The 288,358-nt window shown below is 38.7% G+C and overlaps 1 protein-coding gene across 2 annotated transcripts; it reads left to right on the top strand.

The window, feature by feature from the left end:
• Positions 1-70,772: 70,772 nt before the first annotated feature.
• Positions 70,773-247,179, top strand: LOC136882494 (uncharacterized). 2 transcript variants are annotated; one of them, XM_067155131.2, is made up of 8 exons: positions 70,773-70,829; positions 117,785-117,906; positions 137,530-138,109; positions 147,774-148,001; positions 161,121-161,258; positions 172,575-172,793; positions 213,225-213,422; positions 246,726-247,179. In XM_067155131.2, the coding sequence occupies exons 1-8, from the start codon at positions 70,796-70,798 to the stop codon at positions 246,731-246,733; spliced, it is 1,527 nt and encodes a 508-aa protein (XP_067011232.2). In that variant the 5' UTR covers positions 70,773-70,795; the 3' UTR covers positions 246,734-247,179. The 2 variants fall into 2 exon arrangements, with proteins under 2 accessions (XP_067011232.2, XP_068085756.1); XM_068229655.1 differs by lacking the exon at positions 213,225-213,422.
• The last annotated feature ends 41,179 nt before the right edge of the window (positions 247,180-288,358 follow it).

The following is a 288,358-nucleotide window of genomic DNA, read 5'->3' as shown; positions in this document are numbered from 1 at the left end:
AATTAAGGTACAGCCCCAGCATTTGCCTGGAGTGAAAATGGGAAACCACGGAAAACCATCTTCAGGGCTGCCGATAGTGGGATTCGAACCTACTATCTCCCGGATGCAAGCTCACAGCCGCGCGCCTCTACGCGCACGGCCAACTCGCCCGGTTATGACGAACTTTTAAAATGGCCTACTACAGAGAGTGCTGAAAGCCAAAACATTTAAAAATGGCCAAGTACTCTTTCCTTACCTATCAAACAGCCATATTTTGAATGTTTTATAATTTGTTCTTGTAATCTTTCTTTAGTAGTACTTCTTTCATTCGGTAAAGCATAACTAATTTTTATTGTCAAGTATCATAGGAAGCCTTAAATTCTGAAGTTATGATGGTAGGTACAATATGTGGATCTGAAAATATTTGCACCCTTTGGAACATTATTCTACTTTTTATCTAGGGAGAAATTTCAGTCCCAAAATTGTTTTGAATCCAAAAACTAAAATTTTATAATTGCTAAGTTGGTCTAATTTTAGTTTATGTTCCTTACAAAAATTGAAGTTCGAAGCTGAAAAGAATGATGTCATTTTTATAAAATATCTATTTAAAAATAATTATGATATGATACAGTACCCTCCGTGGCTCAGGCAGCAGCACGCCAGCCTCTCACCGCTGGGTTCTGTGGTTCAAATCTCGGTCACTCCATGTGAGATTTGTGCTGGACAAAGCTGAGGCGGGACAGGTTTTTCTCCAGATACTCCAGTTTTCCCTGTCATCTTTCATTCCAGCAACACACTCCAATATCATTTCATTTCATCTATCATTCATTAATCATTGCCCCAGAGGAGTGCGACAGGCTTTGGCAGCCGGCACAATTCCTATCCTCGCCGCTAGATAGGGGCTTCATTCATTCCATTCCTGACCCGGTCAAATGACTGGAAACAGGCTGTGGATTTTCATTTCATGATATGATACACAACTGCATACTTTCACAACTAAAACAAATGGCAATAGTCTATAACACTGCATACGTTTCTTATCAATCAATCAATCAATCAATCAATCAATCAATCAATCAATCAATCAATCAATCAATCAATCAATCAATCAATCAATCAATCAATCAATCAATCATGATCTCCATTTAGGGCAGTCACCCTGGTGGCAGATTCCCTATCTGTTGTTTTCCTAGCCTTTTCTTGAATGATTTCAAAGAAATTGGAAATTTATTGAACATCTCCCTTGGTAAGCTATTCCAATCCCTAACTCCCCTTCCTAAAAACGAATATTTGCCCCAATTTGTCCTCTTGAATTCCAACTTTATCTTCATATTGTGATCTCCTACGTTTAAAGACACCACTCAGACTTATTTATGTACTAATGTCATTGCACGCCATCCCTCCTGTGACAGCTCAAAACATACCACTTATGAAATAATACAAATATTTATTTGTTGTTGACCTATTGATATTCAATACCTATTCAATACATATTTGTATTATTTCATAACAAATTTCAATACAGGCCAAAATATGAGAGTATTTACATGTAAAACACCACTTAGTCGAGCAGCTCATCTCCTTTCTCCCAAGTCTTCCCAGCCCAAACTTTGCAACATTTTTGTAACGCTACTCTTTTGTCGGAAATCACCCAGAACAAATTGAACAGGTTTTCTTTGTTTTGTTTTTTCCAGTTCTTGAATCAAGTAATCTTGGTGAGGGTCCCATACACTGGAACCATATTCTATTTGAGGTCGTACCAGAGACTTGTATGCCCTCTCCTTTACATCCTTACTACAACCCCTAAATACCCTCATAATCATGTGCAGAGATCTTTTCCCTTTATTTACAATCCCATTTATGTGATTACCCCAATGAAGGTCTTTCCTTATATTAACACCTAGGTACTTACAGTGATCCCCATAAAGAACTTTCACTCCATCGACACAGTAATTAAAACTGAGAGGACTTTTCCTATTTGTGAAACTCACAACATGACTTTTAACCCCGTTAATCAACATACCATTGCATACTGTCCATCTCACAACATTATCAACGTCTTTTTGCAGTTGCTTGCAATCTTGTAACTTATTTATTACTCTGTACAGAATAACATCATCTGCAAACATCCTTATCTCTGATTCCACTTCTTTACTCATATCATTGATATATATAAGAAAATATAAAGGTCCAATAATACTGCCTTGAGGAATTCCCCTCTTAATTATTACAGGGTCAGATAAAGCTTTGCCTACTCTAATTCTCTGATATCTATTTTCTATAAACATAGCAACCCATTCAGTCATTTTCTGTCTAGTTTAATTGCACTCTTATGCTTACTGGCCATCATTTTGAAACTTTAACACTTTTTTCCCCTCTCCTGAAAAGGTGCTAAAAGTGACATAATGCCGTTTAGCTCGGAGCGATTCAATTAATTTGCAGATTTGAAGATGTGAAGATTGTCCTTGTCCTTTTATGTTTTCATGTTTATTCTTGCCTCTTACTCCCTTTTCCTACACTGACTTTTCATTCCATTTGTTCTATTGTGTACCGTACTTCTATTCTTATTTCTATCTATCAGTATATTACTTGATTTGCCATTAGTTTGTTCTCTTCCATTACTCTGTTTAATTTAGTTTATCTATTTCTAGACTACAAAAATGTTGGTAAGTATCAAAAGGGTAATAATTTTGTTTCATATCTCCCTTGATGGTATCTACCTTATGTGATCGACAATTGATCACCCTATGCACAGTCATTTTGATATAGAAGCCTGCTACCAATAGTTGTGACGTCACACGCTCATAGCTTAGTCTTCATCGTCGCATGTAATTCCTGCACTACTGTTATGATACTTTTTATCATAACATGGCAAATGAAATGCAATAATAAGCCTATAAACACATAATACTGAAGAAACACTATCAAAATAAATTACATAATTAATACACAAATACAGGGTCTCTCTTATAAATCCGGACCGTCCAGCAGCGTTTTTATTCTCAGAGACCTAAGCAGCTGTACGGGAGGCGCACGCATAGTTCTTGACCTTCTGAGGAGCGTGCACGTCTTCGATCCAGCATCAATAGCCAGTATGAATCTCAGCTGTTAACATGGTGAGACAGTTATCATTGCAACATCATATTTTCATATCTAAAAGTTATTTTAAGTACGAGTTGACTCGATGGGGACGCGATGCATTTGTTCAGCAACCTCCTGGTGACGTACCACCTTCATGAGCACAGATTCACGTAATTGTAAATAAATTTGAAACTAATGGCTCAGAGCTCAGTGAAAAACATGCATGAACACAAACAGTTTTAACAGAAGAAAAGGTAGATGACATTGCTGCAAATCTTGAACAGACACAGAATAAATCACTTTCAAAATTAGCACAACAAGTAGGGGTTTCAGTTTCATCTGCACACAGAGCTACAACGCTGTTACACATCAAACCGTACAGGTTTACATGGGCCCATTGTTTAAAACCTGCTGATCCAGCCACAAGAGCGAGGCATTGCGGGTGGTATCTTGCATCATTGAATGATCGTTCATTTGACCCACAGCTCGTGTGTGCCTGGTTTCATCTTAATGGTCATGTGAACAATCATAACTCTTGCTATGGGTGTGCACAAAATCCTCCCTCATTATGAAGGACGACACTTCCAGCATCTTTTATAAGGTAAGATTTCACATAAGATTATATACACGCTTAAAGCAGGGCGGCCGCGCGCAATGTAAGTTGGGCCGAGGCAGCTGCTGCAGCGCAGAATACAAACACTGTGCGCTTGGTCTGGGTTTATCAGAGAGACCCTGTATGTGCACTCAAGGTATATTACATAATTACTGTAAAATATTCGACTGAAGGTTGCTCATCTAGACTGTATAATGATGGTCACAAGGCAAATTGTTCAAAATAATATCATTGTTTTTGTGCTTGTATTAGCACAGGATGTTGTTATTACAATCGATACACTTAAGGATTCCACCTAATTAATAATAATATTTATATGTGACTATTTATATACATATATATATCACACTGTGGGACTAATTTCAATCTTCAGCCACTTATCACTAAAAACTGACAAAGCATTGGAGTATGTATGTATACATAAAACAATGACAAAACTTATACATTAAAAATTGGTTAATGTGCTCATCAGTTGTGTTGTGATGTTTGACGTGTCTTAACTAAGGAAAATTTGCATCGGTGATGTCACTTCTTCTTCTTCTTTTCCTATAGCTTTTTCCAACACTTGTAGGGTTACGGGTGCGAACTGTGTCGCACATGTGGATTTGGCCCTGTTTTATGGCTGGATGCCCTTCCTGACACCAACCCTATATGGAGGGACTGGCTGATATACCCGTGCTTCGCTACTGGACCTTGGGACTAATGCAGATACGTTTCCGGTGACATTGAGATAGGAAGTCGATAGAATCGGGAAGAAAGCATCAATAGTTTTAATTAGGACTAACTGATATACCCGTGCTTCGCTACGGAATTCTACATTGTATACAGAATTGTAGGTTAGGTAGAGTACACGTTGTGAGCAAGACTGTATTAAATTGCATAGCTCATAACATTCCCCTGGAAACATGACGGAGAAATCATCAAATGTCTTTTGTCATATGAAGACTGCGTTGGAGAATTTTCATTGTAATGGTAGGCCCGCTTGCCTGCCATCAGTCACAGTCAGGTTGGGGAATTGCATTATAATGGCAGACACTCACTCTCCACCTGCCTTTTTACATCCTCAGAAAGACTGTCTTAGTGGTTTTCCCAACTGAAATGAACATAGGCCATTACAATGACATCAGTAGGAATGGTGCAAGTAAAAGCAATGATATCACATGAAATACTTGATCATATGAAAAACCACACATTTTTTTCACTTTTAACGAACAGTACTACACTGCCGATCTAATAGTCCAAAGTTCCAGACCTGGAATGACCAGGCCGCAGACAGCCATGATCTCTAAATACTCTTAGTCATTTTTCGGGAGGGGGGGGGGGGGGGGAGGAGGAAGGGGATGTTCGAATAGTGGAGAGTCCCAGGGCCTTTTACTAATCTGTTTCCTAGGAGTACCCGATGAGTCGGAAAATCTCAATTCACTACACTGACGCAGGAAAAATCTATCTGACTTGGAGACAATTTTTTTCTCCAAGCCAGAGGAGAAACCCCCTCTTCACTGCTAATTTTGAATAAAATGAATGTAGAATTTAATAAAAGTAAAGAGGAAGAAACTCTTTTTAAGACACGGCTCTTTTCAGGGTTGAATTTCAAGTTATTTAGTGAATTGTGGTGCTATAATTTGGAATATGCCTAAATTGTAATTCTAGACCAGGTACTACTCTACTATTACGACTACTACTACTACATTGTTGTTATGGGAGGGGAAAATCTTTTAAAGACACCACTCTGTATGGGAGTTGGATTTCCAACTACTACTACTACTACTTCTACTACTACCTTTTTTGTTGTGACAGGGGAAAATCTTTTAAAGACACCACTCTGTGTGGGAGTTGGATTTCCACCAACTAAAAACCCCGGTCCTCTTCACTCAACTCATTCTGGAACTGCTTGACGGAATGACATCAGAATGGAGTGATGTATATTATTAAGTTCTTCCTTTCTCTTCTTTCTCCTTCGTCCCCATAATGCATGTCGCCATTGCCTTTATTGTGTTCCAGGCAAGCGGGCTCTCCAATATGATCTGAACCAGATTCCCTGGCGTGAGTCATCAGCCAAGTTGTTGGCAGGCTTTCCTTCATTCTTCTTCCCATCAAACACAGCAGAAAAAAGTGTGTTCTACTGTATCCCTTTCAGAACAGTACCAACAACCATCTCCCTGCGTCTTTCCCATCTTCATGGCATATACGCCGAATCTTCCATGTCCTGTTAGGATCTGTGACATATAGTAATCTACCTGTCGATGTCTATATTTAAGCCAGCCTCCTATGTCGGGTATTAGCATTTTTGTCCATTGGCCAACATCGGTTGTGCCATCCCATCGGCCTTGCCAGTCTAGTAAGAGCTGGTTCCTCAAGGCTTTCTTTTCTTCAGCAGATATAGCTGCACCCCTTTCGTGCCAAAGTTTTCTCTCTACCATGAGGAGGTCAATGGGAATACTGGCAGCTACAACTTGTAAAGCTGCTGTCGAAACAGTTCAAAATGCGCAGATTACTCTGAGCAGCATTTTACTCTGTACTCTTTCCATAGCTCTCCGGTGAACCTTCTTCCTGAGAGCATTGTGCCAGATAGGTGCAGCATAAAGTAAAATGGAATATACTGCAGAGCACATAATCTGTCTCTTAACTGTTCTTGGTCCCCCGATGTTAGGCATAAGTCTAGCTAATGCCGATGCCTTCTTCTCTGCCTTTTGAGTTACTGCCTTCACATGTGCACCAAATGTGCAATTCCTGTCGATAAGAACCCCAAGGTGGTGGTACTACTACTACTACTACTACTACTACTACTGCTGCTGCTGCTGCTGCTGCTGCTGCTGCTGCTGCTGCTACTGCTGCTACTACTACTGACCTCCTCATTGTAGAGAGATAACTTTGGCATGAAAGGGGTGCGGCTATATCTGCTGAAGAAAAGAAAGCCTTGAGGAACCAGCTCTTACTAGACTGGCAAGGCCGATGGGATGGCACAACCGATGTTGGCCAATGGACAAAAAAGCTAATACCCACATAGGAGATTGGCCTAAATGTAGACATCGGCAGGTAGATTACTATCTGTCACAGATCCTGACAGGACATGGAAGATTCAGCGTATACGCCATGAAGATGGGAAAGACGCAGGGAGAAGGTTGTTGGTACTGTTCTGAAAGGGATCCAGTAGAACACACTTTTTCTACTGTGTTCAATGGGAAGAAGAACGAAGGAAAGCCTGCCAACAACTTGGCCGACGACTCACGCCAGGGAATCTGGTTCAGATCCTGTTGGAGAGCCCGCTTGCCTGGAACACAGTAAAGGCAATGGTGACAAGCATTATGGGGATGAAGGAGAAAGAAGAGAAAGGAAGAACTTAATAATATACTGTACATCACTCCGTTCCGATGTCATGCCGTCAAGCAGTTCCAGAATGGGCTGAGTGAAGAGGGCAGGGGTTTTTAGTTGGTGGAAATCGAACTCCCACTCTTTAAAAATTTTTCCCCTGCCATAACAAAAAGAAAAACTACTACTACTACTACCATGTCCTGTCAGAATCTGCGACAGATAGTTATCTACCTGCCGATGTCTACATTTAAGCCAGTCTTCTATGTCGGGTATTAGCTTTTTTGTCCATTGGCCAACATCGGTTGTGCCATCCCATCTGTCTTGCCAATCTAGTAAGAGTTGGTTCCTCAAGGCTTTCTTTTCTTCAGCAGATATAGTCGCACCCCATTCATGCCAAAGTTTTCTCTCTACAACGAGGAGGTCAATGGGAATACTGGGAGCTACAACTTGTAAAGCTGCTGTCGAAACAGTTCGATATGCACAGGTAACTCTGAGCAGCATCTTCCTCTGTATTCCTTCCATAGCCCTTCGGAGAATCTTCCTCCGGAGTGCATTGTGCCAGATAGGTGCAGCATAAAGTAAAATGGAATATACTGCAGAGCACATAATCTGTCTCTTAACTGTTCTTGGTCTAATTTAAACCTAAGAATTTCATTTTTTGTCCGTATTGAACTGAGAAGGATGAAAGGAAAAACTTAAAACGGTCCACTTTTTGTATTGAAAAGGTGGACCGTTTTAAGTTTTTCCTATCATTGTTCTTGGTCTCCCGATGTTAGGCATAAGTCTAGCTATTGCTGATGCCTTCTTCTCTGCCTTTTGGGTTACTGCCTTCACATGTGCACCAAATGTGCAATTTATGTCAATAAGAACCCCAGAGTATCATACAGACTTCCCTGGGATAATCACTGTATCATTTAATAAGAAGCGGACATTTTTCCAATTCCTGGAACCTCTCAAAATTACAGCCTCAGTCTTATGTGGAGCCAATCTCAATTTATTATTTACCATCCAAAGGTTAACTCGTCTCAGTGATTCATTTACTCGGAAGGTCAGTTATTCTACATTCTCTGCAATTACCACTATTGCAAGGTCATGTGCATAACCGATAGATGTTGTCCCTTTTGTCAGCTGCAGGCGTAAGACGCCATCATACAGAATGTTCCACAAGGTGGGTCCTAGGACAGATCCCTGTGGAACGCTAGCACTCATTTCAAGGTCTTCTAAATCATCAAGTTGTATTCTTCGTCCTTTGAAGTACTTAACAATTATTTGTTGTAGATACCGAGAAATGTTCATCCTACAAAGTTCTCTCAAAATAATGCTCCAAGAAACACTGTTAAAAGCATTTTTGACATCTAGTGTTACCAAAACAGCCCATTTCTCACTGCTTTCTGCCTGTATATGAATCACCCTCTCAATAGCTTGGGTTGTGGTTCTGCCCTCTCTTTAAATCCAAACTGGTTCGAAGAAAGTCCTCCCTATTGTTCAAATTCTTTCTCCAGTCTCATTTTAATCAATCCTTCGTAAAGATGCTCAAAGTGTTTAATAAGCAAAGTGGCCTGTACGCTGATGGATCTAATGATAGTTTCCCTGCCTTCAATAACAGCACTAGCTTGGCTACTTTCCACTCATCGGGGAATTCACGCTTTTTTAGTAAATCATTGAAGACTGATAAGATCCAACCAGGTGCCACCTCAACTGCATACTTGATGCCTTCTGGTGGTATTCCACCTACACCTGGTGCCTTACCAGTCTTTATATTGCGTGCTACCTCTTGTAACTCAACCACACTAAATGGTTCTGCAACACTAAAATCTGATTCCATTTCAAGTCTGTCATTAGTACAAGGAAAGAACTCCATCACTATGGCTTTCCTTCTATCAGCTGGAAGCTGAACTGGTACCCTGTTGATTAGTCGACCAGTCACTATCTTATATCCCACCCCCCAGATATCACTGTCCAGATCTTTGCATAGCTTTTGCCAGAGATTTCTCTTAGAATCCTTTATTAGCTTCATTAGTTGCCTCTTTGATGCCTTATAGTCATCTTCTAATTGTATTAAGTTGATCTGGATGATTTTTTTCCTAGATCTTGTAAGAATTCATCTCTTGCGATTGCAGTCTTTCCTTTGCATGTCTATTTCATTGTTCCACCAGTAAGGGACATGTGTTTTATATTTTGTTGATCCCCTCAATCGGCTGGTCCTACAAGCATCTTTATGAACAGCAGTTACATCGTTTAGAGTAGGTTGCACTGTATCTACAGTTTGTGACATCCATTTGCTTGCAATTTTAAAAATTTCCCAGTTATAATTCCACACTGTTTTTGTGATATCATTAAGCTTCTTCGATCCCTTAACTTGAAAATAAATGAAACGATGGTCGCTTAGAGATTCATCTTCCATAACCTCCCAGTCAACAATGCATGATGCTATATCCTGCATTGAGCAGGTGACGTCTATGAAAGACTCTGAGCTCCCTCTGGAAAAAGTTGGTAATATTCCAGTGTTATGAACCACCAAATCTAGGGTCGCTATCCATTCCGCCCAATATTCTCCCCTACGATCTGCAGTTGGTGCCACCCACAGAGGCGACTTGACATTTACTGTAGGTCTCCCAGAATGATAGATTCAATACCTGACACCATACAGTCCTGAACTATTACATCTACCTCAGCTTTGAAAATATCAAAAGGGATGTTAGGAGAGATATAACAACAATAAATCTGACAATGCTGAAGTTAAATACACAAATAAATATCTTTCTTCTGCCCTTATGCTTAGCACCTCCAACTTATCATTTAAAAAATATGCAGCTACATCACATCTTTTGTCCGTAAACCAACCACCTTCAGCTGCTCGCCTTCTGTTTGGCTCGCTAACAAGCACTAAGTCTACTTTCTTTTCCAAGGCTGTCGCATACATAATGTCATGACTGTCGGGTTTCCTCATGAGATTCGCCTGCAGTATGTCCATTACTGGTCGTTTAAATTCAACTTCCTTGCCTTGAATATTAACTTCCTGTAAGTAGGGCATTTCATTTGAGCTGAGCGGTGGCCCTCCACTTGGCACGTGGTGCAAAACGAATTGTTCCCACAATCCTTTGCCAAATGGCCTTCTTGTCCACAATTTAGACAGCTCTGTGACCGGTCATCCTTAGTGTCGCAGTGTGGTGCTTTATGTCCAAATCCAAGACATTTAAAACACCTTGGAACTGTAACTCTTTCCTTCACCATACAGGTTGCCCATCCCACATTTATTTTCTTTTTCTTTAACAGTATTTTCGATGGTTCCGTTGGCAAGATTACAGTAGCATTCAGATTTCCGAACCTCCCCGGTCTTACGGACGTAACATTGATCTGTGATTCTTCAACAGCAGCTTCTAAGATAGTTTTCATTTAAATCCGGATCCATATCGTACACTAGAATTGTTGTCTCCTTCCTTTTTGTTGAAACCTCTATTTCCTTGACATTTTTAGTTATCTCACATTGTAATACGTCAGCCTTTTCTTTGCCTTCTACAGTAAGTATAAGGTCATCCTTTGCTGTTTTCCTTATTCGTTTTATTTTAACACCAATTTTTTCGATGTTTACTCCTTCCTTTACTGTTTTAAGCAATTCGGCATACGTTTTGCCCGCAGCTTTGCACATAACTGTTTACTGAGTGTTATCATTTAAGGATTCCTTTTTCGATGTTAACCCCACAGAAACGGCCTGTTTTACCTGTGTTTTACCCGATTCCAAGTACCTTATTTCGATATCACTCTTACGAAACATCCATTCCAAGATTTTCCTTGTATAATTCTGATCAAGGGTATCCGGGATAGTTATCAGCACCTTCTTTCTTGCGTGAGTCTCAATTATCTCCCTCCAGTGGGTGAGACATGAATACAGGCTCTGCAGGTCATTTACTCCATCCTGATTAAATGAATATGGTATTACATATACGTATCACAGCTTCTCCTGCTCTCCTCCTCAACTCGTGTAGGTTTGCGTAACAGTGCGCAGGAATTCCGTCTTTCCTTCCTCCAGATTAGAGTTCAGCAAGTCAGAGATTTCTGAATGCATATTCTTCATGCTTCTCATAATTCCATCCTCCTCTGTAAGATGTTTGGGATTTACAACCATTGATATTTCCCAATCAGTCAATTTCCCTATATTTCCTGAGATGACGTGCGTGTTACTGTAAGCACAGCCAGGCCATTCCTTATCCAATAGCTTTGCAAACTCGTCAAAGCACGTAGCGTCCAAGAGGGTCTCCTCTATATCTAGCACTCTATCACTGAATTGCACCTGTGTCCCAACATCACGGGTTATTTTCTTACTAAAGGTAGAGCCCTGTTCCAAATCACTCCTAGCCTTTGGATCTTCATTCATATCAAAGTGTTCCCATTCCCACAAATGACTATGAATGATTTCTGCCATTTGTCCTATTTTTTTAATACCTTTCTTTATCTCTGCTTTGGTATTAGGAGTCATCTTAACTAATGCTAATAAGTCTTCAGTATACTTGACTAACTTCTCAATTTCTAGTCGCATCTCTTCTAATCCTACTCTTTGGTTTGTAGCCTTTGTACTCTGTAATTCCATGGTTACGTCCAGCTCCTCATCCAACATAGTACCTCTTTGGTTTTCTACATCTATTTCATCCTCTTTGGATTTGACATTGCTATTCTCAATACCTCTACTCTCTTTTCTCTTCGAGAACATAACCTTAAATCATTTAAAGGAATATAAATGACCTATTTACCTTGTCAGAAAAGGGATGCCCCTTTAGCTCTTCAAAGAGAGATAATACCACGTTCTGAAGGGCAGCATTTCCACTTATAATCGCAATATATTATATCCACACACAGCCTTTAAAACACCACTTAATTAAGCAAATATGCGGAGCACCAAACAACACCAGCCATTCAATAGCAGCACGTAAGTAGTAAGTAGTAAGTAGTAAGATTCAGTGTATACGCCATGAGGATGGGAAAGACGCAGGGAGATGGTTGTCGGTACTGTTCTGAAAGGGATACAGTAGAACACACTTTTTTCTTCTGTGTTCGAAGGGAAGAAGAACGAAGAAAAGCCTGCCAAAAACTTGGCCGACGACTCACGCCTGGGAATCTGGTTCAGATTATGTTGGAGAGCCCGCTTGCCTGGAACACAGTAAAGACAATGGCAACAAGCATTATGAGGATGAAGGAGAATGAAGAGAAAGGAAGAACTTAATAATATACATCACTCCATTCTGAAGTCATGCTGTCAAGCAGTTCCAGAATGGGCTGAGTGAAGAGGGCAGGGGATTTTAGTTGGAGGAAATCCAACTCCCAGACAGAGTGGTGTCTTTAAAAGATTTTAGCCTGCCATAACAAAAAAAAAAAAAAGGAAACTACTACTACTTGAGCCTCTGCCTTAAGAGTGCACACTGCTCATTCAAAACAGCACGTCAGAGTAGCTGAATAGCTGAAAAACTATGATGAACCAGTGAGTTACGTACCAGCAGCACGGTACAAGAAAATGTATGAACCAGGGGAATGACATGCTAAAGAAGAACGTTTTCTAACTCCCCAGCTATTTCCCTTAAATATTCAATCAAGGTGTTATACTCGGTACGCATCAGTAATCCCATCTATCAGAGTTGAGCAGCAGTGTAAGAGACAAAGAACATCACCAATGGTCAATGTAATGTTATTGTTTAATCAATGTTGTGCGCTTTCAATATTGTAGGCCTTCACGTTTAGTTTTCTTCCGACTCTGAAATACCACTCTTACCATAGTTGGTACGGTAAAATTGAATAAAACATAAATGTTTGGAAATTGTATTCTCTATAACTATAACTTTTGTTATGTAGTACTTTTCGATAGGACCAATAACATAGGTATTTAAAAATTAAATTTTAGGCACCTTCCCCTAAACTACAATTTCATACAGACTGTAGTTTCTTATTCCCCAACTCTATATACCAACTTTCATTAAATTCTGTTAAATTCTGTTAAATTCTGTTAAATTCTGTTAAATTCTGTTAAATTCTGTTAAATTCTGTTAACCTATTCTCTTGTGGCTCGACGTTGATATGGACTTGGCAACAAAAATACAAATTCATGAATATCTGTGTTGTCAAAGCTGCTATGGTAACAATGTATGACATAAAGGATCGGAAATTTAATTCTATATAACTTTCGTTATGTAGTATTTATCGATAGGACCACTAATAATATAAATATTTCAGAATTTAGAATTTAATTTTAGGCCTTCCCCTAAACTACCATTTTACTCAGTGCGAGTAAAATGATTTATAGCCTAGATTGTAGTGGCTCATCCCCCGACTTCACATACCAGTTTTCATTAAATTCCCTTCAGCTGTTTTCTCGTGATGCATGTACAGACAGACAGACAGACAGACAGACAGACAGACAGACAGACAGACAGACAGACAGACAGACAGACAGACAGACAGACAGACAGAAATTACGGAAAAGTAAAAAGTGCATTTCCTTGTTACTATAGACATGACCGATACAGAAATACCATTCTTCAATCAATTAATACTGATCTGCATTTAGGGCAGTCGCCTAGGTGGCAGATTTATCGATAGGACCACTAATAATATAAATATTTCAGAATTTAGAATTTAATTTTAGGTCTTCCCCTAAACTACCATTTTACTCAGTGCGAGTAAAATGATTTATAGCCTAGATTGTAGTGGCTCATCCCCCTTTTCCTAAATGATTTCAGAGAAATTGGAAATTTATTGAACATCTCCCTTGGTAAGTTATTCCAATCCCTAACTCCCCTTCCTATAAATGAATATTTGCCCCAGTTTGTCCTCTTGAATTCCAACTTCATCTTCATATTGTGATCTTTCCTACTTTTATAAACGCCACTCAAACTTATTCATCTACTAATGTCACTCTAAGCAATGTACAGACAAAACTCTGATTTTATATAATTATATAGATGTAATCACTTTTGCGTGTTTCTGTGATGGTTGGTAGTGTGGTTTGTTGTCTGAATATAAGGAAGGCTAATGGGGCATTTGTGCAGCTCTATCCACTATGGAAAAATCGTGCCATATCTCAACGAACGAAATTGTGGGTCTTCAACAGTAACGTCAAGACAGTCCTCCTCTATGCATGTGAGACCTGGAAAGTCACTACAGGAATTACTAAGATGCTGCAAACCTTTGTAAACCAGTGTTTGCGCAGGATCCTAAACATTCATTGGCCGGACACGATTAGTAACGAAGATCTATGGGAAGTGACTGGGGAAATACCTATTGGAAATCAGATCAAACAGCAGAAGTGGAGGTGGATAGGACACACGTTGAGAAAGCAGGATGGAGCCATTGAGAAGCAAGGCCTGGAATGGAATCCGTAGGGACAACGGGGTCGAACACGGCAGACCTGGAAGAGATCCGTATTGGAGGAGGCAAGTGCGGCAGGAAAAACCTGGGGAGAACTACGTCGGATGGCCCGCAGCAGAGTCCGCTGGCGAAAATTCATCGAAGCCCTATGCCCCTGAAGGAGCCACAGGAAATAAGTCAAGTAAGTCAAGTAAGTATTCGTCGCTGCTGATCACACTAGCCATTGCTGATATGCAGACAGCAAATATAGTGCGGCTGTACCATACGCCAGCCTAGAACTATGCGGTCGAAAAGGATGTTTACTAATGCAAGGGATGCATTAGACCGGAAGCGCTGAGTAATATGCTGCGAACGACACTCCGTTTCTTATCTCTTCATATTCTGACGTATCCTGCCCCCTGGCAGTAGTTCCCCTGTGAAAATCAGTTGGTAGACATCCCATTCATCATCTGTGCATGCGGGGCATTTATAAGTAGAAAGTACGGTGTTCGAGAACCACCTGGTATATATACAGTATAAATAGTCAAATATAAATAAATATGTATTGATTAGGTGGAATCCTTAAGACTATCTATTGTAAATGTATCAATATGGACCAATATGAAGATAATTGCATACGACATGATGTTGTTGTTAATTATTTGTGAATAATTGCTAAAACAAGTATTTTACAAAATATGACAGATCTAGGACACAACAATCATTAACTCTATACTTCACGCCCACACTTGTCACAGAAATTGCTAGGTTCTTCAACTTTCATTTTCAAAATGTTAAAAAAAACATCCCTACAATTTCCACTGTTTGAAAATACATCTTAGAATCCGATAGAAAGGTTTAAATTAACATGTAGCCATCCACAACAATTTGAAAAATAGTATGATGGTCACTAGGCAAACTGTTGTCTCTTATTTGAGCACATCGTGTTGTTAATTATTTATTTATGAATAACAGTAAGATAAAATATTTCCCAAAATATTTCCCAAATATTTCCCAAAATGTGGCAGATCTTGGACACGATACTCATTAACTCTACAGTATACCACCACATTTCTCACAGTAATTGCCAGTTTCTTCAACTTTAATTGTTAGTTCATTTTGGCTTTCTGCTAAGCACAGTTAAAATGGAACTGTTTGGTCATTTTTCGCCGGCCCCTTGGTGTAGGGGTAGCGTGCCTGCCTCTCATCCGGAGGCCTCGGGTTCGATTCCCGGCCAGGTCAGGGATTTTTACCTGGACCTGAGGGCTGGTTCGAGGTCCACTCAGCCTACGTGATTAGAATTGAGGAACTATCTGACGGTGAGATAGCGGCCCCGGTCTAGAAAGCCAAGAATAACGGCCGAGAAGATTCGTCGTGCTGACCACACGACACCTCGTAATCTGCAGGCCTTCGGGCTGAGCAGCGGTCGCTTGGTAGGCCAAGGCCCTTCAAAGGCTGTAGTGCCATGGGGTTTGGTTTTTTTTTTTTTGGTCATTTTTCATTGCTTATTTGAATGATATGATTTTCAGAAAAATGTGCAATACAGATACATGTCTATGAATCCTCTTATCTCACTCCTTTTTATTGCTAGGAAATGTTGAGATAGCCGGTTCCTTATTTGAATGGTAATTGGATGTACATCCAGGCACACTACATGTTCGTCCCATAACATCTGATGCCCAGGCAGGCACCAATTTTGGAAATGAGACAAAGTCTCTCATAGTGTATTGGCACTGCCGGTGGCTCCAAGCAGCCTGTGCAGTGGCCTCCATGGTATGTACTAGCCATGCGTCTTGGTGGATGTGCTATTTACCAGCTGATGAGCCCAACTTAGCACACTGGGGCAAAATGCTGGCAACCAGGAATGAGTTCGCTGGAAAATTTATAATGTCCAAAAACGGACCAACTACATTGATTGGTATTATAAATTTACTCATTCGGGACAAATGTTTCAGGTTCCCTATGGGAATCAACATCTATATCATCACATGGTTAGGTCTAAGATCGCTAATGCTTTGTGACAGAAAGGGTGGCAAGTGCACGAAGAAATCCCATGCGTTTCCTCAAATGGATCTCCTAGAAGAGTTGATATTATTGCAAATTCTAACACCTCTAGGCATGGCATAATAATTGACTCTTCTGTCCAATTCAAGGATGGTCTTCAACAAGCTGAGGAGGTGGATAAAGTAAAGAAAGCTATCTACGAACCTACCATTAATTATTTCAAAGACAGTATAAGCTCAATACTGATATGAGCATGAGGTGCTATACCTCGCTTTTTTTTTTTTTGAATTTAAAAAAAATACCACATTTCAACTTCCGTATGAAATGAGATAGTCACCATAGTACTAAAGAAGAGTTGTCAAATTCTGAATCACCATCTTAATCCACACCTCTAGGTGTTGTTTGAAATTTTACATCATATTATTGTATTTTAATATTGTAATTATAATTTTAACATACATACATACATACATATGTACATACATACATACATACATACATACATCATCATTATAGTCCGTTATGCCTTTCAGTGTTCAGTCTGCAAGCCTTTGTGCCAAAGGGAGTGGGACTCCGTTACTCCCATAGGTCCGAGGCTTGCTTAAAAATGTTCTAAGCTCGGTAAATTAGTGAAGCAGAATGCTACCCTACTTACACATAGTCCAAGTGAGGATCTCTCCTCTAACAGGTTAGGAATCTCCAGTGGATTGTACAGTCCTAGCAGCCTGACCACAAGGAGTACCATCACTCAGAATATGTCCGAGACGCCCGCTCACATTTCGTAGCAACTGGTATCATGACTCTCAGAACCACTTACTAGCCCACTTAGCCGTTGCTCATGGTTCACGAACTGGGATGTGACTACAGTAACCCACACCATAATGCTAATTAATATTGTCATGTAGGTACTCTGAGTCCTTTGGGGCTACCTCCATTGGGAGGCAGTTTTGTAATTAAAAAACACATCATAATAATGATAATAATAATAATAATAATAATAATAATAATAATAATAATAATAATAATAATAATAATAATAATAATAAACTGTAAAGTACGTTAAACAATTCATAATAGTTCAGTGGGTTCACGTAACCTATCACATAATCTAGGAATGCTTCCTGACATTAGGCTGCTCAAACTACAATGCTATAGTAGTTAACACATATTATTGATGAAAACACATCTTTTACTGATGCTTTTGCATAGTTATCACTTCAAAACATGAACAAACACCTCTAATAATGTAGCAATAACAACGTGCTACCAAACCACTATGTAAACAAGACTCATACCTCCATATGAAAGCACTAAACGAGTGACGTCATCCCTATGGAACTGTCAAGTGTAGCAGGCCGGAACTACCTATCAAGTTGGCTATGCTCTATATATGTATTTCACAGGAACTCCATATTGATATGTACTGAAAATTCATTGCTATTTTACAGGGCAACTGTCTCAAAGCCAAAGGAGCGCCTGGATTTTATACTTTCTCTCACCCATATTTTGATGTTCTACACTCTCTTGCTGGCATCACTCACATGGTATGAGAAATATATGTCATGGACTTTTCAGCTGACCACCTGGCTTCTAACCAGCAACTGCTATTTTTACATAGCACTTCTCTATGTCAACAATGTCAAGAGTCAATACTTTACACTCAAGAATGAGGCTATTAAAAGCTACATGTCACATTTGTTTACTGTCATTTATGTTATAAACTTGAGCTTGACCTACTATTTTTTGCTTGATGTATATCCTAAATTGAAAGAATTAGGTATTCATCGACAGGTGGTGGTTTATATGTACCCTGGATTATCTGTGATGATTAATATAATTACAAACTTCAGTTATACCAAATCACTCCATTTTCTGGGACTTGGTCCTTCTGTAATAATTGTGACACTCTATGTGCTAATCATTGATATTGTTCGTTCTGTATTCAAAGGACCCATGCTTACTGAAACAGAACTTTGTACAGCAGCTTGGTTTGATCCTATGAATCTGAAGAGAAAGTGTCTAATATTTATTATAGTTATGACACTCAGCTTCGTGGGGCTGAATTTCATCTTGCATATGGCTGCAGTGTTTAAAAGGTATAAACGGAAGTTGAGAGCTCAAAATGTAGCTTCTGAAATTCATCAGTAAATGGGAAAACATCACATGCTGTGCTGTTGTTAGCTGATTTTATATGACTGTTTCATGAAATTGCATTAGATTCATTCTTGGAAAATGATGTACAATTTTAGAAAATTAACGATTTGTTAAGATAATGTTTTCTAGAATGTCATAATTTTTTTTTTAAATAACTCACTTTATAATCACATATTTTGTTTCAGATGTCCACATTTTGTGAATATCATGATACTCAGAAAAATGTTCAAAATCCATTTTCATAGAATCTGTTATTTAAGTATAGCCCGGCTCCATGGCTCCTTTGGTCCAGAGGGTCCTGGATTTCATTCCTGGCCAGGTTGGGGATTTTAATCTTCACTGGTTAATTCCAATGGCTTGTGGATTGGCTTCAGAATAATTCATCATAGGCAGAGCCTCATTCTTTCCAGGTCACCTATATGGCATCAACTTTAAAGACCCGATCCAGGCCTCTTCGGAAGTCACATGTTATTTACATGTAAGGAATTTCAGTAATGAAGATTTTAAAAAAACATTTACATTTTCTAACACAGGCAACTCTTGATATTTTGAAGTTCAAGGGAACTCAGAAAAGGTTTGAATAATAAAGAGTTTGATTTAAGGAGAGTTTAAATTATTGAGATGGAATGAAATAAAGAATTGAAGTACAGTACCGGTAATGAGAGTTTACATAATTTACTTAAATAAAAAAATACTGTACATTACAAATTTCTAAAAGTAGATAAGAAAACTTGCATTTTATTTTGCAAAGAGATCATTAGTCCTGTTTTGCTTCAGTGACCTACAGCATGTTTGGTCAAGCGTATTTGCTATTGTGACCAAGCCAAGAATATATCATCATCTACTTCTGTTCTAAGAATGTATTTGCCCACAATTTCCAATGACGTTGCCTCTCCTGGAATCACTGATGGAATTGCCCCTGGTTCTTCTTCTTCTTCTTCTTCATCTTCAGGATTGTCTTATTTCTTGTCACTCGGAACAGCCAAAATTTCAGCATCAGTCATAGCAGCACAGACTTCCTGTGATTGTCAAAATGTACAAAATTGTCAAAAGTACCTAACATTTTCTCCTAAATCAAGAAGAAGGCTCTAAGTATCATGTGAAACCAAATCCATTTCCTCTCTGTCTGTCTCTCTTTTGTTGTTGCAGTTGATTCTGTGACTCCTTGATGAATTTGCATTTCTTAAAACACTTCAAGATCATCTTCAGGATGATATCAGCCACTGTCAAAATTGTTATGTTGACCATCTGACCCTTTTCAGTGCTATCCCACACCATTGTCACAACTTCTTTGTGGTACAAAGTTTTAAAATTCTGAAGTACCCCATAGTCAAGTGGTTGTAATTTCGAAGTGGTGTTAGCAGTTTTAAAATTCTGAAGTACCCCATAGTCAAGTGGTTGTAATTTCGAAGTGGTGTTAGCAGTGACAAAGTGGCTGCATATTATCCAAAGGTGGTGGGTTATTGTGAACTGTGCAATTGTCCAGAAAAGGCAGAATTTCTTGCTTCTTCCTTCTTTTTTTTCTGGTCCTTGTACAGCCACTCATTGAACATTTCTGTTGTCATTCATGCCTTTTTGTTGGAGCAGTAAGACATAGGAAATGCTTTGATACCCCTCAAACATCTAGGGTCAGCAGCTTTCTCTGTCAAAAGAGGTTTCAGTTTCTGAGACCCGTCCATGATGTCTGCAAGCAACAGTGTTACTTCCTTTTTGCTATCTTTACCCTCATGCCATTTTTCATCTTTAAAAGTCAATGTTCAGTTGGGGAGACACTTGTAATATGTCCTGTCCCATTAGTATTGAACACATCAGGCAGTCTAAGAATCAAATAATTGTTTAACCACCTAATCGATACCTTTATTTGCCTTTGGCAAGTTTATAAAATCATTTGTAGTACATGATTCTTCTGCTTTGCAAACAACATCAGCTACGTTCACTTATGCTTAGATATAAAAAGATGAAATTATACACAATATATTGTTCTCATAACAGACTTGATCTCTTCTCATGAGAAACTTATAACTTTATCTAATGGGGAAGGATCATGGTGGTGGGGGGGAGAGGTTGGAGGGAGGGGGGGGGAGGAATGCTTAAAATGTGTAATTAAAAACTTATCCTTAACCAAAATACTATTAAACATTTCTTCAGCTTCCAATTGAAAATATAAAAAAGTCTCTTTCATGCTTCTGCTCGAAGAGTGTTTGGAAAAACAATGGTTGAGTTGTTACAATCTTATTATTTAAGATGGATATCTTATTGTCAAATTTAAAATGCTCTTGCAACTCATTGTTGGGATCTGCTGTGAAGTTTATTTGTCATTTGTCCATGAACTAGGCAATTAGGTAGTTTGTAACGTGATCTGCAACACACGTCCGGTGACACATTAGGAAGCTGGGCAGAGTACTTACTGAAGCTGGTATATGATAGGGTTGCCAGGTTGTACATTTTTCCCATATTCTTACGTTTTTTTACTGTTAATTTAAATTGTTTTTCCCTAACAATTCTTCCCCTTAATTTAATAAAAATACACATTGTATTGATTATTATCTTTGTTATTTTAGCCTGAGTTATGCAAGTTAGGACTGCATCAATAAACTGATGCGTGTATATGCAGATTCAGAAACAGCTGTAAAACGTTCCTGTGACAAAACGAAGGCAGAAATGTTAGTGAAAAACATATTAGCATCTAAAAGTATCTGTGATTTTGTTAATATCCTAAAATCCTCCGAAAGTATCAAGTGGATTGATGTTAGGAACAGGTGTTCATCCGCACTCATAAAATCAGAGCTTCAAATTATAATAAATTTTGGAATGCCCTGCAAAGAGTTTTTTAACCTACCAAAGAATAACAGTAGATTGTTAGATAAAGTTAAATCAGTTTCAAAATACCAAAGTGTTATGAAGCAATAGGGTTTAAGAGATAAATATGTGTGATTCTTGATCGAAAATGGCATTTAATAAAAATTATGAAGGCATGAGTTATTTAAAAATATGTCAATGAAAATCATCCTTTTTTATTAAAAAATAAGTGGCAACACTAGTATATGATGTCAGATGACGTGCAGTCATGATGACCTAGTATGGAGTAAGTCTTATTGGTGGCTCTACTAATGAAAGTTACAATTTGCTTTACGTTGTACCGACATAGATAGGTCTTATGGTGACGATGGGATAGGAAAGACCTATGAGTGAGAAGGAAGTGGCTGTGGCCTTAATTAAAGTACAGCCCCAGCATTTTCCTGGTATGAAAATGGGAAATACCAGGCGAGTTGGCTGTTGCAGTTAGGGGCACGCAGCTGTGAGCTTGCATCTGGGAGATAGTGGGTTGGAACCCCATTGTCGGCAGCCCTGAAGTTAGTCTTCCATGGTTTCCTATTTTCACACCAGGCAAATGTTGGGGCTGTACCTTAGTGAAGGCCACGGATGCTTCCTTCCCACTTTTAGCCCTTTCCTATCCCATCATTGCCATAAGACCTATCTGTGTCGGTGCAATGTAAAGCCAATTGTAAAAAAAAAATGGGAAACCACAGAAAGCTATATTCATGGCTGCTGACAGTAGGGTTTGAATCCACTATCTCCCAGGTGCAAGCTCACAGCTGTGTGGCCCTAACCGCATGGCGAACTACACCAGTACTAGTGAAAGTAGTGCTGGGTATATGTAGACAGCAATTCTTGAAGAGATTATGTTCATAAGGGAGCGAGCTAGATTGAAGTAAGGGTTGGTGTGGTTTATAGCAATGTGTTTGTTGCCAGCCCCACAGTGTAGGCGTAGCATGCTGCCTCTTACACAGAGACACCCGGATTCGATTCCCGACCAGTTCAGGGATTTTTACCTGGATCTGAGGGCTGGTTTGAGGTCTACTAAGCCTACATTATTACAATTGAAGAGCTATCTGATGGTGAGAGGGCGGACCCGGTCTAGGGAGCCAAGAAGAATGGCTGGGAGGATTTGTTGTGCAGACCACATGGCACCTCATAATCTGCAGGCCTTTGGGCAGAGCAGCGGTCACTTTGTAGGTCATAGCCCTTCAGGGGTGGGGATGTGTTTGGTCTACAGAGCCAAGAAGAATGGCTGGGAGGGTATGTTGTGCAGACCACATGGCACCTCATAATCTGCAGGCCTTTGGGCAGAGCAGTGGTCGCTTTATAGGCCTTAGCCCTTCAGGGGTGTTGCACCATGGTGGGGGATGTGTTTGAGATTTGGTGGAAGTCAGAATGTGAATGCGGGGCAGTTCAGAAGAAAACTACAGATGCAGGGTGAGGATGAGAGAGAAATAAATGCTTATTTTAAATTGTAAATGATTTTGTGGAAATGAGGATGATATATGACTATGAAGGGTAGTGTGTGTTGTTACTTAAAGAGTCTGGGTGCATAGTTCGTGGCTCGGAAAAATCTAGTGATCAAAAATTTGCATGGGGTAATTGCTAGCATTAAATGCCTTCCTCAGGTTGGCACTGTAAGAGGCATTGGCTTTAAGGGTACAACTTATCAATTTGCCTTGGATAGCAAGGCTGAATAATAGTGATGGTTTCATGTCGTATGGGTGAAAACTGTTGTAGTGAAGATGCTGCTGATGGTTGGAGGATTTGATGTGTATATAGTTATTGATTCTGCCTTCATAGAGGTGGAGGGCAGTGTCGAGGAAAAGTGAGAGAAGTGCGAGAGATCTGCGACATGGAATGGGCACTGTAATTAGAGTTGAAATGATGTGGTAATGAGACAAGTAGGTTTGCTTCATGGTACCAGATGAGGAAGATGGGGAGAATCATGGTGATATTGATGATCTATCTCTTATGGCACTATGAACTAAACCTAACTGACTTAGTTCATGGTGCCAGACAAGAAAGGTGGACATGACTGATGATATCTTTCTCCTATGGTACCATGAATCAAATCTAATTTACTTGGTTCATGGTGCCATATGAGAAAGGTGGGGATGATTGATGTTATCTTTCTCCTTTGTCACCATGAACCAAACCTAATAGACTTAGTTCATGGTGCCACAGGAAGAAGAGAATCATCAAGGCTCATTGATGATGTCTCTTTCCTGTGGCACCATGAATCAAACTTATTTGACTCATTCCTGCACTGTCTCAACTCTCCAGTACTTACAGTACCCATTTAACTTGGCAGAACTCCCCCCAACTTCTCTTACTTTCCTTGACATTGACTTCCAAATTCATGATAGCAGTATATAAGCATATATACCTCAAACGTACCAACCATCAGAGGTATCTTCACTACACCAGTTTTCACTCATAACACACAAAACAATCACTACCAAATGAGCCTTGCAATCTGGGGTAAATAGATTTGTTCAACTTTTAAAGCCTTTGATCCTACCCATTGGGAAAAAAATAGGAAGCTACTGGAATAAGGGTGCATCATTTACTTCCATTTCTCATTGAATTTGAATGTGCTGAGCTTTGCAGGACCGAAGCTGAACTGAATAACAAGTTTAAAAGGTAAGGCGAGCTACAACTGACGCAGAGAGGAGAGCATAGCATGGGATGGGATAAAGGTCGAGGGGAAGGGGTGGTTTGTTTATTTACTTTAACATGAGCATTAAAATATTGCTTGATAAATATATTTATCAACTCATCATATGTTGATTTCATCAGAAATCTCATTTAAATTTTGATTTGGATTGCTTCTTTGATCTAATTGAATTTGTTTTTTTTGTAAATAATAGATAAAGGACCTCTTAGAGCTTTTTGCTAAATGATCAAATCTTTGTCTGTGTATGAATGATTTAAATCCATCATGTGCTCACTCAATGCAGAGAATTTTCTATACTACTACTACTACTACTACAGAGTAAATATCTATTATTACTGGATTTTTAATGAAGAGCCCAATGTCAGACTCTGTAACTTGTTTTTGGTATGGAGTTTCAGACTTGTGTGCACTATAGTAAAAGAGTGGGGGTATGGTTTGGTGGTGTGTGCAGGGATGATTAGGGTGTTTCTGTTGTGGGTAATGCCACAGGTGAGAGATGGAGAGGATCATCGAGGTTTGATGATGATGTTCTTTTCCTGTAGCACCAAAAAACCAAACCTACTCGACTCATTCTGGCACTGCCTCAACTCTAATTGTAGTGTCCATTTCACTTGGTAGATCTCCTCTACTTCTCTTACTTACCTTGACACTGTCCTCCACCTCCACAATGGTCGAATCGATACCTCTCTTCATATTAAAGCCACCAACCATAAACAGTATCTCCACTTAACCCATATCACACAAAATTATCACTACCATTGAACCTTGCCATCCAGGGCAAATGGATCTTCTCACCCCTTAAATCTTGTGCCTTCCACAATGAAAAATTCAGGAAATCCTTTACCACTAGAGATTACTTCGCATAGTTGTTTAACCACCAAATTTCTCAAGCCATGATCTCTTTCCCCAGACTTGCCAAGCAACCAAACCTGGTAAACTTCAGAACCCATATAATCATAGTCATAGGCATAATTTGAGCATTTTGATTGGAGTAGCAGGGATTACCAGAGACCATGGGCCTCTTTTGAGAGCAATTTGCAACCACAAAATTATTCCTAATATTCTCTTTCCTTTAATATTGTATGTTAATACTTTAATGTAATAACCAAACCCCTGTGAAGTAAAGAACATTCACACAGAATTAAAAAGTAGACCTATTTTAAATTTATTTTCACTTGGCATGTGTAAAAGTAAGAATCAAGTAGACAACACAGAAAAAATCAAAAGGATTTTTTAATTTTGACAATATCTGATCACATCATATTTTTTCACAAAATGAAGTGTTCTCTTTCGATTTGAATTAAAGTCATTCATTATTTTTGAAAAGGCAACATCAGAACTCCTTCTGATAGCTTTTTTTTGTTTTTTTTGCCAGTTACTTTACGTCGCACCGACACAGATAGGTCTTATGGCGACGATGGGACAGGGAAGGGCTAGGAGTGGGAAGGAGGTGGCGTGGCCTTAATTAAGGTACAGCCCCAGAATTTGCCTGGTGTGAAAATGGGAAACCACGGGAAACCATTTTCAGTGCTGCCGACAGTGGGGTTCGAACCTACTATCTCCCGAATACTGGATACTTTTGATAGCTAAAGAGGATAACCTCTCCTGTTTGATTGCATTCCTCCATTATGTTTTTAAACAGCCCAAACATGAAAAATACCCTGCACAAGTTGCTGAATTCATTGGAACTGTAAAAAACACAAATGAGATAGTTAAAAAATGAGACTGAACACATTTTTCAAATACTTTTCTACAATAATTTTTCAATGATAATTTTGTTTCACTGAGCTAAATTAAACAGACTAACAAAAAACGTATGGTTTACTTGTATATTATGTATTTCTATGTCTGCAATATTCAAAAATTTGGTTTCTTTCAAAATATTTGAGGAGGGGCAGTTGTCACCCCTTGCCAGCCATGAATTATGCCTATGTTCATGGTCCTTACATAATCAATCACATTCTAAACCAGCATTCAGTCTCTTCACATCCTCGCCCCCACAACTGTGATCACCTTCCAGAATGCCTTGAGGTCACATTCAGGTACCCAACAAATCTCAAAAACATTCTCACTTGCTATGAACCACACCAACCCTCATCACCTTCTGGCTTTTCCAATAAACAGAACTGCTGCAAGACCTATCTACAGATACCAAGCACTACATTCACCAGTAGCATGACCAGCAAGTCTTACCACGTGCTAGGTTGTGATGACTACAATTCCTCCAACATTATCTACCAACTTTAATGCTGACTTGTCCGACTCGTTGACTGAACGGTCAGCATACTGGCCTTCGGTTCAGAGGGTCCCGGGTTCGATTCCCGGCCGGGTCGGGGATTTTAACCTTAATTGGTTAATTCCAATGGCACGGGGGCTGGGTGTATGTGTTGTCTTCACCATCATTTCATCCTCATCACGACATGCAGGTCAGCTACGGGTGTCAAATAGAAAGACCTGCACCTGGCGAGCCGAACCCGTCCTGGGATATCCCGGCACTAAAAGCCATACGACATTTCATTTCAATGCAGACTTTACCCAGCTTTCTACTAGCTTAACTGCTGACACTCAAGCCTAAAGAATATGTGACTACCACAGTACCTATGAAACCAATAACATGGTTCTTTCTGTCCCCATTCACAAACAGCTATCCCACCACATTTGACATTTGTGTCACAGTTAAAATTCTTTTCATTCTTTTGTCTTGTCTATCTATCTTTTACCTTTATCTCCATGTAGTGTCTCCCTGTGGATGGGGGCAGTAGAATAACACCCACGGTATCCTCTGCCTGTTGTAAGAGGCGACTAATAGGGGCCCCAGGGGCTCTGAACTTGGGAGCGTGGGTTGGTGACCATGGAGCCTTTAGCTGAGTCCTGGCATTGCTTCCACTTACTTGTGCCAGGCTCCTCGCTCTCATCTATCCTATCTGACCTCCTTGGTCAACTCTTGTTCTTTTCTGACCCCAACGGCATTAGAGTATTCAAGGTCTAGGAAGTCTTTCATTTTCACGCCCTTCGTGGCTCTTGTCTTCTCTGGCTGATATCTTCATTTTTCGAAGTATCGGATCCCTTCCATTTTTTCTCTCTGATTAGTGTTTCAAAGAGGATGGTTGCCTGGTTGTACTCCTCTTAAAACAACAATCACCACCACCACCATCTATGCAGTATCTACTCGTCAACAGTGGTCACTACAATCAGTATTCTATTCATAACTGATGAAGACTGAAACCAAAAAATGTTGATCTGTGTGTTTCTTTTACAATATTACTCTATCCCTGTGTGCCTACACAGTCTTTCTCTGCTTCTATTTGTTTCTTATACATACTGGCAATATTAGATATATAGTTTCTTACCTGACTAAATATTATTAATTTCAATAATAGCTGAATCCATCCAGTACCAATACTATAATATTCATTTTAAAGCATTCAAATAGTAGGTTTATTCTTTTTCACAATGATTTTTCTAAGATTTTTCTTTTCTAAACCACACATTTCTGCTTGAACAATGTATGTTACATACTTTATTCCTTCCAAATCTCTTCCCAATTAAGATTACAGTACTTGCACCATTGATCATTAAATGACTTTAGCACATTCTCTTAATTTGAAGTGTCTAATTGCACTAGGCTGAACAGGCTTTTTAATCAGGTATGTAAGGCCATTTTGAAAATTCTTATGAAGGTGATGTTGCCTAGAAAGTTCTGTTTTATGGCAAAATAAAGGGAAAGAATCACCATAGGAGTATTAAATATCTGCACTTAAAATTATTTGCAAGCAGCAAGAAGTATAATTTTGAAAATATACAAAGGTAATCCCAAAATAAGGTCTCCTATTTTTTATAAATACATAGATCTGTTTATTTCTGCAATGGTTTACATCATTTTACAGCTTGAACACTTAGCTATTGTTCTACACAATCACCATTTCGGTCGATGCATTTTTGTAGACGCTGTAACAGTTTTTGTATGCCCATGTCATACCAGCTCGCCACCATGCTGTTCAGGAAGTTGTGATCCTCATCTTTCATCTGGCACCCATCTTGCGCACACCTTCCGGTATTTCAACTTTTCCATTAAAATTCTGTGAGCGGTGCTTTGGGGAACCGCAGGAACGAAAGTAAAGAGATCATTCACGGTGATCTGCCGATCTTCACGCATGAATTGCTCAACCTTCATGATCTCGATGAAAATTGATGGTCTCCCGTCAGTTGGTGATGGATTTCAATCGGTTCAGTACATTTTGTTAAAAACCGAATAACTAAGTGCACTTCGCACTTGGCGGTAACATGCAATGGGAGCTCCATTCTCAATGGCTGCCAAGTCAAGACTGGGTGCCTCAGCACGGCGTGCGTACATTTATATGCAAGTGTGGAAAACACTCTTCACAATATTTTGACCAACAGCCACATGAACAGAGTTCTGTATTTATAAAAACATAGGAGACCTTATTTTTGGGATTACCCTCATACTGCCAACTTGTACGTTCTATACAGTTTCTTTGTAAAATGAACTAACCTTTTAATATGTAAAATATGATTTTTATCATTTTCCAGAAGCTTTATGTTGCCATATAACCTATTTATGGAACAGGGGCTGACAATGCATTCCCTTTGATCCTTTAAACAAGAAACCTCACCACCACCCACAAAACACTAAAATGACCTGAACTGGAAGTGAGATAAAAACTGATTGTTTCTAATCAAAATCAATTTTAATGAGTTAACACCAAATAAATGTGTGAATTTCAAATGAAACAAAATCAATTGTTTTAAAAATGTAGGCAGTTATGTTCCCATTAATTAGTTTGATACCAAAAATTCCATGTCTGTTATAAGTGAAATCTTCAAAAATAGAGAAATGTTAAAACTTGTAAATGTAAGAATATATTAATAGTACATGACTCTATATTGAATACTTTAAATATATAGGTGCAGATTGATTGATTGATTGATTGATTGATTTGATTTGATTGATTGATTGATTGATTGATTGATTGATTGATTGATTCATTCATTCATTCATTCATTCATTCATTCTCAGTCTGAGTACGGTATTATTCTGGAGATTTAAGGCCGTTCACTGACTCCTCTGAATTTCCAATCTAAAGTCATTGGAATTTTAACCTCAGCACTTCTTTGGTCTACTGCATTGTCATTTTCCTCTTGATCTATTTCTATATTATTTTTGCTTAATCTGGTTGGTTTGCTTGAATATATATTTATGAAATAATAGAATGCTTGCTTAAATGAGTTTTTTGATAAAATCAGATATAAAAATCATCCCTTTTCAAAACTGCAGAATAATAATACAGTAACTGCATGTGATTCGGTACAATTCCTTTATAGTTTAAAACATTTAGGCTACATGACAGCATAATAATAAATTATGTTTCTTTAATCTGAGGTACTGGTGCCTTGCCTAGGTCATATACAGTAACACCATACAGCAGTTTAATTTTCATTTATTATGTCTCAAACTATTTTTTCCTGAATATCACCAAAATATGAACAATTTTCTCATAAATCTAAGATTTCAACAACTCTGTAAAATATTGTTTCTTATTTTAACCAGATTAATTCATGTTTCAAAAGATATTTGAATTATAATTTCTCCTAATATTTGATACTCTGTGGATCAGTAGCAGAGTGTCAACCTCTGGATCCCAAGATCATGGTTTCAAGACCAGGCAGAGGTAGTCAGACTTTTGAAGGGCAGAAAAAAATTTCATTATAAAGATCTCTGATGGCACATTTGGTGTTTGCCTGAAAAAATTAATTAAAACTCAGCCACAGATTACCCAAGAGAAATCTGCTTGTCTGCCATCTGGTAAAGCAAAACAGAATGTCAAAATTGCTATGCAGGCAGCCTAAATAATATCAAACAGGGTTCCTAAGACCATATTATTATTATCATCATCATCATCATCATCATCATCATCATCATCATCATCATCATCATCATCATTATTATTATTATTATTATTATTATTATTATTATTATTATTATTATTATTATTATTATTATTATTATTATTATTATTATCAACAACAACATGTGGTGTCATTTAAATCTTTTGTTGACTTTTCATAATTGAGACATAGGCTCTAAATGGATAATTATTGTTACCGTAGTGATGAAAGCACTTGCAATAGTTCAAATTCTGTATACTTACACAGCAGATCAACTAGGAAGATTGGGGGTTAATGGCAAAACTGTATCCCATAATCCAACTGGCTTGTGATTAACCACAATACCCATATCAGCAATACTGGAAACTAAGGAAGCATGGAGCCCTAACCTTATTTCCCCTTATTGGTCTTAAGTCGTAAGGGGCTGTGATCATAATTTTAAACCATTTAAAATTCCAGGTGCTGTGATCATGATTACAAGTCATATGAAACAGAAAAATAGAGCTAACACAACACAGCATGAACAATCCTTAAATGCAACTTGATTTGATGCAGCTTGTCTTTGTGTGGATTATGTTTCAAGGAAAAGCTGTATCAGAACATAAAAACAAAAAGAAAAATTAAAAAAAAAAAAGTGAAAATGTTGTAATACAAAGTGTCTAGTATTATTTATTTCCCTGTTAAGTTTTTTATTATTATGATGTATACAGTATGTAGCCTAAGTTACATAGTTTAATAAGTACTATCTCAGTGAAGAAAGCATGTTATGGTAATCTAAATTCTAATTTAATCACAGCTGGGTCCTTCTTTGATTAATTATTTCTTTATTTAGATACATTTCAGAATTAAAAAATTGTTTTCCCAAACTAGGCCAGTATCTTAAATAAAATATTTTATTTAATGATGTGTGAGGATTTCGTCAGTCAAAAATTAATTCTTCAAAATTCAAAAGAATAAAAATAATAACACTTCCTATATGATGTTTACTTCTAACAGTAAAACACATACATAAAAAATACCATGTTATAGTTGACTGTTGTCAACTATAATTCTGTTGTTGAACATATTTAATTTCTCTTAATTTCAGCACTTTTCAGCTCTAAATTATCTAGAGTTCTAGGAAAATATTCTATGAAAACTTTCTGAAGTGTAAAACCACCAAATGTTTTGTAAACATTCATGTGACCTCATTAGGTAGATATAATATAAATTCTAATGAGAAAAAGAAAAGTGTTTCAATTCTATACAACAGAAATCTAATTACATTTTTTTATCCAATCAAAGGATTGGTATTTAATGATGTGCAGGTCGTCTACGGGTATCAAATCAAAAGACCTGCACCTGGCGAGTCGAGCATGTCCTCGGACACTCCCGGCACTAAAAGCCATACGCCATTTCATTTCATTTGTATTTAATATCTTTAGTTAAAAATCACATCTACCAGTAATGACAAAGAGAATGAAAGAGGTGCAGTATATGCCTACTGTTTTTGTTTATGTTACTTTCAACTATTACAGTACCACAGATGGGTGGTTTCAAGTGAAGCTGAAGATAACCAAGTAGTCTATTCAAATATACATGAAGAAAGATATAGTAGATATCACAAAGTTGTAATTGTATTTATTTCTCTTTCATCTCATATAGGTTCTAGAATTTGTGGAAATGTTTGGAATTCCTTACTGCTCTAATGATAACGATGTCACATGACAAAATTCAGAATTTTTAATGCTCTGAAAAATTTAAGGAGCATCCTAATGGCTTATGACATCATTGAAGTGGAAAGGGTTAATATTTTAAACAAGAATTTCAGTGTATTGTGTATACTTTACTCTTACAACTTGTTTGGTTTTTAAAAACAATGACAAAATAAAAATAAAATGTCAGCTTTGAGCAAAAAGTAAATTATGAAAACCTACAACCTGCTTTTCAGTCAGTGACCGGGTCAGGGATGGAAATGAATGATAAATTATGAAACAAATAAAATTGTACTAAGCTATTAGAAAGACAGTTATTAAAGTTATTCAAATACAAACACAGAAGATAGTAATGTAAGGTGACTAAATGTGCAAAGCAGCATTAAGCCACTTACAAAGCAACCACTGCCATTTATTTTGCATACGTTGTTAAAACTAAACACATTGAACTGAAAATGACTATTAACATGTTGTAATAACTAATGTTTATGTGACTGATGTATCAAATGGTGTGATAATGATTATATTCTCTAGTGAATAATGAGACATTTCCTCTAAATAAATCTGTTTTAATAAGCAAAATTTCTTTTATTTCTAAATTTGATATTTGAATATATAGTTCCTCCAAGTGACACAGACAAATCAGAAAATATGGTAAGTATGTGTGTTATGTTACCTTAAAACCATTGTATGAACCTGGGATGCAGTGATGCCAGATCATACTGGTATGGAGTCTGAAACCTATCTGGAAAGGAGGAACGCAGTCTGAAACCCATTTCACATTTACTTGGCTGAAGTTTCTTTGTTTTATAATTGTCAATGTTTTAAATCTCCTGCATTATTTCAAAGGCCCATAATGAAGAATTTCCATATTTAATCAGTAGTTTCGACTATATTTTTACCTACACCGCTTTATAAATATCTGGAATGTGTGATACTAATTATTACTTCAAACAACCAAGTGTGACAGAACCTTTTATTTTTAAACTAGCTGATGTACCCATGCTTTGCTAAGGAATTCAACGTTGTATACAGAATTCTAGGCTAGGTAGTGTACACGTTGTGAGCAAGATTGTCTTAAATTGTATAGCTCTTAACGTTACCCTAGAAACGCGACAGGAGGTCACCAAACATCTTTTCTCATATGAGGACTGAGGGAATTTTCATTGTAATGCTAGACCCAATTTCATATCATCAGTCACAATCAGGTTGGGATGTTTTCATTATAATGCATTTTTACATCCTCAGAAAGACTGTCTTAGTGGTTTTCCCAGCTGAAATGAAGATATAATGACGTCAATAGGAATGGCGCGATTAAAAGCAATGCTTTCATATTGCAAAATACTTGTTCAAATGAAACCCATACATTTTCTCACTTTTAACGAACAGGACTACGCTGCCTATCTAAAAGTCCAAAGTTCCGGACCTGGAATGACCAAACCGCAGACAGCCGTGATCCGTGAACACTTTTCGGCTTTCTTCGGCGGGGAGAGGGTCGAATAGCGGAGACTCCCAGGGTAAAAACTATGCCTAATTACTATTCTGTTTCCTAGGAGTACCCGATGAGTCAGAAAATATCAATTCACTACACTGGCGGTGGAAAAATCTATCTGACTTGAAGGCAAATTTTTACTCTCAGCCAGAAGAGAAACCCCTCTTCACTGCTAGTTTGGAATAAATTGAATGTAGAATTTAATAAAAGTGAAGAGAAAGAAGCTTTTCTTAAGAAACGGCTCTTTTCAGAGTTGAATTTTGAGTTATTTAGTGAATATTGTGGTGCTATAATTTGGAAAAGTCCTAAATTGTTATTCTAGACCATGCCATACTACTACTACTACTACTACTACTACTACTACCACCACTAAGTGAGGCTCTGCCTTAAGTATGCACACTGCTCATTCCAAACATTGTGTCAGAGTAGGGATCGAATAGCTGAAATACTACGATGATCCAGTGTGTTACGTACCAGCTGTATCAGAAAATGTATGAACCAGAGGAATGGCATGCTAAAGAAGAAAGTTTTCTAACTCCCCGGCTATTTCCCGCCAATATTCAGTTAGGCTGTTATACTCGCTACGCAGCAGTAATCCCATCTATCGGAGTTGAGAGGCAGCATAAGAGACAAAGAACATCACAACAAACAATGGTCAATGTAATGTTATTGTTGATCAATGTTATTCACTTTCGATATTATAGGCCTTCACATTTCGTTTTCTTCCGACTCTGAAATACCACTCTTATCATAGTCGGTACGGTAAAACTGAATAAAAAATAAATGATCGGAAATTGTATTCTCTATAACTTTTTTATATAGTACTTTTCAATAGGACCAATAACATTAGTATTTAAAAATTACATTTTAGGCACCTTCCCCTAAACTACAATTTCATCCAGGATAAATAAAATTGTTTATAGCTTAGACTGGAGTTTCTTATTCCCCGACTCTATATACCGAATTTCATTAAATTCTGTTAACCCATTTTCTTGTGGTTCGGTGTTGATATGGACTTGGCAACAAAAATACAAATTCATGAATATCTGTGTTATTATAGTCGGTACGGTAAAAGTGTATAAGACATAAATGGTCGGAAATTTAATTCTCTATAACTTTGGTTATGTAGTATTTATCGATACAACAACTAATAATATCAATATTTGAGAATTACATTTAGGCCTTCCCATAAACTACCATTTCACTCAGCGTAAATAAAATTACTTATAGCTTAAATTGTATTGGCTCATTCTCTGACTTTGAATACCAATTTTCAATGAAATAGGACCACTAATAACGTAAATATTAAAAAAAAAAAAATTAGGCCTTCCCCCTAAACTACCATTTCACTCAGCGTGAATAAAATTATTCATAGGCTAGATTGTTGCGACATATTCCTCGACTTTGCATACCAAGTTTTATGAAGATAGGACTACTAAAAACATAAATATTTGAAACTTAAATTTTAGGCCTTCCGCTAAACTACCATTTCTATCAGCGTGAATAAAATTATTTATGGCCTAGATTGTAGCGACTTATTCCCCAACTTTGCATACTGATTTTCATTAAATTCTCTTTGGCCGTTTTCTAGTGATACGTGTACAGACAGACAGACAGACAGACAGACAGACAGACAGACAGACAGACAGACAGACAGACAGACAGACAGACAGACAGACAGACAGACAGACAGACAGACAGACAGACAGACAGACAGACAGACATTACGGAAAAGTAAAAAGTGCATTTCCTGGTTACTGTGGACATGACCGATACAGAAATACCATTCTTTTCAGATTATGAGCAATGTACAGACAAAACTCTTATTTTATATATATAGATTAATGGAAAAATTGAAAAACATCTTCATTGAAATTTTGCTGTTATTGTTGTTTTTATTATTATTATTTACAAGATACGCTAGAAAATTATTATGACATATAACAACTAATTGATAGTCTTGTGGTAAATACAGTATGTCTCAATATTGAAACCAGTTGCAACTTACAATTGCCCTTCTGATTTTGCATTTTCTTCAAATGAAGGTATATTGAGGCATATAAATACTTACAACTAATTTAATACAATTATTTTCCTGTTTTAATTTATCCAAAGCCCTTCTAACCAACCCGTTACACAGATGTTCACATTTAATTTTGTCGTTTCACGAGTGAGTCTGAAACCTATTTCTGTTTCCACTACAACCGTGGTATGAAGGTTGTAGAAACTAATGCACAGGACAGGTCTGAGGAACAGGCTGGAGTGCCAAAATGGTGAAAAACATTATTTGTGTTATGTATTCAATGAATGATTGATACTCTATAGCAGAAATTATTTTAGTATTTATTGACTTTAAAGTTGTAAGCGAGCGGAGTGGCCACGCGTGTTAGCGCTACAACTATGGAACTAAGTTATGCATTCTGAAGGTGCATGAGTTTGAATCTCACCACTGGCTATCCTGAGAACGGTTTTCTGTGGTTTCCCATTTTAACTTCCAGACAAATGCTGGGACAGTTCCTACACATAGGCTAAAACTGATTCCTTCCACCTCTTTTCATTCACCATCATTAAGTTCATCTTCATTAGCACCTTAACTGAGGTTGGTGGCAGAAAGGGCATCCAGCAGTAAAAACATGCCACATAAATTAATCTCATCTCATCCCTGAAACCTTATCGAGAAACGGGACTAAGTGGTAGATCGACAGTAACTTGAAAGTCGACAAGTTGGATGTGCTACGAACAGTCTAATCTTACCTAACAATCTATATTTGGAAATAATTTGGCTGCTTATATGAATCTTGAATATTGAAAGATCTTCAGTCATCCTTAGCTCTGGCATATTTTTTCAGAAAGGAACAATTTATAATCTTTTGTTGGGGGGGGGGGGGGGAGGGAATATACCAAAAGGTTCAAAATACTGCAGAATCATCTATAGAGAAGGACAGGAACAAGAAGGGAACAATGATAGATTAGTGTGAGAAAAGAGAACAACAAAAATAGGACACAAGGATAAACATGGAAACACGAAAGGACAAGGACAATCCCCATGTCTTCATACACTGCTGTCTTCAAATAGACAAGCTCTCTTATCATCAATTGTGGTCCTTCTACATCCTTCTCAGCCCGCCTGGTATTGCTTACCGGTGAGTCTAGCAATGCATTGCGGATTAAATCAATACATTTTGACATGGTCCTTGCAATTTTTTGTTTAGTCTGCTGGATGTTTTTAAATGTATGGTAAACATAAAATGTGAGCAGTGGAAACTGAGAAAAAGGATGACCCTGGCGAAATTCTAACGTATCTTGTCTTTGTCTCTGGTAGGACCCCAACTAGAAAAGCATCTAGCACCTCGATTTGTTCTGGGTGATTTCCAACAAAAGAGTAGCGTTACAAAAATGTTGCAAAGTTTGGGCTGGGAAGACTTGGGAGAAAGGAGACGAGCTGTTCAACTAAGTGACTATTCTCATTTTTAAAACCCGTATTGAAGATCAAATGAAAGTAAAAGCAATAAATTTTTTATTCCACCTATTCAATACTCAACTAGCTTACAAAATTAGGATTTCATCCTTATTAATTATTATTAAAATTATTAAATTATTAAAACATGGTACATGTTTTGCTCATTTTCTGAGCATCTTCAGCCACTTTAGAATCTTAAAGCTAATTAGGAATATTGACCTAGAACTTATATGATTGATTTGTCATTAGCAAGCCTAAAATTAATGCAATTTTTAAGAAACTTGGTTAAATACAATTATCTTGTATATTGTGTCAAAATGGTTGTAATCTAAGTACTGGTATAACAGTTATTCACATTCAATTAAAACTATTACAATTTTCTTGTATAAACGTCAAAATGGCTGGTCTAAGTATAACAGTTATTCACATTCAATCGAAACTATTATAGTATAAAAGTTTGTTGTTTACTTAAAATGTTTTACTAAAATCGTGAGGAATCATTGTCACTTCTTATAAACTTGAAAAAGTGACTATATTACACTCTCAAAACATTTTATGAGATCATGCTAAAGAACTATTATGTTCATCGTCTTACTTTCAGCAGCTCATGTTATATCATTTCTTATTATAGGTATTGATTGTTACACACTTGTATTGACATATGTTGAAACTTGTTGTAATCCAGCTTTACAATTATCTTGTTCAGGATTAAAAAATCTGTATGTATGAATAAGGCCTGGGTCAAAAGGGACATTCAAACTTAATGTTGACAGTTGAACTATGATTTCTCCAAACTAAACAATGAGCATGTTGACGTATCTGTAACAATAGAAAATTTCATGAGGATATATTATAATAAAATATTGAACCTTCGCATTAAAGGATCAGCACTTATCTCTTCGACTCCTGCCTGTGTATCTGTTAGTGTTCATGACTGCTTGACGAATGCCTGTTGTTCCACTAGCACTCCTTGTGTTGTATGTGTGGACATGTAACCGCAGGGAGTGGGAAGGGGAAGTAGTAGTAGGCGGTGCCGTGGTGGATGGGGTGATTTGTGGAGGGGAATATCTAGAAGTAGCATAGGAGGGGATGTTTATTTGTGTAGAGTGACTATTGATTTTGTTAGGAACGAAAATGTTTGAAAATTTTCATCTATCAAACTTAAATCTTTGTATTAAATTTGGCAACTGTTCAATTGAGGGGTTCTTAACTTCAGTCTCATCATTCAAGTTTTTATCTCTGTTGAAATGTTGGTCTAAGTGGATGTATATATTTTCCAATTCAGTCATCAATAACTCAACTAAACTCAAATGTAGGCATCAGTCATCGACAGTTTATTCAATCGTCATCATCATGGTCATTTTACAGTTCCAGTTTTATGGGTACTGTTGGCGAACCTCTTCCATTCTGTCTTATTGAGATACGTTCTGTTGTTAATGACGTCCTCCAGTGTCCTTCCCTGATCCGCATGTTCATCTTTACGATGTCCATCCAGTGGGTTTTTGGTCTTTCCACCATCCGTTTCCCTGCCACATGGATCCATCCTCATTACATGTCCAAACCACCTCAGTCTTGACATGCTGACCCGATCTAATGATGATGTAACAATCCCAGCTTCCTTCCTAACCACATCATTCCTCAACTTGTCCAGTTTGGTTTTTGAATTGTGGACCTAAGGAACTTCATCTCGGATGCCTGCAACCTTGATGAGTCTTTCTTAGTGAGTGTGTAGGTTAAGATTGGTATGAAGTACTGATTGAACATCGCCAGCTTTGGTTTTTTTGCTCCTTTGGGATCCCAGAGGAGTGTTCGTACTTGCTGGTAAAAGTGAGAGCTCTTCTGCACTCTATTGGCCACCTCCTTTGTGGCTAGTGTATCTCGAGATATTACACTACCGAGGTATGTAAAGTTTTCCACACTTTCTAGTGGATGGTTTCCTAGCATGATGTTCGCTGATCGTCCCTCTCTGTTTATTGCCATTACTACTGTTTTGAGTTTGCTTATCTTGGCATTGAACTCCTGGAACTTAACCTTCCATTAATTGAGTCTCAACTGTACTTGTTCCCCAGTTTCTCCCCAGATCATAACATCATCAGCGAAGGCCATTGCATTAGTTCACCAGAGGTTTCCTTGATGTTCTTCATTATGTCATCCATGATGGTGATAAACAATAATGGGGATAGTGCACTGCCTTGCTGGACTCCACTTTCGGTCTTGAACCAGAATGAATGTCAGTCACACAATCGCCCACAGCTGGTACAGTTCTCATACAGGAACTGAACATAGCTCACCAGTCCCTCATGTATCTTATTCATGTTTCTAACAAGAGTAAGTGTAGAAATGTTGTAACTGCTGCAAAGACAGGTATGAAGTTGTCCGCTAAATTTAATGCTCCTATACCCGCTAACACACAGATGTATATAATCATGTACGGAAAGAAAAATTTCATCTTGGATGCTCAGCATAGACTAGTTACAAATAAATTTTGAGCAAAAAGCTACAAAGTTTTCTTGAGTTGATTACTGTATGTTTCGTTGAGTTCTTTAGAAGACACAAGAAAGAAAATAATTCTAATTAAGAATTTTAAAATATAATTTTCAACAAATATTCGTCAATTTAATTTCTTCGTCCCACCAATTGACACATTTACGAGAGTACCTAAGTTGCTTTTCAATGTACACTTCAGGTTCTTTTATCTTTTGTAGTTGTTCAAAGGGATTCATAGCTAAAAACTCTGTCCACAGTAGATACTTTTGGGAGGTTCAGCGGCCGCCACCTCCGGCTCTCAGGAGAGGCCTCCTCCTTATTGACCTCTGGCTTAACCTCACATCCGCCATCTTGGAGGGGCTTAACCTTACTTTTAATGTGTAAGAGAGCAAGCCTAACCTCATGGAGGGGCCTAACCTCAGTTTTGTGGCCAGATGCCCTTCCTGACACATAAGAGAGCGAGCTTAACCTCACAGATGCTATCTTGGAGGGGCTTAACCTTACTTTTAACACGCAAGACAGCAAGCCGCTACCTTGGAGGGGCCTAACCTCAGTTTTACGACCATATGCCCTTCCCGACACCATCTTGAATAGTAGGGCAATGGGTATTCTCGAGACATTATTTTGAGTAGTAGGGCAATGGAGATTAGCATAAGAGAGCACACCTAACTGCATGGAGGAGCCTAACCTCAGTTTTACGGCCGGATGCCCTTCCCGGCGCCAATTGCACAAGATAAGCTCCTTATGAGACAGCTTAAGGGTGCTTGCGCAAGATGGCTGCTGCTCTTAGGAGACTACCAAGGGCGCTTTTATGAGACGGCCAATGGCACTTGCGCAAGATGGTGGCTATCTAATGGCACAAGATGGCTGATATACATAGGCTCTTATGAGACGGCCAAGGGCGTTTGCGCAAGATGGCGGCTATCTAATTGCACAAGATGGCTGCAATACATAGGCTCTTATGAGACTCCCTAGGGAGCTTGCGCAAGGTGGCGGCTATCTAATTGCACTAGATGGCGACTATACATAGCTTTTTATGAGACGGCCTAGGGACGCTTGTGCAAGAAGGTGGCTATACACAGGCTCTTATGAGACACCCTAGGGATGCTTGCGCAAGATGGTGGGTATTTAATTGCACAAGATGGCGACTATACATAGCTTCTTTTGAGATGGCCTAGGGGAGCTTTCGCAAGATGGCTGCTATACATAGTCTCTTATGAGACACCCTAGGGACGCTTGCGCAAGATGGTGGCTTCTTCTTCCTCCTCTGTCAAGGCATAGCTCCATGTCTCTATCAAACAAGTTTAAACATGCATTCTACTGCATAAGATGGCAGCCTGTTTTGAAGAAAGCTAGCTTAGAGGCTACAGCACAAGTTGGCGGCTATACGTAGGCTGTTATGACCTCCTCCTTCTCCTCTTCCTCTGTCAAGGCATAGAGTTATATCTCTGTCAAACAAGTTTAAACATGCATTATTATAACAACATGGTCTTATGCTTTAGGCTGGAGTGAGCACGCGCTATTATTCTGTTTTTAACCTGCAGTGATGACATTATTATAGTTGTGCATGTTTAGACTTGATCGTTTTCCCATGCTTTTATAGATAGAATGAGTAGGTGTAAGGAGGCAAAGGAATGCAATAAGTACAACATTTTTGAATGCAATAAAATACTTATTTACAATTTGCCACAACAGTTTTTGTTTTGCTGCTGACAAGGTTGGTATGCTTCTTAACAGCTTTCTGCGAAGAGGTAGCATGCTTCCAAAATTATAATGCCTCCTACAACTGTGCACAAAATTACTATCGGTACTACAAATGCGGTATATTCTTTAGTTACAAAACTTCATAGCTGCATTACAAGGAATGAGTGTGACAATGTGTAGAATGATACAAGAAATAAGTTAATTCTAGTCCGAGTTGGTAAATTGAACACCAAGGATGATGACCCCACAGTTAATTTAATAGTCACAGTTAAAAATTTGCTTAGTTCATAAAGGAGTATGTTAATGATTTTCTTGTTATTTCTTCAACCTTCGCCGGGCTGAGTGGCTCAGACGGTTGGGGCACTGGCCTTCTGACACCAACATGGCAGGTTCGTTCCTGACTCAGTCCGGTGGTATTTGAAGGTGCTCAAATATGTCAGCCTCGTGTCAGTAGATTTACGGGCACGTAAAAGAACTCCTGCTGGGTACAATTCCGGCACCTCGGCGTCTCCGTAAACCAAAAAAGTAGTTAGTGAGACGTGAAGCCAATAGCATTAATTATGTTCAACCTTCTGTCTGATAACTCCTCATGCTTACAAATTTATGGCCGGTCTCGTGGTGAAGGGATATCGTGCCGGCCTCTTACCCGGAGGCCCCGGGTTCGATTCCCGGCCAAGTCAGGAATTTTTTACATAGATCCGAGGGCTGGTTCGAAGCCCACTCAACCTACGTGATTACATTTGACGAGCTGTTTGACGGTCAGATAGCGGCCCCGGTATAGAAAGCCAAGAATAATGGCCGAGAGGATTCGTCGTGTCGAACACAAGACACCTCGTAATCTGCAGGCCTTCGGGCTCAGCAGCGTTTGCTTGGTGGGCCAAGGCTCTTCAGGGCTGTTGTGCCGTGCGTTTTTTACAAATTTATGCGACATATAGTAGCAATTTAATTTTGCCACATGTTAATACTTTTAAAAGAGTAGGCTCCAGTCTGAATGGTAGTCCAATATTACATACTTTCTGGAAAACATACAGTACAAGGTTTTGAACAGAATGACAAATTTGTAACATCGATAGTAGATGAAATTCTCATTAAACCATACATGAACTTCAAGGGAGGAAACATTGTAGGCTCATGTGCAAATACTGCCAGTGACGCTACGTCAGCTTAGATGTTAGGCCTAAGCTAATATAATACGTATCGGATGAGTTACAAGTAACAACTCTCATTATTGTTCCGTATTGAAGATGACGTTAGGCATAGATATCAAGGATAATTTAATAAAAAACCACCTATTCAATACTTTCCACGTTTAATGTGGTTATCTACATGATTTTATGTAGACTTATTTAGGTCAGGTACATGTTTCACCCATTATTTTGGGCATCTTCAGCCTGTACCTATTTAAATGGTATTTTGCCTGGTTGGCTACCAAATTACAAGTAACAACTCTCATTATTGTTCCATATTGAAGATGACGTTAGGCATAGATATCAAGGATAATTTAATAAAAAACCACCTATTCAATACTTTCCACGTTTAATTTATAATTTAATAAAAAACCACCTATTCAATACTTTCCACGTTTAATGTGGAAAGTATTGAATAGGTGGTTTTTTATTAAATTATCCTTGATAACATGGAAAGTATTGAATAGGTGGTTTTTTATTAAATTATCCTTGATATCTATGCCGGACGAGTTAGCCGTGCGGTTAGGGGCGCGCAGCTGTGAGCTTCCATCCGGGAGATAGTGGGTTCGAATCCCAATGTCGGCAGCCCTGAAGATGGTTTTCCGTGGTATCCCAATTTAACATCAGGCAAATGCTGGGGCTGTACCTTAATTAGGGCCATGACTGCTTCCTTCCAACTAGTAGGCCTTTCCTATCAAATCGGCGCAATAAGACCTATCTGTGTCGGTGCGACGTAAAGCTACTAGCAAAAAACAAAAGTATTGCAATTATAACAACCAAAACACACTGACCGTCACAATATTAAGAAATAATCTCATTCCTAGGATCAAACAATTTACAACTCGACCGTCAATCGTAGGCCTACTTACCTACGCTGACTGCTGAGAGTTATAAACAGGCTCTGAACTGGCTAATTACTTCAAAAGCCTTGTTGATTGTTCTGAGTGGTAGCAAGGGATGGTTATTATTGGAACAGGTTGGGAAACCCACATTCTTTCAGAAATAACTACCGTACCGGTACTCCTGTTGACGAAAGAAGCTCTGCACTACGACGGCCTAAGTTTGGAATAACCTTCTGTAATACAAGAAATAATAAGGTAAATTCGCCGCTCCGGTAGAGATGCCACATACACTGTATCTAAAGGTTCCCATCGTTACAGCTAGATGGCAATAAGTGTGGTTTTTCAGTTTCTAAGGAAGAACTACTGTCTGAAAGTGTGACAAAATTTGCTCGTATATTACGCCAATTGTAGCCGATATCTTGAGGCGAGTACATGTTTCCTCCTGACAAAGTTTTACCGTATGTTAATTTATTGTATATTAAGTTGGTTTCAAATGTTTCAATCAGACGTTTTTAGTACAATAGAAGTCAGAAGCATAACTGTAGTTGACAGTAAGCTAATTTTGGGCATGACAGCCTTGAGGTACGACAACAGGAGGGTGCAGCGTCTCTACCTGATAGTTGGGAGAGTTGCCGCACAACAATCCAGCTGAGATGCCTCATTGCTATCAGATTCTACAAGTGATCTGGAAACATTCAATATTATTCAGAGTGTACCGGTATTTTATTCGAATATTTTATCGTCTCACGATTCTTAATATACATAATCTATTTTTATTGCTTTCATTGGTAACATTATTTTATTATATAAAATTATATTATTTTCAGAAATAAAAATTTGCTACATACCTTCTCAGTATAAAAGTAAGGGCACTCTTAAAAGATCTCAATGAACAAAGGAAAATTTAAGAGACGCTGTTAAAAGATTGAAAGCAAAGCAAAGCAAAGCAAAGCAAAGCCCCGGGTTCGATTCCCGGCCAGGTCAGGGGTTTTTCTCTCGACTTGAGGGCTGGTTCGAGGCCAACTCAGCTTACATGATTAGAATTGAGGAGCTATCTGACGTTGAGATGGCGGCCCCGGTCTGATCAGGGAGGCAGAATGATACTATAGAATTCCGGAAGGAACACTGAAACTTAGACTGCAGTCAGGAAATCTGGAAAAAGGCTCTCTGGGTCCAGCAGGTACAGCTACTTCAATAAGCACCGAAGTCAAAATTATATTTAAAAAAGGCTGACTGTATCCAGTGTTTGAGTTACAACCAGTAGCTGCATGAATCTTGCTCTACATATAACGACTGTTGCAGCAAAATTGCTAGAGAACAAAGTTTTAAGAAACAATCTGTAAAAATTTGTAAGAGGGTAAACATCAGTTTTTGATTCAAGAATCCTACCTTAGACATGTTTGCAAATTACTGTGTCAGGACAGAATTATATTCATTATGATTTTGATGTTTCCTTTATATAACATGCCACCCCCGTGGTGTAGGGGTAGCGTGCCTGCCTCTCTCCCGGAGGCCGCGGGTTCGATTCCCGGCCACGTCAGGGATTTTTCTCTCGACTTGAGGGTTCGAGGTCAACTCAGCCTACGTGATTAGAATTGAGGAGTTATCTGACGGTGAGATGGCGGCCCCGGTCTCGAAAGGCCAGAATAACGGCCGAGAGGATGCGTCGTGCTGACCACATGACACCTCGTAATCTGCAGGCCTTCGGGCTGAGCAGCGGTCGCTGGGCAGGCCAGAGCCCTTTCAAGGGCGTTAATTGCCGTGAGGTTTTATATAACACAGTGAAGAATCCATTGCATATGCACATTCATAGTAAATCGAAATTAAAATATGTTTATGTAAATTATCAGATAGATTCTTTTACCATTGAATGATTATATTATATGGATATAATTGCCTTGTAGTACGTTCTAATGTTCGGTTATATTAAAATTGAAGAAATTGGCTTAAATTTGATTTTGTAATTAATTATTTTACTTGCGGCATCTCTCCCGAGCAAAGTCGGCATCTATACCGGGTTCCAGGGAGAGACGCCGCTGATGCAACAATTCCTTTGTTCTCTCCTTTCTCTCATTTACTTTCAGTTACCAATATTTTGTTCATCTCTAATCAAATGTACATGTTTTCAAATTATGGTCGATGAATTTGCAACAATTTTTAAAGTTAATATACCGAGATATAATATAAGACATAAAAAGTGCGGCAACTCTACCGGAATTACCCTACTTTATTATGTGCTGTAACTTAATCAATATGTAAATTAAAAATAAAAATGGGCCCCTCACAAGCCATGGACACCCGCGCCCCGCGGGGTCCTTATCGCCGCCACAGGTTCGCCGTACGGTATGTAACTACAGGCGTATAGCGTACTGAACTCGCGAAGGGGTTGTATGAAGGGTGAGGTTTCAGCCAGCAGACTCATCACAATAAGGAAGGAGGAAGAATTTTAAATGTTTACCAGCGTACCGGTACTGTTTGAGTACGGTACTATTGACTTACTCGCCGCGCTCAATATACTGTACTGTTCCGGTATGTAAAGAGCAAGTTGCAAAATCCCGTTTTTTAATACCTACTCGTATGTGTCAGTGTTACTGTAAAGCATGTGTGTGCGATTTCACACCACTCTAATTGTTCAGATGTATTTATTTAAGGAGATACAATATATAAACTTATTTTGGAAATGACAGTTGTCGAATATACCGGTAGCGTAAGTAAATAGCTCTGGCGTAAAACCCCTGCACCACCCACCACACCCGTTTCTGTTCAAAGACTTCAATGTTACTTATCGTTTCTGTTCAAAGACTTCAATGTTGCTGATCGTTTCTGTTCAAAGACTTCAATGTTACTTATCGTTTTTGTTCAAAGACTTCAATGTTACTTATCGTTTCTGTTCAAAGACTTCAATATTACTTATCGTTTCTGTTCAAAGACTTCAATGTTACTTATCGTTTCTGTTCAAAGACTTCAATTTTACTTATCGTTTCTGTTCAAAGACTTCAATGTTGCTTATCGTTTCTCTTCAAAGACTTCAGTATTACTTATCGTTTCTGATGCCGTTTTATTTTCGAAGAGGAAATCTTGGGCCATCAGTTAACGCGCTGGCGATTTTTAGCTGAATTGCAGCTGAACCGTATTGCAGTGCCATGTGCATTATGTGATTCGTGAAGTTGTTACATTATCTATTCAGTGCGCGTTTCCTATTCGTACAATTAAACAACACCAACGGCAACAACAACCATAATAATAACCTTGATTTAGAAACACCAAAGAAGACCTTCCAGTGCTACAGATAAAACTGGAAGACGCTTTCGACAGAGGTATTTTTCCGAAAAAAGATATACATGAACGGGCTAAACTGAGACGAACAACCGAAAAGAAGACATGATGTTCCTTGGACAGAAGACCGCAAGCAGGCCCACTCAGAAAGAATGAGGTAATTCTAGGCTCAAAAGAAAGCAAAGTTCACTGCCAAATGTAACAAGACTTAACTTGGTCCTCGATGGCTCCAGCGAATAAATAACAACAACAACAACAACAACAATAATAATAATAATAATAATAATAATAATAATAATAATGAAAAATGAAATGGCGTATGGCTTTTAGTGCCGGGAGTGTCCGAGGACAAGTTCGGCTCGTCATGTGCAGGTCTTTTGATCTGACGGCCGTAGGCGATCTGCGTGTCGTGATGTGGATGAAATGATGATGAAGACGACACATACACCCAGCCCCCGTGCCAGAGAAATTAACCAATGATGGTTAAAATTCCCGACCCTGCCGGGAATCGAACCCGGGACCCCTGTCCCCAAAGGCCAGCACGCTAACCATTTAGCCACGGAGCCGGAAATAATAATAATAATAATAATAATAATAATAATAATAATAATAAATCGAAAAGGACTAGTCAATCAACTACTTAAAAGAGAGCGCAGGTTACTACGGAAGATTTTGGGCAATAGATGGTGAATAAACTTGAAATAATTATTTTAGTATTGTGAAGTGGACTGTATTGCCATGAGGCTGGTTCTCTCACAGGATGCAAGAAGGGATAATATAAACAACGGTAAACTTCAGTAACTATATTAAACATTGTCATGTGAACAATCAATACATGCTGTAGGCCTATAGGTAGTTAATACACTGGTGCAGGACTAAGCTGCACAATGCAGGGCTACGCTGCCACTAACACTCAAGTAAACTTAATATCTCCGTCCATTATGTCCAGAGCCACCTCCACTCACTCTCACTCTCCCTCTCCCTCACACACCGAGCTGCCAGGGGACATCCGAAGGCCATCTGGTAGCGCCAGAGAGAAGTGCATCACACCAAAGGGAAGTGGTGCTACCTACAGGCTCCTGACGTATATACATCACTCTAATATTACACATCCTCCGCCCCGTTGAACCTGTTCAAAACATAATTATATGGCAATATGCACAGAGAGTTAAGCAGGAGGCAGATAGCACGCCTTAAGATATTGGAATTGCATCTGACGTCGGCAACTCTTATTAAATTGACCCTTCCTGGAAACACCTGCTCAATAACGCCCATCTTCCACTGCAAAGGTGGCAGATGATCTTCCTTCAGCAGAACAAGAGTGCCTGCTTGAAGATTCGGATGCGACGTGGACCATTTCTTCCTCTGTTGCAGAGTGTGAAGATAATCCTTGGACCATCGACGCCACCAGTGCTGCTGCATCTGCTGAAGGTGTTGCCAGCGTGACAGTCTGTTTGGATGAGACTCAGTCATATCAGGGTCAGGAATGGGCATGAGTGGAACTCCAATGAGAAAGTGACCAGGTGTGAGAATAGAAGGATCGCTGGGGTCATCGGATAATGCACACAATGGTCTAGAATTGAAGCAAGCTTCAATTTGCGTGAGTAAGGTAACCAACTCTTCGTAGGTTAAAACTGTTTGACCCACAACCCGACGGAAGTGGAACTTCATCGCTTTCACTGCGGACTCCCATATTCCGCCAAAGTGTGGTGAACGTGCCGGAATGAAGTGTCATTTGAATTTTGATGCTGCAGCATGATTGCTCATTTCCTTGTTGAATTGTTCGTCCTTCAGCATTTGCTGCAGTTCCTTATTAGCCCCAACGAATGTTGTAGAATTATCACTGTAGAGATCTTGAATATGTCCACGACGGGAAACGAATCTTCTGAGGGCTGCGATGAATGCCTGAGATGTCAAACCTGTGACAGGTTCGATATGTACAGCTCTCGTGCTGAAGCAAACGAATATCGCAACATAGCATTTGTAGATCGATTTACCCTTCCTGGATCCTATTTTAACATCAACTGGGCCTGCAAAGTCAACACCTGAGGACAGGAATGGACGAGACATCTGGATGCGAGCCTTTGGCAGTTGGCCCATGAGTTGACTTGCATTCTTTGCCTTAAGCCTAAAGCACTGCATACATTTGTGGATGACTGATCGAATGGTTTGTCTTGCTCTAGGAATCCAGTACCTAGATCGTAAGGATGTGAGCAGTGGCTGAATCTCAGCGTGGAGAAGTCTGTGGTGCTCATATTGAATGAGTAGACGAGTGAAATGGTGATTAGGAGGGAGGATTATTTGATCCTTCCTATCGTAGTCTAGGTCTGAGTTGACAAGTCTTCCTCCAACTCTCAGAATTTGTATTTCGGCTTAGACATAAAATCTTGCTCTTATGGGAAATAGGCTGCCCCTTGCTTAAGGCTGCGATCTCACGTGGGTAGTTGACCTGCTGAATCAGTCTAATACAGGTCAGGCTTGCCTCTTCAAGCTCCGTTGAAGAGAGTGGTGTGATGTGTTTGTGCTGAGGGTTGCGGCAGTTTAGGACGAAGCGTTTGCAATAAGCAACTATTCGGAGTAGTTTACTGTAAGAGGAATATCTTTCGATTACATCTTCGGAGGCTCCTGTAGTAGTTAGCAGTGAGGTGACTGGTCGTACTTCGGGCAAGTCTTGAGGAAGGTCTCTGGGAGTTGAATTTAACCAGAATTCATTCTGTTCTTCGAGCCACTTCGGGCCCTTCCACCACAATGGCGTTGACTGAAGTGCTGCGGGATCTGCGCCCCTAGAGATTAGATCTGCTGGATTGTCGAGCGTGGATACATGTCTCCAGGATTCCATGTTGGTCTGCTGCTGAATCTGAGACACTCTGTTAGCTACAAAGGTCTTCCAGCGGGTGGGTGTGCCCATTATCCAGGCGAGCACAATCATAGAATCAGTGTATAAATGAATGCTATGGATGTCGAGTCCAACAACAGGAACCACCCTGTCAATTAATCTTGCGAGTAATGCTGCTCCACACAGTTCCAGTCTGGCAGAGTGATCCGTTTCACTGGAGCCACTCTTGATTTGGCGCATAATAGTTTGGTTGTGATTGTGCCGTGAACATCCATGGCACGAATGTAGAGGCAAGCTCCATATGCTCTTTCACTAGCGTCACAAAATCCATGAAGTTGTATATTGGAAGCGAGGTGAGGAACCACAAGCCGCTCAATTCTAATGTAGTTCAAGTGTTGTAGAAGGTTGAGTAGGCTGAGCCACTTATCCTGCAATTCGTCTGAGAAAGGATCATCCCAGCCCAAACCAGAGCTCCATAAGTCTTGCAAGAACACCTTATATGCAATAACAACTGGGCTTATAAGTCCCAACGGATCAAATGTAGAAGCAACTATGGACGCGACCTCACGCTTAGTAATAAAGTGCCTTGAAGGGATCTTGTTATCCATCGTTCTTGAAATGCTTCTTATCAAGAAATGGTCTGTTGAGGGATTCCAAAGTAAGCCGAGGGTGTTGACACTATCATGTGTATCGAGTGAAATCAAATCTTGAGTTTCCTTACAGGTGGGTGGAATTCTTTCCAGAAGCTCGCTACGGTTGGCTGAAAACTTTCGAAGCTCAAACCCTCCCCTTTCGAGCAAGGCGATTAAATCATCTTGTAGTTGTACAGCTTCTTCAACCGTTCCAGTCGCGGTGATTAAGTCATCGACATAGAAGTCCCTCTTCAGGATTTGAGATGCTAATGGAAATTGTTTCATTTCGTCGTTGCAAGAAATGGTGCACAACTTGTACCGTACGTTACCGTTGTCAATTCATAGATTTTAATATTCTGATCTGGGCGTGATCTCCAGAGGATGCGCTGGAGTGGAGAGTCTAGCTGGTGCACGTAAACCTGTCTGTACATTTTGCAAATGTCAGCAGAAAATGCTACAGGCTGCATCCGGAAACGCAAAATACTGGAGTAAAGATCCTGTTGTATGTTGGGGCCCACCATTAATGTGTCGTTCAGTGAAAGTCCGTTGCTAGATCGCGCAGAACCATCGAACACTACTCGGGTTTTCGTGGTGCTACTTGTATCCTTGAAGACGGGGTGGTGCGGCAAGTAGAACACTTCTCTTTCGGAACTGTCATTGTCTGGAACTTCTGTCATGTGACCTAGTTACTCATATTCCGACATGAATTCATTGTAGGCACGCCGAACATCTGGTTGTCTATGCAAACGACGTTCTAACTGTAGCAACCTCTGTTTTGCGTGTGAGTATGAGTCTCCCACCGGACCCACTTCTGAGCGACGAGGAAGGCGGACAATGTAGCGACCTGTAGAATCTCTCGTTGTGTTGTGAGTGAAGTGTTCTTCACATCTCATCTCTTCAATCGTTCGAGGTTTGTTTGGGAGGTCTTCTAGTTCCCGGAACCGTTAATAATAATTAATGTTATTTGTTTTACGTCCCACTAACTACTTTTTTAAGGTTTTCGGAGACGCCGAGGTGCCGGAATTTAGTCCCGCGGGAGTTCTTTTACATGCCAGTAAATCTACCGACACGGGGCTGTCATATTTGAGCACCTTCAAATACCACCGGACTGAGCCAGGATCGAACCTGCCAAGTTGGGGTTAGAAGCCCAGCGCCTTAACCGTCTGAGCCACTCAGCCCGGCCCCAGAACCGTTGAAGCTGGCCATCCAATGAGGTTTCTCCACGGATGAAGAATGAGCGTTGCGGCTGTACAGTTGAAGACGGTGTGCTCGATGCATTTATTGTTCCGGACAGTATCCATCCAAGCTCTGTTTCTTGCAACACTGGATAGTTCCCTGGTTTGGTCATCTTCCCACGACGCAAAATTTCGAAAAGATTTCAGCACCTAGAAGTAAATCTATTCCTCCTGGCTGATGGAAGTTAGGATCCGCGAGTTGGATGTCATCTGGGAGATTCCAATCATCATAGCAAAGCTTCACAGATGGCATGTCTCCCGTAATACGTGGTAGTACAGCGCAAGTGACTGTTGCCTTGTAATTGCTTGCAGTAGACTGTAAATGCAGAGATACTGAGTGTTTCGACTCGGACATTACCTCATTAATCCCTTGGATTGGAAAAGATATGCGAGACTTCTTCAGCCGGAGCTTCTGAACTAAGGATTCTGTGATGAAATTAGTTTGGGATGCAGAGTCTAGAAGAGCTCTGCATTTTTGAAGTTGTCCCAACTGATTACGGACCATGACAACGGCTGTAGCAAGCAATACATGAGCACAAGCCTTAGGTTTAAGGGAACAATAGGAACCGAATCCTTCGTGTGAGTCTTGTGACGAATCCGACTCCGTACTATTCTCGGCACTTACTGGCATGGCAGACTGTGTATGGTGCTGATGGACAAGTGTATGATGTGCCTTGCCACACTGACGGCACACATTACCTGATGGACAATTAACAGCATTGTGCCCACTAGCCAAGCAATTGAAACACAGTTGATGTTCCTTAACAATGTCTAACCTTTCTTGAACACTAATGTCCATAAATCTTCCACATTTATAGATAGGATGAGAGAGCTTACAGGCTACACATGCATTGTTAGTTGAAATGTAGCTGTGTTTAGTATCTCTGTTTAATTTAGTTTTTTTTCTCTTGTTGGATAATGCTAGGCATGTTAGATTTAATTCTAAGGCATGACACCTTTTCTCTAAGAATTGTAGAAATTCGTCGAGTGATGGAGATTGTTTTGCTGATAACATGAGTTCCCAGTCCTTCCTAGTATTGGCATCAACCTTATCTAAATACAGCTGTGAAATGATTAGTTCATGTAGTGGAGTTGACAATTTTAGTGCTTCAATGGCATTTAAATGACCCTTACAATGACTTAATAAAATGCGTAGGGAATGTGGGCAATCCTTATTTGTTGCTGGCGGAGATAACAATGCCTTTATATGTGTACTGGCTACTAAGCGTGGATTGTCATATCTCTCACAGATCAGATTCCAGGCAATATCGAAATTGTCAACAGTGACCGGCAAGTTCTCAATTAATTTATGTGCTTCACCTGATACTGCTGACAATAAATAATAATATTTCTGAATCTTATCTATAGTGTCATTATTGATCACCAAGGAATTGAATGTGTCATAAAAATGTCTGAAGTCAATAATATTGTTATTAAACACAGGCACCTTTATAGGCGACAGTTTTACATTAGCCCTGCCTGAGCCCACAGAATGTAAATTTGGTGGAAAATTACTGCCCTCTTGATCTTCGATTAATCTCGTCATATGAGCCTGCAGATCATAATACACCTCTGAGAATTGTTCCCTATCCCTCTCATGATGTTGGGAGTCGTCATCTTCTATTTCTAGTTGATCTTGCACGACAGTATAGTCCTGCCACGCTTGTTGTAAAGCATCAAGTCTAACCTTAACACTGAATTTATCAATATGACCAGTTAAAGAATCGGTATATTTCTTTATGTTGGTTACCTTCGATTTCGCGATTCCACGCTTCTTTATTAATGACTTTCTAATATCGGGATCCATTGTGTGCAAGGATTTGACAAATGAAAGGAAGTATATGAACTGAGCTTACCAACTGTTGATTCTGCTGATGAACTCGCAATGGTACTGGATCCAGTGTCAGCGCAATGAATGTGACGTCACGCCGCAAGATGGCTGCTTCCAACACACGTTCGAACGACTGGCCGATATGCACAAGCTTATATTGTATCACAGTCACAACACTCTCGAAACTACATTTAGTTCACAGTATGCACAATCCGTTAATTTTAAAGTACACCTTCTATGCATCCGGCCCGGAGGACCATGAACAAACTTGAAATAATTATTTTAGTATTGTGAAGTGGACTGTATTGCCATGAGGCTGGTTCTCTCACAGGATGCAAGAAGGGATAATATAAACAACGGTAAACTTCAGTAACTATATTAAACATTGTCATGTGAATACATGCTGTAGGCCTATAGGTAGTTAATACACTGGTGCAGGACTAAGCTGCACAATGCAGGGCTACGCTGCCACTAACACTCAAGTAAACATAATATCTCCGCCCATATTATCCAGGGCTACCTCCACTCACTCTCCCTCTCCCTCACACACCGAGCTGCCAGAGGACATCCGAAGGCCATCTGGTAGCGCCAGAGAGAAGTGCATCACACCAAAGGGAAGTGGTGCTACCTACAGGCTCCTGACATATATACATCACTCTAATATTACACAGATGGGTTGACGGGCAGGTTCAACTGAAATTCAATAAGGAATTATAGAGCAAGATGGAACCGATAACAACAGCAATTAGAAAGAGAAGATTGATGTTTTATGGGATCATCTTCCGTATGAATAATGATCAGCTCACAAAGAAACTTTGGAATTTTCTAAAATAAAAAGGCATCTAAGTTGAGATGGTCCCAAGAGTGTGCGAAATATCTGATAGAGGTGGGCAGTACGGAGGATGAAATCAATGACAGGTTAGTTACAGAAGGATGGTGAAACACTATCAGGGATTAATGGTGGAGACAGTTTGATAGTACATATATCACACCCTCGCACTGTATGTAGAAGTTAGAGATATTATTGTCAGTATTTGTTTTATTATTATTATTATTATTATTATTATTGTTATTGTTATTCTTAGTATATTTTGTCATTACTCTTTGTAAGCTGGAAGGTATCCATGTATGTAGTATGAGTAATTTGTTTTTTACGAGTTGGGGAAAACATTGCTATATTGGACCCTGGTAATTTGTGTGACTCATGCGGGCATCCCAGTCTGATGAGTTGAGCTTGTTGTACTAGGAAAATTTTTATTTTTTTAAAATTTCATTTCAATATAGGCACCTGAGCCAAGACTCTTCTTGGTGCAATACAAATAAATGACAATGGCAGCTATATTCACAATCTGATTACAAAATAAAATACAGTAAGTATATAATTTAACATGGTGTAAGAGATAAGATAGGACAAAGCTTCCTAACCATAATTACCATACTACTTCAGGTATTTAGTTACATTACTCTTGAAGATAGATAAAGTTGGTAACATTTTTATATTTTTTGGAAGCGAGTTATACATAGTTATAGAAAAATGCCAAAGAGAGTTTTGACCATAACTAGTGGAATGAATCTGATTGTAGTGAATATTATAAATAATTCTTGTTTCATAATTATGAATCTGTGAATTGGTAATTACTGATGTGTTTGAGCGGACTAATTAGTTTTGAATTTTATAGATCATAATTATAGAAGCCTTTATGCGGAGGTTTGGAAGTGATAATATATTACAATATTTATACAGATCTTTAGTCGGTGTCAGAATGGGCAGTTTGAAAATTATTTTTAGTGCTCTCTTCCTAAGGACCTCTACCTTTCCAAATAATTCTTTATTACAGCATGCCCAGACATGTATCATATAAGAGATGTGGCTTTCAATAAGAGCATAGTAAATACCATTCAACAACCCACGAGAAAACTTATATCGCAATCTACTGAGGATACCAATCACAGGGATAATTTTATTACAAATAGTCTCCACGTGATTACTCCACGACAGATTTTCATCTATAATCAGTCCTAAGAATTTAGTACTGTGCACTTTCATTACTCTTTGATTGAAGAAAAGCAGATTTTTATCCAAATTTAATACATATAAAGGTTTGTGAAAATTTATGTAGTTTGTTTTTGTTAGATTGATAGTTAATCGGTTGGAATTAAGCCATGTTTCAAGTAATCGAATATCCTGCTGCATATTTTGTTCAAGTTCATGATTGCTAGAGCCTGTATAAAAATATTAGTGTAATCAGCAAAAGTTGATAGTCTTCCATTTAATTTAAGGTGACCAATATCATTAATGAAGATAAGAAACAATAAAGGCCCAAGCACAGAACCCTGAGGCACACCAATTGAGATCACCTTCACATTACTCTGATTATTATTACATGTAACAAACTGCTCCCTATTAGAGAGGTAATCAACAAACCAATCCAATGCAATGCCTCTAATGCCTGCTACTTGTAATTTATGTAATAAAATTTTATGCTCAACTGTGTCAAAAGCCTTTTTATGATCTATAAATAAACCAGCTGCTAACATACCTGAGTCTAAAGCTTGTTGTAGTTTAATAATAATATCCTCAATAGCATTACTGGTAACGAGTGAGGTAGGAAACAATACTGAAATTGATAAAAATATTTATTATTTAACAAAAAATCTAATAATCTTTTTTTAACCACTTGTTCTAAAATCTTAGATAAAGGAGGTAGTACCGAGATTGGTTTGTAATTACTTACATCAAATTTATCCATGCCTTTATAGATTGGTACAACTCTGGCGATTTTAAGTTTGGCTGGTACTTTATCCTCTGATAGAGATTTGTTAACTAATTTTGCGATGTGTGGTATAATAAATTTGGAGAGTCTCTTTACAAGAATATTACTAATACCAAAACAGTCAACACTACAACTGTTTTTAAGATTATTAATTATTTGTTCAATTTCATTTTCATTAGTAGGGGTTAAAATAAGGAATTAGATGGGCCAGGCTCAAGGGGAGGGTATTTACACTGAGGAATTTTCTTAGCTAAAGACAGACCCATATCAGTGAAATAGTTATTAAATATAGTATAAATTTGACTAGAATCAGTCACCAACTTATCATTTACTTTCAGTTGTATTTCTTCATTGTTACTGTTATTAGTTGTTAGAATATTATTAATAACTTTCCACTGATTATTTGTGCTGTTTAACTTATTGATATAATAATTATTTTCTAGATCTCTTTTCATTCTAGTAACCCTGTTACGTATGTCTTTATAGTCTTGTATTAACTGCTGTGAAACATAGCCACATCCCATACTAAATCTCATCTGTTGTCTTTTAATTTTATAATATAATTTATTTTTTTGTTTAATTAAATTTAACAGCTCTGAAGTAAACCATGGGCAAAAGGGTCTAACTTTCTTATTTAGATTAGGACTTTCAGTTTTAAGTAAAGCAGTACTTTCTTTAAAATATGTCATTAATTTATTTGCTATAATATCCGAGCTATCCTCTTCATTTATAGTTAATGGCGTTTGAGACATGTATTTTTCCATAGATGGGACATGGTATTTTGTAGCTTGCATTACATAATTTCTTTGTGTATTCATTTTGGGTGTAATATTAATATCCAAGATTAATAAATTGTGATCACTCAGATCATTTATTATGTTATATATTTTATATTTGCAGACTCTGTTTATGTAAAAATGATCTATAAGTGTACTAGTTGTCAATGAAATTCTAGTAGGAAAGACAGTGTTACATGAACTCTGATTATAACACCCACAGAGATTCTGAAGCTCAGTAGATATATGACTATTTTCTAATTTATTTATATTAAAGTCACCAACAGTAATACAAAATGTTTTACCACTTTTATTCCAAATATCTTCTAAACATTTTAGAAAATCTTTGGAAAATTTGGTATGAGGGTTATATACTGCTACTAAGTGAATGCCATTCACAAAACCCTTTATCTCGATTAATAATATACTACTGTATATGAACTGGCATTACTGTTAATAGATAATAATACACTAGCCTTATACGGTTCCTTTATATAAATGGTTCTATGACTCATGTGATATACCCCAGAGTTTGTTTATGTCTTGGGACCAAGTATGAGTTCAGGGCATGGTCTTGACTAGAGGATCACTCAGGATTGGCTGGCAAGGACCAATCCAGACGTATCATCTGAGAGGAAGGGAGAAGCGGATGTTTATATAAACTTCGACATCACTACGGACGGGAACCACAACTGACACACTGTATGAGAAAACCACAACTGACACACTGCACGAGAAGGAAGTAGTGCAGATATATGGTACGGTAGTGACACGGTTGCAATATACTGGACTGGACTTCAAACGTTCGTGGAACGTTGTCTTGTTATGTTCCTGGGAAGTGGCTGATCGACAAATTGTGGAGTGATTACGCATTAGGTATTGTAGCACTTGTGGCGGCCTGGCATTATATGTTGGTGAAAGCTATCTCAGACTTTCCATAATTTATGTTCAGGATCGATAAGCGTGTGTTGCTAAAATGTATATATCTTTACAACAAGTGTTGAAGTCTGTGAACACAGTATAATTAGGTACAGTATCTGTGTGATGTTAGAAGTGCTGATTATGAGAATTGGCAAGTCGTATTGATACAGAGACAGTGAAGGGTATTTATCTACATATATGTACATTGTGCATCGGACTATCTACAAATGGTAGCTTAGTTCTCGCTTTCGTTTTCCCACTGTTCTCATTATTGTTGTTGTTGTAAATATGGAGTCTTACAGCAATCTTTTGTTTGTGTATTATAAGTGCTTTTTGGTGTGTTGATGAGGTGCTCATGCACGGATTTTATTAAGAATATAGTTAGATATTTTAGATTGATGAATCTAGGTGCAGTTCCTACCTATTTAGCCGTTTTCAGAAGGTTAGGTAAAGCCTGAAGCAGATGTACCAGTACGCAGCATTATGTACACGCCCTGGGATATAAAGTTTATCATGCTCTATCAAAATTCGAGGTATCCATTCTGTTGAACTCTGGCGCCCATACTACGGACATTTCGATTAACTATTTTTATTAATTTAATTTATTTCAAGTATTTTATGAAGTTTTTGAGTAATGTTATTTATTTGTATATTTTTATTCCTGAATTATTTATTGGTAGTCATCAACTGTTACAACAGAACCCAGAAGACGGAGAGGCCCTTTACCAGAGGAGCGGAAGAAAGCGCTGATCGACGCCTCAATAGCTACTGGCAGGTTGTATAAGCCGGCAGACGAACAAGCCACCAGTGGCGTATGCTGAGTCCAAGACGTGGGCTACCACAAGTCTTAGGTTACCGCTTTGCGATGGTTAGTTTAGTGAATGACAAGCCTTTTAAGCGGTTTGTGCTGCAACGAAGAACAATTGCCTTATGGATAATACATGATAAACAGGGGCATATTTACCCATACTACATGGCCTTAAGAGTAAAAGAGAAAAGGTTGCACATAACCGGCAATTAACAAAAGGCAAGGAGGCGAAACTCCAACACTTATTTTAGAAATTACTAAAATCCTAAGTGGGCTTACGGCTCAAAGATACAGAGGTTAATCCCATACTACAAGAGGGTGACTAAAGGAGGAACCTTTAAAGCCAATACAAGATTTACAAAACTTAGAGTTTGAAAACTTTAGTTACCCAATTACAAGGTTGAATGGGAGACGGCAGAGGATCTCCGCTCTTCTTTCCCTTACATTACGTATTTCCCGCTAGGGAATAGAAACAGAGTCCTCACAGTTCGCCGAAAATTCTACATTTAAACCACCAGTTTACAAAATTACATTAAAAGAAAACGGCTGAAACCTTCTGCTCAAACTACCCAGGCGCTATCCCGAATGTTTAGGAAAATTCTTCCATTACTTTGTATCGCGGATGTTCTTCAAGCAGGCCTCCTAGACCTCCGTCAAGTCACACTCCCAAGTACTGGTGCAGTTCAGACAAGACTGCCCTAAAGTGCCCTGTGTATGTAGTTCCGTAAGGGGAAGCTTCCCGATTAAATTGAACCAAACTTTGCTGATAGGCTGGATTCCCGTACACAACCCCGGTTTTGATTGGCTAGAGAACATATTTACAAGCATCTGATAATTAGATTACAGTAGAGGTGGAACCAGCTGAAGGGTTGGCAACTTCGGTACATTAAAAAACAGTCTTCAGAAAAAGGTTTACCAATAACCAAAATGAAATTTCCCAAGATCTAGGTTTGCTTTTGGTGCGTAAAAGTGAGCTAGCAAATTGACGTTAGAGCCATCTAAGTGTAGAATACGAAATTCTTTGGGAGTTTACAAGTTCAACTCCGTTGGCATAGATGGCCGTAGAGAAGGCGCTCAGTTTAAATAGCCGGGGAACCCCTGGTACTATTATTATTGTTATTATTATCTTCTTATATACAGAACACATCACACTACCATCCACCACAGAAACCTGTAATACTGATGACGTCCCACCACACAGCGTTGGCATCAGGAAGGATATTCAGCCGTAAAACTAGACCTTTTTTTGCTAGGGGCTTTACGTCGCACCGACACAGATAAGTCTTATGGCGACGATGGGATAGGAAAGGCTTAGGAGTTGGAAGGAAGCGGCCGTGGCCTTAATTAAGGTACAGCCCCAGCATTTGCCTGGTGTGAAAATGGGAAACCACGGAAAACCATTTTCAGGGCTGCCGATAGTGGGATTCGAACCTACTATCTCCCGGATGCAAGCTCACAGCCGCGCGCCTCTACGCGCACGGCCAACTCGCCCGGTAAAAAACTAGACCTAAATGCGGTACGGGCTGACTAATGAACTTAGTAATAGGACAGGAAAAATAATGTTACTTTCCCTCTTTGGGTGGGGCCGGTAGAATACACTCATGGTATCTCTAGCCTTTCGTAAAAGGCGACTGAAAGGGGTCCCAGAAGCTTTCATTTTTGAAGCATTTTTAGCCTGACATTTGCTTCCAGTTACTTGTGTCAGGCTACTCGCTTTCATATTTCTTATCCGACCTCCCTTGGTCAACTGTTCTTTTTTCTGTCCCGATGTTATTATGTTTCCGAGGCCTGAAGAGTCTTTCATTTTCAAGTCCTTTATGGTGCTTGTATAACTTTGGCCAATACATTCAATCTAAGCATTGTTGGAACTTTTCAAATTTAGCTTAGGGTGGATGCCTAATTATACTTCCCCTTGAGTCAATAGAAACTTGATAAACTACATTTCTTCAGACCATTTACAAATGAAACTGACCAATTAAAGAATGGTGTACATGAAATACAGGCATTAGTGTAAGTAACCACCAAACACACACTTTCCTTGAAATGCAGTTTACTGGTGATTCAAATTTGGACCATGAATGATGACATTACATAAATAATAATAGTTTGTATATAGATACGATAATATTTTTTCACAGAGAATTTTGCTCTGCGTCTTCAAAAGATAATCTCGTCTGTTCACGAGCAAGACTTCTCTAAAAAAAGAATGAAGGTTTGAGTCGCTTGAACTTAAGAATGCATTACCGTTGTCTATAGTAAGTGGTACTTTCTTTCGTCACTAGATGGCTTCCTGTGCGCTATGGGAACCAATGGGAACTACAGTGACTATGCGAACCATCTCGTGATGAGGAGAATACGAATTTGGAAAAATCGAAACGTAATGATAATAGTGAAAGGACACCTATATAAATCCTTAATGGCTGGCCACCCAGTGACAGAGTGTCCCCGTTGAAATACGTATTTCCACAATGAAATGGCGTATGGTTTTTAGTGCTGGGAGTGTCCGAGGACAAGTTCGGCTCGCCAGATGCAGGTCTTTTGATTTGACTCCCGTAGGCGACCTGCGCGTTGTGATGGGGATGAAATGGTAATGAAGACGACACATACACCCAGCCCCGTCCCAGCGAAATTAACCAATTAAGGTTAAAATTCCCGAGCCTGCCGGGAGTCGAACCCGGGACCCCTGTGGCCAAAGGCTAGCACGCTAATCATTTAGCCATGGAGCCGGACCGTATTTCCACAGCTTCCCGTATAATCCCAGACCTGTAGTGTTTAGTGTAGGTAAGAGCTCCAACATCGGGTCGGCGGATGAAGGGTGAGTCTGGGCCTACAAGTGGTTACGGCTGGTTCGTGGTCCAACAGCTCTGCACTCTGACCGGCCAACCGAGCAGTGGAGGGATGACCACGGTTCTACGCCTCTGAATTCGGGAGACGGAGAGGGGTTGGTTCCCACCTTCGGCTGTCTTGAAAATTGTTTTCCGTGGTTTTCCTTTCTCCTGCACTAAGGTGAATGCCAAGACAGTTCCTAGTATAGGCAACGAACGCCTACACCCTCACTTTCTCCAAGCATCTCCTGGTCTGAGAGACGGCGTAACCATCGAACCCCACTGTCGGCAGCCCTGAAGATGGTTTTCCGTGGTTTCCCATTTTCACACCAGGCAAATGCTGGGGCTGTATCTTAATTAAGGCCACGGCCGCTTCCTTCCCATTGCTAGGTCTTTCCTATCCCATCGTCGCCATAAGGCCCATCTGTGTCGGTGCGACGTAAAGCAACTAGCAAAAGAACACTTCGAATATGAGCCGGAATTCCATTCGATATTGGCAAGACAGAAATCTCCTTCCATTTTCTGAAGCCATGTCATGACGTTCCTCCTCGTGCTTCATCAACGATCCGAAGAGATGAAAATCACTCGAGGCCTGGTCGGACGGTCATCGCTCAGCCCAGCTCGACAAGGTTTGCCTTTTTCTATGTGAGATAAAGAGAACAGAGCTGTGTTAGTATGTGTCTTTTTCTTGGTGGGTGGGTGGGGGGGGGGGGGTTGCCGTGAGACTCCGCCCCGCCTCACAGCCCGTGGTGACCTACCTGTTTGGTCAAATGACCGACAAGCGAGTACTAACGCAGGAACATAGCCTAGTACAAGAGTACAGAATAACTTGAGATGCAAAGGCTAGTCTTCTGCTAGCTACTTCCACCCCTCCGTAAAGGAGAAGTTATGAGAAACCTCCCTAAACTCACCAGGCAATCCCATATCTCCTTTCGGCACTGGTTACTCTGTCGCGGTCGTACCAAGACATCCCCGGCGCTAGACCACTGCCGCTCAAGAGCCACTGTCACCCCCGGTCCATGGCCGCCTGCAAGGCTTTCAAGGTAGGAAATGTAAAATATGATAAAATGAAAATGAAACTTTGACGCGCGGTCGAGAGAGAATAAATAAATAGAAAGTAGTCTTGCAAACGACCATGCGGATGGCCAGTAATGCGAAAGCTCTTCACAAAGGAGCTACTTCGCACACCCCCTTCAAATTAGGATATTATTGCGGCCATCACTTATAACATTAAGGACGGACCGCATAGAGAATGTGGTGCCGCACCATTGTTGTTGTCATAGCGGTGGTGGTGAATATTGTTTTAAGTGCACGTACAACTGGGCATCATCCTCCGATAACATTAATCAGAGGGAAAAAAGGGTGGGGGGGGGGGGGGTAGAGGGGATCCGACAATTAGAAAAATGAAGGTAGCCAAAGAAAGACAAAGTCCACTACGGGCATGAAAATGAAAGACTCCCTAGGCCTCGTGACCTAATATCGTCGGGGTCTGAAATGAACAAGAGTTGATCAACTGAGGTCGGGTAGGACAGATGGAAGTGAGGAGCCTGGCACAAACAATGCCAGGGCTCAGCTAAAGACACCGTGGTCGCCAACCCACGCTCCCAAGTTAAGAGTCCCTGGAGTCCCTTTTAGTCGCCTCTTACGACAGGCAGGAGATCGCGTGGTTGTTATTCTACTGCCCCCACCCACAGGGCATGTTAAAGTATATTAAAGCTCCCACAATCTTTACGTCTGGTAAAAGTGAAATAACTGACATGGCGAGAATCACATCTCGACTAGCATTCATTCCTCGTCTTCTGGAGGTAGGCCTAATTCCCCGTAATATTAACGTTGTTACTGCTGATTGTTTGACTAGAAACTAACGAATTGTACAGGGCAAGGTATATTGTCAAGAAAGGTTACAGATTTCTCCACATGATTATGAGGGTATTTAAGGGGTGTAGTATGGATCCAAAGGAGAGGGCGTATTGAGTCTCTGGCAAGACCCAAACTAAAGTATGGTTCCGGTGTATGGGATCCTCACCAGGACTACTTGATACGAGAACTGGAAATAACTGAAAGGAAAGCAGCACGATTAGTTCTGGGTGTTTTCCGACAAAGGAGTAGTATTACGAAAATGTTACAACTTTGGGCTGGGAAGACTTGGGAGCAAGGAGACGAGATGCTCGACTATGTGGTATGTTTCGAGCTGTCAGTGGGGAGTTCGCGTGGAATGATATAAGTAGACGAATAGGCTTGAGTGGTGTTTTTAAAAGTAGGAAAGAAGTATGAAGATAAAGTTGGAATTCAAGAGGCAAAATGGGGGCAAATAGGCCTATTCGTTTATATGAAGATGAGTTAGGGACTGGAATAACTTACCAAGAGAGATGTGCAATACATTTCCAAATTCTTTGCAATTATTTGAGAAAAAACTAGGGAATGTGCCACCTGGACGACTACCCTACATGCAGATCAGTGGTGATTGATTGATTGATTGAATGATTAATTAATTGATTGATTGATTGATTGATTGATTGATTGATTGATTGATTGATTGATTGATTGATTGATTGATTGATTGATTGATTGATTGATCAGTGGCTTATGCTGGGATCAAGACGTAGGCTACCAGTAGACTTAGGTTACCCCTTTTCGATGGTTGATTGAGCGAACGTCAAGCCTTCAGCGTTTTGAGCTGCAGCCAACAGCCAACGGAGAAGCCTGCTGTGTTGTCAAAGCTGCTTCACAAGCTACTTGCTTGACCTCTGCTACTGCCAATGCTCAAGCCCTGATCAGTGGAGATGGTAGCCGAAGGTTTAGCAAATTAAAGTGGCTAAATGGACAGAATGCTTGCCTTTAGTCCGATCGCCCCGGATCAATTTTCAGAATCAACCTCCTCATACTGTTAATTCCCCTGGCTGGGGGACTGGGTGTTTATGACGCTGTCGCCATTCATTTTATCCTCTTTAGGATACCACCAACCCTACACAGATGCCATGCACCATTATTATTATTATTATTATTATTATTATTATTATTATTATTATTATTATTATTATTATTATTATTGTTGTTGTTGTTGTTGTACCGGGAGGTAAACCTCAACTCCGCTTATTCAAAATAAGCGCCTTAATGAACTCCTCTATCGACCAAAAGGTGAAACTGATACTACATGAAGTTGGAACTTTAATCGGAAGATGTCACTACTGAAATATTAAGTAACTGTGTTATTGTGAAGTTTCCTAATCTGATTGAAGATCTCCTTGTTTTGTTTTGCTATACATCAAGAAGTATGGATATTTTCCCACAGATGACACTACCAAAAACTCTGATCATGCACTCTGGTGCAAGGTGGAAGAACTTATAACTTAAAGAAGTTTCGTTTTTCTCGATTTTCATAACTGAATCTATTTTCATTAATTTTTGGGTTGGCAACACTTCTTTTTCTTTCCGCCAGTTTTGAATCTGGCCAATCATGAATTCTTGTAATTAATTTCCAACCAATCCCGCATTTCTTGTTCACTTTAAATTAGCCAATAGAAATTGAGAGGGTGTGTCCGGATTAGTCTTGAATTCTCTCGAACCTTCCCTGAGGGTATATAAGTTGCGGCTTTTCGCGTTTCCTTGTCTATTGATCGCCGTCTTTCTGAGTGTGTGTGTTAAGGCAGGAGGCGGGCGCCTCTTTCTTCGTCCGGCAGAACATCCGCCAGGTAATGGTCACTTAAATTCAATCTTCTTGCTGTTTCCGCATACTTATCCGAGGGGAAGGTCCGAATTTTTAACTATATAACTGTTTTAATGTAAACTTCTTCCTTTTCATGTAAACTGTAAATCGGGGATAGAGAGTGAGTTACCCTCTCGAGCTCCCCCTCATCTTGGTTTGAGGTGACTACGTTTTCGCAAACTTTCGTTCCTGTAATATATCAAACTTATTTCAATGCGAGCCACCTCAGTAGTTTGGGACTAGTTCCAGTTTCATCGGCCGAGAGCCCTGTAGGTTTTTAATTTTTCATTATCTGGGAGCGCAGTGTACGCCTCCATTTGGTCTGTGTTCAGGCCGTTTATTTAACCTGTTCTTTTTTCGCAATGGCCCTGTAGGTTGGGTACTAGATACCCCTGTGTAAAACTACTTCCATTTGTAAGTCGTGCCTTGGGAGGCCAGAGATTTAAGATTTTGATGTTGCCTTGAGTAGGCTGGAAGAAACTGAGAGCCTGTTAGCTCTTTTCAAAGTTTTGTAATAGTGAAGGGTGCCTCTGGAAGGCTAGATTTTGTAATTTAGGGAGCAAGTGCTCTTGAATTAGGGGATTTCTGCCCTTGACTAAATTATTCCTCATTTTGAATTGTGAACTTGAACTGGTAGCTCAGAAATTGTAAAACTAGGGGCATGAAGCCCAAAATTGTTAAAGTTCTGAATCTTGGATTGTTTCCAAATTTCGTTTCAAGATTGGCATTGTACCTGATTTTTCATTGTAATTTCACCTAGTGAAAATTTGTTAAGTTTGTTTTGTTTATGTGGAGAGAAATATAACCTTTGTTGAAATTTTCATTCAATTCTTGATATTGTAGTTAGACCCATTCAAACCTGCGTTCCACAGATACCCCGGAACAATTATTATTATTATTATTATTATTATTATTATTATTATTATTATTATTATTAAATAGAAATGCTGAATTTTACAGCGGTCGTACCCATCGTTCACTGGTTTATTAGCTTCATTGGGAGATCAATGGTGGTGTCTGACCCGTGATTACGGGTTCGATTCCAACCAACAAAAGAGAACCTGAAAAATTGCATTTCATTTTAGCAGATGTACCTATAAAAATAACAGCAGCCCTGCAGTATCTTTCTACTAGGATGTATAAGGTAACGAGAGTGAAATACCAGCACTCTGTTATCTACATGATTGAGTGAGAAGTATGAGGTGAGGAAATATATACGACGAGTAACGCATGGTTGATAGTAGTGGCGATCTGACGGACCTAAGCCTAGCACACCTATCCACCCTCACCCCCCCCCCCCCACACCATGTCAATCAATCAGTCAATAAATCAATACTGATCTGCATTTTTAGGACAGTCGCCCAAGTGGCAGATTCCCTATCTGTTGTTTTCCTAGCCTTTTCTTAAATGATTTCAAAGAAATTGGAAATGTATTGAACATCTCCCTGGGTAAGTTATTCCAATCCCTAACTCCCCTTCCTATAAACGAATATTTGCCCCATTTTGTCCTCTTGAATTCCAACTTTATCTTCATATTGTGATCTTTCCTACTTTTAAAGACACCATTCAAACTTATTCGTCTACTGATATCCTCCCACGCCATCTCTCCACTGACAGTTCGGAACATACCACTTAGTCGAGCAGCTCGTCTCCTTTCTCCCAAGTCTTCGCAGCCCAAAATTTGCAACATTTTTGTAACGCCATTCTTTTGTCGGAAATTACCCAGAACAAATCGAGCTGCTTTTCTTTGGATTTTTTTTCCAGTTCTTGAATCAAGTAATACTGGTAAGGATCCCATACACTGGAACCATACTCTAGTTGGAATCTTACCAGAGATGTATATGCCCTCTCCTTCACATCCTTACTACAACCCCTAAACACCCTCATAACCATGCGCAAAGATCTGTACCTTTTATTTACAATCCCATTTATGTGATTACCCCAATGAAGATCTTTCCTTATTTTAACATCTAGATACTTACAATGATCCCCAAAAGGAACTTTTACCCCATCAACGCAGTAATTAAAACTGAGAGGACTTTTCCTATTTGTGAAACTCACAACCTGACTTTTAGCCCGTTTATCAACATACCATTACCTGCTGTCCATCTCACAATATTATCGAGGTCACGTTGCAGTTGCTCACAATCTTGTAACTTATTTATTACTCTACACAGAATAACATCATCCGCAAAAAGCCTTATCTCTGATTCCAATTGTTTACTCATATAATTTATTATAGATATATAAGAAAACATAAAGGTCAAATAATACTGCCTTGAGGAATTCCCCTCTTAATTATTACAAGGTCAGATAAAACTCCGCCTACTCTAATTCTCTGAGATCTGTTTTCTAGACATATAGCAACCCATTCAATCACTATTTTATCTAGTCCAATTGCACTCATTTTTGCCAGTAGTCTCCCTATCAAATGCTTTAGACAGGTCAATCGCGATACAGTCCATTTGACCTCCTGAATCCAAGATATCTGCTATATCCTACTGGAATCCTACAAGTTGAACTTCAGTGAAATAACCTTTCCTAAAACCGAACTGCATTCTATCGAACCAGTTATTAATTTCGCAAACATGTCTAATATAATCAAAAAGGATGCCTTCCCAAAGCTTACATACAACGCATGTCAAACTTACTGGTCTGTAATTTTCAGCTTTATGTCTATCACCCTCTCCTTTATACACAGGGGCTACTATAGCAACTCTCCATTCATTTGGTATAGCTCCTTCGACCAAACAATAATCAAATAAGTACTTCAGATATGGTACTATAACCCAACCCATTGTATTTAGTATATCCCCTACCGGGCGAGTTGGCCGTGCGCGTAGAGGCGCGCGGCTGTGAGCTTGCATCCGGGAGATAGTAGGTTCGAATCTCACTATCGGCAGCCCTAAAATGGTTTTCCGTGGTTTCCCATTTTCACACCAGGCAAATGCTGGGGCTGTACCTTAATTAAGGCCACGGCCGCTTCCTTCCAACTCCTAGGCATTTCCTATCCCATCGTCGCCATAAAACCTATCTGTGTCGGTGCGACGTAAAGCCCCTAGCAAAAAAAAAAGGTATATCCCCAGAAATCTTATCAATTCCAGCCGCTTTTCTAGTTTTCACCTTTTGTATCTTATTGTAATTGTCATTGTTATTATATGTAAATATAATACTTCTTTAGAATTAGTCTCCTCCTCTATCTGGACATTATCCTTGTATCCAAAAATCTTTACATACTGCTGACTGAATACTTCTGCCTTTTTCGAAGATTCTCACATACACACTCCCCTTGTTCATTAATTATTCCTGGAATCTCCTTCTTGGAACCTGTTTCTGCCTTAAAATACCTATACATACCCTTCCATCAGTCTCCGATGCTTAGCTCTCAGAAATACGTGCGACGCTTTTTCTCCCTGCTTTCAAGTTTCCAAAATATAACAGTGTGTCAGATGCTTATATTATAATGTGCTTTAGATTTGCATCGTTCTCAATTGAGGTTTGGGCTTCGCCGATAGCCTTGGTAGCCCTCAGTATACGCCACTGCAAGCCACAGACAGTGAAAATGAAATTGGATGTTAACACGCAGTTCGTAGAGTCTCAAATCGGAAAACAAAACCAAAACAACAAGAACAATAATATGATAATAATAATAATAATAATAATAATAATAATAATAATAATAATAATAATAATAATAATAATAATTGTACCGGGAGGTACACCTCAACACCGCACATTTAAAAGAAGCGCCTTAAGGAACGCTATCTATCGAACAAGTCTTGAAACAGCTAGTGCATGAAGTTGGGACATTGATGAAAAGATGTCACTACTAAACAACTCAGGTCATGCACTCTGGTACAAAGTGGAATAAGGATATAGCCTGCACGGTTGCTAGGTAACACTGTCTGGCCATCCAAGAGATTTAAAGAAGTTTTATGTTCGTAGGTTTTCTCAACTGAATTGACTTTCATTATTTTGATATTCCAAGGTTTGCAACACTTCCTTCTCATCCCACCAGCGTTGGTTTTTAACCAATGATAAATTTTCTGTATTTTATTTTACAGCCAATCAAAGGTTTCTTGTACCTCTTCTTTTTCCACCAATAAAATGAGAGGGTGTGTCCGGATTTAGTCCAGAGCCTTTTCGAACCCTCCTCTCGGGTATAAAAGCTGCGGCCTTTTCAAGTTAACTTGTCTTATTGATCGTCGAGTTACTGAGTGTGTGTGTTAAGAGAGGAGGCGGGGGTCCTCATTCTTCGGCAGCCAGAACATCAGCCAACGTAATGGCCACCAGTTTTCTATCTCTGTAGCTATCTCCGCAAACTGACCCGAGGGGAAGGTTCTAACCTTTAACTATGTAACCGTCTGTTTCTAAAATGTCAACCTTCTTCTATCTCATGTAAAATTTCATAAAGACTTAAAGTGTAAATCGGGGATACAGAGTGCGCTACCCTCTCGAATTCCTCTTCAATTTATCTTGAGGTGACTACGATTTTTAATTGTTTTTCTCCTGTAAATCATAAATTAACTTGTCCTTCTAGTCACCTCAGTAGTGTGGGATTAGCCTCTGTATCATCGGGCCACAAGCCCAAGTAGGGTTTTAAAAACTTGGTTGTCAAGGAGCGCAAGTGTACGCCTCCATACATTTTTGAGTTTACCGGGCTCGATAGCTGCAGTCGCTTAAGTGCGGCCAGTATCCAGTAATCGGGAGATAGTGGGTTCGAGCCCCACTGTCGGCAGCCCTGAAGATGGTTTTCCGTGGTTTCCCATTTTCACACCAGGAAAATGCCGGGGCTGTACCTTAATTAAGGCCACGGCCGCTTCCTTCCAATTCCTAGACCTTTCCTATCCCATCGTCGCCATAAGACATATCTGTGTCGGTGCGACGTAAAGCAAATTGCAGTTTTGAGTTTGGGCCAGTAATTTAACCTGTTGTTCTTTTTCACAAAGGCCCAGTAGCATGGGTACTAGATACCCCTGTATAAACTAAGGTACTTAACAGGGTATTGTATACTGTAGGTTGGGCCTAGAGAGGCCAGCATTGGTACGGTATTGTGTAAAGTTACCTTGAGCAGGCCGTAAAAGTTTGGGGGCGAAGTCTCCTTAGTTGAATTTGGAGAGCATGTAAGCTCTTTGTGGTGCTTTTGGAAGGCCGTAAATTGTAACAGTTGGAGCAAAGTGATCTTGAAAATTGGGTTTGGGGGGGATATCTCTCCTTTTCTTCCTGTCTAAACGCAACATTAACCATGTTGGGACCTGTGTAAAGTATGAGCTTGACCGGACGAGTTAGCCGTGCGGTTAGAGGCGCGCGGCTGTGAGCTTGCATCCGGGTGATAGTGGGTTCGAATCCCACTGTCGGCAGCCCTGAAGATGGTTTTCCGTAGTTTCCCATTTTCACACCAGGCAAATGCTGGGGATGTACCTTAATAAAGGCCACGGCCGCTTCCTTCCTACTCCTAGGCCTTTCCTATCCCATCGTCGCCATAAGACCTATTTGTGTCGGTGCGACGTAAAGCAACTAGCAAAAAAATGTATGAGCTTGAAGCTCAAAATTGTAACTGCTCTCTTCTGGGTTTTTCCTGTTTTTTTTTCTATTTTATACCTAACTACTTGTACCTGAAAAGTTGTTTGTTAAAATTTAATTTCTGAAAAGAAATATAACCTTTATTTTAAAATTTTAAATGGATCTTTGACTTTCGTAGATAGACCCATTCCAGCCCACACTTTCTTTCACCTCTCTCTGTTCCACGGAAACTCCGTAATGATAATAATAATAATAATAATAATAATAATAATAATAATAATAATAATAATAATAATAATAATAATAATAATAATAATAATAATAAAAATAATACTCTGTGTTCAACTAAAAAATCTACTATCCATACCTGACTTCAATGAAGAGGTTATCAACCATTTTATAGAGTAGAAAGAAAGGAGAATGGACTATACTTTTAAGCAGATTAATTAGGTGAGCTATATATTAATTAAAATACATTTGTCTGGTTTTTAATGCATTTTTTGTGGTAAGACCTGTCCAGTGAAGAAACTAGAAATCAATATCCGTCCTTCTCCTATAATATGGAAGGAGAGGCCACTGTATTGGCCCCGAGATAAAACCTTTTTACAATAACCATGATTTATGTATTTAAAAAACATAAAAAAGCATGATTAATTTAGTGTTGTTTGACTTTACGACTTCGTTATATACGTATTTTTCAGGCGCACTGTCTGGTTGTGATGTTGTTCTCGTACAGATCAACATCGGTTTTAGTTATCCTCTTAGGTTTATGCATATCCAGTTTTAATTCAATACATATGCATGGCAGCTGGTAAATGTGGGATGAAGGAAAGTCAAGGAGGCAAAAGCGTTCTATAAAAGAGAAACAGCAAGTGGTTTGACCGACAGTGTAGAAGTTACAGCCATGGAAACTAATCGTCTTCTAGTGCTCCTTGTGGGTAAGTTTTTTAACCCCATTGATCTATTACCTTTTGTCTTCTTAGTATTATTAGTAACACGTTACGTTAACAGAGAAATCATGATGTTATCAAGCTCAGATTCATTCCTGATAGGACACAATATTTCAAGTGCAGTATGTCTTCTCGTACGGGCTAGAGCAAATTTGTTACTTTCATTGACCTTCTCAGTGTCATAAAATCATTCACCACTGATCTGCATTTAGGGCAGTAACCTAGGTGGCAGATTCCCTATCTGTTGCTTTCCTAGCCTTTTCTTACATAATTGCAAAGAAATTGGAAATTTATTGAACATCTCCCTTGGTAAGTTATTTCAATCCCTAACTCCCCTTCCTATAAACAAATTTGTACTCCTCAATTTCAACTTTATCTTCATATTGTGATTTTTCCTACTTTTAAAGACACCACTGAAACTTATTAGTCTACTAATGTCATTCCACGCCATCTCTCCACTGACAGCTCGGAACATACCACTTTAGCGATTAGCAGCTCGTCTCCTGTCTCCCAAGTCTTCCCAACCCAAACGTTGCAACATTTTTGTAACGCTACTCTTTTGTCGAAAATCACCCAGAACAAATCGAGCTGCTTTTCTTTGGATTTTTTTCATTTCTTGAATCAAGTACCTGGTGAGGGTCCCATGCACTGGAGCCATACACTAATTGGGGTCTTAATAGAGACTTCTCCTTTACATCCTTACTACAACCCCTGAATAATACTTGGCTAATTTTAGTAGTTCTGAAAACTGCTCAAGAGGTTTGTATGGTAGAGAAAACGACTCTATAACGGAGCTGTTCATGGTCGTGCTGTACTGTTAGGGAGGTTGTGGCAAGAACAGGACCGAGATATATCGGCACTGTGTTTATTATTTCATATGAACTAAATAAAGGCACAGTAACCTACTCCAACACTAAAAGATTTCTAGAGTTCTTATAATATATAGTTGTTTTCGTTAGGATAGTTAAGCTATAGTCATCGCTTTTGATATTATAACTAAACATTTAATCTGACGAATATGATCAATGAACTTTTTAAATTTACAACAATGGATGTTTCAAAGTCATATATTTCTAAATATTAATCGGCAATCTCTAAACAATATTATAGAACATTCACATGTCAGAATGTAAGGGAAGACTTGCACATAAACCGAGCAAGTGGCTGCGAGGTTAGGGCCACATAACTGTCAGCCTGCATTCGGGAGATAGTAGGTTCAAACCCCATTGTCAGCAACATAGAAGATGGCTTTCCGTGTTTTCTCATTTTAAACCAAGTAAATGCAGTGGTTGTATCTTAATTGAGGCCACGGCCGCTTCCTTCCCACTCCTAGCCCTCTCCTATCCCATCGTCACCATAGCCTAATATCTACCTGTGTCGTTGTGACGTAAAGCAAATAGTAAACTTGCACATAAAAGGTTTTCATATTTCACATGATTGCTACAAACCTACAAAAATAACTAGAGATCTAGAACACACGCTATGGGTACAAATAAACCAAACTGTTACAAATATACACCACTGTTATAAAAGCAATCTTAATTACAATATACGCACGGTACCTTAAACTTGACACATTCGATCCTTGCTCAGTCCGGTGGTCCAATACGACAGCCTCGTGTTGGTAGATTTACTGGCACCTTAATGTTCTCCTGTGGGACAAAATTCCGCCACCTCGGCGTCTCCGGAAACCAAACAAGTAGTTAGTGCGACGTAAAACAAAGAGCATTATTTATTTAATTACCTTTTCTTTTGCTAGTTGCTTTACGTCGCACCGACACAGATAGGTCTGATGGCGACGATGGGACAGGAAAGACCTGGAATGGGAAGGAAGCGGTCGTAGCCTTAATTAAGATACAGCCCCAGCATTTACCTGGTGTGAAAATGGGAGACCATGGAAAACCATCTTCAAGGGTGCCAACAGTGGGGTTCGAACCCACTATCTCCCGGATGCGAGCTCACAGCTGCGCGCTCCTAACCGCTCGGCCAACTCGCCCGGTTATTTATTTATTTATTTATAGTAAGATCTTGGAGTCTTTCAACATAATACCAGTCTGCCATTACCGCGTTAGATAAGAAATACCGGTGTGATCGTGACATCATCGAAGATCAGAGCAAATCGGGCTTCCTTGGGCTAAGCGCTATTTATATACCGGTGTGATCGTGACACCATCGAAGATCAGAGCAAATCGGGCTTCCTTAGGCTAAGCGCTATTTATATACCGGTGTGATCGTGACATCATCGAAGATCAGAGCAAATCGGGCTTCCTTAGGCTAAGCGCTATTTATATACCGGTGTGATCGTGACGTCATCGACGATCAGAGCAAATCGGTCTTCCTTAGGCTAAGCGCTATTTATATACCGGTGTGATCGTGACATCATCGAAGATCAGAGCAAATCGGGCTTCCGTGGGCTATGCGCTATGCCATGTTCCTCAGCTCCATCTGTGGTTATACCAGTTCGTAACTGGACCGTCACACTTCCAGTCATGTCACTGGAACGGTTGGGCAGTACACATTATTTCTGGACCTTTACACCTCTATAGCTCATTATAGTTCCGTTTCTATGAGTTTTGACTTCACAGTTAACCGGAAGTCATTGGTGCCAAATTGTTACGAGAACAAACAGCTGATTCACGACACACAACATGAGCGGAAATGTATATACCGGTACTCGAATATAAGTCCAGAATCATTTTTCCTTTGTGACAGCATGCACAAATCACTTAAGATTAACTTTAACATATTTAGGATAAGACGATGCACCCGTCAGTCGAGCGGTCAGCACAATGTTCTCCCGGTAACTCGGTTTCTTCTCAGGGTATTCTATCTATCGCTCATAAAATCTGAGATTTTATATGTGTTTGTTTTTAACGTGGTTTCGGAAGAGACTCGGTCTGCTGAGACACGCATCATGGGGGAACCTATTCGCTCAAGTAAGGACCTGCGGCCGAAAACCTCAAAAAGAATCTCTCTCTTTTGTCAAATTCATCAGTTACTTATATCTACTAAACTTATTAGCTAACTTACAAACTAGCTGTTACGCAAAATGAATTCATAACACAGACACTTTCTAAAAGAATAGTATAAGAAAATTTATTGGAATAAATCATGTTCAATGTAAAGTTAAATGTGAATTCTGGGTAGTATTATCTTAATAACATTTATGTATAAAGGATTAGAGTCAGCGCTGGCTCAAATAAAGTAAAATAATTACGATTTTAAATTATTTACACTCATTCTCATTCAATGTTCAAGTTCATATTGGTTATTTACTTCTATATTCGTAGCCATGTTCCGAAGTGTATTTGATTTACTCTAATTATATTTAAGAGATCACTGAGCAATCACGGTCTCCATATAAATACTCGATGTGAATACTGTCACGATAATTATATTAAATATTCTTACCACATTTAAGTCAATTCACTGTGATAAAAATGGATGGTTTGCTAAACTGAAACGTAATAAAAATTAAATGGGATAAAGTCAGATTGCGAATGTAAATCTGATCATGTCTTTGCGTATGTATCTCCTAAACAAACTCTTGCGTGAGTATGAAATCGTAAAACTGCTCTCCAAATTTTCCATTCATAAATCTGAACTCTGATTATTTGGTCCTTCATCTTGAATACGCATAAATAACAACTTACGGGCTAAGACAGTACCTTCCTAGAGCCTACGACATATGGCTTCTAACTAACCATTTTCCTATTCTTTATATTTTAAACACTTCAACTCAAATCATATCTGCGTGAAAAGAAATGGACATCTATCTAACTGTTTAGATAGTTTCCGATCCACACACTCCTCCACCAACGGCTCAATGTGCTTTAGCTATCTCCTATTACTCAATATCTCTCATGTGTACGAGCTACTCAACTCGTATGGTCAGTACAGAATGAAATTAATACGTATTATATTGAAATGTCACCGCACCAAAGAATATCACATGTGTACTTAGTCATGAGCCTAGTTAAACCGTATGTTAAAGAACTCTCTTGTATTCGGTACATACCATTTACCAATGTCAGATAAAAACTGTCACGATTCACAATTCTACCATAATACATGTCAATCTTACCTTAAAATGGGTCATCTGCGCGATGCTCACTCTTTTGACATACTCTTTCCATATGACACAGAAACTCACCTCATGTTAATCTAACGCAACGTTTCCTCGGCGAATTACAATTCTTTCTCATACCGCAGAACATAAACAAACATCTTCATTTCAAATATTCCTTAATATACTCCGAGAAATAACCATATTTTAACACCATTCCAATATACATTATCATTCCACTGGCGTACTTATTGCCGTACGCATATCGCCGATTACTCTTAAAGCTATATGCCAAACATTTTAGAATTGCCTTATTATAAACGCATTTAATAACCTCTTATCTTTTAACAGCAGTTGGAGTTCAATGCCCTCTTTCTATAAAGAAAGGAATACGTAACTTAACTATATTCATCTGTGTCGCGCAGGTAAATTCGTGACGTAATCATTGTACAAGTAATACGAGATTAATCGAAGTTTCACTAGTTGTATAGACTCATTGTTATTAGATCTTCACAAGTAACACTTCTTTCATTTACTCATGCTAGTTTCTACTGTATGTATGCAAGTGCGGTAGCATGTATGTGGTATAATAAAATTCTAATTCTACACTGCCATCTTATCGTATAGCCTTAAATATCTCACACTTCACTTTATGATTCACACACGTTCTTAATTAATTCATAAATATCACCAATTAATCAGCACATGCCGAAGTTAGAGTGAGGGTGTAGATTGCAAGAAACTACTCTACTAAAAAGTGTAAAGACTTAGCTCGTCAGATGCTATGTTTGGTCTGGTTGTCGCTCCATTCCTTGTTTGTGGTTAGACCCTCTGTTAGGATCTAGATCTCCGGTTGGACAACGTCTTCCCGGTCATCGGCTGGTCATCCGGCTGGCTGGTCCATTCCTCATCGGCTGGTCATCTGGCTGGCCGGTCCATTCCTCATTGGCTGGTCATCTGGATGGCCGGTCCATTCCTTATCGGCTGGTCATCTGGCTGGCCGGTCCATTCCTCATCGGCTGGTCATCTGGCTGGCCGGTCCATTCCTCATCGGCTGGTCATCTGGCTGGCCGGCGCCTATCCCCAGTTCAGTCCATCATGTAGATTTAGCAAGCAGTCATCATTCCAAATCTGCAGACAGCGTAGAATTCCTTTTGCGGAGCAATCAGTCATGATATATTCCATTGTTCTACTGCTTATTCTTAATGACGAAATTTTCTTCAGTTGGGATAAGTTCTCCGTATTGTACCCGGATGAGATAGGCCCTAGTTTCATGATTTAATTTTTTATAAGATAAATACAGATATATAGGAATATTAAATGGAATACAGTGTCAGTTTTGTGTGGACGGGAGGATTTCAACATAAGCTAGACATATCGCGACTGTCCGTCGCCACAGTTAAGCTTGTCATTATGGGGGGAATGTTTCTTGGTCAAAAGCTAAGAGGATTAAATCTAGAGCTCACAACAACAGAATAATCACTACAAGGAAGTGAAAGAGTTGGTATTTCGGAACAAGGGCAAGCAGGCAGCACCAATACCGAGAATATGACGTACCATTATTTTCCACTGCCTCAAGGCATTTTGTGTTGTCATGTTGCAAGGAAGAGAATTTAAACTAACCGATGCGGTGTTGACCAATGGAAAAATTTACCATAGGCCCGCAGATAAACCAACATAAGAAAAACTCAAAGTGAACTCCAGTTAGCTTCTCCGATAACAATAATTAAATTATTCCAACCACATAATTGAATAGAGGGGATTTTTGGGATATCATTCCCATGTTGATTAATTGTAATCGTAATAAATTAAAGTAATGAATTCGTGGAAATGGCCCACGCTATCTCGCCATTGGTCAAGATAAGCACGCCATCAGGGACGCCGAGTTAGCGCGCGAAAGGTGGAGGACAGGAATTAAGTGATATTTCCATGATCACCGAACGATATGAGTTCAGAATACGACACATGAATGTGTATCGCCAGTTTATTAAGTAGGATAAAGCAAGGGATCAAAATCCACCTGCATATGCCAATTTTGGATAACCAACCCCCCTCCCTAGGAGATGACCGCGGATGACCCCGGCGGGAAACCATGTCGTCCATAAATAACCAGTAGTGGGACCTCACATCAATCAGTTCTTACCAGTCACCAGTTATTACCAGCCACCAGTTGTTATCGGTCACCAGTCGTGTCAGTCGTGTGAAGTAGTTGAGGCTCTGACACGTTGACTCTGTAAGTCAGTACCTCGGGACGCATTCGAAGTCAGTTAGAGCTGAAAGTGCGTGAGATGTTAGGAGAATGAAGACGAACAGTGAGATTATCCATAGTACCGAGTGTAAATAATCAGTACAACTGTATGTTGAATTTAATAAATGTCATGTGATTAAATAATAAATAATTAACGGAACGCCGATAGTACCTTTGGAAGGCAGTGTGCGGAGCCTGAAGTAAATAGCTCAAGATAGACGGTGAATAACTATCCGAGCAGGGAACTATAGGAGCTAGGCGATTATCAAGACGGCTTAGAAATAAACCAGGAAGTGCCGTTTGAAGACGCGATACGCGCCGGTTCAAATGAACGACACTTCGTCGTAATGTGTCACGACGTGTGTTTCGGGCTTATATGAAGAATATATTGTGCGAGTGTCAGGGGTCTAGGCGCACCTATAAGTGTTTTTTTAATCAATATTCTTGTATAAAATAGTGTAATAAGGTTTTAATCATGGGTAATTGCACAGAAGTGTTTTGCTGTGTTAATTTTATATTGTGCGTCATGATGGACGAGTAAATCACCATGGGACCGTGAGGCCTATCTCCCGCTACGAGGCAATGGAATTCTACATAGGAATGAGTACACAAATTTAGTATTTGGGGATGTTATCGCGACTAAATGGGGTCCAGTGTAGATTAATTATAGTTACTTAACATGGTCCGCCTCCCGAGTCCATGATTTTATTGTTTGTTAGACGGACGAACTAATTTATATTAACGTAATAATGGGTTAGATTAATTAATTTGAGTATTTGTTTGTTGTATATAATGTAAATATGGGATATATTTCTTTCAATTAATGCATGCTGTTTGTAATACTTTGACTTAAGTTCATTTCAAGTGTTAAATTCCTTTTTGTGCTAACCCATTTATTTGATTTCAATCACTGCGGTGATTATTTGTATGTTAGTTAGGAATATTTTCTATCAGACAGCCAGATTATGAAAGTGCCAGAGGATGTAAAATTTGTGTTGCGTACGGAAGGTCATTAAAATATTATTATTATTATTATTAATAATTATTATTATTATTAGTTACTTGCAATAGTAAGTCCACTCGCTAACGGTAGTGTAAACGTGAAATAATAATAATAATAATAATAATAATGAAAAGTTGAAGAAGCAGAAGATAAAGAACTTGCAATAGTAATTTGAGAATAATAATTATGATGAAAGGAAGTTAAGATATTTAATGGGCGATGATTCATGGTTACGAATATATTAATAATAATAATAATAATTATAATAATAATAATAATAATAATAATAATAATAATAATAATAATATTTTATTAGGAAACTGATCATTATAAATAATAATAATAATAATAATAATAATAATAATAATAATAAATATTTGAAGAAGAAGAAGAAGAATAATTTACTTTTTTATATTTTGGACATAATAATGATGTTGGGAGTTTAAATGAAAAATTTGTTTTTTTTTAACTAATAATGATAATAATAATGAGAGTATTTGAAGAAGGAGAAGAATAAAAAAGAAGCTACTTTTTATTTTTATTTTTTTGATGAAAATAATAAGTTGAAGTATTATAGCAAGGATGATTACGGGTTACGATAATCACGATTTCTACTAATAATAATAATGTTCCATCTGCTATGGGCGTTTGTAAGTTCTATATAATAATAATAATCGGTGTGTTTGCGAGAAAGAAATAATAATAATGTTTGTGAGTTGGCAAAGGAAAGTAAATTAATAATAATAATATTTTGTGCGTTTGCAAGTTAAAGTATAATAATAATCATGACAGTGCTTCGTGAGTTAGCCAGTGCAAATATAATAATCAATGTGGAGATGACATGTAGCGTAAAGACTTTAATTCGCGTAGTCAGTTCGATTTTACGTAAATTGTTGATTTCACGTTTGGAATTTATTTTAACCATTAAAATTTGTTTAAAAGCGATAGAGGCACGTGAATTAGAATGGTCACGATATGTTAAAAGCCCAGAGTGGTTTGAGCCCATATTTAGAGTTGGAAGTCATGAGGGACGAATATCCGGCGTGAAATAAATTGAGCCGTATTGTTTGAAATGATGAAATAGATGAATCTCAAGGCCTAAGATGATATAAAATGCATATTCCGGTGTTATTAGTGGCAGAATCCACGCACCGAGGATTAATTTATGAATTAGATATTTGAAGAGTTCCGATAAAAGGAAATGGACTTCAGATTGGAAGGAATAGTTAAGCAATCGCCGGCATTGGAGGTGTTTGCCCAGCCGCGATGTGTCATAGGTTGTGAGATGTGTCTTGAGAGGACGTGTGTCCCCATATAAATTAACGGCAGTACGAAACTGAAGGTACGGTCCCGAATACAGTGTTGTCCCGACCGATATAAAGCAGATCTTAGTGGTTCATAACGGGATTTAACATATGTGACTAAATTCTAAAGAGTGGAAATTAAAATATCATCTTTCCATTTTTAATAATAATAATAATAATAATAATAATAATAATAATAATAATAATACTCCAAGTGAATCTTGTCTTAAATCAATTGCGTAGTGCCAAAGTAGACTGAAATTGTAAAGGTTTATGCATTTAACCATAAATATCGCTAACGGTAGTGTAAACGTGAAATAATAATAATAATAATGAAAAGTTGAAGAAGCAGAAGATAAAGAACTTGCAATAGTAATTTGAGAATAATAATTATGATGAAAGGAAGTTAAGATATTTAATGGGCGATGATTCATGGTTACGAATATATTAATAATAATAATAATAATAATAATAATAATAATAATAATAATAATAATAATAATAATAATAATAATAATAATAATAATATTTTATTAGGAAACTGATCATTAAATTGTGCGGATAAATTACGAGGAAGAACGACCCTTCGTTTGAAACGTCGGCAAGGGTTGGCATATAATCATCCCGGGTGACAAATTATAATAATCAAATATAGGATTATAATTGAAATTAATGATAATAATAAATTAATTGATGGTAGTCACAGAATATGATAATGATCAGATAAAGAATGGTAATGATATTATTTAATAATCATAGGAGGATATGATAGGGACAGTCGTCCTGTGTCGAACTGCTCAGAACCAGATGTTGGGTTTTCACGGGGAGATTGTTAGCGGTAGATACGTAAATAACCCACGGACGGCACATGTCTTCATTGTCAGAGCATAGTAATGAACCTTTCCGTACGTCTTGTCGTATTGACAAGTGTAAATATTGAAATAGGCTTTGAGTTAATGAACTCTCCCTGGCGTGTTTGTGAATCTGGAAATAATAGGCTAGAGTTTGTCCGTACTATAAATTCCCGTTTTTTCGAGACGATAACATTTCCACGGTGGGTGTTCGGCTCACCAGAATGTACATACCGGAAGTGTCTCATGTCCAAACGGAACGAGGAGACGACAGTAAAAAGTTACTGTCGTGCCTTCGTCTCCGAAAGAAGATCTCCAGCGGTGAAACGTCCACTCATACGGATGTGAATTCGATCCCCAGTAACCAATTGGGGCGAATTCACCAGATGTTTTACACTACCAGAGTAGTGAGGTAAATCCAAGTAGTATGTCATTTATTTTTCAGGATGGAAGTGTCCCAATGTAATAATTGTCATCATGTGTAGTATGCAAAATAAGTGAATAAATTGCTCCTCATTGCAATTTCAATAGGAAACAGTTTCCATATCTTTTTATTGTAGTTAGTCCAGTATGCCCATGGAATTTAAGTTGTCACTTCCCAGTCCTATTGTGGAGTCAAAAATTTGTATCCATGAATGAGTCGTCCCCCGTAACCTTAATTTGCATGCTCCGTTCATCCCTGTGTTCATTTGATGCGCCGATATATAATTTGATTTTCTTTATATAAAGTTTTTTTTATCGTTTTCGAACTGATCACCCCTGAGATAAATGCTAGTCTGGGACTCAGGAAGTGAGCGGGTGCAGTATATATATATTAATTTATAACAACAGGGGTGACTTTCTTCCCATACGAAATTATCGGTCCTCCGATATAGTGAGTCCTTCTTCGCCAATCGCAGAGTGGTTGCTCACCGGATCCAAGTCAGATGTATCTCACCGCGATTTACTTATTTTTATAATATCTCGTCTCTTTTATAATGTACGCCGGTGAATTATTTTGTCAGATTTTATCGTCGATCGTAAAATGGTCAATATCTTCTTCAGAAGTTTAGGATAATCTTCAGATGTAAAGCTTAGCTTGTACTTGTGTCTTTCTTCTGCCGTTGAAATTTTTTTAGAGTATATTTTTTTTAACAATTAGTCCGCTGCTGTATTTTTTTTATAAAACAATCCAACTGAGCCTCTACTGTCCTGCAGTGTCTTCCAAATCAGTCCGTTCCGTGACGTGCATGGTCTCCTATATACCGTATTAATGAGAAGTTCATTGCCTTAATAGACCGCATGGGCCATACCTTCCTACGCCGCCATTTTGTAAATGGTCCACGAGATGCGAACGGGCACAACGATAAGATAAAAATAGATCAATGCTCGAACAGATAAAACGCGATAAAATGAAATGAAATTTCTACTCACTATCTAGAAGATTAAATTTCTCCTAAGGAAGGAAAATTTCTACACCACTCATTTCTGAATCACTATCGGCATTGTCATCGTCTGTTGAAGTTTCACACTCGCTTGACCGTAACGCGGTGATAACGTCTTCAACATATTCGTCTGTGATACTTTCCTTCTTCCAAACTTCACTTATCTCAGATTGTGTACTACAACCTTGCTCCTTGCTCCAGGAAAGGGTGATAGACATAAAGCTGAAAATTATAGGCCAGTAAGTTTGACATGCATTGCATGTAAGCTTTGGGAAAGCATTCATTTTGATTATATTAAACATGTTTGCGAAATTAATAACTGGTTTGATAGAAGGCAATTTGAGTTTAGGAAAGGTTATTCCACTGAAGCTCAACTTGTAGGACTCCAGCAAGGTATCTTGGATTCAGGAGGTCAATTGGACTGTATCGCGATTGACCTGTCTAAAGCATTTGATAGGGTGGATCATGGGAGACTACTGGCAAAAATGAGTGCAATTGGACTAGACAAAACAGTGACTGAATGGGTGGCTATGTTTCTAGAAAACAGATCTCAGAGAATTAGAGTAGGCGAAGCTTTATCTGTCCCTGTAATAATTAAGAGAGAAATTCCTCAGGGCAATATTATTGGACCTTTATGTTTTCTTGTATATATCAATGATTACGTGTAAAGAAGTGGAATCAGAGATAAGGCTGTTTGCAGATCATGTTATTCTGTACAGAGTAATAAATAAGTTACAAGATTGTGAGCAACTGCAAAATTACCTCGATAATGTTGTGAGATGGACAGTAGGCAATGGTATGATGATAAATGGGGTTAAAAGTCAGGTTGTGAGTTTCACAAATAGGAAAAGTCCTCTCAGTTTTAATTACTGCGTTGATGGGGTGAAAGTTCCTTTTGGGGATCATTGTAAGTGCCTAGGTGTTAATATAAGGCCGGGCTTCTCAAACGCCCAAAATCTCACGCGTGCAAAATGAGGCGCAGAGTTCCTGTGCACAGTGCATCGGTTCCATTCGGCTCCGCTCGGACCAGCGCTTCGTCTCTGGGCAACTCGGCTAAGCTCGGCTCAACTCGGCTCGGATTTGGAGCGCTATGGAGCAAGTGAGGAAGAGGGAGACAGGGGGAGCAAGCGAGACAGGCGTGGGGAAAGAGGGAGACAACGCTATTGCTCCAAATCGAGGAGTGGAGGTCTGCACTCTGGTCAACCAAGCGAAGTCGTCTTTTGCACCGTGCACAGTGCATGCACCAGGTACATGCGCTCTGAGAGGCCCTGATGTAAGGAAAGATCTTCATTGGGGTAATCACATAAATGGGATTGTAAATAAAGGGTAAAGATCTCTGTGCATGGTTATGGCGGTATTTAGGGTTTTTAGTAAGGATGTAGTCCGCCTCTGTGGTGTAGTGGTTAGCGTGATTAGCTGCCACCCCCGGAGGCCCGGGTTCGATTCCCGGCTCTGCCACGAAATTTGAAAAGTGGTACGAGGGCTGGAACGGGGTCCACTCAGCCTCGGGAGGTCAACTGAGGAGAGGTGGGTTCGATTCCCACCTCAGCCATCCTGGAAGTGGTTTTCCGTGGTTTCCCACTTCTCCTTCAGGCGAATGCCGGGATGGTACCTAACTTAAGGCCACGGCCGCTTCCTTCCCTCTTCCTTGCCTATCCCTTCCAATCTTCCCATCCCTCCACAAGGCCCCTGTTCAGCATAGCAGGTGAGGCCACCTGGGCGAGGTACTGGTCATACTCCCCAGTTGTATACCCCGACCAAGAGTCTGAAGCTCCAGGACACTTCCCTTGAGGCGGTAGAGGTGGGATCCCTCGCTAAGTCCGAGGGAAAAGCCGAACATGGAGGGTAAACAGATGATGATGATGGTGATGATGATGAGTAAGGATGTAAAGGAGAAGGCATATAAGTCTCTGGTAAGATCCCAACTAGAGTATGGTTCCAGTGTATGGGACCCTCACCAGGAATTACTTGATTCAAGAACTGGAAACAATCCAAAGAAAAGCAGCTCGATTTGTTCTGGGTGATTTCCGACAAAAGGTCAGCGTTACTAAAATGTTGCGAAGTTTGGGCTGGGAAGTCTTGGGAAAAAGGAGACGAGCTGCTCAACTAATTGGTATGTTCCGAGGTGTCAGTGGAATGACATCAGTAGATGAATAAGTTTGAGTGGTGTTTTTAAAAGTGGGAAAGATCACAATATGAAGATAAAATTGGAATTCAAGAGGACAAATTGGGGCAAATATTCATTTATAGGAAGGGGAGTTAGGGATTGGAATAAGTTACCAAGGGAGATGTTCAGTAAATTTCCAATTTCTTTGGAATCATTTAATAAAACGCTAGGAAAACAACAGATAGGGAATCTGCCACCTGGGCGACTGCTCTAAATGCAGATCAGTAGTGATTGATTGAATTGGCAATTTATATAGTGGTAGACCAGCTTGGGAATAATGTCCAAAGTGTGTTCGATACAACAGCTAGCTCCTCATGGCACAACTGAAATCGCCTCAATCGAATCAATACATTCGTAAATAATATCGCCCCACATCGACCTAAACGAGCTCAGTTTTTTATTAATAATCCTTTCAGCCTAGAAAAGAATGTCACACACACACTCATAGATGGACGTGTTAGAAACCTCGTGCCACTGTCGGATCCGTAATCTTTAATTTCCGTGAGAATTGAAAAATGGCTTTCACTTGTGTGACGGAAAGAGCGGAGACTTGATATACACTTCAGTTTTGAGGATTGCCTAACAACATACCCGGCCACATGATAAACTAAACAGTTTTATATCGAAGGATGGGGGAAGGGGCTCAACTCAATCACAGCACTTTCCCGGTCTTCAATATTTAAACAGTCTTGAATAAGGAGGAAGTTCAACGTTGTTAACGAATGTCCGCCTTTATAACTAAATTTGCAGAAAAATGCAGGTCACTTATTCTTATGTGTATCCTTATGCTTATTTTTCTGCTGCATGTCTCGCCCACTTTCCAAACGTTATTTTCTTTTAACGGTGTAAGAAATCGCCTAAAATCCAGTTTCGTTCCGTAACCCGATTTACAACCAGGAACAAAACAGTATGACATTTTCTGGAAATAATAGAAAACTAGTTGATTACCGCACACACAAAGCACTGCACAGATACTAACACAGACTTTCGGAAAATATCAGAAAACAAGCAAATTCCCTCGACTATCGTTCAAATTATCACCAAGACTTTACGCACGTACGCTATCACCTTCGTCGACAATTCGGCGCACGTGTTGTTGCAGCTGGTGCGTTGCGACCGCAGCGCCACACTCCGGCGTGGCCACCAACGACAATGTTGAGAGAGCGGAGTGATCACACTATGAATAGGTATTCTATTCGTCATGGTCTAATATTGACTTCGGGCAGAGAAAACTCGTTCGAAACTGAGTTGACTGATTGTTACCCCACAAACATTTTTTTTGCTATTTGCTTTACGTCGCACCGAGACAGAGAGGTCTTATGGCGACGATGGGATAGGAAAGGACTAGGAGTGGGACGCGGCCGTTGCCTTAATGAAGGTACATCCCCAGCATTTGCCTGTTGTGAAAATGGGAAACCACGGAAGATCATCTTCAGGGCTGCTGACAGTGAGGTTCGAACCCATTATCTCCCGGATGCAAACTCACAGCTGCGCGCCCCTAACCGCACGGCCAACTCGCCCGGTACCAGCTTCTTGTTGGCATTGTATGTCGTTGTCGAATACATGCATGATAAAAGTCACATGTTAAACAAAATGTTCATAATTCTATCTCAAGTGCACTACACACCAACAAAGTATCACTTTCTAACTAAAATACGATATTTTGGTATCAATTTGGATTGGTGTGATTATTTTTAAATAATTTGGTGCAGTTCTTTTGTTAGAACCGTGTCACGGCATTGTTAGAGATGGCAAGTTTATGGCTGTGCCATCTGCTGCTAGATGCAGTGTCGTAGTCAAGATCGGCCGATGCGGGTGGGTGGGTGGGTGGGTTATAGTTTGATGATAGAACACAATGTAGGTGCTTGTGCGTGTGTGGTGCGTGAAAGCAACACATGTCATTATAAGGACACTGATATGAGTGAAAATTGTTGATATTCAGATTGCAGTACACAAAAAATCTTACATTAAAATGCAGATCAAGAGCAATTCGACGAAGGTCAACAGTTTTACAGCGACTTGTGAAATGAAATGGCGTATTGATTTTAGTGCCGGGAGTGTCCGAGGACATGTTCTGCTCGCCAAGTGCAGGTCTTTTGATATGACACCCATGGGCGACCTCTGCGTCGTGATGAGGATGAAATGATGATGAAAACGACACATACACCCAGCCCCCGTGCCAGGGAAATTAACCAATGATGGTTAAAATTCCCGACCCTGCCGGGAATCGAACTCGGGACCCCTGTGGCTAAAGGCCAGCATGCTAACCATTTAGCCATGGGGCCGGACAGAGAATTGTATGTTCAGTTTACAATCTAAAATCCAACTTTCGAGGCTTCTTAGAATATATATTCAACAGATCTGTTGGTTCTACAATTATATCTCTGAACGTCTATTTAGTTTACAGTTTATTTTTTTTGTAAAATTTTGAAGGAGATGGTTCTAACCATCAGTAAACACCCCCCCCCCCTCGCTTGGCTACACCCCTAGAAAAATTAAAGTATCTGGGTAGCATTTGAACAGTTGAACGTTGAAATTAACTGCCGAATCAGCCCAGCAGCAGAAGCTTCTTTTGAGAAGCTTTGCCAGCGCATTTCTTCGTCCCATGACCAACAGTTACACACTAAACTGACTGTTCAACGCTGTTCTGTATGTTTCTAATACTTGGTGGCCCTATCGACGACGCATCAAGATGTTAGACAGTATCCACCTGAAATCAATCCTGCGCATCAAATGGAATGATTATGTCAGAAATACTGATAGGCTTCGAAGGGCAAACTTATTAGATATTGAGACAGTGGTCACAAAAAAATCAATTACGGTGTACGGGACATGTTATCCGGATGCAAGACCACCAGCTACCTAAAAATATCTTGTACGGTGGATTACAGGGCGGAAGAAGAGAGGTTGGCGGATAGAAACTTCGGTTCAAAGATGTCCTGAAGCGTAGTGTTGATTTCGAGTGTTTGGCTGGTGATCGTTTCAAATGGTGTCGCATAATTAATACATAAGCAAACTGACGCTTTCGGAAAGAAGCGCCTGCAGATTCTGGTTAACAAACGGGATGAAATGAAGAATAGGCAGGGGCCGATGACCTAGATGTTAGGTCCCTTTAAATAATAATCATCATCATGAATATTAGGCGGAGCGGCAGATCATTTTACACCTACAACGCACACAATATTCTTCACTGAACCACCTTTCACAGTCACTTCAGAACAAAACTAGGTTCAGGAAGCACACAATATGAGCACGCATTCCCACGAATATTTCACGTTTCATCACTCTTTGTCATATGAATCAGCAAATTCAAACTGTTTCACTCTCAGGCTTTTAGCTTTCATGTTAACACTGCTATGAATTCAACGCAGAATCCTAAACTAATTAATCATTGAAAATGTTTGAAATGGAGTATATTTTCCAAATAGTATTGCGATCGCGATTCAACTGTATCTAAGGAACAATTCAACAATACTGTGATCATTATTAGAGGTAATAATATCCTTCAGTAAAAACTGGACAGGCTTGGACTACCTAACCACAATATAATTATGCAAGAGATCTTCCTTTCCACTAAATAATTGACATACGTTTGAATAATCAGATATCGCACTCTGGTTTTCTGTTCCACGAGTGAACACTAAAACAAACCACGGAGTTTGTCATGTTGACGCATATAGCGTAGCGAGTTCAGCATTTATCTACAACTAAAACTTCTCATCTGCGATCGAAGCTAAGATTTCGGCAATTTGAGGATTATCCTCATCCTTGATCTACCGACATTGTTATGCTACTCGATAACATGTACCAGAAATACAAATATTATATGAATGATGCCGTCAGGTGGAGACCCGTTCCCTGTGCGGTCCGCACTCACTAGATACAAGATGCACATCCAATAATGTCCCCAGCGGAGGCGATAATGTGATTCATCAACAAGCCGAGAATTCAGGCGCAAAGCTTCGCTTAGGAACTGTTAAGGTGAGCTCTGGCCCGAAGACCGATCCGAGTTCTGATACAAGCCAGCAATGTTCTTTCGACTGAGAGGGGTATCATGGCGTACAATATTGTACTACATGAATTCTCTCTTCCTTCGGGAGGTAATTCATTGCCTCGTGACAGAACTGCGTGTCGCATGTCTCGACTAGTTGGTGAATCTCTTCTTTTGGTTGACCGCCACGCTGAGTAGGGGGCGTGGTTGGGGCGCCCTAAAGTACACCAGCTAACCATCGCAGATGGAGCTCTGGGTATTATGTGCATCTATATAAATAAAATTGTAGGGGGTCCGCTGTCTGTAATTTCTTTTGTTTTGCCAATTTTTCAGATATTTATCCGTTTTAGGTCAACTCAAGACCGAATCGGTGGTTTTTACGTTTCGTGTCTGTTTGTTTGTCTGTTTGTCTGTCTGTTTGTCTGTTCCACCATCACGTCGAAACGGCTGGATAGATCTCAACCAAACTTCATATTTAGAGTATACTCATCCCGGGGAAGGTTTCGATATGCATATCATTTTAAAATATTTGCATACACGGGGGGTTTATAGGAAAACCAGAATGGTTTTTCCAGCATCACGTCGAAACGGCTGGATAGATCTCAACCAAACTTCATATTTAGAGTACACTCATCCCGGGGAAGGTTTCGATATGCATATCATTTTATAATCTTTGAACAGACGGTGGGTTTATAGGAAAACCAGAATGGTTTTTCCACCATCACGTCGAAACGGCTGGATAGATTGCAACCAAACTTCATATTTAGAGTATACTCATCCCGCGGAAGTTTCGATATGCATATCATTTTAAAATCTTTGAATAGACGGGGTGTTTATAGGAAAACCTATGGTTTTTCCATCATCACTTCGAAACGGCGGGATAGATCTCGACCAAACTTCACATTTAGAGTATACTCATCCCGGGGAAGGTTTCGATATGCATATTATTTTAAAATCTTTGAATAGACGGGGGTTTATAGGAAAACCAGAATGGTTTTCCTCCATTTTCTCTTATACTATTGATTTTCTGTAAACTTCGTTTACCGTACGTGAAACGTCTCTTCATTATAAACAGCATTCGTTATGTTCAAAATTTACCTTACTCTTCACATGACGGAGAAATTTACAATTTTCCGCTGGTATCATGCTCTGCATTGAGTGATCGACAGACCGACAACGAACCTACAGGTTACCGTGGCAACGTCTCTGACTGCATGCCAGCAGGGAAGTAACGTATTGCCATTTTCCTCATCATGCTTTTAAATTCGTGTTTGTTCCTTGGGTAGAAGAAAAGAGAGGCGTCAATCGGCCTATCTGCGGGATATTGGCGGAATATCGTTGGATGTTATAACCGCCCTCGAATAGATGAAGTAATAACACCATTAGTCATCCTCTTATTATTTGTTCACCTAAGAATCACTGGACCTAAATTTCTCCTCTGTTACGCTTTATTATATCCATAACTCACACTAGCATAATTTATTGAGGGGCATTTGATTTTCCAATACATTAACTTGGCATTTACATATTTGTCGTTATCCGGCTGTCCTCAGTTATAATCCATTTTCTATTACTTTCAACTTTCTTAACTGTATTATTTTCTTCCTTAATTACGCCGTATGTACGCGAGTGCTACAAACTACTGGATGTATTTCCACCAAGACTCATATTTAAAATATACCTGTCCTTGATAGGTTTTAGGGCAAATATTGTTTCTAAATCCCTGAACTGACTGGGGGTTTATACGAAACCGAAACAGTGATTTTGCACTTCCACAAAATATACACAACCAACGTTAATTTAAATCTACCTGCCTTGGTAGAAATTAATTTCTAAACCTTTTTTCTCATGTGCATCATTTCGATACCAGGATTAATAAGGGAGATATCATTAACGGACCGTTTTTCTGTACAAGTCCCATTGGACTTAACTCACGAGCGAGTGCGTGTAAAGCGCATTCCTTATAATTTGAAAACTACTGAAGACATTCGAACCAAACTTTATATTTAGCATCCACCTGTCCAAAGGTAGGTTTTAAACGTAAATAACATTTCATGTTCCGGAATGGACTGGCGGTTTATAGGGAACCGAAATGGTGATTTTACTCTTCCACAATATATATAGAACAAGACCAACCTGACTGGAAATCGACCAAACGTGATGGAATTCCACCTCTAAACCTTTTTTTTCATGTGCATTTTTTCGTCAGGAGGATTAATAAGGGAGATATCATGAATGGTCACTTTTGCAGGTTAAGTCCAGCGGACGTAGCCATAAAAGTGTTTTACATGGAGCAGATTCCTTATCTATATATATTAAATCGTAACGACTGTGTGCCTCTACACTGACTATTCTGGCGAAATTTTCGTACAGCTTTCCGTTTAAGGGGTAATAATGACCATCTCCATAATTTTTGGTTTAGTTTCCTTAAAGTCCTAATTTTTACCCGCCTCGCCCAAAATCCACATTGCGGCATAATCTGCCAGAAGAAAAAGAAGATAATTGAAATTTGACAAAATTATACGTTTTAGCCTGTAACGAACGGAAAACATCCTAGATCATTAAATTTTTCACTTTTTATCCGCGAAGAATATCGAAATATGCAGGCAATTTTAATGATGGTGCAGACCTTCGGAAATTCCTATCACATAACGGATTTCACAATCTCCGCTCAATTTGGAATGATCTACAACCTTGGTCTTATGACTTTTGCTGCATCTGTATCCCTTTTACGTTTGATTTTTCTCTATTAATCGATGTTAAGTCAATTTGGAATTTTCACATGCACAATTCATACTTTCAATTAGCCTACTTATATGAAATACAGAATCATCAAACTCTTCACGAAAATTGGCCCACCCCGTAGCCATATGTGAGCCAAATTCTATGTATGTAGCTGTCACATAATTATCCGAAAAGTAATGTAATGTGAGATAATCTTACAAAACCTTTACCCTGTTCCACGTTTCTAACTCAATCTGACCCATGAATAGATGACATATCATAGGACCAGCCATTTAGGCCACTAAATCCGGCGTGTCTTATGGTATAATCCTTTGTCGATATGACGTACGTTTAGTAGCAGTTAATCTGTAAATGAAGGTCTTCAATACTGTAAACACGCATATACTTTCGTATGTCGATCTATATATATTCACTGATGTCGATTTTTAGCGATCGAGAAAGGGTGGGTCTGCTATTGTAATCAGTACTCCCCACACCGACTTTGACTGGCAGTAGGAAAGGGTTCCTTCTCCAACTCCTGTGTAACTGTCATTAGTAAGGAAGGCCTACAATTTTAATGAATAGTTCCCTTCTCGATTTGACTTGCAGAAGGCAAGTGAGCATGCAATTTTGTTTAAAACTCCCCTACCCGATTGTGTTTGGCAGTAGGCAAGGGTGCCCGCCATTATAAAGAAATGTCCTCATCTAAAATGTGACTGGCATTAGGCATAGTGGCCTGCTATTTTGATGGAAACTCACCAACTTGGTGTGACTGGCAGTAAGCTGGCTGGCAGTAGGAAAATGGGCCTGGCATTATAATGATAACTGCACAACTCAATTTCGAGTGATAGTAGGGTAATTGCCTGCCATTATAATAGAAACTCCTCAACTGTAATCTGTCTGGAAGTAGGAAAGGGGGCTGCCATTTTAACGAAAACTCCCCAAATTGATTCTGTCCGCGTAGTAGGCAATGGGGCTTGCAATTATAATGTAAACTTCCCAGCTCGATTGTGAATGGCAGTAGGCAAGTGAGCCTGCCGTTATATCACAAATCCGTAACAAACACTTTACATTGGAAACAACGTACGGGAACCTCCCCATGCTGTTTCTCGGATAACGCTAAGAGACACGCAATTTTAAAACAATCTTATTTACTGCATGTACAGTAATTACTTCAATATTCGAATACAATGTAGAATACCGTAGGGAAGCACGGGTACATTCGCTAGTTATCTATATAAATAAAATTGTAGGGGGTCCGCTGTCTGTAATTTCTTTTGTTTTGCCAATTTTTCAGATATTTATCCGTTTTAGGTCAACTCAAGACCGAATCGGTGGTTTTTACGTTTCGTGTCTGTTTGTCTGTTTGTCTGTCTGTTTGTCTGTTCCACCATCACGTCGAAACGGCTGGATAGATCTCAACCAAACTTCATATTTAGAGTATACTCATCCCGGGGAAGGTTTCGATATGCATATCATTTTAAAATATTTGCATACACGGGGGGTTTATAGGAAAACCAGAATGGTTTTTCCAGCATCACGTCGAAACGGCTGGATTGATCTCAACCAAACTTCATATTTAGAGTACACTCATCCCGGGGAAGGTTTCGATATGCATATCATTTTATAATCTTTGAACAGACGGTGGGTTTATAGGAAAACCAGAATGGTTTTTCCACCATCACGTCGAAACGGCTGGATAGATCGCAACCAAACTTCATATTTAGAGTATACTCATCCCGCGGAAGGTTTCAATATGCATATCATTTTAAAATCTTTGAATAGACGGGGTGTTTATAAGAAAACCTGAATGGTTTTTCCACCATCACTTCGAAACGGCGGGATAGATCTCGACCAAACTTCACATTTAGAGTATACTCATCCCGGGGAAGGTTTCGATATGCATATTATTTTAAAATCTTTGAATAGACGGGGGTTTATAGGAAAACCAGAATGGTTTTCCTCCATTTTCTCTTATACTATTGATTTTCTGTAAACTTCGTTTACCGTACGTGAAACGTCTCTTCATTATAAACAGCATTCGTTATGTTCAAAATTTACCTTACTCTTCACATGACGGAGAAATTTACAATTTTCCGCTGGTATCATGCTCTGCATTTAGTGATCGACAGACCGACAACGAACCTACAGGTTACCGTGGCAACGTCTCTGACTGCATGCCAGCAGGGAAGTAACGTATTGCCATTTTCCTCATCATGCTTTTAAATTCGTGTTTGTCCTTTGGGTAGAAGAAAAGAGAGGCGTCAATCGGCCTATCTGCGGGATATTGGCGGAATATCGTTGGATGTTATAACCGCCCTCAAATAGATTAAGTAATAACACCATTAGTCATCCTCTTATTATTTGTTCACCTAAGAATCACTGGACCTAAATTTCTCCTCTGTTACGCTTTATTATATCCATAACTCACACTAGCATAATTTATTGAGGGGCATGTGATTTTCCAATACATTAACTTGGCATTTACATATTTGTCGTTATCCGGCTGTCCTCAGTTATAATCTATTTTCTATTACTTTCAACTTTCTTAACTGTATTATTTTCTTCCTTAATTACGCCGTATGTACGCGAGTGCTACAAACTACTGGATGTATTCCCACCAAGACTCATATTTAAAATATACCTGTCCTTGATAGTTTTTAGGGCAAATATTGTTTCTAAATCCCTGAACTGACTGGGGGTTTATACGAAACCGAAACAGTGATTTTGCACTTCCACAAAATATACACAACCAACGTTAATTTAAATCTACCTGCCTTGGTAGAAATTAATTTCTAAACCTTTTTTCTCATGTGCATCATTTCGATACCAGGATTAATAAGGGAGATATCATTAACGGACCGTTTTTCTGTACAAGTCCCATTGGACTTAACTCACGAGCGAGTGCGTGTAAAGCGCATTCCTTATAATTTGAAAACTACTGAAGACATTCGAACCAAACTTTATATTTAGCATCCACCTGTCCAAAGGTAGGTTTTAAACGTAAATAACATTTCATGTTCCGGAATGGACTGGCGGTTTATAGGGAACCGAAATGGTGATTTTACTCTTCCACAATATATATAGAACAAGACCAACCTGACTGGAAATCGACCAAACGTGATGGAATTCCACCTCTAAACCTTTTTTTTCATGTGCATTTTTTCGTCAGGAGGATTAATAAGGGAGATATCATGAATGGTCACTTTTGCAGGTTAAGTCCAGCGGACGTAGCCATAAAAGTGTTTTACATGGAGCAGATTCCTTATCTATATATATTAAATCGTAACGACTGTGTGCCTCTACACTGACTATTTTGGCGAAATTTTCGTACAGCTTTCCGTTTAAGGGGTAATAATGACCATCTCCATAATTTTTGGTTTAGTTTCCTTAAAGTCCTAATTTTTACCCGCCTCGCCCAAAATCCACATTGCGGCATAATCTGCCAGAAGAAAAAGAAGATAATTGAAATTTGACAAAATTATACGTTTTAGCCTGTAACGAACGGAAAACATCCTAGATCATTAAATTTTTCACTTTTTATCCGCGAAGAATATCGAAATATGCAGGCAATTTTAATGATGGTGCAGACCTTCGGAAATTCCTATCACATAACGGATTTCACAATCCCCGCTCAATTTGGAATGATCTACAACCTTGGTCTTATGACTTTTTGCCGTACCTGTATTGGAACCTTTCCCACCGTCCCCCATGACTCATGGGACCATGTGACAACAAACCAACCCTTTCGGGTCACGAACACACGGGACCATGCTCCACGGAAGTCGATAGTCAAGGGATCTTTTTGGTCTGTGCCGATTTCCCCTCATTGGGATTGTATACTTAATCCACTCACATGAAAGGTTATCGGCCATACGACTCAGCTAGATCGAAGCTACTCTCCCGTTCCTGAGGTCTGAACCCGGACTCCTCAGGGCCGAAGACCGTTCGCGGCATATAGAGGCTATCAAACATAAACTATCTTAAAGGCCTACAATGAACGGAAGAGGATTCTGGATGCATGTCTTTCGGTATAGATAGGCATGAAATCGTTTAGAACAATTTACTATTCACTCGGTGAAATATACAAAATTTACATACACTCTTGATACTTATTACACAATTGATATAAGCAATCACTTATTTCAGCAGCGGAAAAATCCGTACTGCCATTGACATCCGCTGTTACCTCCACATTCCACAGACAAAATCTATGTGAACGGCAACGTTAGCTGTTACTCTCTAATCCAATAAATTTTCCTTTTTGACACAGACGTTAATATCCATATCCCTCTCTACCAAAACAGAGAATAACCGAGAGGTTGTTAATATGATCTCACCTTTTCATATACTATCACTTTGAATTGCCTGTGTCCTATATTGCTTACAGAACTATTACATTAGTTTGGATGTATGCTACACAAATTGTTTTGTGTATTATCGCAATTGTTTTGTGCGTGCTATCACCCGGTTTAGCATAAACCACTGAGTACCCTACCATATTCACAAAAAACAAAAAAAAACCAAGCCATGTTCCCCCAATGCGAGTATTCCATGGGACTGAATCCCGTATTACACATTTAGACTCTATTTACACAAAAGAAAAATGTCCGCCTTTTGAATGGTCGACTACCTCAAGAAATCAATAAAGTAAATATTAAAACATAATTAATCCGAACATTCTGACCATATCAGAAATCCGTCACTACAACACGGAGAAGGAAAATAAAAAAATGGACGCAAGTCTTCCATATAAAATTAAACACCGACTTGAACAACGAACTATCACTTGCAATCACTACCAGTGGACTTTCACGAAGTCTAGATTCAAATCGACATCGATTATAAGTAAACAAAAACACATCCTGAAAAAGAAAATATATCAAACACATGTATCAATAAAGACAATGGCTGTAATTAACCCGTTGTAACCCGCTGTCTTAGCGAGCTGTTGATCCCTGCTGTGCTCATACGAGGTTTGAACCTGAGACTCTGGTCGTCTCCATCCAGGGTACTGTAATCAAGCCCTAATTAATCTAATCATGTATCGAACAGTCATAACAAAAATAAACGTTTATATTGCTCTGTGGGTCATGGTCTACGGCGTGGCAATTAAAGCACTTGCTGTCTTTATTCTCAAAAGAAAACAGACTGTTGGTCCGACCAACCTTTCTGCTTGTATCTATTCCTCCCTGTTCCAGATTCTCCCCCTCTCAGCCATAAATTCACGGCTGACACTTGTCCCACGGTCCGGAGACTAAAGACACTATTCAACCTGCTTCCCGCTAGGATTTTTCTTTCTGTGTCCATCAAATTAATTCATTAGAAAACTGGCACATTTCATTCAATGCTCGGGCCAGCCCACATACCTTCAGTACACGAGAATCATTTCTCGAATTCGACCGTTAATTCACATTTCATTCTCTCATATCTCTGGAGGTCTGGAGTTCGACTCGTATCTTCTCTCCTTCCAAAAGTCCACCATCCGTTAGCCACTGACCACAGCAATACTCCTATTTCTCCGCCTCTGAGGCGAGAGTGTGTACCTATCAGATACTACCCTATTGCTCGAAATCTATCGGTATAAATCATCAATCAAAATACCTTTGGTAAAATAATAACAATAATAATAATAATAATAATAATAATAATAATAATAATAATAATAATAATAATAATAATAATAATAATAATAACCCTCTAACCTTTTGCTTGAAATGTAACGGTATCAAAACACTGATCAAGTTACATTAAGAAAATAATAATAATAATAATAATAATAATAATCAAAATTAATTAAAATTATTAAATCCTGCCAAAAACACTAACAGACCTCATTAGTGTAGTGGGGGACAGGGGTTCAAACCTCGGCACGTCATTCCTTGAAGATCTTGAGTTACAGCCAAACTTATATTACCATGCAACGAACTCTATCTTTACGAACATAGTGCTGATTCTAGCCCAAGCCTTTCCTTTTTATACGGGCACTTGTTGATGACTCTGTCACCTCGCTAATCCCTGCGTAACTTAGGCAATTGCTCAGATGAGATCTACATCATTAATCTAATAGCATTTTACTCCTTTTCCCCCTCAATTCCTTCTCAGCACTAAATAAACAAATTATGATAACATGCAACTATAGCCACTAAAAGGGGTCCCATATTCTATACACTAACATAGGATCACTCCCTTCCCATATCTAATTAATTAAAACCAAAATGAATAAAAGGATTCCCGACCCTTCTTAAGCGGATTTTGCCTATATAATCCATGTTATTAATAACCCTATACCTCATGACTGTTATTTACAAAGGGAAATACTAGCATTGGAGAAGAAACATAACTTTGTACTCAACGGTTGATGTCTTCGGCCCTATCCGGAAGCTCCGGAGGCCTACCCATGTTGGATTACTCCATGGCGCTGGATCCTGTAGTCCTGGAGTTCAGAAGTTCCATATCTTGTCTCGCGTAATCCATTTTTGTAGCACACGGATCACTGAAATTAGATTGTAATTTACACAATTTATCGATTTCTTGCTCACGTGTCACCATTCACTCCTACTACTTCGTTGCTTACCCACTGACAGTTACATGGAGATGAATATACCGGCTACTTTCAGCTAGTCTACCCCAATCGCACTGTTACGCTGGGCATTCCCAGCATCCGCATGATGCAGAAATTTTCTATCCCTATCTTCTGTATGGTTTAATAGTTCAGGAACACTCCTCACTACCTGTTAATCAATTAATAATCTGACCTGCGCTTTGTTCAGAAACAGCGTGGTTTTATACAGTTCTTTGTTCTCCTATAGAAATTCTGCATACTATCAAGTAGTTGTTGCTATACAAAATCCTACTTCATATTTCACGAAGTCTTAGTCTACTTTGCAACCGAGATCTAAAGTACATCTCATTACCGTAATCTTCTGTTGCCTATCACAAATTATAATCGAAAAAACTGAAAGATTTCACTCCCGCTTTGTTCACACAGTATACAATGGAGCGGTAATTCGATAGCGAACCGACCGTCGTTTCCCGTCGAAAGCTCCTCAACGAATGCTGAAGCTCCCTGGAAGTGCGAAAAACTTATACTAGCCCCGGTGGTAGGGGCGGTTTAGTGAGCTCATCCCCACTCTTATTTCGACTGCTCCTGGATAAATCAGCCGGTCGAAATTAGCAATACGCTAGACTGTGTGACTTGGCTATGCACAAGTGCGCTGTGCCATGCGGAATTGGATATGTTCGGCGGATCTGTAGTAATTAATTAATCATCTTGGAGGGGAAGTAGGGAGTCCCCGAAGGCATCTGGTTTTTCACTAGGCGTACGTACGCTAACGGAGTTATATAAGTTGTTTACCAACGCCTTTCGCTTGGAGAGTATTTTCTATCAGAACTCCTGACTTTATAATTCCACCAAAATTCAGCACACTACTCTGACGGGTGCAGTTTTGTTAATCAAGCCTTATTTATGCCGAAAATGCATTAAATTTAGCCCGATCGCTTTGGCATCGCTGTACGCTGGCATTTGTTTTCCAATATGGAGTCGCTAAATAGTGTTCTTCTCCTGCTTCTTCTATGACGTGTGCCTAGTTCGGGGATTCTTTAAGCCACCCAGTGGGCGGGTGAAGGCGCCTCTCTGGCGGGCGTCTTATTGCACAACCTGATGATACTCCCAACATCCACACAAAGAGAGCTTGCAGCCTGCTTCCTTACCAAGCATATCACTCGAAATAAATATTAATTGTGCCGATACGGTCACAGTATCCCTTTTACGTTTGATTTTTCTCTATTAATCGATGTTAAGTCAATTTGGAATTTTCACATGCATAATTCATACTTTCAATTAGCCTACTTATATGAAATACAGAATCATCAAACTCTTCACGAAAATTGGCCCACCCAGTAGCCATATGCGAGCCAAATGCTATGTATGTAGCTGTCACATAATTATCCGAAAAGTAATGTAATGTGAGATGATCTTACAAAACCTTTACCCTGTTCCACGTTTCTAACTCAATCTGACCCATGAATAGATGACATATCATAGGACCAGCCATTTAGGCCACTAAATCCGGCGTGTCTTATGGTATAATCCTTTGTCGATATGACGTACGTTTAGTAGCAGTTAATCTGTAAATGAAGGTCTTCAATATTGTAAACACGCATATACTTTCGTATGTCGATCTATACATATTCACTGATGTCGATTTTTAGCGATCGAGAAAGGGTGGGTCTGCTATTGTAATCAGTACTCCCCACACCGACTTTGACTGGCAGTAGGAAAGGGTTCCTTCTCCAACTCCTGTGTAACTGCCATTAGTAAGGAAGGCCTACAATTGTAATGAATATTTCACTTCTCGATTTGACTTGCAGAAGGCAAGTGAGCATGCAATTTTGTTTAAAACTCCCCTACCCGATTGTGTTTGGCAGTAGGCAAGGGTGCCCGCCATTATAAAGAAATGTCCTCATCTAAAATGTGACTGGCATTAGGCATAGTGGCCTGCTATTTTGATGGAAACTCACCAACTTGGTGTGACTGGCAGTAAGCTGGTTGGCAGTAGGAAAATGGGCCTGGCATTATAATGATAACTGCACAACTCAATTTCGAGTGATAGTAGGGTAATTGCCTGCCATTATAATAGAAACTCCTCAACTGTAATCTGTCTGGAAGTAGGAAAGGGGGGCTGCCATTTTAACGAAAACTCCCCAAATCGATTCTGTCCGCGTAGTAGGCAATGGGGCCTGCAATTATAATGTAAACTTCCCAACTCGATTGTGAATGGCAGTAGGCAAGTGAGCCTGCCGTTATATCACAAATCCGTAACAAACACATTACATTGGAAACAACGTACGGGGACCTCCCCATGCTCTTTCTCGGATAACGCTAAGAGACACGCAATTTTAAAACAATCTTATTTACTGCATGTACACTATTTACTTCGATATTCGAATACAATGTAGAATACCGTAGCGAAGCACGGGTACATTCGCTAGTCATAAAATAAGAAGGTAGTGTTCATATAAAAGCTGAAGATATGTCCGGAAGTGTGAATGTAATGTAGAATGTGCGGAAAATAAAAATACATTCTATTATGTTCTTGTCTCATTGTGTAGATATAGAATCGACGTGATCATTATTAGAGGTAATAATATCCTTCAGTCAAAACTGGATAGGGTTGGACTGCCTAACTACAATCTAATTATCCGAGAGGTCTACCTTTCGACTAAATAAATAATTGACATGTTCAACTAAATGAAATAACTTCAATATCCAAAGAATGACATGTTCAGACAAGATGGTTCAGGTATTTTATCTCTCTCAGCACATGTGCGCTTGTGTTAAACCATCTCACCCAGTTTATTCGAGCATGTGTTGTTTTCCAGAAACATGTGAAACGAGCGAGGTAGTTTGTGTCTTACCTGTAGATGATGTCATGCACTCAAAGACTTCTTCAGAGACTGTAAATTTTCCTGTGATAGAGGAAGTGGTTGGAAAGAGGAAGAATGAAACAAGCTCCTAAAAATACTTGAACCATTTTGTCTAAACAGCGGTGTATGTTAGCTAGCATAACAGCAGTAATTTATTTCCAACTCGTTCACTAGCTGTTGGCAAAATGCTGATCTTATACGTATGTTGGCTTTAATGAGGACCAAGGAGCCCAATATCGACCTTCTCCGTTAATTTTTGCATCCAGTTTTTCCAATGACCATGTCATTCATAGCTGGGATCGGCCGATGTGGGGGTTAGACCGTAGTTACCAAATTATGATAGAACACAATTAAGGTGATTGTGCAAGTGTGGTGTGCACAAGGAAGACTTGTGATTATAAGGACACTGATACAAGTGAATTATGTTGATATTTAGCTGGGCTGAATGGCTCACCTTCTAACCCCAAATTGGCAGGTTCGATCCTGGCTCAGTCCGGTGGTAGGCCTATTTAAGGGTGCTGAAATACGTCAGTCCTGTTCCGGTAGATTTACTGGAACGTAAAATAACTCCTGTGTGACAAAATTCCGGCACATCGACGTCTCCAAAAACCGTAAAAGTTGTTAGTGGAACGTAAACCAAATAACACTATTATTAGTTGACATTCAGATTGCAGAACAATACAGAATCTTACCTTAAAATACAGAACAAGAATAATACGATCAAGGTCAACAATTTTACAGTGAATAGTACTGTACGTTTTGCTTATAACCTAAAATCCAACTTTCGAGGTTTCCTAGAAAATAGATTCAACATAATTTGTGCACAAGGAAGACTTGTGATTATAAGGACACTGATACAAGTGAATTATGTTGATATTTAGCTGGGCTGAATGGCTCACCTTCTAACCCCAAATTGGCAGGTTCGATCCTGGCTCAGACAAATTATGTCTCTGGATATTTATTTAGTTTTTGTGTGTTGTGAGTTTGTTTATTTAAATTTCGTAAAATTGCCACGGTCGGGGTTGGGGGGTGGGGGGGTGGTTCTAAACCCTAGTAACCTCCCTTGGCCACGCCCCTGGCTAGATGCAACCAAGTGGCAATTCCTCTACCTATAAATTGTAAAAAAAAAAAAAAACCGACAAAGTCAAACTCTTTCGAATTATTCTACAAAACAGCTCTGATCATTTCCGTGCAGAGTGATATTAAACTATATATATTAACTAGCAATATAACCGTGCTTCGCTACGGTATTATACTGAAATTCATAATTGAATGCTTAACATTCGATATATAATCCGCCAAAATTCACGACCTGGCGGCAAAGTTCCTCCCATTTTTCAATCATTCTTTCTTTCCAGCAATCGATATCGTACTTCCCGGGCTAGCTCCAGGTAGGTATTCCACCCGGTCAGTTGGGTCCCTAAATCTTTGCCATCTTTTCCTATAAGCATTTTTATTATGGATCAAATCCTTGAGGAGATCCAGCGTCGTGTCGTCTTGGGTGCCTTGGCGGTACTGAAACCGCGGCCGGACTGCTTTCGTAGTCATTACCCGGCCAGGACCCGTTTTCAGCGCGGTCCGCACATTTGGTGACGGTCCAGAATATTATTATTATTATTATTATTATTATTATTATTATTATTATTATTATTATTATTATTATTAGGCTGGGTGATATTAGTTGAATCTAGGTTATTATTATTATTATGGCCAGCTTCTGTGGTGTAGTGGTTAGTGTGATTAGCTGCCACACCCGGAGGCCCGGTTTCGATTCCCGGCTCTGCCACGAAATTTGAAAAGTGGTACGAGGGCTGGAACGCAGTCCTCTAAGCCTCGGGAGGTCAACTGAGTAGAGGTGGGTTCGATTCCCACCTCAACCATCCTGGAAATGGTTTTCTGTGGTTTCCCACTTCTCTTCCAGGCAAATGCCGGGATGGTACCTAACAAGGCCACGGCCGTTTCGTTCTCTCTTCCTTGTCCATCCCTTCCAATCCTCCCACCCCCGCGAGGCCCCTGTTCAGCATAGCAGGTGAGACCGTGTGGGCAGGTACTGGTCATCCTCCGCAGTTGTATCCACCGACCCATAATCTGAAGCTCCAGGCCAATGCCCTTGAGGTGATAGAGGTGGGATCCATAGCTGAGTCCGAGGAAAAAACCGACCCTGGAACGTAAATAGATAAAGATTATTATTATTATTATTATTATTATTATTATTATTATTATTATTATTATTATTATTAATTTTCTGGACCCCTCAGCAAAATGCAAGACCGCTACTTGGCGGTAAATTACATCTGCTGCCATTGTCATTGCTGACAATTTGGCCAGCACCATTGTCGCGCAAAGGCAACTGCGCGGGATTTCTGGCGATACGAATGATATACTTCCGTGCATTATTGACCTTATTATAGAGGTGAACAATTGCACGGTCAATATCATTCCTATCGTTTATTTCAAATGTGTTTACATTTTTATTTATAAGCCACGAGAATCTACTGTAATCTAACTTTAAGTTCTCCAAAGGAAAAGATGGCACTTGAAAACGAATTCAGGAAAGGTTAAAAATTGTCGATTTATGATCAGAATCAAGTACATTATAAACAGTAAAATCAATTGGTCTCCACTCCTTTTTCACCCCACCTCCGTTAGGTTGACCCCCCCCCCCCCCCCCAAAAAAACATAAGACGTGTTTCTTTATGTTTAAAGGAGATTCCAAATACCAATGTCTGTTACCTTCTGTTTTAAGATATAAGTATCCCCATGAAAATGATACACATTTTCCACTTCCTTTCACACTTCCCCCTTAAGTGAATTTTCCTGAAAAATACTTATTTCTTTATTAGTAAAGGATCTTCTAAATACCAATTATCACGAATGTAACATCTTCAGTTTTGAGATATGTGTCATAAAAGGAATTAAACTCCTTTCTACTCCCACCCTCCAAGATGATTTTCCCCCAGAAGTGCGTTTTTCTTTGTTTTTAAAGGAGATCCAAATATCAATTTTCACATCTGTAACAACTTTAGACTTTATTAGATGTAAGTATCCTCATACAATTAATTCAATTAATTTTTCAATTCTTTCAACCCGCCCCCCCCCCTTTCATTGGATTTTCCGAAATCAAGGGAATACGTGTTTCTTTACTTTTAAAGCAGATTCCAAATACCAAATTTCACATCTTCAGTTTTTGAGATATCAGTATCCTAATAAAAAGAATTCAACTCCATTTTTGTCATTTTTACCCCTCACCCAAGTGGTTTTCCGAAAACAAATATACATGTTTCTTTATTTGTAATAGAGATAAAAATACCATTTATAACTTCTGTAACATGTTACGTTTTTGAGATATACTCTAGACATGCTCACTTTGAACTTTTCTTCCCATTTTTAGTTCCCCTCAAGTGGAGTTTCCGTAAACAAATCACCTATGTTTCTTTACTTTTACAGGAGATTTCAAATATCAATTTTTACGTCTGTAATATTTTACGTTTCTGAGATGTACTGTATATATAGTCTTTCTATAAATTCACCCCATTTGTCACTCCTGTTTAACTGGAATTTCCAAAGACAAAAAATACGTGTTTCTTTATGTTAAGAAGAGATTACAAATACCAATTTTCAAGTCTGTAATATCTTCAGTTTCTGAGATATAAGTATCCTCATTAAAGGCATTCAACCCCTTTTTCACTGTTTTTCACCCCTCCTAGTGGAATTTTCCGAAAACAAAAAACCCGTGTTTCTTTATTTTTAAAGGGAAATCCAAATACCAATTTTTACATCTGTAAACTTTTAATGTTTTGAGGTATATATACAATCATTTAAAAAATTCACCCCCCTTTTCACCCCCTTAGCGGCGGAATATCCAAAATACTCCCTTAGCGAGCACCTACATTGTAATATAAATGTTTCCTCAACATTTCATTTCTTTATGTCTTGTAGGTTTGGCTCGGCAATGATGAATGCGTCAGTCAGTCAGTCAGTCAGTCAGTCAGTCAGTCAGTCAGTCAGTCAGTCAGTCAGTACATATTATTTTCTATATTTTGTACCAGGAAAAATTGATTTCAAAGAGCATGAGGTCGTTCTGAGGAGAAGGTACAGAGAGGGTGGATCGCAAGGCGAAATAATAGACGTTATAACTTTCCTCCATTTATTCAATCTATGAAAGGTTACCCTATTATATCACTGAATTGTAGTGATCATAGACATTTATTGGAAAATATACCCCAATTCCAACGACAAAATATCGAAAAAATTATGTTAATGGTATAAAATCCAACTGAATAATGTTCTTTTCAACCATTTATGTTCATCATGACTTTCTTGATATAAATTAATAAAGCATGTTGTAGGTAAATAAGAAATACTAAAGTCCTTCCTATTATCACTTGTGATTTCAGATTTTTTCTACGTAAATTAAATAAAGTAAATTTTGTAATTCCTTCTTGTGAATACATCAAACTATCTATACCCAAATATAAAACACTTAAAATTAAATCCCATCTTCTGGTATAAAGTTCTAAGTATTGTCCTCGTACACTTGATGTGAATATTGCAAATTAAACTCTTAATTTGCTTTCACTTTCACTATTAACGAAGCACTGCATTTACATTTTAAAGTTCCAACAAGTGAGAACATACGCTATTACGAGAGCACACTGTGTTCGAAAAGTCTGTCCGAACTTTTAAGTATTGTAAAGCGCTCATTTTCCAAGTTTATAAAAATATTAAGTAAGTGAGCTTTTGAATTGAGGTAATGTTATTTGTCAGCAATGACACTGTCCATAAGAGTTCCGTTGAAAGTCAGAATTATGTTTCTGAATGAAAAGACACTTATATCACCTGAAATATGTCTTCTTGTTGAGCTCGAACTCTGCAAGCAGCAATCTGGAGCTCAGCTAACAGCCAGCACCACGATGTTCCATAGTACCAGGTCCCTGGAACTGTCGCTCGTAGTACCAAGTCCACGTTCCGCGTTGATCTGCATCAAATCTCCGTCGGTCTCCGTCGATCTCTGTCGATCTACGTCGTTCTCCGTCGTCTCGTGTCAGAATTTTTCATGTTAATAAAAGAGTGGCTTTAACACGAAAAAGTCCATCTAATTAGACCACTGATAGAGTGTCCTGTGTTGAAATGTGCACCATTCAATTTGTGCTGCTAGAACTGGTCATAACTGTTTCAGAAATAATCATATAGTTCCGTTTTTATGAGTTTTGACTTGACAGTTAGCCGGAAGTCAGACGGTGGTGCCAAACGGCTACGAATACAAACAGCTGATTGATGATACACAACAAGAACAGAAATGCAAATGCTGGAATATGAGTCCATCATCAGTTATTCTTTGTAGCAACATACATGATTCACACAAGATGAACAATAATACACATTTAGGATAAGGCTACAAGATAAAAATATGTTAATGGTTGAACAGATAAAACGTGAGAAAATTAAATTAAATTTCTACTCACCATAGAAGATCTCGCGTTGCTGTTAGTTTCAGTTTCCCGTAACGAAGGAAATAATCCTACAAAGCGAACACACCACTAATTTCTGAGTCACTATCGACATTGTCATCGTCTGTTGAGGTTTCACTCTCGCTTGGCCCTAAAAAGATAATAAAGTCTTCAACATAATCGTCTGTGAGACTTTCTTTCTCCCAAGATTTAATCATCTCGCATTTCGTGTGTCTCAGAACGTTGCTCCAGTCCTCCGCACTTATACGGCCTACGGCTTCGAAAATAAGTCTTTCAACTTCCAAAACTGTGAAAAGTCGATTATTCTCGGCTACACAATCCTTCACTTGGGCCCAAATCAGTTCTATGGCGTTAAAATGGCAATGGTATAGTAGAAGGTGAACTACCTATTTTATGCCTGTTCCTTCTGGCTATTTCATCCACCACATAAACTAGGCATTGGGGCTTGTTTTGTTTCTAGAGATGCATAAGATCCCCCTTCCCTATGTCATCGCGAACCTAAATATTGTGCTCCTTCAACCACTTAATCAACTCATTCTTTCTAGCCGCCATGTTGATGTTTTGTCAAGAATGACTCCCTAACATTACAAACTATTTCCCGGGACTGGCTCTTTAGTGAAGTACCGTGCCCGAAGGGCTTTCTTCTCCTGGGAGCTTCATCCTTAGACGTAGGCGTCAACATGACAGAATATCAAATTCACACACGGCCCTAAAATTAACCTACTATATAACTACCGAACGAAATATTAAATTAAGCTACTATATAAACTAGATCACCCCACTACAATATAACGCGCTATACTATTAAAATACTAAACAATTCATTTATAAAATCTACACTACGAAATATAAACGAACAACAACCTAGCACAAAGACACACAAAGACCGCGAAAAGAACTGAGCACAATACAACACACAGCTGATAGCACGTGGTTACAGTAAACAACAGATCGACAACACCGCTAGCCGGAACTGGAGTCTAACGCGCTCTATCGGAGCGATCGGCTGCCTATGATTGGCTGTTGATTAATTCACTTACCCACCGCCAAAAGGCAGCGCTCAAACGTCAAGTCAAAACCAATAATAACTGAAATATAGATGAGAAATGCGTCTGGTGTTCATATAAACTAAGTGTCAACTTGCTGTCGACATTTATATAAGTACTACGACGTTCCGGCAGAATGAACGCTGAGTTCGACTTCACTCGTCGCGATCAGCATGACAGACGAGCCAGCTGTGAAGGATTTGAACTGGTTTGCTCTGCCCGGAGCCTCGGCTTATATTCCGTAAGGCCCAGGTTACTTGCCACGAAACTAGGAGAAATGTGGCCAATTTCTCGCTTATATCTCTTGAACGCGTTGATGGAATTTATTGAGATTGACATATGTTTGCCTTCAAGAACACTAGCTACACGACGAGGTATGTCTCATTTCTGTATCTTCATCGGTTAGAAAGTTTTCTTTCCAGTACATTCGAGAGAAAGGCACACAACATGTGGCATTGACGCCACCCGCGGGTTCATCGCTTGTGACGTGTCCAGTTTGCCACGAGGAACTTCTTATCGAGCTCACATAAGATGTCGGGCACATGAACACATATTACTGCCGTCCTTTTCCAAATATTCCGGCAATTTTAAAATAATGTACCTGGCTAAAATAGTTCCTGGTACAATATAGATATATAGATATAAGAAAATATATAGGTCCTTTAACACTGCCTTGATGAATTCTCCACTTAATTATTACAGAGTCAGATAAAGCTTCGCCTACGCACTAAACCGACCAGTTACTACTGTATAAGAACAATCACGCTTTTCCCTATATGGAAGCTCATTGCAGACTAGCTGAGACTGGTCGAGCTGGGTTGATTTTTTGGATCCGTATTGATTTCAAACTAATCTAGCAGTGATAACTTAAAAACTTATAGTCCACCCAGTCCATACTTACTACAATCTTCTTTACTTCTTTACTATATGGGTCAGGCGGCTATTGCACGATCCACTTGCCCATCCACGGCATATGTAATAACTGGCAACATTATTGAGGCTCGCTTTGTACTTCCTGCCCTCCACTTCATCTGGTCTGCAGTGGTAGATGAGTGGACATCAACGTACATCCTCCTGCAGACAATTCATCCGCTCCTTTTACTGTCATCCTTGATGTCTTCGTCTGTCAAGCGCTCGTTTTACAATTGATTCTCCATCAACCATACCAGCGCAGTCTCTTCTCTCTCATCTTAGCTGGCATTAGGCGATCTAAAAGGTATTCCTAATGTCTGTTTGTGAAATGCAGTGTTGTTTCAAAAATAATAATAAAAAATTCCAAAGCCTGTTTCCAATTTTCAACCAAGTCAGAAATGGAATGAATGAAACCTCTATCTGGCAAGGTGGATAGGAATTGTGCTGGTTGCCGAAGCCTGTCGCACTCCTCTGGGGCAATGATTGATGACTAATGGATGAAAAATGATACTGGAGAGTGTTGCTGGTATGAAAGATGGCAGGGAGAACAGGAGTACCCAGAGAAAAACCTGTCCCACCTTCGCTTTGTCCAGCACATATCTCACATAGTGTGACCGGTGTTTGAACTACGGAACCCAGTGGTAAGAGACCGGGGTGCTGCCGCCTGAGCCACAGAGTCTCATCCAAAATATTAATATTACAGCTTAATACATTGGTTATTAGAGTATTTGTGTCTGGAAGGCAGCAAATTAAAAATGTAATATTATTTTAATGCAGAATACACTTTTTTGGAGAACTTACTTGGTCAAAATTGGCACATGGACTGCGATATCAACAGCTGTATAGTACCGGTACATGTATGTACTCTGCTGTGGTTTTAGTTACAATAATCCATTGTTAAGTATAGCTACATATTATGGAAAATAAACGTATACAAGGCTTACCACCAGCTTACATTACAACCGTTAATATTTCTTATACAACACTGTATTTTGAAAAACAACTTTCACAAACTTAACGTTGGGAGATGGGCTCGTGAAAATAGTGAGCACAATTAATTTTAAAATATACGGAAGTATAATTTTCAACACAATTGTATATATTTTTTATGTAAACCGCTATTATATTCAGCATAAGTGAAAACAGGAAAGACCGGGCAAGTTGGGCATGCGGTTAGGTGCACGCAGCTGTGAGCTTGGATCCGGGAGATAGTGGGTTTGTGCCCCACTGTCAGCAGCCCTGAATATGGTCTTCCGTGGTTTCCCAGGTTCACACCATGCAAATGGTGTGGCTGTACCTTAATTCAGGACACGGTCTCTTCCTTCCAACTCTTAGGCATTTGCTATTCTCGTCAGACCTATCTGTGTCGGCTGCGACGTAAAATAATTTGTAAAAAAACGAACAGGAAAGTAAAGATTAATAATCACATTTCTTACAATGTAATACACCGATTCATACCTGAGTAATCGTAATTTGAAGTTAGCGCTTAAGATGCATTCTTCACCAGTTTAACCATATGGCTATCAGAGAAAATGGGATGAAGGTAGAACAATGATACACTTTGTAGTATGAATGATATGTTAGAAAATAAACATAAACAGACACGCACAGCCAACAATTTCTTAACTTTGTTCGTATAAGAATTCTATATTGTATGGGATACCTTTGTCAGAAAATTTTACACATTCAATTACGCAGTTAAATGTACGAAGTCCATAAACGCTTGTAATCAACTGCGTCATGAATGGATAACATGGCGTAGCATGTCTGATATAATCTTACCACAACCTGCCCCTGTGCAGTATTTCACGTCCTCTGGAGTTGGTGGCACATCATGGTAGACCTCCTACTTTAACCTACCCTATAAAAAGTAGTCTAAAGGGTTAAGATCAGAAGAAAGGGCTGGCCAGATTACATACCCGCCATGTCCTATGAAACATCCACCGACCATTCTATCAAGGGTCCACCTAGTGATAATTTGGAGTGCACTGGACAACAATCATGCTAATACCACACTCTGGTTTGAATATCCAGCAGGACATTCACAGAAATTCAAACAATTATGTAAGTCATTTCCATGTAATTCCGGATGAAGAGAGACACGACACGAGTGATATTTGACTCGATGCAATATGAGTATTACACTACTTCGACTAGCTCCACTGCCTCTAGGAATATCAAGTGAACTAACGTGCAGGTTCACAGCAGCACAAGCTAGCACACCGACTTCACTTTTTTCTCCTAGGTTTGCTACAGATATGTTTATGTGTTATTACACTACCTGTCTCAAACAACTGTGTGTAAAGGTTTCCAAATATAGGCCTATGGCTTAATGGATGTTCTCCATGCCGGATCCTTTCTGCATACAACCTACAGGCTTGCGCTGCAATTTGTCTACACATATTATAGATCAGTATCATCTCTGCCTTTCAGAGATTGAAAAAAATCTCAGCACAGTTCTTGTTCTTTCGACTACTGTTTAAAAGAAAAGTTTTCTCAGTTTTCAATATTGTAGAAGGGAGTATAAACGGTCTGACTTATGTACAGTATTACAGATGTTTTGTTACTTTGCAGACTGTTTTGAGTCTAAAGCCAGTGCAGAATAACAGCAAACACAAGCACTACATACGGTGGATAGTCATGGATCATGCATGTTTGTTACAAGTCGCGAATGAACTTGGTACACTTATTTATGCATGTTTAGTGTGTAATGTATTTACACATTACACATTAAACACCCATGCAACCTAACTAACTGCTGTCACAAACAAAACACTCACATCGCAAACATCAAAAACCCATCATTTTTAACAAATGCCTATCACTAAGCACATGGAGATTGTAACTTTAAAACAACTGAATGCTGGCTGTTCACAAGTATGTCTACCCAAACACAATACGAGGTCACAATTATACTCCTTAGGAGCACAAATCTCTCCAAACGTATACTCCTGTTAAACCATAACTCCAACTAAGCAATAACTCGTCTCCACCATCAAGACCACCTCGTTATATACATGTTTGGTCAGGCTTTTAGAAAGATAAGCCACAACAGACCTCATAAATTCTGGAGTGCTTAAAGCCCAAATATAATGTAAAGAATATTCTCCATAGTTCTCGTCGTACCTAGTGCCATTCTGGATGTTACAGTGTGTTTCACAATACTGTAGTGGATTGAAAATCATATATACAAGTAATAATAAATTATATACTATTAATTACAGGTTCTTACATTAACTGAACTCTTATAAATATCTATATACAGCACAAAGTTTCATGACATAACCTCAACATCCGACTACGTAAATAATAATAACAATACTAATACTAAATGGATGGAAACACTTCATACCATACATTATAAATCATAATAATAATAATCATAGTCGTAAAATAATAATAATAATTCGAGCTCGATACTTGCATTATTTACCCCTGGGTGAGAGAATATTGTTTTCAAGTTATGTCAGTTTATCACACTTGTTTCACCGTTTCACAACCTTCTTTCTGTGGAAGTTGTTTTTCAAAATTCCTTGTTGTTCAAGAAATTTTGCTGATGGTAATGTATACAGGATCATCGAAAAAGAATACCCATATTTTAAAGAAAATGCTGCTTCAAGCAGAAAAACATATTGAAGTGAATGAGGTCTTCAACTGAAGAAGAAAGATGTAAGGTTATATTTACATACCATGAAAAATTCCTCTATCTGGCACATTAGTGGTATAGCAGACATCAAATCAATAATCACTTTCTTACCTCGTATTCTGAAGCATGCCTGGAATGACAGTTGCAATGGCAGCAGTGATCCTTTATCCAAGATGCATTACGTCATTTGTATTCTTATCATAAACAATGTTCTTAATGTATCTCAAGAAGAAGAAGTCTATTGGAAAGAAATTGAACCAATCAATAGGACCACCGCTACCAAACCAACCATTCAGAAACGAGCATAAAATGTGTTGCATACATTTTGCTTTGAAATCCGATATCGCCCCATTTTGCATGAAAAATTACGGACACTGGTTTCTTCTTCAATTTGTTGTATCTAATGGAAAACAAACATCTCGAGCACATCCATACAATCCAGATTGACGTTCCCCTAATTGTCCTCTCAATGAAAAAGTAGGGGCCAGTAAATTGGTCATACAGTAAACCACACCGAACATTCACTTTTGAAGAATCACGTATGTACGCGTGTACATCATTCGGTTGTTCAAATCCCCAAGTTCTACAATTTGGACAGTTATCAGTCACACCCATTGCCTAAGGAATGTTGCTTCATCGGTAAACTGCATCCGGAATAAAAATTTATTATTATCAATTTTCTCTAGCATTGTGTGTGGAAAGGGAAAGCAGTTGGAGTGGACGAGTTAAGTGCAGGTATGTTGCGAACAGCAGGAACTCGAGCAGTCAAGTGGTTATATAGACTCTAATTTTACCTCTTTTCGAGAAGGTCAGTAGACAGAAATGCGTCAACTACCGTGGAATTACACTGCTCTTTCATGGTCTAAAACTTGTGGAAAAAATCATAGAGTAGATTAGGAGGAATAGTTGAACTTTTACTGCAAGAGGAACAATATGGTTTTAGGCCCAGAAGAACAATTAATTGCAGACCTCATCTTTGCTGTCAGGATGCAGTGAAAAGCACTGGGAAAAAGGGAAGCCACTTTTTGCTACTATTCCTAGACATCGAAAAGACTTATGATAGTGTACCAAGGAGAACATATCTGAGAATGCCTAAAAGGGCTGGGGGTTTGTAACAACCTTACAGCAAAAGTGAAGATGCTGTACGAAAAAAACAGAATTTTTGTGCAAGTGATTGTACCATCGGTAAATGTTTTACGGTCCAGTCCAACATGGCACTGGTAAGTTGTTCTGAAATTACACTGAACATGCACATTTGATTTGAATTCTGAGAATCAAAGCACACATTGACCTTTCTGCTGGGTGGTCCACATCGTACTGGCCTGACTACACAGCACATGTGCAGACGTGCTACTCATAGCAAGGGTTACACTACTCGGTCAGTGTAAAAATTTAGTCAGACTATTAGCCCCGGTTCAAAAAGTCTCCCTCAACATGCCCATCCAACTTGAAGGAGCAATTGTTTTTGCTGACCCAGCACATGGATATATATACTTCAATGGGTTGAAAGATGACTCATGTTCATAAAAACCAGAATACCTTTAAAGACTAAAGATAGCAAATTCATATTCACAGGACATGTGCGCTAATATGTTCTGAAGAAATGATTAGTATTTGAACCGTCTCGGCCCTCAGGTTCAAGGTCCACATCAATATCTCGGTGCACCACCACCAACTGGTAAAATGTGCCTGCGGCTCTCGTTTTCGCTATAAACCGAAGGTAATGGATCAGTGTGACTTGATCAGATGTGCAGGATGCCTCGCAGACTTATTCGAGAACTTTACTGCACCCTTGGTGGTCCATAAAGGATACCTACCTTCCTTACCTATCAGCAATTAGCATGAAATCTGTCTCTTGGGTCGTTACGGGCTCTATGTCACTTGGTGAGGTAAGGCGGGGTTTCATATTATTGAATCTAGCTACTCGAATGAAAGATCTATTCAAGAAATATTTGTCTTAATTAAAGAAATAAGGAGGAAAATTTTAGAAATCAATATGTAATATGGACTCATCTTGTCCAATCAACACCACAATAATTACAACGGAGAGGAGCAGAATACTGGTTTGAGCCTTTGACTTAATTGCCTGATGGGCATCCTTACTAGAAACCATTGTAACAAATTATGAACGAAGAAAAGAAAGTCTGGAAATTCTCAAATTCGGCTTCCATGTGATACTGCATGTACCATCATAATGATTCGTGATGGTCCAGCCCTCGTAACATGAACTCTGGACTCTGGGTATAATTAAGGCAGTCCAATCGGTGTGTGCTACACAGTGGTTGTACGGCATGTACCCTTAATTGAATCGATGTGACCTGCAACTATATCATGGACCGCATCTAAACTTCTAATTTACTTTACAGTCATTGTGGATGATGACCGCAAGGAAAATGATGCTATAATGGCATATGGCCTTAATCTAAGTCACTGAGGTTGATGACCCTATGACCATCAAAGTTTCTAAGCTGAAGGCTAAACCTAATTAAGTTACATCGGTTGATGACCAAACTTTCCACTTTACTAATCCTAGCACATTTAATGCTCAATCAATCAAAGTCAACTAATACAACAACAACAACAACAACAACAACACTCACAATACTTTGTGGCAATAAAATCCATTACTTTCGGACATGTCCGCTTAAACGTTACGTTAATATTTGAACTTTCCCAGAAAAATAAACTAACATTTCCAGAATGCACCTTCAAGTTATTCACTTGCTTTTAAGTTATTTCACAAATACGGTTTCCATTGAGTTTAATAATTTAATAGATTTAAATGATTTTATGAATCTTAATTAACAACAAATTCTATCTCCGCCGACGAATGGTTTCTTTAACAAGTCCCTACTCAAATTCTGACGTAATTAATTTTAATTCCTTAAATGTTTATCGTCGTTTGTTATCGTGCAGCTGGAAGAAAATTTGCATCATTTATTTCCAGTATTATATCTTGTTTCATGACATCACACTATAAGTTTAATCTAACACTAGGAGAGGTAACACATTCACTGCATTCGCACAAGACATTTTCGTTCTTAAATGCGATTTTTTGACAGAAATAAATATCACACAAAAATACGTTCACTTCCTTATATAAGTACCTTATTGCCACTGTAAGTCACAACACACTAGCAAGTGACACTACAGCACTTAATAGCGGAGTACCCTGAAGTCGATTCTGACAAGTACAGATATCAACAACACTGACTCGCGCACTATAACATGCACTCTCTTGAACTCACCGACTCCACTTCCGGAGACCAACAGTCACTCGCAGTCCATCACTTGCCTTCGAGTCCAACCTGACTCCGAGTCCAACACTGACTGTCTCACTGACTGACAGCTCGATATATATGCTATTCGATCAACCATCTAGAATTATCAATTTCTAGAAGGATTCTTACAACACTCTAATGGAACACACTCGGAACATCGATCGACCAGCTAGTCGAATGGAGTACTCCAGTAGTACGGTAGATCCAGCTCGAACTTTCCTTACCATTTACCAATACACATGGAAATCTCTACAATATTCCTAATGTCTCTACATGTATCTGGATAATAAACCTTACAGTAAGTTTCCAGAACCCTTCATATAATTAATTATTGTTGAATAAATATAATTGTAGAATAAATATAATATGCGAACATTATACAGTTTTCTATCGCTTTCGACAATATAGATTTTGAGGTTAAACTTATGCACAATAAGGTTAAACAAATTTTATAGCACATATTTACAGAGAAATCTTGTATTAGTCATGTTTAACATTTAATAAAAGGTAATTTAGCATTTAATAAAATATAATTAAAATATATAAAAAACATAATAATTTAAGGTTTTACACCAGTTACGATGTTGTACCTACGACAACATACAGCGCCAACTCAAGGCCTTATGTTGTGGGGTGCTATTGGGTACAACCACCAAAAAAAAGTTGGTGCTTGTTAAGGACACTGTGACCAGTATGATCTGTCCAGTTACGATGTCGTACCTACGACAACATACAGCGCCAACTCAAGGCCTTATGGTGTGGGGTGCGAATGGGTACAACCACAAATAACAGTTGGTGCTTGTTAAGGACACTGTGACCAGTATGACCTACGTGAATGACATTCTGCGACCCGTAGCCATACCCTTTCTGCACGACATCCCAGATGCTATATTTCAGCAAGACAATGCGCGACCACATGTTGCTGCACGAAATGTGCCTTCTTGTTGTCACAGGATGTCAGACTGTCGCCCTTGCCCGTACAATTACCGGACTTGTCGCCAATGGAGAATGTGTGGGATATGGCGAAACGAAGGATGCGGCGCTGTGACACAATGCGACCCACCAAAGACGAACTGTGGAACCAGGTGAATGCAGCATGTATGGCTATATCTCAGGATGCCATTTGTGCCTTATATACCATCACGCATGGAACAAGATATCAGTGCCCATGGAGGACCCAATGCCTACTAGGCAACAGGATACATGCTGAACCAAGGTGACTGAAATGCTAATAGTTTCTGCAGAACATACTAATGAACAGGTCCTGTGAATATGAACTTCCTACTTCTACTCTTTCAAGGCGTTCTATTTTTTATGAACATGAGTGTATTACCAAAAAATGTTTGAAACTTTCGTTTCATTAAGTTGATATACACTGACTGACTGACAGAGCAAATGCAACACCAAGAAGGAGTGGTCAGAACTTTATGCCAATTGCAGGGTAGACTGACGTCACTGAGGTATGCTCATGATGTGAAATGCGCCGCTGTGCTGCGCACGTAGCGAACGATAAATGGGACACGGCGTTGGCGAATGGCCCACTTCGTACCGTGATTTCTCAGCCGACAGTCATTGTAGAACGTGTTGTCGTGTGCCACAGGACACGTGTATAGCTAAGAATGCCAGGCCGCCGTCAACGGAGGCATTTCCAGCAGACAGACGACTTTACGAGGGGTATGGTGATCGGGCTGAGAAGGGCAGATTGGTCGCTTCGTCAAAGCGCAGCCGATACCCATAGGGATGTGTCCACGGTGCAGCGCCTGTGGCGAAGATGGTTGGCGCAGGGACATGTGGCACGTGCGAGGGGTCCAGGCGCAGCCCGAGTGACGTCAGTACGCGAGGATCGGCGCATCCGCCGCCAAGCGGTGGCAGCCCCGCACGCCACGTCAACCGCCATTCTTCAGCATGTGCAAGACACCCTGGCTGTTCCAATATCGACCAGAACAATTTCCCGTCGATTGGTTGAAGGAGGCCTGCACTCCCGGCGTCCGCTCAGAAGACTACCATTGACTCCACAGCATAGACGTGCACGCCTGGCATGGTGCCGGGCTAGAGCGACTTGGATGAGGGAATGGCGGAACGTCGTGTTCTCCGATGAGTCACGCTTCTGTTCTGTCAGTGATAGTCACCGCAGACGAGTGTGGCGTCGGCGTGGAGAAAGGTCAAATCCGGCAGTAACTGTGGAGCGCCCTACCGCTAGACAACGCGGCATCATGGTTTGGCACGTTAAATGCCCACCGCTACGTGCAGCATGTGCTGCGGTCGGTGGCACTCCCGTACCTTCAGGGGCTGCCCAATGCTCTGTTTCAGCAGGATAATGCCCGCCCACACACTGCTCGCATCTCCCAACAGGCTCTACGAGGTGTACAGATGCTTCCGTGGCCAGCGTACTCTCCGGATCTCTCACCAATCGAACACGTGTGGGATCTCATTGGACGCCGTTTGCAAACTCTGCCCCAGCCTCGTACGGACGACCAACTGTGGCAAATGGTTGACAGAGAATGGAGAACCATCCCTCAGGACACCATCCGCACTCTTATTGACTCTGTACCTCGACGTGTTTCTGCGTGCATCGCCGCTCGCGGTGGTCCTACATCCTACTGAGTCGATGCCGTGCGCATTGTGTAACCTGCATATCGGTTTGAAATAAACACCAATTATTCGTCCGTGCCGTCTGTGTTTTTCCCCAACTTTCATCCCTTTCGAACCACTCCTTCTTGGTGTTGCATTTGCTCTGTCAGTCAGTGTATATCCTTAGGGACTCGTTATAAATAGCATATTTTCATTTGTATCTTAAACATTGAGGGGGTTCTTACCACATTTCAATTGAAACTAACAAATGAAGGATATATTTTCTTACAATTTGCTCTATATTGTACCAACCAAGATAGGTCTTATGGCGATGATGTGATGATAGGACAGGGCTAGGAGTGGAAATGGAGTGAGCATGGCCTTAATTAACGTAAAGCCCTGGCAATAGCCTGGTGTGAAAGTGAGAAACCATTTGTAGGACACCCAACAGTGGGATTTGAACCTGCTCTCTTCAAAATGCAAGCTGACAACTATGTGACCCAAACTGCACAGCCACTCGCTCAGTAGGGACATGTTTCATAGTGAGTAAGACTGCATGCAGAAGACTCACGCGCTAATATTTTTATATATTGAATTTTCCTTAAATGTTTGGATGCCACATTGTAATATTTGGATTTATTGAAGTACAGTAAGCATTCAACTAAATTTCTCGGACACTTTCACTAATCTGGTACTCTCGCTAATTTTGCACTCCTCTATGAAAGAAACGTGTAATGAGTCCCAGTCTAGTGTACTTACAAATCTCTATGTATCTGACTAAAGTTTCCATGCATTTTGTCTTTTAACAGGGCTAATTCATTTAAGCCTGGCCTTCCCACGTGGAGCAGACCACGCAGAAAACTGTACAATTGAAGAACGAGTTTCCTTCATCGTAAAGAGTGGAAACAGTGAAGGAGATTTCATACCTGAGGTATAGAGTAAATTACACTTTGTCTATTTAATATTATCCCACTAGCTGTTACCCGCGACTTCGCTCGCATGAATTTAGTCATTTCAAAAATTAATGTATTTTTGGTACTGCACTCAGACATATTCTGAAAATTCCTAAGGTATAAAAGCTCACCGAAAAATTGAGTTTGATTCACCCTTTTTACAAACCACGTTTATGGCATTGCCTCTTGGGGCTAAGATTCTGTTTTTGTGATGTAAGTATCCCAATATAAATACTTCAACACTTTTCTCAGCCCTTCCCCATACCCCATAAAGTAGATTTTCCAAAAACAAATACGTGTGCTTTTTGTTTAAAGGAGAATCGAAATACCAATTTTCATGTCTGTAACATATTACGTTTTTGAGATAAAGGCATTTTAAAAATTCACCCTCTTTGTCACTCCAGTTCATCTCCCCGTTAAGTGAATTTTCCAAAAACAGAAGGTATGTGTTTCTTTATTTTTAAAAGAGACTCCAAATACCAAGTTTCATGTCAGTGATATCTATAGATTTTGAGATATGCGTATTCTCATAAAAGGTATTCAACCACTTTTTCACCTTTTTTCACCTCCCTTGACAGGATTTTCCAAAACAGAAAAATACTTATTTCTTTATTCTCAAAGGAAACTCCAAATAACAATTTTTTACGTCTGTAAACCGTTAAGTTTTTGAGATACACTCCAACTTGAAGGAGCAATTTTTTTGATGACCCAGTGCATGGATATATACTTCAATGGGTTGTAAGAGGACTCATGTTCATAAAACCCAGAACACGGAATATCGAAAAATCGTCCCTTAGTGAGCACCTACAATCTAATATCAATGTTGACGCAAGTGTGATAAACAATATAAGTTGAAAATTATATTCTCTCACCATGGGTAAATAATACAAGTATCGAGCTCAAATTCTTTTTATTATTGTTATTATTAATATTATTTTACGACCATTAATTATTATTATTATTATTATTATTATTATTATTATTATTATTATTATTATTATTATTATTATTATTATGACTTGTGATGAACATCCATCCATTTAGTATTATTATTATTTACGTAGTCGAATGATAGTATTGTGTGTGAGGTTATGTCATGAAACATTGCTGTACATAAATATTTATATGAGTTCAGTCAATGTAAATACCTGTAAATTAATATTATATAATTTATCCATACATGTATATATAATTTGTAATCCGCTACGGAATTTTGAAACACGCTGTAACTTCCAGAAAGGCACTAGATGATGGTAGAATATTCTGTACATTATAATCTATGTAATGGGCACTCTAGAATTTTCAAGAAGGTATTTTTTGTAATGTAGATTTCTAGAAGCCTGGTCAGGCACGTATATGAGGACATGGTCTTTATTGTAACGACGAGTTATTGTTTAGTAGAGTTATGGTGTAGCAAGAATATACTCGTGACCTCGTGACATGCAGGGATTGCAGTCTCCATGTTGAAGTGATAGGCCATTGTTTTAAAATGGCGGCTTTGTTGATATTCTCGAAATGAAGTGCTTTGTTTGTGATACTGTGATTAAGGCTATGTGCGTGTTAATTGTAAATAGATGTGAATAAATAACCGTACAACTGACAGCATTTCGTGTGCGTCTCTGTGGATACATTAACTGGTGACCACGACAGGATGTAAAAATTTACGAGCGAATACGAATGTAGTAGATCAAATGCAAGTCATACTAGAGAATATGTCGCTGAAACAACTCAAAGGCGAATTTACCAAGAGGAATCTCCCAACAAACTGGAAGAAAAACGCTACAGCTGCGGCTACGGGAAGATCCCGAAAAGTTTTCATCGAACTCGACGGAGATTCGGAGACAGAAAAAGAGGTAAATATAACCGAAATGTGTTCTAATCTAATGACCATGATTCAGGCATTAAAATAACAAAATTTCAGACGTAAATGACAAAATTGCAGACGTCAGTTCCAGCCTAACAGGAATAATTTCAGACTAAATCAAAAACATTCAGGCAAAATTCCTCAAGCTAACTCAGTTTTAACCGGACAAATATTACAAGTATATACGCAGGTTTACAACGATGAACAAGGTTTAGAACGAAATTTCATCGCAAATTAGCGACGTCGCCAATCGATTTACGCAGCAGATATCGGACATCTGGTGAAAACTGGGACAGGTTGACCAGATTAATAGTAGAGTAAGTCAGCTGGAAGGATATATCTTGAATTTCAAGGAGGAGGTGGAAATACAGATTTCCGGCATAAAGCAACAGGTTGAGGGGAGAATCTCTACCGTTGAGGGAAATTCTAAAAGTCGTATGTCTGCCGTCGAGGGATATTTCGGAAGCCGTATTTCTGCTGACGAAGGATGGATGGAAAACCCGATTTCGACCATCAAGTGAGATGTGCAGAATATAACGGAAAGCATCCTTCACGCAGTAGAAAATATATTAACTCAAACAGGACGTACCACCTCACCTCTAATCCCCTCAAACCTAACTAGCAATACAGGACACCTAGAACCGAAGGTGATTATAGAGAGCCCTCCGGAATTCCACGGGCGCCTGGAAGAGAACCCGACTAACTTCATCAAGGGATCGGTCAGCCTATTAGGAAGGACTAATTTACCAGAGGACATATACGTGCAACTCATCACACCGCAATTGAATGGGCAAGCCGCTACTTGGTGGAACAACTTGAAGGGTTTAACCCTTTCGCACTCAGAGGTTATGGCGAGAAAGCTCACGGCGCCGATACATCGGCTCTGTCCTATGGAGGGATTTTGGTCATTTGCGTGGCTGTTAAATCGTAACAGTTAATCGTGACGGTACCTTAAAGCGTTGAATTTGCGTTTTACTCTACAGATATATCCACCAGCCATACAAAATATTTTTATTTTCGACAAATGAAATCTGTTGACCGTGAATGTTTATGTTATGGTTATTTGAAGTTGTTATTGCGTTGATCTGTTTTGGTTGGCTTATAAATACAACAATTTGATCTTGATATGATTTTAGGTTAGAGTATATTTCGTTTCTTTGATATATCGTGTGTTCGCTGCATTTCGCAAACTATAACTTTACTCCTTTTCATAACTCCGTTGTTGCACATGCTTGCGTCATCTTTTTATCGTAATGGCTAGGCCATATTCAAGGCCAAATGAGGCCGAAATCCTTGAATTTTCAGATGATTCAGACAGTAATAATTACCTTCTTTTGCCGAAAGTGATTCGTATTATGTGGGAAATGACACAGTCACAGCTGCTCACCGTGCATTGGACCGCGAGGACCTGACATCGATGACCGTTACATGTACACTGAATAACGTTTTTGCCATGCTTCATGAGTTAATTGCAGAATACACGTAATACTGATATCAAATTATACTGAATTAAATGTTCATTCTTTCACGTCTAAGAGTAAAGAAGGAAGACGCAATAATGTCTGATTTTTCAGTCATGGAAAACCAACAATTATTTTTTGAAATTTATTTTCAACATTAAATAATTTTTTGACTTTACCAATAACAATACGTCCTAGGTATATTCATTTCTGAAATGCTCATTGTTTCCTGTATTAGTGTGATTTATTTTATTTTAATGTGTGTTAAACTGTTTGCGTGTTGATTTTTTGTAATTTGGTTCGGAAAATGACAGAAATTAGTCTGAGTGTCTTCGGGCAAACCCCTGCATATAGGCTGAGTGCCAAAGGGTTAAATCTCAACTGGATGGACTTCAAGAGGGAGTTCCTCACTAGGTTTAATTACGAAGGGGCGAAGAAATTCGTGAAAAGGAAGCTAATGACTGAGGCAAAACTTACTGGCATGAGAGCTAGCGCATACGTCCTACAGAAGTGCCTACTTTTCAAGCTTCTGCAACCGGAAGGATGCGAAAACGAGATGTTACCAGATATCACAGAGCTACTCCACGATAAGATTCGACTATTAGTGAAAGTATCACAAGCCATATTCTTTGATGATCTACGCAGAATCATCGCCCAGCTGGAGGAGGAACACAAGAACAATGCTACTGAAGAGACCAGTGCAGTTACGATGTGCTAACCGTGTAGAAGTGCGGGTCACCAGAAGAACTACGGCCCAACCCTGTCGTCGGAGAAACTAGATCCGGCCCTTTCTGGATTAAGGGGAGATGGGAGCGAGAACAGGAAGGTGCCTCAAGACCTGACAGACAAGCAACCCTGGTCAAGTAGGGGAGGGAATGGTCATATAGTGAGTAGAATAGGCCAACCCCGCCCAGCTATCATCTTGAGGATTGGCAACGAGAATTTTTCAGCCATACTCGACAGCCAATCAAGCCATTCATTTGTCAAGGGAACTGTTGCCAGATTACTACCGCCTATGAAGTCTCACCACGTCGGAAGGGTAGTGGGAGCAGCGGACGGGGTAAGCTATTACATCAAAGGACAGACTATCCTAACCGCTAAATGCGTGAACATACCTATTGTAATTGATCTTGCAATGCTTGGGAACCTGATAACTGACATCATATTAGGTCAAGACTTTCTAATGGAATACCAGGTGAACCTAGACTATGCAGCTCATGAAGTCTTTTTGGGAAGAGACAGACGTCTGAGGGTCGCCTGGAACGATCAAAATCTCCGGGACTCGCAAGGATACGGAAGTTGACGTAAACCTGGGAGATATCCAGTTAACACATCTTCGACAGAGTGAAGAAGAGAAGCTGAGCCGCGGCTCTAAGGACTTTCCGGAAGTCATCACCAATACAATAGGATGGACTACCACGGTAACACACCATTGATTGCAGCACTTCCTCACCCATCAAGCAAAGTCCATATCCAATAAACCCGGATAAGCGCAACTCTGTCATCCAGGAGATTCAAGAGATGAAAAGGCAAGGTCACATCGAATGGTCTACATCCTGTTGGGCTTTGCCTATTGACTTACCGAAGAAGAAGAATGGGGAGTATCGACTGTGTGCGGACTTCCGCAGATTGAACGAGAAGACCGTTAGTGAAGCCTACCCCATGCCTGACCTAAATTTAGGGGTTGTAGTATGGATGTAAAGGAGAGAGCATATTTGCATACTACGGGGTAAGCTGTTTATCAAAGGACAGACTAACCTAACCGCTAAATGCGTGAACATGCCTCTTGTAATTGATCTTGCAATGATTGGGAACCTGATAACTGACATCATATTTGGTCAAGACTTTCTAGTGGAATACCAGGTGATCCTAGACTATGCAGCTCATGAAGTCTTTTTGGGAAAAGACAGATTTCTCTGGTGAGACCCCAACTAGAGTATGGTTCCAGTGTATGGGACCCTTATCAGGATTACTTGATTCAGGAACTGGAAAAAATCCAAAGGAAAGCTGCTCGATTTGTTCTGGGCGATTTCCGACAACAGAGTAGCGTTACAAAAATGTTGCAAGGTTTGGGCTGGGAAGACTTGGGAGAAAGGAGACGAGCTGCTCGACTAAGTGGTATGTTCCGAGCTGTCAGTGGAGAGATGGCGTGGGAGGACATCAGTAGACGAATAAGTTTGGATGGTGTCTTTAAAAGTAGGAAAGATCACAATATGAAGATAAAGTTGGAATTCAAGAGGACAAATTGGGGCAAATATTCGTTTATAGGAAGGGGAGTTAGGGATTGGAATAACTTACCAAAGGAGATGTTCAATAAATTTCCAATTTCTTTACAATCATTTAAGAAAAGACTAGGAAAACAACAGATAGGGAATCTGCCACCTGGGCGACTGCCCTAATTGCAGATCAGTAGTGATTGATTGATTGATTGATTGATTGATTGATTGATTGATTGATTGATTGATTGATTGATTGATTGATTGATTGATAAATAACAATAATCGTATGGCCTCAGCTATCGTGTGCAGACATTTCAAATTGACGCCATTTGGCTGTCTGCTCGTCAATTTCGACGTTCCGTTTTACTCTAGGCCCACTAGATTGCAGACCAAGTAAACCGAAACTCTCTTGGGCGTCTATGGCTGAGATTTAATGAATTTTGTCGGGTGAACACCAAATGTGCCACCAGAGATCTTTTACATGCCGACATCGTACGACATGGAGTGTCGAATGGACTTTTTTCCGCCCTTCAAAAAAAATCCGACTACCTCTGCCGGGTTTGAACCGTCTATCTTGGGATCTGGAGGCTGACACTCTACCACTGATCCACAGAGATAGCTATGCCTGACCTGAAGGACTAGGATGTCGTGGCGGGTGTTTATTACTGGATGCCCTTCCTGACGTCAACCTCATCAGATGAGTTAATGAGATGAAATGAATGACGTGATATATGATACTAGGAAGGGAGAGGGTGAAACCCGGTACCGGCACGTACCCTACTCCTGTTGAATAGCACCAAGGGGTCTGCTCAAGGCTTAACGTCCCCATCCGATGGACGAATCACTATCGACAGCGTTATATGCCCTCACTCAATATGATCATTGCAGAGAGGTTTGAAATTTAATCCAGGCTTTTGGCACGCAATCTAGTGGTTATACATCGTATACCACCCCTCCCCTACCCCACCGGCCAACATTGTGATGGTGAATTTTTTTTCGACCAACGGGACTCGAACCGGCTAACCTCGGTGTCAGACAGTTTAGACTTCAACGCCTTAACGATCATGACCACCAGGCGGGCTGCTTTAATGTTTATTGTGTTTTAAAAATGACTACCTCAACATAAAAATGTGATTTCCGTGCATACTTATATGAATAAAGTTTGAACTTGAGAATTTTAAGTGAGCTTCAGATAATTTTGATAAACACCTTGACTATGGTCTGTCTGTTAAGTTGGATCCTCAAAGCAGCATTAAATTCAAGTACCACTGGACTGGGCTAGGATCGAACATGCCAACTTGAGCTCAGAAAGCCAGTGCTCTACTGCCCTAGCTATCCAGCCCAGCCTGAACAGCTGATCAGTATATCATAGCATTGAATTACTCAGGAAAAATTACTGGAAATCACTCCCGAGTAAGAATATCCACAGCCTGTTTCCAGTCATTCAACCGGGTCAGGAATTGAACACATGAAGCCACATCTAGTGGTGAGGATAGGAACTGTGCCGGCTACCGAAGCCTGTCGCACTCCTCTGGGGCAATTATTAATAACTGACATATGAAATGATACTGGAGAGTGTTGCTGGAATAAAAGATGACAGGGAAAACCGGAGTACCTGGAGAAAATGGAGAAAAACCTCTCCTGCCTCCTTTTTGTCCAGCACAAATCTCCCATGGAATGACTGGGATTTGAAGCCGGAACCCAGCGGTTAGAGGCTGGCACACTGCTGCCTGAGCCACGGAGGCTAGAAATCACTCTTTAAGTGCTACTGTTGACTCAGTTAATCACTCACCAAGACTTGTGTAACTTGATCCAACAACACCTTTATTTCTTTGGAAACAAGCTATTTGGAAGGAAAGTAGTGGTTATAAATTATTTTCTTGTAAACTATACTTCTATTCTTCAAAATGCAATTCTTTACATCTGGAATAAACCATTCTCTATTTAATTTCCTTTTCCAGAGTTTCAAGTAGGCTTACTGAATGACAAAATAGTTTTTCCTTAGTAGCTACCTCAAAAGATATTAAAGTATATATACTTTATTCAGAGAAAGTCAGGATGTAACAAATATTAAGTGAGTTCATAAATTTTTGTCAATACCTGGAAGATTTTAGCAAAGAAATGAGCACTATTCTTGCCACTTCAGAAAGACAAAGATAAGTTAATGGTATTGGTGGTGCTGTCAATGATTTGTTTGAATCTAAAAGTTGATAAACCGGGCGAGTTGGCCATGCGCGTAGAGGCGCGCGGCTGTGAGCTTGCATCGGGGAGATAGTGGGTAGGAATCCCACTGTCGGTAGCCCTGAAAGTTGTTCTCCGTGGTTTCCCATTTTCACACCAGGCAAATGCTGGGGCTGTACCTTAATTAAGGCCACGGCCGCTTCCTTCCAACTCCTAGAAATTTCCTATCCCATCATCGCCATAAGATCTATATGCGTCGGTGCGACGTAAAGCCCCTAGCAAAAAAAGTTGATAAAACAGATCTTTAACACCCACAGGAACTATATTTGTGGACAAAATAGATTATAGAAGATGTTGCCTAAACATCCTATTAGCTGCAGTCGCTTAAGTGCGGTCAGTATCCAGTATTCGGGAGATAGTAGGTTCGAACCCACTGTCGGCAGCCCTGAAAATGTTTTTCCGTGGTTTCCCATTTTCACACCAGGCAAATGCTGGGGCTGTACCTTAATTAAGACCACAGCCGCTTCCTTCCAACTCCTAACCTTTTCCTGTCCCATCGTCGCCGTAAGACCTATCTGTGCCGGTGCGACGTAAAACAACTAGCAAAAAAAGAAAAAACATCCTGTTGTTCATGAACTGTGGAATGGAGCAAAAAAGGACAGATAACAGACAATATTAAGGAAAGTAGGTATTCAATCTTACTATGCAAACATTCACATATCTGAGTTATTCCTGAAAATTAACATTATTATTTTTATCTGAGAATGAAAATAATGATGAAATATTGCATAAAATGCAGGTTTGCGCTAGATCAATCGGTGTGACATAAACACACTGACTTCCTATGCTAATTCTAAAATGGAAATCAGAATTCACTCCGGCCACTTCAGCTTTGCAACAGTTATATTTCACAGGGGGAAAGTAATCATCCTGTATTCAAAACAGACACATTATTTAAAATGTAGGGTTACATCATGGAGTAATATGTTGGAAATTTTGTGCACATTCCTTCAACGGATATAACGCCGTAACTGCTAGAACTAGATAAGTCTTAATAGTATTTCTTAAAATAATACTTTAATGAATTCAGCAAGAACCATAGGCACTCTTCTTGAGATTTCAAAGAATGATAAAATGTAGTTAGTACCAGAATAACAATTTTAAATGACACATTAATGAAATCTGAAAGTTCACCCTAAGGGAATCTTCTTCTCATGCAAATAATTTATTTCAAATAAATACTGACAATATTAAGGAAAATGTTCCTGAAAGCATGACTTTTGGTGGCGAGTTCATTTCGAGCATCTTTAGGCCTAATGGAGCTATTAATAGGAACAGAAAATTATACTGATTTAAAGAATATTGGTACCGATATTTAATAAACATGTGAGGAAAATGTCATAATATTTTGTGATAAGGTTGTGGCAGGTTGTGATATTTCACGGAATACCCTTAGTAAACTTTAATGAACATTTATGCTTCAACTATCTCCATATGGATTGTCTAACTAGATACGGTATAGTGACCAAAATATGAATATGAAGATCTGTTGCATAACTATTATGATACAATGGTTGAACATTCTTCCTAGGTACCTTTCATTTTACCGAAAGACATTTCTGTGATAGAACATCCTTCAAGAATTAATTCACTGTGGTTACGCAATACATGCTGATTCAACTCTTGGCGATTCACAGTGATATACGGACAATTGACCACTGAAATGAAAAAGACAGGGTTTTGAGTAAGAACATACCAATCCATTATCTCTAATCTATTCAACTCCTAATATGAAAATCATCAGCAATTACCAGGGCAGTCTATACGAATTAACTGAATGTATGACGCTTATATGTCCCCGCAACTCTCGTTCGCTGGATGTGTCCCAGCTAAACAATTTACAAGTAAATCCAGTTCCATTGGGCCGCCCACGCTTTAGTGATTCAGATGACAACTTGTGTACTTGTAATTTATGTCTCTTTATCAGATATTTCGTGGCAAAAGACATATCACGGATTTCACAGATTTCCATGACTCCTAAATACAATTTTGCATCGTGTAGGTAGCAGAAATGATCCAAAGGAACGTATTGACCACACTAGAAATAATCCAAATGAACTTATTGACCATGTGTTGACGCAATTCAAACAAATATTAAAAATTATTCACACGAACGTATTGACAACATGTTAAACACAATTCAAACAACTTTTTCCCCTCTAACTTACGCAAAAACAATTGCTAATCAATTGTCATATTTACTACGAATCATATCAGACGGCAGCACTTTCGTAAAAGGCTGAGGCCATCGGCGGCCATACTTTTCAAGAATGCATTCTGATTGGCCAGGTCGTATTATCGCAGTGTTATACCAAATAGCTTAAAATGGTGATAGTGGAAACTCCTAAGAGAAACTGGCGACACCGCTTCTGCGTGCCATCTAGCGGTTCGAAGAGATAACTACACTTGCTACTGCAGTCAGCTGTTTATGTTAGAAGTGTCACATTTGTATTTCAGATTGTTTTGTGCTTGTTATGTATCACAATTTTGGAACTGGCAGGAAGAGGAGATGTTTGTGCTATGTATGGGTGTTTTAATTACAGAAGACAAAGTGATCGCAAGTCATTTTACAGATTTCCTAACAACGAAGTGCTGTGAGAATGGGCCTACCTGTTAATGTTTACGTGTCTGTATGTTTTCTCTTTATGTGAACATACTTTCTCTGAAACATTGTTATTATTAAACATGTGCATTTAATCGATTTTTAGGTGTACTCAGTGGACTGTGAAGAGCAGAAGGGCCCATTTAGATGAAATTCTGAGGACCAAAGGAAAATGCAGACCATTATATCATGGGCTGGACAAGTAGCAAGTTTCCCTGTGCTGAGTGTAGCGATCGATATATTGTCATCTTATGAAAATCATTATAGGATGGGAAATTTCCACACAGAAATGAAGAAGTATGATAATTCTAAAATGATGTTTCCAAATATCTGCGGGGGAAAGATAGGTGCTTATTTTTTTTTTTTTTCAATTTTGCTTAACGTCGTACCGACACAGATAGGCCTTATGGCGACCATGGAATTGGAAAGGCCTAGGAGTGGGAAGGAAGTGGCCATGGCCTCAATTAAAGTACAGCCCCAGCATTTGCATGGTGTGAAAATGAGAAACTACGGAAAACCATCTTCAGGCTGCCGACAGTGGTGTTCGAACCCACCATCTGCCGGTTGCAAGCTCACAGCCGCCGGCCCCTAACCGCATCCGCCAACTCGCCTGGTTAGGTGCTAAACTATCAGGAATATTTGCAGATAGTTTTTGTCAGCTTTTGTTAGAAAACACACATGGAATTGGAAGAAAATTAACTGACAGGTTTTTTGTCATTGAATGAATGTAGTGAAGGCATTTAACAGCTGCATACAATTACCGACTAACAAGTTTTTCAAAGTCCTTATAAAGCCACATGTGAATAGAACCAATGATACAACACAGAAAAATTTTGCCAGTAAAAATACCAAGTTGAAAAAGATACCGCATGTGTGACTTGCTCTTGGAGACTGTAGGTCCTAGTAGAAACATGACGATCGAATGCTTTAATTTGATAATACATTTGTTTTATTCTTATCACTGGTTCTTTCAGATCAACATCCACCGTTTTCCTTCCCTATATTACGTTACAAGAGCGATGCAAACGTCTTAAAATCTGTATTTCGTTGTATTCGATGTCGAAAATTGAAGTGTTTTAATAGCGCGTTGTGTTGGTGTTATTTTCGAGCCGCTAGATGACAGCACTACGCGCTGTCGCCGCTGCTCTGCGTGCTCGGTGAGGAGAGTTTCCACTATTACCATATTAAGCTATTTGGTTATACCGAGACGCTTGTGGAGTGGGGATAGAGTGCTGTTAGATATTCCCTGCTGTTTTTTCAGTAACGCTTACGATGACGAAGTAACAGTTGCACCCCTCCACAGCTATACGCATAATTATAAAATTTCTTGCTCGTGAAGGAGTTACAGCGGCGGAAATTTGCCAGAGATTGACTGCACAGTTCGGTGATCAAACTTTGTCAATGACGCGTGTGTTTGCCTGGCTTAAAAAGTTCAAGGAAGAAGGAGAACTTGTGGAAAATCAGTAATACGATCGCCGTCCTCGGACCAGCATTAGAGATGAAAACATTTGTGCGGTAAAGACATTATTGACGACAATCGACGAGCGAGAGAATCAGAAATTGCAGAAAAGTCAGAATCAGTTATGGGAGCTGTCAGGAAATCATCACAAATGACCTACAGTTCTGTGTGTTCCAGATGGGCCATGGGTCCTTGGTCTTTTGACCGAAAATCTGAAGTTGAGATGTTTGGAGGTCTGTCAGAGGCTTGATCATCCTCCTTACAGCCCGGACTTATTGCTCTGCGATTTCCATTTGTTCGGACCGCTTAAAGAAGCTCTAGGAAGACAACGATTTGAAGATGACGAGAGTGCGCAACTGGCTGGTGACACGACCCTGTTCTTTTTACGATGAGAGCATCAGAAAGCTGTCCATACGCTGGGACAAATGTATTTCCAAAGCAGGATATTATGTGGAAAAATAAATTGAAAATTGCCTTGTGTTTTTCAACAATTGAATTTAAATAAAAAATAAAATCCCATTTATATTTGATCTCCCCTCGTAAAATTACCACCCTTCTTAAGAAACACAAATTTTCGTTTAAAATGATGCCCAGAAGACCTGTAGATATTTCAGACGAATTAAGAACACTGCTATCAGAACGAATGAAGAAGTACTGGGCAAATAACAAGAATCAAACAGTACAAAGTTCAAATGAAAAGTGTACGTGGAAGACTCAAGTGGTCCAATGTGGCCAATGACGTTAATAATAATAATAATAATAATAATAATAATAATAATAATAATAATAATAATAATAATAATAATTGAGCTTGCATCCGGGAGATAGTAGGTTCGAATCCCACTATCGGCAGCCCCGAAGATGGTTTTCCGTGGTTTCCCATTTTCACACCAGCCAAATGCTGGGGCTGTACCTTAATTAAGGCCACGGCTGCTTCCTTCCAACTCCTAGGCCTTTCCTATCCCATCGTCGCCATAAGACCTATCTGTATCGGTGCGACGTAAAGCCCCTAGCAATAATAATAATAATAATAATAATAATAATAATAATAATAATAATAATAATAATAATAATAATAATAATAATAATTTACCGGGCGGTACACCTCCACGCCGCTTATTTAAAATTTGCGCCAGTTGAAACTCCTCTGCTGGAGGAAGTCTGAACTTTATCTACGGTATTAATTTTCTACTTTCTCTGAAGATGTCACTACCTGGAAATTTTGGAGTTTTTGAACTGTGTCATTTTCGACGTATTTTTGTTTTGCTTGTAGTAAGAAGTGTGAACTTTCTCTTCTAGAGGACACTACGGAAGATCAACAATAGTGCACCCTAGTGCGGAGTGAAAGAACTGGGTTTTTTTTGGAGAAAATTTAATTTCAAAAGTTTGTTCTTTGCTAAATTTCTTTCAGTCATTGTTTAAGTTGGCAATATTAACCCTTTCTTTCCCCTTGTTTTGAATTTAGCCAATCCCGAATTTCTTAAATTAATTTTCCACCAATGATGTGTTTCTTCTTCATCTTGTGTAGGGGTTTTCTTTAACCACCAATAAAAGATTGTGGGCGGGTGTTTTCCTTCCTAAAACGCCTCGAACTTTCCGCGAGAGTATATAAACTGCTGATTTTAGGGTCTCTGCGCCACTTCTGTTCCATCTTTTCGTGTGTAAAGTACATAGCAGGGGGCGGGAAGCGCCTCTTCCTTCGGCGGCAGTCAACAACCAGGTAATGGCCGATTAATTACTTCTTTTCTTGCTTGCTCAGCAGTTTAACTCTCGGGGCGGGTCCGAAGTTTTTCCATTATGTAACCTTCCTTAAAATGTAAAGAAACTTGTATCTATTCTATCTTTTAATCTACATATTGGGATAGAGAGTGCTTAACCCTCTCGAGCTCCCACTCATTTTGTTTTGAGGTGAACTTATTTTTCACAACCGATTCTTCCTTAATGTAAAGTAAATTGTTATTTTCTAAAGTCACCTCTGTAGTATGGGATTAGCCCTTGCATTAGTGGCCTAGAGCCAGATTAGGTTTTAAAACAAATGCATTAGGAGTGCCGATCGCCTCTTCTCAAATTGTTATTTTAGAGGTCATGTAATTAACCTTCTTCTCATTTAATAGACCTCAGTAGGTTGGGTATTTTACCCCTGTGTATATATCCTTAGAGGACAGCTTGAAGGTGGAATTAGGTGTGGCCTTTGACAGACCTGAATTTTGAGAGCAAGTTGCTCTTTCTTGAAAATTTTGTTTTCTGCGCGCCTCAAGGAGGCCTTACTGTGTAATTTGGAGCAAGTGCTCCTAGGCATGAATGGGGTTTTCTTCCCCTCTGTTGAAACTTGTGTTTGGGGTAAAACTGGGCTAATTGCTCAAGAATTATGAGGTTGGGGCTCGAAGCCCAAATCCTGTAAATATTGTAACTACATTTTGTTGACTTGCTACTCTGTACCTGCCATGCTTGTTATTTCTTTATTTTGAAAAGAAAATATAACCTTGTTAAATTTTAAATTAATTTTACTTTCGTAGATTGAGACCTGTTCACCACCCCGCACCTTCTTTCACCTCTAACTACCACAAAAACACGGTAACAATAATAATAATTCATGTCTTGCCGTAACTTCAATTATTTTGACTGATGATGGTCTCTAGGAACACCGAAACTAGTATTAAATATATGTACACTTTTTAGGTTACAATAAATAGTATTGAATAGGTGGAAATCTTTTAGCTCTTATTTTACATTATATAATTCTACAATACACAATAATATAATATTTATTACATATGAAGATTTTTCAACCGATGGTTCTGCATTATTCTGTAAGGTTCGCAAAATGAAGGTAGCGGCCGAGAAACGATTCACAGTGCAACAGCATATCGGGCGCAAGAAACATAATTGGGCTGTTAAAAATTCCAACGAACGAAAAAAGGTCACAAATGCTACTTTCTCCGATTATAGGGAAAAAAGTGGATACATTATGAAAGTTTTGCAAGGAGTAGTACGACATGTTAGTGTTTGCGAATATTCCACCAAAGAAGTTGAACAACCGAAAGCTGAAAAGAGTTCTTGAACATCACATTGGAAGTTCTTTACTGGATGAGTCAACTTTAAGTAAAAACTGTATTCCGATGTTCTATGATGAAACTATGCAAAGTATTAGAGAGTACATCACAGGAAATAAAATATACGATTTCCATTGATGAAAGCGCCGGCAATGAAGGTCAGTAATCACAGTTATGAACTTAGATTTACCACGTAATCAATACTTGATTTAATTTCTGATGCATTTACATTACAAATACATTTAGCAGTACTGGTTTTGGTCTGTATTAAAGGCCATCTTCAGCTGCTGAAGAACCTTTTTATATTAAAAACACAACTGAATTCAGGAAGATTATTCAAGTGCTAGTATTTTAAGTTTTTGACCTGGTCTTCTGTGAAGTGCATTCTTCAAACTGAAAGAAAACTTTGAGAACTTACGCAAGATGTGCGATCGTGATGAGTGTTTAATAATGTTATTGGCTTTACGTCCCACTAACTACTTTTAATGTTTTTTGAGACGCCGAGGTGCCATAATTTAGTCCCGCAGGAGTTCTTTTACGCGCCAGTAAATCTATCGACGAGCACCTTCAAATACCACCGGACTTAGCCAGGACCGAACCTGCCAAGTTGGGGTCAGAAGGCCAGCGCCTCTACCGTCTGAGCCACTCAGCCCGGCATGAGTGTTTATAACTCAACTTTTTTCTTGTCTTGCACTGAATATCAGCAACACATGCTTATTTCATAAATTTTGCCTATTATAATTCATGTCTTGCCTTAACTTCAATGATTCTTTCCTGATGATGGTCTCTAGCAAGGTCGGCTCCATGGTGTAGAGGTAGCGGGCCTGCCTCTTACCCGGAGGTCGGGTTCTATTCCCGGTCAGGGATTTTTACCTGGACCTGAGGGCTGGTTCGAGGTCCACTCAGCCTACGTGAATAGAATTGAGGATCCATCTGACGGTGACATGGCGGCCCCGGTCTAGAAAGCCAAGAATAACGGCCGAGAGTATTCGTCGTGCTGACCACACGACACCTCGTAATCTGCAGGCCTTCGGGCTGAGCAGTGGTCGCTTGGTAGGCCAAGGTCCTTCAAGGGCTGTAGTGCTGTGGGGTTTGGTTTTGGTCTCTCCCAAGACCGAAACTAGTATCAAATACCGGGTGGTTCACCAGCCCCTTATGATTTCGGAGGTAGGTAACCCAACTAACGCATGTATCGTTGTCATCCAAAAATCAATAGTACCTGCTTCTTTTTGGCCATAATAAAACTATACCGTTTATATCATGTTCGCGAATATGATAGAAATCATTAGTGGCAGTTTTATTTCTATTACTTAAACTATAATGAATGTGTAAAACGATCACAGCTGCGAATAGCACTATCTTACGTGTGGACAAGAAGTGTCTATTAGGACTACAACGTGCTAGCTGTACACAGCGGTTCGCGGTAGCTAAGGTGGCTACATTAAGCATCACTGCTAAGCAAATCTAACTAGTAGCAGATTCAATTCACAGGCTGGTACACTTTTTTTTTTTTTGTCTGTTACCGCCGTTTACAGTGACTGTAATATGGCCACATATAATTCTGTTCCTAAGTGTGAATTTTTATTTGATCCTGAAAAGGACGTTTTTATCCGATGTTACATAGCCAGGTTGGACTCCGACATTATGGTCTGTAGGTAGGAAGTAGAGTGCCCTGCACATTCAGTGTAACAAGTGTTTGAAATTTTGACCACCTTGGTTTATGCATATTTCAGCATGACCAAGTAAAGACATTCTTGCACGTTTTTACATGTCAGGTGTAACAGCTTGGCTTGCCTCGGTGATCAGTTGCTGAAAGTGACCAGGATTTTTAGGCTCCTGTGCATGCATTACCTGATTTAATTGATCGCACAGAAAGAAGTCAAGTGACATTAGATCGGGTGATCTGGCGGGCCAGTGAACGGGTCTTCCACTTCCTATCCTAAGTGGGTTGGTCCCATTGAGGTGCATAAACAGCTGGGCCATGGGGTCTACTTACTAAAGACCAACCCTCCTGTCAAAGTCCACGCGTTGGAGTTGCGGTGACTCACCCAACCGCTGCGCATACAGATTAAGCCTGGAGGAGTGGCTACTAATGACACAGCACCATCTGGTCATCGTGAGAACACATCGACTATCATCGAGGAAGAGGCTGGCAGCAAGGCAACCCCGACACGGCACAAGCCGGTCAAGAGAAGAGCACATCCTGCGATATCGAGGAAGAAAGAAGATACAAACTACGGGTAAGGAAAAGTCGACGAGTGTGACGAAGTGTGGAAATTGTTTCAAGTTATAGAGGGGTATTGAGTCAAGTGTGATAAACAGATATAACTTGAAAACAATATTCTCTCACCCATGGTAAAATAATACAAGTATTGAAGTCGAATTATTATTATTATTATTATTATTATTATTATTATTATTATTATTATTATTATTATTATTATTATTATTATTATTATTATTATTAATGTTATGACTTGTGATGTACATCCATTTAGTATTAGTATTATAATTATTATTTACGTAGTCGAATTATGTATTGTATTGCGTATTGTGTGTGAGGTTGTCATGGCACATGTGCTGTACATAAATATTTATATGAGTTCAGTTAATGTAAATACCTGTAAATTAATATTATATATCTAATTTATTCTTACCTCTATATATAATTTGTAATTCGCTATGGAATTTTGAACACACTGTAACTCCCAGAAAGGCACTGGATGGTGGTTAGAATATACTGTACATTATAATCTATGAATTAGGCACTCTAGAATTTTTGAGAAGGTATTTTTTTGTAATGTAGCGTTCTAGAAGCACCCAGCTCGATAGCTCCAGTCGCTTAAGTGCGGCCAGTATACTGTAATCTGGAGATAGTGGGTTCGAACCCCGCTCTCAGCAGCCCTGAAGATAGTTTTCCGTGGTTTCCCATTTTACACCAGACAAATGCTGGGACTGCACCTTAATTAAGGCCACGGTCGCTTCCTTCCCATTCCTAGGCCTTTCCTATCCCATCGTCGCCATGAAACCTATCTGTGCCGGTGCGACGTAAAGCAAATAGCTTTCTAGAAGCTTGGCCAGGCGCGTACATAAGGATATGTTCTTAATGGTAACGACGAGTTATTGTTCAGAAGAGTTATGGTGTAGCAAGTCTCCATGTTGAAGTGATCGGCAGTTTTCTAGAATGGCGGCTTTGTTGACGTTCTCGGGGCGAAATATTTTGTTTGTGGTACTTTGATTAAGGTTATGTGTGTGTTAATTTGTAAATAGATGTGAATAAATTACTGTACCAACTGACAGTATTTCGTGTGCGTCTTTCTGGATACGTTACACTGTGTTGAAAATCACCACGGATGGCGTCTGTACAAAGACAAAGAGTTTTGAACACAGTGATTTTGTCCTTTTTTAATTGTATCGAACTACAAAATTTTTAGAGTAAGAGGTCCGCAAACTCACTATAAGCACTTATTGTTCCCTTCCGTCTGTATCATTTGCTTTCATTTCTTTTCTTCTTAGGCTTAACACACTTTTTACATTCAATTACGGTATGTATAATTAACAGCTTTTTTCACTGAATATGTCTCAACGAGTTATTTATTGCTCCATCTAATGATTGAAATGTTGTATATTGAATTGTTTTCACATCTCTTTGGTTTTCATTTGTTCCTTCATTATGTTGTTAGCACGTTTTAGCTTGTATTATGTAAATAACTTCAACCCCCCTTATTTCCCTGAGGATGGCTCAAACGAGTCGAAACATGTTTGAATTGTATTACTCCATCTAATCATGGAATTATGTTATGTATTGAATAAGAAGATACATTAAATTTTTCCTTTGTAAAGCTTTCAGTGTAGATCAGTGCTGATCGATTGATTGATTAATACCACCACAATGTTTCCTGCTTCTATCAGTTGGATTTAGGTAGAACAAGTAACACACCTCATCAGGTCTGAAGTGTGGTATAGAGTCATTTTTCGGCCTACTTTCTTAAAGGGAAGCACAAACGTGCATTGAATAAGGCACATATTAAGGACTTCATATGGTATTTGTTGGCTTCGGAGGTTTAAACTAATGTGGCTAAAATTCTCAACGCAGTTGGAAATTGAACGTAAGATGCTCTGAACTGAAGGTTGTGATATTGGCCATTCTGCCAAGGAACTGGACAGGAAAATGCTCACTTATTATTTTTCTGTTTTGATCTTTGTGATATAATTGGTCATTTTTCTATGGTTCTGAGATCATAATATGAAGATAAAATTGGAATTCGAAAGACAAATTGGGGTAAATATCATTTTATAGGAAGAGGAGTTAGGAATAATTTATCAAAATAAATGTTTGATAAACTTCCATGTTCTTTGAAATTATTGAAAAAAGTGTTAAGTAAACAATTGATAGGGCATCTGCAACATACCTAACTGCAGATAAATTATTGATTGATTGATTGATTGATTGATTGATTGATTGATTGATTGATTGATTGATTGATTGATTGATTGATTGGTTGGTTGATTGATTGATTGATTGATTGATTGATTGATTGATTGATTGATTGATTGATTGATTGATTGATTGATTGATTGATTGATTGATTGATTGATTGATTGATTGATTGATTGATTGATTGATTGATTGATTGATTGATTGATTGATAACCATTTCCTTGCTTTGATACTCTAATATTTACATTTGCTTTTCCTTCCAGGTTATACCATTGAATAATACCAAGTTACAGGTTGTAGGGAAACCAAGAGGAACTGTCGTGGAAGAAGTGAGAAATGGAGTTAAATACTCCATAATTAAAACTTCAGTGACAGTGGTGATTTCACCACCTCCAACTACTTCTTCTCCTGCTACCTCACCTCCAACTACTTCTTCTCCGGCTACTTTTCCTCCAATTACTTCTCCGGCTACCTCACCTCCAACTACTTCTTCTCCTGCTACCTCACCTCCAACTACTTATTCTCCGGCTACTTTTCCTCCAGTTACTTCTCCGGTTACCTCAGCTCCAACTACTTCTTCTCCTGTTACCTCACCTCCAACTACTTCTTCTCCGGCTACTTTTCCTCCAGTTACTTCTCCGGTTACCTCACCTCCAACTACTTCTTCTCCTGCTACCTCACCTCCAACTACTTCTTCTCCGGCTACTTTTCCTCCAATTAATTCTCCGGCTACCTCACCTCCAACTACTTCTGCGGCTATCCCACCTCCAACTACTTCTCCTCCAATTACTTCTACTCCAATAATTACAACAACGGAAGCAACCACAACCACAACTTCTCGAGGTGAGATATACATGCAGTAATGTGATAGAAACATACTCAAACTAATATCTTTTCGTTTATATACTTTTTATGGGCCTAATATTCAGTTGGAACACACGAGAAGTTCTCTAACTCTGGTAAAACGTGAGACTTTCGGTGGTTATGCAAGCAGTTTACAATCTGAAGAAAAAATATGAAAAAATGCAGGGCAAGTGAAAATACAATAAATGTGCGTGAAGGGATCGGGAGTTAACCAAGTATTAACGCCCTGTGGATGATGGCAGTGGAATACATTGACGGTATCCCTTACCTGTCATAAGAGGCTACAAAAATGGGGATGAAGAGCTATAAACTTGGGAGAATAGGTTGTCAACCACAGTTCTCTGAGCTGAGTCTGGCACTACTTCCACTTATTTGTATCAGGCTCTTCACGTTCGCCTTTTCTATCTAACCTCCTTTGGTCAGGTTTTGTTCCTCTCTGACACCAACAGTATTAGGTTTGCGAGACCGAAGGAATCTATAATACAAATATAGTTGGTCCGTTATTGGACATTATAAATTTTCCAGGTAACCAATCCTGATAGCCAGCGTTTCGTCCCAGTGTGCTAATTTGGGCTTATCAGTTGGTAAATAGCACACCCACTAAGACGCATGGCTAGTACATACCGTGGAGGCCATTTCCCTATGGCAATAAACATCTATATCACCTAAGGAGTCTTTCATTTTCACACCCTTCATAGCTCTTGTCTTTCTTTTGGGGGTACTTTAATTCGCTACAATGTCAGACCTCTTCCACTTTCCTCTGATCAGTGTTAACAGAGGATGGTTGCCCAGTTGTACGTCCTCTTCTAACAGTAATCATCACCACCATCACCACCAGTGATCGCGTATTAACCAGCACTGCATATTAATCAGCACTTCATGTTTTAACCAGCACTGCATATTAACCAGCGCTTCATATCAATCAACACTTCATATTAATCAACATTGCATATTAATCAGCACTTCATATCAATCAACACTTCATATTAATCAGCGTTGCAGATTAACCGGCACTACATACTAATCAGCACTGCATGTTAACCAGCACTGCTTATTCATCAGCACTTCGTATTAAACTGCACTGCATATTAATCTGTACTGCGTATTAATCAGCTTCGCATATTAATCAGCACTACATATTGACCAGCAGTGCATATTAACCCTCTTAGTGCTGACTCCCTTACTGCCGTGTTTGCTGAGATTGCCCGAGAGAAAATGCCTAGTATGCAGCACCGAAAAAAGCATATCCTATCCTCACTTTTCAAGATATCTCATTGTAGTTTACATTTTCTTGTAGTTAAGTGATCCCTCTCTTCACTCATAATATTAACATCACAAAACATTCATATGCCCAGTAAAAATAAATTTGTTCATGCAATTTTTGAAAAATTTAAAATTCAAATTTGGATCTCAGTACATCCTAGTATTTTGATTGTACTCACCTAAATTTGGTATTCCTGTGAACATTGATGCATTGTTTACTAGTTTGTAAAATATCAATGTTTTAAGAATAATAGTTCTTCTAAAAATAGATTAAAATACTGACTTGGTCTAGGAGGTGCACGTTTAGGGCCAGGCATTTCAAGGATGCAAGAGAGGGTTGAAATTGTACGTCGTGATCGGAATGAATTTCACGTAAATCGGGAATTTGGTCATCATCGTCTTTACTGTCTCCGTAACTATCATTACCGTCTGATTCGGAAAATTCATGCATCACTGTCACACGAGTAAGTCGGATAACATCACCACTATCGTAATTGTTTGAAACATTACCGGCATTATTATCACTCTCAGTATCACCTGAATCATCGCTCATTCAAACACAATACCAGAACTAGTCACCATTATTACAAACAAATGGTCTACAGGTACTCGCCAAACAGCTGAAATAGAAAAAATCATAACATCAACACAACATGCAACACAGAGATTCTGGTGGTAGATTTAGAAACTACATAGTTTCTACTACGGAGTGATGCTGACTGGAGCTGCCATCTGTCAGATATGTGTAAACAATTACGACTTACATAGACAGCTGCAACATGGAGCGTGATGGCACTTTTCGCCAGCCCACAGAGGATCACTCTAAGAGTTAACCGGCACTGCATATTGACCAGCACCACATATTGAACGAAAGATAACCAACTGCACATACAGCATAACCGATATATAAGGTATTGTTGTGTTCCAGGATTTATGATATTATTCAGCCAGAATCTTCTCCAAATCTTCGTGTTTCCCGCATTTTACTTTCTTCCGCTTGCATCCTTCCAACGACACAGTTATAGTGATCAGATCATGATATTTTCATATTGTACTTATTATATTTGCGTAGTATCCTTTCTTTGCGCTGTAACTATGAGCAAGATGTGGAGAAGAGAATTGATGCTGCTCATACAGCATTTGGACGACTATCACACCGGGTGTTCATGAATAACGACCTGAACGTGAAGACGAAACTCATGGTGTACCACGCTGTTGCCATTACAACATTGCTATATGGTTGCGGAACTTGGATCCTTTACTGACGTGACTTGAAAAAGCTTGAGCGCTTCCACCAACTAAAACTTCGATCCATCCTTACGATCAAAAGGGAAGATCATGTCACCAACATTGCTGTTATTGAGAAAGCGCACGCCAAGAGCACAGAATCATCCATCACTGATCATCAGCTTAATGGATTGACCATGTCTGTCGGATGAGTGATACCAGATTTCCACTCCAAATGCTGTATGGTCTACTTTCTTCCAGCACCAGACCTCGTGGAGCCCCTATGAGGCGCTGCAAGGACCAGCTTAAGAACACTATGAAAATGACAGGTCTCAATCCACAAACGTGGGACGTGCTTGATGAAGACCGTACAATTTGGCGCCGGACTGTCCCTGCTGCTGTCAGTCTGTTTGAAGAACGATGCAAATGTGAAGGGGCTAGGAGAGAAGCACCAAAACTCCGTTCAGCAAAACCACGCCCTCCTCCAACAATTCTATGCAATATATGTGGACGCTTATTCCTTGCTATAATTGGTCTGTTCAACCATCAAAAGTACATCCGCAGATACAAGTGAATTACTAGAAGTTACAGCTGCCGCTGATGCAGAATTAATGTTGACGATGAGATGCCTAATGAATCTCAGAGAGTTGATTCTGATTAAGAACAGTATTTTCATCACGCCTCCTTAATATTTCTGATTTAGACACCGTAAGTGCTTTTCATTTAACACTCATTTTTATCCAACAGCGCAGGGCGTCCTACAAGACACAGCATGCCCCAAATGTTGGCAGGTGGATTGCCGTACTTACACACGACGTGCATCCTCTGCATTATGTTTCCATCTATCGTAGGGACTGTGAACTACTTCAAACTTTCTTTACATAGTGATGGTGTGTTGTTTCATCTTTCTTTTGGTAGATGTATCGATTCTCTATTGACCATTTCATTTGAGCTACTTGAAAGTCATAAATTTTAGTGGTGTGACAACCTATCTTGATGAGAAGCTGTAAAGTGCAGCTCTTGAAACTTGAAACATTCAAACCAACCAGCACTTGCAGCAAAACATTGCACTTCAGGGTCTGTATAGGACTTATTTAAACAGAGATTTTTCTTTAGCCGGAATAACGATGGTGGATATCGGGATAGAACATTTAGTTTGATATTCAATCCATTCTGCTCACATTCGTTCCCTTTTCTTCAAAATTGGCGCCCTTATTTATGTTACCTTGGATAATGTCATTCTGGCCCTACTTTGGCAGCTTTCTTTAATTTTTTTGCTTGACTTTCTCAGTGTTGATCTTTATAACTACCAGTTTTCTTCAGTACAATTTAATTATCATTCTGGAATACACTCCCAATGGACATTCGGCACGTTACTTCCTCTCATAAATTCAAATCTGCCTGCCGAAGGTTTTTTCTAGGAACATATAACTGAATTGTAAGAGTAATCGTGTATATGTTGGCATGCTACAGCATTTCTGACTAAATACACATAATCGTTGTAAGAGTGTTGGTTAATCCTCAGTTCATCGTCCACGGAGATTTCTTCCGGGCCTACTATACGTATTTCGCATGGAATATTTTTCATATTCAACTGGCAAAATTGTCCACCACTATACCTTCTTCCTCATTCATTCAGATTTGACCTGTGTTGAATTCGTCGATGCAGTTTATTTGCTGTGGCAGGGAAGGGACATTTCTGAGATATTCGCCTGAGTCCGGACGTTTACTCCACGCACGACTAATAAGCGTGGTTCTATATTTTCTGTGTGTGTGGTTTTGTTTTCTTTATTTCCTGTTTAGAATTGTGATTTCCTGTCAAAGGCCATTGCTAAGTGACGTTTTATGCACATTAGCATCAATTTTAAGAAAACATGAGTCATTGCACCTTTTAGGACCACTTGATAACTCTGAGCAGCTAATAAGGACTTGTTTTACTTTACTGAATATTTATTTGAATCCTATGCATAACTGACCTGAGCATGTACAGGAAGTATAATTTAAGACTTCATAGTGGAGTACTGAGGCATAGGAGCGCAGAAAAGCGGTGACAGCGAGTGCAGTGTCCGCAATGGCGAGCAGACGTAGTCCTCTCAAATAAGCGGAATGATTATGCCTATAGAAACCAAACGAAACTGAACTCACCAGCTATACAGATGCTCAGGACAAATAAATAAATGAAACTGAACTCACCAATATTTACAGATGATGATGATGATGAAAGTTATCTCCCTTATCACATCTTATCAGATTTTAAAACACACTTCACCGGGCGAGTTGGCCGTGCGCGTAGAGGCGCGCGGCTGTGAGCTTGCATCCGGGAGATAGTAGGTTCGAATTCCACTATCGGCAGCCCTGAAGATGGTTTTCCGTGGTTTCCCTTTTTCACACCAGGCAAATGCTGGGACTGTCCCTTAATTAAGGCCACGGCTGCTTCCTTCCAACTCCTAGGCCTTTCCTATCCCATCGTCGCCATAAGACCTATCTGTGTCGGTGCGACGTAAAGCCCCTAGCAAAAAAAAAAAACACACTTCGCAGTACATGAACACTGATGGAATGCACAGTGTTCATAATTTCAAGTTATAATTCTTCTGCAGTTCCAGAATTCTTCCTGTAAACTTTTCTTTTGAGAGTTCCCCATAGATAAAATTCGCATGAGTATAAATCAGGCAAACGAGGGGACCATAGGCCTTTACTGATGATCTGATTTTCATTGCATAGAGAGACACGCCATACGGTCCATTGTGCCATCCTGCTGGAAATAGCCGTACCTGTTTCCTTCGTCAGTCAGTTTAGCAAATAATGGTTCGAGATGGGGTGAAAGTTCCTTATGAGGATCATTGTAAGCACCTAGGTGTTAATATAAGGAAAGATCTTCATTGGGATAATTACATAAATGGGATTGTAAATAAAAGGTACAGATCTCTGCACATGGTTATGAGGGTATTTGGGGTTGTAGTAATAATGCAAAGGAGGGAGCATATAGGTCTTTGGTAAGACCCCAAATAGAGTATGGTTCCAGTGTATGGAATCCTCACCAGGATTACTTGATTCAAGAACTGGAAAAAATCCAAGGTAAAGCAGCTCGATTTGTTCTGAGTGATTTCCGAAACAATGTTGCAAAGTTTGGGCTGGGAAGACTTGGGAGAAAGAAGACGAGCTGCTCGACTAAATGGTATGTTCCAAGCTGTCTGTGGAGGGATGGCGTGGAATGACCTTAGTAGACGAATAAGTTTGAGTGGTGTCTTTAAACGTAGGAAAGATCACAATATGAAGATGAAGTTGGAATTCAAGAGGACAAACTGAGGCAAATATTAATTTATGGGAACGGGAGTTAGGGATTTGAATAACTTACCAAGGGAGATGTTCAATAAATTTGCAGTTATTTTAATCATTCAAGAAAGGCTAGGAAACAACAGATAGGGAATCTGCCACCTGGGCGACTGCCCTAAATGCAGATCAGTATTGATTGATTGATTGATTGATTGATTGATTGATTGATTGATTTATTGATTGATTGATTGATTGATTGATTGCTGTGAATATAACGGTCGGAATTAATCGTGTCCTGAAAAAATATGTGACTGATAATTCATCGGACACTATTAGCGCACCATACACTCATCTTCACATCGTCAGAGCTCTCGACTGTTAAAGTTGCGGGTTCTCTGTATCACAGAGACTATTGTTCTGTGAACTGACACATCCATTATTATTGGTTTTCTAGACCGGAGTCTCCATCTCACTATCATATAGACGTAGGCTGAGTGGACCTCGAACCAACTCTCGGTACCAGGCAACAATCGCTGACCTGGCCGGGAATCGAACCGGGGCCTCCGTGTGAGAAGTAGGCATGCTACACCTAGACGGCGAAGCCAGACACTATTCATTAGCCAACCGCAGAATGTTATTGTTGCAATGAAATCTGTAGGCTGTATGTTATCGACTGTATGAGTCCGGTGAGATCGTAAATATAATAATTTTGTTGAACTACATGCTGACGAATTGAAATACCAGTTTCCTGATCTACTTTCTGAAGCAGTCTTTGCAGTCTGCCTGTATATCTTCTAACCTCTCCTGTCTGAGAACTGTTCTCCTTTGCTGTTTTCTATTAGTTACGTAACCACCTACGCCACTTGTGAACACATTGTTACACATAACTTTTGAATGGTACTGTAGAACCAGGAAACTGTCTATGGAATTTTCGAAGGCACCTATTAACTGGTTTCTTCTTCTTGTGCAAATAACACTCTGCCAAAAATATTTCCTGTGTTGCAGAGTTATTTAAACATTGCAATTATAACTTCACAACACACCTTAAAACTACAATAGATCCAACGGCTATGTCAGTTGTCCAGATATCTTATCACACCAAGCTATATGGTGCTCGCGAAACTTGACAAAACCATATGGCGCTCACTTGAGGATTCCCGTGGCCGGGGAGCAGAAGTGTGAAGTCTTAAACTATACTCCCGGTATTGGCGTTATTCAAAGGCTTTGGACATAACATGAATGTTATTCATGTTTGATCTTGTAATAGGTTTTATTGCATTGTTTTTTATCTGTTATATGTTAGGGCATAGTTTTTAATAAGGTCGAATACATTCATTTGATTTTAATCTGTAAGCTGAAGAAGAGAATATTAATTCATTCTCAAAAGAAGTACTTAAATATATTTATGTATGTGATGTATTAGCAAATAGGCTTTGAATTGTATTCACAAGGCGGATCTTTAAATAATTAATAAGAGTAGAATGTGGATTCACGAGAAGAGGAAAAGAATAGCAAAAAAATACCAAATGAATCAGATGTTTGATGTTTATTGGATGAACATGAACGTGATGTTTTAGAATTGAGTGATTCATCATCATCATCATTTTTCAGCTCAAGTTTCCCAGGTGTGGTGTACAAACGCTCGCCACTTCTTCCTGTCAAAATAGAGTTTCTGTTCCTCTATGTCCTCCCCCTTGGCATTCCTCTTGCTGACTTCCAATTTCAACTGTGTCTATCCATCTATTTCTTGGCCTCCTGACTGGCCTCTCCCCTTTCACTTCTCTGTCAAAGTAATTTCTTGCTGTTTTCGCTCCGTCCATCCTCATAACATGTCCAAACCATTGTAGCCTGTGTCTTCCTAAAAACTCGGTAACGGGTATTTTGAGGCCGGCCTACTTCTTGTTTGCTTTATTTCTGATCTTGTCCTTCCTGGATTTTTGGTTCATTGTTATGATGAATTTCACATCTGTTGACTGGATTTTACTATTTGTCTAGTTATGTAGGGCACATGTGCCGAGTCCTTCAGCGAAAACTGGAATGGAATTAGGTATAAAACATGATCAAGTTTGCTTCCTGGGGTATTTTATCATCCCAGAGTAGATTTCTCACTTGAAAATAAAATTGAGAAGCTTTCTGAATTCTACTAAGTATTTCTTGGTTTACTGCGTTATCTTTTGAAATGATAGTTCCAAGATATTTGAATTAGAAACCGACTGCAATAGAATTCCCTCCAGGAAATATTTTCAATCTGTGTTTTTCCTGTTGATAGTCATTTCCACAGTTTTTGTTTTACTGATGTTTAGTCCATATTCTTTAAACTTGCTATTCTAAAGATTTAGTTTCTCCTGTACTTATGCTTAACTTTCCCCTCAGATCAGAACATCATCTGTAAATATTAGAGTCTTAGACTCTTTGCAATGTTCTTTGATGGACTTTATGATCCAACCCATAACAATGATGAACAGGAGTGGTAACAAGGCTCTTCCCTGTTGGACTTCTCTTTTGGTTCCAAACCAATCTGATCTTTTATCCCCTACTTGGATACAGCTTAAGCACTTTTGATAGAACATATTTAATTTATTGAGCAGGAAGTTTGGCACACCTATACCTTCTAGGCATTCCCAGATTATCTCTCTAGGCACACTGTCGTAGGCTTTCACGATGTCCATAAAAACCATCATTAAGTTCTTACCAAATTCCCAGTGCTTCTTTGTTAGCATTCTGATGGCAAATATCAGGTCTATAGTGCTTCGGTTCTTCCTGAATCCGTGTTGCTCCTGCTCCAATAATGGTTCAGCTAAACTTCAGAAATCCGGTAATGAACTTCCCACCATCCCGATTTTCAACTTAAACAGGGGTAAGAGATGGCTTCTATCACTCTTCTTTGAACTCATGAATATTGGAGAAATAAGTGTCTAATGTTCCTGGCATATGGGAAAGATGACACAAACCGTAAGGGCACTTCTGAATATTTTGTCTCATGAACTCTGTATGCATTACTGGGAGATGTGATACGCATTACCCTACGTTCCACGACAGCCGAAGACAAAAATAAGGATGAACCACAATGCCCTGGAAATTCAGGCCAAGTGAGTACTGTGCTTTTGTGTCTTCAAACAAAGCAGAATGCGCAGAACATCGAGCAATGTATTGTGCGGATTATACAAACAATGGGGATTCTCAATTAGGTGAGAATTTCGATGAATGAAATGAAATACTCTCACACATGAACTTAGGTTCCATACAGAGGAAGGAGCATAATTGTATCATGACTGAATCAATGACTACTTTGTGAACATTCTTGTGTTTTCTTAAGTGCAGAATTTTTATTGTTCTATTTTTGGAACAAAGATCGACTGGTGTACATAATTTTCAATTAATTTTCGATTATAGAGTTTGTTTTATAGTTTAAATTTGTGTTGCCATTTTTATTTTAAACTTACCTTTCCTTTCAACATTCTTATTTTGACTTTTATAGTGTATTTATTTCGTATGAGATAAACACCCTGGTTATAATTGTAATGATTGGTTCTTGTTCCTTATTAGCATACAGTACTGTTATTTTTCATTTGAATAAATCACGTAAGAATGTTGTGCATTTACTTTAAAAATTTGCCCCTGACCATATAAAGGGACACTGTAAAGTTTTCTGCTAAACAAAATGAGTTATAGGATGAAAACACAACTCTTTCTTGAACCCGGAGATTTCTTCAGTGTGCGACTAATAGTGCAATAATCATCGCGAGACTATTTAAAGGTTAATAGAGAATTAAATTTTAAGAATCAATTGATGTTGACCTTTTAATGTACACTTACTCAGTGATTGTATACCACTAGCAAAGCATGTTGATCTGTAACATTTAAAAAAATAATTTTTCAGTTCCTGAGGGTTACATAACCTTACCTGGCTTTGGTTCATATAAATACTATGAACGTGAACCCATTGAAAACATGAGAGAAATATGTGCCAAGGAGGATGCTTTTGTAGCCTATCCCGTTTACCTGGAAGAAGTGGATGCTATGGCAAAACAAATAATCAGTACTTCAGTAACCTATCTGGCTGTTGGTATAACATGGAATGAAACTGGCATGTACGACTCTGAAGGTGGTAAGTTAAATTCAAAAAATCTCCTTTTCTTTAGTTATAAATTATTCCTCCACTTAGAGGCTGTCAAAAGAGAAAAATACACAATACAGTGAATATTGATTGTTCCCATTGTTAATAGGAAATTCACTAGCTTTAAACAGATTTTACCCGGGGACAATAGACTGGACAATACAACAGGACAAGACAATATTTTGCTCGTGCGCACGAACGATCCGAGGACAGGACAATGACTGCGGTACTGTATTGCCGAGTTAGCCTTGCGTCCTATCTGCCAGGACAATGTTTTACTCCTACCATCTGTTTAATGTCCTGTCCTCGTGTGAATGCGCTCGAGACAGAACAATAAGGAAATAAAGGTGGGATTTGAAGACAAGTGTTCATCAAAATGTAACCAAAGTATGATTAGTTCTTAAATTCCAAATTCATTAGTGTTTGTAGGGAGCATGAATGCCTGTGGGGAATATGGGAATAAACACTGTCGCAACAACACGATCGGAAAAACTATAGAAGGCTTGACTATCAAATTTAGATTGAAAGGAAGTGAAAAAGAGGATCAAAACCTTCAGATCGATGTACTTGACAGAAGTAAACAAGAGTACAGGATTCTTATGCGATCAGACGGTGGTGCAGACAGCGTGGAAGCCTGTAAGTAAAACAAATACCATTGTTCAAAAGTTTTTAAAATGTTCTACTGACATACCTGTACACTGTTTGTATTTCTTTTTACAGTCTGCTTTATAATACCAATATAATTGGCCCGTTATTGGACATTATACATTTTCTAGCTAACTCATTCCTGGTTGCCAGCGTTTCGCCCCAGTGTGGTATGTTGGGCTCATTGGTTGGTAAATAGCACACCTACCAAGACGTATGGCTAGTGCATACCGTGGAAATATTTCAGGTTCCCTATGGGAATCAACATTTATATCATCTGATGGCAAGGCAGGCATCTGTTTTTGAAAATGAGTCAAAGTCTCTTATAGTGCATTAGCACTGCTGGTGGCTCCAAGTAGTCTACGCACTGGCCAGCCATGCGTCTTAGTAGGTGCGCTGTTTACCAACAGATGAGCCCAACTTACCACACTGGGGTGAATGGCTGGCAACCTGGAATGAGTTAGCTGGAAAATGTATAATGTCCAATAACGGACCAATTATATTGGTATTATAAATTTACTCATTCGGGACAAATATTTCAGGTTTCCTATTGGGATCAATTAAGTTATATAATCTGCTTTATGTCGCACCGACACAGATAGGTCTTACAGCGACGATGGGATAGGAAAGGGCTGGGAATAGGAAGGAAGCGGCCATGGTCTTAATTAAGGTACAGCCCCGGCATTTGCCTGGTATGACAATGGGAGACCACGGGAAACTACCTTCAGGGCCGCCAACAGTTAGGTTCGAATCCACTATCTCCCGGATGCAAGCTCACAGCTGCGCGCCCCTAAACATTTTGTATTACTGAGGATCTTCTTCTAATTGCTTTAATAACAGAATGGAATATCTCAATGAAGAACTGCATGCCATCCATTCTTGTATCCACAGTATTTTATTATTTTTTGTTAATTCATCTCCTACTATACCGGTATCTAATACTTCTGCGTACAAGATATGTAATAATTTTCTTCAGTTTATTTGGATCTGTTTTGCTGAAGTACGAACGTAGTCTTGTTTTATCCTGTGCAACACACGAGCTGTTTACAGTGTTTTCTTGTCCTGCATATTTTCCCTGTGTAAATTCTGTTTTAGTTTCTTGTTCTATCATATCTATTAGTGGATGTTGCATTCCTGCTCAGTTCTTTACTGTGTGTAGCAAACTGTCAACGGTAAATAGCCCTGTTCATTGCTTTATATTGTTTAGCCACAATAATTTTCCTTCTCTTTTTCCTATTTTTTCTATGAACTTACCCTCTATAAACAGTTGTAGGAGCTAATATTTGGTGTTCTGAAAGATATGTCCCAGGTAAGTGTAACTAGCCATTCTTGGTTTCTATTTAAACGTTTTAGGACTTCACCTTTACTTTTACTCTCCAAGGTATTGTAAGTATCCCGCAATGAGTCCAAATTTCAAAGGCCTCAATTTTCCTTGTTGTAGTCATTTTGGGCATCCATCCCTCAACACCATACAGAAGTATAGACTTAAATGTACCATTTGACATATCTCATGCTAAAATTTACATACAAGTGTGAGGACTTCCCCTAATTTCATGGAAGCACCATGGGCATACTCTATATATCATTTTATCTCCATGCTTAGTGTTCAGTAGAATGCGTATTTCAGGTTACGTAGATTAGATTTATTTTGTTTCATATTGGGGTTGGGGGAAATACGAAATAGCATTCCATTGCCTGGTTTCAGGATCTACAGTTTCACTGGTAGGACACATATAAAAAGTTTCTTCTTCATTTCGAATCACCCATCAGTCACAGATCAATCACTTCTGAGATGCTTGTGCTCTTTTCTTCTCCAAATAGTTCTTCATTCTAACTGATCTCCTCCTCCTTTCCTCCTCTGATATCTGAATCGGTTTCCTGGTGTTGTTCTTAACTTGGAACCTCTTACTTTTGTCTTCGGTCACGGTTTTGGCTGTACCATTCTTTAACATGAGTTCGGTAATCTTAAGATCTCTCAGATCCTTTTCAACTTCCTTAAAGCAATTGGGTTTAGCCTTTTTTTGTAAAAGAAGTGAATGATCTGTTTAGTTAATCTGTCAGGATTCATTCGGAATATGTGTCCATAGAAATCAATCCCCGTTTTCCTCATGGTTTCCGAGAGTCTCTCCGACTTTACGTAGAGGGATTCGTTTCTATAAAAAAATTGTTTGTTATTTTGGAATTTGGGACCCATGATCTTCCCCAATATTTTTCTCTCCTTGATTTCCAATTTCTTCATTTGCCCTTTCCTCCTCATGACTAGTGTCTCTGCTGCATAGAGTACTTCCGGCTTAATTACTGTGTTATAATGCCTTATTTTGGTGTTCCAAGAGAGGGTTTTCTTATTGTATGTGTTTTTGGATTTCTGGAAAGCTAGTCCTATTTTGGTCCTTCTCGCTTCCATTGCTTTCCCTTCAATGCTGTTCCATTCAATCCATTCCCCTAGGTACTTAAAACTCTTCATCACCTCTATTTTTTGAGCACCTACTTTAATTCTCTTAGGAGTGTCAAGTATATTCGTCATTGTCTTCGTCTTTTCGAAAGAAATCTAAAGTCCTATCTTCCCCGCCTGCTCTTGTAATTCGGCGATTTGTTCTTTTGCTACCTCCCAAGTTTCTGCGAGCAGCGCCAAGTCGTCAGCAAATGCCAAACACTTAATCATGATTCCTTTGTTTTTGTTCCAAGTCTTATTCCCCCTCTCGTTCTTGCATTCCATTTCCTCACAAGTTTTTCAAGTGCACAGTTGAACGGCAGAGGGGAGAGACCATCCCCTTGCCGGATCCCTGTTCTGACCTCAAAAGGTTCTGATAGTGCGCCCATGAATCTGACTTTAGAGGACGTATTCGTGAGCGTCTCCTTGATGATGTTTAAAGTTTTCCCGTCCAAGCCAAACTCCTCCAAAATGTTGTTGTTGTTTGAATCATCAGTCCATAGACTGGTTTGATGCAGCTCTCCATGCCACCCTATCCTGTGCTAACCTTTTCATTTCTACGTAACTATTGCATCCTACATCCGCTCTAATCTGCTTGTCATATTCATACCTTGGTCTACCCCTACCGTTATTACCCCTACACTTCCTTCAAAAACCAACTGAACAAGTCCTGGGTGTCTTAAGATGTGTCCTATCATTCTATCTCTTCTTCTCGTCAAATTTAGCCAAATTGATCTCCTCTCACCAATTCGATTCAGTATCTCTTCATTCGTGATTCGATCTATCCATCTCACCTTCAGCATTCTTCTGTAACACCACATTTTAAAAGCTTCTATTCTCTTTCTTTCTGAGCCAGTTATCGTCCATGTTTCACTTCCATACAATGCCACGCTCCACACGAAAGTCTTCAAAAACATCTTTCTAATTCCGATATCAATGTTTGAAGTGAGCAAATTTCTTTTCTTAAGAAAGCTCTTCCTTGCTTGTGCTAGTCTGCATTTTATGTCCTCCTTACTTCTGCCATCGTTAGTTATTTTACTACCCAAGTAACAATATTCATCTACTTCCTTTAAGACTTCATTTCCTAATCTAATATTTCCTGCATCACCTGCCTTCGTTCGACTGCACTCCATTACTTTTGTTTTGGACTTATTTATTTTCATCTTGTATTCCTTACCCAAGACTTCATCCATACCATTCAGCAACTTCTCGAGATCTTCTGCAGTCTCAGATAAAATAACAATATCATCGGCAAATCTCAAGGTTTTGATTTCTTCTCCTTGGACTGTGATTCCCTTTCCAAATTTCTCTTTGATTTCCTTTACTGCCTGTTCTATGTAAACATTGAAAAGGAGAGGGGACAAACCGCAGCCTTGTCTCACTCCTTTCTGCATTGCTGCTTCTTTTTCAAAGCCCTCGATTCTTATCACTGCAGACTGATTTTTATACAGATTGTAGATAATTCTTCGTTCTCGGTATCTGATCCCTATCATCTTCAGAATCATAAATAGCTTGGTCCAATCAACATTATCGAATGCCTTTTCTAGATCTACGAATGCCATGTACGTGGGCTTGTCCTTCTTGATTCGATCCTCTAAGATCAGACGTAAAGTCAGGATTGCTTCACGTGTTCCTACATTTCTTCTGAAGCCAAACTGATCTTCTCCCAACTCACCTTCAACTTGTTTTTCCATTCTTCTGTAAATAATACGTGTTAAAATTTTGCAGGCATGAGATACTAAACTAATGGTGCGGTAGTTTTCACACCTGTCAGCACCGGCTTTCTTGGGAATAGGTATAACAACATTCTTCCGAAAGACGGATGGGAATTCTGTCTCATACATCTTGCACACTAAATGAAATAACCTTGCCATGCTAGTTTCTTCTAAGGCAGTCAGTAATTCAGAGGGAATGTCATCAATTCCAGGTGCCTTGTTCCTATTGAGGTCACTCACAGCTCTGTCAAACTCTGACCTCAAAATTGGGTCTCCCACTTCATCAGCATCAACAGCCTCTTCATATTCCAGAACCAAATTATCTACATCTTTACCTTGATACAACTGTTGGATATGCTCAATATTTTTCTCTCCTTGATTTCCAATTTCTTCATTTGCCCTTTCCTCCTCATGACTAGTGTCTCTGATGCATAGAGTACTTCCGGCTTAATTACTGTGTTATAATGCCTCATTTTGGTGTTCCAAGAGAGGGTTTTCTTATTGTATGTGTTTTTGGATTTCTGGAAAGCTAGTCCTATTTTGGTCCTTCTCGCTTCCATTGCTTTCCCTTCAATGCTGTTCCATTCAATCCATTCCCCTAGGTACTTAAAACTCTTCATCACCTCTATTTTTTGAGCACCTACTTTAATTCTCTTAGGAGTGTCAAGTATATTCGTCATTGTCTTCGTCTTTTCGAAAGGAATCTAAAGTCCTATCTTCCCCGCCTGCTCTTGTAATTCGGCGATTTGTTCTTTTGCTACCTCCCAAGTTTCTGCGAGCAGCGCCAAGTCGTCAGCAAATGCCAAACAAGGGGTCCCACCTCCAAAATATTGAACAAATAAAAACAGTTTTTATACGGAGCTGTACCCTCCACACTTTCTACATTTACATTCATATAGGTACTGTACTACACATGATATATGATACAGTACTGTGTTTCTATCCATCATGAAGGAAACGATATCTTAAAATAATCCATATAGTACCAGTAGCATTGTAAATTTAGTCAAAGACAATAAAAATAAAGATAAATAAGGTATTTCAATAAGGAGATAGTTAATAGTCTTTCATTGATGCTGCTCTTTCAATTAAAATATTCCATTGTTGGGCATTTGTTTGAGTAAATCAGCTGATTAGTATAATTCAATTTTTGTAGTTCATGACTCCAGCATAGTTTTGAGGAAAGTTACTGAGTCACTGTTTTAGATGTCTTCACTTGCACTTTTGATATTTCTGCAATAAGGGGCAATTTTACATAGGCAAGCCAATAAGTATTTGCAATTTTGCTCTAATTGTCTTTAAGTTGGTTCTATGGCATAGTGTGCTCACCAGCCGCTAAATAGCACCGTTGTCTACGTCTGTGGCAGGTTTCAGCGTTATCAGACCAGTACAGCTTGCGCCGTTGCAACGCAAAGACGGCCGCCGCACTCTCTGTTTGCACCGAGGAAGAACAAAGTTCTGCAATCCGTTTTTTGTAGTCTGAGGGTGTACCAGGAGCAAAAATTCATACAAGACTTTCAGCACAATACGGGGACAATGTTTTGCCACAGCGAAGAGTTTACCAGTGGATTGGACAGCTCAAAAGGGGTCACACGAGCGTGAAGAATAAGGAATGATCCAGGCGTCTTTCTTCAGCCGTAACTGATGCCAATATTGAACAAGTGCGTGATATGATCCTGAATAACATGAGTGACTGTTGATGACGTAGCAAACCATATGCATATTGGCAATAATTCTGCATAGGAAATCATGCATAACAGGCCTAACTTTCACAAACTCTGTTTGAAATGGGTTCCAGAACAACTCAATGAAGAGCAGAAGTGCAATCATGTGAGAATCTGTCCCTACATACTGGATCGTCATGCTAACAAAGGTCAAACTTTCCCGAAACGGATCTTCACTGGAGATGAAACATGGCTTCACCACATCGAACCAGAGAACAAACGTCAGAGCATGGAATGGAAGCATCCGCTGTTGCAAAACATGGTTGCAAGACAATGGTGCCATCTAGTGGCTGGTGAGCACACAATGCCATAGAGCCAACCTAAAGACAATTAGAGCAAAATTGCAGGTACTTATTGACTTTCCCTCGTACATATAATTCGGTTCTACTTCAACTGACATCAGGATAGAGAACTTCTGGAGGAAACGATACTCAATATTTCAGCTAGATAATGACCTCCACGATGATATATGTCATCTTTCAATATCTCAAATGGTTTAGAAGTTAGTAAAATCCTTCTGGTCACGGCCAACTCGAAATTCCGGCCTGCTACACATGACAGTTCCATAGTGATGACGTCAGCCTTTTAGTGCATTGTATGGAGGTACGAGTCTTGCTTTCGTGGTGGTTTGGTAGCACGTTGTTGTTATTTCAACGTAATTAGAGATGTTCGTGTTTTCAAGTGATAACTGTATGAAAATGCATCAGTAAAGTGTGTATTTTCAGCAATAATATGTGTTAAATGCTTTAACATTGTAATTTCAGCAGACTGGTGTTAGGAAGTATTGTTAGGTTATGTGATAGGTTAGGTGAACTCATTGAGCTATTGTGAATTGTCTAAAGTACTCTAAAGTGTATTATTTAATTATGATTATTATTATAATGTGCTAGTGTAGTGTATGCTCCTATTTGCAAAATGGGACGAACGCGTAATGTGCCTGGATGTACATCTAATTACCATTCAAATAAGGAGGTGGCTATCTCAACATTTGCGTTTCCTAACGATAAGGAGAAGCAATATAAATGGATTCATGATATACACCGAGCTAATTTTGATCCCAGGAAATATGCCTGTGTCTGTATTAAACATTTTCCCGAAAATAACGTTATTCGAGTTGACACTGCAAAAAGACTAGACGGTTCAGTTTTAACAGTGCCTAGCGTAAAGCCAAAATTAACTGACGATGCTGTGAACTACATTTCCTAGGCAGTCGTCATATATTTCTCAACCAACACCTTCCAAACGAAAATCGCCAGAAGTAAGGAGAGAGGGTATTTTTCAGAATGAAGAACCAACCTCCAAGATTGTGCTCAAATAAGTGTAACATAATAACATATTAGAGACAGCAACAGTTTGCCTAGTGGCCATTATACTATTTTCCAAATTGTTGTGAAGAGCTACACGTTAACTGCGACGTTGATACCTGATTCAATTATGCATTTTTAAACAGTAGAAATCGTAGGGATGTTTCTTTCAATGTTTTGATAATGAATGTTCAAGAACCTGGTAATTTCTGTGACAAGTGTGGGTGTGTGCAATAGAGTTATTTATCCTATCATCGCAAATCTTTTTTCTAACTGGTATTCATAAATAATTAATACCACTATGTGCTCAAATAAATGTAATATGATTACATTTTAAAGACACCAACAGTTTACCAAGTGACAGTCATACTACTTTTCATATTGTGGAAAGCTACACATTAATTCAGACCTTAATATCTGATTCAAGGATGCATTTTAGTGGAAATCGTAGGGAAGTTCATTTCAATGTTTTGATAATGAAAGTTGAAAAACCTGTGACAACTGTGGGTATGTGCTGCTGAGATAATGAGTGTTGTGACCAAGATTTGTCATATTTTGGGAAATACTTTTTAATAGCTATTCATAAATAACAAAATCATGTGCCCAAACAAGTGTAAAAGAATGACGTTGTTTCGAGAGAAAAACAATTCACATTGTCACCACCAGCGTACAGTCCACTTGAGTACCCTTCAGTAGATCATTTTACCATGTGTAATATACCAACTTGAGTGCATATATTTGTCGTATGCATTCTTTTATTAGTATTTCTTCGATATTATGTATTTATAGGCTTATTCTTGCATTTACTTTGTCACACTGTGAGAAAAAATATCGTATCCGCAGTATAGGAATTACACGTGACGACGGAGACTGAGCACTATACGCGTGACGTCACAACTATTGGTAGCAGGCCTCTATTTTATCAAGATGGCCGTGTTCTGGCATAATCTAGAAAGTCAGGTGAAGTTCACATGATACTTGCGTTATCCGCATACTTGCAGTTGGTGACGTATCTCATTCGATGCTCGCAGCTCCGTGCCGTACCGTTACTTCGTGCACACTACACATACGTTCCGAGTCGTCCAGTTGCCAAAACTATGATCCAGGCCATAGGCATTTCCTGGTAAAGAAGAAAATAATTACTTCCATTGAAAATATACGAAATGTATTTAAATTTAAAATGAAAGAAACTGAAACAAACACAATTTATAAAGTCATCCCCTCTTAAAATATCAAAGAAAAAGTAAACAATATAAAAGTGAATCATTAAGAGATAAAGAAGATCAAAAACCTAGGTAATTAAAATCTAATTAGAACGTGGTCGACTGACCCGGAAAGAATGGTAGGAAAACACTAAAACTAGCCTATTAAAATAAGACTGACGTAGAAGAATTAGCTTAAAATCGGGTTGTTAGTACATTATAACTTCTTTTTTCTTCTATACAGAAGGTTCAAAAGGTAATGCGAACGACAGGAAGCATGACCAACAAATGGCAAATAAGTTAATATGGGAAGGGCAGCTGATTCAGAAAGTGATGGAACCAACTAGAGGGAAGAATATTCTGGATGTGGTGCTGGTAAAACCAGATGAGCTCTATATAGAAACCGAAGTAATAGATGGTATTAGTGATCACGAAGCTGTTTTTGTGGTAATTAAAAATAAATGTGAAAGAAAGGAAGAGATTACAATTAGGACTGTTAGGCAGTACCATATGGCTGATAAAACAGGCATGAGGGAGTTTTTAATAAACAACTATGATCGGTGGAAAACGGTAAATAAAAATGTAAACAGACTCTGGGATGGGTTTAAAACACTTGTTGAGGAATGTGAAAATAGGTTTGTACCCTTAAAGGTGGTAAGGAATGGTAAAGATCCACTATAACTATATTATATTGGATAAGTAAAGAGACTAAGAAGGAGGTGCAGATTGGAAAGAAATAGAGTTAAAAATGGCTGTGGAAATAAGGAGAAATTGAAGAAACTTACTAGGAAATTGAATCTAGCAAAGAAGGCAGCTAAGGATAACATGATGGCAAGCATAATTGGTGGCCACACTAATTTTAGTGAAAAATGGAAGAGTATGTATAGGTACTTTAAGGCAAAAACAGGTTCCAAGAAGGATATTCCAGGAATAATTAATGAACAAGGGGAGTGTGTATGCGAGGATCTTCAAAAGGCAGAAGTATTCAGTCAGAAGTATGTAAAGATTGTTGGTTACAAGGATAATGTCGAGATAGAGGAAGAGACTAAGGCCAAAGAAGTAATAAAATTTACATATGATAACAATGACATTTACAATAAGATACAAAAGTTGAAAACTAGACAAGCTGCTGGAATTGATAAGGTTTCGGGGGATATACTAAAGAGAAAGGGTTGGAATATAGTACCATATCTGAAGTACTCGTTTGATTTTTGTTTGTATGAAGGAACTTTACCAAATGAATGGAGAGTTGCTATAGTAGGCCCTGTATATAAAGGAGAGGGTGATAGGCATAAAGCTGAAAATTACAGGCCAGTCAGTTTGACATGCATTGTATGTAAGCTTTGGGAAAGCATTCTTTCTGATTATAAAAGACATGTTTGCAAAATTAATAATTGGTTTGACAGAAGGCAGTTTGGGTTTAGGAAAGCTTATTCCACTGAAGCCCAGCTTGTAGGATTCCAGCAAGATATAGCAGATATCCTGGATTCAGGAGGTCAGTTGGACTGTATTGCGATTGACTTATCTAAGGCATTTGATAGGGTAGATCATGGGAAACTACTGGTAAAAATGAGTGCAACATCTCACAACATTATCGAGGTCACGTTGCAGTTGCTCAGAATCTTGTAACTTATTTATTACTCTATACAGAATAACATCATCCGCAGGAATCCTTACCTCCGATTCCACTCATTTACTCATATCATTTATATATATATATATAAGAAAACATAAAGGTCCGATAATACTGCCTTGAGGAATTCCCCTCGTAATTATTACAGGGTCAGATAAAGCTTCACTTACTCTAATTCCCTGAGGTCTATTTTCTAGAAATATAGCAACCCATTCATTCACTCTTTTGTCTAGTCCAATTGCACTCATTTTTGCAAGTAGTCTCCCATGATCCACCCTATCAAATGCTTTAGACAGGTCAATCGCGATACAGTCCATTTGACCTCCAGAATCCCGATATCTGCTATATCTTGCTGGAATCCTACAAGTTGAGCTTCAGTGGAATAACCTTTCCTGAAACCGAACTGCCTTATATGGCATTTGTTTACTGTATATTAGTTTCTCTGTAACTGTTTCTCTAGTCTGTTGAACATTTAAATATAGTAACTACAACCGTATAACATATCTGGGGAGAGGGAGGGAACCCACATCATTAAATAATCACAAAGTTTCGTTTTTAAAAGATCATAATCAAATTCTATCAAATAAATTTTCTAATGATAAATTGTTCAAAATGTTCAGAAATTCAGAAATATTTATTTTTAAATTCTGTTCATAAATGGGACATAAAGATAAATATTTCTATATTTCTACAACTACTTTCATAAATTTATAATAATTAGGAGAAAGAGTGATTTGACAGAATGTGATGTTATTTCAAGAGTGAAACAGCATTCTTTGTTTCATAAAGTGTTCTTACAGGTATGTTATATGATTGTTTTTTAATATTTGGTGTTTGTCACACTGGAGAAAGTATGGCTTCATTTTGAACAAAATAAGATTAATTCTCTTTAATTGGTGATTAATAGTTTGTTTACATCAGTCCATAGACTGGTTTGATGCAACTCCCATGCCATGCTCTCCTGTGCTAACCTTTTCATTTCTCACATAACTACCACGTCCTGCATCTGCTCTAATCTGTTTGACATATTCATACCTTGGTGGGACGATGACCTTAGATGTTAGACCCCTTTAAACAACAAACATAATCATCATACCTTGGTATACTCATACCATTTTCACTGCTTACACTACCTTCAAAATTCAACTGAACATGTCCTGGGTGTCTTAAGATGTGTCCCATTAATCTCTCTTCTGGTCAAATTGAGACAAATTGATCTCTTAACAATTTGATTTATCTCTTAAAGATTCAATTCACTCATCTAACCTTCAACATTCTTCTGTAACACCGCATTTCAAAAATTCTATTTTCTTTTCTTCTGACCTATTTATTGTCCATGTTTCACTTGCGTACAATATTTTTCAATCAATCAATCAATCAATCAATCAATCAATCAATCAATCAATCAATCAATCAATCAATCATGATGTGCATTTAGGGCAGTCGCCCAGGTGGCAGATTCCCTGTAAAACAGGACCTAATTGACATACGTGACACAGATCACACCCACAGACCTTCAGGTGTGGGAAAAGCAGTAGCAGAGGAGGAAGAATGGATGAAGAATTCCTACAAACAAGGACAAAACATGTACCGGTACCAATTTTTTTAATTTGCTATTGTTAATAATAATAATAATAATGTTAACGGTTTTAAGAATATGATTGATAATGAACAAGGTGGAACCAGAGTTATTTCCTTTTAAGGTATTTGTATGATATTAGTGTGAGTATGGAACAGCGAATATGAGATTTATGAACTGCCGAGCGAAAATCATGTGCGTATAAAAAGATAGCTCCATCACTAATGGATGGAACTTGTGCTTATGTGACAGTCACATTTCCCATTGTCACCTACACAGCAGAAACCTGGACTATAAAGATAACAGATTGTTGCCTGATGGGCTCTTTGGAGATGTGGTACTACAGACGAATATTCCAAATACCTTGGAGGCACACTGAACCAATGAATCAATCCTGAAGCAGCTCGGCATCTAAATAAGGTTATCTACGTTTAACAAGCAATAACATCTCAGGCACTTCAGCCACATTGTCATTAAGTTCAGGATACTGAAGCAGATAATCTCTGAAGGGAAAGTTGCTGGCCAAAGGTTCAGAGGGCATGTTCCAATGAGAAGTGTAGACCAGAACAAGAGCCTAACTCGAGGGAACCTGCAGCAAGCAATTTACGAAGCACAGGATAGAAACTTCTGGAGAAATGTTGTTAAGGGGCTTGCTACATTATACCTCTATTCCCTTACAGAGGGTTAGTATAAGAAAGAGTGGAAACATTGTAAATACACCACCATCACATACTAATTCACAGATAGATTAAATATTTGCAATGCCTTAATTATAACTTTACAAGCATAGTAATGAAGTTTGTTAAATTAGTAAGGACAAGTCTATAAAACTCAAATCTTCAGTCAGTCAAATTTATTAATGCAATTTTAATTCCAGGTACGCCATATTTCAACAAAAATATTTGGGAATCCGGTGAACCTTCGAGTGGGAACTGCTCTGCATTAAACATGGAAACAAAAAGGATGGAAAGTATCAGTTGTGAAGATAATCTGCCTTTTGTCTGCAAGAAAGATGGTATGTAACAAACTATTCATTTGTAATTCATTAACTTTTCATATTCTACCATCTGCTGTACCCATGATGGGTTAGATTTTGTATAGAGTTGGGTAAAATCTCAGTATACCTATTTTCTGTCTACATATATATACTAGCTGGTACCCACGGCTTCACTCGCATGGATTTTGTAATTTGATAAAAGTAATAATTCCTCGGTACTGCACTAAGACATTAATTGAAAATCACTAAAGTGTAAAAGTTCACAGTACAATTGATTTCATTTACTCTAGAGCCTCTCTGTAAACTACGTTTATGGTATTGCCTTTTGGGGCTAAGATGACCAGGCTAGTTGCAGAGCTAACTCTGGATCTTTCGACATAGAACTGTACATGTGAGAAACGGTCCTCTCTCAGCTCGAAAACAAAGAAAAACGTGCTTCTTTGTTTTAAAAGGAGATTCGAAATACCTCTTTCCATGTCTGTAACAATTTCAGTTTTTTGAGATATAAGTATCCTCATAAAATTCAACAATTTTACACTTCCTTTCACCCTCGTTAAGTGGCCTTTCCGAAGACAAAAAAATATGTAGCCCTACATATATTTCTAAAGAGGTTCCAGACACCAATTGTCACCTCTGTAACATATTAAGTTTTTGAGATATACTTTAGATATACTCATTTTAATAATTCATCCTCTTTTTCAATTATTTTCATCCCTTTAAGTGGATTTTACAAAAGCAAAAAATATGTATTTTTGAATTTTTAAAGAAGATTCCAAATACCAATTTTTAAGCCTGTATCATATTCTGTTATTGTGATATAAGTACCGACATAAAAAATAATTCAACTCCTTCTTCACTTCTTTTCAACACTCCAAATCAATTTTCTGAAAACAAAATAATACGTGTTTCTGAATTTTTAAAGGAATGTTCCAAAGACCAGTTGTTACGTCTGTTTCGTATTCAGTTTTTATATATAGGTATTCCAATTAAAGGACTCAACCCCTTTTCCCGTCCTTTTTAACCCTCCCCCTTTTAAGTGGATTTTCTGAAAAAATATGTATTTCTTTATTTTTAAAGGAGATTCCAAACAATGATTTTTACGGCTGTAACATGTTACTGGATACACCAATTTTTAAAACTCATCCCCTTTTTCACTTGTTTTCACCCACCTTGAGCAGATTTTCTGTAAACAAAAAATATGCGTTTATTTATGAAGGAGATAAATGTACCAATTTTTACGTCTGTAATATCTTCACTTTTTAATACTTAAGTTTTGAGATACAAATATACTCATTTTCAAAAAGCGCCCTATTTTCACCCCCTCCACCCTTAGCGATGGATTATCCAAAAACCCTTCCTTAGTGAGCATAAAAAGGGAGGGGGGTGTTTATTCTGGTGAAGGAAACTTATTGTTCACATGAATGGTTTACCGATGAAAGGGATGAAATATTAGGGATAAAATTAGTTTGTCATTATATGAAGGAGGTAGGAATTATAGGAACATGCAGGCCTGGAAGAGAGGAAAGAGACATAGAAATATTTGAGAAAATAATAGATTATACTCATAAAAACAATAATAATGATATGGTAATAATTGGGGGAGATCTAAACTTGCCTGAAGTTGAATGGAATGGAGCTGCAAGTGAAGCCCATGAACAGAAACTGGCAAATAAGTTAATTTGGGAGGGCGGATTTACACAAGTAGTACAAGAACCGACTCGTCTCAATAACTTACTAGATGTATTCTTGGTTAATCCATGGGAAATTGTTGATAAAACTGAGGTAATTGAAGGAATAGGTGACCATAAGGCTGTAATAATGGATGTAGGACTGGTACCAAAAAGGCTTAATAAGAGGGTCACACAAGACAAGAAATTGTACAGAAAAACTAAAGTTGATGAATTTGGGACTTACCTTAAATCACAATTCAGTTGTTGGATAAGTGAAGGGAGTAATGTGGATACACTTTGGGCTAAATTTAAAGGAATCATTTGGGAAGGAGAGAAGAGATTTGTACCTGTTAAGAAGGGTAAAATGACCTCAGACCCTATTTATTATACAAGGGAAATAACAAAATTAAAAAGAAAATGTAGAATAGTAAACAGGAAAATCAAAGAGATTAGGGAGAATAGAGAAACTAGAAAACAGCTAATGAGGGAACTGAATAGAGTGAAAAAGGAAGCAAAAGAGAATTATATGAATGGCATTCTTCAAGAGGGTAATGACCACAAAGAGAAATGGAAAAAGCTGTATTCATATATTAGGAATCAAAAAGGAAAAGGAATCCAAATCCCTACAATGTTGGGAGAAGCGGGTGAACACTATTTAACAGATACTGAGAAAGCAAACCTCTTTAAATTCAGTAGAAGATTGTCAGGACTTGGAAACCATAACAGAAGATAGAGAGGGAGAGACACATAGGGAAACAAGAAGCTTCTCATTCATAAATGAAGATATTTTCAGAGAAATCCAACTGCTTCAGCAAGGAAAAGCAGCAGGAAGTGATCAAATTTCTGGGGAGGTATTAAAGACAATGGGGTGGTATATAGTGCCTTATTTAAAATTTCTCTTTGACTATGTCATAAATAATAGTGTAATACCAAAGGAATGGAAGGAATCTATAATAATACCAATTTATAAAGGAAAGGGTGATAAAAGGAAACCACAGAACTACAGACCAATCAGTCTGACCAGTATAGTTTGTAAAATACTGGAGAGTTTAATAGCAAAGTACATCAGAGGGATATGTGATGATAAAAATTGGTTCATGAGGAGCCAGTATGGATTTAGAAAGAAATTTTCTTGTGAGGCACAACTGGTGGGATTTCAGCAGGACATATCAGATCAATTGGATTCAGGAGGCCAGTTAGATTGCATAGCCATAGATCTTTCCAAAGCCATTGATAGAGTGGAACATGGGATATTATTAAAGAAATTGGAGGGAATAGGATTGGACGTAATTGTTATACGTTGGATAAAACATTTCTAAATTCAAGGGTTCAGAAAGTCAAGGTAGGAAATAATATATCACAGGAGGAGAAAGTTTGGAGGGGAATTGCACAGGGTAGTATAATCGGTCCGTTACTTTTCTTAATATACGCAAATGATTTAGGGAAAAGGTATAACATCGAAAATAATATTGTATGCAGGTGACATAATTGTTTATAGGGAAATAAATAACATTGAGGATTCCTCAGAATTACAAAGGGACCTTGAGAGTATCCAAGAATGGGTTGAAGAAAATAATATGAAGATTAATGGAGGCAAATCAACTGTTACAACTTTTACAAACAGGAGCTTTAAAACTGAATTTGAATATACTTTGGATGAGGTAGTTATCCCTAAAGATGGCAAGTGCAAATACTTAGGTGTGAGATTTGAAAGTAATTTGCACTGGAATGGTCATGTTGATGACATTGTTGGGAAAGCATACAGATCGTTACATGTCATAATGAGGCTACTTAAAGGATGCAATTAAAAGAAAAAGTTACTTAAGTATGGTTCGCCCATTATTGGAATATGCAAACAGTGTTTGGGATCCTCACCAAGAATACCTAATAAAAGAACTAGATGGTGTGCATAGGAAAGCAGCAAGGTTTGTAACAGGGGATTTCAGGAGAAAGAGTAGTATATCAGAAATATTAAAGGAATTTGGTTGGGAAACTTTAAGTAAGAGAAGGGAGAAAACTAGACTTATAGGATTATATAGAGCCTATACAGGAGAAGAAGCATGGAGAGATATCCGTGAGAGGCTTCAGTTGGAAAATAATTATATTGGTAGAACTGACCACAAGTACAAAATTCGAAGGAATTTTAGCAGAAGCGATTGGGGTAAATTTTCATTCACTGAGAAGGGCGTGAAGGAGTGGAACAGTTTACCAGGGGTAGTGTTTGATCCTTTTCCAAAATCTGTACAGATATTCAAGAAGAAAATAAACAATAACAGAGAAAATGAAATGTTAGAGGGCATTCGACCAGTGCAGGATATTGTAAATAAAAAATGTGTGTGATTAAATTAATTCCATCCCCTGATCTCTGGAGTTTGGACAGCCCAAGTAGGGGACTGCCTGTAGGGGTGAAGTACAGTGGGGACTTCGAGGGCCCCGGGACCGCTACGGTAGCTGTGAAAGCCCTTCAGGAACTCTGAAAAGTGGTGGCAAAAGGGGCTCTGGTTAAGACGCAGCAGGTCGTTATGCTACTTAGGTTCCAAAATGGGTAAAATATAAATATGTAAATAAATTCAATGTTAATTTTAATCTTATACCAGTTGTATATTATTATTAGAAGTAATTTAACATACTGTATATGAGTTGACTATGTTTGTAAGATATTATAAGTAGAATTTTGTAAACAATATAAATTTATTAAGGATGATGTGTGTGTTTAATAGAACAAATTATTAGCGTAAATTGTATAATATTGTATTCTAGGAAAATTTTCTTCGTCTCTTGTTAATTTAAAATTTATTGCTTGACAATAATGTATTTTAGTGTACCATTTGCCACCGAGGTTTTGATTTGATTTTGATTTTGATGTACACTGTAATATAAATGTATCTCCATAATTTCATTGTTTTATGTCCAGTAGTTTTGGCTCGGCGATGATAAATAGTCAATCAGTCAGTCAGGACATATTATTTTATATACTGTATACTGTCCCCTTTTCCGTGGTCGCTCAGTCAGCAGAGCAAGAGTCCAACGGGTGGAACGTTCGCAGATCCGATTTTGCAATATCAGGCCAGTTTTTTTTATCAGGGCATAGGGGATTGGATTAGGTAACACTGGCACAATGAAATACGTAACAAAGTAACAATAAACATTTATTAATGACAACAGTCTGGATATCAGGAAAAACAAACAATATGAGTAAACCTCTGGACTCATTTCAATGAATGTAAAAAACTTATTTACAAAATGTGCCTTTCCTTAAATTACAATTTGAATATTCCTCGCATTCATTATTCTTAAATGCTTCTTCTGTTATCAGTGTTGATTCAATATGACTGTAACATCAAACAATTTAAGCTGACATTAGTGAAAATGCGTGTTACAATTGGATAATGTGGTGTCCAAAACTTATCCATTTGCCCATAAAGCATCACCTGAAATTGAGCATTCTACTCTTTTCAAGCAGCTCACTTCACCAAGTATAATCTCATGATTAGAAATTAATTAATTAATTAAGTTAATGAATAATTCATTTATTCAAAATGTATTTATTTTTTATTTACTTAGTCGAAACTTCTCCTTTAATTCCTATTCCACATTGTGATTATCATTATTACTATAATTTTAAAAAATGTTAAATCAGCAAGGATTTAAATGTTTAGGATTTGAATAAGCTCCTTAATTATGCTTATTTTATATTCTAGCTTAGCCTCTCTTGTTCCTAGTTAATTATTGGTAAACGTTTACTCCTATTCTCAATTTTACATTACCATTTTACCCTACTCTGTATTCTTCAAATGGTTTACGCAATTTCATTTTATTAATTCCAATAAATTATCTGATATTATATTATTCTTATGGCTTAATTTCCATAAATTTGGGCTCCAAAAATATACTCTTGCCTTCTATATTTTACTCATGAATTACTAGTTAATCATATGTAGGTAATTAATCATATAGGTTTCTTAATAGCTCTTCGATTTTTGCATTTACGTATCGTTACATTTCCTTTTATTTTTATTAGTCAAATCCCTACATAACAGGTTACCATAATTTTTTATTCCACTTAATTTCTTTCATATAAGTTTTCTATAATTTTGGAATCAAGTTCTTACATAAAATATTTTTTAAGTATAATTTTCATTTTCCTTCAAATTCTTTGGCTTATTCTCTCCCTTCTCAGATCTCGTTTGATTGTATTCCTCCGTTTAATCACCAATAATCCTTCCATTAACTAAACTAATCATTAACTGAGAAATAGAACACAACCACAATCAAGAAAACAAAACATTCCAAATTCAGCCATATCAGAATCGCCACAATAAGAGTACACATAGAATTCACCAAAATAAATCCTAAAACATAAAGTGCACTGGTGCAAAATATCTCGCGACCATAAAATTCCCTCAAGTTTAGGGAAATTGATTTATCACCTATGGGTTATTATTATTATTATTATTATTATTATTATTATTATTATTATTATTATTATTATTATTATTATTATTATTATTATTATTATCACTGTATTATCTCGAACCCTAAGATTCTTATAAGATCCTACAGTAATAATATACACGACTCATGGCAATGAATAGCAGTATAATGCGAAGACAAATGACCACGATCAAATGAACTTAAACCATTACAACCACATACCATCACGAATACTTCGGAGAATACACATACTTGAATTCATGGGATCACTTCTAATCATCGTATCATATTAAATTCTGTTGTTGAGTTATCATATTATTATTATTGTCCCTAAAGACAATAACAATGGCTATCACTACAACCATGACTATAACCAAGACTAACGTGTACCCTAGCGGTCACTACATTGTCAATAATCTCCTCGTTATGATAAACATTTATGCAATTATCACTCACACAAACCTTTATATCTCAACAACATTATTAGATCTTGCGTCCTAATCATTATTTTTTCTTCCATGATTATTATTCTCAATTACAAATTCCGATGAAATACACCGTGTGGCTGATAAATGAATGAAATCCATTTATGGTCAGATTTTATATTCGGAATACATCTCAATCTCTATGAATACTTTTGCTATATCATTGCTTTAAGGTCGGTTACTAAATATTATTATTGCCATCTTGATTATTAACAAGATACTTTATTATTATTATTATTATTATTATTATTATTATTATTATTATTATTATTATTATTATTATTATTATTATTATTATTATGGCCTCAATATACCAGTGATAAATCTTGGAAGATCTTAAGCAAGTCACATACACCATCAATGATTCAATGAAATACATGCCCCACTCCACCAGCACTATAATGAAATAAATACAACTCTAACCATAAGCAGAAATTAATTACTCAAGAATACAATCTTACGAAGAATCTGCAGAAAGAAAGAATATTGTCAAACGGGTGCTCATTGTTTCGATGTAGACCACAGCGTCTGGAAAGTAGATGTAAATACAGGTCCCCTATCGATTACGGCGGCTCTTAGACGTACAGGTTCATTGTGCTGGCTCACAAAACTTCGGCTTAGAAGTTCATGGCGTCGGTGTAGTCAGATGATGTGGAGTTACGACGATAATCCCTTCAAGTTTCCGTTGTTGAGTTATCAGATCGGGGCCTTGTAGGGCTGAAACTAATATTTATATTAGAAGTTTGCTCCACCTGTTTTTACCTCACTAATTTGTGAACAAAATTACTTAACTGGTGCAACGATGTACAGCATTCGCTGTCCTATTTCTCTCGTAGTATTACATAATGTACTGACTACCATCTCATAAGTCTGATGAGTCATATGCTCAAAGCATTCTTACGTATAATACACGCACGCATTAGAACGAAGTGCGAAACAGACTTGGATGACAACCGAATGGGTTTCAGAAATGTATTTGGCACATAAGAAGCCTTATTCAGCGTCAATGTCCTGCTCAAAAAATGCCGCCAACTACACAAAGATGTATTTGCCTGTTTCATTGACTATGAGGAAGCTTTTGATAGAGTGAAACATGAAAAACTGATAGAGATCCTCCAACGAAAACATCTTGATGGAAAAGACATACGCATCGTACAGAATCTCTACTGGGGCCAACAAGCAACAGTCAAAATCAACCAAACCAAAACATCAGATGTGAAAATCAGAAGGGGGGTACGCCGCTCCTTTTAATATCTATTCTGACATCATTTATAAAGAAGCTTTGCATGATGTTGAACAGGGTGTGAAAGTAAATACCATGTTTGGTATTCTACCACCCCCACCCACAGGGGGGACCTCCTTCCTGCTTACTTCACTTCTAATCTTGTCCTTCCTGGTCTTTTGGTTCATTGTTCTGATGAATTTAATTTCTGTTGACTGGATTTTACTATAACCTTGTTATGCAGGGTACGGTACGTGTTTCGAGTCCATAATTGGAATGAAGTAGGTATAAAACATGATCAATTTTCTCTTTCTGTGGTATTTTATCATTCCAGTGTAGATTTTTTACTTGAAAATAAAATTGAGAAGCTTCCTGAGTCCTATTAAGTATTTTTGGTGTACTGTGTTATCTTTTGAAATGATACTTCCAAGTTCTTTGAAGTTAGAAACAGATTTCAATAGAGTTCCCTCTAAGAAATTGTTTCAATCAATGCCTTGCCTGTTGATAGCAATTTCAACATTTTTTGTTTTTCTGATATTTGTTCCATATTCTTTAAAGCTGCCATTCCAAAGATTTACTTTGTCCTGTACTTCTGCATCATTTTCTCCCCAGATCATAACATTATCTGCAAAATATTAGTTTGTTAGGCTCTTTGCAATTTTCTTTGATAATGTACACTGATAATGCCACCCACAATTTCAAACAACATTAAAGATATGCTGTTGATCAGCATATTTGGGACTGATTTTGAGACCTTCTTGTATACAAACACGACTACATCTACTTGATAAATTTCGGTCCAACTTTGGTATGTCTAACTCTTGTGAAGTGACTATCTATTGACTGTTCCAGGAGCCAGCTGGTGTAGAAATGTTGTCTTTTGGACATTTAGTTTAAGCCCTGAATTGTGATATGCCTCAATGAGAGAATCCAAAATAGCTTGGAGTTCTCAAGCCACCCGGACGACTGTCCTAAATGCAGATCAGTATTGATGGACGGACGGATGGTGGGAGGGACGGAGGGATGGATGGATGGATGGATGGATGGATGGATGGATGGATGGATGGATGGATGGATGGATGGATGGATGGATGGATGGATGGATGGATGGATGGATGGACCATACAGCCACGAAAATTATTAATAGGTAGAAGTAGAACAACTTTCCATATTCGGCGCAATTTTAGCAGGTTCTTCAACACTTCTCATCGAAATGTACGATTGCCGAGAATCCCACAATTGTTTCCTTTCATTACAAGCCATTATGAAGAACTGATTGGTCTTTTACGTGTTTTATTTAGTCGTCTTTCGTCACTTTGTGGTCTTTTCACGTTATCCGACATACCTAGGCACCGAACAGGAATGAGTTGAATAAGGAGTGTGAAAGCACTAACAAACATGTTAGACTCAGGCGGAAGGAAAGCCCAGACTGGTTAGCAGGGACTGCAGGAAACAACAGTGCTTTTATTGGCACGTGTTCCATTGTTTCACTAGACACAATATACGGCTCGTTCAACTAAATCGAGCCTGCTTCGCTTACTAGTGGATTTTCCCTTTAACGGACTACGAATCATGATAGAAGAGGCCTTAATCTCGATGTTCCACTGAAATTTCTACTTTGCTCAAATTGGCTCTTGTCTCGTTGTTCAGCCGCACCCTTTCATTGTGATAATATAGCATAGTGTTCTGAATACTGAAACTTCATGTTGGATGTTATTGTTGTCTTGGCCCTAGTTTTGAGCCTGCTAATGTTCAATAGTTTGTCATCCATGTGGTAAAAGATTTGTATTCCTGATGGAATCTGACCATCAGCTAGTTGCAGAATTCTTAATATGTATATGGAGTAGAGAGTTAGTGCTATAACAAGCCCTGTTTCATGACTGTTTTTACTTTGGAAGGTTCTTCTGTGCTTCCGCTTGAAATCAAAGTTGCTCACATGTTGTCATGGAGCAGTCTTTTGAACGTTGTATGGTCATAGGAAAGGTGGATGCTGATTACAAAAATATAAACCGAGGAGATTTTCCAGAGAGTATGTCGATGAAGGGAGTCAAATGACTTCATTCGATCTATAACGTCCACCTAAAGAGGTTTGTGCTGTTCCTTCTTCTTCTGTGAATCTGTCTTGAGGCATGTATCACCTGGACATCCCCCATGATTCTCTGTACTGAGCATCTTGCTTCAGTTGTCCATAGATTCTCCTTTGTTTGACATCTGTTACATTCCAAACCTTCCTCTTCCTCTTCCTCTTCCTTTTCTTCCATTTATTTTTCCTCTATCACCCTCTGTTGAAGACAATTTCTACGTAGTATTGCATGTGATCGGACCAGGATATTTTCCCCTTCCTTACCATTTTCATCAGGTGTCTCTTCTCACCAACTTTTCTTAGCACTTTCATTTCTCACTTTATCTGTCCATTTCACTTTTCCATTCTTCTCCACAACCATATTTCAAAACTTTCCAAATACTTTGTTTCTTTCTTCCTTAATGTCCATGTTTATGCTTCATATGACACTAAACTGTGCTGTTTACAACACTTCTAATAATAATGTTATCTGCTTTATGCTCCACTAACTAATTTTACAGTTTTCGGAGATGCCGAGGTGCCAGAAATTAGTCCTGCAGGAGTTCTTTTACAAGCCGGTAAATCAGTCGACATGGTGCTGATATATCTGAGCACCTTCAAATAGCACTGGACAGAGCCAGGATCGAACCTGCCAAGTTGGGTGCATAAGGCCAGCGCCTCAACCGTCTGAGACACTTAGCCTGGCTTACAACACTTCTCTGGCAGTTGTCATGCTGTGAAGATCATATTTGATGTACCGGTGTCAGGTCTAAATCCAGAATTTCCTGTCAGTGGTGAAAGATGGTTGGATGGTATCTGAGCTATGATCTTTTCAGCAGTTGATGAAAGCGAGTTCTCACAATCCATTCTGTTACCCTCTTTGAAGATGACAAGTGTCAGTGACTTTTGACAATCTGGTGGAAGCTCCTCGGTAGATAATTCACAGACTGGACTGATCAGCCATCTGAAGACACATCAATAGGTAGATTGTCATGCTCACTAGTGAGTGATTGCCGAGATGATCATGATGATGATGTCTAACTCTTAAACGATCGAACATAAGACTTATGTTCATAGGAATGTTTTGTGTCTTTGTTTCTCCCCCACGTCCTGATTACTTCTCAGAATCTTGGAAACACCTTATATGTTCTTCGCTAGGTGTTTTTCATGAATTACTGGTTGAGTTGGCCTTGCGGTTAGGGGTGCACAGCTGTAAGCTTGCATCCGGGAGATAGTGGGTTCAAACCTTAGTCGACAGCCCTGAAAATGGTTTTCCGTGTTTTCCCATGTTCACACCAGGCAAATGCTGGGGCTGTTCCTGAATTAAGGCAACAGCTGCTTCCTTCATACTCCTAAGCCTTTCCTCTCTCATTGTCGACATAAGACGTATCAGTGGTGGTGCGATGTAAAGCAAATTCTAAAACAAAAATATTCACGAATTCATACTGTTTGTTGTTCCAGATGGATTTGAAAGCGGTTATGGCTACTACACTATCCATGCACCAGTTGATATTTCAATGATGGAGGGCATATGCAGAAGAAACAATCGCACTGTTGCTATCCCCCAATCCATAGAAGAGGCAGAAGTTATGGTTACTCATGCCGTAGATAATGATCTCTACTTGTCAGTGGGCGTTCGAAAGCATTACGGGGGTCGGCTTATACGTGTGGGAGAAATAGGTAAGTGTTATTATATCATTCAAATGTAACTGATGATAAAATAGAAAAGTTGAACAGGACTAAATTGCAGATGTGTCGATTAAAAAGAGGAAAATTCCTTAAGACTGTATTATTGGACCATAATGATTTCTCATATATATAAATTATATGAGTAAAGAAGTGGAATCAGAGATGAAGCCTTTTGCAGATGATGTTATTCTGTTTAGAGCAATAAATAAGCTACAAGATTGTGAGCAACTCCAAAATTACCTCGATAATGTTGTGAGATGGACAGCAGGTAATTGTATGATAAATGGGATTAAAAGTCAGGTTGTGAATTTCACAAATACGAAAAGTCCTCTCAGTCATAATCACTGCGTTGATGGGGGTGAAATTTCTTTATGGGATTCATAGTAAGTACCCAGGTGTTAATATAAGGAAAGATCTTCATTGAGTTATCACATAAACAGTATTGTAAATAAAGGGTACAGATTTCTGCACATGGTTATGAGGGTATTTAATTTTTGTAGTAAGGATGTAAAGGAGAGGGCATATAAGTCTCTTGTAAGACTCCAAATAGAGTAGCCTATGGTTCCAGTGTAAGGAACCCTCACCAGGACTTTAAAGTACATAAAATACATACTGTATAACCTTAAAATGCAGTGCATTAAACCCTCTTTAACACCAAAATGTAGTCAAAGCTACAACAATACATACTAAATATTCATTGTAAGTACCTAGGTGTTAATATAAGGAAATATCTTCATTGGGTAATCACATAAACAGTATTGTAAATAAAGGGTACAGATCGCTGCACATGGTTATGAGGGTATTTAAGGTTTGTAGTAAGGATGTAAAGGAGAGGGCATATAAGTCTCTGGTAAGACTCCATATAGAGTAGCCTATGGTTCCAGTGTAAGGGAATCTCACCAGGATTACTTGGAAAAAATTCAAAGAAAAGCAGCTAAATTTGTTCTGGGTATTTCCAATAAAAGAGTAGCGTTACAAAAATGTTGCAAAGTTTGGGCTGGGAAGCCTTGGGAGAAAGGAGACGAGTTGCTCGACTAAATGGTATGTAACGTTAAAATCTATTTTATTTGAAAATTGTCCACCTTTTCAATAAAATATATTTTCTTTCCACATTAGAACCTTTTTCATTGTTGATTTTGTGAATGGGACATATTTCGCCCTTATTTTTTGGGCATCATCAGCCATGTTTCTTACCTCCAAACCATAAAAATATATTCAAGATCCTGTTTATATTAATCTTGTTATTGTTAAAATCGCTTTTAAAACACAGAACACAAATCAAAGTATGTTTATAAGCCATAACGTTAATTTCAATAATGATCAATATTCAGGTTCAGGGATTTATAAACTCACGTGTGCACAATGATTCGTATCGGACATACAGAACGTAGCTTTTCAACAAGAGATTTGGAACAATTTAACGCAAATAAACACAATACATTTTCAGCTATGAGCATACACATGAGAGAAACCGGACACTCTTACACAACAATAGAACAAGATTTAATAATTCTCAAAATTTTAAGAAATGGCAAACTAATGAATAAGTATGAAAATAGAGTAAAACCTCGATTATCCGTTCTAATGCCCGGGAAGGGTTGAACGGTTAATAAACAAAACTGGATAATCCATACTATTAATTTTAATGGACTTAAAAGTACATAAAAGTCATACCGCATAACCTTAAAATGCAGTGCATTGAACCCTCTTTAAAACCAAAATGTAGTCAAAGCTCCAACAATATGTACTAAATATTCACCTAAATTACCAGTAGACCATAAATAATTAACTCTTTGCAGTCCAATTTTCTGTCACATTATCCAATAGTCTGCTCCCTATTAATTTTGCACATATTTACCTAGTCAGATTAAACTCAGAACTTTTATTAGTAACTATGATTATATTATTATTATTATTGTTATTATTATTATTATTATTATTATTATTATTATTATTATTATTATTATTATTATTATTATTATTATTATATTCTATAAACGCGAGTCTAGTGAGTTATTAACAGATTTATACAAAAGTCATCAGTGCAGGAGTGAAAAATAAGATAAAAGTCTGAAGTGGAGTGATGCAGCTAGGAGGAAACTGCAGTCTTCCAGATTTCTGACGTGATTAATAACTATTTCTAGGAGGTTCGCGATCATGAAATGTTATATTCCGGTAATTACTATTATGGTTTCCATTCCCATTTGTGTGTGCGGAATTATTTTCAGCACCACTGTTACTCAAACTATCATCACTGACCTGAGATGCACCATTGCCGTGTGCCGTATCCTCTCCTGCTTTTGTAGCAGTCACTGGAACTTCCTCTTCTGAAACTTCAGAAACAGAATATGATAGTCCGGGATAATTCCGTGCTTTATTGCACACAGGTCCAGTCACTGAAGTTTCATTCGCATGTTCATTACACCTTCATCTTCACTTGACAGTTCTCTAAACCCTTTGTATAATTGAAATAAATAATCGTCATCACTGCTGTCTAAGCAATAGTGTATACATATTTCTTCCTTCATATTTGCCACTTTTATATCGCAAATTCAACAGAGACAATTCACAGTCACAGATAAACGATAAACACGCCTAGTGCAACACGTGTGCAGCACTACTGTATCTGTATAAACATGGCGTCTGCCGGTCGTGTTGCTCCTCAAGCTGTTGAGAATTTACAGAAATGTAATAGTTTAATGGAAAGTAGTGAGTGCATAGAATGTAATGACGGGAAGAAGGAGGTGTCAATTACCAGTGGAAGTGTAGATCAGGACATAGGCAAAAATATTCGCGAAGTGTTTGTGTATGTGACGCACGCATCGTGCATGCGGAAGCGGGAAAGTGTGTTGACTGTGTTAATTTATTATCCGAACTGGCCTCAAGGGATGAAATTATTGGAATGTTACGGGAAGACATTGAAAGAATTAAACGTAATAGACTTAGTTTAAATGAAGTGAAAACTGAGACATGATCGGAAGTAATTACGAGGAGTTGCAACAGTAGGCCTAAAACTAATCATGATCGGAACGTAGGCCTAGGTATTGAATTAAGGAATAAGTTCCAGGTCCTTGAATCAATTACCTCTAGTGAAGAAGAATGTGTAAAGATTAATAACGTTCCAGCCATTACAAGGAAGCCTGCACTGAGCTTGAGGAAGAAAGAATGTGAGGTAGTTGTGTACGGGGATAACCATGGTCGGGGTATTGCTGTCGAACTTGTTGATATGCTACCGGGGACTGAAGATGTAGGTTTTGTCAAGCCGTTGCCTACGAGTTATACAAGGCCGGACATAGCTACTAATTTGTCGCTGAAAAGGCGGCCCGACCGTGTTCACGGTTTGGCCACTAGATGTCAGGTTTCCGTTCTGTTCATGGCGAACTATAACATTGTGATATGCGGAGTAACTGTGATGCTGTGTGGATTTTGTGCAATTTATTGTGAATAATGTTTCTGTTTTCATTGTGTATCCTTTTCACAAACAGGAAAATGTCAAACGCAGGAAGCGTCCAGCTCCCAAAAATGATTTATTGCCATCAAAATTCAGTAAACGTTCCAATTCAGATAACGATGAACATACCATATCTTCATTCGCCAGCCACAAACGAAACGGAGTACAAGTCTCGTTTCTATATCAAGGAAAGTCTACGAGTATCTCGGTTAAATCTAAAAAATATACGGATGAGAAAATTAAATACCAGATTACAGAAAACAATCTGTAAACTATAGACATGATATTGTTTAGGCTTTTGGGCTTGTGCCGTGTCAAGAAAATAAGGTGAAATTCTTAACTGTTCGCAGAAAACTGTGCTCTGCGTCCTCAGAAGAATTCTCGACTGTCCACGAGAAAGACTTCTTAAACAATGACAATCTGTAAATTGAGAAGTAGGATACGGGTAATGAAATGAGAAAAAAATGTTTTACGGTATCTGAACTTGACCAAAAAGCAAAACAAATTGAAAAGCATGCTAAAATTGGTCATTTAGGAGCTTTATTCCTGTTAGAACGAATTTAATTTTCTTCTTCTTTCTTCATCAGTTTATCCTCCAGGGTCGGTTTTTCCTCCGACTCAGCGAGGGATCCCACCTCTACCGCCTCAAGGGTAGTGTCCTGGAGCACCAGACTTTGGGTCGGGGGATACAGCTGGGGAGGATGACCAGTACCCCGCCCAGGCAGCCTCACCTGCTATGCTGAACAGGGGCCTTGTGGAGGGATGGGAAGATTGGAAAGGACAGGCAGGTAAGAGGGAATGAGCGGCCGTGGCCTAAAGTTAGGTACTGTACCCGATGCATTTACTGGACGTATTCAAAATGGCGCCTACGGAAGGTAGAGGCCAGCCAAGGCAAAGAAATGTATAACAAGATATCGATATTGATGTATGCTAGGAGGCCTTGACTAACTTAAACCTACCACTATGAAGGCGGTGTACAATGGTACATAATCGATAGAATTGTTTTTAAAAAAATAAGAAGGATAAATAGATTATTACAAAATCTGACTTGAAAAATTGAGGTGGTGAGAACAAGACGTTCTGAACTTCGCACTCTAAGATAAGCAATATTGGAAACATTTTGCGTGAAGTATTACGCTGAAAATAAGGAAATACTGAGCGAATCGTGTAAATAAGCGTTAAAATACTGGAAAGAGCAAGTAAAATCCTGAAGCTTAGAATAATACGTCCAGATACTCAGACGCAAAGCCGTTTGAAAATAGGAACTTGGTTGAGACGAAAGAGCTCGAGATTAAGCCACGCTGAGTGAAAATAATTACTAGAAAAACCAAAAAAAGAAGCAATCACCATAAAATATATATTCTATGCAGAGCTATGATGAGCTTATATTTTTCAGAGTCATCGCATTTTGTCTACTGTCTTGCTGAGCAGATGATGGCTTGCTAAATCGGCATAGACCAACCTGGAGGGAGATGTCGTCCTGGCCGTTAAAACCACCCGAACCGTGCGGAGGAGGTCATTCTACCTGACATACCACTGGTGGAAAATCCTGCCCAATTCCTGACCCAAGGACTACGACCGCACCGAGAAGCAACTAAGGCCCGAGATATTGAATGGCGAGCTAAGTAATAGTATTAAGTAATATAATTTCTTATGTGGAGTATTACCAGTATATACAGTGGATCTGAATAGCCTAAGCATGAGATAATTAAGTGTGCTTATGAATATAAGAAAGTGCTGTGTGAAATATTTAGTTGATATCTCGTTATGAAGTGATAGCATGTTACTACATTACTTTATCCAAGGATGAAGGAATACCATTTAAAAATACGACATAGTGCTACAGTTGTTTTCAAAGAATCCCGGTTAGTTAGGAAGGTCCATGTGTGATGTAGTAATAGTCAAACCCGGTTACGTCACAGAGGGACGCACGTTGATTTGGTTAAGACTAGTTACCATACTCTTTGCTGTATGATTTTATTGAAAGGAAAGATATTGAATTTGGGGTTATATATGGAATTGCAAGATTAAGAAATGCGTTCTGAGGAACGAATTCTGCGCTATTTATGGGATACATATCGTTGCATAATTAAGTATTGGAGGTTAAGCGAGCTAGTTGTGAATGCTAAATGAGTTAAATATGAATTGAATTGGAGGTTAATGGTGAGATAATAGAAGTGTGTATAGTATTTGAAATGATATATTGCGCAGAGTAATAGGAAGTAGAGCGTATTAGATAAGTTTAATATGTGATATTGGAGCACATACAGTGCCATTACAGAATATAAGTATGCCCCAGCGAGGAACTACAGCAAGGTACGAACTGTAATATTATATATATTTTAATGATGTGTGAAAGTGGTTTGACAGGAATAACAACCGGTGATGAATAAATGAATACATGATTATGTCATATACTGAATGAATGGATATTGCATGGAAGAATAAGCGTGTATGCATGTAGTAACGTAATGTAGTATTGAAATATCTTTGTGTTGGCATTAGCACACATATATATGGTAAATGCTTACTGGCTGTATGTATATTGAGCTGGTATACGATACATAAGAAATTATTTAGCTAGAATAGGGAATTTATTTGACATTTACGTTGGATATCATCGATGTTTTGGTTTATACGGAATATTATTAGAGCGAATACTTAGTTAGGAGCCGTAATTTAAATGGCAATAGGACCGAGGAACTTAGTGCGTCATTCAGTATTTCATTTTCTTCACGCTAACCTGCAACAACGAACTCAGATACTTTTCAACATAACATAGGTCACTGATATTTGTATTCAGGACATATTATTCAAATTCAATTCTTTTTCGTAGAGACTTGAACAACGTGATGGTTATATTTTTTAATGAGCTATATAGTTATACCGTGACTGATGGAATAATTTATTGGAATAATGAATTTCGACTGTCGCCAAAGGACTGTAATATAACATATTTAAGTAACCATATGTAATTTTTAGAAAAGAAGATAATTCATTTCAGGAATACGTTACTCAGTGTATTCAGATGAAAGCTTAGTTTAGGAAATAGGCAGCGCTGACCTAACATATTTGATTCATTGATTAAAATATTAATTTATTAAGTTGATAATTGAAGATTATAAGTCATACCTGATATTAACCATTTCTTTTGCGAAACTTGACGATTTAATAAATGTGTTTCTTGATTAGTTTCTTATATAATGAAGTGAGTTTTCATTTATATTGATAGTTACTAGTTTTATTTAGTATGTAAGGATTTCGTTGTGCGAATATATATATATATATATATATATTTTTATTTATTTATTTCTAAAAGGATGATTGAAATTTGCGTTTACGAAACAACTACTGAGCGTTGGATATCGTTACTTTCTCTACACCGCGCATGGCATCGTTACTTTTTCTGAGCTGCTTATGGTACCGGTATTTCTCCTCGGACACACGTAAAACCAGACATAGAAAAATTAACCATTTTTCTGGAGGCAAGGATACCCTGAGATGTGTTTAACTGACTAGTTGGGAATTACTGTGGTTACCCTGACCCGTAGGGTGCAGTACTATCCCAGTATTTGCCTGGAGGAGAAGTGAGAAACCAGGGAAAACCACTTCCAGGATGGCTGAGGTGGGAATCGAACCCACCTCTACTCAGTTGACCTCCCAAGGCTGAATGGACCCCGTTATAGCCCTCGTACCACTTTTCAAATTTCGTATCAGAGCCGGGAATCGAACCCGGACCTCCGGGGGTGACAGCTAATCACACTAACCACTACACCACAGAGTCGAACACAAATTTAATTTTACGGGAAGAAAAAGAGAAATACGGTGAAACGACGCTAAATATTTGCGTAACGGGCATAACATCGCTCACCAAACAGCGGCTTCAATACGAATGTCAAAACATCAGATGTGCGGAGGAAGAGATTGTATCGCTGATAATTGGTGAAAAGGCGATTAAACCCAAAGTTATTTATGACCGCAATCTCGATCCGCTTATCGGATACTCTGAGGCGCAATTAAAGGAATCGGTAAGAAGTGTCAAACTCGCTATCAGATTTCTCTGCTTCTTTCGTGAATTACTTATTTCATTTAAACATATTGTAAGAAATACGTTGTAGAAAATAAGTCAAACAATTGCTCTTGGCCTATCTTTGATCTCATATCTGTTTGCTGCCTTCTGAAATTACTAGTGTTAAGGAATTCTTATAGTTTTTCATATTCGAACGTGTTGCAATGAGCGGGCGAGACAGATCAGTAAAGAGAAATCTAGCGGCGCTTGCCTGAAGTATCTCGAGGACGAGTCTAGTGTGCTGTATTTCCCGGCCTTGTGTATCTCGTAGGCAACGGTCAAGCCAGGTGCTCTGTTCAAAGAGGTTCTTAAGTCAGACATGGAAGAGATGTAAACACTTAATGAGAATGACTACGTGGTTATTATGGCAGGGGTGAATGATATTGCTGGAAATGAAGCATCAAATATAATTTCTGGGGTGAAGAAAGCACTTTGTAAATTAAAGACCACCAATGTAATATTATGTAATATTCCACATCGACATGATTTAATTGAATGGTCTTGTGTAAATAAGTTAGTTGATGATACAAAATGGCGGCTACATAAGATTGTCAAACGCTTTCAAAATACAGAAATAATTGATATGGGCAATATGGATCGAGGATATTTCACAACTCATGCCATGCATCTTGGCAGAAGAGGCAAAAAAGCAGCTATGCAATATGACAAGGAAAATACTACGACAGACCCCAGGAACAACTATCATGAATAATGCCATACCATTGCTGTTCGATAAAAATGAGGAAGTTGCAGAACATTTGCAGGTAATGAAGGTAAGAAGAGTTGGGGAAGTAGTTGAGGTGAGTGCTACCACTAAAGAAGGATGCCCAGTAGAAGAAAATCAGCTGAAAGGGATTAATGTGATTCTACCTCAATCATCAGAGACAGCAATACCAGAAAGCACCGATTACTCAGGGAAAACTCATAAGGAAACCATTGAGCTCCTCAGTAGCAGTCACTTAGATGAACGAGGGGAGGAGTTACTGGAAAAGTTGGATGTTGGAGCACCATCAGGACGAACTGAAGGAGGGCGAGCTAAACAACAAGAAATAAGAACGTCAAATAGGACAAGGAAATGACCAGTATTACTAGAGCAAGATTTTTAAAGGTAAAAGGTAGCAATAGTAATAATCGAAAGGGAGAGCTAAATTTGTTCCACCAGAACGTTCAATCTTTAATAAATAAAATACTAAGTATGGAGGTTCTGTGGCAGATAACCTACAAGGGTATGATGTTTTATGTTTAACTGAACATTGGTTGATGGAGGATGAGATTACAAACTTTGGATTAGAAGGTTAGGCTCTTGCAAGTAAGTTTTGTAGAAAGAAAAAAGAAGTGTGGAGGTTTATGTATATATGTGAATAATAGTATCAAATGTAAGCAGTTGGATAAATTTCAATATCTGAATACAGAGGAGCATTTCGAGGCAGCTGTGTTGAACTAGTGGATTATAAGTTAATACTTATATGCATTTATAGAAATCTTTCTAGTAATGTTGACACATTTTATAATAACATTGACATTATTTTAGATGACCTACAGAATAAGAACAACAATGTAATAATCCTGGGCGACTTTAATGTAGATTTTTAAGGGAATAATGGTGGGCGAGATAAGCAAAGCCTAGAAATGTTGCTTTCCTTGTATGGTCTAAAGGCAGTTGTAAATCATATATCTGGGGATTCAAAGTTAGCAGTAGATCAGTTGTATTGAATGAGGAAATGTGGAATTATGAAATAGAAGTTTATGATATAGGTTTTTCAGATCATTTTGCTCAAATTGTGCATCTAAATTTTAGGGTAATAGTAAACCGTAATTTAAAAATAACAATGTAATTTACAGGGAAACTAGAACGTGTAACAAGGAAAATATTTAATAATTTAACCAGTTATTGGCCAAGGAAACGTGGGAGAGTGTATATAGAAATAACTCAACTAATGAGGCCTTCAGTGAGTTTTTGGGTTTGTTCAACTATTATTATCAAGTGGCAATACCAGTCAATAGGGTAATTGTAAAGAATTACAGGAATGGGTGGAATACAACAGGAATTAGAAATTCAAGTAGACGATTAAGGTTTTTAAGCAAATGTGTGTAAGGGTGTAACACCTCATCTGAATTGAAGGATTATTATAAGAAATATAAGAACATATATCGCGAAGTTTTGAAGGCTGCCAAAAGATTGCATAACGTGAATGAGTTAAACAATTCTAAAAATAGGTCTTAATGTATGTGGAACATTAGAGAACGGTACTCTAGTTCCAATGAAAAAGGATATTACTCTTGCAAATACAGGGAAAGAAGTCAGTGATCCAGAAGAAGTTGCATAAATCTTTAGTAACTATTTTCTGGAAGCAGTTTTGAGGTTAACGGAAAATTTTCAAACATCAATGTCAAGAACAAACTTGAATATAATTCACAGGAATGTATCATCCAAGTTTCTTACTCCTGTGACTAAGCAAGAGATAGATAAGATAATAAAACAGATGGGTAAAACGAAGTCTTCTGGTTTAAATGGTTATTCAGACTACCTTATTAAATGCTGTTACAATACATAATCAAGCCTCTCTGTTATCTGATAAATTTGTCACTAACCACTGGTAAATTTTCAGACAAATTCAAGGTAACCAAAGTTTGTTCCGATACATAAAAAGTGTTGTGAAGAACATGCTGGTAACTATAGGCCTGTCTGCCTCTCCTCTGTATTCTCCAAAACACTCAAAATATTTATGTACGGTAGACTATTATCATTCTTAGAGAAGCATAATATATTAGCTGGTTACCAAAATGGCTTTCGTAAAAATAGATCAACTACCACAGCATTCATTAACTTTATTGAACGGATATATGACACGCTAGATGGGAAGGCTGCATGTTTAGGTATTTTCTTAGACTTAACAAAAGCTTTTGATATAATTGACCACAGCTTGCTTTTAAAAAGTTATACATGTATGGAGTTCGGGGAATGGCCTATAACTGGTTCAAATCATTTTTAGGGGATAGAAGACAGACTGTTGAAATATCATATACCGGTACTGATTTTAGCAAAAATGAAATTAGGAATGTGTATTCCTGTGCCAGAAACATAGATCATGGTGTTCCACAGGGGTCCGTTTTAGGACCGTTATTATTTTTAGTATTCATTAATGATATTGTCCAAATTGTCGATGATATTCAAGGAGTGCATTTAACTTTGTTTGCAGATGATATTACTGTTTTTGTTGCTGATGAAAGTTCTGAAGGGTTAGAATTAAAGGCAGGTAATGTAGTGAGTAATATCCTGAGCTGGCTTGAATATAATAAATTATTTTTAAGTAAACAGAAAACTTTTGTAATTAGATTTCACCATAAGATTAATCTAAATATGGAAATTAGTCCAATATCATTTGGAGAGACCATAGTTGAGTACTCATCGTCAACGAAGTTTCTTGGCTTGTGGAAGAAGCCAAAAACATACAGAGTTTATAGGGAAAAAGCTTAGTAGTATTTATTTCATGATAATATCTTTGAAAAATAGATTTAATTTAGAGGCTTGCCAATAATGTATTTTGTATATGTCCATCCCATACTAACTTATGGAATCATTTACTGGGGGAATTCACGATATGGAGAAGTCACCTTTAAGTTACAAAAGAAAATAATTAGAGGAATGGCCGGTGTCGGCAGGAGGACAATCTGCAAGAAATACTTTAAACATTATTTTATATCTTCCGTACACTTCCATATATGAAGGAGAATGTAAAAAGTTTCACCATAAACTCCGATGTACATAGATATAATACTAGAAATAGACACAGCCTGCACATAGAACCACACAAACCTAAGCTATATGAATCAAGTTTGAGTTATGCAGGAGTACATTTATTTAATAAATTGCCAGACAACATTAAGCTTATAAAACCATGTTCAAAATTTAAGAAAGAATCATTCAAATTTGTTTCTAACCATTATTTTTATTCTATTGAAGAATACTTAGCTCTTGAAAGTTATGTTGCGCCCATTTTTTAATCTGTGCTACTGGATTGCTTCTCCCTTCAGCAACTTTTGTCCCCTCCTATTCCATGCCATTCTCATTCGCTTAGTTGCACTCTGCCGGTCAGGTCATTCACATTGCGAGCAAGTTGAGTACTCGTTGTTTTCTTTCTTCGTTTTTCGCCATTCCCTTCTTTTAAAATATCTCGCGTTAATTCCAAATTTTTCATCATCAGGTTCTATTGGTTCCAACTTGGATTGGGAATTTTCTTCACACCACAGCAAAAATCCATTATATTATAAGAATGTCGTATGGTTTTATCTACATATAATTTCTGTATCAGAAATATTGGACCTCAAGCAAGACAGACACCCTCTACGCCAATGTTCAATTTTCAGTTCTCTACCTGAAGATGCACTGAAGGTGTTGTGGATGTTTATTGACTTTTAAGTATTTATAAATATAATGATATATTATTTATACAATGAAAATGTGTTGTTTTATTTAAATCATATAAATTAATAAATGTTAATGGAATTAAACATTTAAATTAAATAGTTAGCAGCTTTAATTTGATCGACACATTTCTTTAATTGGAAATAAATTTCAATAATATTATTAACAGTAATATACCTCTAGTTTGGTTTCATTTAAGGTAAATAAGGATGTAATCATCTAAGATCAGGTCGAAACTGATTGCAATTTATCGCTTCTTATTTAAGGTAGATTGAATGATCAATACTGTTTGAGTGCAAATCAAATGTTGTTAACAACCAACGGACTAATCTCCCCTCAAATAACACACGGGATACACTCGATTTATGTATTTTCACCTACGAGATCAGTAGTTCTCAATTTGAAGCCTAATATTAACACACTACTGCATAAACAATGTTTGAAACACAACGAGGGGGAGTCCCATAAGTTTATTTACGCCGATCCAGACGACGTTTTATTCATCAGCAGTTCGTTTTAAACCAATATCAGTGATTTTAGCATTCCTAATCATGTTTATTTTATGAAACAACATCATCGTTCATTACAAGAGCTCACTCTTGTGTGAATAACTGTTTTTAATCACAAAAAGTCTAATGCCATTGAGCGAATATTATTATGGTCATTGTTTTATACGAACAATTAATCACTACATATTATAGTAACATTTTCAAGTCATTCATTCCACTTACATTTAAGCAATTTAAAAAAATCAATATTTGTTTCAATAGACATAATATAATCGTATTGATTATTTTTAAATTGTTAAAATTCGTATTTTATCAATGTAATATTAGACGTTGTTCGTCATATATACCGGGATCAGGGCCCTGACCCACCATGGATTAAGTTATCTTTAGCTGATGATGCTCACTAAGATTGAGCGAAACATGTCCTTCTTGCAATTTCCATTAATGGTTTTATCCTAAATATAAGGGACTATTGTGTATTGGAAAGGTGGTTTTATTAATATAATAACTTCTTATTCTGAAATCCAATACGGTTTTATAATGAGATTCATAACTTGTAACAACACCCTAGCTTTGCCTTTTATTTACAAACATATCTATGTGTTTACCCCAATGAAGATCATTCCTTATATTAACACCTATACTTACAATGATCCCCAAAACGAACTTTCATTCCATCAACACAGTAATTAAAACTGAGAGTACTTTTCCGTACATGCATTGCATATCTAACTGACTTTTAAACCCGTTTATCATCATAACATTGCTTTCTGTCCAACTCACCACATTAACGAGTTCATCTGCAAAAAGCCTTATCTCTGACTCCACTTCTTTACTCCTATCATTAATATACATAAGAAAACACAATGGTCCAATAATACTGCCTTGAGGAATTCTCCTCTTTATTATTACAGGGTCAGATAAAGCTTCGCCTACTCTAATTATCTGAGTTCTATTTTCTAGAAATATAGTCACCCATTTAGTCACTATTTTTCTACTCCAATTGCACTCATTTTTGCCAGTAGTCTCCCATGATCTACCCTATCAAATGCCTTAGACAGGTCAATCGTGATACAATTCAATTGACCTCCTGAATCCAGGATATCTGCTATACCTTGCTGGAATCCTACTAGTTGAGGTTCAGTGCAATAATCTTTCCTCCCAAACTGCCTTCTATCAAACCAGTTATTAATTTTGCAAACATGTCTTATATACTCAGAAAGAATGCTTTTCCAAAGCTTACATGCAATGCATGTCAAACGGCCTGTAATTTTCAGCTTTTTGTCTATCATCCTTTCCTTTATACACAGGGGCTACTATAGCAACTCTCCATTCATTTGGAATAGTTCCTTCATGCAAACAATAATCAAGTAAGTATTTCAGATATGGTACTATATCCCAACCCATTGTCTTTAGTATATCCCCCGAAACCTTATCAATTCCAACTACTTTTCTAGTTTTCAACTTTTGTATCTTACTGTAAATATCATTGCTGTCATAGGTAAATTTTAATACCTCTTTAGTATTGTAGTCATCCCTTCTATCTGGACATTATCCTTGTAACCAACAATCTTTATGTACTGCTGACTGAATACTTCTGCCTTTTGCTCGAAAACACACTCCCCTTGTTCGTTAATGATTCCTGGAATTTCCTTTTTGAGACCTGTTTCTGTCTTAAAGTACCTATACATACTTCTCCATTTTTCACTTAAATTTGTATGACCACCAATTATGCTTGCCTTCATGTTATCCTTAGCTGACTTATTTGCTAGATTCAATTTCCTTGTAAGTTCCTTCAATTTCTCGTTACTTCCACAGCCATTTCAAACTCTATTTCTTTCCATCCTGCACCTCCTTCTTAGTCTCTTTACTTATCCATTATAATATAGTTATAGTGGATCTTTATCATTCCTTACCACCTTTAAAGGTACAAACCTATTTTCACATTCCTCAAGAATTGCTTTAAACCCATCCCAGAGTTCGTTTACATTTTTATTTACTATTTTCCAGCGATCATAGTTACTTTTTAAAACCTCCCTCATCCCTGTTTTATCAGGCATATGGTACTGCCTAAGAGTCCTAATTTTAATACCTTCCTTTCTTTCACATTTATTTTTAATACCACAAAACAGCTTTGTGATAGCTAATACCATCTATTACTTAGGTTTCTCTATAGCTCATCTGGTTTTCCAGCACCTCATCGAAACTATTCTTCCTTCTAGTTGCTTTCATCACTTTCTAAATCAGGTGCCCTTCCCATATTAACTTATTTGTCATTTGTTGTTCATGCTTCCTGCCGTTCGCATTACCTTTCCAATTGACATTTGATAAATTGAGATCACCTGCTACTATCACATTCCTTTCCATATTATTTCTAACATAGCTGATTATCTTATCGAATAATTCTGAATCAGTGTTAGCGCTACCCTTTCCCGGTCTGTACACTCCAAAGACATCTAGTTGCCTATTATCTTTAGAGATGAGTCTTACACCCAGAATTTCATGTTTTTAATCCTTAACATTTTCGTAGCTAACAAATTCTTCTTTCATCAGAATGAATACTCCCCCTCCTACCATTCCTATCCTATCTCTACGATACATCCTCCAGTTCCGTCCGAAAATTTCTGCATCCATTATATCATTTCTCAGCCATGATTCAACTCCTATTACAATATCTTGTAAGTATATATCTATTAAATTACTTAATTCTATTCCTTTCTTTACAATACTCCTACAGTTGAGCAGTAACATTTTTATGCCATCCCTACTTGATTTCCAGTTCCTTGTTCCCTTAACGCCGCTCCCTAGGCCACCCTGTTTCCCTGAATGTACCTCCCTATAACCTTTCTACAAATTTCCTAACTTATATGTACCACTGCGGTTTAAGTGAAGGCCATCTGAGTGCAGATCCCTATCTCCCAACCACCCATTAGGATCTAGAAATCTCACACCCTGTTTCCCACTTACCCACTTCATAGTATCGTTTAAATCCCCAATCACCTTCGAGTCAGTATCCCTCCTACAGAGTATTCCACTGATAACAATCTCCACTTCCTCAAACTTCACCCGTGCTGCATTTACCAGGTTTCATACATCCCCAACTATGTTGGTACTTATACTTGCTTGTCTTAGGTTATTAGTACCAACGTGAAACACTACCACCTTTTCCTTTCCCTCCTCCTTCTCTTCTACTTTCCTCAACATCTGCCTTAACAGAATTCCTGGATAACACTATACCCTGGTACCCTTTCCTCCACACAATTTCCCCACATGTCTAATCATGGAATCCCCCATGACCAGAGCCTCAACCCTACCCACCTCATTTGATCCCCTCCCACCCTGGTCAGAAACCTTTCTTGACAGCTGCAGAAGCTGCTTCCTCCTCCATTTTCTCCATCCCATGACCCTGTTTCACCTGTCTTTTCCTATCCACTACTTCACATTGCCCTTTCCTACCTCTTCTCTTTCTCCTACTTCCACACTTCTCAGCAACAGTTCCCTGTTCCTATCTTCCCTCGGTTGTTCTACCTGCAGTGACACGTACCGATTTCTCACAGACACCTTTTCTGAAATTTGATCCTGAATGGAGCCCTTAACCTCCAATCTCCTTCCCCTTAAGACATTAGACCTCCTGTCACCTACAATTCCCCCCTTTCCTTCCCATCCCCCTTTTACACCTACTGTATCCTGTACCGTACATTATTTTAGGGGGGACTACTTTCCTTCCTGTCCTCTGAGAGAATCCTTATTATCTCCCTCAAGCTCTCCAAGTCCCTCCTCCTCCACACCAACAGTTCCTACACTTGCACTCCTTAGCCTATTCATTATTCAGTAAATAAAAGGAAAAATAAGATAACTGATTCTGTGCAAAATAAAAATGTAAGGAAAGAAATATTGTCTAGTATAGTTCACAAAGCTCACACGACAATAAGTTAATATCGGCTACTACTACACTACAATACTACTTAATTGTAATATTTTTTGTTCCCACAACACCCTAACAGGAATAAAATTGCTGTTAATTACTGGAAACAGAGAATAATACACAATAATTACACAATTCTTAACTGCAATTATGTCTACCCTAATTGCTACAACAGAACTGTAGTAAGAGATTTACTACAGATACCACAGATACGATACCGTACTATACTACACAAATATTTCACAGTATTAGAATAAACATACTATTTTCTAATAAGATATTATAATACGCTACAATAATTTTAAACTACGTTCAGACGTATTCTAATTACAACAGGTTATTACTAAGCACAAAAAGGAAAGAAAATTACCATTACAGTTCGAAATTTGCAAAACTACTCAAAATAATAGAATAGGCCCTCTAATTTACAATAAGATACCAGTGGCGGTGGGCTCTCAGGAGCACAGGAGCACGTGAACATCCAGTTTTAATACATATTTACGCATGCATAGATAATTTAAAACTTTCCTTTCTTTCGACCTGATTTCGACAATCGATCGAAAGCATTCGACTTATATCGAAGCTCCGTTACACCGACAGTTGTTCGTTTTGACTGACAGTGCAGCGAGCACACTGGATAATGCGCTATTGTGCTGAAGACTATACGCATGCGCAAAGCAGATGACGTCATGGTTTTCTGCACTGATATTCCCATTAGCGAAGAGCACGGTAAGGTACGTGCCTTGTCTAGAGCCACCCTCAACCCAGTGGCAGTATTACAGTTGACCACAAGGGTGGATTCGGTGTTCGGCTGTTGTGCAGTGCACACGTCTCTCTCCGGTCACTGGTGCAGCGGCTTTTCACGTCTGTAGATAAGTAGAGTGCTTTGTGTTTTGTATCCTAGTAATTCTTCCCTTGTAGTTGTATAGGTGCTTGTATAGTGTAATCATCTTTCGGGGTACTATGTCTGTAGATAGTGGCGGTGGCCCTTTAGGCAGACCTCCTGATAATGGCAAGGATGCCATAAGTGAGGATTTACACATGGACGCTAGTAACACGGATACCCAACGAGATAGTTCTCAAGATACAATACGTGACATGGATCAGAGCCAGCCCGTTCCTGTATCTAAATATTCTAACACTCATATTGGCCCCTACATAGTTTATGTGGAATCGACCGAATCTAAAAATGAAATCGGACATATTCATCCTATGACTCTGGGTCGGATTTTCTATGAAAAGCAAATTGGGGAAGTCAAGGCCATTCATAGGAAGGGACGCAATAGGATCCAAATTACTTTCATGTCTAGCAAGGCTGCAAACGCCTTTGTTTTTCATCCCATTCTGAAGGAAAAGAAATTGAAAGCTTTTATTCCGTCATCGAATATTCATCGCGTAGGAGTAGTCCGGGGAGTAGATACTACTATTTCCGAATCCGACATTCTCACCTATTTAGAATCGCCATATCCGGTAGTGAAAGTACAACGTCTAAACCATCGATCCTCCAAAGAGGGAAAAACTTAATATATTCCTACAGGTACTGGGAAGGTTATATTTGAAAGTCAACAACTTCCGAAAAGTGTGTCCATTTTTAAGGTCATTTTAGAGGTTCAGGCCTTTATATTTTCTCCTTTATTATGCAAACGATGTCAGCGGTATGGACATACCGCCACTAATTGTCGTTCCAGGGAGCCGAGATGTGGAAAATGTTCACTAAATCACTCTACCGAAGATTGCACTCACCAACTAGTTAAATGCGCTAATTGTGCAGAAAATCACCCTGCGGGGGCTGAACGTTGTGAAATCCACAAACAACAGAAAGAAATTAAACGCATTATGAGTGTTGAAAACAAATCATATTTCGAAGTAAAAAACTATTTTGCCCCATTAGAGTCCATATCTAACCCCCTTATGATGCCCCAACATTTCCCTCCTTTACCCACTAGATCTTCCCAATCGGAAGAAACTCTCCCTCGAAAGCGTAAATTTACTATGGTAGTTAGTAACCCCCCCCCCGCCCACCTGTCACACCAGGTTATGACAGGGCATCATATCTGAATTTAATTAGTAATCCGAAAACGGTTCCAGAACATTCTGGCACTCCAATAGTGCGTTTGATACCTGCTACTCCTACTGAGACTGCATCTACATCACGGAAGCCAAGTCCTCAAGGGCAACCTTCCGATCCCCACGCGCCAATATCGGCATCTCCCTCTGTCATGGCTTTACATTGTAAATCAAACGTTAATTCTACTGAACAATGTAGAAACGCCTTTAACAAATTTGCAGATATACTCGCAGAAATGGGCCCAAACGTCCCATGGAAGCATAAGTTAAAATCAGTATATGATGAGTTTCTTCTATACGTGGGACCTTCCCCTACTGCCAAGTAAAACATGCGGATACTGCAATGGAATTGTAGGAGCATATTAAATAAGAAACATGAATTAGTGAGTTTGATAAATTCTTTTGATCCTGCGGTAATTTTATTGAGCGAAACTTGGTTGAAATCTCATTTTCATTTTCGTATGAAAGGTTTTACGGTCATACGGCATGATGCACCCATCTGTGGAGGTACATGCATTTTACTCAAACAAGACATCTACTTTCAGGAAGCTCCATTAAACTATATCATACCGGGCACTCAAGCCCTCGTAGTAAAAATTCAAGATTGGACCGTGGTTTCAATATACTGCCCGCCGTGGATAAAAGGTAACTATGTCCAATGGGACAATTTTTTTTCACAATTCTCACAAAACAACACCCTAATCGGTGGTAATTTTAATGCCCACAATCCTCTTTGGGGGAGCATAACTAGTTGCCCCAAAGGGCGGAATATTGGAAGAATCACCGTAAAACAGGAACTGGTTATCCTCAACGACGGTTCTCCTACTCGTTTAACAGCTTCTAACATTAATAAAAGTGCAGTAGATCTCACTATTTGCACAGTAGATTTGGCACATAAAACAAATTGGAATGTAATTTATGATACCCATCAAAGCGACCATTTTCCCATTCTAATAGATATAGGCCCACAGGTTATCAGGAATGTCTCTCACTTTACTGCATCCCGTAATCTCCGCTCTTTTGATTCTACGCTATTCACGACCTTTCTTGCAGATAAAATCCGCTCTACACTTCCAGCTCCCCATATTCTTGACTATGATCTACTATTATCCTTTATTCATTCTTATTTAGATACTTATCATCCTATTGAACACAAGCGGTTTTTTAAATGCTATTCGTTGGTGGGATTCCGAATGTGCGTCTTTAGTTCGTCGCAGACAAGCTGCCTTAAAAGCTTATAGAACATCTGGCTCCTATGATCACTATATCCAATATAAAAAATAGTCGCTTCTATACAGACAATTTTTAATGAAAAACGACGAACAGCGTGGAAAGTATTTGTCACATCTATCAATCGACAAACTCCTCTCAAAGATATATGGGCAGCCATCCAACATTTAAGTAATACTCATACAAATTCTGTTTCTCAATCGCACCCTCACGGAATTGCCCAATTTTACCACCAACTAACACCAGATTACGTGGAACCTTCTTATGAATATAGTTTAATACCTTCCTCCGACAAATTTTCTAGTCTATTACAGAATATCTCCCTCCATGAGCTAAATATGGCACTCGAACATCGAAAAGATACTAGTCCGGGCAGAGATTCTATCACCTATAAAATGTTGAAATATCTACCGTTCCACGCTAAGCAAACGCTGCTAAATACATTTAACGCCATACTCGACAGCCATGCAATTCCTGTCGATTGGAACGATTTTCAAATTATACCCCTATTAAAACAAGGTAAACATCCTCAAGACCCAAACGGGTATAGAGGGATCGCTTTGGGTTCCTGCCTTCGTAAAACTTTTCAACGAATCCTCTTGCACCGTCTTCTATGATGTTTAGAATATTATAATATACTTCCAGTGTATCAGTTTGGGTTTTTGAAAGGCCGAAGTACGGCAGACGCTCTTAATATATTTTTTACAGATTTATTGCTCGCTCGAAGTCGAGGTGACGTTTTGACGGCTATATTTCTCGATATAAAAGGAGCATATGATAATGTGGACATTGGAGTACTTCTTGCCAAATTACATCAGTGGCAATTTCCTCTTCCGTTTATTAATATCATACGGCAATTATTCACCAATCGTCACATTTTTCTAAAGACCAATGGCCAGAGTCTCGATTCTAGGTACACTTCTAAAGGTCTCCCACAAGGTGATATTTTGAGCCCTATCTTATATCTGTTATATACCTTTGACTTAGAGCGGGTGATTTCTCAACAGGCTAGAATCCTACAATATGCTGACGATATAGTTATTTATTCCATTAAAGAATCGGCACTTGAATCCCGTACTACCATTGAACGTACATTAACGATCCTCCATAGATGGCTCCTACATCATAATTTAGAAATAGAATTTCAAAAATCCTCTGCAATGATTTTTACGAAGAAACGAAATTATGATCATACGCCAATTACCTTTGGTTCCTATGAGATTCGTATCAAAACTTCGATCAAATATTTAGGCATTAAAATTGATAACAAATTACTCTGGAAAGAACATATCGAATATATTCTTTCCAAATTAGAAACTAAATACCTTATCATTAAATCTCTCACTAAACGCACCTGGGGATCGGATCCATATGTCCTTCTTACGGTATATAAAAATATCATCCCGTCCGTATTCGAATATGGCTGTCATTTTCTTGATATAGCATCTAATAGCCAACTACGCAAACTTGATACCTTTCAGTTTAAAATACTCCGCTTAATCATGGGGGCTATGTCTTCCTCCCCAACGAACGCACTTTTAGCTGAAGCATCGGAACCGCCATTAAAATTTCGACGACGACTACTCGCTAGCAAATATCTTCTTAACAAATTAAATAAATATCGCCACCCAATCCTCCCGAAACTACAGCTGTTACACGAATATTATCAAAACCGGAATGTTAATGAAGAACATCAACCGGCTCTATTATGGGCATTTAACCAATTCAGTCACTTTCGTACTAGCATGGTACAAACATTAAACCACCCGAAATACTCTATACCTTTTCGAGCTAGTACATTTAAACCCGACATTCTTCACACTATCTTCGAAACTAGTCCTCCAATACTACGAACAAATAGTCATGTCACGAACAGTCTATTTCAATCTGCGTTCAGTAGGCATAACCAAGAGCAATATATTACTTTTTACACTGATGGTTCAAAGAATATATCCCCAACTGGTGTAGGTGCTGCATTTTACTCCCCCCAACTGGATGTGAACAAAAAATACACTCTCCCACACCTCGCTTCTTCTTTCAGGCCGAAATTTTCGCCATACGCCAGGCTTTATTGTACATAAAATATTCTGGAATATTAAAAGCTCTCATTTGTACTGACTCCTTAAGCACCTTGATGGCTTTAGACAATCCCGAACATACCAATAATTGGTACATTCAAAATTTACGCAAATTAAGTTATGACTTGTCCCTCCGTAATGTTAATGTATTATTCGCATGGATTCCGGGCCATTCTGGAATACACGGTAACGTCACAGCAGATATCCTAGCTAAAGAGGTCGCCCAGGGTACTGGATTAGACTACTATATCGCAGTTCCACACACAGACTTATGGGAACACTGTCGTCACTTCATCCACGATCAGTGGTGTGCAGAATGGCGCCGAACTTCCCAGTTGAAAGGTAAGCACTTATTCACGCTTATGCCTGATATTCCTCATAAACCGTGGTTCGCCTTTGGTAACTACACTCGGCGTCATATTACTACAATCATACGGCTCCGCTTAAATCATGTCTGTACGCCTGCTCATCTCTATCGCCTTAATCTTATCGAAAGTAACTTATGTCCATGCGGTCGGGCAGTAGGTACTGTAAATCATATCTTTTTTCAGTGTCAGACATATGAACGTCGCGAATTCATAGCTAAGCTTCTTCATGCGGGTTACCAACTGCCGTTAAATGTTTCGTGTTTAGTGTTCCAACCGACTTTTCGCGTTGTAGACTTAATACTTACTTTTTTAGTTACCTGTAACATCCAATTGTAACCTTTTCCTTCCATATAGGTACGAACTTTCTCATCCCAACCCCTATTTGTGGTCCGGTCTTGTTTGTTTGTAGTAAGACGTCGTGACAGACCACACAGACGTGAAGCATTAGAACCCTGTGTCCCAGTGTTTTTGTGTTATGCCTTGATAGTTTAGCCTCCATATTATTGGTATTTTCCTCAGTTTCATCATTACCGGCTGTAATTAGCTTCATTACATAGCTAACCCTACTATCTCGTAGTGTACTAATTTCTTCTAATGTTGGCACCTCTCCCAGACATTAATTATCCCGCAAACCAGTGACTGGACGTAGCGTCTTACGACGATGTCCAATAACTAACCAAGAAGAAGAAGAAGAAGAAGAAGACCACAAGGGTCTGCCACCTCCCCTATTACGGTTAGCCACAGCCTCCCAGGAGCTACTATTGCATTACATTACCGGCAGATTTCGCTAGTACCCTAATTCTGAATAGGCATTTTCTAGCTGGTTGTGAACAGCTGTTTGTACTCGCGGGAAGAAGTTTGCTTTATCTTGTGACAGGAAAATATTTTCAAGTGAAATTAATTTAAGTGTTGTGTTTTGCTTCTGTGTTTGTAAGGTTTGTGACCATGGTATTCTTTGTGTAAGAGGAAATGACTTCGGTTCAGGTAATTTTAACCAGTGAAATATTAACCTATCAGGACAAGTTAGAAATTAAAAGGTTTGGACCGGACAGACCGGATTTGATTATCGAAAAATTTACAAAAACTGACAAACGCGAGTATAGGCGTACGTTTAAGAGAGAAGTGTACGAAACATGCTTTTTTGTTTGCCCTGTTTATTGTTCAGCTAAGAAAGAAGAGTATGGAATTCAGCTGGGTGTAGAGACCTTGCTCATTTGAGTGGAAAAATAAATAAACATGAAAATTCTCATGCACACAAAAACGCGAGTATTGAATTCTCTATGCTAGGCCGTGTCAATATCACCACGCAGCCGGATTCCGCTTGCCGTGAATCGATTAAGAAACATAATGAGCAAGTCGATGCAAATAAGTATATAATGTCTAGATTAATCGACTGTGTTAAGTTTTGTGGAGCTTTCGAACTGTCACTGCGTGGCCACGATGAAAGCGATACTTCTGATAATCCTGGAATTTTCAGGGGACTAGTAAACTTTGTAAGCTCTATTGACAATGCAATGAAAGAGCATTTAGAAAGTGCTACCGTTTTTAAAGGTACTTCCCACACTGTTCAAAATGAACTTCCTGATTGCATGTTGAGCGTGTGCAGAGATGAAATATCTAATGAGATTCATGCCGCTTATTATTTGGCAGTTATGGCTGATGAAACGACAGATGTTTCTGCATTGCAACAAATGGTAATTGTTTATAGATATGGAGTTGGAGGGGTTCCGATTGAAAGGTACTGGGGTTTTGTCAACTCGAAAGCTCAAGATGCGGAGTCTATTTTTGGAATTGTTCATGCAGAATTAGAACGCCAAGTGGGGAGTCACAGACAGAAGGAGCGTCAGTATTGAGTGGGGGTAGAAACGGGGTGCAGGCCAGAATAAGGGAGATTTACCCTCAAGCGTATTACGTCCATTGTTATGCTCATCACTTCAATTTAATTTTACGGAAAGTGGCATCTATAAATAGTTCGTGTAGGATCTTTTTTTCCAACTTAATAGCCTTTCCAGCATTTTTTCTCGATCAGCGCAGAGAACGAAAGTTTTGGATTCGCTGGTAGAGAAGAGGCTTCCGAAGACTATAACCACCAGATGGAATTTCTCAGCTCGTTTAGTTCAAACCGTATATGAGAACACGGACACTTTAATAGAATGTCTCGAAGAAATTCGAAATTCATCTCATTTTGACGATGTTACGAGGCGGGAGAGCTCCGGGCTTCTGTACAGTTTGAAGGATACCGAATTTATGTTTTGGCTACAATTCTTTCACCGTTTGATGCAGACATTCTTTTCAAATTATTACAGCACAGAAATATCGATGCAGTTAAAGTGAAAGAACATATTTCAGAATTCCGAAGGCATGTTGAGAAAGTCAGGGACTGCACCACGGACTTGGACGCTGATATATCCACCAATGATCAACTCGCTCAAAAGATGCGAAAAAACTCAGATCGTCCAGTAGCTGCTAAAGAAGTATGTGATGTAATAACTGTTCACATGTAAGAACGATTTTCATTCCGTTCTCATTTACTGGCTTCTAGTCCGGTTGATGTGCGTGCGTTTGGTGTCTATTCAGACTCTTTTCCAGAAATAGAACTAAATACAGTGGCGCATATGTATCCCTGCCTAAATAAGACACAGCTGAAGACTGAACTAGAAGTATTGTATATGAGAAATGACTTTCAGAAAGCTGATTGAGCCATTTCCATGTTGCAGTTTCTGCTTGACAATGAACTGATGATGTTATTTGTTTTACGTCCCTCTAACTACTTTTACGGTTTTCGGAGACGCCGAGGTGCCGGTATTTAGTCACGCAGGAGTTCTTTTACGTGCCAGTAAATCTACCGACACGAGGCTGACGTATTTGAGCACTTCAAATACCACCGGACTGAGCCAGGATCGAACCTGCCACGTTGGGGTCAGAAGGCCAGCGCCTCAACCGTCTGAACCACTCAGCCCGGCTAACAATGAACTAGAAAGGGACACATTTCCACAAGTATGCGAATTACTACGAATTGTTGTCACAACCCCAATGACGACAGCGGAGCCTGAGAGGTGTTTTTCTACTTTGAAACGAATTAAAACGTTTCTGAGGAACACCATGACTGGAGAACGACTGTCAGCGTTGCTATTGAGAAGAGATTTGTCAACAACATCAGTGACTTCAATCGTAAAGTGATTGAGAAATTTGCGCGATTGAAATACAGAAGGATTGCTTTCCTGTACAAATAATCAGCATTTACGTGAGTTGCTAATCTAAATGCTATAATTTAAATAAGCATGATCTAGTGTTGTTGGTTGTACTGCATGCTACAAATTGTTTAGAGTAATGGCTATAATTTGCAAAATGAGAATAATTACCATGTGATACAGTAGGACCCTGACTAACCGAGATAATGTGGAGATTATTAGGGTCAATTCGGATATAATTATTTTAAAACATTACTGGTAAATGCGGTACACATTCCTTCTCTGCTTCTCGTCATACCCAGGTGAACTTCGTGTTGTTTAAAAACCACGAATAGTGCTCTGATCCTTCAGTGTTCGCAGTGCAGTAAAGCTATTATGAATTTTACTATTGTTCTACACTAAGACAGCCGGCCCGCGGTGTAGGGGTAGCGTGCCTGCCTCTTACCCGCAGGCCCCGGGTTCGATTCCCGGCCAGGTCAGGGATTTTAACCTGGATCTGAGGGCTGGTTCGAGGTCAACTCAGCCTACGTAATTACAATTGAGGAGCTATCTGACGGTGAGATGGCGGTCAAAAAAGCCAAGAATAACGGCCGAGAGGATTCGTCGTGCTAACCACACGACACCTCGTAATGTGCAGACCGCCGGGCTGAGCAGCAGTCGCTCAGTAGGCCATAGGGTTTGGTTTGGTTCTACACTGACACCCAGGTGAACTTCGTGCTGTTTAAAAACCAAGAATAGTGCTCGCATCCTTCAATATTCGCAGTGTAGTAAAGTTAATGTGAATTTTACTTTTGTTCTACACTAACAAATTAGTTTCGTATAAAATTTATCCTCGGTTACAGGGGTTCTACCAAATTATTTGTGAAGAAAGAACCGTACAAGGAACTGTTAGTGAAATGATTTATGTACCTATGTTACTTTTTTGCTGATTTGAGACATGAACAAAAATGTTGTTGTGAACCCCCTAAAAATTTTCTCACGAGCCGCCACTGTAAGATACTATACTACACTACAATAATGTTTAAACTACGTTCAGACGGATTCTAATTACAATAGGTTATTACTAAGCACAAATAGAATTGAAAATTCCAATTAGACCTAAATTAGGTATTCGCAAGAACTACCGGTACTCAAAGATTACCAACAAAGTTAAACACGTAGACAGATTAATATTAGTACTACTTTATCCTACTACGCTGTAATAGAAATTAAACCTGCCGTTTGCACAAAAATACACACGAATATAACAGCCAAGATACTCTCTAATATACCGTATCGACACTACAATTCTCAACTGAAATGTGGTTATGTGATTATTACAGATGGTGGATTACTATTATTTTCCCTACTCCGCGGGGCGGAGAATAAAAGTGTCCTTAAATGCTGAAAAATATGAGGTTGTTTACAATAATTTTTCAAAAGTATTTCTGTCTAAACTACGCCAGGGACTTGAATTCCAATTATTGGGGTGTAGGAACTTGATTATTAGCTAACCGCTCATAAATACTGAAAGATCGAGGGCGTAAAATATAAATTACGGATACTATTACTGCCTACAGAGAACTACAAATGATTGGAATACGGGAATCAGCTGATTTTTATTTATATTTTTTGATACGCTACGCCCTTTGTTCACGACTGTAGCCAACAACGCCAATATTTGAATACGAAGAGCGACAATAATAAATAACAAGGCGACTGTTAAATATTTTGCCAGTGAAATGCTGTATATTATGTTGAAATCCTTTGTTTAAACAAAATTTAAACAGTATCGCGTTATTAAAAGAAGTTATTACCTTCTTGATAGGTGGAACCGTTGAACTGCTATTTTAAATACCCTGTCAAATGCCTGCACTAATAGACTATAACCGCTGCCGAAGTTACGACTCTTCTTAATATCCCGCCTTTGTAAGTATTTTATCAAGAAACCTACTTATATTTTAATAATAATATTAACATTAACAAGAAAGAAGTATTTCTTCTTTCACGCAGTCCTAATCTAGCGAACGCCTACGGAACTACGCAGTGTGAAAATTGTAAATAAATAGGCCTACCACTAATCGTAGATTACTACAAACACTAAGCACCAATATTTGTGGAATGAAATGTATCACACACACACAAAATTTTCTAAATTTCTACAATTATTAACTACTTTATCACAAGATAATACAGAGTTCCACCGGGCGAGTTGGCCGTGCGCGTAGAGGCGCGCGGCTGTGAGCTTGCATCCGGGAGATAGTAGGTTCGAATCCCACTATCGGCAGCCCTGAAGATGGTTTTCCGTGGTTTCCCATTTTCACACCAGGCAAATGCTGGGGCTGTACCTTAATTAAGGCCACGGCCGCTCCCTTCCAACTCCTAGGCCTTTCCTATCCCATCGTCGCCATAAGACCTATCTGTGTCGGTGCGACGTAAAGCCCGTAGCAAATACAGAGTTCTTGGAGCAGCCAACCTCTCGCTAGCGCATCCAACAGTCGACCTCTCTTCTTTTTCAACGCTTTCTAAAAGCCGACGAATCCTATCTTCTTCATTTTGATCCATAACCAATGTCTCATTCTAGTAAAACTTAAAATTATGCACCAAGATAACACAAAGTAAAAAACAAATATAAAGTAAGAAAGTCTACGCCATGAGTCGCGTATGGTTGAATAGACCGGAGACAAGCACCGTGAGGAGTCGCTTGCGAACGAAACGAACGGATAGTCAGCTTGTCACTCACTGAAGGAGTGGAGAGGGATAACGGTGGTGTGACAGAAGTGTGGACGAGTGGTACTGAGTGGGAGGAAGTATAATAAATAGTGTTCGCGGAAGAATTGATCAAAATAAACAGAAATCGTCGAAACGAACGGACGTGACCCCTCACGGGATAATAAATGATATGACTACGATTTATACCAAATACATTCTGTACTGACAACCTATCGTACATAACTACGTAAATAATAATAATAATATTAATAATAATAATAATAATAATAATAATAATAATAATAATAATAATAATAATATATGTAAACAAATTCATAGCCACACCTCAAAAGTCATGACAATAACACCTACTAATCGAGCTTGATATTTTCACTATTTACCCATGAGTTTAGAGAATTGTTTCTAAGTTATACTTTTTTTGCTAGGGGCTTTACGTCGCACCGACACAGATAGGTCTTATGGCGACGATGGGATAGGAAAGGCCTAGGAGTTGGAAGGAAGCGGCTGTGGCCTTAATTAAGGTACAGCCCCAGCATTTGCCTGGTTTGAAAATGGGAAACCACGGAAAACCATCTTTAGGGCTGCCGACAGTGGGATTCGAACCCACTATCTCCCGGATGAAAGCTCACAGCCGCGCGCCTCTACGCGCATGGCCAACTCGCCCGGTCCAAGTTATACTAGTCACAACACACGTGCATCAACTGCTGCCCGACACCGGGTGTTGAATCACTGCCTGTATGTTCTTACTCCATTATCAAACTGGGATACCAATTCAGGCAACAATGGTTGCATTGTATGTATTTTGGTTATTCAGCCCGAAAGTTGGTTTGATTCTCCACAGCTCCGCCTACAGCTGTCATAGATACTCTAGGTGTCAATGAAGAGGCATACTAGGGAAATGAGGAGTGAGGTAGTTTCCCATTGCTTTCCTCACCGGACCAAACGTTGCAATTACATATCAGTCTGCCAAGTCCACTCAATTACATGCACCAACCGACCCTATGTGTGATATGTTCACACCGTTCATAACAAGGACTGGCTGAATTAGGAATTGTATTACTAGCGTCACTCATACCTCAGTCACTTTTATATTGTCAAAGGCAAGGATGAGATTGACAAGGAGAGTTCAGACCCTGTATCCAACCGATTTCAATGTATCTGTTGAAGGACACTCAACAGAAACTCGTGTATAAGGGTTTGTGTCAATGTGTCTTCGTTTTCGAAAAAAAAAAAAAAAAAAAAAAAAAAAAAAAAAAAAAAAAAAAAAAAAAGAGGTCAAATTTCATGACGCAGGATCCGCTTCAGACAAAGTGGAGGTGATAGAACACTAAAAGGCTAACACATGTTTCTTAAATATGTAAGGTCTGCAACCTAATAATTTCCGAAACATTGATGAATCCCCAATACCAAAGCAATGCATACTAGGAAAGATACATCACACTCAACCAGAGTGGTGGCGTAATGGTCACCACAGTTGTCTGTAAACCTCGAAGGCATGAGTTCGAGTCTCGTTGAAGCTATATTTTGTGTACAAAATAAATTCATATTTCAGAGAACATTATCATTATAGACTGTTATGCCTTTTAGCGTTCAGTCTGCAAGCCTCTGAGAATTTACTAAATGTCGCCACAATCCTCGATTTGCAACTAGTGTTGTGGCCTCATTTAGTTCTATACCTCTTATCTTTAAGATCGTTAGAAACCGAGTCTAACCATCGTCGTCTTGGTCTCCCTCTACTTCTCTTACCCTCCATAGCAGAGTCCATTATTCTCCTAGGAAACCTATCCTCCTCCATTCGCCTCTGAAGATAAAAACGGGAACAAATATATTATGTCCGTCTCTGTGGTGTAGTGGTTAGTGTGATTAGCTGCCACCCCCGGAGGCCCGGGTTCGATTCCCGGCTCCGCCACGAAATTTGAAAAGTGGTACGAGGGCTGGAACGGGCTTTGCACAGCCTCAGGAGGTCAACTGAGTAGAGGTGGGTTCGATTCCCACCTCAGCCATCCTGGAAGTGGTTCTCCGTGGTTTCCCACTTCTCCTCCAGGCAAATGCCGGGATGGTACCTAACGCTTCCTTCCCTCCTCGTCCATCCCTTCCAATCTTCCCATCCCCCACAAGGACCCTGTACAGCATAGCATGTGAGGTCACCTGGGCGAGTTATTGGCCATTCTCCTTAGTTGTATCCCCAGACCAAGAGTCTGAAGCTCCAGGACACTTCCCTTGAGGCGGTAGAGGTGTGATCCCTCGCTGAGTCCGAGGGAAAAACCGACCCGACAGATTAAGAAAGAAAGACAAATATAGTATGAAAATTGGAATACGCCTTATTTTCTACCCGAAATTAGTCTATAACTTATATTAAAAGATTTACAGTACTAAAATCAGCTTTGGCAAATCTGTCTGTCCATTCTGCTGGACTGATTAGTTTTATTTTTGTTTTATTCTCTCCAGAATTACCTGCTGGTGAATCATGAAAACATTGAAAGGTGTCTACAGTTCACCCATCTTAGAGTAATCTTTCTTTCTTTCTTTCTTTCTTTCTTTCTTTCTTTCTTTCTTTCTTAATCTGTTTACCCTCCAGGGTTGGTTTTCCCTCGGACTCAGTGAGGGATCCCACCTCTACCGCCTCAAGGGCAGTGTCCTGGAGCTTCAGACTCTTGGTCTGGGGATACAACTAAGGAGAATGGCCAATAACTCGCCCAGGTGGCCTCACATGCTATGCTGAACAGGGGCCTTGTGGGGAATGGGAAGATTGGAAGGGATACACAAGGAAGAGGGAAGGAAGAGGCCGTGGGCTTAAGTTAGTTACCATCCCAGCATTTGCCTGGAGGTGAAGTGGGGAAACCACGGAAAACCACTTCCGGGATGGCTTAGGTGGGAATCGAACCCACCTCTACTCAGTTGACCTCCCGAGGCTGAGTGGACTCCGTTCCAACCATCGTACCACTTTTCAAATTTCGTGGCAGAGCTGGGAATCGAACCCGGACCTCCGGGGGTGGCAGCTAATCACACTAACTACTACTCCACAAAGAGTAATCACTTAGAGTAATCATAAAATAAAATCATTAAATGATCATTTCAATAACTGCAGGCGAAGGCTTATCCTAACTTGCAATACATTCTGTACTTAGCGAAATCCTAAGTGACTAACACTTCCATTAATGTTCCGATATATATGATGTTCATCCTTAGTAATGTCATTGCATACAGCCATGTTTGATTACTACCTGTCAAGCCAAAGAGTATACACTTCCCCTGATTGTGGAAGAATATTATTCTGTGCTACATACTCTTTGATTTTCTAGTATTGGGATATACTGAAACACTACCGATAGATGTCTCACGTGTAGTACCCGGTATGCGCTTATCGATCGTCATTTGTTTTATGTGTTTTTAATGGAAGTTACCTAGTTAAATGACGAAGTTAAAGATTTAATATATCGTTACGACAAGAAAGACAACAAGAGAATTTGATGCCTCACTATTGCTTTGTCCCAATGTCCCAAAATCAAGATCGACCGTATTCATACCATCAATTTCCTAAGCAAGATCCTTTCCGTAAAAAGTGGTTGCATGCGATTCGTAGGCAGGGCCTACGAAATAAAAATATGACTCCTAATATCAAAATCTGCTCGAAACATTTTACAGTTGAAGATTATATCATTACTGAAACTGGTAAGTAAGCTAATTAGTACTAATTAAGAAATAATTTTATAATAAGGTAGTGACATTCTGAAAAGTTAATATGACCTATTTCAATAATTTTAGGCGAAAGACGAAGACTTCATGAGAACGCTGTGCCTTCAATATTTTCATGGTGTGGCACCGGTACCTTGGAAATAACTCAGAGAGCAAGAAGATATAGAAGTAGGAAAACAGCCATAACACCGTGTGCGCTACGGTACGCTGAATCACACAGTGATATATAATCTGACACTGAAGCACCATCAATTTCAGACCACCTGAACAGGAAATAATTCATTACTTCCAAATTTGAAATCTTTATATTTGTCTTATGGTTCGAAACAAGATCCTGAAACTCGTGCGCTACACGGAAATGAAGTTCAGTCGTACTGGATGTAGTCCAAGGCACTGCTGTCACACCAGTGTCGTGCCTTATGTACGCCTATAACCTGCAAAGAAAATAAAAATACCGTATTAGGAATGTTTTCAAAATGCTATGCTTTAAAAATTCAATCTTAACAAAAACGTTATAAGAAGGAGTTGCTGCATTTATTCTTTACCTTTCAATCAACTCTTGCATTTGTCTGGATATTTTTTCTCCCCTTTTCTTCAATTCTGCTTCGAAATCCGCAATCGTCATCGCACCTACACCATTTCCCGTCTTGTTAAAACGTTAGCAGAATATGGTAACTCCATTTTAATGCATTTAAAGTGAAAGTTTCGTTTCGGTGATCACAAATGTAGGAATACTCCATATAAGTCTCATGTAAAACAATCGACCAGCGGAAAGCGCATACCGGGTATTACCATTACGCTGCCTAGCGGACAAGTTTTGCGTGGTACATCCCTACTCCCCAGCTTCTAAATATATTCAACAGATGGCAGAACGTTCCTAATAAATTACATGCTGCTAATTGAAAACATCACCGTACGCACAAACAGGAAGGTATCAGGTCGACTAGCCTTCTGTGTATCACAATTAATAAAGCGCACGGACAAACACTTGAAAAAGTGGGTGTCTACTTACCTGAACCAGTATTCAGTCACTGCTAGTTGTATATTGCACTATCTCGGGCAAGATCATTTGAAAATGTTAAGATCCAGATACGGCCCAATGGTCAAAACACAGTGATTACTGTATGGAAAGAAGTGTTATAAACTACATTACACATGAATCAGTTATTACGTACCGGAGTTAAATGTTCAGAAAACTATTGGAAAGAACAGGCAAAACAGTATGACTATGACAGGCATATAAAGAAGAGTTATCTGACCTATTTATAACGAATCCTGTGGAGCAGCACGGGTCTACTAGTATAGGTCTGAACGTTCTCACAGTTACTGCTCTCTCTCTCTCTCTCTCTCTCTCTCTCTCTCTCTCTCTCGATAGCTCGATAGCTGCAGTCGCTTAAGTGCGGCCAGTATCCAGTAATCGGGAGATAGTACGTTCGAACACCACTGCCGGCAGCCCTGAAATTGGTTTTCCGTGGTTTCCCATTTTCACACCAGCTAAACCTTAATTAAGGCCATGGCCACTTCTTTCCCACTCCTAGCCCTTTCCTTTCCCATCGTCGTCATAAGACGTATGTGTTGGTGCGACGTAAAGCAACTAGCAGAAAAATGTTAAATCACTTCCGGTATAAATGCAGTTCTGGAAAAACAGCCAAAAATTGTTTGTCTCACTACTTGTTTTCTTTTTTATTCAAATCGTAGCCAAATTAAATACACAGGGTAGGCAGGAAGTAAACTAGGTATTTAAATTGATATATAACTTTTATGGTTTGCAGAGTTATTAATTTGAAATGAATACAGGATGCACAGATTATATGGGAATATGATTTCAGACCTTACAATTCCATTACATTTCGACATACGCACCTGTGGCTTCGACCAATCTCCTCAAACGACCTGGAATGGAATCCACAGATTTCTGGAGGAAATTGTGTGGGACGTTGGCAAGAACTTCCCGAATCCATGCTTCCAATTTGCCCAATGTGCAAGGGTTTGTCCAGTACACCTCCTCTTTTGCTCAGCCCCCCTCCCCCAAAAATTAACAAGTCACAGGATGTCACGTCTGGACTTCTTTCAGGCTATTCATGAAGTCCACATCTCCCCCGCCTACATCCTGGAAACTTCTCATCCAACCAGTTCTGCACAACATGTGCAAAGTGAGACGGTGCGTTGTCTTGCATGAAGATAATGTCGGCGGAATTTTCCATCCAGATACCATGGGCCAAACGTAATCCTGAAGAATTTGAAGGTGGCGTTCCCTGTTCATTGTGTCACGCTGGACATATGGACCGATGATTCCACACCACACAGTCACTTTTGGACAAGAGTACATCTTCTGCATCGTAATTCCAGGATCCTGTGCCGCCCAGTAATGGCAAATGTACCAATCGACGAAACCTCCCACATTGAATACGTCCTCCTTACTCCAGAGGATGTTGTGAAATAATTGAGGTCAATATTCGTGCCAATCCAAACTCAACTCCCCATACTCTATTCTATGATCACAGTCTTGTGGTGTTAGCTGCTGCTCATTATGGGGTTTCCATGTTCGAAATGTTAATTCTTTATGCAACACCTGACGCACAGCGTGCCTTGTGAGTCTGCTCTCACGAACTGCTTGCTTGTTGTTTTAAGGGGCCTAACATCGAAGGTCATCGGCCCAACTCTCACGAACTGCTTGGCATGTTGATTTCCCCTGGCGACAGTTGAACATGCTCCGCACAATCACTACATTCTCAGGACTCCGAGGTGTGGATGGACAACCTGTTTTTATTGCATCATTTACCAAACCTGTAGTCATTAGATTCATGTGACAATTCTTTACTGTCTCCAAACGAATTGTTGCATTATTTCCCTTCACCATACACCACCATCTCTGCACAAGAACGATCGAATTCCACACCTCATAGCGCGAAGCAATCTACGCTCATTCTCTTACTGTAAGGCGATCAGCCATCTTTGTTGTTGTTGAGTGACCGCCTCTCGCAGCCACCGTCATACTATACGGCATGAAAAATCACTATCCTATTTAATGTTCTATATGTTTGCACTATTTCCAATATTAGTCCATCAATATTAAAAACTTAACAGCCATTTAATAATACCTTGTTACCTCCTGCCCATCCTGTACATACCAGAAGATATAGTGCACTGTAAACGCTGCATCTCACCAGTAATGGCAACAATAGTTATGTATATACGCATAATGCATATACACTATGTCAAGCCATACATAGCGAGATAGGAACATGAAAATGAACACACAGTAAGACGCACGGAACGACAGCTCAGTGTGGGAAGAGGGAGCAATAGAAAGATGGAACAAGGACAAACATGAAACCATAAAACATATTACCAGTACAATGCCAGATTAAATACTCTCAAGCTTTATTTATGTTCAGGTATGAAAATAACATGATTTCTTTTAATATGGAACTACAATACAGCAAAGATATTCACACCCCTAACACAAGATTAGCAAACCAGTTTTACAAAGATTCCACTAACATGACCAAATATGGTGTTAAAACATATCTTATTCAGCAAGCACAGCCTTTAACAATCTACCTCCAAAATTGAAACAAAACAGTAAGTTGTACAGATTTAAGAAAGAAGTACGCAGGTACTTCCTTGAACAATATGTTGGAGAATAAATTGATAACCACTGTGTAATTATTTTTCCACCTAAGTTTATTTTATTTTGAATATCTTCTTTTTCCATGTAAATAATGATGTTATGATGTAAATCAATATTTGTAAAATATTCCTTGTTATATATGCAGGTCTATGCCTTATCTGTTAACTGAAACTAAAAGCTGCAAAGCTGTGATTGTAAAGGGCAGTCCCTCCTTGAGCCACTAGCTCACTGGGACATTCTATAATAAATAAATAAATAAATAAATAAATAAATAAATAAATAAATAAATAAATAAATAAACTTACAAACTAACTTACAAACAAAAACAATAAATAAATAAATAAATAAATAAATAAATAAATAAATAAATAAATAAATAAATAAATAAAATGATTGATTGATTGATTGATTGATTGATTGATTGATTGATTGATTGATTGATTGATTGATTGATTGATTGATTGATTGATTGATTGATTGATTGATTGATTGATTGATCGATCCTGGTAAACTTCAGGTTTTTTGGTTCTTTAAATGTTGAAAACATTTTTTAGCAGACAAAGTAGGCATGCCCATACTATGAAAAATGTAAAATTAAGTAAAATCCTCAATTGTGCTGAAAGTTAAAGGGCTAAAGGGCCCGGAAAGGTTTCAAATTGTGTGTCTTGGATAGCTCTATCAAACTAAAAAGAAATTTTTGAAAATCATTTCTGGTCGAAATCCAGTTTTGGAAAAACAGCCTAATCAATCACATTCAAACAATCAATCAATTGATTTGCATTTAGGGCAGTCGTCCAGGTGGCAGATTCCCTATCTGTTGTTTTCCTAGCCTTTCTTAAATGATTGCAAAGAGATTGGAAATTTATTGAACATATCCCTTCGTAAGTTATTCCAATCCCTAACACCCCTTCCTATAAAAGAATATTTGCCTCAATTTGTCCTCTTGAATTCCAACTTTATCTTCATATTGTGATCTTTCCTACTTTTAAAGACACCACTCAAACTTATTCATCTACTGATGTCATTCCACTGACAGCTCGGAACATACTCGTCTCCTTTATCCTAAGTCTTCCCAGCTCAAACTTTGCAACATTTTTGTAATGCTACTCTTTTGTCCGAAATCACCCAGAACAAATCGAGCTGATTTTCTTTGGATTTTTTTAAGTTCTTGAATCAAGTAATTCTGATGAGGATCCCATACACTGGGACCATACTCTAGTTGGGGTCTTACTAGAGACTTATATGCCCTCTCCTTTACATCCTTACTACAACCCCTACATATCCTTATAACTTTGTGCAGATATCTGTACCCTTTATTTACAATCATATTTATGTGATTACCCCAATGAAGATCTTTCCTTATATTAACACCTAGGTACGGTACTTACAATGATCCCCAAAGGGAACTTTCACCCCATCAATGCAGTAATTAAAACTGGGAGGACTTTTTCTATTTGTGAAACTCACAATCTCACTTGTTTCGTTTGTTTCTTTACTCGTTTTCTTTTTGATTCAAATCGTAGACAAATTAACTCATTTACATCATTCATTCTGAAATGTGCATCTTGATTCAATACCCTCCGGTGTTGTTTGATTTTTTTTAAATGTCCACACCTGATGTAGTTATAAGGGCTTCAGTGAAACTCTCCATTGACTCACATTAGCGCACGTAGTGGTGCTTAAGTGAAACAATGCATTGACTCACATTAGCGCTAGTAATGGTAGATAAAGGAAAACTGCTAATCTAATCAACCAGATATGGATGAGTTTCCGGTGAAAAATCATCAGTCTACCACAAGGTAACTAGAATAAAAGGTAGGCTACTCCGGCGGTTGAAGCCTCCATTGGCTGGAGCGCTATGACGTCACGCGATATGAACGACAGCGAGTAAGGTACTATACGCGCACTTTATCTTGGGCCCGGATCTCCATAGTAGCGAATGGGAACTAGGGCTCAAGAAAAAGTGCGCATACTATACACAATCGCAGTACACCAAGCCTGTAAGTTCTCGTGCCTGTGAAACATCTTCTCAATCTTTCATCAAATAATAGTCTGGTTTAGTCCGATTCGATAAGTAACGGCACTTCCAATAGATTTAAAAACGTGAAAATGCGTTTAAATTTCGTCACATGCTGAGCAGGTAGAACATCCATTATCAAATACATGACATATAATATGATAAGAAATAAAATATTGCCATGCAACTCAAAATAAATAATTTATTTCCTGATGAAGTAAATATTTATATCAAATGGCATAGGAAAATATACATCATATCGACATCTTTATGGAATTATATTAAATTATTAAAACTTACGTGTCAGGAGACTTAATTACTTGATTAACCAGCCCAAACCTTAGCCTTCTTATTGGCATATTTTCTCAGTGCTAGTTCCTTACTCTTTCCATTAAAATGCCATATCCTAATAAATGTCCTGGTCCTTACGTAGAGACAAATTATTTTGTCATGGAATACTGGAAATTTTGACTTAATAATAGAAATAAGAGTTTTCATTACGTTTTTGCATCTGGATACAGTCTTACCGTGAAACACACCAAATGAAATTTTGAACTGGGCTGTTTTTAACCACTCATGACTGGGATGTGTGAGGTCCCCTTTTGTAACAACCGAGATCCAGTAATAGGCCTCTTCTCGCACGACATTTTTGTCTCTTTCTTCGTATTTACTGTATATCGGATCACGGATACTGTATTATTTCACGAGCTTCGAAATATATTCAGAAATATAAGTTATTAGCTCATAATAATGTTAATGTTATTGGATTTTTCGTCCCACTATGTATTTGAGCACCTTCACCACCGGACTGAGACAGGATCGAACCTGCCAAGTTGGGCTAAGAAGGCCAGCGCGCTATCATTTGAGTTGCTACTCAGCCCGGCTATTAGCACATAACAATAATTATAGAAAATATGATTTTTATTCAGTCATTCATATCTGACACCTTTTTGCCTTACGAGCTGTAATAATGGAGATATTCAAGAGTTTATTACAAAGTGTTTCAATAACCAAGCATTGCTGACGAGGAAGTATTGTTATGCCATCACCGTAGCAAACTAACTGGCTATGATGGTTGTTGTCGTTACTGTCTTTATTTGTGTTACGTCTCACTAACAACATTTACGGTTTTCTGAGACTCGAGGTGCCGTAATTTCGTCCCACGGGAGTTCTTTTACGTGCCGACAATTTATAGCGCCACACACGTTTCCATAATATGTTGACTGCATTTTAATCAGTACAGTGGTTCTACTTCAGATACTGACAACACGAACACTGTTCACGTAATGAACCACTATAAAATTATTATGTATCCGTGATCCGATATACAGTAAATACGTAGAAAGAGACAAAAATGTCTGTCGTTCGGTCGGAAAGTCACTTGCTTTCTTGGCTTACGCTGCATGAACCATCAACGATAGACCCCAAGTGTAAGCGTACGAAATGTAGAGCGTAGAAACCTCTACAAAAAAGTCCGCGGTGGCACATACCTATTTCCAACCGATTGCCCTCTAGAAGCGATTTTATGCTATAGTCCGTGGTAAAAAATATAACTCCTTAAAATTAAATAAATATTTCGATATCCTCGAGTTCCTCATCAAAATAAATTGTTTGACCTTCTCCAGTATTTTATAAGGATTACAATAACCTTGTCAGGACATTATTTGCATGAATGGTTCAGAAGTTATGAACATTTTAGACTGTAGTGGTAATACATGTCAGCAGGACGGGAGAGCGCTGTCTCATATCACATGACGTCACGCAGAAGGCGACCAGGGAGAGAAACAAGTGCGCACGATGCGGGAAGAGACCCCTCTGAGTCTACCACGTGTCATCGTAGCTCGTATCCCTAGGATGTTTTCAACATTGAGTTGCTTGCCTGAAGGTCAAGAGCTGCGGCAATATGCAATATGCTTTACGTCACACCAACACAGACAGGTTTTATGGTGATGATGGGATAGGAAAGGACTAGTAGTGGGAAGAAAGCATCCGTGGCATTAATTAAGGTACAACCCCTTCATTTGCCAGGTGTGAAAATAGGAAACGACGGAAAACTATCTTCAAGGCTGCTGACAAAGGTGTTCAAACCCACTATCTCCTCGCAGGTGCGCATTTTTATTTGTTTACTATAACATATATAAAAAGCTGTGAATAATAGGCAATGGATGTTGTTATTAAATAATGTATTAAATAATGAGTATAAGTCATTTCCTATAACAAAATTTATGATTCCTGTATTAATTCAAAATTATTAAAAAATGTATTTGTTTATTTGTTTAAGAAACAGCACATCTTCATCACATAAAAAATTATGTACAAGTTGGTGTTGGGCTAATTTTATTGAATAGGGGGTCAAGATATTTGATTTTTTAAATACGCGTTACACTGTTGCACCGATACAGATAGGGTCTAATGGCGATGATGGAATAGGAAAGGGCTAGGAGTGGGAAGGAAGCAGCGTGGCCTTAATTGAGATACAGCCCCTGCATTTGCCTCATGTGAAAATGGGAAACCATGGAAAACCATCTTCAGGCCTGCCGACAGTGGGTTTTGAACCCACTATCTCCCGAATGAAAGCTCACAGCTCTGCGCCCCTAACCGCATGACCTATTTTAATTTAGTACTAGATGGTAAAGGTAAGGGTGTGTTCTGCCCGAAAGCAGGTCCGAACCTCCACAGAGGTGTACCTGAGCCGGAGTCTACGTACGGTAGGGTGGCCAGTTCCTTTCCGCTCCTCCATTCCCTTACCCCCCACCAACAGCGCGTGGCAACCCATCCACTTCTCGACCACGCCCAATGTTGCTTAACTTCGGAGATCTTACGGGATCCGGTGTTTCAACACGGCTACGACCGTTGGCAGTACTAGCTGAAATAGTATAAAAACCAAAAGTTTCCAAAGTAAATTATGTCTTACAAAACATTGTTTAATTTTCTATAAAATGTGATTGAATGGAGAAGTGCTGTTTTTGAAACAAAGAGATTCGGATGTGATATTCTGTGTACATTATCAAGTGTGTCTTTAATATTTGGTTCCATTCTCCTTTTGCAGAGGATGTGGTTGAGAGTAAGAATGAGACTAATATAAACATCAGTGTTGAACCAGCATATGTAAACATCAGTAGTGAACTCTTGGAGGGTGGTAATCTAACTGGAAGCGGAGATTGTATAGTTCTAAACGTAAACACAAAACGGCTAGAAGGTAATCGCTGTGACCTTGAATACTCATTCATCTGCAAGAAGGACTTAAGTAAGTACTCTCTTGATCTATTTCCACAACTGATGGCAATAGTTTTAAGTTGAAATGTAATAGGAGTATCAAACTAACCATGGGGGACAAAGGGAGAATTCCAAACCCTCTAGAATATAAGTATCAATTCAAGAAAAGAAAGGACTACAATAAAAGATGAAACAAACCCCATGGCACTACAGCCCTTGAAGGGCCTTGGCGTACCAAGCGACCGCTGCTCAGCCCGAAGGTCTGCAGATCACGAGGTGTCGTGTGGTCAGCACGACGGTTCCTCTCGGCCGTTATTCTTGGCTTTCTAGACCGGGGCCGCTATCTCACCGTCAGATAGCTCCTCAATTCTAATCACGTAGGCTGAGTGGACCTCGAACCAGCCCTCAGGTCCAGGTAAAAATCCCTGGCCTGGCCGGGAATCGAACCCGGGGCCTCCGGGTAAGAGGCAGGCACGCTACCCCTACACCACGGGGCCGGCACAACAAAAGTTGAGAAAAAGGAAAACCATCCTAGGCCTTGTAAACCTGATACAATTAGACAATATTAGAATTGGAAGAAATTCAATTTAGTCTGGCTCAGTAGTTCAAACATGGTGCGCTGGCCTTCTGAACACAAGCTGGCGGATTTTTTTTTTTTTTTTCACAAGTTGCTTTATGTCGCACCGGCACAGATGGATTGTAGGTCTTATGACGATGATGGGGGAGGAAAGTGATAGGAGTGGAAAGGAAGTGACCATGGCCTTAATTAAGGTACAGCCCCAGCATTTGCCTGGTGTGAAAATGGGAAACCACGGAAAACAATCTTCAGGGCTGCCGACAGTGGGGCTCAAACCCACTACCTCCTGAATATTGGATACTGGTCGCTCTTAAGCAACTGCAGCTATCGAGCTTGGTAAGTTGGTGCTGAGCTCAGTCCAGTAGTATTTGAAGGTGCTCAAATATGTCAGTTCATGCCAGTAGATTTATTGGCAAGTAAGCGAACTGCTATAAGACAAAATTCTGGAACCTCAGCATGTCCAAAAACCATAAGAAGTCAGTGGGGTGTAATAAAACCAACAAAATTATTATTATTATTATTATTATTATTATTATTATTATTATTATTATTATTTCATTTAGGTTATCCTAGGACCACGTGAAGCAGTTTCCTTCTTCTTTTCTTCCCAAAACTTCATCCTTTCGTCCACTTACTCCCGGATTCCTTCTTGGCTTTCTCTGGAAATTTACCATCAAATATTGCTTTTATAAATCGTTTTATATTTGCAATTTGTTCTTATTTAATGTTGAGTAGTTCCTGGTCTTCACCGGTTTCTGTGAAAAATGCTTTTTTTTTCTTTTCTTTTTTTGCGTGGTGTTCAAAAATTTGTTTTGTTAATTTGCCTTTGTACGTTTTGTATAGGAGACCAAAGAATCGCAATCTTTTTTCTGAAAACATGACCTATTTCTTCTGATGTTTTGCATAAATCTTGTTCTGGTCTCAATTTGTATATGTCATTCTCCCAAATAGGCCCCATATTTTCCTTAGGATTCAACTTTCTATTTTGTTTATTCTTTTTACAAAACAGCCTCCCAATTGAGGTAGCCCCAAAAGACTCAGCATACCCACATGACAGTAATAATTAGCATTACATTATGATTACAATATTTAAATATAATGATATTCTATATAAATAAAATCGTAACTACCGTGTATCTGTACATTGACTATTTTTGGCGAAATTTCCGTACAGTTATCCGTTTCAGGTGTAATAATGACCATATGAATAAGTTTCAGCTTTGGTGTCTGTCTGTCTGTTTGTCTGTCCTTCTATAACTTGAAAACTAATGGATATATTTTCACCAAACTTCATATTTAGAATCCACCTGTTTTTGGGTAGGTTTTGGGGCAAATGTTGTTTCTAAATCCCTGAACTGACTGGGGGTTTATACAAAACCGAAAACGTGATTTCGCACTCCCACAAAATGTGCACAACCAAACTTAAGGGAACTCTACCTGCCTTAATGCAAATCAATTTCTAAAACTTTTTTTCATATGCATCATTTCGATAACAGGATTAATAAGGGAGATATCATTAATGGACCGTTTTTCGGTACATGTCCCACCTGACTTAACGCAAGAGCGGGTGCGTGTAAAGCGTATCTGTTACAACTTGAAAACTACTGAAGATATTTGAACTAAACTTTATATTTAGCATCCACCTGTCCAAGGGTAGTTTTTGGTGTCTGTCTATTTGTTTGTTTGTTTGTCTGTTTGTCTTTCTATAACTTGAAAACTACTGGATATATTTCCACCAAACTTCATATTTAGAATCCACCTGTCCTTGGGTAGGTTTTAGGGCAAATATTGATTCTAAATCCGTGAAATGACTGGGGGTTTATACGAAACTGAAACCGTGATTTTGCACTCCCTCAAAATATACACAACCAAACTTAATGGAAATGTAGGCCTACCTGCCTTAATGGAAATTAATTTCTGAACCTTTTTTTCTCATGTGCATCATTTCTATACCAGGATTTATAAGGGAGATATCATTAATGGACCGTTTTTCGGTACATGTCCCACCTGACTTAACGCAATAGCGGGTGCGTGTAAAGCGTATTTCTTACAACCAGAAAACTACTGAAGTTATTTGAACCAAACTTTATATTTAACGTCTAGCAGTCCAAGGGTAGGTTTCAAGGTCAATTCCATTTTAAATTCCCGGAATGGACTCGGGTTTTACAGGGAACCGAAATGGTGAATTTGCTCTCTCACGACATATAAAGCACAAGACCAACCTGACTGGAAATCGACCAAACTTGATGGAAATCCAATTCTAAATATTTTCTCATGTGCATTTCTTCAACAGGAGGATTAATAAGGGAGTTATCATGAAAGGTCGGTTTCTCAGGCTAAGTCCAACGGACATAGCCCAAAAGGTGTCGTACGTGGAGCAGATTCCTTATTTATCTGGTAAATCAAATTGTAACGACCGTGTGTCTGTGCATTGACTATTTGGGCGAAATTTTCGTACAGCTTTCCGTTTAGGGGGTAATAATGACCATCTGCATATTTTTTAGCTATAGTTTCCTGAAAGTCCTAAAATTTACCCCCCTCGCCCAAAATCAAGATTGCCTCACAATCTGCCATAATAGCTGGAAAATTGAAATTAAGCAAAATTATACTTTTAAGCCGGTAGCCTACGGAAAATTCCGAAATATTTAATTTTTCTTTTTATGCCGAAGAATATTGAAATATGGAGGCAATTTAATGACGGCTCAGACCTTCGTTCCCAGATATTTCGCGGCTAAACGATAAGTCCTATCACAAAACGGATGACACAATCTCCGTTCAATTTGGAGTGATCTACAACTTTGGTCCTGTGACATTTTGTAGGCTTTCTCTCTCTCTCTCTCCTTTACAGGCTAGATTTGGCTGTATATTTCGATTCTTCGTAAATTTTGTGCTTTTACACGTACAGTATGTTACTTAGTTTGACACATTCATAGGAAAGATAGAGTTATCGAATTTGGCACGCACATTGACACGACCAATGGCTATATGCGAACCAAATTTCATTATTCTAGCTTCCACATACGTATGTGAAAAATAATGTAAAATGTTAAAAATGTACCCAAATTTCACCCCATTCAAATATCGTAACTCAATCGAACCAATAAATATGGGAGATACCAGAAAATGTTTAAGACCAGACATGAAGAGCGTTAAAAGGGACGTCTGTGGATGCAAACCGTTTGTTGGTATGATCTACCGTTTAGCAGCAGTAAGTCTCGAAATGAAGGTTTGCACATACAAACGTGCCCATGCTTATCTGTCATATAAATATAATCATAACGACCGTGTGTCTGTACATTTATTATTTTGGTGGAATTTCCGTACAGTTATACGTTTCAGGTGTAATAATGACCATCTGCATATTTCTTAGCTTTGGTGTCTGTTTGTCTGTTTGATTGTAGGAGTTCTTATAACTTGAAAACTACTGAATATATTTCTACCAAACTTGATATTTAGAATCCACCTGTCCTTGAGTATGTTTTAGGGCCAATATTATTTATGAATACCTACTTTTACTGGGGTTTATCCGAAACCGAAACCATGATTTTGCACTCGCTCAAAATGTTCACATCCAAAATTAATAGAAATCTACAATCCTTAATGGAAATCCATTTCTAAAACTTTTTTCGAGGATTAATAGGTGAGATATCATGAACGGTCTATTTTGCAGGTTAAGTCCAGCGGACATAGCCCAAAAGGTGTTGTACGTGGAGCAGATTCCTTATCTATGTATATAAATAAAATCGTAACGACTGTGTGTGTCTGTACAATGACTATTTTTGTGAAATTTTCGTACAGCTACCCGTTTGAGGGGTAATATTGACCATCTGAATATTTTTGGTGTAGTTTCCTTAAAGTCCTAAATTTTACCCCCTCACCCAAAATTCAGATTGAGGCATAATCTTCCAGGCAAGCAAGAAAATTAAAATTTTGCAAAATTATACGCTTTAGCCTGTAACGGATGAGAAACTTGCAACTTTAAATTTTTCACTATTATCCCCAAAGAATATTGAAATATGTAGGCAATTTTAATGATGGTGCAGACCTTCGTTTCGAGGTATTTCATGGTATAAACGGGAAGTCCTATCACATAACGGATGGCACAATCTCCGTTCAATTGTGAGTGATCATCAACCTTGGTCTTATGACTTTTTGTCGCATCTGTATCCCTTATACGTTAGATTCGTCTCTATTTCTCGATTTAAAGTAAATTTGGACTTTTACATGCATAATTCATACTTTCAATCACTTACAGGAAAGAATCATCAAACTCTGTACGAACATTGGCCCACCCATAGCCAAATGCTATGCCACATAATTATCCGAAAAGTAATGCAATGTAAGATAATCTTACACAAACTTCACCCTATTCAACGTTTCTAACTCAGTCTGCCCCATGTATAGACGAGGTGCGAGAATATATCGTAGGACCAGCCGTTAAATACTGCGTCTTATGGTACAATCGTTTGTCGATTTGACGTACCATTTAGTAGCAGTTAATCTATAAATGAAGGTCTACAATATTGTAAACATGCATATACTTTCGCACCGGTATGTCGATCTATATATATTCATTGATGTCGATTTGTAGCGATCGAGAAAGGGTGTGTCTACTATTGTAATCAGTACTCCCCACACCGACTTTGACTGGCAGTAGGAATGGGGTCATTCTCCAACTCCCGTGTAACTGACAATAGTAAGGAGGGCCTAAAATTGTAATGAATAATTCACTTCTCGATTTGACTTACAGAAGGCAAGGGAATATGCTATTTGTTCAAAACTCTTTATTACTTTTATTACTTTATTAATTAATTCCAACGAGCCAAAGGCTCATATACAGGAATTGTACAATACAATTTGTTGAGCGTCTAAAATTAATATGACACATATACATTGGCTGCAAATAAATATATAAATTTGTTACAATGAACGTTAATCTAAATATTTCCTTTACGTTACCATTATACAAAGTCTTATAAAGAAAGTCATCTACTTACTTAGGTACTGATTCCATAGCACTTTCTTTAATTTAATTTAATTTTGAAAGATGACAGATTGGGAAATGATTTTAAATCTCTTGGAAGATGATTATATGATTGAATGGCTGAGAAAAAGCTACTGTTGCCATACTTATATGAGTGTATTTGAAAGGGAGCTATGTCACCTGTTTGTCGTGTGTTATAATCATGAATATCTGAATTCAGGGTGTAGTTACTATCGTGTAGGACACTGTTTAGTCTAACTTTGTGAATTAATATTGATGATCTAAAAGCAGTGCATATAGATAAGGGCATAATTTTACTATTAGCGTATAGAACTCGAGTGGGTGTGTCAAAAGGAAGATTATAGATATTTTTGATTGCTCTATTTCTTATTACCATAAGTTGATGAAGGACTGTCTTTCTGCAACGAGACCAAATTACGTTTAGGTATTGTAAGTGACTGTGGATGAGTGAGTAATATACTGTAAGTAGAACTTCCCTACGGACAATATATCTTAATCTTCTCGAAAGCCCAGATACTGGAGCTATCTTTTTTGCAATGTAATCAACATGCTCTACCCAGCTTAAATGTTTATCTATTATTAGACCCAGATATTTAAAGTGGTCGACCTCACCTATTTCCGTGTTGTTAATATATATCTTTGAATGATTAATATTTTTATACTCGGCTTAGTTATAATCATATATTTAGGTTTATTGACGTTCATAGTTAATTTATTGGTACTGAGCCACTTGTTCATTGCGATGATGTCTTCTTGCATATTATTGATCACCGAGTCCACTTTGTCACCAGTGTCGAATACATTTGTGTCATCTGCGTAAAGCATAATTTTACCCTTTAAATTTAGAATATTTATATCATTTATGTATATAAGAAACAAGGTAGGGCCCAAGATAGACCCTTGTGGAACCCCACAATTCACCTCCTTGTCCGTGTTCTGATAACCATTGACGGAAACAAATTGCTTTCTTCCGCTAAGGTAGCTGCGGAACCACTCTAATGCAACACCACGAATTCCAGCATCTTCTAATTTAGATAACAGAATTTCGTGATTTACCGTGTCGAAAGCTTTAGCGAGATCAATAAACAATCCGGCCGCAATCTGGTTACCGTCAACGCTTTCCTGAAGCATCGACACAAGATCATTAACTGCGAGTTCTGTGCTGGAATTCTCCCTGAAGCCATACTGGGATCGATAAAAAAAGTCTGTGTTTGTTAAGAAAAGCCATTAGTCTTACCTTTATAATGCTTTCTATTATTTTGGAAATGATGGGTAGTATGAATATTGGTCTATAGTCCCCTGCGTTACAAGTGTTCCCTCCTTTGAAAATCGGGATAACTTTAGCAATTTTTAAAGCCTGCGGTACGACCCCAGTTGCCATGGATTCATTAATTAATGTAACAAGCTTAGTTATTAGCTGTTCAAAACTTTTGATCATAGTAGCTGTAATCCCATCTACTCCACAACTTTTTTTTTACTTTTTACATTTTTAATTATACATTTGACTTCCGTGTTATCTGTTGGATATAAAAAAAGGGACTCAAGCTGGCGGTTACTATTCATATCTATGACATCATGTGTGGTTACCTGAGATGCAAGATTATCGGCTATGCATGTAAAATACTTATTGAATTCGTTAGCAATTTCTTGTTTATCATTAATTACCACATTCTCTATTGACAGAGTTTTGCAAGTTTCTGAGCTATGCTTTTTGTTATATATAATTTCATTCAAAATTTCCCACGTTTTCTTATGATTTTTATCATACACGTTTAATTTTTCCGAATAATAATTTGTCTTAAGTTTTCATTTTAGGAATGTTACTGAATTTCTACATTTAATGTATTCCTCTCTCAGATGAATATTATCTTTGTGTTGCCCAATCTTAAGTTTAGAGTGAAGAATGTTCCGTCGCTTAACGAGTTTAATCAATTCAGATGTTATCCAGGGAGTTGCCACATCTATTTTGAATGCGTTTTTCTGCTTTATGGCGTGGTGATTGCCTCTATTTGTGTTCTTTTTTAAATTTGAGTAATAAGAGAATTGTACATGAGGTTCATCTTGATTTCCTGGGCAGAATGTCTTGCATTCTCTGGCAGTGTTTGGCTATAGGATAGGGTGCCCGCCATCATAAACAAATGTACCCATCTAAAATGTGACTAGCATTAGGCATAGTGTCCTGCTATTTTAATGGAAATGCACCAACTCTGTGTGACTGGCAGTAAGCTGTCTGGCAGAAGGAAAAAGGGCCTGTCATTATAATGATAACTCCATGACTCAATTTTGACTGGTAGTGGGGAAGTTTCCTGCCATTATAATAAAAAACTTCTCAACTGTTATCTGTCTGGTAGTAGAAAACGGGGCCTGCCATTATAACGAAAAATCCCATTATCGATTGTGACCGCGCAGTAGGCAATGTGGCCTGCAATTATAATATATACTTCCCAACTCGATTGTGAATGGCAGTAGGCAAGTGAGCCTGCCGTTATTATTACAACACCGCAACCCACACTTTACATTGGAAACAACGTATGGGGACCACCCCATGCTATTTCTCGGATAACGCTAAGAGTCATGGAATTTTAAAACAATCTTATTTACTGCACGTACAGTATTTACTTCGATATCCGTATAAAATATAGAATACCGTAGCGAAGCACGGGTAAATTTGCTAGTATGATATAAAATTTCAAACAATGCCTAGAGAGGTGGGTTAAGATGGTAATTCAGAACTTGACAACTATACTTTAGTGGTGAGATACTCATCTCATACGGAAGTTGGAATGTGATAGTTTTTTTGAAATTTTTCAAAACAACGAGGTATAGCACCTCGTGTTCCTATCAGCAAACCTATTATATCAACGCATTTGAGTTTATACCTGTCTTTGAAATAATTAACGCTAGGTTCATAGCTAACTTTATTTTATTTATCCACCTCCTCAGCTTATTGAAGATCGACCTCGAATCGGACAGAAGGATCAATTATTATGCCATGCCTAGTGGTGTTAGAATAAGCAATAATATCAACTATGCATTAATATTATGTAAATAGCACATATCCAGGTTATGTTAGCCAGACGGCCTGTAAAAGCAGCAGGTCCCAGGGAGAATACTGATCTCCAATAACCTTCCATGTCTCACACTCGTAGAAGAGTACTGATTCATACTGGATTGAAATATTGGCCAGTTTGGTTTTGTCCTCAGTTCCCAATATTTATATACTGGTTGCAGCTTACTACTACTTTGGCCTCTTTGGCCTTGTTGACCCTATTTTTGTCATCTTCAGGTACCTATCCATTTCTAGAAATTATGAATCCTAGGCAACAGAATTAGTCAGATTGCTATATCTCACGTTCTAGTAACAGTGTATTTTTGTGTTTCCGGAGTTCACCTGTAGCATCTTGTTCTTGGAAACATTTATTTTGAATAACACTCTTTGACTTCCATTTCAAAGTCGTTCATTTTCTCAGGCATGTGTCTCAATGACTGGATCAGTGGGCAAATATCACTCGCAAGATCTAAATCAACTAGATATTCATCAGACTCCACTGTATTATTCTCGACTTCCCTTAAACAGGGTTTCTCAAGCCTAATCATCAAACACTATCCATCACTACTTGATCTGCATTTAGAGCAGTCGCCCAGCTGGCAAATTCCCTATCTGTTGTTTTACAAGCCTTTTCTTAAATGATTTCAAAGAAATTGGAAATTTACTGAACAACTCTCTTCGTAAGTTATTCTAATCCCTAACACTTCCATAAACAAATATTTGTCCCAATTTCTTTTCTTGAATTCCAACTTTATCTCCATATTGTGATCTTTCCTACTTTTAAAGACACCACTCAAACATATTCTTCTACTAACGCCATTCCACACCATCTCTCCACTAACAGCTCGAAACATACTACCTATATCACATACCACATAGTCGAGCAGCTCGTTTCCTTTTTCCCAAGTCTTACCAACCCAAACTTTGCAGCATTTTTGTAACGCTACTCTTTTGTCAGAAATCACCCAGAACAAATCAAGCTGCTTTTCTCTGGATTGAAACTTACAAAAAACTGAAGCATCATAATGATTCTGAAGGAAAACAAGCTACCACAGCGTGGAAATCGCCAAAAAGCAAAACTGTTCTGACTACACTGTGGAAGTACAGGATTACTCGAACCAAGTAATCATGGTACACTGGAACCATACTCTAATTGGGGTCTTACCAGGGACTTATATCTTTACATCTTTACTACAACCCCTAAATATCCTCATAACCATATGCAGAGATCTGTACCCTTTATTTACAATCCCATTTATGTGATTACCCCAATGAAGATCATTCCTTATATTTAACACCTAGGTACTTGCATTGATCCCCATAAGGAACTTTCACCCTATCAACGCAGTAATTAAAACTGAGAGGAAGTTTCCTGGCTGTGAAACTCACAACCTGATTTTTAACCCTGTTTATCATCATATCATTGTTTCCATTGTTGGATGCGCTTGTGAACGGCTGGCTGATGAGAGTGCTCTTGCATTATCGTACTGATAAAGTAGTTAAAAATCTATTGCAATTGTTTAATTTTATGTCTGATCCATTTAGAGCTGTCAATATATTGATGTTTAGTGCTTGTCGGTAGAAACTGGGAGTAGTGATATTTATTTGAATCTTATAACAAGTAGTTCTGTTAGTGTTCAGTAGATTACGTTTCCTAGGTTAAGTAGGCTAGCTAGATGTACTTTTTTGAATTTAGGTTTAGGTAATATTATTAACTCTTTTTTAAATTATTTATTTAAAAATATTTATTAAATTGAGGTATTAAAATTATTTTTAAATATCTGCAGGTTCGTTAGTATAATACTTACAAAGGCTGATTATCATAAGGGGTTGTAACTTCCGCAGTTTTTCCGGTATTTCATATAGATATCCGTTCAAACTATCAAGAAGCTAATAATACAAAGGCTGGTCAACAAAGACTGAGACTGATTTTTTTTTTCCCCGTAGCTTCCGTGATAGTTTTCTACCTGTAACGTAACATAAATATTTGAAACGAGCTTTTCTTATGTACAATGTTCGTAGACGGCAGCACTTTCATATGGGTAGGTTGGTAGTAATGCTCTATTTTGTAGAAGCTATGTGCATTTCACATACAAGACATTGGAAGTGACGTGAGAGGAGCAGTACAACGCAATCAAATTATTTTTTATTTAAACCATACAGCCACTGAAACTTACCAAAAGCTGAAGCATCATTATGATCCTGAATGAAAACAAACTAGCACAGTGTGGAAATCGCCAAAAAAGGCAAAAGTTGTTCCATCTGCAGGGGAGGTGATGGTGATCACATTTTTGACCAGCATGCAGTTCCCACTCAAAGGCTTTAAACTTCCCCCGGCATGTACGACACGTTGGAACTTCCACTCCAGAGCAACACTAACAATAGCATCCCATTTCAAGGACTTGAAAGAAGCTCTTACACACATTGTTGATAAAGATGAAGAATGGGATGGCGAATCTGTTAATGGTGCTATGGGACTGGTTAAGAGATTAGATGACCCTAATTTCCTCTTCCTGTTGTGCGTCTTCAACAAGATATTTTGCTACACGGATCATTTATTCAAGGTGCTGCAAGCAAAATGCACATATAAAGTAAATATCTGCAACCATGAGATAAACCAAACCATAAATAACTTTAAAAATCTGAGAAATGAAGAAACAGTGAATGAATGCATAGACACCAGCAAAGCTCTCAATACCGCAATGGCAACAGAATCATTTGTAGTGCCAACCCTCACAGCATTAGCATATGAAATAATTGATACCACCGTGGTACAGATGGAAATACGGTTCTGTGACTTTGAAAACTTCCATTTTCCAGAATTATTGGATCAGAATCAATTTAAGGCTTACAACACAAGTTTTCCCTCAATGAAAATGAAACAACTCCTGAAGATGTACCCTTTTTTCGAAAGTGAACAACTGACAAATGAACTTGTAAATGTGTACTCTGATGAAGCTAAACATCTACCTCCACAAATACTGCTAAAATATATATTGGATATTGGTCTGGACAAGGTTTACGAACAAACAACACGTTTGGTTCGTTTAGTTCTCACATTTCCAGTGACAACATGTTCGAGTGAAAGGAGTATGAGTGCGCTAAAACGCATAAAAACCTTCCTGAGGAATTCAATGACAAACAGTAGACTATGTTATTTAAGTACACTTGCGATAGAGAAATCTCTATTGCACGAACTGTCAAATAATCAGGGCTTCAGGGACCGTGTCATTGATACATTTGCAGAGAGAAAGGAGCGCCGCACACACTTGCTTTATAAAAGAATTTAAGGTAAGCTTGAACAATATTCTTAGACTCCCCAAGTAATATAGCTAGCTTCGCCACTGCTGAGGAAATATATTGCAAAGAAACGATCAGACTTTTCTCGGACTGGGTGGCTGCTTCATCATGACTATGCACGGCCTCACGTCGAAAATCAAGTCATGCAGTTTCTGGCTCGATTCAACATTACCTGTGTACCGCATTCATCTTATAGCCCTGATCTTGCACCCTGTGAGTTTTTTAATACCCATCACAAAAAGCAAAAATCTTAGGGGAATTCAATTTGAGAACTCTGAAGCAGTGCTGAAGAAAAGGGAAGCGATTCTCAAGGACCTCAAAAAGAATAGTCTGCAGCATGTGTTCAAGGACTGGCAGAGACGCTATAAAAAGTGCGTTGAAGTAAGACGGGACTACTTTGAAAAAGATCATGAAATGGAGTAAATAAACATCTGTGAAAACAAATCACTCCCAGTCATTGTTGACGAGCCCTCGCATAATCAATTAAATAACATGATACACCTTCAAACTTCATTTTAAAATGAAGTTTCAGAGAATACATGGTATTTCCCTGGAAAATTACTCAACAGTCTTTGGATTATTGACGATTGTTTGCTGCATTCCAATGAGATCAAAGAGAATATTGTTGCTGAGTAATCAAATACATGAACCAGCTGATTACTGTATTCCGATAATTTGTAGACTTTGCACCTTCCCTTGTTCATCGAGTAGAAGTCAACAATCAAATTACCTATATCTCAATGATATTGCAGTTCAAGTCTCTGGCATAGTTTTGGCAGAAATTATTGTAGCAACCTCTTATTTTTCAGCATTTAAGGACACTCTTACTCTCCGTCCCACGTAGTAGAGGAAAATATAGTAATCCACCAGCTGTAAAAGTCATATAACCACACTTCAGTTGAGAATTATAGTATAAATACGGTACCGGTACCGGTATATTTAGACAGTACCTTGCCAGCATTACTCATGTGTATCATTTTGTGTGTATCAATCAATCAATCAATCAATCAATCAATCAATCAATCAATCAATCAATCAATCAATCAATCAATCAATCAATCAATCAATCAATCACTACCGATCTGCATTTAGAGCAGTCGCCCAGGTGGCAGATTCCCTATCTGTTGTTTTCCTAGCCTTTTCTTAAATGATTGCAAAGAAATTGGAAATTTATTGAACATCTCCTTTGGTAAGTTATTCCAATCCCTAACTCCCCTTCCTATAAAGGAATATTTGCCCCAATTTGTCATCTTGAATTCCAACTTTATCTTCATATTGTGATCTTTCCTACTTTTAAAGACACCATCCAACATTATTCGTTTACTGATGTCCTCCCACGCCATCACTCCACTGACAACTCGGAACATACCACTTAGTCGAGCAGCTCGTCTCCTTTCTCCCAAGCCTTCCCAGCCCAAACTTTGCAACATTTTTCTAACGCTACTCTTTTGTCCGAAATCGCACAGAAAAAATCGAGCTGCTTTCTTTGGATTTTTTCCAGTTCCTGAATCAAGTAATCCTGGTAAGAGTGCCATACACTGGAACAATACTCTAGTTGGGGTCTCATCAAAGACAAATATGCTCTCTCCTTTACATCCTTACAACAACACCTAAATACTCTTATAACCATGTGCAGAGATCTGTACCTTTTATTTACAATTCCATTTATGTGATTACCCCAATGAAGATCTTTCCTTATATTAATACCTAGGTGTTTACAATGATCCCCAGAGGGAACTTTCACCCCATCAACGCAGTAATTAAAACTGAGAGGACTTTTCCTATTTGTGAAACTCACAGCCTGACATTTATCCCCGTTTATCATAATACCATTGCCTACTGTCCATCTCGCAACATTATCGAGGTCATTTTGCAGTTGCTCACAATCTTGTAAATTATTAATTACTCTGTACAGAATAACATCATCTGCGAAAAGCCTTATCTCTGATTCCACTTCTTTACACATATCATTTATATATATAAGAAAACATAAAGGTCCAATAATACTCCTTGAGGAATTCCCCTCTTAATTTTTACAGGGAGTTCTATTTTCTAGAAACAGAGCCACCCATTCAGTCACTCTTTTGTCTAGTCCAGTTGCATTCATTTTTGTCAGTATTCTCCCATGATCTACCCTATCAAATGCCTTAGACAGGTCAATCGCGATAGAGTCCAATTGACCTCCTGAATCCAGGATATCTGCTATACCTTGCTGGAATCCTACAAGTTGGGCTTCAGTGGAATAACCTTTCCTAAACCCAAACTGCCTTCTATCAAACAAGTTATTAATTTTGCAAACATGTCTAATATAATCAGGAGGAATGCTTTCCCACAGCTTACATACAATGCATGTCAAACCGACTGGCCTGTAATTTTCAGCTTTATGTCTATCACCCTTTCCTTTATATAAAGGGGCTACTATAGCAACTCTCCATTCATTTGGTAAAGTTCCTTCATGAAAACAATAATCAAATAAGTACTTCAGATATGGTACTATATCCCAACCCATTGTCTTTAGTATATCCCCCGAAATCTTATCAATTCCAGATGCTTTTCTAGTTTTCAATATTTGTATCTTACTGTAAATGTCATTGCTGTCATATGTAAATTTTAATACTTCTTTAGTATTAAACACCTCCTCTATCTGGACATTAGTGCATAGTAGGATAAAATAGTAGTAATTATAATCTGTCTGCGCATTCAGCTTTGTTGGTTAATCTTTGAATAGTTCTTGCAAACTTGCAATTTTTACTTCTGTTTTTGCTTAGTAGTAACATATTATAATTAGTATATACGTTTGAACATAGTTTAAAATTACTGTAGTGTATTGTGGAAACTTATTAGAAATTAGCATGCTCATTCTTGGCATCCGGCCGTAAAATAAGGCAGATTCACATGTGTGACACAGTTTGCACCCGCGACCCCACAAGTGTGGGAGAACCGGTAGAGAAAGAAGAAAATTCTATTGTAAAATATTTGTGTAGTATACCAGAAGTATCTGTAGAAACTGTCATACTAAAATTCTGTTGTAATTAGGATAGGTTTAACTGCAGTATAGAATTGTGTAATTCTTGCGCATTACTTTTGGTATTCGGTAATTAGCGGCAGTTTTTATCCTGTTAGGATGTTGTAGGATAAAAATATAGTAGACTAAGCAGTATTACAGTGTAGTAGTATATTAATTACCTTATTGTCATATGATCATAGTGTACTATATTAGAAAATATTACTTTCCGTATATTTTTTGCACATAATAAGTTATTCATTTTTCCTTTTCTTTCCATTTTTCCATACGCAATGGCTAAGGAGTGCAAGTGTAAGAAATGTGGGTGTGGCCAGGCATTAAAGAATATGAGAGAGGAGTTGGAGAGTTTGAGGGAGATAACTAGGATTCTCTCAGAAACAGGAAGGAAGGTAGGCCCCCTCAAACAATGTACAGGATACAGTAGGTATAAAAGAGGGATGGGAAGGAAAGGGGTGAATTTTAGAAGATAGATGTTGAAATGTTCTAAGGGGAGGAATGTTGCAGGCTAACGGCTCTATTCAAGGTCATAATTCAGGACAGGTGTCTGTGAGAAATCGGTACGAGTCACTGAAGGTAGAACAACAGAAGGAAGATGAGGAACAGGGAAGTAGGGGGAAGGGAAAGGGTAGGAAAGGGAAATGTGGAGTAGAGGATAGGAAAAGACAGGTGGAACAGGGTGATGGGTGGGAGAAAAGGAATGAGTAAGTAGCTTCTGCAGCTGTCAGGAAAGATAGGGCTGACCAACAGGGGAGAGGATCAAAAATGAGATGGGTAGGGTGGACGGTGTGGTCATGGGAGATTCCATTGTTAGATATGTGAGGAAAGTGTATGAAGTAAAGAGAACTAGGGGAGAGTGTTATCCAGTAATTAGGTTGAGGCAGATGTTGAACAAAGTAGAAGAGAAGGAGGAGGGACATGCGAAGGTGGTAGTGTTTCACGTTGGTACCAACAACCTAAGGCAACCAGGCATAAGTACCAATATACACTCATGCTCATAAATTAAGAATAATTGCATATTGTGGTGCCACACAACGTGGCACTACACAAAACTGGCGCTAAGAGCATAGGCACATAGTGCACACAAACGAAACATATTTGTAAGTCCACGGTATTGGTGATAAGTTGAGAAAACCGTCTCAAAACACATGTGCTACAAAACGCCACTGTTTCCTGCGCATGTACCCCGACATCAATATGGGATATGATCACCATGCACACATACACAGGCCGCCTGACGGGTTGGCATACTCTGGATCATGTGGTCGAGCAGCTGCTGGGGTATAGCCTCCCATTTTTGCACCAGTGCCTGTCGGAATTCCTGAACTGTCCTAGGGGTTTGAAGGCGTGCAGCGATACGTCGACCGAGAGCATCCCAGACGTTCTCGATGGGGTTTAGGTCTGGAGAACAGGCAGACCACTCCATTCGCCGGATATCTTCTGTTTCACGGTATTCCTCCACGATGGCAACTCGGTGGGGCCGTGCGTTATCATCCATCCATCAGAAGGAAGGTGGGACCCACTGCACCCCTGAAAAGGCGGACATACTGGTGCAAAATGACGTCCCGATACACCTGACCTGTCACAGTTTCTCTGTCAAAGACATGCAGGGGTGTACGTGCACCAATCATAATCCCACCGCACACCATTAAACCACTACCTCCATACAGGTCCCTTTCAAAGACATTATGGATTTGGTATCTGGTTCCTGGTTCACGCCAGATGATAACCCGGCAAGAATCACTGTTCAGACTATACCTGGACTCGTCCGTGAACATAACCTGGGACCACTGTTCCAATGAGCATGTACTGTGATCTTGACATCAGTTTTACGGGCTCTCCTGGGAACAGGGGTCAGTGGAATGCATCTTGCAGGTCTCCGGGCGAATAAACTATGTCTATTCAATCGTATGTAGACTGTGTGTCTGGAGACAAGTGTTCCAGTGGCTGTGGCAAGGTCCAGAGCAAGGCTACCTGCAGTACTCCGTGGCCGTCTCCGGGCACTGATGGTGAGATATCGATCTTCTTGTGGTGTTGTACACTGTTGACGTCCCGTACTGTAGCACCTGGACACGTTTACTGTCTGCTGGAATCATTGCCATAATCTTGAGATCACACTTTGCGGATAACGGAGGGCCCGTGCTACGACCTGCTGTGTTTGCCTAGCCTCCAGTCGCCCTATTATTCTACTCCTCATAACGTCATCAATATGTGGTTCGTTGAGCCATTTTCACTACACAGTCACCATTAGCACGTCTGAAAACATCTGCACCCTTACTCGCTGCACCATACTCTGACATGCACCAACACACCTCTGCGTATATGGACTGCTGCCAGCGCCACCGTGCGACGACTGCAGGTCAAATGCACCACATGGTCATACCTCGAGGTGATTTAAAACAGCAAACCGCCCACCATAGCATTGTTTCACCATGTATCAGCAGTATCCTTAATTTCTGAGCATGAATGTAGTTGGGGATGTGTGGGATTCGGTAAATGCAGTACGGGTGAAGTTTAATGAAGCGAACCTTGTTATCAGTGGAATAATATGCAGGAGATATACTGACTGGAAGGTGATTTGAGATTTAAATGAGACTATGGAGTGGGTATGTGTGAAACTGGGAGTGAGATTTCTAGATCCTAATAGATGGCCTTCACTTAAACTGCAGTGGTACGTATAAGTTAGGAAATTTGTTTAGGAGGGTTTTAGATCGGTGCATACAAGGAAACGGAGTGGTATAGGGAGTGGTGATAAGGGATGCAGGGATCTGGAAGTCAAGTAGGGATGACATAAAAATGTTAGTGTTAAACTGTGGAAATATTGTAAGGAAAGGTATAGAATTAAGTAATTTAATAGATACAGAAATACCTACCAGACATTGTTATAGGAGTTAAATCATGGCTGTGGAATGATATCATGGATGCAGAAATGTTCTCATGGAACTGGAGTGTGTATTGTGGAGGTAGAATAGGAATGGTAGGAGGGGGAGTATTCATTCTGGTGAAAGAAAAATTTGTAATCTACGGAAAAGTTTAAGATGACAAATTCTAGGTGTAAGGCTCATTTCTAAAGATAATAGGCAAATTGATGTCTTTGGAGTGTGCAGACCGGGAAAGAGTAGTGCTGACGCTAATTCAGAATTATTTGTTAAGATGATCAACTATGCGGGAAACGACATGGAAAGTAATGTGATTGTAGCGGGAGATCTCAATTTACCAAATGTCAATTGGGGAGGTAATGCGAATGATAGGAAGCATGACCAACAAATGGCAAGTAAGTTAATATGGTAAGGACAGCTGATTCAGAAAGTGATGAACCAACTAGAGGGTATCATATACTGGACGTGGTGCTGGTAAAACCAGATGAACTCTATAGAGAAACTGAAGTAACAGATGGTATTAATGATCATGTTCGGTCTCGCTTTTGAGTTGTTTACTCATGTTGAACGAGGCCTAGCTGTTCCCATAGTCCACAAAATGTACTTCTTCATTAAGTGCAAAGGGAAGGCCAACATAATGCACATTACATACTTAATTTATTCACAAAACTAATTACACTGTATAAAATATACCTTAGGACGCGGTGGTCCATGATGTAGCGCACCAAACACAACACCGTTACCCACGATAGTTCAAGTCTCGTAACTCACTGACTCACTGACGCCCGGTGAGGCCCGTGACTCTGTCTCCCCTTCCACTGGGGGTGTAGCAGTCTGATTAGTGCTGACCTCTGACAGACAAACATACACATGGCGATCAACATACTGCCCATCTAATTTATATATACTGTAAATTAAGGGGGGTTATGACTGAAATTTGTGGAATTTATGTCGAAAAATCACTTTTTGAGTTTTGTGTTTAAAAATTAGCTCCATCTTTTCTCTATCAGAAAATGTTATAAATTTCCTTCCAGCGCCATTTTTAAACCTCCCAGCGGCTATTTAAAGGGAGAGCGCGTGTGATTTAATGTCCGGTCCACGCCCTCTTTCTACTGAGACGCCACAGTCTTCGTTGTTGTTGAGTTGTTTGTTCGGAATTTTGAATATTGCGCGAAACATTTCCCTCTGAGGACGACAGACACTCAGCTACGCAGTCTCCTTTCATTTGTTTACTACGTAGTCAAAATAAATACTAAAATAAGATAAATAATTTACTAGTCCAACAAAGGGAACTAAAAATGTGTTGCAAAACAAGAATAGATTTATTTGAGCCACACAAGTGTATTTTCAAGGTTGCATATTTTCTCTTCTATCTTTGTTTACATTTTTTACTTAGTATTTATTTACGTCGCGTTGTGGACGCATGTTCCTGTTTTAATTTGTATACTTTTTGCTCGAGAAATCTTATTCCTGAGTGATAAAATTATTTATCCAGTGAAAAGCAGTACCTAAGTTCATTTTACTGTGTATATATAGTGTGAATATTTTAAATTCAGTGTATATAACGAGATAGTGCTTTGTTTCGAGTGTATTGGTAGTTATATACTTTGTTAGGTTAGGCAAACATCCTGTGTTATGATGGATAAAGGGCCCAGAACTTCTTATAGGTCAGGAAAGAAACGCCCTTCTAGGAGAAGTCTGGCTGCAAAATTGAGATATTCAGCAAGGAAATGTCAGGAGGTAAAGCCAGGTACAGCTCCATTTAGGCCTAGTGAGGAGGTTCCTGTTTCTAGTACCTTACCACCTCCAGTTATTACTGTTTCAGAAAGAAAAATCGACTCATTTTCTGATTCTTACCCTACCTCTAAATGTTCTAATGTTGTGCCTGTAAATTACACCTTAGTACATAGTGATGTGTGGAGTGAACTTGTGAAAGAACTACTATGTGGTGAGTGTCGAACCAAGTCAATTTTCATTCAATTTAGAGAAAGCCATGGTTTTTCCTCTAAAATTATTGTTAAATGCAGAAATTGTGATTATGTTTCTGCAAATGTATATAGTTCTCCAAGAGTGAAAAATAATAATTCACAGAGGCCTGCTTTCCATGTCAACAATGCTATGGTTGAGACATTTAGCACTCTATGTAAGGGTCAACGAGGGTTGGAAAAGTTCTCAGTTGGTATGGGCATGAACACTTTAGGACCTAGGCCTTTTTCAGCCCACCTGAAAATTTTAATTGATGAGGGAAAATTAATGAGGAAAGAAGTACTAGATATGGCTGCACAAGTTGTACGCAGTTCTCATGGAGCTAATGACAATGAAATATTAGATATTTGTGTATCATATGATGCGAGCTGGCATAAACGTGGTCACACATCCAACTATGGAGTAGGGTTTGCTATTGACATTCAGACTGGTATTGTGCTAGATTACCATGTGCTGTCAAAGTACTGTCAGAAGTGTGTGGTAGCTGAAAGGGACTTGGGGAAACATAGTTCAGAATTTGATATATTCTATGAAGGTCATAACAATTCTAGTGAGTGTGAAAAGAATTATTGTGGGTCCTCCAATGCTATGGAAAAAGATATTGGAGAGATTCTGTGGAGGAGGTCACTTGGCAAGGGGTTCCGCTACACTACCATGTTGTCAGATGGGGATGCTAAGACTCATGTTCATTTAAATCAGATTCAAGTATATGGACCAGGTATCACCATAGTAAAGGAAGAGTGCATTAATCATGTATCAAAACGCCTTGGCACTGCTCTTCGCAATACTGTTAAGAGATTGGAAGGCAAAGGGTGAAACACTAGGTGGGCGGAAAGAGGGCAGCTTGACGGAAACCACCATGACCAAGCTTGGGCATTATTTCAGACATGCCATAGTCAACAACATCCCAGATGTGGCTAAAATGAAGAGGGCAATTTATTCTACCCTTAGACATTGCATGTCAACAGATCTCAACCCTCAGCATATAACTTGCCCCAAAGGTGTCGATTCTTGGTGCTTCTTTAATAGACAGCAGGCAGAGGGGAAACCAGTTGACAGTCATAGTCGAATGACTTGCAAGCTTAGGCCATCTGTTGTAACCAAGATTGCACCAGTATATCAGCGACTGGCTTCAGATGAAATGTTGCGACGTTGTTGTGCTGGTAAGACCCAGAATGCCAACGAGTCACTTCACAGCATGGTTTGATCTAAGTGTCCGAAGGAAGTATTTATTTCCAAGTCAAAACTTGAACTAGGTATACTCAGGGCAGTCTCAGAGTTCAACATGGGACACTACAAGACAGCTGAGACACTTCATGCCATCAGGAATTCACTTCTTTCTTCAACCACCCAGTCATTGTGTAAATCACAAGACAACCGTCGTGTAGCTCGGAGCAGGAAGAGGACCAGTGAGCAACACAAAAAGGAGAGAAAACATCACAAACTGGTAAAAATATCAACAGAAGAAAGATTTAGGAGGTCTGAAGGTGCAACGTATGCTGCAGGACAGTTCTAAAGTGAGTTGATTTTCTTATGCATTTTTTTCACATTTGTTTTTTCTCATGTATTTGTGTCTTAAAAATGCTCCTTGCGAGACAATTGTGACCTGAAATGAATGAAACTTGCTGAGTCTACTCTTATATGTGCTAGGATGGGAAGTTATCATAGGTTTTGACATGGACTGTTTTTTTCTATTGATTTCCTGATGTAGAATTTGGGTCATGCTGTGAATTTTTAAATAAAAAATTTAATGTAGATTTCAGAATTTCTGGAAGGAAAACTATAACTCTGATAACAAAACCGTTTATAACTTTTGTTTCTGTATGCAAGAGCTACATTTCAGCAAATTTTTAGCGTCATCAGACAAAAACTTCATCGCAAGGGACTTTTCCGCCTGAGTGCATTTTAAATGACAAAAAAAATAATAACTTCAGAACCAAGGTACATACACAGCTAAAATTTAGTACAGGGTCTAACTGTATTACAATACATGTGTACATAAAATTTGGTTCCAATAGCATGTAAATTGTAGAAGTTTTCAAATTCAGTCATAACTCCCCTTAAAAACATAAATATTTTAAGAACAATGAAAATTAGCACTCACACTGAAAATGTCAAATGTAAAAGCGAAAAGCTTAGCACATGAAAGATTACACTTTTTCACTATGTATAGTTTCAACTTCTCCTGGGTAGATGCAAAGTTTTGCAACTGGGCGTTTGAAGGTCCCCTTGGGAGTGCGAATAGTGCAACTCGCGCCAAGCCGTCGGCCCCTGCGTGCGTATCTACCACGATCCCTGTCTGCCACACAAGAGGTGGCAAGTTGTCTTCCTTGAGAAGAACCAAAGTTCCGGGTCGAAAATTGACCCTTCCTGCTGACCACTTAGTCCGCTGCTGGAGCTGGCATAGATAGTCCCTTGACCACCGCTTCCAGATGTACTGACTGCAGCGCTGAAGTAGTCGCCACCTGGACAGATGAGAACCTGAAACTGCAAGTAAATCTGGCTCTGGAATGGTTGTGAGAGGTTCTCCAATCAGGAAGTGGCCGGGAGTCAGGAATGAATAGTCATAAGGACTATCAGACAATTTGGTAATTGGTCTCGAATTCAGGCATGCCTCATCTGCACTAACAACGTGGACATTTCTTCAAAAGTCAGTACAAGATTTCCTGCAACCTTCTTCAAATGGGTCTTAGTAGACCATATGCCAGCCTCCCACAGCCCACCAAAATGAGGGGCGTGTGGTGGAATAAAATGCCACTGTATTCCACACTGAGATGCGAAGTCATCCACTTTCCTCTGATGTACTTCAGATCTGAAGAGGGTGTGAAGCTCCCGTAGCTCGTTTCTTGCTCCACCGGGCGAGTTGGCCGTGCGCGTAGAGGCGCGCGGCTGTGAGCTTGCATCCGGGAGATAGTAGGTTCGAATCCCACTATCGGCAGCCCTGAAGATGGTTTTCCGTGGTTCCCATTTTCACACGAGGCAAATGCTGGGGCTGTACCTTAATTAAGGCCACGGCCGCTTCCTTCCAACTCCTAGGCCTTTCCTATCCCGTCGTCGCCATAAGACCTATCTGTGTCGGTGCAACGTAAAGCCCCTAGCAAAAAAAGTTTCTTGCTCCCACGAATGTACTTCCATTGTCGCTGTAGATATTCTTGACGCGATATGCGAGATATACGCAGAGCAGCTAGGAACGCATCAGTAGACAGGTCAGAGACAAGTTCAAGATGGATCGTCTTGGTTGCCATACAGATGAATAGAGCAATATAACATTTTACGTTTGTTTTGCTCTCACGGGTCTCTTACTTAATGTAAAGTGGACCCCCGTAGTCAACTCCGCAGTTCAAAAATGATCTATTGGGGTCTACCCTGTGGTGTGGGAGCTGGCCCATGAGTTGAGCTGATGTAGGCCTACTTGCCTTCAACCTGTAGCAAGGGAGACACTTGTGTGTTATGTGTCTAATGACAGACTTACCAATAGGAATCCAATATCGTTGTCTAATTGTAGCAAGCAAACGTTGGGGTCCAGCATGCAGAAGTCGCATGTGCTCGCACATTACTAACAACCTGGTTCCATGATGATTAGGTGGTAGGATGATGGGATGTTTCTGGCTGTACGGAGCTTGAGATTGTTCCAATCGGCCGCCCACCCTAAGCATCTGGTTTGCATCTTTGCATCCTTTGCGATCGGTCTGCCAAGTCGCAGATCTTGAAGCTCCTTACCATATTCTCGTTCTTGGGCAGTACGAATGATCCTGTGCGATGCCCCTTGAAGTTCTACCACAGTCAGACTTCCCACCTGTCTCCTTGAAACAGCAAGCCTGAGGTTGTTCACGTATCTCAGTATGAAGGCCATGACTCTCACCAGCCGTGACCAAGAAAAAAGCGTTGGACTAAGTCTTCAAGGAAATGACTGACAACAAGTAAGCAAACAGCTGGTTTCCGTTGCTCTGGTACATCAGTGAGTTCGGAAGTTTTCTTCATGTCGCTGACAGGCCAGGCTGACGGTGGCTGGTAGAGCCAGGATGGTCCCGCCCACCATAACAGATTGTCTTGAAGAAGATGTGGTTCAATCCCTCTCGAAATGATGTCAGCTGGATTGTCCTGTGACGTCACATGGTTCCATTGTTCTACAGATTAAAGTTGTTGTATCTCAGACACTCGGTTACCAACAAACGTTTTCCACGATGCGGGCTCTCCTGCAAGCCAAGCTAGCACTATAGTAGAATCTGTCCTATAGTAGTTTTGTTCAATTTTTAGGTTAAGTGCAGTTCTAACATTATCCATTAATTTTACAAGGAGTAATGCACCACATAGTTCAAGTCTAGGGAGGGAAATCTGTTTCAGTGGTGCTACTCTGGATTTGGAACTTAACAGCACTACTGTTACATTATCCTTGACATCTATACTACGTAGGTAAACGGATGCTCCAAAGGCCCTTTCTGAAGCATCAGAGAATCCGTGTAACTCATATCGTTTAATTTCTCCGTCTCCCGTCACTCTTCGAGGGATGCGAATGTCATTGAGTGATGGCAAATATGCGTGAAACTGTTCCCAAGTAGTTAATCGCTCAGGAGGCAAACTCTGATCACAGTCCACTTTCGCTTGCCATAAGTGTTGCAAGAAAATTTTACATTTTATTACTGGACCTGAGAGTCCGAAAGGATCGAAAATGGATGAAATGCAGGATAACACACTACGTTTTGTCCAGTTTGTGGTCTTCTGGGTGAGACTAGTAGCTACAAATTGGAAGATGTCCTTTAGAGGATGTCACAGTAGTCCCAAGGCCTTAATGGTACCCTCTTCCTTGACATCCAGACTCCAGGGCAGTTGTGATTCTTGGTGCTCAACAGGTATGTGCTCTAAAAGAGTGGGATGGTTAGCACACCATTTACGAAGAGAGAAGCCTGCGCTACTGAGTAGTTCGATCAGCTCTTGTTGCAGACTGAGTGTATCTCCACTGGTGTCTGCTCCACTCAGAACATCATCAACATAGAAGTCTCTTCGTAATGTCTCCAACGCTCTTGGGTATTGCAGTGCACCATCGTTGGCAAGTTGTACCAGGCATCTCGTGGCTAAAAAAGGCGCTGCTGAGGTACCATAAGTTACAGTGGAAAGTCGATAAATCTGGATAGGTTCATTCGGAGATGAACGCCATACAATGCGTTGCAGATCTTGGTCATCAGGATGACTAGAATTTGCCTGTATTGTACATTTTTGTAATATCTGCAGTGAAATCATACTTATGTGTTCTAAATCGCAAGATGATAAAATACAAGTCTTCTTGCACCGTAGATCCAACCATTAAGATATCGTTCAGTGAGTAGTTACTAGTAGTTTTAGCAGAGGCGTTTAAGACGACTCTGACCTTAGTGGTAGTGCTGAACTGCTTAATTACAGTATGGTGTGGCAGGTAATATGTTGGCTTATTGGTTTGCGTTGTCACAAGTTCCATGTGTCATCAGCATATTCTGTCATGAACTCAACATAGTCCTTCTTCAAGTCTGGTTGGCGATGTAACCGCTGTTCAATTTGACTGAGACGAGTGGCGTATTTAAATGAATCCCCAAGTTCCTCATGGTGTGGTTTAATAGGCGGTCATACAACATATCTTCCGGTGCTATCCCTAGTAGTGTTGTTCACAAAGTGTTCTTCGCACTGACTTTCTTCCTTAGAACGCGGGGGAGACATCTTTACTTCCTCTTGTTGCCAAAACTGTCCGACCTGTACGTGCTGCGCACAAGACAAGACATTACTTTCTTGCTGGTACACTTTAGAGAGTGTGGTGGTATCTTGCCTGATAAGATCCAGCAAAATTCAGTATCCTGTAGTACGGGATGACTTTCTCTCTTGAGTTGACCACAACGCAGTATGTCAAAAAATACAGAAGCCCCCAGTAGTAAATCAACTTCACCTGGTGTACTAAATTGAGGATCCGCCAAGGGAATGTCCTATGGTAGCTGCCAGTCAGACGTGTGAAGTTGTACTGTAGGGAGCTGACCAGTTATGCGAGGAAGTATAGCACAAACAATGGAGGTAGTGTAGTGTGACCCTGGATGTAACTTGGATTTGACAAATATGTGATGATTCAGTTGCCTTAGTATCGCTAATTCCCCTTATAGGCATTGAGTGCTGACTCATTTCGATCCCCAAGCGATCTGCCAAACGCCTGGACATGAAATGCATTTGAGACGCACTATCAAGTAGAGCTCGACACTGATGTGCATTCCCACGTTTGTCTGTAACCACTACGAGAGCTGTTCACTCGCGTAGCATTCGTACATCAGATGAGCCTGCTCCCTTATGAAAATGTAGCAAACACTTTTGGTAAAATTAGAGGAGAATTAAACTCCGAAGAATAAAAATATTACGTGTACACAATCCTCAATATTGTAGTAATTGAATGGAAAAGTAATATTCCTTAAAGGTTAGCCGATGGCTGATATTTAAATCAGATACTTGTCCGATGACATGACTTACTGAAACCCGTATGGTCGATGATGTTGACATAAAGTCATCACGCACCATAAAATCGTATAATAGGAGAAAATAGACTCAACGTCGTATAACACAAGAAAATGACAGGGTAAAGTTACTAAAAATCTACTCAAACTACTGTTCTACCAATAATCCCTTCAATAAGAAAGTTAACTACTCATTACAGCTACATAGAACAGATAATACTCATTTAAAATGAATTGTCGACTTAACTTGGATGTCTTGATGACCCTGGTCTCTTCTAGGCTGGATTCATGGCATTAGGACCCTGGCGGCATCGGTCCTGCCTTTTAGTGTTGCATCTTGAGCTGGGCGATGACTTCGGGGCACACAAATTTCCTACTGTTGGTTTTCCTTGCCTCGGCCGGTCACGAACTGGTACTTCTTGATGTTCACTGAAACTTACACGAAAATATTAGTATGGATTCCCAACTCGTGGTTTCACAATTGACATGTAATGATACGTACTTTCTTCATGGACACTACTGACGTCTGCTATGACTGTAGATGGTCTGTTAAACTATCAAGAAATGACACTGTTCTCCTCGTGGTAGCGAGCAACAGCTGTCCAGGTCTATAAAAGACCTCCCTGCGTAGTGAGCATTTGAACAGTACGCGTATCCAGTAAGCAAGTGAGAGAGTCTTTGGCTGTGTCCATCACCTATATTCTGAGCTCTGACATCCAGCGTACCTCATGATTTGATTGACGTTCTGAATTCCTCTACGTCGTAAATAATATGTCCCATGATTTCTTATTAATTAATTCCATAATTAATTTTATTTCATAACATTATTATTTACACTTTCCTAAAAATGCGTTATCAAACCTTTTATACACACTTGTTGGAGAATGTTTATTAAGACGTCGAATCTGAAGTTTCGATATTACGAAAAGTTTTGAGTGTGATGTTTCTCGTGGCTCTCTGGGTTTCGCCGGCGAACACTGCGTGGAGCACATGGCGTACAGTCCCGTCACATAAAATTCACTGCTAATTACAATAGACCTAAAATGTCACAATATATTAGCAAATAACGTGCATAGAACTACAGGTGGTGAGCTCGTCAATTCGTACAAGATCTTGAATTATCAATCCACATCCATTTAATAATTTTTACTAGGTCAGGTTCAACAACTCATGTTCATAATCACCCACATCACCCAGGAAATCAAATATGGATGTTCAAAATGCACTTACTAACAGACCAGAAGAAAACCAAACAATCCAGCCAAATGAAAAAATGCTCATGGTAAAGAGGTAACATTTATTCGACCAATGGTAGTGTTGATGGACACGTTAGGAGACTTCTATAGTTTACAGGATGGTGGGTTCGCGAATAATACCCCGCGAAGAATAACGCCCGGATGGAGAGAAAAGAAATTATGATAAATCCACCTTTAACTCCATGAGAAATACAGGATTGGCACGGTCCAAGCAAGAAACTCAGGAGGGTAGACATTCTGATATCACAAAATCAACCGACTCCACAGAATTACTAAGGAATGTACATTCGCCATGGGCACATCCTTCCAGTGGAAAAGGTTAAGACACACACCTCCAATTAGATTACCATCAAGGACGATAAGGAACAATGACTTCCACAACATACACCGGACCTCGCTTTCAACCGGACTAGATATAAGTGGCATCCAAAATCCACCCTGTCGCTCACCAGCTAAAGAGGAACCTCCTCCTATCCCACAAGAGACCAGGTAAATAAAATATAAGTGGTAGATAATGAGGCAGGGCGATAGAAAACGCTCAATAGATCTATGAAGAAGTAACGTAACCCAAAGATCCCGTAATTTTTCAGTAGGGTGACCTCAGTACCGACTGGGAAATACTAGGCAATCCCATACTTATCTAGCAAGACCACAGAACGGTAAGATGACCAGTCCGTAATATCTACAGATACTAAAGTTTCCACTGAGGAAAAGGACCATAGACTGACAGAAAAACTTTAGAAAAACATTACCCCACTACAAGTTATATAATGATGACGTCAGTCCAAAGGTTATGCAGGAAAACATAAACTGAAGAAAGCAGAATCCGCAAAGAATCAAGAAATATTTCCAACAACTCAACCAGAGTTGTACACACATGCTAACAAAATGGCCAAATCTACTCGTACACAGAGGTAACATAAAGGTTACACACACCGCTACCAAAGTGCCATAACTACCTAACACCCAACATAACAACACAATAATCGTAATGACTACCAAGATACATAAGTCAGCTCATAAGAGATTAAAATGATTGCAGTCCTCAAGAACATGCCTTGCAGCCATTATACCATCCCAAATTCAACACAAAATCACAGTACAGTAACAAAGCACAAAGCCAGGACCAGAACCATACAATTTAGGTTCAAAGGAGAATCACTCCTTATTTTAAGAATCGTTTTTCGTGGAACCCAACAACATTAACAACAACTAATGGATAAGGTAAAACACGCTGCACCCCCATGCAGTCCACAACTCAAAGGATGAAAACCATACACTAAGGTATGACCGAGGTGCAGACAAAAATCAACCACGATGCTCACAGTAGTGCACAGAACAAACCATCACTAGAGTAAGAAATGAGTAATAGAATTTTGAAACACCTTCAAGCGGAATAGGTTAGGTTACTAAATACTACGTCATAAAATTTACAAGATAAGTAAAACCAGTGATAGATCACTTACAGGGTGGTATACCATAACCAGTTGACAGACATAATCAAGAAGAGGGTACATGATCAATTAGAGATAGGCAAGTACAAGAAATAAGTAGTCAGAAAAGGATGCATGGCATGCACTAGGAAAAGAGGCTACCATCGCCGACAATGTCCCACAATACAGCACATCGATCAGCAATCGCCCAAGAAATAGATGACACATAAAACAGCTCCAATCACTACCCAGCACCTCGCACACCCACAATTACAACGAAAAGATGATTAAGTGGAAAATCTTTCATGCAGCAAACACACACTCCGCTCACTACTAGCACATGCACACGATAGCTCGGCAATGATCGAGTCATGTCACCATAGATGGATTCAGAAGTCGGTATCCCGCGGAGAAGCGGGCAGGGTATAACTCATTTAACGTAACCCACCATAACGAGTAGGAAAGAAACAAATCCAGAAGTAATATTGGTAGGATCAAAGAAATTAAACACCGAAATGGTAATTTAGCTACACGCTACTCAAGCACAAGGTTCGAATAAACAAAGATAATAATTTAAGGATTCAGTACAATCACATCAAGACAGATACTATTACACTAAATACTTAGGTTTCAAATTATCAATAATTAAAATTATTACCCAAAAAGAATCACTCATGACAGAGATCCTCGAATGCCTAACATAACGAAAACAAATTAATTCGCTCACCAACTCACAGTATGCGTACCAGGTTCAACCGAATGCACAAGACCATTATAACAGGTGCATTCAACCAATAGGGGGACAGGGTAACATCACCAATTAACCAACTTCAATTTGGAAAAGATGAACACGCCTATTTCGCTTAGCGATAGGATCACTCACCAACACAGGTACTGGAGACAGAAACTGTAATACAGTACAGGGTCCTTGTTATCTAGGAGCAAGCTTATCCGAAAATTTTATTCATGGCCCTACTGATGGGGTAACACTTAACAAATACTTGATCACCAAATTTCAATTTAGTTGATTTTCTACCTTTGTCATACTTATTATTGACCTCATACGACACAGACAGCTTCTTCCTGGCTTCATTCCAAATTTTTTGAACATCATTCGGTTTAGACAGATCGGGCAGAAGATATTCAATACAAAGCACATTTGACATAGGAGAATATGGGGTATAACCAAACACGAGAGACATAGGTGTCTTGCCATGTGATTCATGAGAAGCAGAGTTGAATGCATGGGACAACCAGTGTAGGCAAGTATCCCATTTGGATTGATTATTATGATGATACGCTATCAGGGCAGACCTCAGATTTCTATCCATCCCCTCAGCAATATGATGGACTGGATTCGGATAATATGGAGTGGTTGTAACGTGGGAGATGTACAATTCAAACAGATACATCTTAAATGAATCGCTAGTGAAGGAACTGGCATTATCAGAAACTAGAAATTTGGGAGGACCAAAGGATGCAACAATAGAATTTAAGCAGTTGATAGAAGTTTGAGAGTTATTGGATCTAGTGGGAAAGGTCCAACAAAATTGAGAGAAAGCATCGATACACACAAAGATATGAGTGTTTCTCAGAGAAGACCTAGGGAGAGGACCCACGTAGGCAATGAACAGCCTTTCCATAAGGCGAGAGGCTTGCTACGATGACAATAATCCAACACAGATGTTCAAGTTAGGCTTACTAATTGCACAAGATTTACAAGATTTGACCATAGTTCTGATGTCGCGGTCCATCTTCTTCCAGATGAAGAACTGTCTGATTTTCTGGTTTTGAATGTATCCAAATGACCGCCAATAGGAGAACAGTAGTAATACTTTAATATGACCGGTACAAGGATCTTAGGGACAACAATTTTGGATTATGGTCCTTCCGACCTGTACAACAAAGAACACCCTTAGATAGAGAGTAAGGTTTCACTTCAGTCCTATCGTTAATTTTGTCAATGATTCCTTTCAATTCTGGGTCTGATTTTGATGATCCCCAAATTCATGGTACAATAAAGGAATATCCGAAAGGATGGCACTAACGCCAACAAAATTAACTTCATGTTTTTAGATATCAGATTTCACATCAGCACCATGATTTCCATCAAACATTCTACTCAAGCTGTCAGCGATCACATTTTCCGAACCTCCAATATGTCTAACATTGAAACTAAAAGATGAAATTCAAAGTACCCACCTAGTGATTCTACCGGTTATTTTGGGCCGACTTAATATCCAAGAGAGAGCATGATTCTCAGTTTCTAGGTCAAAGTTTACGTGTTCAATGAAGGGCCTAAACTTCTCAAGGGCAAACAATACAGCAAGACATTCCAGTACCGGTATTTGCTTTCTAGTTTCTTTAAGAATCCTAGATACATAAACTATGGGTCTACGCCCATCCTCATATTCTTGTAAGAGCGCACCGACAATAGCTTTCACTGAGGTATCTGTTTGTATGATGAAGCTCTTATTGAAATCGGGGATCGCCAACACGGGGCCGTTCGTTGGAGCAACTTTCAATGAATCAAATGCTACTTGTTGGATACTACCTCAGGTGAAGTTTACATCTTCATCTAAATAGTTCAAAGGAGCAGCAATTTCAGCAAGGTTGGGGATGAATCTCCTAAAAAAATTCAACATACCGATGAAGCGGGCAACACATTTAACACCCCTTGGGGGTTGGAAGTCCATGATGGTCTGGATTCTAGAATGGTCTACTGAGACCCCATCGGACGAAACTACATGCACAAGAGACATACTTGGCTTAGCGAATGCAACTTTTGATAACTTCACGGTAAGCCCGGCTTTCTTCAAGCGTTCTAAAACTTCCCTAACGTCCTCGAATGTGTTTGAGAAAATTACAAGGTCCGAATTGAATATGAATTTGAAATTAATATCCGAGAGGATAGTTCAACAACCTAATAAGAACGGCAGCACCACATGATAACCCAAAACGCAACCTCAAGAACTCGTACAGGTTCCAATCTGTGATAAATGCAATAATGGGAATAGATCATTTAGATAAAGGCACGTGATAGTACACCTGGTTTAAGTCCAGTTCGGTTAAGAATTTCGCCCCTGAAAACCACCCAAAACAGGTGTGCAAGTCCGGCAACGGGATAGATTGAAGGACTATCTTACTATTCAGGGCACGATAGACGATAACTGCTCTGAAGCCGCCAGACGACTTAGGCACCAAGAATACCGGCGAAGCATATGGTAAGGTAGAGGGCCTAATAACACCATCTTTCTCCACCTGTTCTATAATCCTTTCTAACTTAAACACGCGTGGTGGCGAGAGCCGATAAGCGGGAGATCTAACTCAATTTCGTATTCCAAAACATCATTTAAACATAGCTTGCTGGTGAAAACATCAGGAAATTACTTACAAAGGACGTGGACTTGATTAGCATCTACATTACCAAAATGATTTAGATCAAGATATTCGATGTCGTTCGTTTCATCAGAGCGAGGGTAACCAACACAAGATACTTTTGGCACATTCAACTGAACATTAATTAAATCAAATTTAATGTTATGGGAAAACTTAAAAAAGAAATTTCTACCAAGGTCTAACACTAGGCCGGCACTAGACAAGAAGTTGACACCAAGGATTAAATTACAGGAAAGGTAAGGTGTTATTAACACGTGATCTTCCATGAAAAATTACCTATCCTTTATTTGACATTCACCAAACCCAATTTTTTCAAGAATTGGCAATTAGCAGTGACGCATTTTACATTGGAATGTTGCAACCCAGGCAAATTACATGGCAAATTACATGAAAACTTAATTTGGTAATACGATGCAGAATCAATCAAACACACAACGCTTCCTGAATCATTCAAGGCTCTTACAGGTTTATTATTAACTTCAACGAAAAGTAAAAGTACCTTGAGAGGCGACATGGGTGAAAATCTTGTTACACACTTGGGGGCAAATTACCGTTTCGGAAGCCATCGAGTTTTCAAAATTAGGAAAGTTATACGCTTTTTTGTTGGCATCTAGTCATTGACCACAATTTAGAACAGATAAGGGGCAATTGTTCTTAAGATGTTGCTTAGAACCACAACTATAATAACAACCGCTAGAATTACGTTTGACTGCAGTGCAAGCATTCCTCAAATGGTTTTTCGAGCCGCAATTGAAGCACTAACGCACATTTACTTCTTTATATGTGCATACCAGCCTAGCACATGGAGGCGAAACGCTGGCAACCAGGAATGAGTTAGCTGGAAAATTTATAATGTCCAATAACGGACCATTTATATTGGTATTGCAGTATTTCATCTTAAAACAATCATTCTCACACTCTACCTCAGCTATTAACCCAGTAACTCATCCATCTTTCTCTTTTTCAGGAAAGTAGAAAACCCAGCAGACAGCTGGGAACAGCAGAAGTGCTAAAACAGTAGCATGGACAGGACTCCTGTACAAATTCTACAAGAAATGCACTCATTGACTCTTAATCCCTATCTACATTGGCTTTCTGTAGTGCTGCATCAAGACTATCAGTTGGCAGAATTTAGCACAACTGTTCACGCTTAGCAGATTTGTGGTATTACCAATTAAAGATAAGCGGGTAAGATGGCAACGGGACGTGCTTTCAAAATGGACATGAACAAGACGCAGGTGTGGATTTAACATCAACTGCTGTGGGTATCAAAGAACTGAATATGTGACTTTGCAAAAGAAAGTACATATCTAGGAGCAGTATAAGGGAATTATTTATCCTTGGTAAAGAATTACTGTATTATTAAAAGATATACTAATACCTGTTTATAATTCTTTTTAAATAGATGGAGACACATTTCATTTGTTTCTGTTTTTTGTATTTTTCTTCAACATCATTCTTCTCCTTTTCGTACTGACTCCAGATGTTTGTAATTGTTTTTTTCATTTTAGCCAAGGTAGTATTCAGGCAAATTTCAGTTAAATTTAATCGAATATTCTCAGAGTATTAGTGTTCATTATGTCCAGTTCCTTGGCTGAACAGCCAGGATAGAGACTTTCTGCTCAGAGGACCCCATGTTAAACTCCCAGTTTGGTCAGAGATTTTAGCCTTAAAATTAATTTGCTTGGCTCAGGAAGAGGATGTTCGTGCTGTCCCCAAATCCCTGTAACTCATACACCACGCATAACACTATTCTTCTCTACAATTTCATGCAGTTTCTTATACAGGTATCCCTTAATTTACGCAGTTATTTTGTTCCGAGCAATCATCGTGCAGTACGAAAACGTGTGAAGTGAACGTATGATAATATGGATTATATAAGAGATAGGGTATATTTCAAGGAAAAATTAAAAGCCTATGGGTGCAAGTGCAAGTTTTGAATTCATGCTATTTGTACAGTGTGAAACTCTATATACGTACATAACTTTGAGAGTCTTCAGTCATTTTCTTCATGATTGGCTCCCTTATATGTGCCACATTTTTCAGCATTATTTAATTTTTTCTGTATGACGTCTTATGGTTCTCAGGATTGATTCTGAAGTTCCTGTTGTTCTGACACTGTCTACAGTGTGCTCATTGCATTCATATCACTTTATAACTACCAGCTTTTCTTCAAGTGTTATTTGTTTCCTTTGCTTTTTTCTGTTGGAAGCATTTTTATCACCTTGTCATCTTTTTAGAAACAATAAAACACAGCTTGCTAACTCAATGCTCTCTTTAATACTGACAATATGCCCCCAGTCAACACCGAGACAACGCAATACAGATACTCTTTACTCCAATAAAGACACAGTTGATATTTGAAATCAAGCTTGTGAGAGTTATTTAACTAATTATTTAATTTCACCTAATATAGGATACATGTTTTGAGAACCTTATTGTCCTATTCCTCAGCGGTTTTTCTCACACTACCATATATCTCTTGGACCTTTTCACTCATTAAAACACCAATCCTCTTGTAATCTATAGAGCATATTTCGTTCTAAAATTCTCTTAGTAAATATATACTATGTATCATAAATAAATGTGTCATAAATGAGCACTTTTTTGTTTTGCTAGTGGCTTTATGTCGCGCCGACACAGATAGGTCTTACGGCAATAAATGAGCACTAAACTACACTATTTTATTTACAATCTTATTTAAAATGTCTTAGCATTGTCAGTTACCAACAAATACAATCAATTGATTAAAATTAGCGTCTCTTCAAATTTTTTAAAACCTCTCAATCCCGAGTTTTCACCCGTTATTAAATGTTGCAGCATCTTCCATCTGTCCTTAAACACTCCCAAGAGTGGTAAATCCTCATTCCACATTAAGTGAATTTACTGTCCATACCTAAACATAATTAGCCTCGGGTAACAGGCCTGTCAGTAAAACATCGATATCAGGATCAATATTTACTCCTCCTTTAGCAAATTGGGCAATGTTTGCTTTTTGACACCCGAATCTGAAATGTCAGATGTTCTATTTAAAGTTTAGTGCAATCACTTTGTCCTTGACCTCCATTGGTGTTATCCAAATCAAAACAAATATGAGGTTCACTGACCAGACAGATGAATGGCGTTTAAGCACACATTGTCTACAAATTGGCATGGAACTAACTATGCATTCAATGGACCAATTGAATGAATGTCAAGATTTCTAAACAAAGTAAATAGTGATATACTTAATTGCTCATTCTCAAAATTTAGAAATCACTTACACAATTTCCAGGAATGACTATTACCTTCCTGTGCTTATTTGTACTATAACCTGTGTATATTTTTGTACATTATTTTTCTTCTTATACTCCACTGATCTTTTTAGTGTGTTTTGTATAATTTTTTCTATTGTGTGTAAAATGGTATTACCATTAATAAGTTAATTTTATTATTATTATTATTATTATTATTATTATTATTATTATTATTATTATTATTATTATTATTATTATTATTATTATATAATTCGCTGGGGCCATCAAGGACCACGTTAAGTCTTGTTGCATTTGACACTGAACTTGGCATTGTTTAGAGCCCAAATTTCCCTCATTCTTTGTGAGTGGGCCTGCTTACGCTCCTCTGTCCAAGGGGCACCGTGTCTTCTCTTCGGTTGCTCGTCTCGGTTTAGCCCGTTCGTCAATATTTTCTTGCGGAAGAGATCTCTGTTAAAGGCGTCTTCAGCTGAGATATGTAGCATTTGCAGGTCTTCTTTGGTATTTCTAAACCAGGGAATTTTGGTTTTGGGGTTTGAATCAAAAAAAGTGGAAGATTTCTTTAGTTAACTTTCTTCTGTCCATTCTTTTCAGATGACCGTAAATCGTGCCCGTCTTTTTCTGATTGTGTCGGTAATTTTCTCTATTTTGCTGTAGATTTCCTTGTTGGATCTCTTTTGATGGATTCCATTTCTGTACTTTGACCCCAAGATTCCTCTCACAATTTTGCGTTCTCTTTTCTCCAGTTCTTCAAGTAGTCCTTTGTTGGCATTTAGAGAGAGGGTTTCGGCTGCATATAGAACTACTGGCTTCAGAACTGTTTCATAGTGACGTATCTTGGTGTTTTGGGAAAGGCATTTTTTGTTGTAGATTGTGCGGGATGTTTGGTAGGCTATTTCCAGTTTGCGTACTCGCTCCTGAAGTGCTTCTTTGTCCAGTCAATTTTTCATGATGATCTCACCCAGGTATTTGAATTTATCTACTCGGGTGATGTCTCTGTATTTTTTATGGAGTTTTGGTGGAGCCTCTTTGATGTTAGTCATTACTTCTGTTTTCTCAAACGATATCTGCAAACCAGTTTGTTCGGCAATTTCCTTTAAAATTTCAACTTGAGCTCTAGCGGTTTCTATGTCGGTTGAGAGAACAGCAATATCATCGGCAAATGCTAAGCAGTCTGTTGCTATCCCCTTGGATTTGGTTCCTATTCTCAATGGACTGTAGTTGGTTTTCTGTAATCTCACCCACCAGGTTCTGATGATCTTTTCAAGAACACAGTTGAAGAGTATCGGGGATAGCCCATCACCTTGTCGGACTCCTGTTTTGATGTCAAAGGAATGCGAGAGACGTCCGTGGAACTTCATCTTGGATTTTGTATCGGTCAGGGTGGCTCTAATTAATGCCAGCAGTTTCAAATCAACTCCAAATTCATTTAAGATGTTTAGCAGGACTTCCCGGTCAATGGAGTCGTACGCTTTCTTAAAGTCCACAAAGACAGACACATACTGCTTGGACCTTAGTGTACAATATCTGATGATCGTTTTGAGATTTTGGATCTGTTCAGCTGTTGAGCGACCTTTTCTGAACCCTCCTTGATATTCACCTATTTGATGTTCGACTTGTGCTTCCAAACGCTCCAGGATGGCAAGTGATAGAATTTTGTAAGTCACGGGTAGCAAAGATATTCCTCTGTAGTTGTTGTTCTTCATGCTGCCTTTTTTGTGTAATGGATGGATCAAAGCTATTTTCCAATCTTCGGGTAGGGTCTCCTTGTTCCAAATTTCTTCTATTTGCTTTTGCAAGATATCAAGTGATTCCTCTGGGGCATATTTCCATAGTTCTGCTACTACTGAGTCTTCCCCCGGCGCTTTGTTATTATTGAGACGGGCAATATGGCGCTTGATTTCATCTCTGTCGGGTGGTCTAGAATCTGGGTACCTGAGTAAGGGTTCCTTGGTCTCAGTGGCGCTTTGCGGTTTAGAGCAATTAAGTAAATTCTTGAAGTAATCTGCCAGAATGCTGCAATTTTCTTCATTTGACGTCGCCAGTGTGCCGTCCGTTCGCTCAAAGCATAGAGATGGTGGTTTATAGCCAGTGAGTTTGCGTTTGAAGGCTCTGTAGTACTCTCTACTTTCATTCTTCCTAAAGTTTTGTTCTATCTTTTCAATGAGAGATTTTTCGTATTTACGTTTCTCAGTTCTGAACACCCTAGCTGCTTGGGCACGTTGGGTTTTGTAAGTTTCCCAATCATTTTCTGATTTCGTAGAGTTGTACTGTTTCCACGCATTGAGTCTTTCTTGGAGGACTGATTCGCAGGTACTATTCCACCAGGCATGCTTTTGCTTCTCTTGATTTCTGCAACGTCTTTGGCGGCCTCAACAAGGAGACTTTTGGCGTTGTTAAAGTCACAGTCATTTAGTCTAGCCTTCTCCTGGAACTCCTCGACCCTTTGCCGAAGTTTATCATTGTCGAAGCGTGTGATCTGTTTGGTTGTCTTCCTTGTGTTTGCGGGAATTGGTTTGAATTTGATAAGAGGCATATAATGATCTGAGGCCACATTGATGCCTTTCTTTACCTTGACATTCATAATCTCAGGGCTGTTTCTCCTGGAGATCGCGACATGATCAATTTGGAACTCTCCGAGAGCTTGGACGGGAGAACGCCAAGTCATTTGCTTTCTGGGTAGATGGCGAAAGTGGGTCGACATGACCTGCAGGTTGTGATTTTCGCAAATGGTCACCAGTCTTTTGCCGTTGGGTTTGGTTCTTTTGTGAGCAGGGTAATTTCCTATAACTTTCTTGTACTTCTGCTCACGACCTAGTTGGGCATTGAAGTCACCCAAATGAAGCTTGACATGGTGTTTGGGGATTTTGTTCAATTTTTCATCCAGTGGGTCCCAGAAATTATCAACTTCGTCTGGATCAGACTTGTTCTTATCGTTTGTAGGAGCATGTGCGTTAACTAGGGCGTAGGTTTTGTTCGCGCATTTAATTGTGAGTATAGACAATCTGTCATTCACAGGTTCGAACTTTGCAACCGATTTAAGGATCTTGGTTCTAACAGCAAACGCGGTTCCAAGCATCACAGCTCCATTGAGGATTCCTTTTTGCGCTTTGCTCTTGAAAAATCGGTAGCCTTCAGATTCAAAAATCTCTTCATCTGAGTACCTTGTTTCCTGTAGGGCCACTATGGATATCTGATTTTCGTGAAGAGCTTTGGTGAGGGTTTTCAGCTTGCCAGTTTGTGTAAGTGAATTTATGTTGAAAGTTGCTAGAAAGGTTTTAGAATTTGGCCTGAGTTTTTGACTCTTCGGGGTACACCGAGACGCTCCGACTCGTTTCTTGCTTGATGTCGAGTCTCCCCCAGAATTCGAACGAGACTCGTGCGCCGTGGCGTTCACGACGAGGGATTTATCCGAAGATTTACCCCCTGGGGTATGTTTCTTGAAATGTTGTGCCATCATGCTTTTTGACTTGACTTTGCTTTGGACGGGTACCCATCCTTTTGCAACTAGGGTTGTTAGCCCTAGAGGTTGCCTCAAGATGTTTTCTGGCTTCTGGTCATTTACCAGTCTTCGCCGTAACCCTGGCAAGGGACCAGTTATTTTTCACGGTGGTATTTTATTTCCCTACTACCCTCTGACTCTGCTGGCGGCAGAGCCAGCGAGCTTCCCCAATTCCAATGGGACGCGCCCGATGAAGGTAACCGGTAAATCCCCACACGGGTATTATTATTATTATTATTATTATTATTATTATTATTATTATTATTATTATTATTATTATTATTATTATTATTATTATTATTATTCAAGTAACACGACTGCCACCGGTTCATGCATCACCTCACTTCCAGTCAATAAAATGGTATCTTAGCATTTGCACATAAAAATAGGCGAGGAAGGAGCCTCCACCATAAACTAATATTAAAGAACTCATGAATGACCAGGACCACATCATCTGCTTTTAACTTAAAGAACAAGACTCCACTTCCAGCAGAGCTGCACATACCTACCTCTATCCACATAACCGGATCTTGTTAACGACGGAAGTGTTTTATTATATGTACACATAAAGACATCGTTTAGCAAATAATAGGACATTTTAAGAGACCCACATCATTTACCTATGATCACAAGCACAAACTGATGCACAACTATGGATAACAACTCAAACACGGGAGTCAAATGAAGATATACGCATGACACGCATATTCAAACTTATGAAGTGTTTTTACACATGTTATTTTGATGTATTTTAATGTGTTCAGTGTATTTTAATGTGTTTATTGTATTTGTACATACGATTTAGATTTAAGCATTAGAATAGGTTGCATAGTCAAATTCCAAGTCTTAAAGAAGACAGTTTTATACCCACGTACCCTAAATGATAACACACATTCAGTTCATATTTAGCATGCCAATTTGGACACATTCAACATTCAGATATGTTTCCTCACGGTATCTCCCTTTAGACAGAGTAATGTCAATTATTGCCTAACATATATGTAGAGGTACAAAACTATGTTCAGCTGATAATAACCAGATAAGGCCAAAACCGGTACTGTACGATAAAATTGTTTTACAATAAACAGTATTGAGATAAGGTGAAAATCCTTTCTTATCTGTATATGTGTAATCTGTCAATACGGACATGAAACTCATAAATCACGAAGAGTGATCTAACCGACATTTTCTTTCTGAAAGTGACGTTTCATCTGAATAAGGATGTATATGGACATTCCTGCATAGTGGTGTAGTCACGTGTAAAACATTCAGAACTTGTTGCTGTGTAAGAGAATGGAGAACTTCTGTCTCGAGTGGAAAATGGATCTAACTCCAGTCCAAGATGGCATTTTTTGCAATTAACTCATAACAAGAGATTTTAGTGATTAGACCCCTATTCAGCACATTTCTTCAATTCTCATCCTAATTCTTCCAATTTTGCTAAATCTATCCATACCATAAACTTGTTAACTAGCCAGCTTGTCCACACTTGACTTAAAGGAAAGATTTCCTCAGAACAACAGAGGCTCTCGTAAGGACGGCACACCATGCCTGAATTTGTACATGGTGAGGGAGGTTCAAACGCTCAGAAGAATGGCTGACTCCAATTGAAGAACTCCCTCCTGGTCATACAGAAGGTTGGCTAATGTGGAAATCTCTCAGTAGATTGCCCTCAGGTGTTACAAGATGCAAATCTAACGTGTTGAAGTGGGAATTTCACATAGATTGTGATTGTGGTTCTCCATGGACAATGCCTCCTCTTCTCCAATGCAAACTGTGTCCAACTTCATGCACCTGAGTCCCTGATTTGGTTGTACAGTTTGTATTTATATGTATATATTAGTGCTTCTGATGTGATAAATAAAATAAAACTAATTTACATGCCTGAAAGAAATGATGTTGCATGCTATTGTGTTTCTGGTGAACAGTCATACCTCACACTCTACCATTCCCCTTTTAACATCTCATAAGAACACTTTTATAGTCTCCTATCTCTTTTTTGTCATCTCTCTTTACTCGAATTCCTAGTACATCCAAATGCATCCTCTTTGCAGATCCAGTTAGTTATACATTTTTCTTTCTTTTTAAATGTGTTGTAACAAAAGAATATCGAAGGTCAGATAGGTAGATCATATTACAAAGGATGAGATACGGAATCAGTTTGGTGAGAGGGAAACGATTTCGCAAAATTCGACCAGTGTGAAAAATAGATTGATTCAACGTATCTTGAGACCTTTGCTGGCGAGACCTAGTGTTTACAGTGCACTATGTCTTCTGGTATGGGCTAGAGCAATTTTGTTACTTTCATTGATCTGTCTCAGTCTTATCCTTGGTTTTGACAATATGGAAGTGACTGAGGTATGAGCGACGCTAGTAATGCCATTCCTGATGCAGCCAGTCCCTGCTACAAATGGTGTGGAAATGTTACTCATAGGGTCGGTTGGTGCACACGTATCAGTGGGATTGGCAGACTGATATGCAATAGCAACCTCTGGCTCAGTGAGGAAAGCAAGGGGAAACTAGCTTACTCCTCGTTTGCCTAGTATGCTTCTTCAGTGATGCCTAGGCCATCTATCACAGCTATGGTGGAGCTGTTGAGGATCCGACCAGCCTTTGGGTAGAGGACTGAACAAACATACATACGTACATACTGTACCAGGAAGGCCTAAGCCCTGGCAGATATCAATTGAAAAATCTTTATTTCAGCATACAATTTCCGTCCGACATGCGAACAGCTGAGCGAAGGAGCCTTCCAGTACGTACCGGACTCCACGAGCGACCAGGCGATGTCAAGTGACGTCACCTACCGCTTGGAACTTGCCTCCCCTAGAGATATTTCTCGAAAGAATTTTTCCTTCGTGAACTTTTTAACGCCTTAACCGATTTGAACCCAACGCTAAATTGTAGCAGACATCGTAAAAGTAAAATCCTGCAAATTTCAAAGCAATCTGTCCAGTAGTTTCTGAGTTATAACAATATAAAGTTTAAGACGATTGAGCGCTCTCGGTCACATGACTCAGAACACCACCCCTCCCGGCGCAGATATATAGGCCACTATGTCAAGGCTGACAAGCAGTACAGTACAGTACAGTGCAGCAGTGCAGCGCAGAGCAGTGCAGTATGTGTGTGTGAGTGAGACAGAGGGGAGAGTGACCCTCGTACAGTCTGTTAGTGCAGTCTCGGAGATAGTACTTTCCGTCGCGTTTCGCGGAGACGAAATTATAGGATAATCAATCGCCGTCGCACTTGTAAAAGACGTCGTACCGTACTTAGTCTATCGCGCCGCGACTACGATATAATTCACGAACATTTCGAAATATAACACGTGTGAAATCATTGAAGTACTAAGTCAAATATTTGATATTCACAGACTAGAACATGACGTGTGGACTTGGTTAATTTCACATAATATTGAACTACTACAATAAACAGAAACTGTCGTGTACAGTAACTCTAACTATTCTAGGACTCATTTCTTCTAATACAGTACATCCTTGAACTGTGTCTCTTTATTTACGTAGTGTTCGTGTCATATTAGGACACGACTTACACCAGTGATAAACTTGGTGAATATTAATAACTTTTTCTAAGTTAATATAATATTATCACTACCAGAAAATCAGTGTTATCTGCTAGGATAGCGATTCAGAGACTGTGATGAAAATTATTACACGTTGCTTTTTCAAGTACTTGAACTGTGTATTTATGGACGTTCTCAGTGATGACTTTAAATAGTGTTTTATGCAGCAAGGACTGTAATTATTCATTTAACGTCAGAAAATTAAAATTTGAACTGAACTGTGTTTGACAGTGAATGATAGCATCGGTAATTACTACTCGCGCCAATTGAACTTTCCGTGTGCTAAAATCACCTCAACGAGCAGCGGAAATCTTGGTGAAATTCTACAAGGTCAAGCTACCTCAAACATCATCTCATCTATGGTACCCATCGAGGGACGTCAACGTGGTTTCTTCGTGGAACTTCGAGTTCGAGTCTACGTCCACACTCCGTGGAATGTTCCAGACTCCCGTTCTCCACATCAACATTTGTAAGCCAAATTTTCTTTACTAACTGAGTAGTCACAAACTGACTGACTTTTCTTATCAATCTTGAACAGTGATTTTCTCAGTGCTGCGTGTGAACGATATTTCGTAGTTTTTCATCATTTCTCAAAAGTTCATCTTTAATTAAAAATTTATATTTCAAAATTTAATATTCATATTACATAGAAAAATTCTAGGATTTTCAAGTGTTCTATATTTCAAGGCTAACAAACTGAGAAACTTTCAACAGAAATTTAAATTCTAATTTCAATTTTCAAATATAAGTGTGTGTTCATTTCATGAATTAATATTTAGAAAGACTTTAGGTGAAGAACTGACACTTCGTGTTTTCACAAAAGTTAGAAAGACTATAGGATCAGTGATATTTATTTATTTTTCTCGAACTGAATTCAAGAAGATTTACGTTTAAACTTTTGATTTCAACGAAAGATCTGAGTCCTATACTGATATTGCAAGGTGATGAATCATTCAACATTATTAATAAATTATTTGGAAAAGTATAACCATCTATTATTCGCCCTGCGATTCTATCCTGCTCTGTATCGGCTCCAAAATCAACCTCCACTACCTGAGATCCTTCTCATGCCCTAAACCCACGAACATTTCCTGGTACAACACATACATACATACATACATACATACATACATACATACATACATACATACATACATACATACATACATACATACATACATACATACATACATACATACATATCTTGAGACATCCAGGACTTGTTCAGATAGTTTTTGAGAAATAGAGGAGGTAAGAATTATCGGGTTGGTCTGAAGTATGAGTACGACAAACAAGTTACAGTAAATGTAGGATGTAGTAATGACATACAAACAAAAGTTTTAGTACTGGATGAAACAAAATGTTTAGTACTGGATAGTGTGGAATGGTTAGCTGCATCAAACCAGGCTATGGACTGATGACCCATACAATAACAACTCCAACAATAGGTATCACCACATCCATCATATCCTTAGAGGATATACTGCAACCTTTATTTTAATGTCTCCTAACATGACACAAAGGAAATAGAAAACCTAAGGTGGGTATGTATAAAAAACGCTTAACACCCTTAAAATTTGTATTTGTAACATTTTGCTGTACATGTTATATTTATTAATATTGATACATGAATCAAATAAGAAAACAGCAGCCTTGGTACATATACATGTGCTTACTTATTTGAGTACACATGGGTACATTTTCTAAAAGACAAGAGTTTCTGGTAAAATGTATTCACCATTTAGTTCTTATTTGACACAGATGTACGGAGGAGGTCTTTTACAGTTCAAAATCAAGAAATTTGCGAGAATGTTTCGAGAACATGACACAGTCTCCAGAATAATTTGGTTCATCATCTTCCCAGAAACTACTCGAATCATACTCAAAATCTGGAAAAAGAAAGTAGCACAATTGATAATTTATCATCATAAGGAATTTTAATTAACATTGTGGGTAGTCTGAAATAGGGATGTATCACGCAAAACTTGTCCGCTGGCAGCGTAATGGTAATACCCGGTATGCGCTTTCCGCTACTCGGTTGTTTTACATGAGACTTATATAGAGTATTCCTACATTTGCGATCATCGAAACGAAACTTTTGCTTTAAATGCATAAAAATGGAGTTACCATAATCTGCTAATGTTTTCAACAAGACGGGAAATGGAATAGGCGCAATGACGATTGCGGATTTGGAAGCAGAATTGAAGAAAAAGGGCGAAAAATATCCGGAAAAATGCAAGAGTTGATTGAAAGGTACCAGTAAGGAATAAATGCAGCAACTCCTTCTTTTAGCATTTTTGTTAAGATTGAATTCTTAAAGTACAAATAGGATTTTGAAAACATTCCTAATACGGTATTTTTTTTCTTTTCTTTGCCGGTTAGAGGCGTACATAAGCCACGACATTGGTGTGACAGCAGTGCCTGGTGCTACATCCAGTACCGGTACGACTGAACTTTATTTCCGTGTAGCGCACGAGTTTCAGGATCTTGTTTCGGACCGTAAGACAAATACCTGTATGAAAATTTCAAATTTGGAAGTAATGAGTTATTTTCTGTTCAGGAAGTCTGAAATTGATGGTGCTCCAGTGTCAAATTATAGGTCACTGTGTGATTCAAGGTACCGTAGCGCACACGCTGTTATGGCTGTTTTCCTACTTCTATATCTTCTTGCTCTCTGAGTTATTTCCAAGGTACCGGTGCCACACCATGAAAATATCGAAGGTACAGCGTTCTCCTTAAGTCTTCGTCTTTCGCCTAAAATTATTGAAATATGTCATATTAACTTTTCAGAATGTACTACCTTATTATAAAATTATTTCTTAATTAGTACTAATTAGCTTACTTACCAGTTTCAGTACTGACATAATCTTCAACTGTAAAATGTTTCGATCAGGCATTGATATTAGGAGTCATATTTTTATTTCGTAGGTCCTGCCTATGAATCGCATGCAACCACTTTTTAACGGAAAGTATCTTGCTTAGGAAATTGATGGTATGAATAAGTTCGACCTTGATTTTGGGACACTGGGACACAGCAATAGTCAGGCATCACAATTTTCTTGTCGTCTTTGTTGTCGTAACGATATATTAAATCTTTAACTTCAGCATTTAACTAGGTAACTTCCATTAAAAACACATACAAACAAATGACGTTCGACAAGCGCATACCGAGTACTACACGTGAGACATCTATCGGTAGTGTTTCAGTACATCCCTATTCAGCAGAGTATGTAAAACACATTAATACATACAAGGCCAATCCGGAAGGTAAGTTCTGAAAGAGCTGCTAGGCAGCGTTGATGGTCTGCGCAGGAAAAGCTTGCTCTGAGGTTAGAGAAGAATATGAGGCAACAGTCTGATGCGTTTGCAGTTATGTGGGTTCCTGTCTCAGAATTATGCAACAGTAAACATGGCTGCTCTCATACCATCTCCCGCAGATTGGAAGATATGTATGGTTATCGTGACACATTGCAAAGGGTGATACAGAACAAAGATGAGGAAAGCTGAGTGCAGGCATAACGCTTTTGTACGACAACGCACAGCCCTGTACAATGAGGTAAACGCAAGCTCTTCCACGACAATTCGGGTAGTTCATCCTTGACCAACCCCCTTGCAGCCCTAACTTCATGCCCAACAACTTTCATCTCTTCCTCCAGCTGAAGAGATCTCTAGCATGGTAATGTTCTGAAACTGATGCAGCAGTTACATTGTAGCTCGGATCTTTGGCGGCAGGCTCGTATGACACAGGCATTTAAAAGTTGGCTCCACACTACAAAAATGCTTAAACAAGACTGGAGTATATTTAGAGAAGTAGGTACTGTGTTACTGAATCCACAAATAAAGATTTTTCATTATCTTCTGATATACTTGTTTACATTTACAATCCCTCGGAAGTTACTTCCTGGATAGGCCTTGTACGTACATACACACACACACACACACACACACACACACACACACACATACACAAGTCGTATATAGAGAGATAGGACCATGACAAGGAACATATAATACCAGGTGCGGTTCCTCAATACGTGCTACTGTGCTGCAGTTCGCTAAACAATTTCAGAAATAATTGACTTTAAATTTTGTAACACTTTAGGCCCTTGACTGGGTGAATAGATTCCTATCAACAAACAGCCAGTGGGCAGTTATTCAATACAACTGGAGAAGAGACATTCACAAGAAACTAAATAGGCAAATTTTGTTTCATTTTAAAGTTTCATGTGTAAATTAATTCAGGTTCCTCAGGCTCGCCAGTACTGAAAGTACAGTACTTATTATTTCAATTCGACCACTGCCTGTTACTAACATATATTGATCTTACATGTAGGCTTTAAGGAGGGCCAAAGAACCCAACGATGATGTTGTCCGTCAAGTTTGCATTGATTCTTCCCAATGACCAAGTCATTCATTGGTTTTTGAAGTTGTTGATATCGTCTCTTGCGCTATGTGCTCATGAGAAGGACAATAAAGCACTTAAATAATTACAGTATCACTTGTTATCTGGTCTTTTTCTGATTCAGCAAATGAAACAAAAGCTTTGTGACTCCGAAATCTGTAATCCTACATCATATTTTTTTCTCGAGCCCTGCTCAAGGTAACGGCAAGGTACGTGTGCTTGCAAACAAGGCATGAGTCAAAGCACGAGAACTACATGCCCGGCATCAAGGCGAGTGGCACGTCTCTTTCTGTCCAATGCCTACACGTTTGAAACCCTTTAATATCTCCAAATGTTCTCATCAGATTTGCAAAACAAACACATCACTGTATGAGCCCCTTAGTACAATTTAAGAATTTGAAAACAGAATGTCTATTTCTTTAACAGATCATAGGATATTTGAGGTGGACAACTTAGCTGAATAACCCTGTATATAACTGTAGTCAATGATAGCAGTCTTGTTATTATCATATTTATCTACATTGCTGCATGTTACGTCATTCCTAAAGATTACAATGAAAATGGACCGATTCTCAGCACTTGCCACCAAAGTTACAGACTAGTTTGCCATCTAAAAAAATCATCCAGCTGATTCATTTATCAAATCAGAAACTGGCGGGTATGCTACCATTGTATGAGAGTACAGCATGCTAACCATCAACCCGTAACTACCACACATGGGTCCAGGGGACCCGAGACAAATTTGTTTTCCGTTTCCTGTCTCAGTAGTTGGTAGCCTGGAGCTGGGCTACAATGTATGCTCTCATTCTTCAGTCAGCATTGAAGTATCATTGTGTTCATTTCATTTTCGTATATGGTCTGCTATAAATAACAGATGTTGGGTCCTCTGAAAACCATGTGTGTCTTAAGTTTAACATGTTATGTGATATGTGCTTAGTGGATTTTGTAAGTTACGGTGGGTAATCTCAATGACGAACAAATCCTAGAACCTTTACATGAGACGTCCAGTGATGCTAGAGATATAAGTGCATCAGAAAGTGAATATGTACTAAGTTTGCCTTTCAAAGAATGACCAAAAGTCTTGTAGAGAGTGTGCCAAGTGCAAGACATTGCTATGTGATAAATGTGATTACGGAGTGTGTCCAAAATGCTACAAAGAATAGGCTAGTTTGAATGTTAGTAGGCAATAGAGATCCTGTACCACCATGGACCACAGTAAGCTACAGAAATTCGCAAACTGTGTTATTGGTAATTATTGTGTGATACCCTTCCATACGCATCAAGTCACATTTATCTGTTAAAAGAGGGCTGTAGATTTTTATTTTTATTTAATGTGACAGTTAAATGCATTTTCAGTTTTATACATATTATTACTTTAAAGAATCAATAGACTCGTTGGCTGAACGGTCAGCGTACTGGCCTTCGGTTCAGAGGGTCCCGGGTTCGATTCCCGGCCGGGTCGGGGATTTTAATCGTCTCTGATTAATTCTTCTAGCCCGGGGACTGGGTGTTTGTGTTTGTCCCAACACTTTCCTCTTCATATTCACACAACACGCTACACTACCAACCACCACAGAAACACGCAATAGTGATTACATCCCTTCATATAGGGTTGGCGTCAGGAAGGGCATCCGGCCGTAAAACAGGGCCAAATCCACATGTGCGACACAGTTCGCACCCGCGACCCCACAGGTGTGGGATAAGCGGTAGAAAAAGAAGAAGAAGAAGAAGATTACTTTAAAGAATCAATACACTGTAAGGAAACACAAACAGGTTTATGAGTAGCAATCTTTTTCAAAAGAGTGATTTATTGGTGTAGTCATTTTTTAAATAATTGCTTGATATCTTACAATAATGTTATGTTAATTACTAATAAATTAAGCAAATTTATAAAAGAAAAAGGGTTGTGCCCCTTATTTATTTCAATCACTCTGGTGTCAAAGACAAATTTTCAAAAACGGGTCCCATGTGTCTCTTAAGTGTAATCATTTTTTGTGTGGTAATTATGGGTTAAATCCATGAGCTGGGTGATGACAGGGAGCAATACACAGAGGAGGCAAGGACAAACAAAAACACACAAAAGAACAAGGTCAACCTCAACTTCTACATACACGTTTTACCATGTTCCTCACTTTCATCTTTCCTGTCTGACGTCCGTATTAGGTTTATGTCTGTGATGCTTAGGAAGTCCTCCATATTCATACCTTTCCTTTTATTATGCCGATACCTTCATTCTTTCATCCTTTGAAGCGCTGTACCTCTTCCATTTTCCTTCAGATTTAACCGAATAGTCATCAAAGAACCAGATGGTGAAACTTGGTTTTAGCCTTATTATTCTCCCCAGGAGTTCAAGGAAATAAGTAAAAAAACAATTAAATGGCGTATGGCTTTTAGTGCCGGGAGTGTCCGAGGAAAATTTCGACTCGCCAGATGCAGGTCTTTTGATTTGATGCCTGTAAGCAAAATTAATCAATCATAGTTAAAATTTCCGACCATGCTGGGAATCGAACACAGGACCCCTGTGACCAAAGGCCAGCACGCTAACCATTTAGCCACAGAGCCAGACAGGAAATAAGTGAAATCCTCTCATTTTTCTTTCCTTTCCAGCCTCCTTTGGTCAGCTATTATTCTCTTCCAAGCCTGACAGTGTAAGGTTAGCGAGTCCTATGGGGTCTATAACCGTGTTTTGGCTGATTACACAAATAATAATAATATAATAATAATAATAATAATAATAATAATAATAATAATAATAATAATAATAATGAAATTTTAACCTTAGTAAAAAACTTAGATTAAACAAAAACATTGCAGCACAAATTGTAAACAAACAGGTTAGGAAACGTGACAACTATATTAATTCAAAATTGAAATACCTTAGACACATAGTATAAGGGAAATTAGGTATTATAAGAAATAATTGCAGACATGCTCAATGCAATTTAAAAATATTTTGGTCACTAAACTCAAGCCTACAGAAACTAATCCGACGATACATTTCGGCTAAAATGAGTGCTAGTCCCATTCTACAGAAATTAATCACTACTGATCTGCTTTTAGGGCAGTCGTCCAGGTGCCAGATTCCCGATCTGTTGCTCTCCTAGACTTTTCTTAAATGATTGTAAAGAAATTGGAAATTAATTGAACATCTCCCTTGGTAAGTTGTTCCAGTCCCTACCTCCACATCCTACAAATGAATATTTGCCACAATTTGTCCTCTTGAATTTCAACTTTATCTTCATATTGTGATCTTTCCTACTTTTAAAGACACCACTCAAACTTATTCGTTAACTAATGCCATTTCACGGCATCTCTCCACTGATTAGAATAATAACTGCAAGTTATTTATTAAATTGACCACCTAATCAATACAATAAGTCATTGTCTTGGATGAATTACAATGATCTATTAACTAAAGATGGTACATGTTTCGCCTAGTATGAAGGCTTCATCAGCCATTGTCTTAACCTCGGAATAAAAATAAGCACTTGAATAACATATAATAAGATAAAATTAATTTTTAAAAAGTCTTGAAGAGACTTAAACTAAAAAATAACAATGTTGGTTTTAATTTTTTTTTACAATTAGAAGTAAAATGGACAAATCAACAGACTGTGATGAACAAGTAGTAAGACTGCTATAAAATTAAGTGGACCGATTGGCGGTTACAATTAGACTCTGACGAGAATGACGATCAGCATGTTTATTCAAAAAGTAATATTGAGAAAATAATGTTAAAGGTTGGTCAAGAGATCACTATATTCCTTTCTAGGAGACAAAAGACGAAAGTCATAGGCATATGGTAGAAGTGTAGAACACATCGATGAGAAGATAAAAAGTTGTAGATTAAAGGTTGAAGAACAGTGTTAAAATTGGACCTCTGTTGACCATCTCAATTTGAAACGATGTTAAAATGTTGTCAAGAATATGAGTTTATTGACAGTTGAATCATTTGACGAGGTGAAGGTAGCATGTACGTTATGAATTAAGTGTATTGACAACTATAAACTTCTTACTACGAGTGATCGTCATTCTCGTCAGAGTCTAATTGTAACCGCCAATCGGTCAACTTAATTTTATAGCAGTATTACTACTTGTTCATCACAGTCTGTTGATTTGTCCATTTTACTTGTAATAGCAACCTTTTAATATCAATAATTTTAATACTTTCATCTTTGTAATTCTTCACATTGTAAAAAAAAAGTTTTAAAACCAACATGGTTATTTTTCATGTTAATTTTAGTTTAAGACTCTCCAAGATTTTTTAAAATTAATTTCTTCTAATTACCTTTTATTCAAATGGCAATTTTTATTCCGAGGTTAAGACAATGGCTGATGAAGCCTTCATACTAGGCGAAACATGTACCATCTTTAGTTAATAGATCAATGTAAATCATCCAAGACAATGACTTATTGTATTGATTAGGTGGTCAATTTAATAAATAACTTACTGGTATTATTCTAATCAAATGGTCAATTTAATAAATAACTTACTGGTATTATTCTAATCAAATATCATCAATACGGATCAAAAATGATATTCATTACACGTAATAATAAAATCTCTCCACTGACCGCTCGGAACATACCGCTTATGATATAGATGTTGATTCCCATACAGAACCTGAAATATTTGTTCCAAATAGTCAAGCAGCTTATCTCCTTTCTCCCAAGTCTTTCCAGCCCGAACTTTGCAACATTTTTGTAACGCTACTCTCTTTTGTCGGAAATCACCCAGAACAAATCGAGTTGCTTTTCTTTGGATTTTTTCCCGTTCTTGAATCAAGTAATCCTGGTGAGAGCCCAATACACTGGAACCATACTCCAGTTGTGGTCTTACCAGAGACTTATATGGCCTCTCCTTTACATCCTTTCTAAAACCCCTAAAAACCCACATAACCATATGCAGAGATCTGTTGCCTTTATTTACAATCATATTTATGTGATTACCGCAAAGAAGATCGTTCCTTGTATTAACACCGACGTACTTACAATGAGTCCCATAAGGAACTTTCACCCCATCAACGCAGTAATTAAAACTGAGAGGACTTTTCCTATTTGTAAAACTCACAACCTGACTTTTAACCCCATTTATCATCGTACCATTGTCCACCGTCCATCTCACAACACTATCGAGGTCACCCTTCAGCCGCTCATAATCTTGTAACATATTTATTACTCTGTACAGAATAACATCATCTGCAAACAGCCTTATCTCTGATTCCACTTCCTTACACATATCATTGATATATATAAGAAAACATAAAGGTCCAATAATACTGCCTCGAGGAATTCTCCTCTTAATTATTACAGGGTCAGATAACGTTTTGCCTACTCTAATTCTCTGAGATCCATTTTCTAGAAATATAGCCACCCATTCAGTCACTCTTTTGTCTAGTCTAATTGCACTCATTTTTGCCAGTAGTCTGCCATGATCCACCCTACCAAATGCCTTAGACAGGTCAATCGCGATACAGTCCATTTGACCTCTTGAATCCAAGAATTCTGCTTTATCTTGCTGGAATCCTACAAGTTGAGCTTCAGTGGAATAACCTTTCCTAAGCCCGAACTGCATTCTATCGAACCAGTTGTTAATTTTACAAACATGTCTAATATAATCAGAAGGAATGCTTTCCCAAAGCTTACATGCAATGCATGTGACACTGACTGGTCTGTGGTTTTCAGCTTTATGTCTATCACCCTTTCCTTTATACATAGGGGCTTCTGTAGCAACTCTCCATTAATTTGGTATAGCTCCTTCATGCAAACAATAATCAAATAAGTAGGTACTTCAGATATGGTAGTATATCCCAACCCATTGTCTTTAGTATATCCCCCAAAATCTTATCAATTCCAGCCGCTTTTCTAGTTTTCAACTTTTGTATCTTATTGCAAACGTCGTTGTTATCATAGGTAAATTGTAGTACTTCTTTAGTATTATTCACCTCCTCTAACTGGACATTATCCTTGTAAACAACAATCTTTACATACTGCTGACTGAATGCTTATGCCTTTTGAATATAGAAATATCAAATACGGAGGTGACTTCAGGTAATGTGCATAGATTTTCCGTCTGTATGCATGGTGGCATAGAAGTACTGGGAGGAAAACCCGAGGGATAATTACAAAATAATACCAAGGTTAAGGAAGCCTCCGTGGTTCAGACGGCAGCACGTCGGCCACTCACCACTGTGTTCCATGGTTCATGTCCCGGTCATTCCATGTGATATTTGTGCTGGACAAAGCAGAGGTGGGGCAGATTTTTCTCGGAGTACTCCAGTTTTCCCTGTCATCTTTCATTCCAACAACACTCTCCACTATCATTTCATTTCATCTGTCAGTCATTAATAATTTCCCCAGAAGAGTGCGACAGGCCTCAGCAGCCGGCACAATTCTTATCCTCGCCGCAAGATGGGGGCTTCATTCATTCCATCCCTGACCCAGTCATTGACTGGAAAACAGGTTGTAGGTTTTCTTCACAAAGGTTAAGAAAAAGGGTATAGTTTCCAAGTAGTGTATAATCATAGCTGAGAAGCTGTCATTTTGACAAAATTAGTGGCGAACATGTCCGGCTCCATGGCTAAATGTTTAGCGTGCTGGCCTTTGGTCACAATTGGCCCTGGGTTTAATTCCTGGCAGGATCGGGAATTTTAACCATCACTGGTTAATTTCGCTGGCACGGGGGCTGGGTGTATGTGTCATCTTCATCATAATTTCATACTTATCACGACGCACAGGTTGCCTACGGGTGTCAAATCAAAAGACCTGCAATTGGCAAAACTAAATGTCCTCGGACACTCCTGGCACTAAAAGCCATACGCCATTTCATTTCAGCGGCGAACACGAAAATCGAGGGCAAACTCCTGCATAGGAAAAGGGTAAATTATCACATTTGAATGAAGTTAAAAACCAAAATAAATGAAAAACAATGCTTACCCTAAGACCAGGTTTCTCACGAAGGGACCGAAGGATGTCCACTCGCTAAGATTATCAAATATTAGACACAAATGCTACCTCACTCCCACCAAAGAAGCAGGGTAAGCTATAGAAACAGGAAATGGTGCAACCAGCAGAAAGAACCAATCAGAATATTGAATTCAGGGTCCTTCATTTTCATGCCTCATTGAGGTAATCACATTAACGTAGTTTTGAATAAAGGTTACAGACCTTGTCATAGAATTATGGTTATTGCAAGCATGTAAAGGAGAGGATGTGTTAGTCTCTGGTAAATTAGAGTATGGTTCGGGTGTATGAGACCACACCAGGATTACTTGATATGAGAACTGGAAAAGATCCAAAGGAAAGCAGCACGATTTCTTCTGGGTAATTTCCAACAATACTCTTACCAATATGTTGCAAACTTTTGGCTGCAAGATTTTTGGAGGAAGTGGAATATCAAAGTAGGTAAGTTACCTCGTGTTACCTCATGTGAACTTAATTCATTAGATTTTATGACAAAATTTAACCAACCTAGTACCAGGGCCACTCAAATGCCCAAAATCTCATGCGTGCAAACCGAGGTGCAGAGGTTCTGTGCACCGTCCATCGGCCGGACTCTGCTCGATTCGGACCAGCATTTCATCTTGGAGTGACTCGGTTAAGCTCGGCTCAACTCGGCTCGGATGGTGGAGCGCTGCAGAGCGAGCGACCCAGGCGAAGGGAAAGAGAGAGACAGCGCTATTGCTTAAAATCTAGGAGTGAGGGGTCTGCACTCTGGTCAGCCTAGTGAAGTCGTCTTTTGCACCTTGCGCCGTGCAATGCACAGGTGCATGCAATCTGAGAGGCCTTGCCATAAACAATGTGCCAAAAGTCATGCGTTTGACTGTTAGACATTGTACTTTGAATTTTGACCACATATTATCGTGATTGTAGTCGTATTTTCATATTTCACAACTAAATCATGGCTGATGATGCACTATATGTACTATGATATGTTAAAGGGACCCCACAAACAATGTAACAGTATATAAAACTATATGTGTCAAATAGCGTCCCTAATTGTACACATTGCCAATGTACATTTCCACTCCATGTTTCATAACCATGCCGACCCCACGGTGTAGGGGTAGCATACCTGCCTCTTACCCACAGGCCGCAGGTTCGATTCCCAGCCAGGTCAGAGATTTTTACCTGAACCTGAGAGCTCAACCTACGTGATTACAATTGAGGAGCTGTCTGACAATGAGATGGAAGCCAAGAATAACGGTCGAGAGGATTCGTCGTGCTGAGCACACGGCACCTCATAACCTGCAGGCCTTCAGGCTGAGCAACGGTTGCTTGGTAGGCTATGATCCTTCAGGGATGTAGCGCCATGGGGGAGTGGTTTCGTAGCCAAACATATCTGATAGTTCACCACTGTGTTTTAGTATTACTATATTTTGGATATGCTAGCATGTTCAAAGTTGGCCAACACTAAACATCAGAATTTAATACAACATCTTATTATGTACTACAAAAATTTGATTTCTAGGTTACCGAGATCGATAGCTGCAGTCACTCAAGTTTGGTCAGTAGCATGGGTTCGAACCCCACTGTTGACAGCCCTGAAGATGATTGTTCATGGTTTCCCATTTTCACACCAAGAAAATGCTGGGGCTGTACCTTAATTAAGGCTATGGCTGATTTCTTCCCACTCCTCGCCCTTTCCTGTCCAATCATCGCCATAAAACCTATCTGTGTCAGTGTGACAAAGCAGCTTTATAAAAAATAAACATTTCTAGGTTAGGTTATAAGGCTGATGACGACCCCAACTCAGATCAAAACTGGTCCAATATTTATGCATACAAATACATATGTATGTAAATAATACAGTATTTAGTAAACAAATTTGTATTGATTAGGTGGATCCAACCCCATACCACAAAGTGGAATGTTTCGAGCTGTCAGTGGAGAGATGACTTGGAATGACATTAGTAGAAGAATAACTTTGAGTGGAGCTTTTAAAAGTAGAAAAGATCATAACTGGGGACAAATTCGGACAATATTCCTTTATAGAGCCAGGAATTAGGGACTGGAATAATTTATTAAGGAAAATGTTCAATATATTTCCAGCTTCTTTGAAATTATTTAAGAAAGGACTAGATAAACAACTCTCTGTTTTGACAGTTAAATTCTTCCAAATATACAATTGAATAGGAGGTGGTGTGGTGTTGTGATGCCAAAATGTGCATGGAGCAAGCTAGGCTAGCAATGTGGAAGAAGAATAGTGGGGTACACCAGAGTGTTGATGGGAATGAAACAGTAAAGTTGGCATCCTGCAGTGCAGTTACCAGCTGAACAGCTTGTTACAAACTCAGCTGACATCTCTCGGTGGGGGCAGGGGCTGTGATGGACGAGTTCATTATATAGACTGAAACTAAGACTGTAAGCATGTATCATGACTTCCTAGCTGAACTCTATAAACATACTGTACTTTATGGAATAATATGAAGATTAATGGAGGCAAATCAACTGTTACAACATTTACAAACAGGAGCTTTAAAACTGAATTTGAATATACTTTAGATGAGGTAGTTATCCCAAAAGATGGCAAGTGCGATTTGAAAGTAATTTGCACTGGAAGGGTCATGTTGATGACATTGTTGGGAAAGCATACAGATCGTTACATGTCATAATGAGGCTATTTAAAGGATGCAACAAAGAATTAAAAGAAAAAAGTTACTTAAGTATGGTTCGTCCATTATTGGAATATGCAAACAGTGTTTGGGATCCTCACCAAGAATACCTAATAAAATAACTAGATGGTGTGCAGAGGAAAGCAGGAAGGTTTGTAACAGGGGATTTCAGGAGAAAGAGTAGTGTATCAGAAATGTTAAAGGAACTTGGGTGGGAAACTTTAAGCAAGAGAAGGGAGAGCCTATACAGGAGAAGAAGCATGGAGAGATATCCGTGAGAGGCTTCAGTTGGAAAATAATTATATTGGTAGAACTGACCACAAGCACAAAATTAGAAGGAATTTTAGCAGAAGCGATTGGGGTAAATTTTCTTTCATTGGGAAGGGCGTGAAGGAGTGGAACAGTTTACCAGGGGTAGTGTTTGATCCTTTTCCAAAATCTGTACAGATATTCAAGAAGATAATAAACAACAACAGAGATAATAAATTTAATGTTAGAGGGCATTCGACCAGTGCAGAATATTGTAAATAAAACATGTGTGTGATTAAATTAATTCCATCCCCTGGTCTAAGGAGTTTGGACAGCCCAAGTAGGGAACTGCCTGTAGGGGTGAAGTACAGTGGGGATTTCGAGGGCCCTGGGACCGCTACGGTAGCTGTGAAGGCCCTTCAGGAACTCTGAAAAGTGGTGGCAAAAGGGGCTCTGGTTAAGACGCAGCAGGTCGTTATGCTACTTAGGTTCCAAAATGGGTAAAATATAAATATGTAAATAAATTCAATGTTAATTTTAATCTTATACCAGTTGTATAGTATTATTAGAGGTAATTTCACATACCGATGAGTTGACTATGTGTGTAAGATATTATAAGTAGAATTTTGTAAACAATATAAATTTATTAAGGATGATGTGTGTGTTTAATAGAAAAAAATATTAGCAAATTGTATAATATTGTGTTCTAGGAAAAATTTTCTTCGTCTCCTGTTAATTTAAAATTTAGTGCTTGACAATAATGTATTTTAGTGTACCATTTGCCACCGAGGTAGACCCCTCATTTGCAAATAAAGAGATTTTGATTTGATATTACATTTCCATGTTTAAAAAACTTGTAATACTGAATTTAAACAAATTTTATAGCTTCCTTTTTTTTTTACAATTTTTTGTATGTCGCACCGACACAGATAAGTCTTATGGCGACAATGGGATATGAAACGTATAGGAGTGGGAAGGAATCGACCGTGCCCTTTATAGAAATATTGTTTAAAATAATGAAATATCTTAAAATAAGTCTAGTATCATCAATATTAGGCTCTTCATTTTGATACTACGAAGGGTCCGGTCCCATGCAGGTTGGTTGAGAGACCGTCCACTGTATTCTGGAATAAAATTGAAATGTTAAGTATATGGAGACATTCTGTAGATTTGCACGCCCATTTTTTATCAGGGAATATTCGTGTTAAACAGAAAGAGGGCATGATTAGCGCAATGTGTTAACTACTGTTTTTCCTTCCAAATAGCTGAGGGTCGAATCCTTGCCGATGCTGCGCTGGAATTTTCATCTGAAAAATCACGTGGATCCAGGAAGGGCAAATTACCAAAAAACCCTGGCCAAAACCAAGTTGGGTCAATGTAGCTCCAGCGATTCCAGAAATACCTGGGATATACTGAAAAAAGGTTGTTCTGGCTCCTGATGGTTTGCGTCATGGCCTTCGGTTCACTATATCCTGGGTTTGATTCCTGGCTGCTCGAGGTTTTAGCTGCATCTAATTAATTCCTCTAACTTAGGAATTGGGTGTTTGTGCTTACCTTGATACATGCCACTTCATACACGCAACACACTACACTACCAACCAGGATAGGTTTGGTTTCGGAAAGAACATCTGGCTATAAAACAGGGCCACGCTCACATGCACAACACGTAGTAGTAGTAGTAGTAGTAGTAGTAGTAGTAGTAGTAGTAGTAGTAGTAGTAGTAGTTCTTGTTGAACAGAACAAAAGAGTAATAAATAAGTTACAAGATTGTGAGCAACTGCAAAATGACCTCGATAATGTTGTGAGCGGGACAGTAGGCAATGGTATGATGATAAACGGGGTTAAAAGTCAGGTTGTGAGTTTCACTAATAGGAAAATTCCTCTCAGTTTTAATTACAGCGTAGATGGGGTAAAAGTTTCTTATGGGGATTACTGTAAGTTCCTAGGTGTTAATATAAGGAAAGATCTTCATTGGGGTAATCACATAAATGGGATTGTAACTAAAGGGTATAGATCTCTGCACATGTTTATGAAGGCATTTAGGGGTTGTAGTAAGGATGTAATAAATCTCTGGTAAGACCACAACTAGAGTATGGTTCCAGTGTATGGATAAATATAAGGGGACGCCATCTTGAAATTCCCCTACACTCTATCATTGAAGCTCGCGAGAGAGGGTTATACTGTTGAGTCAATAAATCGTCGAGAAATAGACTAAGTCCAACAAATATATACGTTTGGCCACTGTGGCCGGGGTCTTGACTCCAAGTGGAGGTAGTTGTTTATCACAAAATTAATCTGTTGTAAAGACGGTCGAGATATCGAAGTAATATTGGTGAAAATATAATTGTTGTGTTGTCAAGAAAACTATTTCGTGTGCGGGCATAAAATCCAATCTTCGGGTTCGATCTGCCAAGACACCGAGTGAGGGGCATTTCTTATTTTTATGCGTTGTCTTTCGGAAAAGAAACCTGAATAAAACCAAATGTAAACCAGAAATATTAAATGGCTAAATAAATGCCAGAGGGTTGCTGGTGAGCCAAAAATGGAAGCTGACGTGCAGTTAAGGTAGGTGTAATGCCACATCACCGCCTATTATATCTTGTTTTATGATATCAAACTTATATGTATTTGTAATGGGTATTTAAGACGCAGTTTGGTCAACCATTTGTTTCGTGAATGTCAGAAATATGACGAAAGGTCATTTGTTTTCTTTTTCGGCTTGGATACATTTTATAAATTATTACGAGGGCCGTGTAATGTGTTATAAATATTCAATAATGAGGGCTACGAAGTGATATCACGTCCAAAGTAGATCGTCATTTCCGTGAAGTTATTGCCTGTATTTTTGGTGTTAAGATGTTTTATCTGACGCAAAATTTTACTGTTTGAATTGATGGAGGTGGCGCAAAATATCCGTGGTTACCCAGTTTCAATCGGGTGTAAGCACGCTGTCGTGTTGGAAAATACAGATCGGTGAATATCTGTCGCGAAGGGAAATGCTATTTCTATGTCCGCTTAAACTGTGTCTGATTGACAATAAATAACAGTAAAGTTTGTCACCCATTTTTGTGAAAATCCAGTGTTTAAAAAATACGAGATCATGTTATGCGAAGTTGTTCATTATTAAATTATTTGTGCGTAATTATGCGTCGTGGATTCTAACGATTATTATTCCATTCTTTTGTCAGTGAGATTTGTCGAGTATGAGTCGTATGAATTGAGGTAGGATTTGTGAATCAGGTGATTGGAAGCCTGTAATGATGCCGGGATTCTGCGTGAGCCCGAGAAAGATATTTGTATATTGTTTGAGATGAAAAAGTGTGAGAGAATCCACGTAAGTGTTAATTTGTGACGTGTATAACTTAATTATTGAAAGACATCTTAAAAGTAAATCTAAGTGCATATCTGTTTGGGTCAGGAATGTTGTACCGTATTTATAATTCTAATTGCGAAGTCCAAACTTGAGGCAATATAAACGGAGCAGGACGAGATTCAAAAGGCTGTGTCATATTGTGTGGACTCGTTTGAAAAATTACAGAAGATTTCAAGATGGTGATGTCTGAAATCGCAATATTAAAATGCAAGGTAAATGATCTTGAGAAAGAACGTGAAATAACACAAGCAGAGTTGGTAAAACTAAAGACAGAAAACCAAGAATTGCAACAATATGTTCGAAGAAATAATTTGGAAATCCACGGCCTGCCATAAGTTCAGAATGAAAATCCACTTCCAATAGTGAAAGGCCTCGGTAAAGCACTCGATACCGAAGTGGCCGAATGTGATATCGATACGTGTCATAGACTACCCTCCAGAAAGCCTGAATTCCCACCACCTCTCCTTGTGAAATTTTGTAGCCGCCTCAAGAAAGAAGAATTTCTTTCGGCCAAGAAGATGAAACACATCAAGTCGAGTGAGGTAGGCATTCAGGTTGCCCCTAGAACTGTTTACATAAAGGAACACCTGACTCCGACCAATAAATACCTACATAAACTGGTGAGGGACCTGAAGGGACATGGGTATAAATTTGTATGCACCAAATATTGCAAAATATACGTAAGGAAATCGGAGAATCACCGATCAATCCGCATTCAGAACACCGAGGACATAAAACGCCTTCAAGAGGAAGATATTACCGGGTCTATGCCACCCAGGCACATTATTCAACCTCGAAATGACTAGTGATAGGTCTACCTTAAATAATCTTATAACAGGATACCCAAAACTTCCTCTAGGTGGCTATGAATTCAAATTCAACTGTTTGGACGATTTCATTCAGCGGAAACCCTTGGACACTACCGTGAACTCATGTCATAGTTTAATTTCAGTTAATTTACGTAGTGAGGTTAGGATTTTGTACCTTAACACCAGAAGTATCAGAAATAAGCTTGACGATATTGAGTTGTTGTTATTCCTCATTGGTGAAGTGGATATTGTGGTTGTGTCTGAAGTTTGGATAACTAGCAATGAAGGTAAATTCTATAATCTAAGGAATTATGATTGTGTATTTGCTCACAGAGATGGTAGAGATGGAGGTGGAGTGGGTATTTACGTATCGCATTAGTGGAAAGTAAACTTGATATCAAAATGTGTGTTGAATCATAGCTTCTTGTGGATTGAGATTTACAGATATCAGTTCAAAGGAAATGTTGAAATCACATTAACATTATTGCCGGATACAATCCTAACAGGAATAGTGCCACTCCATTCCTGAATTCTCTTGAACAATTTCTCAGTCAGCCTAATAGTCCTAACAAGCTGTGTTTGTTCCTAGGTGATGTCAATATTGATGTTTTATCCAGTGACCAATTAAAAAGAAAGTATCCCAATCTTCTATCTTGCTATGGTTTTGCTCAGTGCAATAGAACATATCCAACCCGAATAAGTGACTCTGCTAGCACCTTACTAGACCACATATCAGTGAATAATTCTGAATTATGCTATACAGTATCAAATATTAATAATGACTTAAGTGACCATAATATATTAGTTTTTGACATGGTATGGCCAAACCAAAACACTCACCTAACATCTCCTCACCCTAATATTTCTGCAATGCCTAGTAGGTGTAACGAGAATGAATCGAGCAATACCTACATGAACACTGGTGTACACAAGTCAGATACATATCATGCGAACAGTTGTCAAATAGGTATATTGTATGATTCATTCATTAACCAAATACGACAAAAGGACAATTATGCGAGCTGTACTAATAAACACAATACAACATTAAAGGGCATAGACAAACCTAGGAAGATTCCTTGGGTTACTAATGATCTTCTTACCCTTATAAAGAGACGAGACTGCTTGCATGCAAAACTCAAACATCCTACTCACAAGAATAACATGCTTCTGAGATAAGAATACTGCAGGTGTAAAAATACAGTAACTAAGTTAAAAAGAAGCCTTAAACATGACTACTACTCAAACCTTTTCAAATCTCATAATAACAATCCAAAACAGACATGGAAATTAGTGAACGAAATCATTCATAATTAAAAAGTAACAAAGGTCTCGTATACCATGCTTGAAATTGATGGCAAATTAATAACTGATAAACAGGTTCTGTGTGACTCATTCAACTCCTTTTCTATAAACATTGCCAAAAACCTAGCTCTAAGTATTCCTGAACATAATACTGTGTCTTTCAGTTAATATACTAGTCTTGGATCCCTTTACCTGTACACAACGGATGTAGCAAAAGTAAAGTGAATCATATCTAACCTTAAAAGTATGAATAGCTGCAGTATAGATGACATTACTACCTCACTATTAAAAAAGCAAAGGACCCTGTAATAGGATTACTCGTAGAGATCATTAATGAGTCCCTGACTACCGGTATAATACCCAATAAACTAAAGATAGCTAAAGTGATCCCTGTGTTTAAGGGAGGGAATAGATTAAATCCAAGTGATTATAGGCCAATCTCGATTTTATCAATTGTTTCCAAAATTATGAAAACAGTTGTGAAGAAAAGACTTTTGGCTTTTCTAAACAAAAAGAATTTCTTCTATAAGGGGCAATATGGGTTCAGGGAGAGGTCTAGTACCGTAGTAGCTACTGTTGATCTCATTACAATGTTACAATCCACCGTAGACAACGACAACATTGCAGCAGGCTTATTCATTGATCTCACCAAAGCTTTTGATACTGTTGACCATAGTATTCTTTTAAGAAAATTAGAAAAGGCTGGAATTCGTGGCCTTGCGTTGAATTGGTTTCGAAATTACTTAACAGGACGAAAGCAACTTGTTACCGTGAATAACTACTCAAGATCTGCCACTTATGTAACCCATGGTGTCCACAAGGTTCCATACTAGATTCTATTTTATTTCTCATTTATATAAATGATATTTCTTCAAGTAATCTAAATGGCTATATCACATTATACGCTGATGACACCAATATCTGCTATACGGGAAAAAGTAAGGACACAGTTTTAGAAAATATGCAGCAGGACATACTCTCTTACACTGGTACCAGTGTAAAAAAAACTGACAATGAATCTGCAGAAAGCTAAATACATGCTTATTTCAAAACAAAAAATCCTTCACTCAAATAGTGATAAATTACTCATAAATGATACGGAAATAGAAAAAGTAAATAAAGTTAAATATCTTGGATTAATTATTGATGAGAATCTGACCTGGAATGACCATGTTGAATACATAACTAAGAAAATCGCCCCATTTGCTGGGTTACTTAAAAAGACTTAGATATTTAATCCCTAAATACCTCCTCCTACAAATTTATTATTCACTAGTACATAGCTACTTGCTGTACTTATGTGTAATTTGGTCACATTGTATAAAGTCTCCCTGAATTAACTAATGGTGATGCAGAACAGGGCAATAAGGAACATATTTAACTTACCATTATACACCCCAGTAAAAGACCTGTATACTCAGACCAAAATTCCACCTCTCAGCATAATTACAGAGCTTAATTCTGTCTTACTAATGTATAAAATAAAAAGAAACATAATATTTCACAACACTATTTTAATAACTAATTCAGACAACCACAGGGATCAAACTAGACATGCAGATGATTTGGCCTTGTATCACATCCACTCTTCAGAATATGGGAAGAACAGTTGTAAATTCTCAGCAATTCAAGCATACAACAAACTTCCTGCTGATGTAAAATTTGCCCCTACTTTAATCACTTTCAAACGAAAGGCAAAGGAAAATATATGGAATAGATACTTCGTAGGTGAAATATAAATATAAATAGGTAATGTTTAAAACAAACACTCGCCCCGCTTTGTCAATCCTGTTGCATTGTTACTCACTTGTAGTACTAAGGAGTTTAAGTATCTTAGTATAATTAAGGAACTATAGAATGGTATTTTATTTTTATTTTTTACACTTTCTGTATTGATGTATCTACTTTTACTGTTTAAGTCACCTGATTATATCATTGTAAGTATCAGAGTTTGTAGATCCGCCATTGAATATATTATTCATTGTACAATTCCTCTGTATGAGCCTTTGGCTCGTTGGAATTAATTAGTGAAATAAATAAATATCTATCTATCTATCTATCTATCTATCTATCTATAAGATTTCTTTCTTGTGAGACCAGTTAAGCGTGAACATAGGACAGCTGTTTTATTTCAAAGCTGACAGGAGGGTCTCTTGTGTCAATGCCACCAGCTGATCGAGTTCGCCGCTCGGAGATAGCGGTATTTGTGTTGCCTGTTGCGTGTTGAAAATGAGATTGTATTCTTTACAATGGAGATCGTAATGTGCGAGAACTTGTTGAAATTTTCATCCGGGAGTAACGTGATTAGGTAATAGTAACTTGTTTAACCGAGATCTGAATGTATATTTGAAACCACGAAGTTAGAGTATAATGAGCGAAGTTAGCCAATTTCAGGGTGTCCAAAATAGAGTGATGGTAGTAGTGATTGATTTATTTTTGAGGGGCGCACAAAGCTTTATGGAAATGTCATGGTGGGATATGACATAGTAATTGGCTTACATTTTTTGGCGAGTAACTTATGCAGATTTTTGTTTTGTACTTACTTATTAGGGTTATCCAAGTATTCATAACTTCTAGTATTAGATTAAACTTAAAATGTGATGTCATGATAAAAGATATAATACTGGAAATAATGATGTAAATTTTCTTCCAGCTGCACGACGACAAAAGACGATAAACAGGATAGAGGAATTAAAATTAATTACGTCAGAATTTGAGTAGGGACTTGTTGAAGAAACCATTCATCCGCGGAGATAGAATTTGTTGTTAATTAAGATTCATAAAATTATTTTAATTTATTAAATGATTAAACTCAGTAGAAACCGTATTTGTGAAATAACTTAAAACCAAGTGAACAACTTGAAGTTGCATTCTGGAAATCTTAGTTTATTTTTCTGGGAAAGTTCAAGTATAAACGTAACGCTTAAGGAGACATATCCGAAGGTAATGGATTTTACTGCCACAAAGTATTGTGAGCGTTGTTGTTGCTGTATTATTTGACACTGATTGATTGAGCATTAAATGTGCTGGGATTAGTAAAGTGGAAACTTTGCTCATCAACCGATGTAACTTAATTGTGTTTAACCTTCAGCTTAAAAACTTGAATGGTCATGGGGTCATCAACCCCAGTGACTTAGATTAAGACGATATGCCACTATAGCATCATTTTCCTTGTGGTCATCATCCACAATGACTTTAGAGTAAATTAGAATTTTAGATGTCGTTCCATGACATAGTCGCAGGTCACATCGATTCAATTAAGGTCCATGCCGTACAACCACAGTGTGGCACACACCGATTGGACTGCCTTAATTATAGCCAGAGTCCAGAGTTCGTGTTACGAGGGCTGGACCATCACGAATCATTATGATGGTACATGCAGTCTCACATGGAAGCCGAATTTGAGGATTTCCAGACTTTTTCCTCATTCATAAGTTGTGACAATGGTTTATAGTATGGATGCCCATCAGGCTGTGAAGTCAAAGGCTCAAACCAGTATTCTGCTCCTCTGTGTTGTAATTATTGTGGTGTTAACTGGAAAAGATGAGTCCAAATTATATATTGATTTCAAAAACCCTCGTTGTTTTTTAATAAACACAAAATATTTCTTGAATAGACCTTTCATTCGAGTAGCTAGATTCTATAGTTTAAAACCCCACCTTACCTCAGCAGGTGACGAAGAGCCCGTAACGACCCAGAAGACAGATCTCATGCTAACTGCTGATAGGTAAGGAAGGTAGGTATCTTTTATGGACCACCAACAAGGGTTCAGTATGTATGTATGTATGTATGTATGTATGTATGTATGTATGTATGTATTGCCCCCTTTATTCCCGGTATGCTCAGCTGGAGAGCGAAAGTCCCAGGCGTGGACAGTTCGCTGTCTGGCTTTGCTTGCTTTTAAAAGGCATGAAAGATACAAGAACTAGCGACAATCACAAAAAGACATTTAAAACAACAGGTTTGACACTTATTTAAAAACTAGCACTGAAAACACAATTTTTTAAACAAAATTTAACAAACAAATCTTGATGGATTTTTAACTCAAACTCTTCTCTGCAAGTTGCCTGAGACATAACACCATCGTTCTCCAATCCTTTCGAAGCTGAATTTTAACTGAAAAGTATAAAAAAATGTTAATAGCCTACATCTGACTTGAACAAAGAAGTTAAATTTATGTTGGGAGAATCTCATCTTAATAATGGTGAAATTATTTACAAGTTATAGGAAATTCAAATATTAATGAGCTATCATGACTCGTAAACGATCCTATGCCATCCTAGGCTACCCTATATTTCGTGATATCATCTACACTCACATGAAGGAAACTTCACTTTGTCTCAAGAAATTAATTATGATGTAATTGACTTCCAAAAATCTATCAGAAAATTTTTAACAAAGTCGTCCTCCTCGTGAATAAGTCTCATTTACATTATTATCACTATCAATGGTAAGTTTCACTGAACCATGCTTCGAAATTATTATTATTATATAAATTTTAATTAAAGCATGTCTATTCCAGATTTAACATTATTAAGTTACATTCTCATAATTATTATTTCCACAAACTCTATCATTATTTCACTGAATGACACGGGATGCTAGTTAATTCTTATCATTTGAAGCATTAAAAAATGAAATTTACAATCTCTACAAATATGGGAATCTTTGCCCTCACTTGGGAAATATTATAGAATTATTCATTTGTGCCTGGTACCTCAGTGTAGCCTCAACGTAAATTTTAAATCAAATTCAAACACGTGGCCAGGTCAGAACCACATTTCAATAAATAACAGAACAATATAAATCACTATAACACTCACTCCACATTCTCACAAATGATAAACGAATATTATTTACACATATGAGCGGATTCTAGAATTTCAATATTAAATTTTGATTATTATCATCTGCTCATGGAATCTTAGGATGACGGTATCGGTCAAATATCAGCTCACTACCCTCACGGAAATGTAATAAAATATGGGCGATCACTTATTCAGAGATAATAAAGTTCTCACAAAGTTGGTCACAAAGAAACCAGCGATTTGATATTTTGAAGAATTGTCGACTACAAACACGCACGTGATACAGGTCAAACATTTATACCTCGAACCCTTGGTTCATGAGTCACGATTAAAATTACTATTACTTTAAATCTTACACACATCATTTAACACGTGCTCTAACATTTGCAGAAGTCATGATTCATCAAACGCATACTTCCCAAACAAATTCAATAATTGATCCCTCAGGATTCCGTCGTATTCCAGACTCATATTCCACTTAATTGAGCACATATCAACATTGCAGAATAAGAACAAGTAATATTTAAACTCATGCCTCTTAATCTTTAGTTTAACCCGAGCTATAAATTTTATTATTATTATTATTATTATTATTATTATTATTATTATTATTATTATTATTATTATTATTATTATTATTATTAGTTGTAGTAGTAGGAGTAGTAGTAGTAGTAGTAGTAGTAGTAGTAGTAGTAGTAGTACTGGATATTATTACCACATAAATCTGAGTTCGACAATAGATCAGATGATACTAACACGCATGACATCCAACGAAATAGGTGAGATGGAAATTTTGCACTGAAATTCAACATATTAAATATGCCGTAAATCTGTCCCACACAACTTCAACATTTGAAAATCGTCTCAAAAATAATTATCGTTTATCAGTAAGGACAATGATTTTTAAATAGTACACTAAGCTGTTGGTTGGGACATTTAGAGTCATGTTAGAAGACACACACAGTCTAACTACTCTAATAGAATCCAATAACGCATACACTCTCAATGTAACAACACTGCCATCACCCATATGAAAGAAGAATGGAAATATCATCAGAATTTACAAATCTAATAGAAATACTACCACTAATGAATAAGTAAGTATTATTTCTACGAAGATGAACAGGAAAAACATTATAAATTGGTACTCAAATGTCTGATGGAAATGGATATCCGTCGATGTTCTGGAACTGCTCGTTCACATGTTGCTGGTCATCTGCTCCAGTCGTTATCTCTCCATGTTAGATGTTGCCTACATTTTAATTCATCATGATGACAGCCAAGTACAGATCAGTAGAATTGTAGGTTTCTCCTTCTGATGAGAGTTGAAACATTCTGGCGAAGTTCACGAATACGTTGCGGTCCTCTTCTCTCTTGGTAAGGTGAAAGCTGAAACTAATACAAAATTTTAGTCTGTGTTCCACCCATAACCACGTTGAATTTATTGAAGAACAGTACGTAACTTAGCCTTCGAAAATCTGCTTTACTCGTCGATTACTATAATGTCGGAGAGAATCGTAGTAGAATATCGTAGTATCAGCGTCTCAGATTATCAAAGTATAAGAGAGCGTTTCTTCGTAAAACACGAGTATTTAATCCTTCCATCAGGTGGGTGTGTCACAATGACAATATCGTCTCGAAATTGGACGTCGTACTTACACCTAACAGGTTACAGCAATTCTAGAAATGACATTCCCCAGAATAATCTACATGCGCTGCACATAGCTTGGCCTTGAAAGTTTCCAAGTAGGTCACATGATACAGCTGACTGGTCGATTGAAAAATCAATACTTCTGCCCCGGCTGGTAAAGCCGGTTCCATGCATGCGAACACGACTGTGTAAAACTGAACTTGAAATATATCACCCATGATAGAGGAATGATAGCCTGTTATTTCCCTACACAATAAATTGTTCATTGTAGGCTAAATTTGAAGGGGAGAGTATGTATGTATGTATGTATGTATGTATGTATGTATGTATGTATGTACGTATGTATGTATTGTCCCCTTCTCCGGGGTCGCTCAGTCGGCGGAGCGAGAGTCCCAAAAGGGTGGACCGTTCGCAGGGCCAACTTGCTATTAAGGGACCGACCTTCAGAAGATTTATATTTACAGGGCCATTGGTGACTGGATAGGAGACATAATGTGAAATGAAAATCAAAACAAATAACATCATTTATTAAAATACGAAAATAAAATTCAGTCTGGACAATGCACAAAAAAATATTATAACATTTCTTCAACATAATTCAACTGATTATTCTTCTCGTTAACAAAATGATTATGAGTCCTTGGCATGCTTAGCAAATTCATTGGATTCATTTACACCTTCAATGAACTTCCAACCGAAGCCATTCTCTGTAACATTTTCAATTACGTAATTAGTGATACTGTCGTTATAATTGCAACAAAACAATGTCACACTGAACATGTAATAACCATATTTCATTACTTCATTATTTTTTATGAATTACCCATTGATTAATTCTTACTATAGCACATCTTTGACAAATTTTCTGTCTAATTTATATTGGCATATTTTGAGAAAATTTCTTGAGAAAATACTTTGTCATACTGGTGAGAAATCCTTCCTAAATCATTTTCTCACACCTTTGAGCAATTCTTTACAACTTATTCTTGAGAAATTCCGTACAAATTACTTTTGAGAAATGCTTTACAATTTTGAGAAATTCCTTGAGAAATTCTTTGGCGTATTTCCCCTCTCTCCCAGATTTCGCTAGTATTCTATGGATGGATAGAGCATCACGTAACTCCACGCGTAATCAACAACAACAACATTGACTAATAAATCACATAAAAACACGGAAAGAATAAGCATTCCTGGAAAGACGTGGATAACTATCACGTAACAACATAATCACACCAGCAGTTTATAGGCAGATTTATCACACAGTTGAAATTATCATACTTTATTATTATTATATTCTTCTCTTAAATTTTATTGAAGACCCTTATAGCATGAATCGATCATAATAAGAATTCATCAAGACTGTTGTTACAAGACGAAATAGGATGACTAATTTAATCTTGAAGAAATAATCATCACCACCATCTTCGGAAAGACACATCTGTGAGCCCCAGGAAAGGCTAATAATAAGCAAGTCGTACATTATACAATATCGGTTGTTGAGCAAAGGAAAGAACTATTATTAGTCCCTAATTATAATCAAATCACTATCATCACTATAATTCACCATAATCACTATGACTGACATGCACCCTAGTGGTCCCATATCGTCAATTTCATCGTAAAATCCACTATCACAATATCGTTCAATTTTATTCTCAACAACCAGTTAAATACCCGACTTTCATTATTATTATATTAATTATTTTTATTTCTCCTACTATGGCTCCTAGGATACATCTTCTCGATGAGCTGCTTCTAGTACACTTCAATTACCATCCCTTCTGATATCAAACATATCACATAAACTAATAGTTCATTAAGCCTTCGATTTATTAGTATTTTACTCCTATATTTAATTCCATCATCCTTGTCATAATTATTATGACCACATTTTATTCTTATTATTATTATCATGCTTATTTTTAGGTCTTAATCCCCATAATTCCTTTTGAAGATCTTAATTATTCATGACCTCGTAAAACTCACTGGCAACTGGGATTGCTTATCACCGAATCAAAAACACAAACATTATTCCAAGAAAATGCAAAGATGGTAAATGTAGAAACCATACATCAAAGAATGCATGAATACTCTACCATCACCATTTAAATACAACATTTCAAAAGGAACTACACTCCTCTAAGCAAGAATACAATCTACTAGTCATCTACTGAACGAGAAGAAATTTTACAATGGTACTTATGGTTCCGATGGAAATCCTTGGCATCGGGATGCAGCTATGGGCGACGGCGTCCTCTTCTTCCTCTATGGAGGCTTATAGATGGACAAGTTCATCGCGCTGGCGTGCACACTTTGGCTTAACCCATCTTGACTACGGCTACGTACAGCAGCGTTGAATCACACCAACAATGTTCCAGAAAATTCCAGGATTTTCTTCTCGTTCGTTGCATGCTGTCGGCTAGTCTTCACAGAGGTAGCTGAAACTAAAATTTTGTATCAGAACATAGGATTCACACTAGTTGTATACCACTAAATTATTTACGACACTTAGCTGGCACAATGATGTACACTCAGGTTCAGTTTTTACCCCAAGCTTCAAATTCTGAACGCATTCACAAGATTACAGTAAGTCTTGAAGCTGACGGAACATGATTACAGGTACTACGATGTTTTATAGGCCAGGTTTCCTCTCGAATATTCACTTCAGATAGTTCACTTCCCTTATAATTTCCAATGAGACATTCCATAGATTTCTACTACAACACTCGGCGTAAATGAGCGCACGAACTGTCTGTGGTTTCGCAAGTTCCACACGGTGAAATGTGCGGCTGTAACAACCTCGCTCTATACTGAATTAGGCTGGCGAAAAGTTGAACTAGCACTCAAATAAAACCGTGGTTGTGCCATACAAGAAATGGACAGTTAATATCACTATCCGCGAACATTCATCTTCCCCCTGAAGGTTAAACTTATACGACGTTCTTCCAGAAGACTGTATTACTTAACTTTTTAGAGACTTCTGTTCGATTCTCCCTTCGAGACTGTAATGTTCTCTTCAACTTTTCCTTAGAGACTCCGCTTCCACTTCTTTCTAGAAAGATCTTAAGACCTTCCAGCACCTTCCTCGATTTTCATTGTCTGTTGACCTTCTTGTGACGTGATTCGTCCTTCACTCCGGCAAGTAGATTTCTCCAAAGTATCTTTCCCCTCTCGGCTGTGGGCTACTAGGTGACGTAACTGCGTGACGTGGCGACCTTCACCAGCTTGTTGACCTAGTTCGCACTCGTCCGCAGCCGGACGGCACGGTAACAGCTGATGCATGCTCACTTGTAAACCAATGTTCCATTACAAAAATTACTCCAGCTTCCCCAAATTCAATCAGGCACCATTTAAACGGATACAGTATGTATGTATGTATGTATGTATGTATGTATGTATGTATGTATGTATGTATGTATGTATGTATGTATGTTCAGTCCTCGACCCAAAGACTGGCAGCTCCACCATAGCTGTCATAGATGGCCTAGGAATCACTGAAGGAGGCATACTAGGCAAATGAGGAGTAAGGTAGTTTCACCATTGCTTTCCTCACTGAGCCAGAAGTTGCTATTGCATATCAGTCTGACAATCGCACTGAAATGCATGCACCAACCAACCTTAAGAGCAACATTTTCACACCGTTCGTAGCAGGCACTGGCTGCCTCAGGAATGGCATTACTAGCGTCGCTCATACTTCAGTCATTTTTACATTGTCTGAGCCAAGGATAAGACTGAGATAGATCAATAAAAGTAATAAAATTGCTCTAGCCCATACCAGAAGACATAGTGCACTGTAAACACCAGGTCTCACCAGCAATGTTCTCAAGATATATTGTATCAATCTATCTTTCACTCTGGTCAAATTTTGCAAAAACTTTTTCCCTCTCACCAAACTGATTCCATATCTCATCCTTTGTAAACTGACCTACCTATCTGACCTTTGATATTCTCTTGTAAGAGCACATTTAAAAAGAAAGAAAAATGTTTAACTGGATTTGCAAAGAGGATGCATTTGGATGTACTAGGAATTCGGGTAAAGAGAGATGACAAGAAAGAGATAGGAGACTATAAAAGTCTTCTTATGAGATATTAAAAGGGGAAGGGTAGAGTGTGAGGTATGACTGTTCACCAGAAACACAATAGCATGCAACATAATTTCTTTTAGGCACATTAATTAGTTTTATTTTATTTATCATATCAAAAGCACTAATATATACATATAAATACAAACTGTACAACCAAAAGACAAATATATAACAATAACAATCATAACATCAAAGGGAAAAAAAGGAGTTCCCAATGTGATTGATCGATAGATAGACAGATAGATACATACATACATAGCACGGTGCTTGGAAAAGTACATGCTGTGTTGGTTCCTTAACATAAAGACAGTCTTTAGAAATGATGAACCACAATGGAAGTGTGTAAGAAGACCACAGAACATGGTGGAAGAACAAACTTATATGGGTGCTGACCAGCCTCTTTCAAGGACTCAGGTGCATGAAAATGGACAGTTTGCATTGGAGAAGATGAGGCGTTGTCCATGGAGAACCACAATCACATAACGGTGAGTCTATGTGAAATCCCCACTTCAACACGTTAGATTTGCATCTTGTAACACCTGAGGGCAACCTATTGAGAGATTTCCACATTAGCCAACCTTCCAACCAGGAGGGAGTTCTTCACTTGGAATCAGCCATTCTTCTGAGCGTTTGAACCTCCCTCACCATGTGCAAATTCGGGCTTGGTGTGCAGTCCCTACGAGAGCCTGCGTTGTTCTGAGGAAATTTTTTCTTGAAGTCAAGTGTGGACAAGCTGGCTAGTTAACAAGTTTGTGGTATGGATAGACTTAGTAAAATTGGAAAAATTAGGATTATTGTCTCAGTGTATTCGCCATGTGAGGAAGTAGATGAGGATGAAGTAGACATGTTTTAAGAAGCACTGAGGGACATCATAGTTAGGGTCAAGAACAAGAACAGGATAGTGCTAATGGGCAATTTCAATGCAAGAATTGGAAACAGAACTGAAAGACATAAGACTGTGATGGGAAATGTATGCGAGATATACAGGTGTATCCATTTTTATGTTACAAACTTTCAGGGTTGACGGAGGACAGCAAATGGATCAATTCAAGATAGGGAACCGTAGTCCAGAAATGTTCGAGTCAAAGTTATAAATAATCCAAGTTGTTTAATGTCCGCCCATTCTTAACAGACGCCAGGTATCAGAATTTCATTCCATAGTAATTCTTTAATGTGCTGGAAGCCAACAACATGGGGTTGTCACCTTTAAATACCCTTAAAAGCCACCGACCTCTTGGCAAGAATTCTCACTGCCTGCGACGCTGTTCAGACGATACCGGGGATATTCAAATGGGTACGACAGAACTTTGTGCGACGATGCTATGCCTGCATTGACGCAGGGGGACACCATTTCAAACATTTCTTGTGTATGGAGCACTTGTGGAAGTAAACAGAATTAAATGAGTCAAGTTTTGCTTAACTTTTGATTTGATCATTTCCAGAATATGGTTCCTTATCTCAAATTGATCCATTTTCCGTCCTCCACCTTCCCTGGAAGTTTGTAAAATTCTACAAGGAATGTATGGGCACCAGATCCATAATAGATGACATCGTATCTGACTCTGAATTCAGAAAATCTGTTAGATATGTACTGCACTGGTATTCAAGAAATCTTTCACTGAGACAGATCACTATTGATCTGCAATTAACCATGTACCACTAGGCCTAAGATAAATGAAATTAAGTCAGTCTGCAGGCGGATAAGGGTAGAAAATTTCCAGAATGACCAAAGTAGTCAAAGGTGTATGAATATGATTAGCAAAAAGTTCTAAGACAGTCAACAAGTTCATCATACAGAAAGAGAATGCAGTACTAGAAACAGCAAGCGAATTCCTGGGAACAACTGTGCGAAAAGATGAGAAAAAGTGAACACCTTAGTGGGCTGGTGAAGGTTGTAGGCATAAAAAAAAGGTGCATCAAAAATGGCTTCAAACAAAACAGAGTAAAATCTAATCTTTGTACAGTCCA

This window comes from Anabrus simplex, chromosome 1 (assembly GCF_040414725.1).
Source record: "Anabrus simplex isolate iqAnaSimp1 chromosome 1, ASM4041472v1, whole genome shotgun sequence".
In the NCBI taxonomy this organism is placed as follows: domain Eukaryota; kingdom Metazoa; phylum Arthropoda; class Insecta; order Orthoptera; family Tettigoniidae; genus Anabrus; species Anabrus simplex.
Note: the sequence above shows the minus strand (reverse complement) of the source record. Positions and strands in the feature narration are given on the sequence as shown.

What these genes read in the sequence shown, in the direction of transcription:
- LOC136882494 (XM_067155131.2), top strand. Translation starts at nt 70,796, where the DNA reads ATGGAAACTAATCGTCTTCTAGTGCTCCTTGTGG. An exon ending in CATGTACGACTCTGAAGGTG is followed by an intron (nt 148,002 to 161,120) that starts GTAAGTTAAATT and finishes TTTTAATTCCAG; the next exon opens with GTACGCCATATTTCAACAAA. An exon ending in TATACGTGTGGGAGAAATAG is followed by an intron (nt 172,794 to 213,224) that starts GTAAGTGTTATT and finishes CTCCTTTTGCAG; the next exon opens with AGGATGTGGTTGAGAGTAAG.